The 277,039-nt window shown below is 42.7% G+C and overlaps 6 protein-coding genes, 1 long non-coding RNA gene and 3 pseudogenes across 18 annotated transcripts in view; 9 read left to right on the top strand and 1 right to left on the bottom strand.

Annotated features, from left to right (window-relative positions):
• Positions 1-3,468: 3,468 nt before the first annotated feature.
• Positions 3,469-27,762, top strand: LOC139379183 (Fc receptor-like protein 5; annotated as a pseudogene).
• Positions 27,763-75,158: 47,396 nt separating this feature from the next.
• On the bottom strand, positions 75,159-81,764 carry LOC139379392 (gastrula zinc finger protein XlCGF57.1-like; annotated as a pseudogene).
• A 3,653-nt stretch (positions 81,765-85,417) lies between these two features.
• On the top strand, positions 85,418-88,319 carry LOC139379182 (heterogeneous nuclear ribonucleoprotein C-like; annotated as a pseudogene).
• A 53,374-nt stretch (positions 88,320-141,693) lies between these two features.
• On the top strand, positions 141,694-169,054 carry LOC139378866 (protein NDRG2). 2 transcript variants are annotated; one of them, XM_071121434.1, is made up of 16 exons: positions 141,694-142,262; positions 162,574-162,667; positions 163,267-163,308; positions 163,509-163,614; positions 163,926-164,046; positions 164,673-164,735; positions 164,927-164,987; positions 165,281-165,367; positions 166,071-166,127; positions 166,716-166,819; positions 166,908-166,946; positions 167,104-167,155; positions 167,287-167,334; positions 167,450-167,485; positions 167,712-167,763; positions 167,899-169,054. In XM_071121434.1, exons 2-16 carry the CDS (start codon positions 162,593-162,595, stop codon positions 168,060-168,062), a joined length of 1,107 nt encoding a protein of 368 aa, XP_070977535.1. In that variant the 5' UTR covers positions 141,694-142,262; positions 162,574-162,592; the 3' UTR covers positions 168,063-169,054. The 2 variants fall into 2 exon arrangements, with proteins under 2 accessions (XP_070977535.1, XP_070977536.1); XM_071121435.1 differs by lacking the exon at positions 141,694-142,262 and adding an exon at positions 154,685-155,140.
• Positions 169,055-171,598: 2,544 nt separating this feature from the next.
• LOC139379180 (uncharacterized) lies at positions 171,599-190,412 on the top strand. Its single transcript, XM_071122005.1, has 39 exons — positions 171,599-171,672; positions 172,336-172,466; positions 174,503-174,708; positions 180,909-180,977; positions 181,615-181,680; positions 181,989-182,045; positions 182,147-182,200; positions 182,356-183,360; positions 183,469-183,534; positions 183,655-183,711; positions 183,886-183,939; positions 184,050-184,109; positions 184,280-184,315; positions 184,442-184,513; positions 184,615-184,665; positions 184,744-184,803; positions 184,889-184,945; positions 185,024-185,119; positions 185,212-185,262; positions 185,352-185,417; positions 185,517-185,618; positions 185,793-185,855; positions 185,965-186,030; positions 186,130-186,186; positions 186,286-186,345; positions 186,426-186,485; positions 186,628-186,729; positions 186,816-186,866; positions 186,991-187,053; positions 187,165-187,263; positions 187,356-187,415; positions 187,584-187,649; positions 187,747-187,851; positions 187,946-187,996; positions 188,072-188,152; positions 188,609-188,680; positions 188,806-188,845; positions 188,966-189,023; positions 189,167-190,412. Exons 1-39 carry the CDS (start codon positions 171,599-171,601, stop codon positions 189,915-189,917), a joined length of 4,395 nt encoding a protein of 1,464 aa, XP_070978106.1. The 3' UTR covers positions 189,918-190,412.
• A 9,388-nt stretch (positions 190,413-199,800) lies between these two features.
• On the top strand, positions 199,801-220,094 carry LOC139378863 (uncharacterized). Of its 10 annotated transcripts, none has more exons than XM_071121430.1 (25): positions 199,801-199,986; positions 200,258-200,427; positions 200,792-200,854; positions 202,182-202,238; positions 206,726-206,803; positions 206,939-206,998; positions 207,091-207,153; positions 207,287-207,361; positions 207,565-207,630; positions 207,739-207,810; positions 207,912-207,995; positions 208,133-208,198; positions 210,236-210,307; positions 210,416-210,487; positions 210,581-210,658; positions 210,787-210,852; positions 211,173-211,256; positions 211,363-211,446; positions 211,910-211,963; positions 212,109-212,216; positions 214,161-214,200; positions 214,298-214,349; positions 214,647-215,061; positions 215,695-215,892; positions 216,444-220,094. In XM_071121430.1, the coding sequence occupies exons 3-25, from the start codon at positions 200,795-200,797 to the stop codon at positions 216,723-216,725; spliced, it is 2,286 nt and encodes a 761-aa protein (XP_070977531.1). In that variant the 5' UTR covers positions 199,801-199,986; positions 200,258-200,427; positions 200,792-200,794; the 3' UTR covers positions 216,726-220,094. The 10 variants fall into 10 exon arrangements, with proteins under 10 accessions (XP_070977531.1, XP_070977532.1, XP_070977529.1 ...); XM_071121431.1 differs by having other exon boundaries at positions 207,912-207,977; positions 216,444-220,088; XM_071121428.1 differs by having other exon boundaries at positions 207,556-207,630; positions 216,444-220,088.
• Positions 220,095-236,051: 15,957 nt separating this feature from the next.
• On the top strand, positions 236,052-243,491 carry LOC139378862 (integumentary mucin C.1). 2 transcript variants are annotated; one of them, XM_071121421.1, is made up of 7 exons: positions 236,052-236,437; positions 237,572-238,347; positions 238,741-238,932; positions 239,865-239,963; positions 240,334-240,448; positions 240,698-240,931; positions 241,290-243,491. In XM_071121421.1, the coding sequence occupies exons 1-7, from the start codon at positions 236,395-236,397 to the stop codon at positions 241,331-241,333; spliced, it is 1,503 nt and encodes a 500-aa protein (XP_070977522.1). In that variant the 5' UTR covers positions 236,052-236,394; the 3' UTR covers positions 241,334-243,491. The 2 variants fall into 2 exon arrangements, with proteins under 2 accessions (XP_070977522.1, XP_070977521.1); XM_071121420.1 differs by having other exon boundaries at positions 236,054-236,437; positions 240,313-240,448.
• Positions 243,492-249,487: 5,996 nt separating this feature from the next.
• LOC139379391 (uncharacterized) lies at positions 249,488-253,873 on the top strand. The gene is made up of 9 exons (XM_071122199.1): positions 249,488-249,947; positions 250,150-250,231; positions 250,425-250,528; positions 250,621-250,704; positions 251,100-251,161; positions 251,297-251,371; positions 251,866-251,920; positions 252,316-252,504; positions 252,615-253,873. Exons 1-9 carry the CDS (start codon positions 249,822-249,824, stop codon positions 253,488-253,490), a joined length of 1,653 nt encoding a protein of 550 aa, XP_070978300.1. The 5' UTR covers positions 249,488-249,821; the 3' UTR covers positions 253,491-253,873.
• A 20,956-nt stretch (positions 253,874-274,829) lies between these two features.
• LOC139379433 (uncharacterized) lies at positions 274,830-275,469 on the top strand. Its single transcript, XR_011628383.1, has 3 exons — positions 274,830-274,877; positions 275,091-275,193; positions 275,387-275,469. It is a non-coding gene; the product is annotated as an uncharacterized lncRNA (long non-coding RNA).
• Positions 275,470-275,945: 476 nt separating this feature from the next.
• Positions 275,946-277,039, top strand: part of LOC139379432 (apolipoprotein L3) — a 3,154-nt gene continuing 2,060 nt past the window's right edge. Inside the window, exons 1-3 of the mRNA XM_071122245.1 lie at positions 275,946-276,001; positions 276,149-276,223; positions 276,709-276,763. Of these exons, the coding sequence (XP_070978346.1) occupies positions 276,168-276,223; positions 276,709-276,763 (111 nt within the window). The 5' untranslated portion in view covers positions 275,946-276,001; positions 276,149-276,167. The remainder of the gene's footprint in view (positions 276,002-276,148; positions 276,224-276,708; positions 276,764-277,039) is intronic.

Below are 277,039 nucleotides of genomic sequence, written 5' to 3'. Positions count from 1 at the left end.
TTTAACCTAGAATTCATAACATATCAATTTGCAAATTCAGATCATATTGTACATTTTTCAAATTCATAACATATACTGAACAAAAATATAAATCCGCCATGCAACAATTTGCAGTTACAGTTCATATAAGGAAATCAGTCAATTGAAATAAATGATTGAGGTCCTAATCGATTCACATGACTGGGAATACAGATATACATCTTGTCAAAGATACCTTCAAAAAAGGTAGGGGAATGGATCAGAAAACCAGTCAGTATCTGATATGACCACCATTTGCCTCACGCATAGAGTTGATCAGGCTGTTGATTTTGACCTGTGGAATGTCGTCCCACTCCTCTTCAACGGCTGTGCAAAGTTTCTGGATGTTGGTGGGAACTGGAACACGCTGTCATGCACGTCGATCCAGAGCATCCCAAACATGCTAAATGGGTGACGTGTGGTAAGTATGCAGGCCATGGAAGGACTGTGACATTATTAGCTTCCAAGAATTGTGTACAGATCCTTGCGACATGGGGCTGTACATTATCATGCTGAAACATGAGGTGATGGCGGTGGATGAATGGCATTGTATTGGGCCTCAGGATCTCGTCACGGTATCTCTGTGCATTCAAATTGCCATCGATGAAATGCAGTTGTGTAAGTTGTCCGTAGCTTATGCCTGCCCATACCAAAAACCCCACCACCATGGAGCGCTCTCTTCACAATTAAAATCAGCAAACTGCTCACCCACACAATGCCATACACACTGTACTGGGCCATCTGCCATAAAAGGTAATACATTTAAAAAAATTAAATGACAGATACGCACAGTGCCTTTAGAAAGTATTCACAACCCTTGATTTTTCCCACACTTTGTTGTTACAGCATGCATTTAAAATTGATTAAATGCATATATTTTGTGTCACTGGCCTACACACAATACCCCATAATGTCAATGTTTTTTGCATTTGTTTTACAAATTAATAAAAAATGAAAACCTGAAATATCTTGAGTCAATAATTATTCAACCCCTTTGTGATGGCAAACCTAAATAGTTTCAGGAGTATAAATGTGCTTAACAAGTCAAATAATAAGTTGCATGGACTCACTCGGTGTGAAATAAGTGTTTTACATGATTTTTGGATGACCACCACATCTCTGTACCTCACACATACAATTATCTGTAAAGCCCCTTTGTCGAGCAGTGGATTTTTCAAACAAAGGTTAAACCACAAAGACCAGGTAGGTTTTCCAATGAAGTGACAACACAGAGTCACTACAAAGATAAACTCCTCTCACAGTCAACTGTGTTTATTTTCAGCAAACTTAACATATGTAGATATTTGTATGAACATAACAAGATTCAACAACTGAGACATAAACAGAACAAGTTCCACAGACATGTGACTAACATAAATTGAATAATGTGTCCCTGAACAAAGGGGGGGGGGGGGTCAAAATCAAAAGTAACAGTCAGTATCTGGTGTGGCCACCAGCTGCATTAAGTAATGCAGTGCATCTTCTCCTCATGGACTGCACCAGATGTGCCAGTTCTTGCTCTGAGATGTTACCCAACTCTTCCACCAAGGCACCTGCAAGTTCCCGGACACTTCTGGGGGGAATGGCCCTAGCCCTCTCCCGCCGATCCAACAGGTCCCAGACGTGCTCAATGGAATTGAGATCCGGGTTCTTTGCTGACCATGGCAGAACACATGCTTCAAGAGGGCCACCATTGTTCCTGTTCCCAAGAAAGCTAAGGTAACTGAGCTAAACGACTACCGCCCCGTAGCACTCATTTCCGTCATCATGAAGTGCTTTGAGAGACTAGTCAAGGACCATATCATCTCCACCCTACCTGACACCCTAGACCCACTCCAATTTGCTTACCGGCCAAATAGGTCCACAGACGATGCAATCTCAACCACACTGCACACTGCCCTAACCCATCTGGACAAGAGGAATACCTATGTGAGAATGCTGTTCATCGACTACAGCTCAGCATTTAACACCATAGTACCCTCCAAACTCGTAATCAAGCTCGAGACCCTGGGTCTCGACCCCGCCCTGTGCAACTGGGTACTGGACTTCCTGACGGGCCACCCCCAGGTGGTGAGGGTAGGTAACAACATCTCCACCCCGCTGATCCTCAACACTGGGGCCCCACAAGGGTGCGTTCTGAGCCCTCTCCTGTACTCTCTGTTCACCCACGACTGCGTGGCCACGCACGCCTCCAACTCAATCATCAAGTTTGTGGACGACACAACAGTGGTAGGCTTGATTACCAACAACGACGAGACGGCCTACAGGGAGGAGGTGAGGGCCCTCGGAGTGTGGTGTCAGGAAAATAACCTCACACTCAACGTCAACAAAACTAAGGAGATGATTGTGGACTTCAGGAAACAGCAGAGGGAACACCCCCCTATCCACATCGATGGAACAGTAGTGGAGAGGGTAGTAAGTTTTAAGTTCCTCGGCGTACACATCACAGACAAACTGAATTTGTCCACCCACACAGACAGCATCGTGAAGAAGGCGCAGCAGCGCCTCTTCAACCTCAGGAGGCTGAAGAAATTCGGCTTGTCACCAAAAGCACTCACAAACTTCTACAGATGCACAATCGAGAGCATCCTGTCGGGCTGTATCACCGCCTGGTACGGCAACTGCTCCGCCCACAACCATAAGGCTCTCCAGAGGGTAGTGAGGTCTGCACAACGCATCACCGGGGGCAAACTACCTGCCCTCCAGGACACCTACACCACCCGATGTCACAGGAAGGCCATAAAGATCATCAAGGACAACAACCACCCGAGCCACTGCCTGTTCACCCCGCTATCATCCAGAAGGCGAGGTCAGTACAGGTGCATCAAAGCTGGGACCGAGAGACTGAAAAACAGCTTCTATCTCAAGGCCATCAGACTGTTAAACAGCCACCACTAACATTGAGTGGCTGCTGCCAACACACTGACTCAACTCCAGCCACTTTAATAATGGGAATTGATGTAAAATATATCACTAGCCACTTTAAACAATGCTACTTAATATGTTTACATACCTTACATTATTCATCTCATATGTCTACGTATATACTGTACTCTATATCATCTACTGCATCTTTATGTAATACATGTATCACTAGCCACTTTAAACTATGCCACTTTGTTTACATACTCATCTCATATGCATATACTGTACTCGATACCATCTACTGCATCTTGCCTATGCCGTTCTGTACCATCACTCATTCATATATCTTTATGTACATATTCTTTATCCCTTTACACTTGTGTGTATAAGGTAGTAGTTTTGGAATTGTTAGTTAGATTACTTGTTGGTTATTACTGCGTTGTCGGAACTAGAAGCACAAGCATTTCGCTACACTCGCATTAACATCTGCTAACCATGTGTATGTGACAAATAAAATTTGATTTGATTTGATTTGAGAACACTGACATAGCTGTCTTGCAGGAAATCATGCACAGAACGAGCAGTATGGCTGGTGGCATTGTCATGCTGGAGGGTCATGTCAGGATGAGCCCGCAGGAAGGGTACCACATGACGGAGGAGGATGTCGTACCTGTAACGCACAGCATTGAGATTGCCTGCAATGACAAGCTCAGTCCGAGGATGCTGTGACACACCTCCCCAGACCATGACGGACCCTCCACCTCCAAATCGATCCCGCTCCAGAGTACAGGCCTCGGTATAACGGTCATTCCTTTGATGATAAACGCGAATCCGACCATCACCCCATGGTGAGACAAAACCGCGACTCGTCAGTGAAGAGCACTTTTTGCCAATCTATCTATCAATGTGCTTGGTGAGTGCAATATGAAACAAACTGCACATTTTGATGTCCAACCACAAGCTCTGATCTCGTCAATTCAGGTCTCTATTCTTGTTCCATCCTAGTGTCTTCGAAAAATGAGGAAGGAACTAGTGTGTGGCAATGTAGCCAACCATAAGAAGAAGTTGATCAAAATGTATCAACGGCTATTCTAATTTCTGTCTTTGTACATGTCTCTAGAATCTTTCTCTGTTTTTCTCTGTGACGGCGTGGAGGGGTTTGTCAGAACGACTGTAGTTATAGAGAAAGTCACTTGTCTGTGGGAACAGAATGGAGCACACCTTGTTCTGTTTGCTACTATGTAAGTACTGAGTTAGTGTTTGTATATGAAATCTTATTACCTGATTTACTAAGAATTTAAGGGAAAAAGGAATAGGACATTAATATAAATGGTCTTTTATCCCTTATTGAGAACATTGCAAACGCTTAGTAAACAGCACTGAAAGGAAATTGCAGCAAATATGGTGTAGGAATATATGAAGCGAGAGTGAGTGACCACTTTACCTTGATGTTGTATCTCCATGGGAGCTTTTCTAGCTGATGCCATGCAGACCTGGTTAGCGTGGTGATGTGCATTTAACCAGGTCATCACTCAGGAACTAAAGAGTGGTGTTAAATCAGCGGTTGCAAAATGTGCTGTCAATGACAATGAATATATAAAATGCAATATTTGTTGGATGTGTTGTAGTATTATTGTAAATGGTTGAGGGTTCCTTCACTACAGTTATAGTAAACTGTGCTAAAAAGTTAATGAGTGGTGTTTTGGATCTCTGTACTCTCTCTGGGAAGTCAGTGCCATTTATGGGAAGTCAGGTGCCAACATGTGAAGTCAGTGGACATTTCAAGCTGCAGTATGTAATCGAAAATACCACAAAATTGTCAGCCTGTGCTTGTTGTGGTATACGGCTGAGGGATGGGGCTAAAGAAATTAATTAATCTACATTGTTTACAATCATTGTAATAAAATAACCATATTATAGGTTATGATGGGATAAGACAGTTGTACTAAGCTAATGAGGGAATTCAAAATTCTACTCTTCAAGAATAAATGGCTATGTTTCATTTAAAAGTGCAAAAAATCTTTTAAAGATTTGTACCTTTAAAATAAAGTACATTATGGATTTGGTAAACAGTGACATGAATATGGCATGCTATTTATTTCAAGCTAATATTGGAATATTGTGACTTTCTTTGTTGCAGTGCTGAGTACACACATCTACTCTGGACACTCTGACGATGACGATGGTAGTTATTTGTACACTTGATCAAGCCTTCATCTCTTGATGCTTCATCATATTTCTTTGTTTGTGATTTTTTAAATGTGCTTTTGAGTGTTAACATGTTAACAAATAACAAATAACATGTGTAAAGTAATTGTTTCATGCTGGTTTTATTTTGTGCAGAACAGGCAAAGGCTGTTCTGACCAAACACCCCAAATCCTCCCAGATATTCAGTGGAGAATCTGTCACTTTCAGATGCAACATACAGAGGGGAGAAGTCACTGACTGGAAATACACATGGCGCAAGGATGGTGTAGACTTCCTCAGTAGGAAGCATGAATATGAGATCAGTGAGGTTAAGATTTCAAACAATGGTGACTACAGGTGTCTGGGTACACATATTGATCAGAAGAAGCATTCTAAGTGGAGTGATGCTGTCAGACTGACAGTGACAGGTAAGTCATCTTATCTCTCATTCACAACAGTGCCTCCATGCCCATAACCACTTGACATTGGGCTCCATTTTAATGAGGCTATTTCATCATTTTAAAAAGGTCTGCCTGCAGTGGTTGCTCCACTAAAGGTTTTGCGATTATGCTGCGGTACTTCAAGGTAATTTGTGGTTTAGTACGGTACCCTGCGTCACGACTTCATTGCTCCAGACCAGCGCAAGGGGGAGTTAGAGCACTGTTTATGCTTTTGGGTCCAACTGTGTCTCTAACTGGCAATGAATGGGCGACATAAACCTAAATAGAAACTGATAATTGTTCACGACTTCGGTGTTGCTTACCAAAACTGTTACACTATGGTTTTTATTATTTTATTTTGTTAGGATTATTTTGCTCTTACTGTAGTAGTTTAGGCCACTCCCGACCAGTCACATTGTACACCTCCTGAGTGGCGTAATGGTTTAAGCCACTGCATAGCAGTGCAAGTTGTGTTGCTATAGATGCTGGTTCAATACCTGTGCTGTCCTTGACTGGGAGAACCATGAAATGACTAGGTTTTTGGTTTCTCTCCCTCTAAAAACATAAATAAATCATTCTAAATAACAAACTGGCTTTATTTACACATTAGTAACATTGTCTCAACCCATATTCAAGAATGGCCATTTTCTCGCTCATTTTACATTATTTGAAAACGAAAAAATCTCCAAAATATCGGTATTTTCCAAAATATTGTTATTTTTTAAACAAAGTGATTATTATTAATTTAGAATGATATAAAAGCCCCATGGATATTCTCACATATATATTATTAACCCTGTTATAGGACAATACATATTCGTCATATTGGTCATGGTGGTCATATTGGTCATGGCTACAGAGTGGCACACAATGGGATTACCTTGCAGTTCTCCAGCTGTATCTATTGAAAGTGAACGAGGTTCAAGGCACGAGGGCAGGGGGCACTGGATGGGCCGGAGAGCCCCACCAAAAGATGGACCTAGCCAATGAGGAAGGGAGATGGACAATGGACCCCCACCACACGACACTGGGTAGCACAGAGCAACACTAGGGAACTAGGGAAATGTTCCCACAAACAATGTAACTAATAATGGCATCTTTATGCTTTCGTTAATAAAAGAATGAAAAAAATACTCTTTCAAAATGCCAATGTTTATTTAGATATGGATCCAAAATGAATTACTATGGGATTAAATATCACTGAATTACAGATATCCTCCAATCCTCTATACAGTGGGGCAAAAAAGTATTTAGCCAGCCACCAATTGTGGAGGTTCTCCCACTTAAAAAGGTGAGAGAGGCCTGTAATTTTCATCATAGGTACACTTAAACTTTTTTTTAAATCAAGAAAATCACATTGTAGGATTTTTAATGAATTTATTTGCAAATTATGGTGGAAAATAAGTATTTGGTCAATAACAAAAGTTTATCTCAATACTTTGTTATATACCCTTTTTTTTGGCAATGACAGAGGTCAAACGTTTTCTGTAAGTCTTCACAAGGTTTTCACACACTGTTGCTGGTATTTTGGCCTATTCCTCCATGCAGATCTCCTCTAGAGCAGTGATGTTTTGGGGCTGTTGCTGGGCAACACGGACATTCAACTCCCTCCAAAGATTTTCTATGGGGTTGAGATCTGGAGACTGGCTAGGCCACTCCAGGACCTTGAAATGCTTCTTACGAAGCCACTCCTTCGTTCCCCGGGCGGTGTGTTTGGGATCATTGTCATGCTGAAAGACCCAGCCACGTTTCATCTTCAATGCCCTTGCTGATGGAAGGAGGTTTTCGCTCAAAATCTCACGATACATGGCCCCATTCATTCTTTCCTTTACACGGATCAGTCGTCCAGGTCCCTTTGCAGAAAAACAGCCCCAAAGCATGATGTTTCCACCCCCATGCTTCACAGTAGCTTTGGTGTTCTTTGGATGCAACTCAGCATTCTTTGTCCTCCAAACACGACGAGTTGAGATTTTACCTAAAAGTTATATTTTGGTTTCATCTGACCATATGACATTCTACCAATCTTCTTCTGGATCATCCAAATGCTCTCTAGCAAACTTCAGACAGGCCTGGACATGTACTGGCTTAAGCAGGGGGACACGTCTGGCACTGCAGGATTTGAGTCCCTGGCGGCGTAGTGTGTTGCTGATGGTAGGCTTTGTTACTTTGGTCCCAGCTCTCTGCAGGTCATTCAGTAGGTCCCCCTGTATGGTTCTGGGATTTTTGCTCACCGTTCTTGTGATCATTTTGACCCCACAGGAGCCCCAGATCGAGGGAGATTATCAGTGGTCTTGTATGTCTTCCATTTCCTAATAATTGCTCCCAAAGTTGATTTCGTCAAACCAAGCTGCTTACCTATTGCAGATTCAGTCTTCCCAGCCTGGTGCAGGTCTACAATTTTGTTTCTGGTGTCCTTTGACAGCTCTTTGGTCTTGGCCATAGTGGAGTTTGGAGTGTGACTGTTTGAGGTTGTGGTCAGGTATCTTTTATACTGATAACAAGTTCAAACAGGTGTCATTAATTACAGGTAACAAGTGGAGGACAGAGGAGCCTCTTATAGAAGAAGTTACAGGTCTGTGAGAGCCAGAAATCTTGCTTGCTTGTAGGTGACCAAATACTTATTTTCCACCATAATTTGCTAATAAATTCATTAAAAATATTACAATGTGATTTTCTGATTTGTTTTACTCATTTCGTCTTTCATAGTTGAAGTGTAACTATGATGAAAATTACAGGCCTCTCTCATCTTTTTAAGTGGGAGAACTTGCACAATTGGTGGCTGACTAAATACGTTTTTGCCCCACTGTACGTAATTATTGGAGGAGAGTCACGTCATATTTTTCGATATACTGTAGGCCTACCATGGGCGACATGAGTCACACTAGTGTTGAGTAATGTGCTGTAAAAGGGGTGTAGGTCTTATTTATTTAAAGAGTATATTGAAGTTAGAAGCAATATGATTTGAAGCAATAGCCTACAACTATTTTAGCACCGTTTCGCACTGCTCTGAGAAAAGCATGGGGACTGGTCTTGATAAATCAATGACATTTTTATTTTTACTGAATCTCCTTTTGGGTATTGGTTAGACTACAATTACGGTGTAGAAATGTTATGCTCTTAGTGTAACCTTTATTAGTAGGCAAGTCAGTTATTAACATTTTGGTGACAGTATTTTCACATCCGGATGAAAAGCATGCCCAAATTCAACTGCCTGATACTCACTCCCAGAAGATAAGATATGCATATTATTATTAGTATTGGATAGAAAACACTCTGAAGTTTCTAAAACTGTTTGACTCATGTTTGTGAGTATAACAAAACTTATTTAGCAGGCGAAACCCAGAGGACAAACCATTCAGATCTCTTTTTTTGAGGTTACTCTTTTCAATGGGGTTTCATTGGGAATCCAGATTTCTAAGGGACCTACTTGCAGTTCCTACCGCTTCCACTGGATGTCAACAGTCTTTAGAAATTGTTTGAGGTTTTTTCTTTGTGTAATGAAGAAGTAGCCCTGTTCAGAATGAGGGTCACTTCAAGTGTACTGTTAGATAGAGGCGAGTGACCAGAAAGCTAGCTACAGTTTGTTTTCCTCCTGAACACAGATCCTCCCGTCTTCAATTTTATCGATTATTTACGTTAAAAATACCTAAAGTTGTATTACAAAAGTAGTTTGAAATGTTTTGGCAACGTTTACAGATATTTTGTAGTCACGTTGCGCATGTTGGAACAGGTGTTTTTCTGGATCAAACACGCCAAATAAATTGACATTTTGGATATATACAGATGGAATTAATCGAACAAAAGGACCATTTGTGATGTTTATGCGACATATTGGAGTGCCAACAAAATAAGCTCGTCAAAGGTAAGGCATGAATTATGTTTTTATTTCTGCGTTTTGTGTCGCGCTGCAGGGTTGAAATATGCTTTTCTCTCTTTGTTTACGGAGGTGCTATCCTCAGATAATAGCATCGCTTGCTTTCGCCGAAAAGCCTTTTTGAAATCTGACATGTTGGCTGGATTCACAACAATTGTAGCTTTAATTTGGTATCGTACATGTGTGATTTCATGAAAGTTAGATTTTTATAGTAATTTATTTTAATTTGGCGCTCTGCATTTTCACTGGCTTTTGGCCAGAGAGGTTATATCCCAGAGAGGTTAAGAAATAATTTACAATTTACAATTTACAAGGACAGCCTACTCCTGAACCCCAGTCTCCAGCGTGCCCGCACGACAAGGGGATTCTTTAGCTAAATAGCCCAGTATGGTAGCCTACTCCTGACCGCCACGTTGTACAGCGCCATATTTTCCGATCCATACTAACGAAAACCCAGAGGGTTTTTTGTTTTTCTTTGAATAGAGACACAATAATATTAATCAAATTAATCCTAAACTCTAAAATTAATTGGAAAGGTAGATACAAATGATTTGTTACATTGTGGTTACAATAAAGAATGTAAACAAGATGCTGTGTTTTTACTTACAGTAGTGATGGACTGCTGGTGGCATTTTGAAAACAGGTTTTCAAACACTTGTAGCCCGATTAGCAGGACAATAGACTCTTTATAGCCCGGTTACTGTAGATGTGAACACCCCCCTACCTGCAATGTATTCGATGCTTAAGTACTCTGAAGTGTTACATTTCTAACTCAAAACAGCAATACAGTATTTCTTCATCAACGTCTTTATGCTTTCGTTAATAAAATAACTTGAAAAAAAGACATTCAAAATGCAGATGGTTATTTAAACTACATTTTAGTTGCACTTCCACCCAGCTCCAAGACCCTCCACTTCTCCTCCTTTGTCTCCCCAACCTGCTGCCATTCCCCCAGTGCTCTCTTCCTCTCTTTCTCTGTGTGTGTATGTGATTGTGTGGGCGGAGACAAGTGTGGTGGAGGCAGAGCAGATCCCCACCAGCTGCAACCTGTTCCATAATCAAGACCTCTACAAATACTCAGCCATGCCACATCCACACTGCCAGATCGTAACCTCTGCTCAGTCAGTCTGCGTTTTTAGCCGTTTGTTCCTGCATAGATCGTGTTTTCGTGTTGTGCCTGTTTTCCCTTGCCTGACGCTGGGAAAACAGTTTTATCTGCTCTGACTCTGGTCCCTGTCTCTAGTCTCATGTCTAGTCAGTCCTGCTACCCTGTCCTGGACCCCCCACTCTTCAGCTTCCTTGGATTCCTCTCCGGACGTGCTTACCCAACCTCATCCCTCGCTCCAGCCTCAGCCTACCTAACCTTATCCCAGTCTTCTTGTCTGAGTCTGCTCTTGGGTTCACTTGCTCCACTCTGCATAACAGCCTGGGCCTGCAGGAAGCAAAGTTCTTTGTTTGTCAGACGAATCATCACATCGAAACTACAGAACAGTACAAAACAAGCGAACACACATGGTTAATGTTCTGAAAAACCCCCGATATATATATGTATATAAAACATGTCTTACCGAGCTTTTCCATAAGTCCATGCAAGTTTCTTCAACTGTCTTTTGACTGTGATTATAGTGATGTTGGTGTTGCCATCGACTCATTCAGTGAGTCGATGTCTTGAATAGTCTCGCTGGAAACGGGATACAATGTAAAAATGTGCAGCACATGGTTAAGATTTATTTATGCATTATTTTTTAGCATTATTAGGCCTATTTTTCAGTATTGTCGCCTACTGTACCTGTTCATATGCCACTGTAATCGATGGGGGCTTAGGGCTGTACCATTCTGCTCATCTGATGAAGGTGCACATGGATCAGATTCAAACTTTTAAGACCGAGATCGAGTCATTGAAGACAGACCAGCAGAAAGATAAATATTATGTGAGGGCAAAGATACGGGCGACAGCTGATGCATTGGTCCAGAGCCAGGCGGCATTGGCGGAGAGTCAGGCGGAGAATGGCGCGTTGAAGAGGGCGTGGAACAAGATGGAGTCACAATCCATGCCAGGCACACCTGTGAGCTCTGGAACTCCATATCTGACAGGGAGAGTCAACATACCTGGCGGGTTCATCAGGTCGTCGGTTCACCCTGACATTTCCATTCCTCTTCAGACAACAGAACTTGATCAACTGCTCACCAGGCACAGCAAGGGCCGTCCGGACCGTTCTGCTGTTCTGCTATAGCCTAATAAACACATGCAGATGGCTTATATCTTGCTTTAAATGTTTTATTATCCAAATGTACAGTACTGTATATCTTCATCTGCATCTTTATGCCTTTGTTAATGAAATAATGATAAAAATACTCTTTCAAAATGCCGATGTTTATTTAGATATGGATACATAACAAATTACTATGGTAATAAATATTACTGAATTACAGAAATATTGGAACAAAGTTGTCTAATGAAGGTAAACAAATAGTTGCTTACAGGACAATACTCTTTCAAACACACATGGTCACGTCATATAGCGCCATTATGGCTATTAGCAGGTAGCTGGACAATAGGCTTGCCTAAAAGGAGGGTAGAGGGAGAATTCTATCGTCAAATGTATTTCTTAGTTAGGTTGGCCGTGATTGGTTGCAATTTCAGTTTAATCCATCAGAAAAGACAAAACGAATAATACATCAAAAAGTATTATTATTACTATGTATCACATCTGACCGTGATTGGGAGTCCCATAGGGCGGCGCACAATTGGCCCAGCGTTTCTCTGCCTCTAAAAACAGAAATAAATGTTTTGGCCTTTGGCCTTTTATTCAGATTACAATCGCTCACTTTAGTTTTTTTGAAAACAAAATAACCTCCAAAATGTGGATATATTGAAGCAACATCTCAAGACATCAGTCAGGAAGTTAAAGCTTGGTCGCAAATGGGTCTTCCAAATGGACAATGATCCCAAGCATACTTCCAAAGTTGTGGCAAAATGGCTTAAGGGCAACAAAGTCAAGGTATTGGAGTGACCTCAATCCCATAGACAAATGTGTGGGCAGAACTGAAAAAGCGTGTGCGAGCAAGGAGGCCTACAAACCTGTTACACCAGCTCTGTCAGGAGGAATGGGCCAAAATTCAGCCAACTTATTGTGGGAAGCTTGTGGAAGGCTTCCTGAAACGTTTGATCAGAGTTAAACACTTTAAAGGCAATGCTACCAAATACTAATTGAGTATGTGTAAACTTGTAACCCACTGGGAATGTAATGAAAGGAATAAAAGCTGAAAAAAATCATTCTCTCTACTGTTATTCTGGCATTTCACATTCATAAAATAAAGTGGGGATCCTAACTGATTTAAGACAGGGAATTTTTACTAGGATTAAATGTCAGGAATTGTGAAAAACTGAGTTTAAATGTATTTGGTTAAGGTGTATGTAAACTTCCGACTTCAACTGGACCTTTACCAACACCGCTCTGTATTTTTTTACTTTGTGCTTCAAATCCTATTGCTTCTAACTTCAATATGTTCTTTAAATAAATAAGACATACACCACTTTTAACAGCACATTACTCATGTGGGTGTTATGGTGAGTGAATGAGGACCCAAAAGCGAACTAACTTAAACAGAGCTTCTTTAATAACCAAACATAGGTAGGCTCAGATAGACCGGCAGATTCCGACAGGACAGGACAAGGTTACAGCAAACATGACGATAGTCTGGCTCAGGCATGAAACACAAACAAGAATCCGACAAGGACAGGAACAGAAACAGAGAGAGATATAGGGTCCTAATCAGAGGGAAAAAGGGAACAGGTGGGAAACGGGGTGAATGGGTAGTTAGAGGAGACAAGGAACAGCTGGGAGAAAGCGGGGGAGAAAAGGTAACCTAACAACGACCAGCAGAGGGAGACAGGGTGAAGGGAAAGGACAGAGACAAGACACAACATGACAGTACCCCCCCACTCACCGAGCGCCTCCTGGCGCACTCGAGGAGGAAACCTGGCGGCAACGGAGGAAATCCTCGATCAGCGCACGGTCCAGCACGTCCCGAGAGGGAACCCAACTCCTCTCCTCAGGACCGTACCCCTCCCAATCGACAAGGTACTGGTGACCACGGCCCCGAGGACGCATGTCCAAAATCCTGCGGACCCTGTAGATGGGTGCGCCCTCGACAAGGATGGGGGGGGGGGGGGGGGGACGACGAGCGGGGGCGCGAAGAACGGGCTTAATACAGGAGACATGGAAGACCGGGTGGACGCGACGAAGGTATCGCGGAAGAAGAAGTCGAACTGCGACAGGATTAATGACCCGAGAAATACGGAACGGACCAATGAACCGCGGGGTCAACTTGCGAGAAGCCGTCTTAAGGGGAAGGTTCTGAGTGGAGAGCCAAACTCTCTGACCGCGACAATATCTAGGACTCTTAGTTCTACGCTTATTGGCAGCCCTCACAGTCTGCGTCCTATAACGGCAAAGTGCAGACCTGACCCTCTTCCAGGTGCGCTCGCAACGTTGGACAAAAGCCTGAGCGGAGGGGACGCTGGACTCGGCGAACTGAGATGAGAACAGCGGAGGCTGGTACCCGAGGCTACTCTGAAAAGGAGATAGCCCGGTCGCAGACGAAGGAAGCGAGTTGTGGGCGTATTCTGCCCAGGGGAGCTGTTCTGACCAAGACGCAGGGTTGCGAAAAGAAAGACTGCGTAAGATGCGACCAATAGTCTGATTGGCCCGTTCTGCTTGACCGTTAGACTGGGGGTGAAAGCCGGAAGAGAGACTGACGGAAGCCCCAATCAAACGGCAAAACTCCCTCCAAAATTGAGACGTGAATTGCGGACCTCTGTCCGAAACGACGTCTGACGGAAGGCCATGAATTCTGAAAACATTCTCGATGATGATTTGTGCCGTCTCTTTAGCAGAAGGAAGCTTAGCAAGGGGAATGAAATGAGCCGCCTTAGAGAACCTATCGACAACCGTAAGAATAACAGTCTTCCCCGCTGACGAAGGCAGTCCGGTGACAAAATCTAAGGCGATGTGAGACCACGGTCGAGAGGGAATGGGAAGCGGCCTGAGACGGCCGGCAGGAGGGGAGTTACCGGACTTAGTCTGCGCGCAGACCGAACAAGCAGCCACGAAACGACGCGTGTCATGCTCCCGGGTGGGCCACCAAAAACGCTGGCGAATGGAAGCAAGCGTACCCCGAACGCCAGGGTGGCCGGCTAACTTGGCAGAGTGAGCCCACTGAAGAACGGCCAGACGAGTAGGAACGGGAATGAAAAGAAGGTTCCTAGGACAAGCGCGCGGCGACGGAGTGTGAGTGAGCGCTTGCTTTACCTGCCTCTCAATTCCCCAGACAGTCAACCCGACAACACGCCCCTCAGGGAGAATCCCCTCGGGGTCAGTGGAGGCTACTGAAGAACTGAAGAGACGAGATAAAGCATCAGGCTTGGTGTTCTTAGAGCCCGGACGATAAGAAATCACGAACTCGAAACGAGCGAAAAACAGCGCCCAACGCGCCTGACGCGCATTAAGTCGTTTGGCAGAACGGATGTACTCAAGGTTCCTATGGTCAGTCCAAACGACAAAAGGAACGGTCGCCCCCTCCAACCACTGTCGCCATTCGCCTAGGGCTAACCGGATGGCGAGCAGTTCGCGGTTTCCCACATCATAGTTACGTTCCGACGGCGACAGGCGATGAGAAAAATACGCGCATGGGTGGACCTTGTCGTCAGAGAGGGAGCGCTGAGAAAGAATGGCTCCCACGCCCACCTCTGACGCGTCAACCTCGACAACGAACTGTCTAGAGACGTCAGGTGTAACAAGGATAGGAGCGGATGTAAAACGATTCTTGAGGAGATCAAAAGCTCCCTGGGCGGAAACGGACCACTTAAAGCACGTCTTGACAGAAGTAAGGGCTGTGAGAGGAGCTGCCACCTGACCGAAATTACGGATGAAACGACGATAGAAGTTCGCGAAGCCGAGAAAGCGCTGCAGCTCGACGCGTGACTTAGGGGCGGGCCAATCAATGACAGCTTGGACCTTAGCGGGATCCATCTTAATGCCTTCAGCGGAAATAACAGAACCGAGAAATGTGACGGAGGAGGCATGAAAAGTGCACTTCTCAGCCTTCACAAAAAGACAATTCTCTAAAAGGCGCTGGAGGACACGTCGAACGTGCTGAACATGAATCTGGAGTGACGGTGAAAAAATCAGGATATCGTCAAGGTAAACGAAAACAAAGATGTTCAGCATGTCTCTCAGGACATCATTGACTAATGCCTGAAAGACAGCTGGAGCGTTAGCGAGGCCGAAAGGAAGAACCCGGTATTCAAAGTGCCCTAACGGAGTGTTAAACGCCGTCTTCCACTCGTCCCCCTCCCTGATGCGCACGAGATGGTAAGCGTTACGAAGGTCCAACTTAGTGAAAAACCTGGCTCCCTGCAGGATCTCGAAGGCTGAAGACATAAGAGGAAGCGGATAACGATTCTTAACTGTTATGTCATTCAGCCCTCGATAATCTATGCAGGGGCGCAGAGACCCGTCCTTCTTCTTGACAAAAAAAAACCCCGCTCCGGCGGGAGAGGAGGAGGGGACTATGGTACCGGCGTCAAGAGCTACAGACAAATAATCCTCGAGAGCCTTACGTTCGGGAGCCGACAGAGAGTATAGTCTACCCCGGGGGGGAGTGGTTCCCGGAAGGAGATCAATACTACAATCATACGACCGGTGTGGAGGAAGAGAGGTGGCCCTGGACCGACTGAACACCGTGCGCAGATCGTGATATTCCTCCGGCACCCCTGTCAAATCACCAGGCTCCTCCTGTGAAGAAGAGACAGAGGAAACAGGAGGGATAGCAGACATTAAACATTTCACATGACAAGAGACGTTCCAGGAGAGGATAGAATTACTAGACCAATTAATGGAAGGATTATGACAAACTAGCCAGGGATGGCCCAAAACAACAGGTGTAAAAGGTGAACGAAAAATCAAAAAAGAAATGGTTTCGCTATGATTACCAGAAACAGTGAGGGTTAAAGGTAGCGTCTCACGCTGAATCCTGGGGAGAGGACTACCATCCAGGGCGAACAAGGCCGTGGACTCCCTTAACTGTCTGAGAGGAATGTCATGTTCCCGAGCCCAGGTCTCGTCCATAAAACAGCCCTCCGCCCCAGAGTCTATTAAGGCACTGCAGGAAGCTGACGAACCGGTCCAGCGTAGATGGACCGACAAGGTAGTGCAGGATCTTGAAGGAGAGACAGGAGTAGTAGCGCTCACCAGTAGCCCTCCGCTTACTGATGAGCTCTGGCTTTTACTGGACATGAAGTGACAAAATGACCAGCAGAACCGCAATAGAGACAGAGGCGGTTGGTGATTCTCCGTTCCCTCTCCTTAGTCGAGATGCGGATACCTCCCAGCTGCATAGGCTCAGCTCCCGAGCCGGCTCGTTCCAGCCACTGGAGGCAGCAAGAGTGCGAAACTCAATAGAGTAGTCTGTTATGGATCGATTACCTTGACATAGGGAAGACAGGGCCCTGGAAGCCTCCTCCCCAAAAACAGATCGATCAAAAACCCGTATCATCTCCTCCTTAAAGTCCTGATACTGGTTAGTACACTCAGCCCTTGCCTCCCAGATTGCCGTGCCCCACTCACGAGCCCGTCCAATAAGGAGAGATATGACGTAGGCGACACGAGCAGTGCTCCTGGAGTAAGTGTTGGGCTGGAGAGAAAACACAATATCACACTGGGTGAGGAACGAGCGGCATTCAGTGGGCTCCCCAGAGTAACACGGCGGGTTATTGATTCTGGGCTCCGGAGATTCGAAAGCCCTGGAAGTGGCCGGTGGATCGAGGCGGAGATGGTGAACCTGTTCTGTGAGGTTGGAGACTTGGGTGGCCAGGGTCTCAACGGCATGTCGAGCAGCAGACACTTCCTGCTCGTGTCTGCCTAGCATCGCTCCCTGGATCCCGACGGCTGAGTGGAGAGGATCCGAAGTCGCTGGGTCCATTCTTGGTCGGATTCTTCTGTTATGGTGAGTGAATGAGGACCCAAAAGCGAACTAACTTAAACAGAGCTTCTTTAATAACCAAACATAGGTAGGCTCAGATAGACCGGCAGATTCCGACAGGACAGGACAAGGTTACAGCAAACATGACGATAGTCTGGCTCAGGCATGAAACACAAACAAGAATCCGACAAGGACAGGAACAGAAACAGAGAGAGATATAGGGTCCTAATCAGAGGGAAAAAGGGAACAGGTGGGAAACGGGGTGAATGGGTAGTTAGAGGAGACAAGGAACAGCTGGGAGAAAGCGGGGGAGAAAAGGTAACCTAACAACGACCAGCAGAGGGAGACAGGGTGAAGGGAAAGGACAGAGACAAGACACAACATGACAGTGGGACTCATGTCGCCTATGGTAGGCCTACAGTATATCGAAAAATATGGCGTGACTCTCGGCCAATAATTACATATAGAGGATTGGAGGATTCTAAACTAAAACCAAAAGCTGCCTCATTGGTCTCCCGGTGGCGGCTGGCACGGGTATCGAATCTGAATCTGTAGGTTCGATACGTAGCGTTCTTTACGAAAGACTGTTAACTGATTGGTACACTAATAGCATTTGTCTTCATTTAACTTAATAATAATACAAACAATATATACAGTACCAGTCAAAAGTTTGGACACACCTGCTCATTCCAGGGTTCTTCTTGATTTTGACTATTTTCTACATCGTAGAATAATTGTTAAAAGTGAATTTGTGGAATTTCTTTCCATTTAAATACGTTTGAGCCAGTTGTGTTGTGACAAGGTAGGGTTGGTATACGGAAGATAGCCCTATTTGGTAAAAGAGCAATTCCATATTATGGCAAGAACAGCTCAAATAAGCAAAGAAAAACGACAGCTCACCATTACTTTAAGACACGAAGGTCAGTCAATACAGAACATTTCAAGAACTTTGAAAGTTTCTTCAAGTGCAGTTGCAAAAATCATCAAGCGCTATGATGAAACTGGCTCTCATGAGGACCGCCACAGGAAAGGAAGGCCCAGAGTTTCCTCTGCTGCATAGGATAAGTTCATTAGAGTTACCAGCCTTTGAAATTGCAACCCAAATAAATGCTTCACAGAGTTCAAGAAACAGACACCTCTCAACATCAAATGTTTAGTGGAAACTGTGTGAATCAGGCCTTAATGGTCAAATTGCAGCAAAGAAACCACTATTATAGGACAATAAGAAGAAGAGATAATAATAAGAAGAGACTTGCTTGGGCCAAGAAAGACGAGCAATGGACATTAGACCAGTGGAAATCTGTCCTTTGGTCAAATGAGTCCAAATTTGAGATTTTTGGTTCCAACCACTGTGTCTTTGTGAGACACAGAGTAGGTGAACGGATGATCTCCGCATGTGTGGTTCCCACCGTGACTCATGGAGGAGGAGGTGTGATGTTGAGGGGGTGCTTTGCTGGTGACACCCTTTGTGATTTATTTAGAAATCAAGGCACACTTAACCAGCATGGCTACCACAGCATTCCGCAGCGACACGCCATCCCATCTGGTTTGGGCTTAGTGGGACTATCATTTATTTTTCAACAGGACAATGACCCGACACACCTCCAGGTTGTGTACGGGCTATTTTACCAAGAAGGAGAGTTATGGAGTGCTGCATCAGAAGACCTGGCCTCCACAATCACCCCACCTCAACCCAATTGAGATGGTTTGGGATGAGTTGGACCGCGGAGTGAAAGAAAAGCAGCCAACAAGTGCTCAGCATATGTGGGAACTCCTTCAAGACTGCTGTAAAAGCATTCCAGGTGAAGCTGGTTGAGAGAATGCCAAGAATGTGCAAAGCTGTCATCAAGGCAAAGAGTGGCTATTTTGAAGAATCTAAAATCTAAAATATATTTAGATTTGTTTAATACTATTTTGGTTCCCGCATGATTCCATGTATGTTATTTCATAGTTTTCAAGTCTTCACTATTATTCTACAATGTAGCGAATAAAGAAAAACCCTTGAATGAGTAGGTATGTCCAAACTGTTGACTGGTACAATACATAAACTATATAGTTTATGTATTCATTTGTTATCACGCATGTATCCAGATGTTTTGATATTCTGCTTTTTGTTTTCTTAGCTCTTCCTGAAACTACACTGACCGTACATCCAAACCCTGCATACACTGGAGAGACAGTAACTCTGACGTGTTCAGTCGGCAGTGGCTGGAACTATACATGGTACAAAGACAACACTAAGAAAGTAGTGACCTTCTCTGGCAGACACACTACAACATGAACCACCTTCACCATCAGGAGAGCTTCTGATTCTGACCAGGGTTTCTACTGTTGTCAGGGAGAGATCCAGTCCAGATCCATATCATCCATCATCAGTGATCCTGTCACAATCACTGTGAAAGGTGAGTTACTTTACTTAGTTTTTTATCATACAAATGGACACTTTATATTGAGTCACTCAATGGTCTGTGTGGTCGATGTGTCCACATGAAATGGTCTGTGTGTCCATATGAATGTAAAAAAGTATAGTTACGGTACTAACTACAGAAGTCAGAACACTTTTGTAATGGCACCGTAGAAGATGGCTGCCGATTTTGTCTCTTAGGGGGAGCATTTTCACTTTTGGATGAATAGCGTGCCCAGACTGAACTGCCTCCTACTCTGTCCCAGATGCTAATATATGCATATTATTATTACTATTGGATAGAAAACACTCTGAAGTTTCTAAAACTGTTTGAATGATGTCTGTGAGTAAAACAGAACTCATATGGCAGGCAAAAACCTGAGAAGTAATCCAAACAGGAAGTGAGAAATTGATTTTCAAAACAGTGCCTATTGAAATCCCAGTGAGATATGAATGAGGTTGCACTTCCTAGGGCTTCCACTAGATGTCACAGTCTTCAGAAACTGGTTTGAGAATTCTACTATAAAGGAGGGGCTCATAATAGCTCTTTGAGTGAGTGGTCTGGCAGAGAGCCTCGGTCTCATGATGCGCACTCCCGACAGAGTTTGCTATCGTTCCAATGCTTTTCTTCAGACAATGAAATTCTCCGGTTGGAACCTTATTGATGATTTAAGTTTTAAAAATCCTACAGATTGATTGCATACATCATTTGACATGTTTCTACTGACTGTAATGGAACTTTTCAAGTTTTTGTCTGGAGGAAGTGCTCGCGCCTCATGAAGATGGATTATTGGGCTGAACACGCTAACAACAAGTGGCTAAATGATGGGCTTTATGGAACTTTATGGAACAAATCAGTAATTTATTGTCGAACTGTGTTTCCTGGGAGTGCCTTCTGATGAAGATCATCAAAGGTATGTGAATATTTATAGTGTTTTTTCTAGCTTCTGTTGACGCCAAAATGGCGGATATTTCTTTGGCTGGATTGGGCTCTGAGCGCCGTTCTCAGATTATGCTTTTTCCGTAAAGTTTTAAAAAATCTGACACAGCGGTTGCATTAAGGAGAAGTCTATCTTTAATTCTGTGAATAACACTTGCATCTTTTATCAATGTTTATTATGAGTATTTCTGCAAAATCACCGGAGGTGTTGGAATCAAAACATTACTGCACGTAGCGTGCCAATGTAAACTGAGATATTTGGATATAAATATGCACATTATCAAACAAAACATACATGTATTGTGTAACATGATGTCCTATGACTGTCATCTGATGAAGATCATCAAAGGTTAGTTATTACTTTTATCTATATTTCTGCTTTTTGTGACTCCTATCTTTGGCTGTAAAAATGGCTGTGTGGTTTTTTGACTTGGCTATGACCTAACATAATCATATGTTGTGCTTTCGCTCTAAATATATTTTTTAATCTGACACCATGGGTAGATTAACAGGATGTTTGTCTGTCATTTAATGTATTGGACTTGTTAATGTGTGAAAGTTACATATTTCCAAAAAATATTTTTGAATTTCACGCACTGCCTTTTCAGCGGAATGTTGTCGAGGTGTTCCGTTAGCGGAACCCCTGCCCTAGAAAGGGTAACCGTGCTATTTTGTTTGTTTTTCACATTGTTTGTAACTTTTTTGTATGTAATGTTGCTGCTACAATCTCTTATGACCGAAAACAGCTTCTAGACATCAGAACACGATTACTCACCTTGAATTGGGCAAATCATTTTTCTTTAATGAGTCGGACGAGAAGGATTTACTCCAGGCACCCGAACAGGCCCTCATCCCCGTCATTTGCAGGAGAGAGAGATGGAGATTTCACTGAAGGAGATCGGAGTGCCTAGTGAGGATCAGGTACTGTTAGCCAACGTACAATCGTTGGAAAATAAACGGGATGAACTAAAAGCTGAGATATCCTACCAACGGGACATTCAAAACTGTAATATCTTATGTTTCACCGAGTTGTGACTGAACGACGACATTAATAACATACAGCTGGCAGGTTATACACTCTATCGGCAGGATTGTCTTACCAGCAGCCTCTGGTAAGACAAGGGGTGGCGGTCTATGTGTATTTGTAAACAACAGCTGGTGCACGATATCTAAGGAAGTCTCTAGGTTTTGCTTGCCTGAGGTAGAGTATCTCATGATAAGCAGTAGACCGCACTATCTACCTAGAGAGTTTTCATCTGTATTTTTCGTATCTGTCTGCATACCACCACAGACCGATGCTGGCCCTAAGCCCACCATGAACAAACAGGAAAACGCTCATCCTGAGGCGGCTCTCTTAGTGGCCGGGGACTTTAACGCAGGAAAATTAAATCAGTTTTACCTAAAAATACTCTAGACCACCTTTACTCTACACACAGAGATGCATACAAAGCTCTCCATCACCCTCCATTTGGCAAATCTGACCATAATTCTATGCTCCTGATTCCTGCTTACAAGCAAAAATTAATGCAGGAAGCACCATTGACTCGATCATTAAAAATGTGATCAGGTGAAGGAGATGCTAAACTACAGGACTGTTTTGCTAGCACACACTGGAATATGTTCCGGGATTCTTCTGATGGCATTGAGGAGTACACTACGTCAGTCACTGGCTTCATCGATAAGTGCATTGAAGACGTCGTCGCCACAGTGACTGTACGTACATACCCCAACCAGAAGCCATGGATTACAGGCAACATCCGCACCAAGCTAAAGGGTAGAGCTGCCGTTTTCAAGGAGCGGAACTCTAACCTGGAAGCTTATAAGAAATTCTGCTATGCCGACGAACCATTAAACAGGCAAAGCGTCAATAGAGGACTAAGATTGAATCGTACTACACCGGCTCCGATGCTCGTCGGATGTGGCAGAGCTTGCAAACTATTATAGACTACAAAGGGAAGCACAGCCGAGTGCTGCCCAGTGACACAAGCCTACCAGATGAGCTAAATAACTTATATGTTCGCTTCGAGGCAAGTAACACTGAAACATGCATGAGGGCATCAGCTGTTCCGGACGATTGTGTGATCACGCTCTACGCAGCCGATGTGAGTAAGACCTTTAAACAGGTCAATATTCACAAGACCGCAGGGCCAGACGGATTACCAGGACGTGTACTGCGAACATGTGCTGACCAACTGGCAAGTGTCTTATTTATGTACTTAGAGACTCGAAATTGAGCTCAAGTGCATCCTGTTTCCATTTATCATCCTTGATGTTTCTACAACTTGATTGGAGTCCATCTGTGGTAAATTAAATTGTTTGGACATGATTGGAAATTTGAAAAGGTACACACCTGTCTATATAAGATCCCACAGTTGACAGCGCAGAGCTCAACGGAATTGTCCGTAGAGCTGCGAGACAGGATTGTGCCGAGGCACAGATCTGGGGAAGGTTACCAAAAAATGTCTGCAGCAATGAAGGTCCCATCAACAAAGTAGCCTCCATCATTCTCGAATGGAAGAAGTTTGGAACCATCAAGACTCTTCCTCGAGCTGACCGCCCGGCCAAACTGAGCAATCAGAGGAGAAGGGCCTTGTTCAGTGAGGTAACCAAGAACCTGATGGTCACCCTGACAGAGGTCCAGAGTTCCTCTGTGGAGATGGGAGAACCTTCCAGAAGGACAACCATCTCTGCAGCACTCCAGGAATCAGGCCATTCTTGTAGAGTGACCAGGTGGAAGCAACTCCTCAGTAAAAGGCACATGACAGCCCGCTTGAAGTTTGCCAAAAGGCACTTAGAGGACTCTCAAACCCTGAGAATAATGATTCTCTGGTCTGATGAAACCAAGATGGCACTCCAGAATACCAAGCGTCACAACTGGAGGAAACCTGGCACCATCCCTAAGGTGAAGCATGGTGGTGGCAACATCATGCTGTGGGGATTTTGTTCAGCGGCAGGGACTGGGAGACAAGTCAGGATTGAGGGAAAGATGAACGGTGCAAAGTACAGAGAGATCCTTGATGAAAACCTGCTCCAGAGCACTCAGGATCTCAGACTGGGGCAAAGGTTCACCCTCTAACAGGACAGTGACCCTAAGCACACATCCAAGACAACGTAGGAGTGGCTTCAGGACTCTCTGAATGTCCTTGAGTGGCCCAGCCAGAGCCCGGACTTGAACCCGATCAAACATCTCTGGAGTGACCTGAAAATAGCTGGGCACCGATGCTCCCCATCCAACCTGAAGAATCGGAGATTACTCCCCAAATACAGGTGTGCCAAGCTTGTAGCGTCTTACCCAAGAAGAATTGAGGCTGTTTTCTGTTGTGGAAATTCTAATAAATAATGACAAGGTCAATCACCAATCAGGATATTACTTTATTCAAACCTTATTAATAAGGGAACACAGAGCAATTGCTTCTACAATAATGAGGCTGGTCAACTCAACACTCCCAAGTGTTGTGGCTAGCAGCTCTAACACAAAGAATACAAAATACATTTTATAGCAAGTCTCCATGACAAACAACAGATGTATGGAATGGGTCACAAGGTGAGACTTGATATATGATCAAGGAGTATCCCCCAGCCAGATAGTATTTGTTATGAAAACTGTTCTTATTGTACAGAGCTTAGGCCCCTAAGACGAGGCTCTGATCTCGTCCCTGGTACAGAAACACCAACTACTTATAGGGCTTAAATCAATTGTAGTCCTGAGGCGAGTGAGCCTCTGGGTCATACACTATCCCAGGATAGGTGTAACATCAGAGATGACGTACAATAGTTCCAGACACTACCCCACACAACTTGTCTCAGACCGTATCTCCTCCAAGGCCAAAGGAGGGAGTGACTGGCACACAGACAAGTATTTTTTTCCTAGTATTTTTATAGTATGAAAACGTTCCAACAACAGCTAAATCTATGGATATTACCAAGCATGTTTCCAGATCTTTAAATTATGCTCTTTTCTCACAGCCCTGCCCAAAGCTACACTCAACATAACACCAAAACCTGCATACACTGGAGAGACAGTAACTATGACGTGTTCAGTGGGGTCTGACAGTGGCTGGAGCTATACATGGTACAAAGGCAACACTAAGAAAGTAGTGACCTTGTCTGGCAGACACTTGACAACAGGAACCACCTTCACCATCAGTAGTGCTGCTGAGTCTGACCAGGGTCTCTACTGGTGTCAGGGAGAGACCCAGTCCAGATCCATATCATCAATCATCAGTGATCCTGTCACTATCACTGTGAAAGGTGAGTAATTGTGTGTGTGTGTGTGTGTGTGTGTGTGTGTGTGTGTGTGTGTGTGTGTGTGTGTGTGTGTGTGTGTGTGTGTGTGTGTGTGTGTGTGTGTGTGTGTGTGTGTGTGTGTGTGTGTGTGTGTGTGTGTGTGTGTGAACATCACTGTATATGTCAGCAATCTGATGACCAGATCTTGGTAAGTCAGACAGTTCAGACTGCATACGTATGTTCAGAAATGACAATTTATGATATGGTCATGTTGTGGAAAATTCTGATCAACATTATTTTACATTCTAAGCTATGTGATAATGTTTATTTTCTGTGTTGTGTCTGTGCAGAGAGACCTGCGGCTGTTCTGACCCTCCAACTCAATTGGCCCCAGATTTTCAGTGGAGAGACTGTTACTCTCAGATGTGACATACAGGGGGGAGAAGAGATTGAGTATGCTTTTTATAACAGTGGGAAGTTGGTCTACACCAAAACAGAGCCTGAGTACAGAATCGATCCTGCAAAGAATGGTTTATATACCTGTGAAGGTCTTCAGAAAAGAAATGGCTTAAAACACTCCCAGACAAGTAATGATATACAATTAACTGTGTTAGGTAAGTCTGTTTTTATGGGATTGCAAAAGAAAGAGACAGAATAGTGAGAAAAAAGACATAAGGAATGAGGTCATATAGCAGACAGTGAGATCAATGATCAATTATATTTAGATTTTAGGGTAAGGTACTATACCATAATAACAAAATGGGTAATTATTTTATCTTAAATTATTTGAACATTTAACTAATTTAATCGTGTCATTATCCTTTGTAACAGATCAACCCCAAGCTGTCCTGAGTGTCTCTCCTCAGTGGCTGAACCCTGGAGACTCTGTTACTCTGAGCTGTGGGGTTAAAGAGTCATCTACAGGCTGGAGGTTCTTCTGGTACAGAACTGTTCCCTACACAGCTGGGTTACTCTCCCTGTCAGATAGGTCCTACTCTGTAGAGCCTCTATCTGGCAATGGGACTAGTGAAGACTCCTACACTCTGATCCCTGCTGGTCCTAGTCACACAGGAGGATATGTGTGTAGAGCTGGAAGAGGAGACCCAGTTTATGACACACTCTACAGTAAACCTCAGTTTCTCTGGTCAGGAGGTAACTAACTGCATTGAAACTGCATTTAATCATACTTAAGTCCCCCTCATGTGTATATATAACTATAATTTGACTCTGTCACTCTTTGTTTCAGAGCCGCAACCTTCGGTGTCTCTCAAAATGAAACCTAACAGAACTCAACACTTTACATCAAAGTCTCTCTCACTAAGCTGTGAGGAGAAGGGGAACACTATTGGATGGAAACTGAAGAGATACAGAGAGAAAGCAGTGGAGTCAGAGTGTGGCTCTATCTGGGGATCAATAGCAGGATCCAAATGTACCATAATGTTTATATTCTCATGGGACAGTGGAGTGTACTGGTGTGAGTCTGGATCAGGAGAGTACAGTAATGCTGTCAACATCACAGTGGCTGGTACGTCTATTGTCCAACATTCACTAACACTTTCTTACATTACAATGTATGATAATGATGTTTAATTCTGTAACTGAATGGTTGCATTTCATAGAATACAAGCTCATCAGATGTTAATATATTGTGAGTGATTACTCCAGATTTACAGTTTTATTGATATATTATGTTACACAGTTGGCCATCTGATCCTGGAGAGCCCTGCCTATCCCATAACTGAGGGAGACTCTGTGACTCTACGCTGTACACATAGATATCAGGAAACAAACCCAATACCGAAGGTTGATTTCTACAAAGATGGAGTACTCATCAGGAATGAGACCACAGGAGAGATGACCATCCCTGCAGTGTCCAAGTCAGATGAAGGCTTCTATAAGTGTAAATCTAATAAAGCAGAGTCACCAGAGAGCGTGGTGAGAGTGAGAGGTGAGAAAATAATAATGATCACATTACATTTTCATCTCTGGTCATCAGAGATTTGTAGTGTTAAAAAGCATACTCCAGGTTTGGAGTTGCAAGCTCAGACTGGTCATCTGATCTCAAGTCAGTTGCCAAATATATATAATGTATCTACAGAATTGTTTCACTTTGTCCATTTGTTGTTCTCTCTCCAGGCGTAACTCCTGGACCCTCTACATCAGACCCAGTAGGAGTGGTTGTGGGCCTGGTTGTTGCTAGTGTTCTACTGACCATTCTCCTGGTACTGCTGTGTCGATATAAAAATGCCAAAGGTGAGACTTTTATAATTTCTCATTAAACTTTTTTGTTCATGTTTAGGAGAAAAAAATTCTAATTGCAAAAGTTCAAAACATTAATGACCTGATATAATAGTATGCATTTCTCATTACAGATTCCTGTTGCAACAGGACATTCTCGTGAGTACACCTGTCTTTCAACTATGTTCCTTTTCATACAGTAAAATATAATCTGTGTGTTTCATGACTATCTCTCTCCCTGTAAGGCTCCCCCAGCCCCAGAGCACCAACCAACAGGACCAAGAATCTACCCAGGGACGGGCTCCTGATCCTGGGTATACACGTATGCAGCATGGTCAGTCTCTCAGTCCAGACCACTGTCTCTCTCCCCTCTCTGTAATTTCACACACTAACTTTTCACCATTCACTTTGTATACAACATGCTACTGTACTTTAAGTCCCTAGACAAGCTGAGGGAAAACCAACACATTCATCTTTCTATCTGTTCTTTGACCAACAGGTGGCGCTAACATCTACGATACAATCACTCCCCCAGACAATAATGACAATGGTATCGTATACTGTATGTTACGTTTAGCATGAATACAGTATAGAGTTGTTGTTGCACTAAGTAGAGATATTAGTGTATTACCTGTATGTTTCAGATGCTGGTGCTGCTACTGCTGGACCAAGTGATGTGATGTACGCCCAGATTCAACTCAAAGAGTTGGACAAGAAAAAGAGAAGTAATTCTCAACCGTCACATAAATTAATACAAAATGCAGCATTGTTTTTCACTCATAAAAAAAGTCCTCCTCCTCAGAAATGCCAGCTGATCCAAAAGAAAATCCAGTCTATTCTGAGGTCAAGACAGGGAAGGCCACAGGTGAGACCCATTCTACAGGTTGGCAATCAGTGAAATCTAAATGTGCGATTTTGGAATTTTGATGAAGATGCAATAATCTCATTCTTTCATTTGTCCATTTTCATCAGCTTAAACAGAAGGCCAAAGCCAAAGAAGAAAGGTAAGACTAGACATCCCTCCATATTTCCCCTCACTCCTCTTTTTATTTTACCTTTATTTAACTAGGCAAGTCAGTTAAGAACAAACTCTAGTTTTCAATGACGGCCTAGGAACAGGCCATCATTGAGGGTTAACTGCCTTGTTCAGGGGCAGAACGACAGATTTGTACCTTGTCAGCTTAGTCCAACTCTCTAACCACCAGCTGTATATTATTCTGTATATTCACTGGTTATATATATTTGTTTTTTTCACCCCTTTTTTCTCCCCAATTTCATGATATCCAATTGGTCGTAGTTACAGTCTTGTCTCATCGCTGCAACTCTGAGAGAGAGAGAGGCGAAGGTCAAGAGCCATGCGTCCTCCGAAACACAACCTAACCAAGCTGCACTGCTTCTTGACACAATGCCCATCCAACCCGGAAGCCAGCCGCACCAATGTGTCGGAGGAAACCGTACACCTGGCTCCCGTGTCAGCATGCACTGCACCTGGCCCGCCACAGGAGTCGCTAGTGCGCGATGAGACAAGGATATCCCTGCCGGCCAAACCCTCCCCTAACGATGTGCGCCGCCCCATGGGCCTCCTGGTCGCGGCCGGCTGCAACAGAGCCTGGACTCGAACCCAGAGTCTCTAGTGGCACAGCTAGCACTGCAATGCAGTGCCTTAGACCACTTGGGAGGCCTGGTTATATTATTCTAATGTGTTATCCTTACCCCTTATAGAAACTGCAAATCCACCTGAGGCATATTTGGTCTATTCTAAAGTGAAGCCAGGCACATCCACAGATAAGACTAATTATAGTCGTATGCTATTGATATTTAATATGATACTAATATGGAACTAATTCTTCAATGTCAAAGTATACTTAATCTATTGTTAGGTTCTGGACAAACTGTAGTAAAAACTCAGACGGACAACTAGAAAAAGCTCAAACCAAGTTTATTCCCGCACTGGGTCATACATCTGCAAAGACAAGGCATGAATACACAAGCACATATATTTATAACTTTGCACTAGGCGAGGTCAACTCCTTACAAATCTATACAACCAATACATCTCCGTTGCTAGGCAGGGATTTAATTGGTACCTCTCACTGGTGTAGTCAGACCTGCCTGATACTAAAACATTTGTGGGCATGGAAGTGTATGTGTGAGATAGGACTGTAGTAGACGAGTCGTTGTGTTGGGCCTCTCTGGCCTCCCTCCCAGAGGTTTCTTCTCACTTCATCTGTTGATTCGACTTCAAGACGCATTCTTCACTCCTCCCTAGTTCCGCAGCTGGCCTGCCTTATCAGTGATTAACTGTTGCCCTTCACCTCCCTCCTTAGAAACATGGAACAGAATATGAACTTTCTACACTCAGTAACTTTCCACACACCTAGTTCCCATCTACCCTTCATTGGCCCCAACATATACATTCCTTATACACGTGAAGTAATCAATCGATTCTAGAATGATAACATGAATAAGTATATTTCAAGCTAGATTTCAACACTACTTAAAGGACGTCTATTTGTTTGATTCTTAAGAGTTTGTTTGACTGCGTGTCCTAAACTACTTTGTGTGGTGAAATGTTGCAGGTCCTTGAGGGATGGAGGGATGGAGGGATAGCGGGATGGCGGGACACACGCAAACACACACACACACGCACGCACGCACACACACACTCACACAATAACACCTTGTACATTAAGGATTTTTTTCTTATTTTATTTATCAACAGCTACAGTGCCTTGCGAAAGTATTCGGCCCCCTTGAACTTTGCAACCTTTTGCCACATTTCAGGCTTCAAACATAAAGATATAAAACTGTATTTTTTTGTGAAGAATCAACAACAAGTGGGACACAATCATGAAGTGGAACGACATTTATTGGATATTTCAAACTTTTTTAACAAATCAAAAACTGAAAAATTGGGCGTGCACAATTATTCAGCCCCCTTAAGTTAATACTTTGTAGCGCAGTTTTCAGTTCTTTCCACAGATTCTCGATTGGATTCAGGTCTGGACTTTGACTTGGCCATTCTAACACCTGGATATGTTTATTTTTGAACCATTCCATTGTAGATTTTGCTTTATGTTTTGGATCATTGTCTTGTTGGAAGACAAATCTCCGTCCCAGTCTCAGGTCTTTTGCAGACTCCATCAGGTTTTCTTCCAGAATGGTCCTGTATTTGGCTCCATCCATCTTCCCATCAATTTGAACCATCTTCCCTGTCCCTGCTGAAGAAAAGCAGGCCCAAACCATGATGCTGCCACCACCATGTTTGACAGTGGGGATGGTGTGTTCAGCTGTGTTGCTTTTACGCCAAACATAGCGTTTTGCATTGTTGCATTGTTGCTGCATCTCTGATCAGTCTTCTCCTTGTATGAGCTGAAAGTTTAGAGGGACGGCCAGGTCTTGGTAGATTTGCAGTGGTCTGATACTCCTTCCATTTCAATATTATCGCTTGCGCAGTGCTCCTTGGGATGTTTAAAGCTTGGGAAATCTTTTTGTATCCAAATCCGGCTTTAAACTTCTTCACAACAGTATCTCGGACCTGCCTGGTGTGTTCCTTGTTCTTCATGATGCTCTCTGCGCTTTTAACGGACCTCTGAGACTATCACAGTGCAGGTGCATTTATACGGAGACTTGATTACACACAGGTGGATTGTATTTATAATCATTAGTCATTTAGGTCAACATTGGATCATTCAGAGATCCTCACTGAACTTCTGGAGAGAGTTTGCTGCACTGAAAGTAAAGGGGCTGAATAATTTTGCACGCCCAATTTTTAAGTTTTTGATTTGTTAAAAAAGTTTGAAATATCCAATAAATGTTGTTCCACTTCATGATTGTGTCCCACTTGTTGTTGATTCTTCACAAAAAAATACAGTTTTATATCTTTATGTTTGAAGCCTGAAATGTGGCAAAAGGTCGCAAAGTTCAAGGGGGCCGAATACTTTCGCAAGGCAAGCATGGTTTGATTGTGTATTACTGTAACAGCTTTTTGTATTGTGTGGTGTAATGATAATGGATCTTATCTGCAGCTGCAGTAATTGTATCTGCTTTGTGTTGTGTATTGAATTGTACTGTTTTGTTGTAAATGTATTACAATGGTTATCTTTAATTTATTATGTCTGTTATTCAGATGATAGAATAACATATTTGCATATGAATTTCCAAAATATTATAAGTATTATTCATGTTTTCTTCTAATGGCCTGTACTTTTACATTATCTTTGCATTATGCTTTTTTATAAACTTTTTTTTTTTTTATCCACCTGATGGAATGAGTGCTTTCTTACAGTAAATGGATGTTGTCATTGTAAATGTTTCCATAAAACCTAATTTGGTCAAACCTCCTTTCAGCCTAGTATAGATCTTAGGCTCCCAAATGTATGATTTAAAGGGCTTCTTGTGACTCCCTATCCCGGATCCGGGAGCATAATCATCGCCTGACGCTAATTAGCATAACGCAACGGACATAAATACCCCTAGAAAATATTCCTATTCATGAAAATCACAAATGAAATATATTGAGACACAGCTTAGCCTTTTGTTAATCAACCTGTCATCTCAGATTTTCAAAATATGCTTTACAGCCAAAGCTAGACAAGCATTTGTGTAAGTTTATCGATAGCCTAGCATAGCATTATGCCTTGCTAGCAGCAGGCAACCTTGTCACAAATCAGAAAAGCAATCAAATTAAATTGTTTACCTTTAATCAACTTTGGATGTTTTCACTCACGAGACTCCCAGGTAGATAGCCATAAGTTCATTTTTTCCCCAAATATTTTTTTTGTAGGCGAAATAGCTCCGTTTGTTCTTCACGTTTGACTGAGAAATCGCCCGGAAATTGCAGTCACGAAAACGGCGGAAAATATTCCAAATTAGCTCCATAATATCGACAGAAACATGGCAAACGTTGTTTATAATCAATCCTCAAGGTGTTTTTCTAATATCTATTCGATAATATATCCGTCGGGAGAATTCGTTTTTCAGTAGGACCGATTGGAGTAATGGCTACCTCTGTATTTTACACGAGAATCTCTCTCGGAGCCACCATGTGACCACTTACGCAATGTAGCTGCCTACGGCTATTCTTCAACATAAATGCGTAAAACTACGTCACAATGCTGTGGACGCCTTGGGGAATACATAGAAAGCGTAAGCTCGTTGATGGCACATTCACAGCTCAATAGGGACTCATTGGAACGCAGCGCTTTCAAAACCTGGGGCACTTCCGGATTGGATTTTTCTCAGGCTTTCGCCTGCAACATCAGTTCTGCTATACTCACAGACAATATCTTTAAAGTTTTGGATACGTGTTTTCTATCCAAAGTTGTCAATTATATGCATATTCTAGCATCTTGTCCTGACAAAATATCCCGTTTAAAACGCAATTTTATTTTTCCAAAAATGAAAATACTGCCCCTAGAGTCGCAAATTAAAGGGGCAATCTGCTATTTCTGTACCATTTTTGGACATAAATGCCTCATGAACAAAGTTCAAATGCCGAACCCCATTTTTCAGAATGATTTATTAGGGAAGAGTGTGCCTGAAAAGAACAGTTCTTCTCAGTTTTATGATGTTATATACTTTGTAGGAGTTCTGAGGAGCTGGTTAGTACTGTTGCTGTGTATCACTTTTTTAATATTGAAATGTGGACATGCACGTCTACGATGGCAAAGGGATCTTCCAAGTAAGCAAATGTAAGACTCATTAGCCAGGGTGTGGTATTTAAATGGAAGCAATATTGAATATTTTCATTGCTGTGTTGAATTCCAACCTATGTATGCATGACTACCAGTTTTCCCATATTGTCTCCTCATCCTACAGACAGGTCATGACGATTAATGACATTAGTGGTGTGTGACTCTTACTGCTATTTCCAGTGTCCCTGCATGGTCTGGAAGATCACCGTTCCAGTTAGGGGGGTTCTGTGTCTATGTGTTAATGTCTATGTGGTCAGCAGCAGCTTGGAAACACATGCTCCAAAACCACCACCATCAGACTGATCAACACAGTGGCAGACCCCAAAAGTCATCGTCTAACTCTCTAGCTGAGTGAAGGGTTATTTTCAGAGATCAACTGTAGAATGTGACTTCCTTTTCAACTAACATACAGGAATTATTTTATAGAACAGCAGCCCTCATCAAAAGGAAGTCTCTACTCTTTCTCCTCAACTCTTTCTTCTCTGTGTGTTTTGGATAGTCAACTGCTAGCTATCAGTGACAGTGATAGATAAGGACATACAGCCAGAGGAAACAGTCATACAACACCCTAAAGAGATGTCTGGTGGTCCCTTCTCCTGCTTCTCCAAACAGGGAATATTCCTTCTCCAACCTCCACTATGGTTAGTTGTATAATGATTTGTATTGATTTGAACCTTTTAAACACAATACAACCATTAACAACAATACAACCACAAACAAGTTTAAAAACATTTCCCCATCGTGGTCCTCTTGAAAATACATGAAAACAAAAATCTACACAAGTTAACGTGAAAACAAAATACCTCTCAAATACATCTCATCAATAGGGAGGAAACTGTCAAAGGAATAAAATATATGACCTGTCACGTACTGACCTTTATTTCCTTTGTTTTGTATTTATTTAGTATGGTCAGGGCGTGAGTTGGGTGGGCAGTCTATGTTTGTTTTTATATGTTTTGGGGTATTTCTATGTTTCGGCCTAGTATGGTTCTCAATCAGAGGCAGGTGTCATTAGTTGTCTCTGATTGAGAATCATACTTAGGTAGCCTGGGTTTCACTGTGAGTTTGTGGGTGATTGTTCCTGTCTCTGTGTTTTGCACCAGACAGGGCTGTTTTTGGTTTTCCACATTTGTTGTTTTTGTAGTGTTCGTGTTTATCCTTTTTGTTATTAAACATGAATCAATATAATCCCGCTGCTTTTTGGTCCGCCTCTACTTCACCTAAAGAAAACCGTTACAGAATCACCCACCACAACAGGACCAAGCGGCGTGGTAACGGGCAACAGCAGGAGAGGCAGCAATGTCTGGACTATACTACTTGGGAGGAAATAGACAGGTGGGCGGTCGACCAAGGAGGAGTGCCGGAGCCCGCCTGGGATTCGCTGGAGGATTCGCTGGAGCAGTGCGAAGAGGGGTATAGACGAATGGAGTTGGAGAAGCAAGCACGGCAGCGCGGTAGGAAGCCCGAGAGTCAGCCCCAAAAATGTATTGGGGGGTGGCACACAGGAAGTGTGGTGAAGCCAGGTAGGAGACCTGCGCCAACTTCCTGTGCTTACCGGGGGACTGGACCCAGTGCGGGTGCATAGCCCGGTGCGGTACATTCCAGCTCCGCGTATCGGCCGGTTTAGAGTGAGCATTGAGCCAAGTGCCATGAAGCCGGCTCTACGCAGCTGGTCTCCAGTGCGTCTCCTTGGGCCGGCTTACATGGCACAAGCCTTGCGCATGGTGTCCCCGGTTCGCCTGCATAGCCCAGTGCGGGCTATTCCACCTCGCCGCACTGGCAGGGCGACCGGGAGCATTCAACCAGGTAAGGTTGGGCAGGCTCGGTGCTCAAGAGCTCCATTGCGCCTGCACGGTCCGGTCTACCCAGTACCACCTCCACGCACCAGCCCTCCGGTGGCAGCTCCCCGCACCAGGCTTCCTGTGCGTGTCCTCGGCCCAGTACCACCAGTGCCAGCACCACGCATCAGGCCTACAGTGCGCCTCGCCTCTCCAGCGCTGCCGGAGTCTCCCGCCTCTCCGGCGCTGCCGGAGCCTTCCTCCTCTCCGGCGCTGCCGGAGTCTCCCGTCTGCCCGGCGCTGCCGGAGTCTCCCGTCTGCCCGGCGCTGCCGGAGTCTCCCGTCTGCCCGGCGCTGCCGGAGTCTCCCGTCTGCCCGGCGCTGCCGGAGTCTCCCGTCTGCCCAGCGCTGCCGGAGTCTCCCGTCTGCCCAGCGCTGCCGGAGTCTCCCGTCTGCCCAGCGCTGCCGGAGTCTCCCGTCTGCCCAGCGCTGCCGGAGTCTCCCGTCTGCCCAGCCGGAGTCTCCCGTCTGCCCAGCCGGAGTCTCCCGTCTGCCCAGCCGGAGTCTCCCGTCTGCCCAGCCCTGCCGGAGTCTACCGTCTGCCCAGCCCTGCCGGAGTCTCCCGTCTGCCCAGCGCTGCCGGAGTCTCCCGTCTGCCCAGCGCTGCCGGAGTCTCCCGTCTGCCCAGCGCTGCCGGAGTCTCCCGTCTGCCCAGCGCTGCCGGAGTCTCCCGTCTGCCCAGCGCAGGAGACCTGCGCCAACTTCCTGTGCTTACCGGGGGACTGGAGAGACCGGGCAGGCTGTGGATTTTAATTAAGTAAAAAAGGACCCACACACTCAGATATGTAAAGATATAAAGGGAAAATATGTGATGTGCCACATACAGCATAAACGAAACCTGGAAATGCGATATATAAATCCAATCCATTATTATCTATTATTGATTAGGTAGGACTTTGCATTGCAGTGTATTATTGTGTAATTATTCATGTAGGCACACTGTAACAAGTATTAGAATGTGTGTGTTTCAGGTGTGGGTTTCCTCTGATCATCAACAAGAGAGTGGGGGCCTCTGTAGATCTGCTGGCAGGCTTGAATAGGGGGCATTTCAAATCATTGGAGTAGAAGTATAGGGCTGTCACACCCTGATCTGTTTCACCTGTCTTTGTGCTCGTCTCCACCTCTCACCAGGTGTTTCCCAGCTCCCCTCATTATCCTCTGTGTATTTATACCTGTGTTCTCTGTTTGTCTGTTGCCAGTTTGTTTTGTTCGTCAAGCCTACCAGCGTTTGTCCCCTTGCTCCTGTCTATTTCTAGTTCCTGTTTTCTAGTTTTCCCCTTTTGACCATTCTGCCTGCCCTGACCCTGAGCCTGTCTGCCGTCCTGTACCTTGTCCCACCACATTAGATTATTGACCTTTGCATGCCCTGAGACCCTGAGACTTTCTGCCGTTCTGTACCTTTTGGACTCTGATCTGGATTACTGACTTCTGCCTGCCCTTGACCTGTCATTTTGCCTGCCCCTTGTTCTAGTAATAAACTTTTGTTACTTCGACACTGTCTGCCTCTGGGTCTTCCCTAATACGTGATAATACGAACTGGCCATGACCGACCCAGCAGACTCAGACCAGCTCCACAATGCTGTCTCCCTGCCCTAATACGTGATAATACGAACTGGCCATGACCGACCCAGCAGACTCAGACCAGCTCCACAATGCTGTCTCCCTGCAAGGAGCCACCATTGGACGACACGAGGAGTTACTGCAATGTCTTATGGAGGGATCCATACCCAGGAAGAACGCCATGACCAAGCGTCCAAGACTTTGCTGGAGCAATTCCGCAGATTCCCCACCGGGCAGCGGGTCACACTCTTAATTTCCCAGCCTATCTCAGTGTTCCGAGAATCCTACGGAGCGCTACACTGGAGATTCCGGGAACCTGCAGGGTTTTTCCCTCCCAGTGCTCCCTCATTTTCGGGCTGCAGCCTTCTTCACTCCCCGCGGACCACTCGAGGATAGCGTACATCATAACGCTGACGTCCGGGAGGGCACTCGCCTGGGCTACGGCGGTGTGGGAGCAACAGTCCACCGTCTGCCTCAGTCTAGAGGGGTTCGTGGCAGAAGTTCGGAAGGTGTTTGATTCTCCGTTGTCCGGGAAAAAGAGGCTACTCATAAGCTGTTCCAGCTACGTCAAGACTCCCGTAGTGCTAATACACCCAAATCCAACAGCGTTCGAATATCTTACTGCTTTTCTTCTAACCCTGAATGTCAAGTACACAAGCATGTCCCTTTATCCATCCACACATACTCTACTGCTGCATGGCCACTTTGACTGAGACTTTCACCCTCTCCTTACAGGTTTAGCAGGGAACTGACCCCATCTGGGTCTTACTCCCTAGGACTTACCATTCGCAGATTTTGGCCTGTTCGGGCTTACCTTCCGGGACTCACCCTATTCTTATAGTAGTCCCATGAACTAATCCATTCGGGATTTACCCCCTAGGACTTACCCTACAGGTACCAACCTTTTTGGGCTTACCTTCCGGGGCATACCATATACTTTATGGTACTAGCAGGAACCAACCTACTCGGGATTTACCCCCTAGGACTCATCCTCTACAGGTATCAACTTGTTCGGGTTTACCTTTCGGGACTTACCATATACCACAAAGCTACGACCGGACGTAATACAATGGGACTAAGCTTAGGACTAAGCTTAGGCTTTGTAGGTCCGTATCCTATAAGTGGTTCAGCCTACAACTGTCATCTCCTCAAGATGTTAGAATTGGTGATAACAGGTGTAGGAAGTGTGCCTACCTTATTTCTGGTGCCGGCTCCTGTTTCACTGATTCGGAATCTCTAGTTCGAACGCTCATCGTGGTGTACCCTGCTCACAGCGCCGTTGGGTTCTAATTTTCAGAGTAAAAACTCAATGGACACTATGAAAGCATAACCAAGTATAGTCTTCCCAGAGTATCAACACAACTGCATTAGACAAAAAACATTTTCACAAAAGCACTGATGTTTTACCCTTCCTCCTAGGCTGAGTCTCCTCCCACCCATCTGAGCAAACATTGTGTCTTTACTGCTAGGCAGGAAACTAAGTACTACAGCCATAAACTTTTCTTTATCCCTTAACGTGACCTGACCTGACCTCGACCCCCTTCATCACTAATCCATGGCCCTCTCCCCTTATCAATGACTGCCACGTGATCACTTTCCCTGCACGCAGGACATTCCAAACGTAATAGCACCCACTATATACCTTCCTCCTACAGATAACCATTAACTTCTGGCGTAGACCCTCTAACCCTAAGCACTCAATATTTCAATAGGATCCCTGATATAATGTCAACGTTATACATGACCTTCTCTCCCTCAGTGACATGAATAAGTATGTTTCATATTCCCAGAACCCAACAGTATATATCATAAAGGCTTTGAGGGCTTAGAGAATTATGTCGCGAGAATTATGTTCTCAATGTTCATAAGCCAACTCAATTAAACTACTCAAGTCTGCTAAAACCAGGATTTGTAAGATACTGATTGAAATGGAACAGACGGAGGCCCAGCTAAAATAGTCAATAAGGTTTATTCACGAGAGCGCTGGTCTGTTGTACAAAACAATTCATTTTATACTGGCTTCTCACGCACACCCATTCACACTAACATACGCACCCACATTCACACAAACACACCCATTCACACTAACATACCCACGCACATTCACACAAACATACGCACACCCATTCACATTAACATACACACACCCATTCACACTAACATACACACACACATTCACACAAACATACACATTCACACTAACATACGCACACACATTCACACAAACATACGCACACACATTCACACAAACATACGCACACACATCCTGCTACCAAGCCGACAAAGATTAGGGGAATCCGTGAGACTTACTCCATCCTCCCTCAAGATAGGGAGACCCTGGGAAGTACTCTCAGTGACCCCAGCCAAGGTCGGCACCGAATCTTGCTCTGTTTTTAAGATACTATAATAGACATATTGTACAGACTATTGTTATACATGATTCTATTCAATTTCATACGATTGTATGGCTTCAGGGTGGAATATTCTAGTCATTCATATAAATTCCATCAACACTCTAACACACTGATCAGAAACTCCTGGTTTACAGGCCACATCACGCCTGCAAGTTACATTATGCTGGCTTGCAAAGTGATGTGTAATTCCTGTTGGATTCAGCAAAAGTTATCCAACAATTGGAACATTTAATCACACGCAACCTGCATTCAGAATGACTGCTGGGGTAGGGAAGATTGATTAGAGACTGCCTAAATCATATGAACTGGAACAGCCATATCAGTAATATGTGAAATAACACCAACTACTAACAGATTGGATTAGTTTAGAAACATTTATGTTATTTATGTTTATGTAGAATAATATTAGAATAATATTAATCGACCAATCGAAGTACATGCAAATACACAGGTATTGAAACAAAGCATTTTGAAAATCAACCAGCAAGAGATCATGCTGGAATAATGATGATGATAATGATTGGCATGATTTTGAGTTGTTTTGAGTAAACATGAATTTGTAATTTTACTCAACAAGCTTGTTCAAACACAACTGACTTCAAGCAGAGTTTGTTGATTAAAGACACGGACACATTGGCTCAAATTCTTGTCCTTTTTAAGTCCACTCAACTTGCATAATAACGCTAATCAAGCAATTGCTATCTTCAGTTTCTTGGCAATTTCTCGCATGGAATAGCCTTAATTTCTCAGAACAAGAATAGACTGACGAGTTTCAGAAGAAACTTATTTGTTTCTGGCCATTTCAAGCCTGTATTCGAACCCACAAATGCTGATGCTACAGATACTCAACTTGTCTAAAGAAGGCCAGTTATATTGCTTCTTTAATCAGAAAAACAGTTTTCAGCTGTGCTAACATAATTGAAAAAGGGTTTCCTAATGATCAATTAGCCTTTTAAAATTATCAACTTGGATTAGCTAACACAACGTGCCTTTGGAACACAGGAGTGATGGTTGCTGATAATGGCCCTCTGTTCGCCTATGTAGATATTCCATTTTAAAAATCTGCGGTTTCCAGCTGCAATAGTCATTTACAACATTAACAATGTCTACACTGTATTTCTGATCAATTTGATGTTATTTTATGGACACAACATGTACTTTCTTTCAGAGACAAGCACATTTGTCAGTGAACCCAAACTTGTGAACAGTGGTGTATATATTTCAAAAATGTTAGATTTTTTTATTTATTTAACTAGGCAAGTCAGTTAAGAGCAAATTCTTATTTTCAATGATGGCTTAGGAACAGTGGGTTAACTGCCTTGTTCAGAACAACAGATTTTTACCTTGTCAGCTCATGGATCTGATATTGCGACCTTTCGGTTACCAGCCCAACACTCTAACCACTAGGCTACCTGCCACCCCAATAAGGTTGTAACGTAACAAAATGTGGAAAAAGTCCAATGTTCTGTGTCCTTTTCAAAGAGAGGAATGACAATGTCCTTTCAGCATACATATTCTGTAGTTCACTTTTTAATGTATCTATTTTACATTCAATCTATCACTGTGATCACTACTTTCCTGGGTTGTTACTTTGAACAGTTGACAGACTGTAACTCAAGAACATCCACATGCAGTTGACCTCCAAATAGCTACGCCATGAAGTCCAAGAAGGCTCGTAATTTAACAATTGTATTTGTAAGTTTGTTATTAGCACATGAAAGTTCACAGCTTACAGAAGGTATTACTGCCAAAAAATGCTTTAAAAAAAAATTTTAAAGCTCAAATAGCTGTCCTGTGAAGTCGTGACTTGCGACATATGCCTAGTTTCCTGGAACGGGTCACATATACGCACAATAAATGTGGTAACTGATTATAACATTGTTTGGTTACACTGTGTTTACCGACTACAGAGAAATGGAGTCGTTGGTCTTTGCAGCTTTTAATCAGCATGAGCCTGAGAGACTTTAGGAATCTATATATAAGTGGCAAAAACAAGTATGTGACCCTTTGGAATTACCTGGATTTCTGCATACATTTGTCAGAAAATTTGATCTGATCTTCATCTTAGTCACAACAACAGACAAACACAGTGTGCTTAAATTAATAACACACAAATTATTGTATTTTTCTTTTCTATATTGAATACATAATTTAAACATTCACAGTGTAGGTTGGAAAAAGCTTGTGAATCCCTAGGCTAATGGCTTTTCCAAAAGCTAATTGAAATCAGGTGTCAGCTAACCTGGTGTCCAATCAATGAGACAAGATTGTAGATGTTGGTTAGAGCTGCCTTGCCCTATGAACACTCACAACATGTGAGTTTGCTATTCACAAGAAGAATTGCCTGATGTGAACCATGCCTCGAACAAAAGAGATCAGAAGACATAAGATTAAGAATTGTTGACTTGTGTAAAGCTGGAAAGGGTTACAAATGTATAAAGCTGTGATGTTCATCAGTCCAAGGTAAGATGAATTGACTATAAATGGCGAAAGTTCCGCACTGTTGCTACTCTCTCTAGGAGTGGCCGTCCTGCAAAAATGACTGCAAGAGCACAGTGCAGAATGCTGAATGGGGTTAAGAAGATTCCTAGAGTGTTGTAGGGGAATTCTGCCCCATGTTAAACAAGAGACCACAGGAAACCTCTTTGATCAGAGGTTAGTTTGTTTAATAAGGATTGCAAGCCGGATTGCAACCCGGAGTATACACTTACAGTAATTTGCAAGTAACACACTCAGCACACTCCCTTTTTATCCCCTACTGAGGATGTGATGTCCCTTAACTTTAATACCATATAAGCTCATAATTCATAGTTGCTAATACAAAGATGTCTCTGCTAGGTGGGGTTCAGCTTATTGCGTTATTGGCAGTTAGTTTCCCAATCACTCTTCTCCTTATTGCTATCATGTGCTAGCAGAAGTAAGACTGGAACATAGCAACAACAGGAACTCTTGGTTCCCTATTGTCCATTTGTTACCTAAAGTACAGTTTTAACACACAGACATATGACTTTCTACAGTTGACCTTTTCATGCCCTTGCAAGGTCTATCACTGATTCTTAACCTCAAGCTAAAGGAAAACATTAATCATTGTACATTTGTAATCACAGGTAGAATTGTAATGTGTAGACAGCCACTGCTGTCAGCCACTGCTGTCAAAAATGTTTTTGCTGCAGGTCTGAAGTTCGTAAAAGAGCACCTGTATGTTCCACAGCGCTTTTGGCAAAATATTATGTGAACAGATTAAACTAAAGTTGAGTTGTTTGGAAGGAACACAAAACACTATGTGTGGAGAAAAAAAGGCACAGCACACCAACATCAAAACCTCATCCCAACTGTAAATTATGGTGGAGGGAGCATCATGGTTTGGGGCTGCTTTTCTACCGCAAGGCCTGGACAGCTCGCTATCATCGACGGAAAAATGATTTCCCAATTTTATCAAGACATTTTGCAGGAGAATGTAAAGCTATCTGTCCGCCAATTGAAACTCAACAGAAGTTGGGTGATGCAACAGGATAACGACCCAAAACACAGAAGTAAATCAACAACAGTATGGCTTCAACAGAAGAAAATACGCCATCTCGAGTCCTGACCTCAACCCGATTTTAAAATGCTGTGGCATGACCTCGAGAGAGGTTCACACCAGACATCCTGAGAATATTGCTGAACTGAAACAGTTTTGTAAAGATGAATGGTCCAAAATTCCTCCTGACCGTTGTGCAGGTCTTATCTACACCTACAGTAAACGTTTGGTTGAGTTTATTGCTGCCAAATGAGGGTCAACCAGTTATTAAATCCAAGGGTTCACATAATGTTTCCACCCTGCACTGTGAATGTTTACACAGTGTGTTCAATAAAGACATGAAAACGTATAATTGTTTGTGTGTTATTAGTTTAAGCAGACTGTGTTTGTCTATTGCTGTGACTTAGATGAAGATCACATTTAATGACCATTTAATGCAGAAATCCCGGTAATTCCAGAGGGTTCACATACTTTTTCTTGCCAATGTGTGTATATATATATATATATAACTTTTTTTAACCTATATTTAACTAGCCAAGTCAGTTAAGAACACATTCTTATTTTACAATGACCGCCTACCCCGGCCAAACTTTTTCATAAACTGTCATGTCCAAAATGATTGGCGAAGAAGAAGGCAGACGTGCCCCCAATCAATTGTGTTTTTTTGTTTGTTTATTTGGATTATTTGTAACTTATTTTTTACTTATTTTGTACATAATGTTGCCGCTACCGTCTCTTATGGCCGAAAATAACTTCTGAACATCAGGACTGCGATTTCTCACCACGGACTGGCAGAATCAATTTTTTCCTTTAACCATTCCGACGAGGCTGACGCAAACGATATACTGCTTTCCCGGGAACAGGTTCAGATCCCCGTGATTTGCCTGAAGAGGAGGCAGAGAAAAAGGGGCCAGAGAGCGGTCTGCCTTCTGAGAATTCGTAGGCGATCAAATAAACCCCCACTGCTAGCAAAGGAGCAATCTTTGGACAATAAAATAGATGACCTATGCGGGAAGATTAAACTACCAACGGGACATTCAAAACTGTAATATCTTATGCTTCACGGAGTCGTGGCTGAACGACGACACTATCAACATACAGCTGGGCGGTTATACACAGCACCGGCAGGATAGAACAGCGGTGTCTGGTAAGACAAGGGGCGGAGGACTATGTATTTAAGAAAATAACAGCTGGTGTACGATATCTAAGGAAATCTCGAGCTATTGCTCGTCTGAGGTGCAGTATCTCATGATAAGCTATAAGCATTATCTACCTAGAGTTTTCATCTGTATTTTTCGTAGCTGTACTTGTGAGCTGAGGAGGGGTTATCAGATCCAACCCCACTTCTCTTTTCCTGTCATCTCATCCTGTTCTGCTGAATGTTGGGGAGGGGGTGGACTTTAATGAAGTAAAATAGGACCCACACAATCAGATATGTAAATATTTAAAGATATATGCCACATTCAGTATAATATATGTTATTATTGTAAGTCGTTGAGAGTTCTTTCGCTACAGTTATAGTAAACTGTGCTAAGAGATTAATGAGTGGTGTTTTGGTGTTTTTGGTCTCTGTACTCTCTCTGTGTGAAGAAAATGGAAAGACAGTGGACATTTATAAACTCAGCAAAAAAAGAAACGTCATCTGTGTTTATTTTTTAGCAAACTTAACATGTGTAAATATTGGTATGAACATAAGATTCAACAACTGAGACATAAACTGAACAAGTTCCACAGACATGTGACTAACAGAAATTGAATAATGTGTCCCTGAACAAAGGGGGGTCAAAATCAAAAGTAACAGTCAGTATCTGGTGTGGCCACCAGCTGCATTAAAGTACTGCAGTGCATCTCCTCCTCATGGACTGCACCAGATTTGCCAGTTCTTGCTGTGAGATGTTACCCCACTCTTCCACCAAGGCATCTGCAAGTTCCCAGACATTTCTGAGGGGAATGGCCCTAACCCTCACCCTTCGATCCAACAGGTCCCAGATGTGCTCAATGGGATTGAGAACCGGGCCCTTTACTGGCCATGGCAGAATACTGACATTCCTGTCTTGCAGGAAATCACACACAGAACGAGCAGTATGGCTGGTAGCATTGTCATGCTGGAGGGTCATGTCAGGATGAGCAGGAAGGGTACACGATCCGGGCCATTCTGGACTCAAGACGCCGGGTGAGGGGCCTGCAGTACCTCGTGGACTGGGAGGGGTACGGTCCGGAGGAGAGGTGCTGGGTACCGGTGGGGGACATCTTGGATCCCTCCATGTTGAGGGATTTCCATCGCCTCCATCCGGATCGCCCTGCACCTCGTCCTCCGGGGCGACCTCGAGGCCGGTGTCGGCGCGCTGCGGGAGCCACGCGTCAGGGGGGGGGTACTGTCACGAGTCCGACCGAGGGTGTTTCCCTTTCCCGGGCAGGTGGCGCTCGGCGGTCGTCGTCACCGACCTATTAGCTGCCACTGATTGTTTTTCCTTCCCCTCCTTGTATGTTGAGTGGTAGCACCTGTGAATGTTTAATTAGTTTGTCTTTATTAGACAGCCGGCCCGCCTGGTTGTTGTGCGGGATTATTTCTATGTAAACCTTCGGCTCTGTGGTATAGGCACGTGTTAGTGTCCGGTCGGGATTGTTTCCCATTGTACATTTTGATTCCCTGTGTTTTGGGAACGTAACGTTTTTGTGAGCACCCTGTGGTGCATTGGTGCGATTAAAAGACGCGCAGCATTGAACTCTCTGTCTCCTGCATTTGACTCCACACCCACGACACCCGGAGCATTACAACAACTGACTTCAAGCAGAGTTTGTTGATTAAAGACACGAACACATTGGCTCAAATTCTTGTCCTTTTTAAGTCCACTCAACTTGCATAATAACGCTAATTAAGCAATTGCTATCATTAGTTTCTTGGCAATTTCTCGCATGGAATAGCCTTAATTTCTCAGAACAAGAATAGACTGACGAGTTTCAGAAGAAACTTATTTGTTTCTGGCCATTTCAAGCCTGTATTCGAACCCACAAATGCTGATGCTACAGATACTCAACTTGTCTAAAGAAGGCCAGTTATATTGCTTCTTTATTCAGAAAAGCAGTTTTCAGCTGTGCTAACATAATTGAAAAAGGGTTTCCTAATGATCAATTAGCCTTTTAAAATTATCAACTTGGATTAGCTAACACAACGTGCCTTTGGAACACAGGAGTGATGGTTGCTGATAATGGCCCTCTGTTCGCCTATGTAGATATTCCATTTTAAAAATCTGCGGTTTCCAGCTGCAATAGTCATTTACAACATTAACAATGTCTACACTGTATTTCTGATCAATTTGATGTTATTTTATGGACACAACATGTACTTTCTTTCAGAGACAAGCACATTTGTCAGTGAACCCAAACTTGTGAACAGTGGTGTATATATTTCAAAAATGTTAGATTTTTTTATTTATTTAACTAGGCAAGTCAGTTAAGAGCAAATTCTTATTTTCAATGATGGCTTAGGAACAGTGGGTTAACTGCCTTGTTCAGAACAACAGATTTTTACCTTGTCAGCTCATGGATCTGATATTGCGACCTTTCGGTTACCAGCCCAACACTCTAACCACTAGGCTACCTGCCACCCCAATAAGGTTGTAACGTAACAAAATGTGGAAAAAGTCCAATGTTCTGTGTCCTTTTCAAAGAGAGGAATGACAATGTCCTTTCAGCATACATATTCTGTAGTTCACTTTTTAATGTATCTATTTTACATTCAATCTATCACTGTGATCACTACTTTCCTGGGTTGTTACTTTGAACAGTTGACAGACTGTAACTCAAGAACATCCACATGCAGTTGACCTCCAAATAGCTACGCCATGAAGTCCAAGAAGGCTCGTAATTTAACAATTGTATTTGTAAGTTTGTTATTAGCACATGAAAGTTCACAGCTTACAGAAGGTATTACTGCCAAAAAATGCTTTAAAAAAAAATTTTAAAGCTCAAATAGCTGTCCTGTGAAGTCGTGACTTGCGACATATGCCTAGTTTCCTGAAACGGGTCACATATACGCACAATAAATGTGGTAACTGATTATGACATTGTTTGGTTACACTGTGTTTACCGACTACAGAGAAATGGAGTCGTTGGTCTTTGCAGCTTTTAATCAGCATGAGCCTGAGAGACTTTAGGAATCTATATATAAGTGGCAAAAACAAGTATGTGACCCTTTGGAATTACCTGGATTTCTGCATACATTTGTCAGAAAATTTGATCTGATCTTCATCTTAGTCACAACAACAGACAAACACAGTGTGCTTAAATTAATAACACACAAATTATTGTATTTTTCTTTTCTATATTGAATACATAATTTAAACATTCACAGTGTAGGTTGGAAAAAGCTTGTGAATCCCTAGGCTAATGGCTTTTCCAAAAGCTAATTGAAATCAGGTGTCAGCTAACCTGGTGTCCAATCAATGAGACAAGATTGTAGATGTTGGTTAGAGCTGCCTTGCCCTATGAACACTCACAACATGTGAGTTTGCTATTCACAAGAAGAATTGCCTGATGTGAACCATGCCTCGAACAAAAGAGATCAGAAGACATAAGATTAAGAATTGTTGACTTGTGTAAAGCTGGAAAGGGTTACAAATGTATAAAGCTGTGATGTTCATCAGTCCAAGGTAAGATGAATTGACTATAAATGGCGAAAGTTCCGCACTGTTGCTACTCTCTCTAGGAGTGGCCGTCCTGCAAAAATGACTGCAAGAGCACAGTGCAGAATGCTGAATGGGGTTAAGAAGATTCCTAGAGTGTTGTAGGGGAATTCTGCCCCATGTTAAACAAGAGACCACAGGAAACCTCTTTGATCAGAGGTTAGTTTGTTTAATAAGGATTGCAAGCCGGATTGCAACCCGGAGTATACACTTACAGTAATTTGCAAGTAACACACTCAGCACACTCCCTTTTTATCCCCTACTGAGGATGTGATGTCCCTTAACTTTAATACCATATAAGCTCATAATTCATAGTTGCTAATACAAAGATGTCTCTGCTAGGTGGGGTTCAGCTTATTGCGTTATTGGCAGTTAGTTTCCCAATCACTCTTCTCCTTATTGCTATCATGTGCTAGCAGAAGTAAGACTGGAACATAGCAACAACAGGAACTCTTGGTTCCCTATTGTCCATTTGTTACCTAAAGTACAGTTTTAACACACAGACATATGACTTTCTACAGTTGACCTTTTCATGCCCTTGCAAGGTCTATCACTGATTCTTAACCTCAAGCTAAAGGAAAACATTAATCATTGTACTTTTGTAATCACAGGTAGAATTGTAATGTGCTGTCAGCCACTGCTGTCAAAAATGTTTTTGCTGCAGGTCTGAAGTTCGTAAAAGAGCACCTGTATGTTTTTTTGGCAAAATGTTATGTGAACAGATTAAACTAAAGTTGAGTTGTTTGGAAGGAACACAAAACACTATGTGTGGAGAAAAAAAGGCACAGCACACCAACATCAAAACCTCATCCCAACTGTAAAGTATGGTGGAGGGAGCATCATGGTTTGGGGCTGCTTTTCTACCGCAAGGCCTGGACAGCTCGCTATCATCGACGGAAAAATGATTTCCCAATTTTATCAAGACATTTTGCAGGAGAATGTAAAGCTATCTGTCCGCCAATTGAAACTCAACAGAAGTTGGGTGATGCAACAGGATAACGACCCAAAACACAGAAGTAAATCAACAACAGTATGGCTTCAACAGAAGAAAATACGCCATCTCGAGTCCTGACCTCAACCCGATTTTAAAATGCTGTGGCATGACCTCGAGAGAGGTTCACACCAGACATCCTGAGAATATTGCTGAACTGAAACAGTTTTGTAAAGATGAATGGTCCAAAATTCCTCCTGACCGTTGTGCAGGTCTTATCTACATCTACAGTAAACGTTTGGTTGAGTTTATTGCTGCCAAAGGAGGGTCAACCAGTTATTAAATCCAAGGGTTCACATAATGTTTCCACCCTGCACTGTGAATGTTTACACAGTGTGTTCAATAAAGACATGAACACGTATAATTGTTTGTGTGTTATTAGTTTAAGCAGACTGTGTTTGTCTATTGCTGTGACTTAGATGAAGATCACATTTAATGACCATTTAATGCAGAAATCCCGGTAATTCCAGAGGGTTCACATACTTTTTCTTGCCACTGTATATATATATATATATATTTTTTTTTAACCTATATTTAACTAGCCAAGTCAGTTAAGAACACATTCTTATTTTACAATGACCACCTACCCCGGGCAAACTTTTTCATAAACTGTCAGGTCCAAAATGATTGGCGAAGAAGAAGGCAGACGTGCCCCCAATCAATTGTGTTTTTTTGTTTGTTTATTTGGATTATTTGTAACTTATTTCTTACTTATTTTGTACATAATGTTGCCGCTACCGTCTCTTATGGCCGAAAATAACTTCTGAACATCAGGACTGCGATTTCTCACCACGGACTGGCAGAATCCATTTTTTCCTTTAACCATTCCGACGAGGCTGACGCAAACGATATACTGCTTTCCCGGGAACAGGTTCAGATCCCCGTGATTTGCCTGAAGAGGAGGCAGAGAAAAAGGGGCCAGAGAGCGGGCTGCCTTCTGAGAATTCGTAGGCGATCAAATAAACCCCCACTGCTAGCAAAGGAGCAATCTTTGGACAATAAAATAGATGACCTATGCGGGAAGATTAAACTACCAACGGGACATTCAAAACTGTAATATCTTATGCTTCACGGAGTCGTGGCTGAACGACGACACTATCAACATACAGCTGGGCGGTTATACACAGCACCGGCAGGATAGAACAGCGGTGTCTGGTAAGACAAGGGGCGGAGGACTATGTGTTTAAGAAAATAACAGCTGGTGTACGATATCTAAGGAAATCTCGAGCTATTGCTCGTCTGAGGTGCAGTACCTCATGATAAGCTATAAGCATTATCTACCTAGAGTTTTCATCTGTATTTTTCGTAGCTGTTTTACATACCACCACAGTCAGAGGCTGGCACTAAGACAGCATTGAATGAGCTGTATTCTGCCATGAGCAAACAAGGTCAACATTCACAAGGCCGCAGGGCCAGAACGATTACCAAGACCATTCAGCAAGTGTCTTCACTGACATTTTCAATCTCTCCCTGTCTGAGTCTTTAATACCAACATGTTTTAAGCAGACCACCATAGTGCCTGTGCCGAAGAACACAAAGATAACCTGCCTAAATGACTACCGATCCGTAGCACTCACGTCTGTAGCCATGAAGTGTTTTGAAAGGCTGGCTCACATCAACACCATTATCTCAGAAACACTAGACCTACTCCAATTTGCATACCGCCCACACTGCCCTTTCCCACCTGGACAAAAGGAACACCTATGTGAGAATGCTATTCATTGACTACAACTCAGCATTCAACACCATAGTGCCCTCAAAGCTCATCACTTAGCTAAGGACCCTGGGACGAAACGCCTCCCTCTGCAAAATGGATCCTGGCCTTCCTGACGGGCCGCCCCCAGGTGATAAGGGTAGGTAACAACACATCTGCCACGCTTATTCTCAACACAGGAGCCCCTCGTGGGTGCGTGTTCAGTCCCCTCCTGTACTCCCTCTTCACTCATGACTGCAAGGCCAGGCACGACTCCAACACAATCATTAAGTTTGCCAATGACACAACAGTGATAGGCCTGATCACAGACAATGATCAGACATCCTATAGAAAGGAGGTCAGAGACCTGGCCGTGTGGTGCCAAGACAACAATCTCTCCCTCAACATGATCAAGACAAAGGAGATGATTGTGGACTACAGGAAAAAGAGGACTGAGCACGCCCCAATTCTCACCGACGGGGCAGCAGTGGAGCAGGTTGAGTTCCTTGGTGTCCACTACACCAACAAACTAACATGGTCCAAGCACACCAAGACAGTCGTGAAGAGGGCATGACAAAACTTATTCCCCCTCAGGAGACTGAAAAGATTTGGCATGGGTCTTCAGATCCTCAAAATGTTCTACAGCTGCACCATCGAGAGCATCGAGAGCATCCTGGTTGCATCACTGCCTGGTATGGCAACTGCTCGGCCTCTGACCGCAAGGCACTACTGAGGGTAGTGCGAACGGCCCAGTACATCACTGGGGCCAAGCGTCCTGCCATCCAGGACCTCTATACCAGGTGGGGTCAAGGAAGGCCCTAAAAATGATCAAAGACTCCAGCCACCCTAGCCATAGATTGTTCTCTCTGCTACCGCACGGCAAGCGGTACCGGAGCGCCACGTCTAGGTTCAAGAGGCTTTTAAACAGCTTCTACCCCCAAGCCCTAAGACTCCTGAACACCTAACCAAATAGCTACCCAGACTATTTGCATTGCCCCCCCTCTCTTTTACTCCGCTGCTACTCTCTGTTATTATCTATGCATAGTCACTTTAATAACTCTACCTACATGTACATATTACCTCAACTAACCGGTGCCCCTGCACATTGAATAGTACCGGTAGCCCCCTGTATATAGTCTCGCTATTGTTATTTTACTGCTGCTCTTTAATTACTTGTTACTTTTATTTCTTATTCTTATCTGTATTTTTTAAAACTTCGTTGTTGATTTGGGGCTCTTAAATAAGCATTTCACTACACCTGTTGTATTCGGTGCATGTGACTAATACAATTTGATTTGATTGGCACCCTGTATAAAGATAAGCAAAAAGACAGTGTAAAATAAATAATGCAAATACTGATCTGTATTGTTCGATTTTTATTTTTCTTCTCAAAATTAATGTCATCCTTTTTTCAATACCTTTCAATATCTTACCTTGCGAGAATAACGGCACTGAGCTTTTCCTAAATTGTTTTATTTTTGTTTTCAGGTGGGTGCTTATTTGTCCTATTTCTCACATACACATACTATACACATTTCTAAATTGGAAATGTGCTGCATTTTTTGCAAATCCCAACTCCCACTGAGGAACGAGTATAAATGAGTCAACAGTTGAGTCATCTACTTATGAAATTACTGCCTGATGCACTCACATCAGTGAAATCAACATAAATTCCGATGCTTTCATGTGCCCTTTTTAACTTGCACAGCAGAGTGAAAGTGTACAAACACATGCCACAGAGGCTACTGAAATGTTTGTCTGGCTTTGGTTTTTAATGTAGGAGAATATAACACATTAAATCTGGTAAAAGATAATGCAAACAAAAAAATATGCGTTTCTTCCTTTATTTCCACCATCTTTGAAATGCAAGCTAAAGGCCATAATATAATATTGCAGTTTAGGCGCAATTTAGATGTTGGCCACTAGAAGGCAACAGTGTAAGTGCATAGTTTCAGACCCTCGGGATGATAAATCAGACCAAGGTTACTGAATGTAAGTATATTATTTACCTTCAGAGGTGAATGTATCAAACCAGTTGCCAAGATAAACGTTTTTTGTTGTTGTGCACTCTCCTCAAACAATAGTACGGTCTTTTTTCAATGTAATAGCTACTATAAATTGGACAGTGCCGTTAGATTAACAAGAATTTAAGCTTTCTGCCCATATAAAGCATGTCTATGTCCTGGGAAATGTTGTTGTTACTTACAACGTTGTGCTAATCACATTAGCGCACGTTAGCTCAACCAAGGTTAAAGCTTGACAACGAATAACCATAAAAGCAAAACCTGCAACAAAACACAATGAAAAGGAAAACATGTAGGCCTGTTACAGAAACATTTGAGTAGTAGCCTAGGCTACTCAACTACAAGACATTTTGAGTGCACCATGCAGCAATGCTGCATTTAACTGCACGGGTGATCCATGTAGTGCAAAAAATGTTTTTCGTTTGAATGTTTCAACCACCGAGCTACGTTTTTGTTATTTGGAGTTATTAAATAGTTTATGATTAGGGTCTTTGCATATTGTGCACATCTATCTGCAAGCATAGCAGCAAAGGCTGGACAAATATTATTGATCTTTAAAAAAATATATATATATATGTATGTGTTAAAATGCAATATATACAGCATCCTATGTACATTCGTGGACATTATGAAAGGACATATTTTTATCTAACAAAACAATAGGCAGTTTGGGTTGCAGTTTTACGCATGTAAATGTTTTTTTAAAAAAAACATAATATCCCACAAATTCATTGTTTTTTCAACATGCTGATTTTGAGTTTGACACCCCTGATGTAAAGCAACACTTTCTAACAAAATCTCTATGCACCATAGTGCTGTCAGTCTTCTGTAAACCACATTTAGATTTGACTTCTACTGATATGAACCAATACAGTAGTGGTCCATGTCTGTACTAATATGATAACATAGAGAGAGGAAGGAATAAGAGGGTAGACCCAGTAGACTGAGGATTTCTGTTGTTGCTATGTGAGCATTGACTATTAGATTCTTTATTGTGAGCCACTAGAAAGATGAGTAGTTACAGGCCTGTCCTGAAGGGGGCGATAAGAAACCCCAGATCTCCACCTTGTTTCTTGGCACAGTGTCACACACTCTACACTATACATCAAACCACTTAGATATTTTTAGATGTAAATAGTAGCCCAAAAATATGTATTCAACATGTAATGATGTGAAACTAATGAAACTCTACACTTTAACCTGGGAATCTAGTTACCTAGTTACTCCTCCCATCTCTGGTCAGTGGTAATACATTTTGCACAGCTCTGTCTCTGATGTACACACACACACACACATCCACACGATACAGAACATGAACAATAGCCCTGATACACAACACATAAACATACAAATTGAAATACAACCATAAACAACACAATAAGATATATATATATATGAAGACAGTATCTAACTTAACTCATAATTGAAGGGGTGACTGAAGAGGTAGCTGGCTAGGCTTGCCACCTGACAACTGAGAAAATGTTTGAGTGGAGGCCTACAGTACACTATCTATTTTCTATCTATCTTTATCCCTATCTATCTGTCGGTGCATGGTGGGTGCAACATAAAACAAACATCTGGACACTATCCAACCACAAGCTCTGATCTCATCAATTCAGGTTTCTTTTCTCAATTCTTCCAATAATGAGGAAGGAACCCGTGTGAGACCATGTAGCCAACCATAAGGACAAGTTGGTCGGTATATAAACACGCTATCAACTGCTACCTGTGAGAAAAAATAGTATCTCTTGAATCTTTCTCCCTCTGTTTTTCTGTGAACAGGCGTGATCTAAGCAGACTGTCATCATATAGGAAGTAGAAGGGTCTGTCAGAAGGACTGTAGTTGTCGAAAGTCACTTGTCTGCGGGGACAAGTGACATTTGCTACTATGTAAGTTCTGAGTTAGTGTGTTTGTTTATCAACACGAATTACCTCATTTAATAAGTGTCACGACTTCCGCCGAGGTTGGCTCTCCTGCCCGTTCGGGCGGTGCTCGGTGGTCGTCGTCACCGTCCTACTAGCCACTACCGATCCCTTTTCGTGTATCTGTTGGTTTTGTCTGATTGGTTGCACCTGTGTGTTGTTTAGTTAATTAGTGTCTGTATATAATGTAGGTTGTCCCACCCTTGTTTTGTGCGGGATTGTTTATGTTGTCATTCATTTTCTTCTATCGGTGTTTTTGTGTTTCTTATTCTCCGGTTAGTCTGTTATCCTGTGTTGGATAATTTCACCCTGTGTGTGTTTGGGTTGACCGTGTTTGTTTTTGTTCACCGGAGAATAAAACTTTATATCGCTATCTGCTCTCTGCGCCTGATTCCACCCACCTTGATTAGACGTGACAGAATCCCGCACCACCATGGAATCAGCAGGAGCAGCAGCGTCTCCTCTCCCATCGATGGAAGAGAGGGTCCTCCATCATACCAGCGTGCTTCACCGGATTGGTTCTGCAATGGACCAAATTATGGAGAGAATGGATCGATGGGAGAGGAGTGGCCTCCCCACCTCATCTCTAGCAACCCCTTCTCCAGCACCTCCTGTTTCTGCGACCACATCTGGCTCTGGGGCTCTTCGGCTGACACTCCCACGGGAGTTTGACGGATCGGCGGCTGGGTGCCAGGGTTTCCTCCTTCAGCTGGAACTATACCTGGCTACCGTGCGTCCTGCTCCCTCTGGAGAGGAGAGCGTGTGCGCCCTCGTCTCCTGCTTGACTGGGCGAGCCCTCGAGTGGGCCAAAGCAGTGTGGAATGGTCCGGACTCGGCTAAGGATAATTACCCAGAGTTCACCCGCCGATTCCGAGCTGTTTTTGACCATCCACCCAAGGGTCGGGCGGCGGGTGAACGACTGTTTCACCTGCGTCAGGAGACGAGGAGCGTACAGGATTTTGCCCTAGAGTTTAGGACTTTGGCAGCAGGATCAGGATGGAACGACAGGGCCTTGATTGATCATTTTAGATGTAGTCTCAGTGAGGACGTCCGCAGAGAGCTGGCATGTCGGGACACCACATTCACACTGGATGGACTTATCGATCTGGCTATCCGTCTCGACAACCTGCTGGCTGCTCGCGGGCGTTCGGATCAGGTCCTGTCGTTTCCTATCCCCAGCCCCCTGTTCCTATCCCTATGGAATTAGGAGGTACGGCTTCAAGGGGGACCGGAGGAGGAGTGTCCTCCTGTACCAGTTGTGGTCGACGAGGGCACACGTCCGACCGGTGCTGGAGGAACTCGTCTAGGAGTCGGGAGGACAGGCGGAACACTGCTCGATCACCCCAGGTGAATAAGCACCAAACTCATTCAGAGCTTCCTGTCGGTCATGTGTTTGTATTGATTTCTTTCCCTGGGTTTTCCCCCTCTCTACAGCATAAGGCGCTAGTCGATTCAGGCGCAGCTGGGAATTTTATGGATCGTGGGCTTGCGTTAAGGCTAGGGATTCCCCTGGTGTCGTTAGATCGACCTTTCCCCGTGCACTCCTTAGATAGCCGACCATTAGGGTCAGGAGTGATTAGGGAGGCTACGGTGCCACTGGACATGGTAACGCAGGGTGATCATAAGGAGCAGATTAGCCTGTTCCTTATAGATTCACCTGCGTTTCCAGTGGTGTTGGGGGTTCCCTGGTTAGCTAAACACAACCCGGTGATTTTCTGGCGACAGGGGGCTCTTAAGGGGTGGTCAGAGGAGTGTTCAGGTAGGTGTATAGGAGTTGCCGTTGGTGCGACTACGATGGAGAGTCCAGACCAAGTTTCCACCGTGCGCATTCCCTCTGAATATGCCGATTTGGCTATCGCTTTCAGTAAAGGGAAGGCGACCCAATTACCACCTCATCGTTGAGTGGACTGTGCGATAAACCTTCTGGAAATCGCTGCACTTCCTTGGAGTCACGTGTATCCATTGTCCCAGGAGGAGACAGTTGCGATGGAAACATATGTTTCCGAATCACTGGGACAGGGGTACATTCAGCCCTCCATATCACCCGTCTCCTCAAGCTTCTTTTTTGTGAAGAAGGAGGATGGAGGTCTGCGTCCGTGTATTGATTATAGAGGTCTAAATTCCATCACAGTGGGGTTTAGTTACCCACTACCTCTCATCGCTACGGCAATGGAATCATTTCACGGGGTGCGATTATCACAAAACTGGACCTGAGGAGCGCGTATAATCTGGTACGTATCCGGGGAGGAGATGAGTGGAAAACCGCATTTAGTACTACTTCTGGTCATTATGAGTACTGCGTCATGCCATACGGGTTGAAGAATGCTCCAGCCGTTTTCCAATCCTTCGTAGATGAGATTCTCCGAGACCTGCTCGGGCAGGGAGTGGTAGTGTACATGGATGACATCTTGATCTATTCGACTACACGCGCGGAGCATGTGTCTCTGGTGCGTAAGGTACTTGGGCGACTACTGGAGCATGACCTGTATTGCATGGCGGATAAATGTGAGTTTTTCAAACAGTCCGTTTCCTTCCTGGGGTATCGTATTTCCACCTCCGGGGTGGTGATGGAGGATGATCGCGTTACAGCCGTGCGTAATTGGCTGACTCCGACCACGGTGAAAGAAGTGCAGCGGTTTTTAGGGTTTGCTAATTACTACCGGAGGTTTATCTGGGGTTTTGGTCAGGTGGCTGCTCCCATCACCTCACTGCTGAAGAGAGGACCGGTGCGCTTGCGCTGGTCAGCAGAGGCGGGCAGAGCTTTCAGTCGTCTGAAGGAGCTGTTGACCAATGCGCCCGTGTTGGCGCATCCGGACCCCTCTTTAGCGTTCATAGTGGAGGTGGATGTGTCCGAGGCTGGGGTTGGAGCCGTGCTGTCCCAATGCTCGGGCGTGCCATCCAAACTCCGTCCGTGTGCCAACGCTCGGGCGTGCCATCCAAACTCCGTCCGTGTGCTTTTTTTTTCGAGCAAGCTCAGCCCAGCGGAGCGAAACTATGATGTGGGGGACCGGGAGTTGTTAGCTGTAGTCAAGGCTCTGAAGGTGTGGAGACATTGGCTTGAGGGGGCTAAATACCCTTTTCTCATCTGGACTGACCATCGTAATCTCGAGTACATCCGGGCAGCTAAGAGACTAAATCCACGTCAGGCTAGATGGGCCATGTTCTAGGTTCCAGTTTACCCTCACATATCGGCCAGGCTCCCAAAACACCAAAGCTGACGCACTGTCTCGCCTCTATGATACCGAGGAACGGTCAGTAGAGCCAACTCCCATCATTCCACCGTCATGTCTCGTGGCACCGGTGGTATGGGAGGTGGACGCTGAGATAGAGAGGGCCTCACGGTCAGAACCGGCTCCTCCTAACTGTCCAGTAGGGTACGTGCCGAGGGTAGTCCGGGACAAGCTGATTAGGTGGGCTCATACTCTTCCCTCCTCGGGTCATCCTGGTATTAAGAGGACAGTGCAGAGTCTGAGAGGGAGATACTGGTGGCCCACACTGGCTAAAGACGTGAGATTTTATGTCTCCTCCTGCTCAGTGTGTGCTCAGAGCAAGGCTCCTCAGCACCTACCTAGAGGGAAATTACAACCCCTCCCCGTTCCACAACGGCCGTGGACACATTTATCGGTGGATTTTCTTACCGACCTTCCCCCGTCCGAGGGAAGTACTACGATCCTGGTCGTTGTGGATCGGTTTTCTAAGTCCTGTCGTCTCATTCCGTTGCCCGGTCTTCCTACGGCCCTGCAGACTACTGAGGCTTTGTTTACCCATGTCTTCCGGCACTATGGGGTGCCTGAGGACATCGTCTCTGATCGGGGTCCCCAATTTACGTCCAGAGTGTGGAGGGCGTTTATGGAGAGACTGGGGGTCTCGGTTAGCTTAACCTCAGGTTTTCACCCCGAGAGTAATGGGCAGGTGGAGCGCGTTAACCAGGATATGGGCAGGTTTCTGCGCTCCTATTGCCGGGACCGGCCTGGTGAGTGGGCTAGGTATGTTCCATGGGCCAAACTAGCCCAGAACTCCTTACGCCACTCCTCTACTAACTTGTCTCCTTTTGAGTGTGTGTTAGGTTACCAGCCGGTCCTGGCTCCATGGCATCAGAGTCAGACCGAGGCTCCTGCGGTGGAGGAATGGGTACAGCGCTCCAAGGACACCTGGAAAGCCGTTCAGGACTCATTACGGTTAGCGGGAGAACGGCAGAAGAGGAGCACTGACCAACACCGCATTGAGACCCCCGTGTTTGCACCGGGGGACAGGGTCTGGCTCTCGACCCGAAACCTGTCTCTCCGCCTGCCCTGTCGGAAGCTGGGGCCGCAGTGTGTGGGGCCGTTCAAAGTCCTGAGGAGAATAAACGAGGTGTGTTATAGGTTACAACTTCCTAGGTATTACCGTATTAACCCCTCGTTTCATGTGTCTCTCCTCAGGCCGGTGGTGGCTGGTCCCCTGCAAGTAGGCGAGGTGTCGAGGTCCCGCCGCCCCCTCTGGACATCGAGGGGCCCCCGGCGTATACAGTTCGAGGCATTCTGGATTCGAGATCGATGGGATCGATGGGAGAGGAGTGGCCTCCCCACCTCATCTCTAGCAACCCCTTCTCCAGCACCTCCTGTTTCTGCGACCTCTGTCATCCTGTGTTGGATAATTTCACCCTGTGTGTGTTTGGGTTGACCGTGTTTGTTTTTGTTCACCGGAGAATAAAATGTTATATCGCTATCTGCTCTCTGCGCCTGATTCCACCCACCTTGATTAGACGTGACAATAAGAATTTAAGGGAAAAGGGAATAAGACATTCATGGAAATGAAGACAGTTTCATGCTTTAGCTTTGATTTTGGTGTTATATCCCTTATTGAGAAAATGGCACTAAAATGTAAATGTAAATGGCACTAAAATGACATTTCAGCATTTCTGCATATATGGTGGAAATATGAAGTGAGAGACTGACCACCCTACATTGATGTTGCATCTCGGTGAGACCCTGAACTTGTTTAGCCAATGCCATGCAGACCATGTTAGTGTGGTGGTGTGTAACTCTGATCTGTTTCACCTGTCTTTGTGCTCGTCTCCACCCCCCTCCAGGTGTCAGCCATCTTTCCCATTATCCCCTGTGTATTTGTACCTGTGTTCTCTGTTTGTCTGTTGCCAGTTCGTTTTGTTTCGTGAAACCTACCAGCGTTTGTTCCCCTGCGCACGTCTGTTTCTTGCTCCTGTTTTCTAGTCCTCCCAGGATTTGACCATTCTGCCTTCCCTGACCCTGAGACTGCCTGCTGTTCTGGACCTTTTGTACCCTCTCTGGTTTATTGACCTCTGCCTGCCTTTGACCTGTGGTTTGCCTGCCCCTGTACTATAAATAAACTTTTTTTTCTTAGACACTGGCTGCATCTAGGTCATAACTGAAACCTGATACGGTGTGCATTTAACCAGGTCATCACTCTGGAACTAAAGATTGACGCTAACTCAGTGCTTGCAAAATGGGCTGGCAATGACAATCAATACAAAATGCAATATTTGTTGGATGTGTTGTAGCATCAAGTTGTGATTATTGTAAATGGTTCCTTCGCTACAGTTATAGTAAACTGTGTTAAGAGATTAATGAGTGGTGTTTTAGTGTTCTTGGTCTCTGTACTCTCTCTGTATGCAGAACATGGGAAGTCAGTGGCCTTTTAAAGCTGCAGTCCATAATTCATACTACCACAAAACACTCACCATGCCACCATGTTATGGTATACCATGTTATGGTATACGGCTCATCTACATTGTTTACAATAATTGTCGTAAAATAACCTTTTATTTTGGGTTATGAGGGGATACGACTTGAATTTCTGTAATTAATTTAATAGTGCAGAAATCTATGTAGAAAACGCAGATTGCACCTTTAAAATAAAGTACAGGATCGATTTGGTAATCAGTAACATGAATATGGCATGTTGTTATTTACTTCAAGCTAATATTGGAGTAATGTTACTTTCTTTGTTGTAGTGCTGAGTACCCACATCTACTCTGGACACTGAAGATATTTGTACACTTGATCAAGATTTCATCTCTTAATACTTCATCATATTTCTTTGTGATTTTTTTAAAGCTGCTTTTGGATAGACATATTTTGTGTTTTGAGTGTCTCAATAACATGTGTAAAGCAATTGTGTCATGCTGTTTTTATTTTGTTTAGGAGTGCCAAAGGCTTTTCTGACCATACACCCCAAATCTTCATATATATTCAGTGGAGAGTCTGTCACTCTCAGATGTAACATACAGAGGGGAGAAGTCACTGACTGAGAATATACATGGAGCAAAGATGATGCAGACTCTCTCAGTAGGAAGCATGAATTTGAGATCAGTGAGGTTAAGATTTCAGACAGTGGTGACTACAGGTGTCTGGGTAAACATATTGATCAGAAGAAGCATTCTAAGTGGAGTGATGCTGTCAGACTGACAGTGACAGGTAAGTCATCTTATCTCTCATTCACATCAGTGCCTCCATGCCCATAACCACTTGACATTGGGACCCATTTTAAGGAGGCTATCTAGTTGTTTTAAAAATGCTTGTCTACCATTGCTGTTCAGATTCCTCCACTGATAAATTCAAATTGTGTGTAATAATTGAAGAAATATGTTATATAGTACTACGATCAAACTTTTAACTTATTGGTACACACATTTCATTTGTCCAAGTTTAACTTAATTAATCAAATAAAAAATAGTGCAAAGCTGTCAACACAAAGGGTGGCTACTTTGAAGAATCTCAAATATAAAGTATATTTAGATTTGTTTAACACTTTTTTTGGTTACTACATGATTCCATGTGTGTTATTTCATAGTTTGGTTGTCTTGACTATTATTCTACAATGGAGAAAATAGGACAAGGTAGAAAAAACCCTTGAATGAAAAGGTGTCCAAACTGTTGACTGGTACTATCTATATATTTATTAAGTTACCAAGCATGTATCCAGATGTTTTCATATTTGCTTTCTGTTTTCTTAGCTCTTCCTGAAACTACACTGACCGTGAATCCAAACCCTGAATACAATGGCGACAGTAGCTCTGACGTGTTCATTGGGGTCTGACAGCAGTTGGAAGTATACTGTACATGGTACAAAGACAACACTAAGTAGTGACTAACACTAGTAGTGACCTTGTTTGGCAGACACACTACAACAGGAGCCACCTTCACCATCAGTAGAGCTGCAGTCTGACCAGGGTCTCTACTGGTGTCAAGGAGAGATCCAGTCCAGATCTATATCTGTTACGGTTTTCTTTAGGTGAAAGAGAGTCAGACCAAAATGCAGCGTGGTATTCTTGATACATGTTTAATGACGACGAAAAAAACGAACAATACAAAAACAACAAACGTAACATGAAAGGCTGTATAGGTTATCTGGTGCAAACAAACAGAGACCGGAACAATCACCCACAAAACACTCAAAGAATATGGCTGCCTAAATATGATTCCCAATCAGAGACAACGATAAACACCTGCCTCTGATTAAGAACCACTCCAGACAGCCATAGACTATGCTAGATAACCCCACTAAGCCACAATCCCAATAGGTACGAAAAAACCCCAAGACAAAACACACCACATACAAAACCCATGTCACACCCTGGCCTGACCAAATTAATAAAGAAAATACAAAATACTAAGACCAGGGCGTGACAATATCATCAATCATCAGTGATCCTGTCGTGAGTTACTTTTATTTTTTTTATCAAACAAAATGGACACTTTATATTGAGTCAATCATGTACACATGGTCTGTGTGTCAGTATGAATATAAAAATGTATAATTACTGTCCAGTAGTTAGGGGTGGAAGGTAGCCTAGTGGTTAAAGCATCGAATCCCTGAGCTGACAAGGTAAAGATAAGCCCCTGAACAAGGCAGTTAACCCACTGTTCCCAGGTGGTCATTGTAAATAAGAATTTTTATCTTAACTGACTTACCTGGTTAAAGATGTAAGATCATGTGTTGGAGAGATTTGCACTCTGACTGCATTTGTCTTCAGATATAACTGTGTTTCCACAGCTCTGCCCAAGGAAGGCTTCAGTGAGTGTCGATCTACTCTGGAAATTGCTAAGCAGGTATCTAGGTCTTCAAATTATGCTCTTTTCTCACAGCCCTGCCCAAAGCTACACTCAACATAACACCAAACCCTGCATACACTGGAGAGACAGTAACTCTGACGTGTTCAGTGGGGTCTGACAGTGGATGGAGCTACACATGGTACAAAGACAACACTAAGAACCTTGTCTGGCAGACACACTACAACAGGAGCCACCTTCACCATCAGTAGTGCTGCTGAGTCTGACCAGGGTCTCTACTGGTGTCAGGGAGAGATCCAGTCCAGATCCATATCAGTGATCCTATCACTGTGATTGGTGAGTAATTGTGTGTGTGTGTGTGTGTGTGTGCGTGTACAAAGACATCACTGTGTATGTCAGTATTCTGATGACTAGATCTTGGTAAGTCAGACAGTTCAGAGTGCCATGGTCATGTTGTGATGAATGCTGATCAACATTATTTTACATTCTAAGGTGTATGATAAAGTTGTGCAATTGTTTATTCAGTTAGTTGTCTGTGATGTGTCTGTGCAGAGAGACCTGTGGCCCTCCACACACACACACACAACTGGCCCCAGATATTTAGTGGAGAGACTGTCACTCTCAAATTTGACATACAGGGAGGAGAAGAGATTGAGTATGCTTTTTATAACAGTGGGAAGTCAGTCTACTCCAAAGCAGAGACTGAGTACAGAATCAGGAAGATGGGAAGATGCCACTGCTCCAAAACCACCATAAAAAAGCCAGACTATGGTTTGCTACTGCACATGGGGACAAAGAACGTACTTTTTGGAGAAATGTTCTCTGGTCTGATGAAACAAAAATAGAACTGTTTGGCCACAATGACCATCTTTATGTTTGGAGGAAAAAGTGGGAGGCTTGCAAGCCGAAGAACACCACCCCAACCGTGAAGCACGGGGGTGGCAGCATCATGTTGGGGGGTTGCTTTGCTGCAGGAGGGACTGGTGCACTTCACAAACTAGATGAGATCGTGAGGAAGGAAAATTAGGTGGATATATTGAAGCAACATCTCAAGACATCAGTCAGGAAGTTAAAGCTTAGTCATAAATGGGTCTTCCAAATGGACAATGACCCCAAGCATGCTTCCAAAGTTGTGGAAAAATGGCTTAAGGACAACAAAGGCACGGTATTGGAGTGGCCAACACAAAGCCAACACAAAGCCCAATCCTATAGAAAATGTGTGGTAAGAACTGAAAAAGCGTGTGCGAGCAAGGAGGCCTACAAACCTGACTCAGTTACACCAGCTCCGTCAGGAGGAATGGGCCAAAATTCACCTAACTTATTGTGTGAAGCTTGAGGAAGGCTAGCCGAAACGTTTGACCCAAGTTACACAATTTAAAGGCAATGCTCCCAAATACTAATTGAGTGTATGTAAACTTCTGACCCACTGGGAATGTGATGAAAGAAATAAAAGCTCAAATAAATCATTCCCTCAACTATTATTCTGACATTTCACATTCTTAAAATAAAGTGGTGGTCCCAACTGACCTAAGACAGTAAAAATTCCCTATGATTAAATCAAATCAAAGTTTATTTGTCACGTGCGCTGAATACAACAGGTAAGGTAGACCTTACAGTGAAATGCTTACTTACAGGCTCTAACCAATAGTGCAAAAAAGGTATTAGGTGACCAATAGGTAAGTAAAGAAATAAAACAACAGTAAAAAGACAGGCTGTATACAGTAGCTAGGCAATAAAAGTAGTGAGGCTATATACCGGTACCGGTTAGTCATGCTGATTGTGAAAATTGTGAAAAAAATGAGTTTAAATGTATTTGGCTGAGGTGTATGTACACTTCTGACTTCAACTGTATATATTGTGAGTAATTACTCCAGAATTACAGTTTATGTTTATATATTATGTTACACAGCTGGTGCTGTGGACCTGGAGAGCCCGGCCTATCCCATAACTGAGAGAGACTCTGTGCTGTACAAAGAGATATCAGGAAACAAACCTGAACCCCAATGTTGATTTCTACAAAGATGGAGTACTCATCAGGAATGAGACCACAGGAGAGATGACCATCCCTGTAGTTTCCAAGTCAGATGAAGGCTTCTATAAGTGTAAATCTAATAAAGCAGAGTCACCAGAGAGCTGGGTGACAGTGGGAGGTGCGAAAATAATTATGATAACATTACATTTTTATAAAATCTGTGCTCATCAGTGATTTGTTGTGATTAAAAGCATACTGTAGGTTTGGAGTTGCAAGCTCAGGCTGGTCATCTGATCTCATTTGTCAAGTAAAATGTCCACTTTTTTTCACTACTTTTAATTATGTTCTACATAGTCTGATGGTGATTTTCTGTTTTCTCTCTAGGCGTAACTCCGGGACCCTCTACATCAGTCCTAGTAGGAGTGGTTGTGGTCCTGGTTCTTTCTGATGTTCTACTGGTCGTACTCCTGGTACTGCTGTGTCCATATAAAAATGCCAAATGTGAGACCTTTATCATTTCTCATTCAACTTTTTTGTTCATGTTTAGGAGAAAAGTTCAAAACATTAATGACCTGATATAATAGTATGCATTTTTCTTTACATGTTCCTGTTGCAACAGGATATTCTCGTGAGTACACCTGTCTTTTTAAAAATGTTTTAACTACGGTCCTTTTCATACAGCAAAATATCATCTCTGTGTTTCATGAGTGTCTCGCTCCCTGTAGGCCGCCTCAACCCCAGAGGACCAACCTGGACCCCCAACAGGACCAAGGATCTACCCAGGTCCGAACTCCTGATCCTGGGTATACACGTCTGCAGCATGGTCAGTCTCTTAGTCCAGACCACTGTCACTCTCCTCTCTCTGTAACTTCACACACTGACTTTTCACCATCCACTTTGCATACAACATGTTACCGTACTCTATGTCCCTAGGCAAGCTGAGGGAAAACCAACCCATTAATCTTCCTCTCCTTTGACCAACAGCTGGAGCTAACATTGACAAAACAATCATTCTCTCAGACAATAATGACAGTGGTACTGTAGACTGTATGTTAAGTTTAGCATGAATACAGTATTGAGTTGTTGTTGCAGTTGTTCTTCATATGTTTAATATTACTAGCATACTAAGATTGATATTGGTGTATTACCTGTATATTTCAGATGCTGGTGCTGCTACTGCTGGACCAAGTGATGTGATTTACAGATTCAACACAGAAAGTTAGACAAGAAAAAGAAAAGTAATTTTCAACTGTTACATAAATTAATACACAATGTAGCAGTGTATTTTACTCATCAAATATGAGTTCTGAGGACCTGGTTAGTTCTGGTACTGTGTATCACTTCCTTTGTAATATTGAAATGTGGACATGCACATCTATGATGGCAAAGTGGTCTTCCAAGTAAGCAAAGGTAAGACACATTAGCCAGGGTGTGGTATTTACATGGAACCAATATTGAATATGTTCATTGCTGTGTTGAATTCCAACTAGTGACCTATGTATGCATGACTACCAGTTATCCCATATTGCCTCCTCATCCTACAGACAGATCATGACGATTAATGACATTAGTGGTATGTGACTCTTACTGCTATTTCCAGTGTCCCTGCATGGTCTGGAAGGTCACCGTTCCAGTTAGAGGGTTTCTGTGTCTATGTGTTTATGTTTATGTGGTCAGACAGACAGCCGGCAGCCAGGTCATTGTCACTGCTCCTGATAAACAGAAACAGGTCGCCACGGAGACCACAAGTCACAGAAAGTGACATCACCACAAGATGTTACCTGAAACGTAGAAGGGGGGCCTTTGTCAGTAACCTGGGACCCAGTACCTTCAGAAAAAGTTGACATGTGTTTCATGTCCCTCAGCCACATTGACCTATGAGCATGCAGAAGAAGTCATGCAAACACGTCTGCAGGTATATGAAGCCAAGATGAAAATGCACACACGGTTATATTTTTTGCTCTCTCTAGCTCTCTCTCTCTAACCCCTCTTTTTCTTTCTCTTCTTTCTCTGTCTCTCTATTTTTCCCTCATTTTTCTTTCTCTGCAACTTTGAGTCGTCTGTAACAAAACTACCAGTATCTGTGAAACACCACGACCATTAACCACACAACCAGCAGCAGCTAGGAAACACATGCCGCAAAACCACCACCATCAGACTGATCAACACAGTGACAGACCCCAAACACAGCCACGTCTCATCGTCTAACTCTCAAGCTGAGTGAAGGGTTATTTTCAGAGAGCAACTATAGAATGTAACTTCTTTTTCAGCTAACATACAGGAAGCCCTTGTCAAAAGGAGGTCTCTGCTCTTTCTCTACTCTACTCTTTCTTCTCTGTGTGTTTTGGATAGTCAACTGCTAGCTGACAGTGATAGATAAGGACATACAGACAGAGGAAACAGTCATACAACACCTTAAAGAGATGTCTGGTGGTCCCTTCTCCTGCTTCTCCAAACAGGGAATACTCCTTCTCCTGCTTCTCCAAACAGGGAATACTCCTTCTCCTGCTTCTCCAACTTCCACTATGGTAAGTTTTGTAAAAAAAATATTAAAAAAACTTTCTCCTGCTCATGCTTTGTATTGAATGTGCTTTCTTGCCAAACAGGATACATTCTGTCTTGCCTAAATGGATAACCACTTACTGACTTTAGTCAGTTGGCTGCTTAGGGTCTTTTCAACGGTCTCCTTATTCTAATGTGAAACCAAGAGGGTAGAATCATCCCCAAACAGGATCTACTGCATGAGCTTGGTTGAATGATGAAGTAAGGAAAACCGTCAGCTTTCTCTAACTTCGTTGCTGGTCTTTATATGGTGTGTGTTGACTGTAGATTGCCTAGTCATCAGTGATTGGTTGAATATTCAGGATCTTTTGCTTTATTACTGTGTGATAACACCTACATAATACCTATATTCAGGAACATATCGTGATGAAGTGATTCAGCAGTTTTGAATGAGTGCCGATGGCGTGGCTGGGTCAGCAGTTGTTGCAGTGCTTCTTGAATGCAAAGACATTACGACCCTGTGCTAAATGCTTGTCATTCATTTAAATTTAAGTCAATACGGGATTGTATCGAATTTTTGCTTTTATTACAGCCGGACTAGGATAACTGCAGTTATGCCCTAAATACCACACTTCATTGAGCTGTATCTGTCTTAATTTGTCTTAATTCATGACAGAGCTTTTTTTTTGTAAGGGTTTATTATTCTTTACTTCAGACTGGCATGTTTTTGTGATGCCGCCCATGCAGTATATGATGCATTTCTGGTGAATAATTAAACATTAAACATTAAACACAGTGTGGTTTGTACTTGTGATCTGAGGAGGGGTTATCAGATCCAACCCCACTTCTCTTTTCCTGTCATCTCCTCCTTTTCTGCTGAATGTTGGGGAGGGGGTGGACTTTAATGAAGTAAAATAGGACCCACACAATCAGATATGTAAATATTTAAAGATATATGCCACATTCAGTATAATATATGTTATTATTGTAAGTCGTTGAGAGTTCTTTCGCTACATTTATAGTAAACTGTGCTAAGAGATTAATGAGTGGTGTTTTGGTGTTTTTGGTCTCTGTACTCTCTCTGTGTGAAGAAAATGGAAAGACAGTGGACATTTATAAACTCAGCAAAAAAAGAAACGTCATCTGTGTTTATTTTTTTTTCTACAAAGATGGAGTACTCATCAGGAGTGAAACCACAGGAGAGATGAACATCCCTGCAGTGTCCAAGTCAGATGAAGGCTTCTATAAGTGTAAATCTAATGAAGGAGAATCACCAGAGAGCTGGGTGACAGTGAGAGGTGAGAAGAGCAGTGTGTGTGTGTGTGTGTGTGTGTGTGTGTGTGTGTGTGTGTGTGTGTGTGTGTGTGTGTGTGTGTGTGTGTGTGTGTGTGTGTGTGTGTGTGTGTGTGTGTGTGTTGATGGTAAAACATGTGTTTGATATTCTCTCCAGGTTCTGTTGTCTCCATCTCTCTGCTGCCCAGGCTGCTGTGTGATTTACTGGTGGTGTCTCCCTTTCTACTGGTGTCTATTGTGCTGAGGATAAAATGTTGCAGGGCTTGAGGTGACCACTTTATTTCAGTATACTCCTTCTTTATGTATCTTTATGCTCTTATATCACTGCCTTGGCAGTAGCTAATGGGAATCCCTAATAAATACAAATACAAGAATACTGTTATCAAGTAATGTTGACTGAAATTGTTAATTTCAAATTTAAATAGACATAAGTTGCAGCTATTTCTGTTAAACGTCTTCTATGGACACTTTTTACCCTTAAAGGCAAACTAACCTTTCCATTACCTCTGTTGTGCAGTTGAATCAGTTTAACTCCAATGCTAATCTCTGTCCATGATATTCTTATAGGCTTGTGTTCAACAGCCAAATCTCCTCAAGACGAGTTACCATCTGATGATGTCATCAAACAGACTGAATCATCCATGTGATCGTTACAATGTGAACTGTCAGCTGAAAAAAATGTGTTTATGATTTTGACGTTTTTGCTATTGCCTTGCCATTGATTTATGATTGTGTTTACTGTGTATATATACACTGCTCGAAAAAATAAAGTGAACACTAAATTAACACATCCTAGATCAGAATGAATGAAATATTCTTATTAAATACTTTTTTCTTTACATAGTTGAATGTGCTGACAACAAAATCACACAAATTATCAATGGAAATCAAATTTATCAACCCATGGAGGTCTGGATTTGGAGTCACACTCAAAATTAAAGTGGAAAACCACACTACAGGCTGATCCAACTTTGATGTAATGTCCTTAAAACAAGTCAAAATGAGGCTCAGTAGTGTGTGTGTGTGTGCCTCCACGTGCCTGTATGACCTCCCTACAACGCCTGGGCATGCTCCTGATGAGGTGGTGGATGGTCTCCTGAGGGATCTCTTCCCAGACCTGGACTAAAGCATCCGCCAACTCCTGGACAGTCTGTGGTGCAACGTGGCGTTGGTGGAAGGAGCGAGACATGATGTCCCAGATGTGCTCAATTGGATTCGGTCAGGTCAATGTCTTCCTCTTGCAGGAACTGCTGACACACTCCAGCCACATGAGGTCTAGCATTGTCTTGCATTAGGAGGAACCCAGGGCCAACCGCACCAGCATATGGTCTCACAAGGGGTCTGAGGATCTCATCTCGGTACCTAATGGCAGTCAGGCTATCTCTGGGGAGCACATGGAGGGCTGTGCGGCCCCCCAAAGAAATGCCACCCCACACCATGACTGACCCACCGCCAAACCGGTCATGCTGGAGGATGTTGCAGGCAGCAGAACGTTCTCCATGGCGTCTCCAGACTCTGTCACGTCTGTCACGTGCTCAGTGTGAACCTGCTTTCATCTGTGAAGAGCACAGGGCACCAGTGGCGAATTTGCCAATCTTGGTGTTATCTGGCAAATGCCAAATGTCCTGCACGGTGTTGGGCTGTAAGCACAACCCCTACCTGTGGACGTCGGGCCCTGATGGAGTCTGTTTCTGACCGTTTGAGCAGACACATGCACATTTGTGGCCTGCTGGAGGTCATTTTGCAGGGCTCTGGCAGTGCTCCTCCTGCTTCTCCTTGCACAAAGGCGGAGGTAGCGGTCCTGCTGCTGGGTTGTTGCCCTCCTACAGCTTCCTCCACATCTCCTGATGTACTGGCCTGTCTCCTGGTAGCGCCTCCATGCTCTGGACACTACGCTGACAGACACAGCAAAACTTCTTGCCACAGCTCGCATTGATGTGCCATCCTGGATGAGCTGCACTACCTGAGCCACTTGTGTGGGTTGTAGACTCTGTCTCATGCTACCACTAGAGTGAAAGCACTGCCAGCATTCAAAAGTGACCAAAACATCAGCCAGGAAGCATAGGAACTGAGAAGGGGTCTGTGGTCACCACCTGCAGAACCACGCCTTTATTGGGGGTGTCTTGCTAATTGCCTATAATTTCCACTTGTTGTCTATTCCATTTGCACAACAGCATGTGAAATGTATTGTCAATCAGTGTTGCTTCCTAAGTGGACAGTTTGATTTCACAGAAGTGTGATTGACTTGGAGTTACATTGTGTTGTTTAAATGTTCCCTTTATTTTTTTGAGCAGTGTATATATACACATACAGTACCAGTCAAAAGTCTGGACACACCTACTTATTCAAGTGTTTTTCTTTATGTTTGACTATTTTCTACATTGTAGAATAATAGTGAAGACATCAACTATGAAATAACACATATGGAATCATGTAGTAACCAAAAAAGTTTTAAACGAGTCCAAATATATTTTATATTTGAGACAATATTATATTTATATTTGCACAATTTCTCAACCAGCTTCATGAGGTTGTCACCTGTAATGCATTTCAATTAACAGGTGTGCCTTTTAAAAAAGTTAATTTGTGCAAGTTCTTCTTAATGAGTTTTTAATGAGTTTGAGCCAATCATTTGTGTTGTGAGAAGGTAGGAGTGGTACCCAGAAGATAGCCCTATTTGGTAAAAGACCAAGCCCATATTATGGGAAATAAGCAAAGAGAAACAACAGTGCATCATTACTTTAAGACATGAAGGTCAGTCAATCTGGAAAATTTTAAGAGCTTTAAAAGTTTATTCAAGTGCACCATCAAGCGCTAAAATGAAACTGGCTCTCATGAGGACCACCACAGGAAAGGAAGGCCCGGAGTTATCCCTGCTGCAGAGGATAGGTTCATTAGAGTTACACGCCTCAGAAATTGTAGCCGTAAAAAATACTTTACAGAGTTCAAGTAACAGACACATCTCAACATCAACTGTTCAGAGAAGACTGTGTGAAACAGAGCTTAATGGTTGAATTGCTGCAAAGAAACCACTACTAAAGGACACCAATAATAAGACTTGCTTGGGCCAAGAAACACGAGCAATGGACATTAGACCGGTATAAATCTGTCCTTTGATCTGTCCAAATTTGAGATTTTTGGTTCCAACCGCTGTGTCTTTGTGAGAAGCAGAGTAGATGATTTCCGCATGTGTGGTTCCCACCGTGAAGCATGGAGGAGGAGGTGTGATGGTGCTTTACTGCTGACACTGTCAGCGATTTATTTAGAATTCAAGGCACACCTATCCAGGATGGTTACCACAGCATTCCGCAGCGATACGCCATCCTATCTGGTTGCGCTTAGTGGGACTATCATTTGTTTTTCAACAGGACAATGACTCAACACACCTCCAGGCTGTCTAAGGGCTATTTGGCCAAGAAGGAGAGTGATTGAGTGCTGTGTCAGATGACTTGGCCTCCACAATCCCCCGACCTCAAGCCAATTGAGATAGTTTGGGATGAGTTGGACCATAGAGTGAAGGAAAAGCAGCCAACAAGTGCTCAGCATATGTGGGAACTCCTTCAAGATTGTTGGAAAAGCATTCCAGGTGAAGGTGGTTGAGAGAATGCCAAGAGTGTGCAAAGCTGTCAAAGGCAAAGGGTCTAAAATCTAAAAGAAGAATCTAAAATCAATTTGGTTTTTTTAACACTTTTTTGTTGTTGTTACTATATAATTCACTGTCATTCTACAATGTAGAAAATAGTAAACATAAAGAAAACCCTTGAATGAGTAGGTGTGTCCAAACTTTTGACTGGAACTGTATATAAACACAGGGAAATCATTGGGCCTTCAATGCACTTTAGGCTACTGTTTGATCAATTCATGGTTTTAATAGTTGCACTCTGGAGCCCTTGTAGTATTGTAGGCTAGGGCCGGTGTGAACGGTGTGGGCTGGCATCTACCAGCTAACGTTTGTTGCCTATTTTTTTAGGCCTAATGCTTATTTGACTCATTATATACCTAGCTTTATTTAACAGCATTATTTGAAAGGATTTGAGGGTTAGTTTTTAAGACAGCGTTTCCCAAACTCAGTCCTGGGTACCCCAAGGGGTGCATGTTTTGGTTTTGCCCTAGGAGTACACAGCTGATTCAAATAATCACCTCATCATTGGGCTTTTATTATTTTAGTCAGCTGTGTATTGCTAGGGAAAAAACAAAAACGTGCACCCCTTAGGGTCCCCAGGACGGAGTTTGGGAAACGCTGGTTTAAGAATTAGGGAAACAGGGCAGCAGGTCATGACATATGTCGTTGAAGATCTTACGCACGGGCCCCTGTAGACTATAAGCAAAGCAGCGCAGTTCAAATCAAACTTTATTGGTCACATACAAGTGATTAGCAGATGTTATTGTGGGTGTAACGAAATGCATGTGCTAGCTCCCACAGTGCAGTACTATCTAACAAGTAAGATCTAACAAATTACACAACATATACCCAATACACACAAATCTAAGTAGTAATTAAGACTATGCAGAGTACATATGGACAAACAATGTCAGAGCGGAACAGACTAAGATACAGTAGAATAGTATAGAAAAACAGTATATACGTACATATGAGATGAGTAATGCAAGATATGTAAGCATTATTAAGTGAATGAGATACCGTAGAATAGTATAGAATACAGTATATACATATGAGATGAGTAATGCAAGATATGTAAACATCATTAAAGTGACTAGTGTTCCATTCCTTAAAGTGGCCAGTGATTCCAAGTCTATGCCTACAGGCAGCAGCCTCTAATGTCCTAGTGATGGCTGTTTAACAGTCTAATGGCCTTGAAATAGAAGCTGTTCTTCAGTAACTTGGTCCCAGCATTGATGCACCTGTACTGACCTCGCATTCTGGATGATAGTGGGGTGAACAGGCAATGGCTCGGGTGGTTGACGTCCTTGATGATCTTTTTGGCCTTCCTGTGACATTGGGTGCTGTAGGTGTCCTGGAGGGCGGGTAGTTTGACCCCGGTAATGCGTTGGGCAGACCACATTTGGAGAGCCTTGTGGTTGTGGGCGGTGCAGATGCCGCACCAGGCGGTGATATAGCCCGACAGGATGCTCAAACCATTTCTGTATGGACCTCGCTATGTCATGCTGAAACAGGAAAAAGCATTCCGCAAACTGTTGGCACAAAGTTGGAAGTACAGAATCTTCTGTCATTGTATGCTGTGGCGTTGATTTCCCTTCGCTAGAACTAAGGGGACTAGCCCGAACCATGAAAAACAGCCCCAGACCATTATTCCTCCTCCACCAAACTTTACAGTTGGCACTATGACTTTGGGAAAGTAGCATTCTCCTGCCATTTGCCAAACCCAGATTCGTCCACCGGACTGCCAGATGAGGAAGCGTGATACATCGCACCAGAGAACTCATTTCCACTGCTCCAGAGTCCAATGGCGGCAAGTTTTACACCACTCCAGCCGACTCTTGGTTCCAGCCGACGCTTGGCACTCCAGCTGACACTTTACACCACTCCAGCCGACACTCGGTAGTGAGTGTTGCAACCGAGGATAAACAATTGTTACGCACTTCGGCACTCGCCGCTCCCTTTCTGTGAGCTTGTGTGACCTACCACTTTGCGGCTGAGCCATTCTTGCTCCTAGATGTTTCCACTTCACAATAACAGCACCAGGTGAAACAAAATTTTATTAACTTACTTGTCGGAAAGGTGGCATCCTATGATGGTGCCACGTTGAAAGTCATTGAGCTCTTCAGTAAGGCCATTCTACTGCCATTGTTTGTCTATGGAGATTTTATGTCTGTGTGCTCGATTTTATACACCTGTCAGCAACGGGTGTGGCTGAAATAACCGAATCCACTAATTTGAAGGGGTGTCCACATACTTTTGTATATATAGTGTGTATATTGCTTTAATTTATGGCTGGTTATGACACCTACATAAGAGTGTCAAAACCCACAAAACCTACCACACAAGGCAAAACATGCCATTACATGTCAACAGTATGTTAATGTTATGTAACATTTTCTGAAATTGACCATTATTAAATTATTATTATTGTAAATGTGCACACATTCATGTCAGACATGCACCTACCCAAAAGCTCAGTTTCTGATGACTGGGATGAATGGGGGACCAGATTTAAGGAGCAGGACAAGACACCCTCTTTTTGACTGATGACTGACATAAGGGCATTTACCTGACAGGCCTATCTGGCTTATATGATTATGACGGTCATAATGCTTCTTGACAGTGTTATAAAGTGTATTTTCTTAGTCCAAGTAAAGTGACACACGATGATCACAAGGCTGTACGACAGTGTCATAAAGTGATTTAAAATGATGGGAAGAAAAAAACACAACTAAAGAATTCATTACAACAACTAAGGACTTCAGAAACAAACTTTCAAATGAAAAAAAAATCGTATTGGCAGGGAAAAAACTGAAGTGAATAAATGTGGCTTTAAACACTTATGTACAATGCATTTGGAAAGTATTCAGACCCCTTCCCCTTTTCCACATTGTTACGTTACAGTCTTATTCTAAACTGGATTAAATAAATAAAATATACTCATCAATCTACACACAATGCACCATAATTACAAAGTGAAAACAGGTATTTATAAAAACCAAGCCATGAGGTCGAAAGAATTGTCTGTAGAACTCCGAAACATAATTTTTTTCGAGGCACAGATCTGGGGAAAGGTACAAAAAAAAACTATGCAGCATTGAAGTTCCCCAAGAACACAGTGGCCTACATCATTCTTAAACGGAATACGTTTGGAACCACCAAGACTCTTCCTAGAGCTGGCCGCCTGGCCAAACTGAGAAGTCGGGGGAGAAGGGCCTTGGTCAGGGAGATGACCAAACACCCGATGGTCACTCTGACAGAGCTCCAGAGTTCCTCTGTGGAGATGGGAGAACCTTCCAGAAGGACAACTATCTCTGAAAATAGCTGCGCAGCGACGCAATCTATGTGTGATATTTCAGTCTAATTGTAATACAATTTGTAAAATGTCTAAAAAAAAGTTTTTTCTTTGTCATTAGGGGGTATAGATTGATGAGGGGAAAAAACTATTTAAACCATTTTAAAATAAGGCTGTAACGTAACAAAATGTAGAAAAAGTCAAGGGGCCTGAATACTTTCCGAATGCACTGTAGGTGTCATTACCAGCCATAAAGTAGTTATGACCGTGTCATAATGTGTTATGCTGCTGGGTGTCAAGTAAAGTGTTACCTTACCTTCAATATCATGGATTGCTGCATGTTGCAAAAATGTATATTATTATTGTGACGCATAATTGCCATGGTAATTGTGTAAAAATCCAGTCGATGAGCATTGTGGGTAATGGAGTCATTCTACAGATTCAAAATGGGCCCACAATTGCTTACATCAAATGCATTATGACAGCACGATCTTAAATAATATTATACAAACCACAGCGACATATCAAGTGTACAGACAGATGTAAGAGGACGACACTCTTCTTTTTAACCTAAAATGAAGAAAATCAGACCAAAATTGTACTCTCCTGCAGCTTATGTTATCATATAGATAAGCAGCATTAGGTCAAAATGGATGAGAAACAGTTTATAGCATTTTATGGAAAGTTCCTTTTTAAAAAAAATATTATGTACAAATAACATCAGTCAGACCATTTTCTCATCGCCCTGAGAGAAATTCCAAAACAAACTAAGAGGAATTCCTGTTTCTAATGCCGTGAAAACATCAACAGACTTTGAACAGCAGGTCTGTGTGTTTCCTAAAATACTCTGTTCATCATTAATTCCCCCCCCCCCCCCCCCACGAGTGATGTCCACATCCTACCCTTTAATTTCCTTCTTCTTACATAATATCTATTTGTCATAATTGAATTGCCTCTATCAATTTTCCTCCAGTTTTATTCCTTTGTGGATTGTTTTCACATGTGTCAGCAGGCTAGACTTTTGAGTGAAGCTTTTCCCACAGTCACCACAGCTAAATGGTTTCTCTCCTGTGTGAGTCAATTTATGCATGTTTAGGTGTTGCTTCAGATTGAAGCTCTTCCCACAGTCACAACAGCTAAACGGTTTCTCTCCTGTGTGAGTGAGTTTATGCTTTCTTAGGTTCCCCTTCAAATTGAAACTTTTCCCACAGTCACCACAACTGAATGGTTTATCTCCTGTGTGAGTCAGTTTATGCTTCCTTAGGTTCCCCTTCAAATTGAAGCTTTTCCCACAGTCACCACAGCTAAACGGCTTCTCTCCTGTGTGAGTACGTATATGTTCAGATAGGGTCCACTTCTGATGGAAGCCTTTCCCACAGTCACTACAGGTAAATCGTTTCTCTCCCGTGTGAGTAAATATATGCTTCTTAAGGGAACCCTTCTGACTAAAGCCTTTTCCACAGACACCACAGCTAAATGGTTTCTTTCCGGTCAGTATATCTATGGTTAAGTGTTCCTTGAGATTGAAGCTCTTCCCAGAGTCATCCCAGCTACAGCTAAATGGTTTCTCGTCTGTGTGAATCATCGTGTGTTTGGAAAGATCTCCTTTCACTTTGAAGGTCTCGCCACAAACAGGACAGGTGTAGGGTTTCCCACCATGACAGAGTCGGACATGTGCCTCCAGTTTACAGGTGGAGCTGTAGTTTGTTTTGCAGAAGCGGCATTCACTGGGTCTCTTCTCGGGGAGAGTAACATGCCTCTGCAGGTCAGCTTTCTGAGCAAATGTTTCACCACAGTCACAGCAGCGGTGAGTTATTCTAGACATGGTGGTGGGTTTGGAACATTGTTCCCCCAATGGTGGGCTAATGTCAAGTCCTACTGGGTTGCGGCTTACAATTGAGAAATAGCTGGAGTCATTGTTTTGATTATATGGAGGGTCACAGGGATTCTCGAGACCCTTTAGGTGGGTCACAGTGCCAAAAGGTTTAGAATCCACTAGTTTAGAGTCACTGTCTCTGTTCTCCACAGTCTGGGTTTGGGGAAGAGTCAAGGACCAAAGTGGGTCTTCCTGATCCCATTCACTTTTCACACAGAAAGGAGTGAATTTAAACTCTATGATATCAGCCTCCAGCCTTTGAAGCTGCTCTTCCTCATGACTGGTGCCGAGTTCCTCCTGTTCCTCTTTAATCTGTGTGTGCCCTGGGTCCTCCTGCCCCAGACTGGGGCTCCACTCCTGCTCACAGTGCTGCTGCTCAGGGGGAGCCTCTTCTTCTGAAACTATGGGAGAGAGCTGCAGGGAGTCTGGAAGGAAGAAGAGGAGCAGAGGTTTGCTATATACCACATAATTAAATCGAACACCTGAATCATACAGTCATCAGCCTTTAGACATGCCTGAGTACACCTAGCTACACTAAACATTCAGAAGTAGTATGGTCTTATTTCATTTTACCATTATTTTATCAGGTAAGTTGACTGAGAACACATTCTCATTCACAGTAATGAGCTGGGGAATAGTTACAGGGGAGAGGAGGAGGATGAATGAGCCAAATGTAAGCTGGGGATGATTAGGTGACCGTGATGGTATGAGGGACAGCTTGGGAATTTAGCCAGGACACTTATCTTACGATAAGTGCCATGGGATCTTTAGTGACCACAGAGAGTCAGGACACCCGTCAGGACACCCACCCGAAGGACAGCACTCTACACAGGGCACAATCACTGCCCTGGGGCATTGGGATATTTTTTAGACCTGAGGAAAGAGTGCCTCTATGTGGTAGATAAGGTGCTAACTGAGCAAAATAAAAGTTATCTGAACACAAGTGTGACGTGTAGAGTATTTTTTTATGTTTTGGTCAAATATCACGACTAAGTTCAGCATATTGGTTATGAAATTGGACATTTGAAACTAGGGTTTTGATACTGGGCAATACATCGAAAATCCACAACCACAGCAAGCAGAAACAGTACTTTTAAGAAAATTTTTCATCAACAGGGACTAACTTAATCAGGTAAAAACTGTAGAACGAGCCCCAAAAAGTGCTATGATTTATTGATTTTTATGATATTAGTTAATCATGAAAATGCGTTTGGCCTGCCTAGCTAATTGGCAGTGTTGGGGAGTAGTGAACTACATGTAGGACCAATGCAACTGTTTTTAAATCAATATCAAATCATTTCTGGGTAACAATTAGGCACCTTACTGTAATAGTTTCCCATTAAAATGGCAAAAAAATTGCTCTTAAGCAAGAATTTGGCTAGGACTGTCTGGGAGTGGTCTGAATGGGGAGGGGGAAACTTAAAACTAGCTGTTATAGGCAGAGAGGTTTGGAACTGTCTTTATTATTGGTATATCAACCAATTTACCGCTTGGTGATGTCACCAGGCAAGCCAAAACTCCCACCCATGCAAACAGGCTGATTAGAAGATCCTGTGTAGATTGCATTTTCAACCAGCAAGTATCAGGAATTCAGCTATTACAGTCACAAACTGTTGCTGACAGGTGTATTACATTGAGCACGAATCCATGCAATCTCCATAGACAAACATTGGCAGTAGCATGGGCTGAATGAAGAACTCAGTGACTTTCAAATTGGCACTATGATAGGATACCACCTTTCCAACATGTCAGTATGTCAAATGTTTTGCCCTGCTAGAGCTACCCCGGTCAACTGTAAGTGCTGTTATTGTGAAATGGAAACGTCTAGGAACAACAACGGCTCAGCAGTGAAGTGGTAGGCCACACAAGCTCACAGAATGGGAGCGTCAAGTGTTGAAGTGTGCAGCACGTAAACATCGTCTTTCCTCGATTTCAACACTCACTACCAACTTCCAAACTGCCTCTGGAAGCAACGTCAGCACAATAACTGTTCTTTCGGGAGCTCGCCGCCATTGGACTCTGTAGCAATGGAAACGCATTCTCTGGAGTGATGAATCACGCTTCACCATCTGGCAGTCCGAAGGAAAAATCTGTGTTTGGCAGATGCCACGAGAACACTACCTGCCCCAATGTATTGTGCCAACTGTACAGTTTGGTGGAAGAGGAATAATGGTCTGGGGATGTTTTTCATGATTCGGGCTAGGCCCCATAGAAATATTAAAGCTACAGAATCTAAATGATTCTGTGCTTCCAACTTTGTGGCAACAGTTTGGGGAAGGCCCTTTCCTGTTTCAGCATGACAATGCCCCCGTGCACAAAGCGAGGTCCATACAAAAATGGTTTGTTGAGATCAGTGTGGAAGAACTTGACTGGCCTGCATAGAGCCCTGACCTCAACCCCATAGAACACCTTAAGGATGAATTGGAACACCAGCTGCGAGCCAGGCCTAATCGTCCAAAATCAGTGCCCAACCTTACTAAAGCTTTTGGGGCTGCATGGAGGTCCCCCGCAGCAATGTTCCAACATCTAGTGGAAAGCCTTTTCGAAAGAGTGAAGGCTGTTATAGCAGCAAAGGGGGAACCAACTCCATATTAATGCCCATGGTTGGAATGATATGTTCAATGAGCAGGTGTCCACATACTTTTGGTCATATAGTTTAGTTTCTTAACAAAGAGCTATTCCTTGATTTATGCTAGGACTGTCTGGGAATGTTCTGAGTGGGGAATGGGAAATCTGAAAACTAGCTTTTTAAAGTTGCAAAGAGACAGAATCACTAGATCACATATTCTGGTATTGAACCTATGTAGCTTGTTTCTGGTCACAGGTTCAGGAATGGCAGAAAAATCACTCCATTCACCTAAAACTAACCCTACAAATAGCACAGTTGGGAGATTTGGAAAACCATAGTCAATAAACAAAATAATGCTTAGCAAAAATATAAATCTTTGACTTACAATCTGTAGATACTATGCAATTAGAAAGGCTCAAAATGTATGGCACATGGAAATCATAAGTGGGTGGTGTACAGAAATAGGTGGGGTTGGCTGAGGGTAGCTAAGGGGTAGGATTAAAAGCTCATGATTTATAATAGTTCTGACTGAAAACACTATTTCACATTTACCTGATATGTTTAAGTACAATCTATCCAGATGTCAGAGCTGGGCTCAATTCAAATAAAAGGCAGTCAATTCAGGTCATTTTTCTTTAAAATTCTGAAATGTAAATAGTTTGGAAAGAAATAGCTTCTACTTGTCAGTTCATTGAGAATTCATTGGAAATAAATGAACATTTTACAATTATTGAATTGTAATTTTAGTTTACTTTCTGAATTGACTGCCTTCTATTTGAATCGAGCCCTACCCTGATATATCAAATAACTATATTAAAAAAGAAGAAAAAAGTGGCACGTATGTAAAATGTGTGTAGAGTTTTGTCTTCCGATTACAAAAATGGGCAACAAAACAAAAAAGCTGTTATTGGCAGAGAAGTTTGGAACTCTTTCTTATTGGTCTATTAACTCCTTTACCGCCTGGTGATGTCACCAGGCAGGCCAAAACTCCATCCCACCAAAACGGGATGAAATGGCTCTTTTCAAACAGCTCTTACACCGAAAGGGCATCATCATAATTTTATCATAAAAAATATAAAACACAGGAAATCACTTTTTTGACTGCACTGAGGTGTAAGTGAACAATATTTTGTTAAGGATGGGTTTCATGTCGCTTAACTTCCTTCAGTGTGAAGTACCTTCAAAGTATACCTATTTAAGTGTACCTATTAAGCCCACCAGAATCGAAGTTTAGACATTTCTAACATTTACTGCCCTAAATTTTGTAGGAGTAGATATAAAATGACAGATTTATCTCTTGTGAAGTTCTATGACTTTATTTAAAGTCATTATAAATTATTATATTATAAAAAATTATAGGTGTTCCAAATAAGCCAACCTCTTAAAAAAATATATTTTAATTCATTTACAAATGTTCAAAACTTAAACTGACATTTATTATGTAAAATGACTTACTTGTCAAAAATATAAACACAACATGTATAGTGATGGTCCCATGATTCATGAGCTGAAATATAAACAACCCCAGAAATGTTCCCATACGCACAAAAAGCTTATTTCTAGCAATTTGTTTTGCACAAATTTCTTTACATCACTGCTAGTGAGCCTTTCTCTTTTGCCAAGATAACCCATCCACCTGACAGGTGTGGCATATCAAGAAGCTGAATAAACAGCATGATTATTACACAGGTGTACCTTGTGCTGGGGACAATAAAAGGACACTCTAAAATGTGCAGTTTTGTCACAAAACACAATGCCACAGATGCCTCAAGATTTGAGGGAGTGGCATGCTGACTACAGGAATGTCCACCAGAGCTGTTACCAGATCATTTTATGTTCATTTCTCTACCATAAGACGACTCCAACGTCATTTTAGAGAATTTGGCAATAGGTCCAACCAGCCTCACAACTGCAGACCATGTGTAACCACACCAGCCCAGGACCTCCACATCCAGCTTCTTCACCTGAGGGATCATCTGAGACTAGCCACCCGGACAGCTGATGAAACTGTGGGTTTGCGCAACCAATAATTTCTGCACAAACTGTCAGAAACCGCCTCAGGGAAGCTCATCTGCTTGCTCGTTGTCCTCGCCAGGGTCTTGACCTGACTGCAGTTCGCCATCATAACAGACTTCACTGTGTATGTTGTTGTGTGGGTGAGCGGTTTGCTGATGTAAACGTTGTGAATAGAGTGCCCCATGGTGGCGGTGGGGTTATGATTTGGGCAGGCATAACCTGCTGACAATGAACACAATTCCATTGTATCAATGGCAATTTGAATGCAGAGATACTGTGAGGAGATCCTGAGGCCCATGACTGTGCCATTCATCCGCTGCCATCACCTCATGTTTCAGCATGATAATGCACGGCCCCATGTTGCAAGGATCTGAACATAAATTCCTGGAAGCTAAAAATGTCCCATGGCCTGCATACTCACCAGACTTGCCACCCAATTGAGCACGTTTATAATGCTCTGTATTGACCTGTACGACAGCGTGTTCCAGTTCTCGCAAATATTAAGCAACTTCGCACAGCCATTGTAGTGGAGTGGGACAACATTCCACAGGTCACAATCAACAGCCTGATCAACTCCTTGCGAAGGAGATATGTCGCGCTACATGAGACAAATGGTGGTCAAACCAGATACTGACTGGTTTTCTGATCCACGCCCCGACCCTTTTTTAAGGTATCTGTGACAAACAGATGCATATCTGTATTCCCAGTAATGTGGAATCCATAGATTTTGGCCAAATTAATTTATTTCAATTGACTGATTTCCTTATATAAACTGTAACATGTTGCGTTTATATTTGTGTTCAGTAAACATACGAACCTATACATGTTATCTTTGGTGTGATACACAGCAGTCTCCGTAGCCGATCATTCTCCTCCTGGTACCCCACTACCGTTTCCTCAACTGCCCCGAAAATCTCCACAGCAGCAGCCGTTAAACGCTCATTCAAAAACACACGCAAGAACTCTAGTTTAGACATTTTCTATCAAATTAGTTTTGCGTTGCAAATTCAACTGAGTCAGTTGGTATTTCTTTAGTCAACAGAATGAATGTTCAAAATCAAAACAAATTCGTCTCCAATCCTACTTCCGTGTTCTACTCCAGGAATTTTAGACGATTCCTTGGTTCTAGCTAGCGAGTGGCAAGCTCAGAAACACAACAGCCCCGCCAGCTGGTTGGGGGTTTACTACTGTGCAAGGCAGCCAGTCCACAGACTAGTAAAGTGAAACGATGCCTACCTTTAAAAAATAAAAAACATTAGATAAACAGTGGTTATCATAAGTATAGGATGATCTGGGAGAATAATTTATTTCTCAGGAGTCGATTGTATATCAATACTCAATATCATGAATTAGCAGAATTAGTTCAAAATTAATGAAAAATCGTTTTTGACAAATGGACGGAGATCTTTTTTGGAAAGTATATATTTAATGTATCAACAATAACCCCAGTCTGACCATTCATTCTCCAGAGATAAATGGTTTCTCTCCTGTGTGAGTTGCTTTGTGCTTCCTTAGGTAACCTTTGAGACTGAAGCTTTTCCCACAGTCGCCACAACTGAATAATTTATCTCCTGTGTGAGTCAGTTTGTGCACAGTTTTGGTCTTTAGGGTCTGCCTTAGCCCAAGAATGTAGTCTTAAGCAGTGTAGATGAGCCTACCGTTACTCCCTAAGGTCCATATATGACCTTATATGTTCATTTTCAAAAGTAGACAGGCTCTAGCAGCCAAAACAGACAAATACTCCATCTAAATGTGAATCGATTCTCAATTGCAATATAGTTCTAGAAACTTTCATATCACATAAAAATAATTTCACAACAGCAAAAGATGCACTTAAAAAAATGTGTTTCATTGTCACATACACCGGATAGGTGCAGTAAATTGAATTGTTTTACATGGTCAGCCATAGTAGTAAGGCGCCCCTGGAGCAAATTAGTGTTAAGTGCCTCGCTCAAGGGCACAGACAGATTTTTCACCATGTCGACTTGGGTATTCAAACCAGCAACTTTTAGGTTACTGGCCCAACGCACTAACCGCTAGGCTACCTGCCGCCCTGTACACTGTTTTATCCGGCTTTATCACAGTTGCAACCCGACAGTATTTTTAGGTTACAACATGTTTCTGGTGGCTTTCTTCCATTGCAGAGGTGTTCAGAGGATGCTAGATAGAGGCGACCACCTGTGGAAATTAGCTGTCTTCCTTAAACACATACTATAACATGGAGATATGGCAGTGTGGAAATACTTTATTTTTTATTTAACTAGGCAAGACAGTTAAGAACAAATTCTTATTTACAATGACAGCCTAGGAACAGTGGGTTAGCTGCCTTGTTCAGAACAACAGATTTCTACCTTGTCAGCTCGGGGATTCAATCTCGCAACCTTTTGGTTACTGCCCCAACGCTCTAACTACTAGGCTACCTGCCACGCCTACATTAACCCTAACCCTATAAAGATGTGTATTAATGAAACTTTTTTTGTGTGAAAATGATTTCTTGCTGATATGAAAGATGCCTGTTATGCCTGTTCACATTTAGATCAAGCGTAGGGGCTGTATCAAAAGTCCCCTGGGAAGAAGTTACCTTCATCAATAAGCACGTCTATGAATAGGTTCTGCCTGTGATTTACATTTTCCTAGTCACCACAGCTAAATGGTTAAAGGGGTTTAATGTGAAATGCAAACTACTAGGCTAATCAGACCTATAACAATGGAGAGTAGTGATTGGCTATAGATTTTGAATCCAGTTTAGCTTATTCTCTCTGCCTTTCTGAAGTAGTCTTTTCCCCCTTTTCGAAATCCCAAAGCAAGGAGTTTTCTGCTGCTGTTGTGATAGCCAATCACTACTCTCCATTGTTGTAGTTTTGATTAGCCTATTATTTTGCATTTCACATTGAACCCCTACTTTACCAGTTGTTTTTCATGATAAAAATGTTTTATGAAATTGTTCACCTGGGAACTGAATAAATTGGAGGCAGGCAATCATCGAATGTGCTGGTCAGAAACGGCGACCCACAATGTAAACCTAAAGCGCTCTACGCTATGAAACAACTCCACATGCTGTGTGTTTCTTTTCACTCCTTGTACAATAATACCTCTAATGGGGAGTTTTGTCATCCACTAAGGGAATTATGTAGCACGATTGGTTTGTACCCCTCCTCTGAGTTTGACATCTGCCAGATTAGGGCCCAATGACAAATCAACCCCTAGACCCTACGCCAGCCACACTCAACTGGCAGACCACGGTTCATATCTGGACCTAGAAAGGGGTGGATATGGACTGCGGTCCTGACATACATTTTTGTCAAATAAAAAATGTAGGAACTGTCGGGCTTTCAACTTACTGCTGTTGAGAGTTATAATCGTAGAATGTCTGCACGAGGTGCAATTTAATTTAGAAATTTGTTAGTGCATGTGGACATGTTTTCCTCTTGTTATGCATTTTTACTCTTGACATCCCAGGTGGCCCCCATTTGATTTTGCTGAGTCACTCAGGTAGGAAAACACATTAGACATGGCAAAATGTGTACAATTGCCATAATTGAGCTTTAAAATGGCAACAGTTTGGGTTCGCATGGGTATCGAGGTCGGGGTTTGTTACTACGCCGATAAATAACAATATCCATCCGGCCCTTTGCCACCTCTGACATTTGTGTAACCGGACCTTCTGAAATAGTACCCAGCTGTGTGTATTGCATCACCTCTTGATTCGGGTCACATGCACTGCCTGTATTCTAGTCTCATATGGATGCTGGTGGATAGCAACCCCGTCAACTGGCCAGCAAAGAAAAAATCATCACACAAATTCGTGCTTTTGGCAAGACAACCAGACCCAACACAAGACGCAACAGTCTCATCCAAAATGATTGTGTGTGTGTGTGTGTGTGTGTGTGTACACGGTGCAGAGACGGATGTGGAACTTCCCTTGGCTGTGTCGTGGTCCATTGTAACATCTGTTTTTATCATTAGGAAAGTGGCTGTGGGCCAAGAGGTACTCTGCTTTGGGATTGACATTTAGGAATGTCCTCTTTCTTCACCACGCCAACTAATTACATGTCCCTTGATTTGATTTACAGAAATGTATAATGAAAGACGGTATGCCAAAATCACTTCATATTATTAATAATACATGAGATTTATATAGCATTTTTCAAGGATCCGAAGACATTTATATTGTTGTTGTTCAGATATTTGTGCGACACCTCATCGAGAGTGCACTATTATACTATTATATTATCAAGTGTCTCTTACAGTATGTTGGGCCTCACATGCCAGTTATGATTCATACTGTTTGTCTATCTATGTACAGTAATATTCTTAAGCACTTTGGGGTTTTCTGAATTGGCTCATTGACCTGCCCAATGAATCGGTTTCTAACTTATTTGTCTTGTTTTATATGATAATACTATTCATCCAACAGGTTTTTTTTGGGCCATCCTCTCCTTTTTCTTTTACCTCCATGACTCCATGTTTTTTATTTTTTAGTGAGGCATATATACTGTATATATTTTATATTTTTGAAGTACCTCATGGGAGCAGCACTGATCCAAAAATATGAAACACTTCACTTTCTGAAGACTTTTGTAGTTCTAGAGACATCACTCCATAGATGCACTACGTATCCCACGATGCATAGCCTAGCTCAGGGTCAGTTGACAAATAACAACACTCTTCTCTCCAACTGAAACAGGCAGACCACGCCCGCCCATGGCACAGGCAACATGGAGTGAGTTCTGGTTACTTCAACCTTCCAAATAAGTTCTCTACATGTAGAAGCAGAGACCTTCCGGTATAAATCCTGAAACATAACCAAAAGCTCTGCTGACACACAAATAGTGTGTGTAAATAGGAGAACCCCCACCCACCTTCCTATGTACAAAACCATTATATGTAGATTATAGGCACAGAAAAGTGGAAAAGGCCTATAGTCCTCCTATGCACAGTCATTGCTGTAAGCCATCATCTAAAGTAGCCCGACAAACATAATGAATGGGATGCTTGTTTTAAACAACCAATCGTGTGTGTGTGTGTGTGTGTGTGTGTGTGTGTGTGTGTGTGTGTGTGTGTATGGACGCAGACTCTCAAATCAGGTCCAGTTTATTTTGTAAAGCAGCCCCGTACAGTCACAAACATGCATATCTCAACTTCTCCGTTCTCTCCCTCTTCCTCTCTCTTTCCTCTCCTCCCTTCATTTCCCCCTCATAAACACACCAGCCGGCCTCTCACCTCCTGTAGCATGATGTCCGGCAACGTGACCAACAAGACGGACCCTCAACACACTCCTGGTCACCAAGGCAGACGTGGAGGCCATCTTCAAGTAGGTAGCACGATACTCTGGCTGCTCTCTGCTCCAACATCACCAGCCTCTTTGTATGTGTGTCTTTCGGCGGGGTTGGGATAGAGCAGAAGAATCCAATTCAATGCTGTCCCAGAAGGGCAATTATTGTGTAGCGTGAAAATATCCAATGGACAGCCACAGATGTACAAAAGACACATTTCCCTTCGTTGTACATTGGACAATAAATGAACTCGTTGTTCTTCTTCTTCAGCAAGTACGGCAAGATTGTGGGCTGCTCCATCCACAAGGGGTTCGCGTTCGTCCAGTACGCCAATGAGAGGAACGCCCGGGCCGCTGTAGCGGGCGAGGACGGGAGGATGATTGTAGGACAGGTAGCGGTATTCCACTCCTGCTCCCGTGTCCCCACTCTTCCTCCAATATGTTTCCCCTCTTCCAAAGGCATAGTAAATGTGGGGACATGTGATAATGTGGATGTTACACCCCCTGTCAAGATATAACTTTCTCTTGATTTTCCCTTTTTTTTCCCCCCTCTGCTCTATTTCTGTTCTTTCTGTATGTCTTCCCCCCCAGACATTAACCTCGCTTGTGAACCGAAGCCTCAGAGATTGAAGACGGTTAAGCGCTCCGCAGGAGACATGTACAGGTGTATCTCAACTCCTCTCTGTGTGAATAAAAACAATTAAATAGGACCTGTACCAAGTGTTTCAGTTAATCTCGCTCACTCTCTCTCTCTCCCACCACCCTGGCCGTCTGTCTGTCCGCCCGCCCAGTTCTTCATTTGATTTGGACTATGACTTGACTTCCAGAGAGATTACTATGACCTGTAAGTCTTTGGTTCGCCGTTGCCACACACACACTGTACTTGAAAGGGATAAAGAATCTGATATTTTTGCTGTACCTCCTTCTTAAACTGCTGCGTTCTTTTGAGAGATGTTACACATTGAACCCATTACATTTGTAACAGCCTTATGTCGTATAACCTGTGTGTGTGCCTGTTTTGTGTTGCCGTTGTAGGATGTACTCGTACCATTCCCGTGTGCCCCCCCTCCGCCTCCACCCCTGTCTCGGCCGGCGATCCCCTCCGAACATCCCCGGGTCAGTTTGAGTGGAGGTGGAGGGGGCAGCCGACGCACCAAGACCCGCTTCTCATCTTCCACCTTCAGGAGCAGCCACAGGACCTCAACCTCACGCACCAGTCAGTGCCACACGCATACCTGGAATGACAGACGCTTTCGACACTTCCGACATTGATCAAACACACTCGTGCTAACTACACAACGGTTTAACTTGATCTCGTCCCTGACACACACTTACCAACTCCAAATTCACTCAGGCCAGTTACCCATTATTCATTTACCCTGTAGACACATGCATCCATGTTAATTCTCTCAAGTGACATCCATACCGACTGTAAATGTATGCCTCTGACTCTCTCCTCCTTCCTTCTCTCCTCTCTCCCCCCTGTTCCTAACCCAGTGAAGAGAGATGACCTGCAGACCATCAAGAGAGAGCTGGCCCAGATCAAACACAAAGTGGACTACCTGCTGGAGAGTCTGGAGCGCATGGGGAAGGACCACAGCAAGAAGTCCGGTAGGACGGGGACAGACACGAGTGATGGATGTACACTCGTTGCCCACTGCATTTTCAGACATAAATATGTATAAAGCAACTCATTTTTTTAATCAATTAAAATCTCTCTGGCTCTCCCTCTAGACATGGAGAGTAGTGGGAAGCCGGAGACAGGGGAGGTGTCTCATCTCCTCAACTGCGGAGGGAAGGAGGAAAGTCTAAAGAGGGCGAGAGAGAACCAGTCTCTCAACGACTCAGAAGAGGAGGAGGAGGGAGACCTACTGGAGGAAGAGGAGGTGTAGCTTACATTTTAGCTAGTCATTTAGCGGAAGCTCTTATCCAGAGCGACTTACAGTAAGTAGTAAGTGCATATATTTCCATACTTCGTACTGGTCCCCCTCAGAAATCGAACCCAGAACCCCAGTGTTGCATGTGCTATGCTCTACAAACTGAGCCACACTTGAGAGGGGAAAGGAACTGTGGGGAACGGAGAAGTGCAGATGGAAAGGAGTTGAAGTGTGAAGTATAACATTGAGGAGGAAGCAGTGGCCGTCAGTGCACTACTTTTGACTATGGCTCTGGTCAAAAGTAGTGCACTACGTAGGGGAAAGGGTGCCATTTGGGAGGCAGGCGGTGTCTCATGTCAGCTCATTGAATCCTGTCCGCGGGTACAGAGTCGAGGAAGAGAGGATAACGATGAGGAAGAGGAAGAAGGAGAGGATGATGGAGATGGCGCCAACGGAGACGATGCTTAAGCAACGCAAACACGCACACAAACCTTGACCAACACACAACAAAATGTGTATAACTGTACATGCCAACACACACACATACATGGACAGTTGTACTTACTGAGCTCTGTATTCAAATGGACGTTTCAACTATATACTGCACTTCCGAATGTGCGCTCCCACATACACATTCACTAACACTCTACTGTTGACTGTATGTCAAGGAAACATCTGTCCCTCTTCTTCTCTTTTGATGTCTCTTTTGTATTATGTTGTAGCCTTGTTCGACCATCCTGATCTCGTAAGCTTACATTCTGTGAAGTGAATGGAAACGAGAGAGAGAGAGCGTGGTCAGGATGTTTCTTTACGTGTCATTGAGATTTCGTTTATTCCAGTTTGGATCAATTTCATTTCAATTCAGGAAGCACACTGACATTTACATTTTAACTTTCAATGAGGAACATTTGGAATTGGAATTTGGTTTACTTTCTGAATTGATTGGTATTGAAATGGAATTGACCCCAACCCTGTTCTGGATGCAGTGGTTCTGAAACTTCTCAGCGGGAACCCCAGCCATTCCATGTATTTGATCTATTCCAGAGCTATTCAACTTGTCAACTAAAAAAAATTGTGAAATGTCTGGGGGTCCCCTCGAGCAGGGGTACTCTTACCCTATGAGGGCCAAAGCCTGCTGGTTTTCTGTTCTACCTGATTATTAATTGCACACACCTGGTGTCACAGGTCTAAATCAGTCCCTGACTAGAGGGAAATAAAAAATGCAGTGAAACTGGCTTCGAAGTCCAGAGTTGAGTTTGAGAGCCCTAGAGTGTTAGTTCCCAAACTGTGAGGCGTGTGAGTTAACACTTTTTTTAAGGAACTCAGTTTTAAACTGAGTTCGGCTTTAAACTTACTCTTGAAAGGTGCAATGGTAGAATGGACGAGGTGCAATTTCAAAACTGGGTAGTGAATCCGCAGTTGTCCTCTTTTCATATCAGTCGTTGGATACCTTTTAGAGAGCTATGTATAGAAATGCAAGAAAATGTTTCTTTAAAACCAGAACATTTTCTTTGCTACCCATGACAGACAAAATGTGTAGAATTGCAGGAAATAAGCTTTAAACCTGCAAAATTCTCTCCACCAACAAGAGGCGTGAGAACAGTTTTTGTCATAAATAGTGGATAGCCCTGAGTGAAAAATGGTTTGGGAACCCTTGCCCCCGAGGTTTGAAAACCCACTGAACTGGAGGATAGCTGAGAGGGTGCTGTACTGCTGCATTTACATCAGCAGGTGGCACTGAGCATCGACAGTTTTACACTGAGGCTACGATAAAATGTGGCACACGAGTTGGAAGATTTTACAAGGTTAACAATGATACAGACTTGTATAGGAGGATGTTATGTCAGGATTTTCCTCTGTATGCCGTTTTTATTGGCTTGAACAATTTTCATTGTTTGTGTTTATCAGGAAATACATAAGGACTTTGACCTTATTTGACCTTGAGTTCTAAAAAGGGCATTATTCATGTTTGTTTGTCTCGGTTGCCATGTGATTTCAGTTAATCATTACACGGACTGTGCTTGTGAATAAAAAAAATCCAAGTGGGAACGTTCCAGTCCAGAATGTCTTAGAGCTGTTTGTAATCAAGATGAAGTGACATGTGTGGGGGGAATAAAGAAGTTTTTCTCTCTCTCTCTCTTTCTCTGAATCAATGTTGTCCACATCATTTCAACCCAAAGAAATGGCATGGTGATGATGTTGAATCAACGTGGGAAACTGATTGGATTTGCAAAAAGGCGTCAACGCCAGGGAATTTAGTCAGGGAATTTAGTCATGTTTTTACCCGACTTTGAACCCAAATCCAATGACGGTTGACATTCTTGGGCTGATTTCACGTTGAATCCACGTTAGTTGACATCTCAGCCAAATGTAAATCAAAACTAGACATTGAACTAACGTATGTGCTCAATGGGAATGACTGTAAGTATTCAGTGCATAGCTATTTGCTTTTGGATATGGTATGCAAGTGGAGTGCGTGGGTGCATGCAGTGTGTGTTTACAGAGTACGGAGCAGGTCTGGGCCTATCTGACTATAATGATACATTCTTATCTAGGACTCAACATACCTCTCCTCCCTCCTCTACTCTCTCCATTCCTCTCCTCCTAGTCCTGTCTTCTCTGCCCTGCTTTCTCTTATAGGCTCATGTTCACTCCACAGTTCCTGTGATAGCTAAGGAATCAGCATGTCCCTCACACTATCTTGGCCTCTGAGAAACAGAGGTCCTCGAATCAGAATGGACAGATTGACAGATGGAACAGGAAATAAAAAAATAAAAAAGTGACGATGAAAGATAATTATTCATCCCTCTTTTATTACGGACAGGATTTTCGGGAGGACAGATGGTGATCAGTAGATAAGTGTTAGATGAAAATAGTGAATAAAAGGAGGACAGGGTGTAAAAAAGACTGATAACGAGGAGAGACAAATAAAGGAGTGGATGACAGATGGAGGGATGAGGATGGAGAGATAGAGGACATGTGGAAAAGGTTTTGTAAGGTTCCCGGAACAGGAGATGTGAAGGAAATGTTCAACAGATGATTCTCTCTCCCTGAGTCAATTTGTATTCAACCAACCCTCACATTCTGAGCAAAGGCCACAATAGGGGAAGTAACTCTCTTTAGTTTTGGTATATGATATGATCTTAGTATATTATGTAAGGGATAATCAACAAGGGGCTATGCATTCCATGGAAAATAATGAACGACTTGGAAGGTGTATTACACAACGAATTACTAGCGGAGCTAACCTTTCATCGTTCATTATTTTCCAGAGAACACATAGAACCCTGCGTTGATTATCCCTTTTATACCATGGATATATATATATATATATATATATATATATATATATATATATATATATTTAACAGGTAGAAATGTGTTCAACATCCACTGAAGTAGCCAGCAAGTTTACTCGATAGCTACTACAGTAGTTGCCTTGGTCAGCAAACAAACAGACTTGCTAGTTTAGCTAACCAAACCATCAGTCCTATATTTGCTATTATGAAAATCAAATTCAACAAGGCCAATAATGTTATCAATTCAACTTTTGTTTTCAAAAGCAGCTCAAGCATAGAACATGTAAGAATGAAATATAGAAATTGAATGCACGCTCTAGAATGCCCTTCAAGCCAATCAGAAACGAGTATTCAACAATGTCATAGTATATCATCTGTAATATATAAATACATATATATATATATATATATATATATATATATATATAGAACAAAAATATAAACACAACAATTGTACAGTTCATACAAGGAAATCAGTTCATTTAAATAAATTCCTTAGGCCCTAATCTACAGATTTGACATGATAGGGACGCAGCCATGGGTGGGCATAGGCCCACCCTCTGAGGAGCCAGGCCCAGCCAATCAGAATTAGTTTTTTCACAGAAAAGGACTTTATTAAAGACAGAAATACTCCTCAGTTCCATCAGCAGTCCGGGTGGCTGGTCTCAGACGATCCTGCTGGTAAAGAAGCCGGATGTGGAGGTCCTGCGCTGGCGTGGTTACACATGGTCGGCAGTTTTGGGGCCGGTTGGACGTACTGCCAAATTCTCTAAAACAACGTTGGAGGCGGCCTATGGTAGAGAAATTAAAATTAAATTATCTGGCAACAGCTCTGTTGGACATTCCTGCAGCCAGCATGCCAATTGCACGCTCCCTCAAAACTTGAGACATCTATGGCATTGTGTTGTGTGACAAAACTGCATATTTTAGAGTGGCCTTTTATTGTCCCCATCACAAGGTGCATCTGTGTATTGATAATGCTGTTTAATCAGCTTCTTGATATGCCACACCTGTCAGGTGGATGGATTATCTTGGCAAAGGAGAATGCACACTAACAGGGATGTAAAGAAATTTGTGCACAACATTTGAGAAAAATACGATTTTTGTGCATATGGAACATTTCTGGGATCTTTTATTTCAGCTCATGAAACATGGAACTAAAACTTGTTGCGTTTATATTTTTGTAATGTGATTTTATTATATTACATTATTATACGATTTTGTTATGTTAATATGTTAGTATATAATATGTTAGTTATAAGTAATTTATGATACAATGCTTTGTTATTATATACTGAGAGTACAAAACATTAGGAACATCATCCTAATATTGAGTTACACCCCCGTTTACCCTCAGAACAGCCTCAATTCGTACACAATCCATCTTTCAATTGTCAAGGTTTAAAAATCCTTCTTTAACCTGTCTCCTCCTCTTCATCTACACTGATTTAAGTGGATTGAACCAGTGACATCAATAAGGGATCATAGCATTCACCTGGATTCAACTGGTCAGTACAGTGGGGCAAAACAGTATTTAGTCAGCCACCAATTAGGTTTTTCTGCAAAGGGACCAGGACGACTGATCCGTGTAAAGGAAAGAATGAATGGGTCCATGTATCGTGAGATTCTGAGTGAAAACCTCCTTCCATCAGCAAGGGCATTGAAGATGAAACGTGGCTGGGTCTTTCAGCATGACAATGATCCCAAACACACCGCCCGGGCAACAAAGGAGTCGCTTCGTAAGAAGCATTTCAAGGTCCTGGAGTGGCCTAGCCAGTCTCCAGATCTCAACCCCATAGAAAATCTTTGGAGGGAGTTGAAAGTCTGTGTTGCCCAGCAACAGCCCCAAAACATCACTGCTCTAGAGGAGATCTGCCTGGAGGAATGGGCCAAAATACCAGCAACAGTGTGTGAAAACCTTGTGAAGACTTACAGAAAACGTTTGACCTCTGTCATTGCCAACAAAGGGTATATAACAAAGTATTGAGATAAACTTTTGTTATTGACCAAATACTTATTTTCCACCATAATTTGCAAATAAATTCATTAAAAATCCTACAATGTGATTTTCTGGATTTTTTTTCCTCATTTTGTCTGTCATAGTTGAAGTGTACCTATGATGAAAATTACAGGCCTCTCTCATCTTTTTAAGTGGGAGAACTTGCACAATTGGTGGCTGACTAAATACTTTTTTGCCCCACTGTATATAGCTAGGTTTCCATGCAAAATGCAAAAGATTTTCATGTGAATATTATAAAATCTGCTTAAAACAATAATTCCCACCAGAGAAATCTTCCCATCAAACTGACTTTATGCTGATAAAAAGCTGTGCATGAGGATGTTTTGAACAGAAAGATTACTTTTACCGTTAAATTCCAATGTACTGAATGAAAAATTCAAGTTAAATGCGTTTCTGTTGTTGGTTTTGTCACAAAAACTGTATTGTTAAGTAACAAACTCTGAGGACGCGCACAGCACTGATAACACTCTTGGTTAAATCCTTGGAGAGAACCTCGTTCCCAGTCTCAATTGCTACTGCATATAGGTTTGAAGAGAGAGCAGGCTGGTAGGCCAGATTACCTTGGAGATGCTGGAGCTGGCTACAACTAGATATTATTTAGTATCAGGTAGTTGGTTGGGAGGACGGAATACTAATATGATGAAGAGAATGTAACCTAAACAGAGGTCATTGTGGCTAAGAGAGAGTGAGAGATGGGAGAGTGAGAGATGGGATGAGATGGGATGAGAAGGGTGTGAGATGAAAGAGGAGCGCTTTGTAGTGCCAGGGAGGTTATGGGACAAGGGGAGAGGGAGCGAGAGAAAGAGGGAGCGAGAGAAAGAGGGGGAGAGAGAAGGAGAGATGGAGCTGTAAGCCCAGAGGGTGATTTATCAGCGTCTCCCACTGGGCAGTGTGTGCGTGCATGCATGCGTATGTGTGTGTGTGTGTGTGCATGCGCATTTGCATTTACGAATGGTATTGTGCCGTGGTTGCCCTGCAACTAGCCTCAGAGCTGGACTGAATGTCAATGAGAAGAGAACTCCAGAAGAGAACAAAACCAATGGTTAGGAGAGAGAAGAGAGGACAGAAACAGGTCAAGGGGGCCAGAAGGGAGGTAGGAAGTGAGGGAGTATTTTAGAAGAAATGAGTGAGAGGGAAAGAGAGGGAGTCTGTGTGTGAGACAGTGTGTTCGTGGAGTAGAGGAGGAGAGGAGGAGAAGAGAGGAGGGTGAGCTAGTGCTTAGGGCTGTTTTGTTTCCTGCCTTTTTTCTCCCTTTGGCGATGCACAGTCACGGAGGGATGGAGGGAGGGAGAGGATTAGTTATATCTCCCTCTGATGCCGTCCCTCGCTTTTATATTCCTCTCGCCATACATCCTCTGTCATTATCAGTTCCTCTACCGCTCTTTCCATCCCTCTCTCCCTCCTGAGCCATTATCGAGGTCAGACAATAAAGTGTGTCCACAATATATCCACAGAGTGGTAGTCAACCAGGAATATCCCTGTATAACACAATACACACAGGACCACAAAGCTGACTATACAGCTGCTTTTGAAAATCACAAAGTTAATTTTAAGTGACAAATCTAACATCAGCAATGTCTGGGTTTTTTTCAATCTTGGAAAATCCCCATGCTTTACACATTTGACAGGGGGAGGGTGCAAGAGAGTGAAGAAAATAGAGAGGAGAGAAGGTGGGAGAAAGAAAGAAAGAAAGAAAGAAAGGAACCGAGCGAGAGAGGGAAAGAGAGAGCAAGGGGGACAGAGAGAGTGAGAGGGTGGTAGTAATAGAGAGCCAAAAGGAGAGGTACAGAGCGAGGAGGGGGAGAAACAGAGAGAGGGAGAGAAAAAAATAGGAAAAGGGAGAGGGAGTAACAGAAAGAAAGTGGGAAAGAGGGAGAGAGAGGCAGTGTGAAAGAGATCTGTGCTGATGTCTTATTGAATGCCCCTGCTTTCAATACACTTTAATCAGTGTAGAGGAAGGGGAGGAGACAAGTTAAAGAAGGATTTTTAAGCCTTGAAACAATTGAGACATGGATTGTGTATGTGTGCCATTCAGAGGGTTAAAGGGCAAGACAAAATATTTAAGTGCCTTTGAATGGGGTATGGTAGTAGGTGCCAGCCACACTGGTTTGTGTCAAGAACTGCAACGCTGCTGGGTTTGTCAGGCTCAACAGTTCCCTGTGTGTGGTCCACCACCCAAAGGACATGCAGCCAACTTGACACAACTGTGGGAAGCTTTGGGGTCAACATGGGCCTTGAACTTGAAGAGTCCATGCCCTGACAAATTTGTTCTGAGGGCAAAAGGGGTGGGGGGGGGGGGTGCAACTCAATATTAGTAAGGTGTTCCTAATGTTTGACTACTTAACAAATACCAAAACATAGTTTTGGGATGAAATTTTCCTTCAAGTAGGTCAGGCAGGATGTTGTGATTTCACTCCCAATGCAATCGCCCACAGGGCCAATCACGTTGGAGTGGGGACACAATCCCTAGCTGCTAATGCCTCAGGAAAACTAAAATTCTCCCAAAGTTCTGCAGCTGTCTCAACAAAGCTGTCATCAAGGCAAAGGGTGGCTCCTTTGAAGAATCTAAAACATGCAAAGTTGACATTTCTAACATTGGCTGTACAAACACATATGTAAGGTTCTCTACACCGTATTGCTTCTAAACACCAGGGCCTTGATTCATTATGATCTAAAAAAAGGAAAACTGATCCTAGATCAGCACTCCTACTCTTAGACGCTTTATGAATGCGGGCCCTGCTCTCTCCTCACATGGGGAAGAGCAGGAAACCATTGAAGGTGGTGATCAGTTCCTCAACCCCAATGGGATTGCGATCGATGAGGGTCACCCAGACCCGATTCCCCACCTCCAAGGACACGGTACTCACCATGTCATCACCATCGCTGGAGTTGTGATCATATCCATTGGCAATAGCTGTTCCATTTCTCTTGTAGTAGTTGAAAGTGAATTAGTAGACTCCTTTAACTGGTGCTGTAAAGATCCATGTGACAGAGACCATTGAGAGGAAAGACATTATTGTGGAGGAGGGAAAGCTTATTTTGATCAAAATGACAGAGAAGATGACACAAAAAGTGCATGTGTTTGTGTTGTATTCGTTGCCAATGTTTATATTGACTTTCTTGTGACTAAGGTGATAGTGGTGCCATGGGGTCAAAGAGTCCCACCATCAAGTCTAACTGAAAAATATACCTTTGGTAAAACAGGAACTAGGTACAGTTCATTCAGAAAGAATTCAGACCAATTGACTTGTTTTCACATTTTGTTACATTACAGTCTTATTATAAAATAAATTAAATATTTTTTTTCTACATCAATCTACACACAATACGCCATAATGGCAAAGTGAAAAAAAGGTGTTTAGACATTTTTGCAAATGTATTCAAAAACAAAAAACAGAAATACCTTATTTACATAAGTATTCAGACCCTTGCTATGAGACTCAAAATTAAACTAATGTGCATCCTGTTTCCATGGATCATCCTTGAGATGCTTCTACTACTTGATTGGAGTCCACCTGTGGTAAATTCAATTGATTGGACATGATTTGGAAAGGCACACACTTGTTTGCAATAAGGTCCCACAGTTGACAGTGCGTGTAAGAGCAAAAACCAAGCCATGAGGTCAAAGGAATTGTCTGTAGAGCTCCAAGACAGGATTGCGTCGATGCACAGATCTAGGGAAGGGTAACAAAACATTTCTGCAGGACTGAATGTCCTTGAGTGGCCCAGCCAGAGCCTGCACTTGAACCTGATCGAACATCTCTGCACAGACCTGAAAATAACCGTGCAGCAACGCTCCCCAACCAACCTGACAGAGGTTGAGAGGATCTGCAGAGAAGAATGTTAGAAACTCCCCCAAACACAGGTGTGCCAAGCTTGTAGCGTCACACCCACAAAGACTCTAGGCTGTAATCGCTGCCAAAGGGGCTTCAACAAAGTACTGAGTAAAGGGTCTGAATACTGATGTAAACGTAACATGTCAAACATGTCTAAAAACCTGTTTTTGTTTTGTCATTATGGGGTATTGTATGTAGATTGATGAGGGATTTTTTTAATTGGATTTTTAAAATTTTTAAATAAGGCTGTAACGCAACAATATGTGGAAAACAGTCACCGGTCTGAATACACTGTATAATTAAAAAAGGTACAAACTTCATCAAGTCTAACTGAAAAAGCTACCTTCGGCTGATCTGTGGGGATAACAGACATAAAAAGGGACTGAAACTAAATATTTTCACAGCCACAAAGGAAAGTTAAACTCCATAAGAGGAGCGAGCGTATTGCCTCTTAACAAGCAAAATGTCACTTTTCAGCCATAACATACATTGGCGAAATTGCAACAATAGAAACGTTGACTTTTAAAATCATTGTGGATTTTGTTTTCATTGTCGGCACCTTTACCTTTCTTCCGCGGGTCCACATAAACCTTTGCATCTGTAATGAAACAGCATAGGTAAGAACTGTTCAACCTTCCTTTGACTGCATTACCGCAAACACAAAACGACTACATTACCATCACTCCTTTCCTGCACGTTTTATCTTTTCCTTCCGGTTGTAGATGTCATCCAGCTGTTTATCTTTGAATCTACATTTAAAAAAACAAATTTTTAAAGGTAGGCCTTCACATAAGGACATCCAACATCAATCTCTTTCTCTATACAATAGCCAGTGAACACATTTGAAAAAAATAACATTTACATTATAATTTGTAGCTAATCACAGATTTAAAACATGTTCCCTGAGGGATCCTTGGAATACATTGAGGGTGTAATACAATAGAATACAATGTCATATTATTAATAAACCATGTATGTGCTTAATCCTGGGCAACATGGGCCTGGGAGGCTCAAAGGGATATTGGTATTCAGTGTTCCACCAATGAGTCATGCTTTTAACTTTATACTTCTTGCCTGATCTTCTTGTAGTCTGCCATTTTTCTCCATATTTATTATTTTAACATACAGTGCTGCTTGAAAGTATGTGAACCCCTTGTGCAATTACAGATTTTACCATAATCGTCTTTTAATCAGAATCCGTCTTTTTGATCTGACATAACAGGTTTATATTTACCAATACCATATGCTGGTGTAAGGAAAGCATACGTGTAGTAGAACACAATTAAAAAGGAATTGGTGCAGGTGCAAAAATAAGTGAACCCCGAGTTGCATTGTGTTAAGTCAAGTAGGTAAGTAGAATCAGGTGGGTAAATAATTGGGTACCAATTGAACCAATCAAAGTAGAACTTGTCTGGGGAAGGCTATAAAATCATCTCAAAAAGATTTGAGCTCCATCAGTCCACTGAGGAAAATCATTTACACATGGAGAGCATTTAACATGACAGCAACTCGGCTTAGAAGTGGACGCCCTTCCAAAATATCACCAAGAGCCACAAGAACAATAATAAATCAGGTAAAAGCCAACCCAAACATAACATCTAGAGATTTTGCAGACCACCCTTGCTGCGTCTCGGGTAACTGTGCATGCTTCAACAATAAGAACACTGAATTGAAATGCCATTCTTGGGAGGGTTCCTAGGAAGAAGCCTCTGCTGTCAAAAAAATAACCAATCTTCCCTTCTTAACTTTGCCAGAGACCACTGGGACAAACCTGAAGGTTTCTGGAAGTCCATTGTCTGGACCGATGAGTCCAAAATTGGTCTCGATCCTTATTGGTCACAATCAACAGCGCTATATTTGCCGAAAACCCAACACTGCCTACCACCAAAATAACCTTATCCCAACAGTCAAGCATGGTGGTGGGAATGTCAAGATCTGGTGCTGCTTTTCCTCCTCTGGACTTGGACGACTCCACATCGTCAAGGGAACCATGAATTCTGAGGTATTACCAGGAGATTCTTGAACAGAACGCCAGGCCATCAGTCAAGGAGCTAAAGCTAGGCCGAAAATGGGTCTTGCAACAAGACAACGACCCAAAGCATTCAAGCAAATCTACCAAAGAATAGCCCAGGAGAAAGAAGATTTGTTTTGGATTGGACAAGTCAAAGTCCTGACCTAAATCCAATTGAGATGCTGTGGCAGGACCTGAAGCAGGCAATTCATGCCAGACAACCGTCGAACCTCACTCAATTGGCTGAGTTCTGGAGGAGTGGGCAAAAATCCCCCAAAACAGATGTCAGAGACTGATTGCTGGCTATAGGAGATATCCAAGTTATCGCTGCTATTGACTGAGGGGTTCACGTTTTTGCACATCAAATCGGTTTCTGTTCAATAAACCACTTGTTAAATAAGTAATGAAAATTTAGATTTTTTGTTTTGTTTCTGTCATTTACTTGGAATGTATTTATTACGAATTGGGGTTTAAATAAGGATTTTTTTATTTTAAATTGTGCGAAATAATGACATTCCCTGTAGGGTTCACATACTTTCAAGCAGCACTAATTTAAACTGGAATCTTTAGTTGCTACATCCATTTTTGGGTTTGGAATACCATTATGTACCCATTGATTCTTGAAGAATATAACTTATAAATGCATCATGAGCTTAGTTCAACTGTTGTGCCCCATCAGGACTCAATAGCTTGTTTTACGCCAATGTTTGTAAACAAACACTGTATCGCCTCAAATCATGGTTAAAACTATAATTGGTATATCATGGATGTCAGTCCTTGCATCCATAGCTCTGTCTATGAATTTGATTGGTTAAATGTCTCCAGGCCCATCCCTTTGTTTCAATTGGGCACTCTTGCTTTAAGCTTAAAACTGCAAAGTTATCTCTCTACCTCTTGGCAAAATGTATAGAATTTCAGGATATTAGCTTAAAAGCTGCAACAAAATCTCTCGGCCCCAATGACAAAATGTGTAGAATTGAAGGAAATTAGCTTAATTATCTGCTAAATGTTCTCTCCGATGCCAAGAGGCAGGCCTTTTAAAACATGCTCTTTCCCAGGGCCCAAGACTTGGTTTGTCCCGCACTGCCAAAGTCATAGTAAAACTCCCTGTATGCTATTCTTATCTAGAGTTACGAGGTCCCTGATGAATTTGATATCCCTGATGAATTTGCTGTCCCAAAAGGTGTCGCCAGCCACAAAGTTATCAGGTCAGACACGCCATCCAGAACAACATCCAAAACCATCTGAAAGAAAGGCCATGTTCTGAAGAGCTATAAGCCAACACAACAGAAGAGCGAGAGAGAGGACCAAAACGGGAAAATTGGGGGACAGCTGAACTGACTAAAAAGGATCTTGCAAGGAGATCAGGGATCGAGTGGAGACGATATTCTGAAGCTCTAACCCATCACCAACTAAGAAACCAGCAAAGAGAGGACCAGGACAGTCAGGGTCAAACATACAAAGACGACGGTGATTGTGACCCTTAGACTTTGACTTTGCTTTGATCATCTGAAGGGAAAAAAAACCACAAAAATAAAAAGTACAATATAGAAGAAATTAGAAAAAATAATAATATTACATTTAATTGAAAACAAAAATAATGGTGAAGGATGAGAGTGAGAGACATAGAAAAACAAAGAGGGGGACAGAGGTTGGGTCAAAACAAGGATATTCTGCTGGAATTTAGGACCCAGGGAGACTGGGATAGAGGGAAACCTTTGAACAGCTGGAATGGGTATTCGCTTGGCAGAAGAACAACATCTTGCGGTGATGTAGGACCTAGTAAGAGTTGGGTTAGAAGACCATCAAACACCCGAACTGAAACAGGACTTTTCTTTGTTAGACAGAAGTCCCTAGAGATGGGACAGTGTACTGTGGCATGTAATAATACACTGCTCAAAAAAATAAAGGGAACACTAAAATAACACATCCTAGATCTGAATGAAATATTCTTATTAAATACTTTTTTCTTTACATAGTTGAATGTGCTGACAACAAAATCACACAAAAATGATCAATGGAAATCAAATTTATCAACCCATGGAGGTCTGGATTTGGAGTCTGATTTTGATGTAATGTCCTTAAAACAAGTCAAAATGAGGCTCAGTAGTGTGTGTGGCCTCCACGTGCCTGTATGACCTCCCTACAACGCCTGGGCATGCTCCTGATGAGGTGGCGGATGGTCTCCTGAGGGATCTCCTCCCAGACCTGGATTAAAGCATCCGCCAACTACTGGACAGTCTGTGGTGCAACGTGGCGTTGGTGGAGACATGATGTCCCAGATGTGCTCAATTAGATTCAGGTCTGGGGAACGGGCGGGCCAGTCCATAGCATCAATGCCTTCCTCTTGCAGGAACTGCTGACACACTCCAGCCACATGAGGTCTAGTATTGTCTTGCATTAGGAGGAACCCAGGGCCAACCGCACCAGCATATGGTCTCACAAGGGGTCTGAGGATCTCATCTCAGTACCTAATGGCAGTCAGGCTACCTCTGGCGTGCACATGGAGGGCTGTGCGGCCCCCCAAAGAAATGCCACCCCACACCATGACTGACCCACCACCAAACCGGTCATGCTGGAGGATGTTGCAGGCAGCAGAACGTTCTACACGGTGTCTCCAGACTCTGTCACGTCTGTCACATGTGCTCAGTGTGAACCTGCTTTCATCTGTGAAGAGCACAGGGCGCCAGTGGCGAATTTGCCAATGTTGGTGTTCTCTGGCAAATGCCAAACGTTGTGCACAGTGTTGGGCTGTAAGCACAACCCCCACCTGTGGACGTCGGGCCCTCATACCATCCATCCTGGATGAGCTGCACTACCTGAGCCACTTGTGTGAGTTGTAGACTCCGTCTCATGCTACCTCTAGAGTGAAAGCACCGCCAGCATTCAAAAGTGACCAAAACATCAGCCAGGAAGCATAGGAACTGAGAAGTGGTCTGTGGTCACCACCTGCAGAACCACTCCTTTATTGGGGGTGTCTTGCTAATTGCCTATAATTTCCACCTGTTGTCTATTCCATTTGCACAACAGCATGTGAAATGTATTGTCAATCAGTGTTGCTTCCTAAGTGGACAGTTTGATTTCACAGAAGTGTGATTGACTTGGAGTTACATTGTGTTGTTTAAGTGGTCCCTTTATGTTTTTGAGCAGTGTATATACACACTACTTGACCAACATCATGTGGACACCTGCTCGTCGAACATCTCATTTTAAAAAATGATGTCTGTTAATATGTAATGGGTCCCCCCCCCTTTGCTGCTATAACAGCCTTCACTCTTCTGGGAACGCTTTCCACTAGATGTTGGAACATTGCTGCAGGGACTTCCTTCCATTCAGCCACAATAGCATTAGTGAGGTCGGGCGATTAGGCCTGGCTCGCAGACGGCGTTCCAATTCATCCCAAAGGTGTTCGGTGGGGTTGAGGTCAGGGCTCGGCGCAGGCCGGTCAAGTTCTTCCACACAGATCGACAAATCATTTCTGTATGGGCCTCATTTTGTGCACGGGGGCATTGTCATGCTGAAACAGGAAAGGGCTTTCGCCAAACTGTTGCCACAAAGTTGGAAGCACCGAACCATGAAAAACAGCCCCAGACCGTTATTACCCCTCCACCAAACTTTACAGTTGGCACTGTGCATTTGGGCAGGTAGCATTCTCCTGGCAGCCGCCAAACCCAGATTCAGTTGTCAGACTGCCAGATGGTGAAGCATGATTCATCACTCCAGAGAACGTGTTTCCACTGCTCCAGAGTCCAATGGCGGCGAGCTATACACAACTCCAGCTGATGCTTGGCATTGCGCATGGTCATCTCAGGCTTGTGTGTGGCTGGTCGGCCATGGAAACCCATTTCATGAAACTCCCGACGAACATTTCTTGTGCTTACGTGGCTTCCATAGGCAGTTTGGAACTCGATAGTGAGTGTTTCAACCATGGACAGACGATTTTTACACACTACGTGTTTCAACATTCGGCGGTACAATTCTGTGAGCTTGTGTGGCCTACCACATGGCGGATGAGCCGTTGTTGCTCCTAAACGTTTCCACTTCACAATAACAGCACTTACAGTTAACTGGGGCAGCTCTAGCAGGGAATAAATTGGACAAACTGACTTGTTGGAAAGGTGGCATCCTATGACGGTGCCACATTGAAAGTCACTGAGCTCTTCAGTAAGGCCAGTCTACTGCCAGTGTTTGTCTGGTTGCATGGCTGTGTGCTCAATTTTATACACCCATCATACACAGGTATGCCTGAAATAGCCAAATTAACTATTTTGAAGGTGTGTCCCCATACTTTTGTATATATAGTGTAATACTGAAATTTATTGGATATAGGACCAGTTCCCAAGGAATAACAGACTCAAACTGAAAAGAGTGTCCTTGGCGGAACAATCTGAATATGCAGAGTTGAGATGACATAACAGGACATGAGAATGTGTTAGTATGAACCAAAGTTTGTTTGATAAACCTGACCTGGATATGTGGACGTGCCTGGTGGAGAATGATAGACTGCCTTCTCACCCCCGTGGTTGATTACAATAGGGACGTGGTGGTGGACCAGACAGCCCAAGGCGTAGTTCTATCACAGTATCGAGTGACGCAGCAGCTCTAATCTAATCACAACTATATGGATTACAGCCCTGTCTAGCATACTGACCTGGGATTCAAAAGTATTCAATATTTTTCAAATACTTGTGAGCGTTAGATTAAGCCCTGTCTGGAGTGCCAAAGGTGTGGGGTGGATGCACTTGAGACTCTATTTGTACCATTGTGCCAGGTAAAGCTCGATCATGCACAGAAAGTATTTAAAAGATTTTTAATACAGTTTGAACCCATGTCAGGTGGATCAGTACTGTAGGAGGACATTGTCTCACCTCAGATGGCTTCACTCCTCACTACGCTAGTCCTTCTACTGATCTCTCTCGTAGGATGTGGAACTCATATTCAAATAACAAGCATTCCCCATAAAAAAATATAAATGTATTTTATCACTGCGCCCTCGTATGACACCATGAATTAGGCAGAATAACTAGCTAGCTAAATTATTATAAACGTTTTGACAGTGATTTAATAATTTGCAATTGTGAGAAAAAAATAATCTCCTGCACAAATTCTGTGCAAGGAGTTTGGTCACATTGCAGTGACTTGATCAGCTGTGTAGCTAACTGTTGTAGCTGGCTAGCTTTCTGACATAGTTAGGTAGCTAACACGTCCTTCACTGACATAAAAAGCTTGCTTAGCCTGTTAAAATGACCCTGAAGTTGTAGACATTGCAGCCCCACAATTAAGAGGAACTGACTTTCATCAGAAATCAGTCTGTCTCTAGATCAGCATGTTTCTCTGCGGGTCAGCGGAGTACAACAGCTGACTCGGGAGGCTACAACTTATCTTCAGAGGGTATTTCCGGTACTGCAGTTCAGCTGAAGTATGGCATAGAAAGACAATTCTCATAGACGGCCCTATAGAGAAATAATTTGTGTTGTATTCCAAATAAGACACTTTAGTCATCAACTTAATAAACAAAACATCCATTGCACTATTCAAGTAATTGTCACTGAGGCCAATTTCTCTCTCCATCACTCAGTCAGTTATTTAAGCAATTATGCCCTTAGGGGGTGTGGCATATGGCCAATATACCACTGGCTAAGAGCTGTTCTGATGCACAATGCAACACAGAGTCGATATTGGCAATATACCACAAACCCCCAAGGTGCCTTATTGCTATTATAAACTGGTTACCAACATAATTAGAGCAGTAAAAATACATGTTTCGGCCAATCAACATTCAGGGCTCAAACCACCCAGTTTATAATAACATTTTAGATTCATGCGGTGACGTCGGCGAGCTTATGTCACATGAACACCGAAAGGAAATCACTCAAACACTCTTGACTGGGAACTCTTTGCACCTGTTAAACACTGCCAGAAAAACAGAAGCAACAATAAGATTAGCAACAAGAACTACTGGGACTCCCAGGGTTGGGGAGCAACGGATTACATGTAAAAAAGAAAACAACAACTGTAATCAGTTACGTTACCAGCAAAAAATATTGTCATCAGATTAACAGATACTTTTGAAACACGAGATAATTACTTTGAGGATTACTTTTAAATTCAGAAAGGTTGTTTGTGAAAAAAACATTTGCCACTTCTCTGTTTTCTCAATGCCATTCAAATCAACATTGGAAAAAAAGGCTTAAGTTTGTTCCACCTGAGCGAGTCTGACCACAAATCAGAAACCACTATGATGACAAACACCAAATGTGTTCGATCATCAGTGGGAAAAGAGCACAGGCTTTAGTAGGCCACAGTCCAAGCGATGTCTGCCACGCCCTGATCTGGTTCACCTGTCTTTGTGATTGTCTCCACCCACCTCCAGGTGTCTCCTGTTTTCCCCTTTAGTTCCTGGTGTATTTATACCTTTGTTTCCTATCTCTCTGTGCCAGTTTGTCTTGTCCCCCCCCCCCTCAAAAAATAAACTCAAAAAATAAATGTCCCTTTTTCAGGACCCTGTCTTTCGAAGATAATTCGTAAACTTCCAAATAACTTCACAGTTGTTCATTGTAAAGGGTTTAAACACTTTCTCATGCTTGTTCAAAAAACCATAAACAATTCATGAACTTGCACCTGTGGAACGGTCGTTAAGACACTAACAGTTTACAGACGGTAGGCAATTAAGGTCACAGTTAGGGAAACTTAGGACACTAAGAGGCATTTCTACTGACTCTGAAAAACACTAAAAGAAAGATACCCAGGGTCCCTGCTCATCTGCGTGAAGGTGCCTTAGAAATGCTGCAAAGAGGCATGAGCACTGCAGATGTGGCCAGGGCAATAAATTGCAATGTCCGTACTGTGAGATGCCTAAGACCGCGCTACAGGGAGACAGGACGGACAACTGATCGACCTCGCCGTGGCACACCAAGTGTAACCGCACCTGCACAGGATCGGTACATCTGAACATCACAGGTACAAGATGGCAACAACTGCCCGAGCTCCACCAGGAACGCACCATCCCTCCATCAGTGCTCAAGACTGTCCGCAATAAGCTGGAATGAGGGCTTGTAGGCCTGTTGTAAGGCAGGTCCTCACCAGACATTGCTGGCAACAACGTCGCGCAAACCCACCATCGCTGGACCAGACAGGACTGACGAGTCACGGTTTTGTCTCACCAGGGTTGATGGTTGGATTCACGTTGATCGTCAAAGGAATGAGCGTTACACCGAGACCTGTACTCTGGAGTGGGATCGAATTGGAGGTGGAGGGTCAGTCATGGTCTGGGGCGGTGTGTCACAGCATCATTGGACTGAGCTTGTCATTGCAGGAAATCTCAACGCTGTGTCACAGGTAAGACATCCTCCTCCCTCATGTGGTACCCTTCCTGCAGGCTCATCCTGACATGACCCTCCAGCATGACAATGCCACCAGCCATACTGCTCCTACTGTCTGTGATTTCCTGCAAGACAGGAAAGTCAGTGATCTGCCATGGCCAGCGAAGAGCCCAGATCTCAATCCCATTGAGCACTTCTGGGACCTGTTGGATCAGAGGGAGAGAGCTAGGGCCATTCCCCCCCCAGAAATGTCTGAGAACTTGCAGGTGCCGTGGTGGAAGAGTGGGGTAACATCTCACAGCAACAACTGCAAATCTGGTGCAGTCCATGAGGAGGAGATGCACTGCAGTACTTAATGCAGCTGGTGGCCACACCAGATACTGACTGTTACTTTTGATTTGTGCCCCTCCCCTTTGGCCAGGGAAACATTATTCAATTTCTGTTAGTCACATGTCTGTGGAACTTGTTCAGTTTGTCTCAGATGTTGAATCTTGTTTTGTTCATACAAATATTTACAAATTAAACGCAATTGACTGTGAGATGATTTTTTTTTGCTGAGTGTGTGTGTGTATATATATATATATATATATATATATTCCATTGATTCTAGAAGAATAGAACTTGTAAATGCCTCATGAGTTTAGTTCAACTTTCACACTCCATGGGAACCCAAAATATAAACACCGTATAGCCTCATTACATGGTTAAAACAATAATTTTGATATCATGGATGATCAGTCCTTGCATCCATAGCTCTGTCTATTAATCTAAAAGTGGTTACATTTCTCCAGGCCCATACCTCAGCTTTTCTAGGCCAATCAGTCCTCCATGACAACATAATCATAAACAATAGAGTAGGGCTGGCTATTAAGTCTTTAGTTTTGGGGTTATGCTCAGGTAAAATAATTTGGCTAATCTATACTTCCATATGGCTGGCTAATAACTCCTATTCATGAAGATCAAGGGATATAACATTTGTTGCAATGACTGCATGGAATTATGATTTGGTTTTTAATGTGAAGATATAATTTATGTAAACGTTAACATTGATTTATCCTGCAATAGATGTCATTCAATTGGTAACATACACTTTTGTCTTCTTCTAATGCCTCCTTAAGGGGAAAGCAATCTAAAAGTAACTTAATGTAATCTGGTTCCGTTACTGAGTTTGGGTAATCCAAAAGTTACGTTACTGATTACAATTTTGGACAGGTAACTAGTAACTGTAACGGATTACATTTAGAAAGTAATCTACCAACCCTGTTGACTTCTAGCTATAACTGGCTTGATTTACAAGCTATCTATGCTCGTTTACCTGACGTTATGCTCGTTTACCTAATGTTAGCTAACTATTGGAGGTGTAATGGTGGATTCTTCTATTGGTGGTGTATGTGCTTTCTAATGACGGTTCCATAGACGGTTTCCTGTCCTCTCTCCTGTCTCTCCTGTCTCTCCTCTGTTACTTATCTCCTGTCACTTCTCTCCTGTCTTCTGTCTCTCCTGTCCTCTCTCTCCTGTCCTCTCTCTCCTATCTTCTCCGCTCCTCTTCTGTCTCTCCTGTCTTCTCATCTCTCCTGTTACTTGTCTTCTGTCACTTCTCGTGTCCTCTGTCCTCTCCTCTGTGGGATTTCACCCCTCTCGACACTAGTGTTAGCGGTTGATAACATGAAGATGTCGAAGTGTTCAGTCTTCTCTGATTATCAACATAAACAAGAGCTCTCGTGTTTTTTTGCTCAAAATGGTAGACATGGTGAATGTATGCATGTGCAATATCTTTACAGCTGCACAACTAAGTTTCTGACTTACAATGAAGTAGTCTGCTAACTATAATTCCCATCCATTATATTTTTAGATGCATGCCTCGGGAAATCCCTTATCACCCAGTAACTCTCCCTCTGACCACATCCTCCTCAGTCCTCAGGCTGAGGATAATCCGTGCCCTGTTGATGGACACTATGCCCACAGATGGGGAGAAGATGGATCACCAGCTTGGCTCATCAAACTGTCCAATCTCTGGAGGGGACAACAGACATTGCTCAATCGGCGCATGGTTCAGCCAATTTGCCAGCCAAACAGATTAGCTAGATGATTCATGCATTAAAATGATAACTTTAGAGAAATATTTGCAGATAACATATACAAAATAATCCATGTAAGTAGGAGCAGATCCTTTACGTCAGGATGCACAACCTTCCACGTCTGTAAGGCCTTCTTCATCTTGTCATTCTTACTCTGACGCAGCACTTGTTTATTCGTTTTTTTGAATAGCAGGACAAAAATAAAGTACCTCATGCTGTACTCATGTTGAAAAGACAGGTTGAAGAGGTCTCTTGGCAGGGGTTCGAAAGGATGGCGCCCCAACAGTCACAGCTAGCTAGAGCACATTTGATTCAGTCCTCAGCAAGTTACTTGCATGCAACTGCATAACAAATTACTTTTCATGTTTCTAGTGGTTGTGGTCACTGGGGTGCCTGCAAATTTTCCCTCCCCAAACTAGTCGCAGCCACGCAGATCCATGTCCCCGGCAACACTGGCAGAATTCTCAAAAGCTTCCCACGCTCATGCTTGTAATGAAGTTGCTGCTCGGGGTCATGCTTGCGGCTGCTCCATTACATAGTTACATAAGTAGGTAGCTGGTTGGTCAGCAGCATCGTTTCAGTCAAAGATGATTTCAGTGACTGGGTCAGCTATTGGATAAATTTATGCTAGCCAAACTTCAAAAAACTCCAAAATTCTGCTCAATGAAGCACAATGAGGTTCAACAAAAGATGTTACCTAGGTAGCCGGATTACTTTTGATCTATCACATTACCCTTTGCAAGATACGAGACAGATTGGTGCAGGTGGAATCGACACACTATCTAGTCTAAGACAATAGTAGGAGGACTGTTATTTGAGCAACACACATTCAGATAATGAAGTGGGAGTGGAGAGGTCGGCGTCGGTGAAATTAACAACATGGACGTATGGATGGACCTCTCCAAAAGCTACCGGTTAAATAACTGATAAAACATTTATGTTGTTTTTTTATAGCCTTGTGCACGCACTCGCATGCGCAGCTACACACACACACACACACACACACACACACACACACTGCACAGCTCTTTTTGTTTAACTGACACAGCTCTTTTGTTGACATTAGTGATTGTGCAGGGACTTGGCAAACTCTATGCTTTTTCCATTGTTGAGTTTCATACTGTTTCCAGTGAACGATATATGACCTGACCTGTGAGGGATGGAACACTCCCCTGAAATACACACACATTCCACTTCACACACTAACACACACTATGGCTGGGCGATATGGCCAAAATATCATATTACAATATTTTCTGGATGGTATTTGACAGTGTTTTATAATAAAAGTTCTACATTTGCTTAATGAGTTGTGCATGACAAAAAGTTGATCTTATTTGAGATCATTGCCACACTGCCACGTAGGGCTGCACAACATGGGCAAACAATCTAGGCCTTATTTTTAACCAAATATTGCAACTGAGATTTGACTTGCAATTTAGATCAAAACACTTGGGTGAACTGTTGGAATCATGGAAATAGAAAGATTATTCTAATTCTATAGTTCAAATGTAATAGTGTTGTTTGACAATGACAATGAATGAAAAAGCCTGGGAGGTGTTCATAGAATTAGGAATAAGAATACTAACATGATCTCTATGTAGGCTTTCTTGTGACAGGGTAGAAACCAAAGTGTTGTTCGGTGTTTCCCAGGGGAGTGGGACCATATATTTGGTTATATAAAACCAAAGACAGTACAGTATGAAGATAGAAACCCAACAAATCCCTGATAACGCTGATCACACACGCAGGCAATGTCATGGCGATGTTGGCTAGCAAAACACATAACATGTTCAACTATTTAAGACGTTGGCTCAAATATAGGGTTTGCCTTTAGATTGTTAGAAAATTAACAACAAAGGGGGGGGGAAAAATCACTTTTCTCATTGACTTCTCAAATCCTGGCCTGGGCTGTTTGGTCTGTTTCGCAAGCATTTCCGGAAGTCTCGCAATGTTGCACCTCCGGGTTTAGAAAGTCTGTGATGAAATGTTATCTCTTACTTCATGGAGCTAACATAGTCATGCTTCGCCTATTCCTCTCTGATATAGAAGATACTGTTGCACCAACAACATGATGATGTAGGCCTACGCTAGAACTGGTTGCCTCGTTCCTAGTCCTTAGGAAGTCCTTCTACTCCTTTGCATTATTTCATTTTTTATGTATAATTTCTTACATTGTTAGCCCAGAAAATCTTAAGTGTTATTACATACAGCGGGAATAACTATTGGATATCAGAGTGACGTGAACTTACCAGCACTATGACCAGGAATACCACTTACCCAAAGTCGATCGTTTGTCCTCAACACCCAGGGCATTTTAATTTTTGGAAGAGGTCGACCCAAAACAACTCCGCCAGAGGAGAGGGAGTCAAAGTGGTCTTCTAGTCAGACTTCGGAGGCGCACACACCACACACCGCTTCTGAGTATATTACTAGCTAATGTCCAGTCCCTAGATGACAAAGTTGACGAAATCCGGGCAAGGGTGGCCGAACCAGCGAGACATCAGGAATTGTAACATACTCTGTTTCACGGAAACATGGCTCTCTCGGGATATGCTGTCAGAGTCGGTACAGCCACTGGGATTATCAGTACATCGCGCCAAAAGGAATAAACATATCTCAGGGAAGAAGACGAGCGATGGTGTATGTTTCATGATTAACAAGTCATGGTGTAATTGTAACAACATACAGTAACTCAAGTCCTTTTGTTCACCCGACCTAGAATTCTTCACAATCAAATGCTGACCATATTATCTCCCAAGAGAATTCTCTTCGGTTATTGTCACAGCCGTGTACATACCCCTCAAGCCGATACTACGACGGCCCTCAAGGAACTTCATTGGACTTTGTGCAAACTGGAAGCCATACAGTGGGGAGAACAAGTATTTGATACACTGCCGATTCTGCAGGTTTTCCTACTTAAAAAGCATGTAGAGGTCTGCAATATTTATCATAGGTACACTTCAACTGTGAGAGACGGAATCTAAAATAAAAATCCAGAAAATCACATTGTATGATTTTTAAGTAATTATTTTGCATTTTATTGCATGACGTAAGTATTTGATCACCTACCAACCAGTAAGAATTCTGGCTCTCACAGACCTGTTAGTTTTTCATTAAGAAGCCCTCCTGTTCTCCACTCATTACCTATATTAACTGCACCTGTTTGAACTCGTTACCTGTATAAAAGACACCTGTCCACACACTCAATCAAACAGACTCCAACCTCTCCACAATGGCCAAGACCAGAGAGCTGTGTAAGGACATCAGGGATAACATTGTAGACCTGCATAAGGCTGGGATGGGCTACAGGACAATAGGCAAGCAGCTTGGTGAGAAGGCAACAACTGTTGGTGTAATTATTAAAAAATGGAAGAAGTTCAAGATGACGGTCAATCACCCTCGGTCTGGGGCTCCATGCAAGATCTCACCTCATGGGGCATCAATGATCATGAGGAACTCCACTCGCCGTGTTTGGAGGAAGAAGAAGGATGAGTACAACCCCAAGAACACCATCCCAACCGTGAAGCATGGAGGTGGAAACATCATTCTTTGGGGATGCTTTTCTGCAAATGGGGACAGGACGACTGCACCGTATTGAGGGGAGGATGGATGGGGCCATGTATCGCGAGATCTTGGCCAACAACCTCCTTCCCTCAGTAAGAGCATTGAAGATGGGTCGTGGCTGGGTCTTCCAGCATGACAATGATCCGAAACACACAGCCAGGGCAACTAAGGAGTGGCTCCGTAAGAAGCATCTCAAGGTCCTGGAGTGGCCTAGCCAGTCTTCAGACCTGAACCCAATGGAAAATCTTTGGAGGGAGCTGAAAGTCCGTATTGCCCAGCGATAGCCCCGAAACCTGAAGGATCTGGAGAAGGTCTGTATGCAGGAGTGGGACAAAATCCCTGCTGCAGTGTGTGCAAACCTGGTCAAGAACTACAGGAAACGTATGATGATCTCTGTAATTGCAAAGAAAGGTTTCTGTACCAAATATTAAGTTCTGCTTTTCTGATGTATCAAATACTTATGTCATGCAATAACATGCAAATAAATTACTTAAAAATCATACCATGTGATTTTCTGAATTTTTGTTTTAGATTCTGTCTCTCACAGTTGAAGTGTTCCTATGATACAAATGCCAGATCTCTACATGCTTTGTAAGTAGGAAACACTGACGATTTTGCGATCAAATACTTCTTCTCCGCACTGTATATCTTGAGGCTGCATTTATTGTAGCTGGGGATTTTAACAAAACACATTTAAGGAAAGGCAACCCAAATTGTATCATCATATTGATTGTAGCACTCGCACTGGAAAACACTGGACCATTGTTACTCTAACTTCTGCGATGCATACAAGGCCCTCCCCTCCTTTCGGCAAATCTGAGCATGACTTCACTTTGCTCCCTCCCTTCCTGTAGGCAGAAAATCAAACAGGAAGTACCCATGCTAAGAACTATTCAATGCTGACCAATCAGAATCCACGCTTCAAGATTGTTTTGATCACGCGGACTAGGATATGTTCCGGGTAGCTTTAGAGAATAATATCGACGTATATGCTGATTTGGTGAGTGAGTTTATAAGGAAGTGTAAAGGAGATGTTGTACCTACTGTGACGATTAAAACCTACCCTAACCAGTACCATGGATAGATGGCACATTCTCAAAAAACTGAAACCACGTACCACCTCATTTAACCATGGCAAGGTGACTGGCAATATGGCAGAATACAAACAGAGTAATCATTTCCTCCGCAAGGCAATTAAACAAACAAAATGTCAGTATAGAGACAAGGTGGAGTCGCAATTCAACGGCTCAGAAACCAGATGTATGTGGCAAGGTCTACAGACAATCACGGACTACAAAAGGAAATCCAGCCACGTACGGACACCGACGTCTTGCTTCCAGACAAACTAAACACCTTCTTTGCCCACTGTTGTCACGCCCTGACCATAGAGAGCATTTTTATTCTCTATTTTGGTTAGGTCAGGGTGTGACTAGGGTGGGTAATCTAGGTTGTTTTATTTCTATGTTGGCCTGGTATGGTTCACAATCAGAGGCAGCTGTTTAGTGTTGTCTCTGATTGGGGATCATATTTAGGCAGCCATTTCCCCACTGTTTTTTTGTGGGATCTTGTTTATGTGTAGTTGTCTGTGAGCACTCCATAGCTTCACGTTTCGGTTGCTTTTTTATTTGTTTTGTGCGTTTCACTAAATTAAAGATGGAACCCATATCACGCTGCGCCTTGGTCCGAATGTTATTTCGACGATTGTGACAACTGTAGGATAATATAGTGCCACCGACAAGGCCCGCTACCAAGGATCGTGGGCTCTCCTTCTCAGTGGCCGACATGAGTAAGACATTTAAACCTGTTAACCCTCGAAAGGCATCCCTAGCCGTGTCCTCAGAGCATGCGCAGACCAGCTGGTTGGTATTTTTACAAACATATTCAATCTCTCCCTATCCCAGTCTAATGTCCCCACATGCTTCAAGATGGCCACCATTGTTCCTGTATCCAAGAATGCAAATGTAACTGAACTAAATGACTATCGCTCAGTAGCACTCACTTCTGTCATCATGAAGTGCTTTGAGAGACTAGTCAAGGATCATATCACCTCCACCTTACCTGTCAACCTAGACCCACTTCAATTTGCTTACTGTTTCAATAAGTCCACAGACAACGCAATCGCCATCGCACTGCCCTATCCCATCTGGACAAGATGAATACCTATGTAAGAATGCTGTTCATTGACTATAGCTCACCATAGTACCCTCCAAGCTCATCATTAAGCTCGGAGCCCGGGGTCCCAACCCCGCCCTTTGCAATTGGGTCCTGGGCTTCCTCACGGGCCGCCCCCAGTTGGTAAAGGTAGGAAACAACATCTCCACTTCGCTGATCCTCAACACTGGGGCCCCACAAGGGTGTGTGCTCAGCCTCCTCCTGTACTCCCTGTTCACCCATCACTGTGTGGCCATGCATGCCTCCAACTTAATCATCAAGTTTGCAGATGACACAACAGTAGTAGGCTTGATTCCCAACAACGTCGAGACAGCCTACAGAGAGAAGGTGAGCTCTCTCAGAGTGTGTTGTCAGGAAAATAACCTCTCACTCAACATAAACAAAGCAAAGATGATGATCGTGGACTTCAGGAAACAGCAGAGGGGGCACCCCTCTATCCACATCGACTGGACAGCAGTGGAGAAGGTGAAACGTTTTAAGTTCCTCTGAGTACATATCACTGATAAACTGAAATGATCCACCCACACAGGCAGTGTGGTGAAGAAGGCACAACAGCGCCTCTTCAACCTCAGAAGGCTGAAGAAATTTGGCTTTTCACCTAAAACCCTCACAAACATTTACAGATGCACAATTGAGAGCATCCTGTCGGGCTGTATCACTGCCTAGTATGGCAACTGCACCACCCATAACCGCAGGGCTCTCCACAGGGTGGTGCGGTCTGCACAACACATCACTGTGGGCAAACTACCTGTCCTCCAGGACACACACAGCACCCGATGTCACAGGAAGGCCAAAACGATCATCAAGGACAACCACCACCTGAGCCACTACCTGTTTACCCCGCTACCATCCAGAAGGCGAGGTCAGTACAGGTTAGAGGTCGACCGATTATGATTTTTCAACGCCGATACCGATTATTGGAGGACAAAAATGCCAATACCGATTAATCGGCCGATTTTTAAAATGTGTTAAACAGCCATCACTAGCACAGTGAGGCTGCTGCCTACATAGAGACTTGTAATCACTGGCCACTTTAATAACTGGAACACTAGTCACTTTAATAATGCCACTTCAATAATGTTTACATATCTTGCATTACTCATCTCACATGTATATACTGTATTCTATACTATCTATTGCACTTTAGCCTATGCCGCTCTGACATTGCTCATCCATAGATTTATATTTATATATTCTTATACCATTCCCTACTTAGATTTATGTGTATTAGGTATTTGTTGTGGAATTGTTAGATATTACTTGTTAGATATTGCTACACTGTCAGAACTAGAAGCACAAGCATTTCGCTATACTCGCAATAACATCTGCTAACCATGTGTATGTGACCAATAAAATTTGATTTGACCTATGTTTGCTCTGATGCAGTACATGTATTAGTTAGCTAGCAAGCTAGTCAGCTAACAAGCGATTAGTATTTGCGGCTAACACAATTTGTTTTAGCCAGACAAACTAGCTGTTTGCAGACAGTAAGATAAACAAACTAATAGTGTATAATTATAGAACGTTTGTAGATTTGTATTAAGAAGCCGCATCGTTGTCATCAACATATTGTTGCATCTGCTGCATTGACCATGCAGACTGAAGAATGAACGGTCAAGCAACAACAAATGGTCTCGTGGTCGACCAACGACAACTGTGCTCCTTGAGTGACAGGGGGCGGGCTTGATGAGAGAGATGACTCAAGTAGCAGAGTAAACTATAAAAAGTGAGTTGCGTATCACATTTAACAAACAAAACATTGAAATGCAATTATATAAGGTAAAGTAAAAAAACAAACGGGTCTGTGCATCAATACCGGTATATAGTAAAATATGATAAACCGCCCAGCCCTTACACACAGACACTCCACTTCATGCAAACACAAACACACACATTGAGTGCTAAGCATGGTGCTGTATTGTATGGCTGCTGTCTTGAGAGCTCCAACACCAACTTTGCTATTTTGTGCCTCTTTTGGCGTTTTATCTGAAAATAATTGGACTAAATGTAACCACAATCATTGGCTATGATCAACATAAATTGGCAGTACTAACCTCAATTTCGGCCTTGACTTTGACTCATCGCCCTGTGCTCTTTATGTACCTCCAATTCAATCGTCGGGCTACCTTGAAGGAAACACAGATGAAGAAGAGGCAAAGGATCAGGTGGCCTGTCGAGTTTAAGGCGAAGGGAAAACCGCTCCCCACTTCCCTCCATTCTATTGGCGAATGTACAGTCACTTGATAACATGATGGATGACTTCCGATCACAGATTTGCTATCAACGTGACTCTTGTAACTGCAATATTCTAATATTCTGAAACATGGCTTTTGGACAGGATATCCCTCATTGCTATCCAGCTCTATGAATTTTCCATTTACCGAGCGGACAGGACTCGGATTCATGGAAATCCAGAGGGGGGGGGGGGGGTATGTCTCTTCATCAACAACAACAACGGATGGTGTGCAAACTCTAGGAATACTTGATGGTCAATCGCAGATCCTTCTACCTCAGTTTTCATCTGTTATTGTGATTGTTGTTGTTGTCCTGAGGTGGAATATATACAGCAATCTGACCCTTAACGAACTGTACAAGGCTAGAAACAAGCAGGAAACCATGCACCCGGAGGCTGCTTTTCACTATGCTTTTCACGATGACATGATGGCCAACTTTTATCAACACACCGCCTTTGCCACAAGGGGCTAGGCTGTAACACAACAATATGTGGAAAAACTCAAGGGATGTGAATTGTGTACTGTGTATTCGGAAAGTATTCAGACCCCTTGACAATTTTTCCACATTTTGTTACGTTACAGCCTTATTCTGAAATGTATTAATGAAAAGAAATCCTCATCAATCTGCACAAAATACCCCATAATGACAAGCGAAAAAACAGAAATACCTTATTTACATAAGTATTCAGACTCTTTGCTATGAGACTTCTCAGGAGCATCCTGTTTCCATTGATCATCTTTGAGATGTTTTTACAACTTGATTGTAGTCCACCTGTGGTCAATTTAATTGATTGGACATGATTTGGAAAGGCACACCTGTCTATATAAGGTCTCACAGTTGACAATGCATGTCAGAGCAAAAACCAAGACATGAGGTCGAAGGAATTGTCCGTAGAGCTCCGAGACAGGATTTTGTTGAGGCACAGATCTGGGGAAGGATACCAAAAAATATTGGCAGCATTGAAGGTTCCCAAGAACACAGTGGCCTCCATCATTCTTAAGTGGAAGAAGTTTGAAACCACCAAGACTCTTCCTAGAGCTGGCTGCCTGGTCAAACTGAGCAATCGAGGGAGAAGGGAGGCTTAGTCAGGGAGGTGACCAAGAACTCGATGGTCAATCTGACAGAGCTCCGGAGTTCTTCTGTGGAGATGGTTGTCCTTCTGGAAGTTTCTCCCGTCTCTGCAGCACTCCCCCAATCAGGCCTTTATGGTAGAGTGGCCAGATGGATGCAACTCTTCTGTAAAAGGCACATGACAGCCCGCTTGGAGTTTGCCTAAAGGACTCTCAGACCATGAGAAACAAGATTCTGAAACCAAGATTGAACTATTTGGACTGAATACCAAGCGTCACAACTGGAGGAAACCTGGCACCATCCCTACGGGGGAAACATGGTGGTGGCAGCATCTTGCTGTGGGGATGTTTTTCAGCGGCATTGACTAGGAGACTAGTCAGGATTGAGGAAAAGATGAACGGATCAAAGTACAGAGATCCTTGATGAAAACCTGATCCAGAGCGCTCAGGACCTCAGACTAGGGTGAAGGTTCACCTTCCACCAGGACAATGACTCTAAGCACACAGCCAAGACAATGCAGGAGTGGCTTTGGGACTAGTCTCTGGATGTCCTTGAGTGGCCCAGTCAGAGCCCGGACTTGAACCCGATCGAACATCTCTGGAGAGACCTGAAAAAGCTGTGCAGCGACGCTTGTAGCGTCATACCCAAGAAGACTCAAGGTTGTAGTCGCTGCCAAAGGTGCTTCATCAAAGTTCTGAGTAAATGGTCTGAATACTTAAGGAAATGTGAAATTTCTGTTTTTGTTTGAAATAAATTTGGATGGACTGTTTATAATATATTTATAATTTATAATTATCATGTAACTCTAATGGACTGTCAGCCCCTTCATCTCTGTGTATGTGTTTGAGTGGTTACATTTCTCAGTTGCTGTTGTTGAAACAAATCTATGTCACACTTATAAAACAAACCTATTTTTGTATTAGTTAAGAGCAGTGCATCGTAAGCCTGCCACACACACTATACGATACATTTATTAAACATAAGAATGACTGAGTTTTTGTCACATCCCGACTCGTGGGAAGTGACGAAGAGCTCTTATTAACCTGGGCACAAATAATAATATTATAATAATCAATCATTTTGCTCTTTATTTAACCATCTTACATATAAAACCTTATTTGTTCCTCGAAAATTGTGAATAACTCAGCACGGGTTAATGAGAAGACTGTGCTTGAAAGGATGCACATAACTCTGCAATGTTGGGTTGTAATTCTTTTTTAATTGAACCTTTATTTATCTAGGCATGTCAGTTAAGAACAAATTCTTATTTACAATGACGGCCTAGGAAATTAACTGCCTTTTTCAGGGGTAGAACAACAGATTTTAACATTGTGTCACACCCTGATCTGTTTCACCTGTCCTTCTGATTGTCTCCACCCTCTCCAGGTGTCGCTTATTTTCCCAAGTGCATTTATCCCTGTGTTTCCTGTCTCTCTGTACCATTTTGTCTTGTCTGTTTCAAGTCAACCAGAGTGTTTTTCCCGTGCTCCTGCTTTTGCTATTCTCTCTTTTGCTAGTCCTCCCGGTTTTGACCCTTGCCTGTTTTCTGGACTCTGTACCTGTCTGCCTGCCTGCCATTCTGTACCTCCTGGACTCTGATCTGATTTTGAACTTTTGCCTATCCACGACTATTCTCTTGCCTATCCCTTTTGGAACGAATTAATACCAAACACTCAAACCATCTGCATCTGGCCCTGAGCCCTTATACTTTGTCAGCTCAGGGATTCAATCAGCAACTTTTCGGTTACTGGCCCAACACTCTAACCACTAGGCTACCTGCCACCCCGATTGGAGAGAGGTCTTAAATCATTTTCCACACAGTCTGTGCCTGTATTTAGTTTTCAGGGCCGAGAATCCACTCTCCAATAGGTGCTTGGTTGCAAAGGGCATCAGTGTCTTAACAGCGCGAATTGCCAAGGCAGGCTACTTTTAGCCCGGCCCAATCCGGAAATATGGCAGTGGCTTCTGATTGAATAAAATTTGCACAGAACCGCTTGTTGCAATTTCGATGAGGGTCTCTTGTTCAGATATCGGGAAGTGGACTGGAGGTAGGGCATGAAAGGGATAATGAATCTAGTTGTTTGTGTCATCCGTTTCAGGAAAGTACCTTGGTAATTGCGCACCCAACTCACTCAGATTTTTCGCTATATCACATTTGACATTGTCCGTAAGCTTGAGTTCATTTGCACACAAAAAAATAATTCAATAAATCAAAGACCTGTGTGTTGTCCTTGTTAATGCAGAGAGAGAAAAGCTCCAAATTCTTAATCATAGCCTCAATTTTGTCCCTCACAATGAATATACAGTGCCTTGCGAAAGTATTCGGCCCCCTTGAACTTTGCGACCTTTTGCCACATTTCAGGCTTCAAACATAAAGATATAAAACTGTATTTTTTTGTGAAGAATCAACAACAAGTGGGACACAATCATGAAGTGGAACCACATTTATTGCATATTTCAAACTTTTTTAACAAATCAAAAACTTAAAAATTGGGCGTGCAAAATTATTCAGCCCCTTTACTTTCAGTGCAGCAAACTCTCTCCAGAAGTTCAGTGAGGATCTCTGAATGATCCAATGTTGACCTAAATGACTAATGATGATAAATACAATCCACCTGTGTAATCAAGTCTCCGTATAAATGCACCTGCACTGTGATAGTCTCAGAGGTCCGTTAAAAGCGCAGAGAGCATCATGAAGAACAAGGAACACACCAGGCAGGTCCGAGATACTGTTGTGAAGAAGTTTAAAGCCGGATTTGGATACAAAAAGATTTCTCAAGCTTTAAACATCCCAAGGAGCACTGTGCAAGCGATAATATTGAAATGGAAGGAGTATCAGACCACTGCAAATCTACCAAGACCTGGTCGTCCCTCTAAACTTTCAGCTCATACAAGGAGAAGACTGATCAGAGATGCAGCCAAGAGGCCCATGATCACTCTGGATGAACTGCAGAGATCTACAGCTGAGGTGGGAGACTCTGTCCATAGGACAACAATCAGTCGTATATTGCACAAATCTGGCCTTTATGGAAGAGTGGCAAGAAGAAAGCCATTTCTTAAAGATATCCATAAAAAGTGTTGTTTAAAGTTTGCCACAAGCCACCTGGGAGACACACCAAACATGTGGAAGAAGGTGCTCTGGTCAGATGAAACCAAAATTGAACTTTTTGGCAACAATGCAAAACGTTATGTTTGGCGTAAAAGCAACACAGCTGAACACACCATCCCCACTGTCAAACATGGTGGTGGCAGCATCATGGTTTGGGCCTGCTTTTCTTCAGCAGGGACAGGGAAGATGGTTAAAATTGATGGGAAGATGGATGGAGCCAAATACAGGACCATTCTGGAAGAAAATCTGATGGGAGTCTGCAAAAGACCTGAGACTGGGATGGAGATTTGTCTTCCAACAAGACAATGATCCAAAACATAAAGCAAAATCTACAATGGAATGGTTCAAAAATAAACATATCCAGGTGTTAGAATGGCCAAGTCAAAGTCCAGACCTGAATCCAATCGAGAATCTGTGGAAAGCACTGAAAACTGCTGTTCACAAATGCTCTCCATCCAACCTCACTGAGCTCGAGCTGTTTTGCAAGGAGGAATGGGAAAAAAATGTCAGTCTCTCGATGTGCAAAACTGATAGAGACATACCCCAAGCGACTTACAGCTGTAATCGCAGCAAAAGGTGGCGCTACAAAGTATTAACTTAAGGGGGCTGAATAATTTTGCACGCCCAATTTTTCAGTTTTTGATTTGTTAAAAAAGTTTGAAATATCCAATAAATGTCGTTCCACTTCATGATTGTGTCCCACTTGTTGTTGATTCTTCACAAAAAAATGCAGTTTTATGTCTTTATGTTTGAAGCCTGAAATGTGGCAAAAGGTCGCAAAGTTCAAGGGGGCTGAATACTTTCGCATGGCACTGTAGTTGCGGAGAGTCCCTGTAATCCTAGATTCAGATCATTTAGGTGAGAAGAAACATCACCCAGCTAGGCCAGTCGTGTGAGAAACTTGTCATCATGCAAGCGGTCAGACAAGGGAAAATGATGATCAGTAAAGTGAACTTTAAGCTTCTCTCTCAATTCAAAATAACGTGTCAATACTTTGCCCCTTGATAACCGATAAAAGGTCATACAATATGTTTTGTAGTGATTCCTAAGTTGTTGATTTAAATAATATTTTTGATTGCAAATATGCAGAGGGAGTCTAAAAGAGAACACACAGAAGGCTGTATAAAACACCTGTCTCCGGATTACATCTTCAAACTAAGGGCAAAAATGGCATCTGTGACAGAGGAAGAAGTGTCCATCCATGTATTGTCTAGCTAGCTACATTTTCATATTACACGTTTCTAATTTTGTCAGAAAGTTGTTTTCATTTCAAGTTAAAATGTACAGTTAGGTAGCTAGCTAACGTTACGTGTATGATCTGTGTAGTAAAATTATTCTTATCTCAGAGCAATTTGTATTGCTAGGTATAGCCTAATGTTAGCTAGCTAACATTGAACCTGGTTGGTTAGCTACCTGCAGATTCATGCAAGGTAGTAACATTATGAGTTGGGAGTATGGTTCATTGTTTAGCTAGCTAGCTACATGTCTAAACATGTCTAAGACTCCACTATGCAAGTAACCATTTCAATAGAATGTTCATGATGCCACTGCGACAACTGTCGATAGACTGGTAAATTCGCTCTGGCTCTTGTGTGAGTATGCCAGAGCGCAGAATAACTGACGAATTTACGATCGCTCAACCCTCATTGAATATGGCCGGTCAGTAAACGTCAACAAAAAAAACATAATTAAATTGTTTCCAGGAGCACAGTTACAGTTACCAACACTCTGAATAACATAAAAACAGCCTAACCAGCTCTGCTAGGGCGAGTAACATGGTCAGAGTGAGCTGTTTTCTCATGTGTCTGTAAGTAGCTAGCAAGCTAGCCAACGTTAGCCTGTTAGCTTGGGAGCTTGACTGCCGTTATTAGGTTAGAATGCTCGGATCAACCCTACTCCTCGGCCAGAGCATCCAGTGTGCACTCTGAACACTCCAAAACCGAAACACTCTAAATTTATGAACGGACAATCTATCAATGCTCTCTGGCGCTCCAGATTGAATTTACGAATACACCGATAGTATAAACCACTCTTGAGTCTTGAAATCTTTAGTTGTTTAGTGCATGGCCTCACATGTGAATCGTTAAAGAGGGGCTAAGGCTTAAGAGGGTGTGAACGATGCTGAGTGGGTGTACACAAAGACGAGCTCTCCAATAGGTTTACCAAAACATTCAAAGGACATTTTCTCAAAAGTGAGGTTACAAGTTTATCAACTTTCAAAGAAGAATTACTTTCCCATTGCTCCTCAACTGTAGTGTATGATATACCCTTTTCTAGCTCTGAGTCTTTACTTTTATCCAATGTAAAAAAACACATTTAGCTACATAAGACCGAATCAAGCCGGCCGGTCACATTTGTTGGTCTGTGATGTGTAATGAGGAGGAACCAGACTCTGCACTTGACACATTTATGAAATTACTTATCCCAGTTATTAATAAGTATTCACCCATTAGGAAATTGACTGTAAAACCTGTTAAATACCTGTGGATTGATGAGGCAAAAGGAATGGCAAATAAGTTTGGCTGCACAACCAATTGGCAAACATACTGCAAATTGAAAAATCATGTTACTATACTGAATATAAACAAGAATAAACTACACTAGGAAACAAAGATAAATTAAATAAAGAATGATAGTAAGACGCTTAAATTAAATGTTGGGTAAAAAGGCTAACTCAGCTCCATTATTCATTGAATCAGTTGGCTCATTCTTCACAAAACCCACTGATATTGCCAACTACTTAAATTATTTTGTTAATTGGCAAGATTAGGAAATTTAGGCATAACATGCCAGCAACAAACGCTGACACTATACATCCACGTATCAAAGTATAACATTGCATTGTAATTTTGAATTCCGTAAATTGAGTGTGGAAGAAGTGAAAAAAGGATTGTTGTCTATCAACAATGACAAGCCACCAGGGTTTGACAACTTGGATGGAAAATTACTGAGGATAAGAGCGGAAGATATTGCCACATCTTTAATGTAAGCCTACTAGAAAGTGTGCGCTCTCAGGCCTGGAAGGGAGCAAAAGTAATTTTGGTACCCAAGAATAGTAAAGCCCCCTTTACTGGATCAAATAGCCAACCAATCAGCCTGTAAAGTTTTGGAAAAAAATGTGTTTGACCAGATACAATGCTATTTTACTATAAACAAATTGCCAACAGATTTTCAGCACACTTGTAGGGAAAGACATTCAAAAACAACAGCATTTACATACATGACTGATGATTGGCTGCGAGAAATTGATGATAAAAAGATTATGGGACCTGATTTGTTAGATTTTAGTCAGGCTTTTGACATTATTGATCATAGTCTGCTGATGGAAAAACGTATGTGTTATGGCTTTACACCCCCTGCTATACTGTGGATAAAGAGTTACCTGTATAACAGAACACAGAGGGTGTTCTTTAATGGAAGATTCTCCAACATAATCCAGTTAGAATCAGGAATTCCCCAGGGCAGCTGTCTAGGCCCCTTACTTTTTTCAATCTTTACTAATGACATGTCACTGGCCTTGAGTAAAGCCAGTGTGACTATGTATGCAAATGACTCAACACTAAACATGTCAGCTACTACAGTGAGTGCAACACTTAACAAACCTGCAGTTAGTTTCAGAATGGGTGGCAAGGAATAAGTTAGTCCTAAATATTCCAAAACTAAAAGCATTGTATTTGGGACAAATCATTCACTAAAGTATGAACCATAGCTAAATCTTGTCATAAAACATGTGGAAATTGAGCAAGATGAGTAGACTTAACTGCCTGGAGTAACCCTGGATTGTACACTGTTATGGTCAAAACATGTTGATACAACAATAGCTAAGATGGGGGGGGAGTCTGTCCATAATAAAGCACTTCTGCCTTTTTAACAACACTATCAACACTATCAACAAGGCAGGTCCTAGTCATGTCTTTAGGTGCCACAAAGAGGAGGAGGCTCAGAACAGGGCAGCACGGCTGGCGCTTAAATGTACACAGAGAGCTAACATTGATAATATGCATGCAAATCACTCATGGCTCAAAGTGGAAGAGAGATTGACATCATCATTACTTGTTTTTGTAAGAAGTGTTGACATGCTGAATGCGCCGAGATTAAACTACTAGTACCCAGCTTAGACAGCCATGCATACCCCACAAGACATGCCACCAAAGGTCTCTTCACAATCCCCAAGTCAAGAACAGACATGGGAGGTGCACAGTACAACATAGAGCCATGGCTACATGGAACTATATTATACATCAGGTAACTGATGCAAGCAGTAGAATTACATATTTTTTTAAAGATACAAAAACACTTTATGGAACAACGGCGACTGTGAAGAGACACACACACAGGCACAGACACATACTGTAAACATGACAACACATGCACTCTACACACAAGTGCACATGGATGTTGTATGGTAAATATGTGGTGGCCTGAGGGAACACACTGAATGTGTTGGGTAAGGTGTTATGAAATGTAATGTCATGTAGTATTTTAAACTGTATGTTGCTGGACCCCATGAAGAGTAGCTGCTGCCTTGGCAGGAACTAATGGGGATCCATAATAGATAGAAATACAAATGGGATGTCGAATGGTTTGAAAGATGTAGGCTGCATATACTGTAGCTTCCCTTTTCCATGTGGTCTACGCTTCACGGTTGATCATGTTAATGGCCTGCAAATTCTGATGCATGGACATGACTTATGGATATCAAATTGAACCCTTTCAACCAAATCATTGCTGCTTGCGGCTGATAAGACCAGTTACATTTTTAAAAAATTTTTTTTTTACAATTGCTAGGACCCATTTCTCAGTACTTATGTAACTTTTTCAAAACTCTTCACACAGTGAGCACAACAGCAGTCTATGTGGGTTAAACTGTGGATCATTTTTCATTGCTTTGGCACAAAATGCATTCAATGACTACATCTTTCAAATTTCATGAATTATTTTCTCACTCAGACACAACCACCACCAAAACTCTATGTACCTACAGGCCAATTTACACATGTTTACATACTCTTTTCAAAACTGTTAAACTTAAGTTCAAAACCTAACATAACACAAAATTGAATAAGACAGCAATTTGCTACATTTCTACAGGCATACCGTATTGAAATATATTCCAAATCTAAAAAAGGAAATACTATCAAAACAATTAGACCAACCACAGCTGATTCCCATTGTAGCTGAACACCTACCCAGGTGTTAGTCTTTCAATTTCATTACCGTCTATACAAAAGGGGACATCTTAGGAATAATGCTGTACTGTAATGTAAACATGGACCCAGCCAGAGATAGAGAAGTGGCTGACAGAGGAAGAAGATTGCCAGGGATGAACCAGGCATGCCAAAAGATTATTTCCTAGGTGTATTGCCCAAGATGACATAAGATGTGATAAGAACCTGGAGAAGAACCTGTGGCCAAATGCAGAAGACAGGGTTGACTAGCAATGCTACGGTATCTGTATCGGTAGATGGTGTATATACAAATGATTTTATTTTGGAATCACTCAAAGCCAAAAAATGACATAAAACATATTGAAGCATATTCATTACTTATTCATTCCTGCACCATATACTGCAGTGAATTCTAAACAGTAGAGAGGTGTCATTCTTGTTTTTGTAAAGAAAACATTGTGTAATGCTACCTGTTATTAGGGTTTTTTAGGTCATTGTTTTATGAGTGACAAAGTGTGCTTGTTGGGTGACAACCTTTGCTAATGTTATGGAAGAATGAGTTGATTTGAGACATACAGTGCCTTGCGAAAGTATTCGGCCCCCTTGAACTTTGCGACCTTTTGCCACATTTCAGGCTTCAAACATAAAGATATAAAACTGTATTTTTTTGTGAAGAATCAACAACAAGTGGAACACAATCATGAAGTGGAACGACATTTATTGGATATTTTAAACTTTTTAACAAATCAAAAACTGAAAAAACTGAAAACTTTAATCACACAAATAAATAATGTTTTCTCTCTCCAAGGAGAGAAATGTTGTGTAGCCTAACCGTTAATACATTATCTCAAACTGTTCCGATACCATCACCACCACCACCTCTGTAGGCCTACTATCAGGCTGCGAATTATGGGGGATCCAAGGGGGGCTCAGCTCCCCTGAATGAGACATTAGCTCCCCTAAATGCAACACAAATCAAACTTTGGGGGTGGTCTCTAAATAATGCTAATTTAACCATTCTCCTATTTGTTTAAATGCAGTGGTAAATATGAAAATAAAAGCTTCCAAATAAAACAAACACCCCCCCACCTCTCTGTCATGTTATAACGATTTATTTTTAAATGGCTGCACAAACGTCTTCCCTGTCCACCATCCTATCCATTCAGTAGTGCTGAATTTCGGCCTCACCGGAGCTCCTTTAAACGCATAGATTTCCCTTCGTACTTGCTTATTTTTGCCACTTGTTTGCCACGCGCCCTTGATAAAAATAGCCTTTTCCCAATGGATTAGATTTATCCGTTGATTTATCATTGTTTGCTCGTCCGTCAACTGTTTCATTGCTTTGTTTTTCACGGGCGCACGGGTATTGGTGTTCTCTGTTCCGTGGCCAGCACTACTAGACCATTTATTTATCTTTATTATTTTCTATCAACATTTGTTTTCTTTCCTGGATCAGCTGATGATGGTTGACAATATCGCTAGACAACTAGCCTACAGCCAGACACCAATGCTCATCTAATCCATCCAACATTAATGACAGTAGGCCTATAGTTGACTCTCTCGGTTAGAATGATTCGATTTTGCAATGGCATAGGTCGACATTAATTGGGATTTGTTTGCCCATGAGAATTGTTTTCACGGCAGAACATAATTACATTTTATGTAGGCATAGTTTAACTTACAGTGCATTTTCATTAGTTTTTCAAGATCCAGGAATCGTACAGGGTTTAAGTTCAGTGTTCTGATTAAATTGTTAAATGCTTAATAATTACAAATAACTCTGTCATAAATGTAATTTATGTAAGGAAAGAAAAGTAGTGTTTTATGTCACATGATCTGTGAAGACTCCAAGCATTGAACTCATGAATTATGGGCAACTCGTGAATTAGGGTGTAAACATGTTTTGATTCAACTCGTGTCTTGATTGTATTACTGTTGATGATATCTGGAAATGTGCATGTACACCCTGGCCCATCTACAATTGGTAGCCCCAATTCTGACTTGTGGTCTGATATCTGCTTCACTGATTTCTGCTCTCGTAAAAGCCTGGGTTCTCTGCACGTTAACACTAGAAGCTTATTACCTAAAATGGATCGATTGAAAGTGTGGGTTCACAGCTCCAATCCAGATGTGTTGGTCATTACTGAGACGTGGTTAAAGGAAGAGTGTTTTGAATACTGATGTTAACCTTTCTGGTTATAACCTTTTCGGCAAGACAGGTCTTCCAAAGGTGGGGGAGTGGCAATCTTTACCAAGGATCACATTCAGTGCTCGATTGTCTCCACCAAGTCTGTCCCTAAACAATTTGATTTTCTGGTTTTAAGCATTAAACTTTAAATAGCTATTTTCTGACTGTTTGCTGGGTACTATCGTCCTCCATCAGCACCAGCCTGTAACCTACCTGCCATAAGCTCTCTCCTGGCCCCTTACACTAAGTCTGAATTTGTTCTGCTAGGTGACCTAAACTGGGACATGCTTAAACCACCTGACCAAATCCTAAAGCAATGGGACTCCCTAAATCTTTCTCAGATTATCACCAATCCCACAAGGTATGACTCCAAACACCCAGAAAAGGCTACTCTCCTCAATGTTATCCTCACAAATAATCCTGATGGGTATCAGTCGGGTGTTTTCTGTAATGACCTTAGTGATCACAGTTTTACAGCCTGTATTTGTAATGGCTGCTCAGTGAAACGACCTGTCCTGGTTTGTCATAGACACTTGCTAAAAAACTTGAATGAGCAAGCCTTCCTTCATGAACTGGCCTCTGTAAAATGGTATAGAATCGGCTTGATCCCCTCTGTCGAAGACGCTTGATTCTTCTTTTTTGATATTTTCAGTGGTATTGTTAACAAACATAAAGAAAATGAGAATTAAAAATAAGTTCAGCCCCTGATTCGACCGTGATCTTGCAGTGTTACTCCACCTCAAGAATTGCATTTGGCGAAAGGCTCAGCACATGCTGACTGGCTATCGTTCAGGCAAATGAGAAATAAGTGCACTCAGGCTATCCGGAAGGCCAAAGGTAGTTACTTTAAAGAGCAGTTCTCTCTCTGTGGCTCTAACCCCAAGAAGTTCTGGAAAACAATTAAAACATGGAGACTAAACCCTACTCCTCACAGCTGCCCATGTCCCTTAATGTTGATGATGTGGTTGTTACTGACAAGAAGCACATGGCTGAGCTCTTTAATCGCCATTTCATTAAGTCAGGATTCCTATTTGACTCAGCCATGCCTCCTTGCCCGTCCAACATTTCCTAATCTCCCACCCCTTCTAATGCAACTACCCCGATGCTCCTCCCTCTTTTCCCCTACACCACTACAAAGTTTCTCCCTGCAGACGGTCACTTAGTCCGAGGTGCTAAATGAGCTCCTTAAACTTGACCCCCAAAAAACATCTGGGTCAGATAGTTTAGACCCTTTCTTCTTTAAGTTTGCTGCCCCTATCTCCAAACGTTTTAATCTCTCCTTTCTGGGGAGGTTCCCATTGCTTGGAAGTCAGCCACAGTTCTTCCTTTATTTAAAGGGGGAGATGAAGCTGATCCTAACTGTTATATGCCTATTTCTATTTTAGCCTGTTTATCAAAAGTTTTGGAAAAACTTGTCAATAATCAACTGACTGGCTTTCTTGATGTCTGTAGTATTCTCTCGGGTATACAATACATTTTCTGCTCAGGTTATGGATGTGTCACTGCAACCTTAAAGGTCCTCAATGATGTCACCATTGCCCTTGCTTCTAAGCAATATTGTGCTGCTATTTTTATTGACTTGGCCAAATCTTTTGACATGGTAGACCATTCCATTCTTGTGGGCCGGCTAAGGACTATTGGTGCCTCTGAGGGGTCTTTGGCCTGGTTTGCGAACTACCTCTCTCAGAGTGCAGTGTATAAAGTCATAAAATCTGCTGTCTCACCCATTGCCTGTCACCAAGGGAGTAACCCAAGGCTCAATCCTAGGCCCCACACGCTTATCAATTTACATCAACAACATAGCTCAGGAAGCTCTCTCTTCCATTTATATGCAGATGATACAGTTGTATACTCAGCTGGCCCCTCCCTGAATTGTGTGCTAAATGCTCTACAACAAAGCTTTCTTAGTGTCCAACAAGCTTTCTCTACCCTTAACCTTGTTCAGAACACCAAAACAAAGGTAATGTGGTTTGGTAAGAAGCATGCCCCTCTTCCCACAGGTGTTTTTACTACCTCTGAGGGTTTAGAGCTTGAAGTTGTCACCTCATACAAGTACTTGGGAGTATGGCTAGACGGTGCACTGTCCATTTCTCAGCACATATCAAAGATACAGGCTAAAGTTAAATCTAGACTTGGTTTCCTCTATCGTAATCGCTCCCCTTTCACCCAAGCTGCCAATCTAACCCTGATTCAGATGACCATCCTACCCATGCTAGATTACGGAGACATAATTTATAGATCGGCAGGTAAGGGTGCTATAGAGCGGCTAGACGTTGTTTACCATTCGGCCATCAGATTTGCCACCAATGCTCCTTATAGGACACATCATTGCACTCTATACTCCTCTGTAAACTGTTCATTACAGTATACCCGTCGCAAGACCCACTGGTTGATGCTTATTTATAAATCTCTCTTAGGCCTCACTCCACCTATCTGAGATAGGAGCCCTCATCCTCCACATACAACACCTGTTCTGCCAGTCACATTCTGTTCAAGATTCCCAAAGCACACACATCCCTGGGTCGCTCCTCTTTTCAGTTCGCTGCAGCTAGCGACTGGAACGAGCTGCAACAAACACTCAAACTGGACAGTTTTATCTCCATCTCTTCATTCAAAGACTCAATCATGGACATTCTTACTGACGGTTGGGGCTGCTTCGTGAGATATATTGTTGTCTTTACCTTTGTTGACCTTTGTGCTGTTGTCTGTGCCCAGTAATATTTGTACCATGTTTTGTGCAGCTACCATGTTGTGCTGCTACCAATTTGTTATGTTGTGTTCCTACCATGCTGTGTTGTCATGTAATGCTGCCTTGTTATGTTGTTGTCTTAGGTATCTCTATATTTAATGTTGTGTTGTCTCGTTGTGGTGTGTGTTTTGTCCTATATTTATATTGTATTTATTTAATTTTTTAAAATCCCAGGCCCCTGTCCCTGCAGGAGGCCTTTTGCCTTTTGGTAGGCCGTCATTGTGAATAAGAATTTGTTCTTAACTGACTTTCCTAGTTAAATAAAAGTTAAATAAAATACAAATAAAATAAAAATGATATTGAATATAGGCTACCTGTTATGCGTGTGTTCATTTGTGTCAAATTGCCTCATCTGAGAGGGTAGGCTCCTGGCAGTGGTGTAGGCCTATTAGAGGGTAAAGCAACTAAACGCATTTTTACCGTTAAATAATGTATTTATTATTAGGCCCCTAAACCTTTTTCGTGCAATGTACACTATAGAGACCCCCCCAAATGTCACTGTAATTAGCAGTCTTGACTACTATAAGCTTTCTTTCAAACCCCATTCCCTGTCTTTGTCACACCTGCCCCGGCTCTTCCTTCCTCTGGCGCGTCGGGCGCCAGACTCCCCAACATTACGCACTCAAGCCACCTTCAGTACGCACACGTGACTTTCCCAGTCTCTTGCATCAGCGCTCATTTGACTCACGGTGACTCAATTACTTGCGTAATTTCCTTCCCTATATCTGTCTGTTTCCTAGCTCTGTTCCATGCTTAGGGATTGTTTGTCAAATGTTCTTGTTTTCCCGTGTGCTGATGCTGTTCCTGTCGTGTTCTATGTCCGTTCCTGAATAAATGTTTGACTCCCCGTACCTGCTTCTCCTGTCTGGCGTTGGTCTTTACAGTCTCTCTTTCCAACCGGGTATCTTTTGACATCCTTCCTGAAACCCTTTTTGCCTTTCTTTCTCTGTTTTACTTAAGGTGTGTATTGTTAGTGTTCAAATACTGGAGAGTTGAGACCAAATCACGGACGCTGGACAGAGTGGATTTCAGTTGTAACAAAAGACAGTTTTAATGAGTCAGAGATATCTTGTCCCGCAGTTTTACGTGCACGGACCTAGTTCACATGACTCGGCAAGGAGCCAGGTGAAAAAGAGGCCTATACAATGGTTACACACATTTTTATACATAGAATAAAGTAGGTGGAGTCTTGTCGTTTCGGTCTTCTTGACTGGTCGGAGGGTTGGAGGCGGGCCTTGCTCTAGCCAGAGCGGGCCCCATTGGTGCACAGCAAAAGTTCTTTGCTCTTGGGACCGGCCAGTTAGAGGGAGATGAGATGTGTGTTTATATAAGGAAGAGGGGGTCAGTCTTCTGGCTGGGTGTATGTGTTCTTACGACGGAATGTCTTTGTTTATATGAGCTATGTGTATGAATATTTATATAACAAATCCCCCTCTTCACGTCTATTAGACGTGAAAACTATAGCAGAAAGGTGGCGGTTGCAATCGTGGGTATACATAAGGTGGTGCTCCTAACCTTGTCTGATTTGCATGGTGGGTCTGTAGGTGTAGTGCTACGTTTGGGACGGGAGTGATTGGAGGGAGTGATATCAGGAAAGGAGTTAGGGACATGTGTAGGGGTTGGTGTATGTGATGTGGCAGGGTGAAATAGTTGTTCAATTAACCATGTGAAAGTCCTAGGGTTACTCCAAATATCAGTATGAATATCACAAATAAGGGACCAGATATCCCCAGCCTCACCCAGAGAGGGAGAAATTTCCCTCTAACTGGGCGAGGTTCCCTTCTCAGGGGAGGCGGAGTTTGATGCCGCATCACCTGAGGAAGGAGTGTCTTCATTTGGAATCGAATTTAGGCCGCTCAAATCAGCTCTGACTTCAGTCAGTGTTCTAGAAGGAATTGGGGCTGGGGTGCAATGTGTAAGGCGGTGTCAAGGTGTGCCTGATTTACCTTTGACCTGGACTGAGTGTGAAGTAACCTCCTTCACTTCGTACGGTCCAGTCCACCTGGGTTCCAGCCACTTTCTCTTGTGGACTGTAACCCTCACCCCGTCACCAACCTTTACCTTCAGTAGTGTCGTGTCCCCCGGCAGCTCCCCCTCCTGGACCTTGTGAACCTGGGTAGAGAGTGCTGCAGAGAGAACCGTCAGTTTTTCACATAATTAGACATTACAATTTGTTGTACATCAAGGGCGGGCATATGACCTCCCTCCCTTGGTGGACCATGCATGACTCTACCAGTCATTATCCCATGAGGCACATACTTTAGCTATCTTAGCTTTTGCTTTTGGTTTGACGTTCCACCAGATTTTGGGATTGGGGCCTGTACACAGATCCAAATCTGTGGGTTATGCCAAATCTTTCTTCCACCTGTCTCAGGTGTTTGTTAAATGTGAGCCATTTGTCAAATTTGATTTGTCTTGGGATGCCATACCTGGGTATTAGTTTGGTTTGTAGCCACTTAAAAGACTGACCTAGCATCCTCCCCTTTTGTTAGTATTGCCTCTACCCATTTGGAGAACCTATCTACTATGACTAGGAGATAGAGTTTGCCTTTAGATAAATTTTTGGGGCCCATGTCGGTGTAGTCTATCCTAATATCCTGAAAACATGCATTAGGTATTACGTATGAGCCCATTGGTGTTTGATATGGTTTCTTTGGGTTGTGTCTGTCACAACCATTGCATTCGTCACAAAATAAATAATCGTCATAAAATAAGTCAGTCATATTTTTTATGTGAGGGTGCCACCAGATGTGCGAGGCCTTTTTGGAGGGTCTTTAGTTTGCCTTCGTGTGTGGGGCCATGTGTTTCTCATAAAAGTTCTGGGTCCATCAGTGTGGCCTGCTTCATGGGCATGGGCTGAGTCTGTATAGATATTCAGTCTTTCCTTTTCCTCTGATGAGGACCTGCGTCAATCCGATGATTTCAGCTAATTTGGCCGATGCTGGTTGAGGGATGATGGCTGATTGAAGGGTGACATCACGAGGTGAGCTGTTTTTTCAATAGCTTTTGCTACTGCAGCAACGTATCTGGAGCATGTTGACTGTCCTACCTCAATGTGGTCAAGTTTGAAGAGTAGTACATCAAGACCCTTCTCTCCCCCTCTTGTTTCTGGAATAGGACGGATGAGGTGAATCCTTCCCTTTCAGAAACATCCAAATGGAACTTGTTCTTGTAGTCAGGTGCAGTCAGAGCTGCTGCCGCTGATAGATCTGTTTTCAGGAATGCTATGGCTGTTGATGCTTCAGCCGTCCAGGCCAGGGGTGCATGGAGGTTCCTTGATCGTAGGATGACCGGTGCTGCCACCCCCTCTGGGCCACACCCAATGGTACAACACCTGATAGGTGGGGTCAGGTGCATCATGTCTTCGTCCCAGTCTGCAGTGTAGAGGCAGTCATCAGTTTCTGTTGCATTGAGTGTGCAATGGATCTCAGCTTGGGGAGTCTTATATGGGTGCAGAGTGTAGATTTGAGCTTTCAGTTGGTTGAACTTAAACTGGATGTGAGGGGTGGCAGGCCCTGTGGGTAGGCATTTTAGCCAGTACACTTCTTGGGCTTCAGACAGTGTGGTCATCGGCAGGAGTGGCATCCTCATCATTCTTACTGGGTGATCAGGTGTTGAAGTGGGAGGGTTGGTTGTAATCTTGCTGCTCCTGCTGCATGTGGCTAGATTCTGGGTGGTTGTATGCTGGCTGTTGCTGATGCATGGGTGTGGGTCCTGGTTGCTGATGTTGCAGAGGTGGGTTTCCCCCACTTCCTCTTGCTCTCCATTGCTGTTGCTGCGGGGAGAGTGGTTTCATGCAATCTCTGGCAAAATGACCGTTAATTCCGCAGTTAAAACACTGGTAGTTTCCCCCTCTGTGTTGTCCAGTGTAGGGACCCCGTCGAGCCCATACTGGGTGTTGTTGTTGCAGGATAAACTGCTGTGGGTGAGGGTATTGGGGTGGTGGGGCTGCCTGCTGTTGGATCATCTGAGAGACAGTCTGTGCCACGATTTGGGAGATGTCTGTTTTGGTTCCCGGCTCCTTCGTTTCTTCCGCCACCATCTGTTTCTTAGGTTTTTCTCCTTGTTGTGCTTCCTTCAATTGGAGTTTCAGGAGTTGTACCTGGAGGGACTGCACCTGGCTCTCAGCACCCCCTCTTTCCTTGTTGTGCTGGGTCACATGGTGGTGCACATGCGTATTGAATTGGGTCAGAGGAAGTGCAATCAACCCTACCGTTCCTCTGAGTTTGGTTTTAACATCTCCAGGACACCCGTTGACCACCATTTCCTTCCACATGCTGAGTGTGGTATCAGTGTGATCGAATGGTTCTTCGTGGACCGATCTCCATGTGGTCTTAGCCCTGTCCAGGTATGCTGCAGGTTGCTCACCTGGGTTGATTGTAAAGGAGGATAAGGTGGCATGGTTTCTTTCTGTAGGGTATGCTCTCCGTAGAACTTCCCATAATCTGGTACGGAAGTGGTCTATGGGCAGTGTTGGGGCCCGCCATCCAAGGTCAGCTGCTGTCATGAGGGCCTCCATGGTTCCGTGGTCGGTGGCTCTTGCTAGAAGTGCTTTCATGTCTCCTAGGCAGAGTTGCAGGCCTGACGTAAGTGTCTGCAGTTGAAGTAGCCACGCTGAAGCTCCTCCATGTAGGCTAGGCATCTGTCCCATCAGTGTTGTTAAATCAGTCATTTTCCAGGGCTGGTACTCCACAGTGTGTGCATCACCTGGTGTCGGTCGCAGGGGGTACTGTCCTGCCATCTCCTGCTCTCGCTCTCTTCTATCAGCAATTCTGGAGGACCGACGGAGTGTTTCGGACCCCATTGATTCGGTAACTTTGGTTACTGTTCCTCTCCTTATGCCTTCCACACGGTAGGCTCCCTCTCTGTTGTTATCTTGGTTAGCTATTAGCTCCCTGAGTTCCTTAGCTCGAGCTATTGATGATTTCAGCAGCTCCTGCATCTTAGTCACGTTTGGAGCTCCCATCGGAGCTGGGGTGAGCACCATGTCAATTTCTTCTTCGTTTTCGATATCCATGTTCTGATGACAGTCCTCCCTATCCGTCTGATAGAAGTGGTTTGAATCTAATCTTGTTTGTAAGTGTCCTCTGGTTTCAGAGGTGAGAGAGTTCACAGAGGAGCATTGCGGCCTCCGTTCCTGGGGGAGGTCTCCTGCTCCTGGAATCCCAGTTTCGAACTGTTCACATACCATATGGCCAGCCGTTATCCCCAGGGTAATTTCCCCTTTTAACTCCCCTTGGTCTATTCTCAGAACTGGAGCCTGTATTGTGGGAGGTGCCCTGGGTAGGAATGGGTTGTGTGACGGGCTCCGGTGATTTTGTCCCTTTGAGTATGGCTGGGGCTGAACTGCCTCCATTGTCAATTGTGGATATAGTGAGGGAGAAACGGCCACAGGGGGAGCCGTGGGCAAGTTCTCAGGCGGAGCTTTAACATCCCCCGACGCCACAATAGCCACGCCCATCATGTCTGGTGTGTTTTTGGGCAGCACCCTCCTACTCTCCTGTATGGCCCATGTACCTATCTTGAGCTCCCCCTCTGCTCTCTCTCTCTCTCTTGTACCTACTTTTTTGAACCTGTGTATGTTGTTTCTCTCCGCCTCACTCGCTTTTGCATGCTCTACTGCGTCCTCTAATTCTGTCTGCATATCTTGGAGTTTCCCCCCTGTAGGTGGTCCTCCGCTAAAATAACCTGCTTGTGTCCATCTTATCCGTAATCCTTTCCACACTTTCTCCACTTTCCCATACTGTTTTTTACCTCCCGCTCTATCAATCATACTCTGATCTAAATAATCATTGAATTTTAGTTTGGGCGTGGTAGCTGCAGACATTTTATCTAGTTCGTCTGATAATGTGTATAATGCGTTATTTAGGTATATTCAATTCTTACTATGTGGTGTTTATTTCTATCGTTGTATGCTTAGCCTGTCCCTGGTCGAGACAAAGGGGGTTATCAGTATGTGACGCCCGCCACGTGTGTATTTCACCGGTATTTTATTTGAATTTGTTCAGCGATTCGTTTAGGTATTTTCTATAAATGATTCTGCGATTTCCTTTTGGAACAATATATCAGTGAATATATGCGGTTCTATAACAATTTTCAGAGTAATTCTAGCTCTTTAGGAAATATAGATAGAATTTCTAGACAACTAAAAGTTGTTCAGTGAATTATTTAAATACTTTCTGTAAACAATTCAGTAAATTCCTTTATGAACTTATATCAGTAAATTCGAGCGATTCTATAGCAATTGTCAGAATAATTCTATATATTTAGGAAATATGGATAGAATAGAAAAACCCCAAAATCAGTGTGTAGCTTTTAGCGTCTGTAAAACAAAGTCTGTACTAAGCTCGGCGGCTTATTTAAATACTTTCTAGAAACAATTCAGTAAGTTCCTTTATGAACTTATATCAGTAAATTCCAGCGATTCTATAGCAATTGTCAGAATAATTTTAAACTTTAGGCAATATCAACAGGAATGAAAAAAAACGAAAATCAGTATTCCAGCCCGGCTGCTGTCAAAGTTGCACGGCCATTCGATACTAAGGTGGCTTTGTCTTTCAGCACGTGTGCCTAATAGCCCAGTTACGTATCCCAACCTACTCCGCGACAAACGTTTCTTTCAATTTAATTTCCCCCATCTCCAAATCATGGAATGTCAACTCTGGTTCATCTTATGTTTATTGTTTGATGTGCAATAGCCACATCATTCCCGATCTCTGTCTAGTGGAAGGCCAAACTTACATATCCTGTATCTACTCGACTACACCTCTTACAAAACCTATTAAATAATACACAGCTTTTTTAATAGGGCATTTTTCATGCAGATTCATTCAATCCAACCACACCTCCACAAGACCTATTCGATGTTATATGCATCAACAGGAGATTTTACTTGCAGATCCGGTTCATCTATCATTCAACTATAACCACACCTCCACAAGACCTTACTTGCAGATTCGGTTCATCTATAACCACACCTCCACAAGACCTTACTTGCAGATTCGGTTCATCTATAACCACACCTCCACAAGACCTTACTTGCAGATTCGGTTCATCTATAACCACACCTCCACAAGACCTTACTTGCAGATTCGGTTCATCTATAACCACACCTCCACAAGACCTAACTTGCAGATTCGGTTCATCTATAATTCATTCATTCGTATGAAATTCTCATTGAATTTCCAACATCCATAATTGTGTCCATTACGTGTTAAAACACAGCCACTATTTAACGTCACCTCTATACACAACCCAATACATATATAATTAGGACAGTTTTCTATGCAGATTTCAGAACAAATAGGGTCCCTGGAGGAATTTAACACATTGGTCAATCACAATTCACACATTCCTATTAAAATAACTGAGTATAGGCCCATTAATAAGAATATATATATATATATATTTTTTTTTTTTACAAAACAAGATATCTTTAATCAATGTCTTAGGTTCTTATGTAAAAAATTTGGGCACCGATTCATACTCACGCCCAGTACTTTCTGATCAAAATTTGGTTTAGACTATAATACAATATGCAGATTTCGATATAACGGGCTCTGCTCACCTTTATATAGAGCGCTCCGATCAGATTTCCTGAGGCAAGATGAATGGCTGGGGAAGTCACTCTTCCGTCTGATTTTTTAGCCGTGATCAGTCTCGTCCTCTCACACTAACTTATAATAGATCGAATTCAAGAACAACCAACCTCTGCTACCAATTCTGTTAGTGTTCAAATACTGGAGAGTTGAGACCAAATCACGGACGCTGGACAGAGTGGATTTCAGTTGTAACAAAAGACAGTTTTAATGAGTCAGAGATATCTTGTCCCGCAGTTTTACGTGCACGGACCTAGTTCACATGACTCGGCAAGGAGCCAGGTGAAAAAGAGGCCTATACAATGGTTACACACATTTTTATACATAGAATAAAGTAGGTGGAGTCTTGTCGTTTCGGTCTTCTTGACTGGTCGGAGGGTTGGAGGCGGGCCTTGCTCTAGCCAGAGCGGGCCCCATTGGTGCACAGCAAAAGTTCTTTGCTCTTGGGACCGGCCAGTTAGAGGGAGATGAGATGTGTGTTTATATAAGGAAGAGGGGGTCAGTCTTCTGGCTGGGTGTATGTGTTCTTACGACGGAATGTCTTTGTTTATATGAGCTATGTGTATGAATATTTATATAACAGTATCCTTTGGCAATCCCCAAATAGCACGCTGCTTTTCCCCTCAACATATCTGCATCTGGCATAGTGATGGGTCATTCGCGAACGAGTCGGCTCTAAGACCTGGCTCTTGTAGGTGAACATTGGGAGCCGGCTCGCATATCAGAAGAGCCAAATCTATTTATAAAACTTTTTTAAAAATTAAGATATGAATTAACAAATTCCAATAACCAAAAATAAAATAATTTAGGCCTAAATGCTCAAGCACACACACATTCGTTCTGACTGTCTGCTCAGACTAACAGCCTCACCTGTTGTTCCTGTCAATCAGACACGCGGTGTCAACCAATGAAGCAAAGATGCGTGAGGGAGGGCCGAGCCAACTCACACACTTAGCAGCCGAGGAGAGAGAGGAAGGACAGCTGTGGAAACAACAACTGGAAAATGAGTCGGAAGCACAAAAGTGTTTGGATGCATTTTAATACTGTAGACAATGTTAAAGCACAGTGTAGAATTTTCCAAAACAAAATCTCATATAAAACCAGTTCTACGCACAACCTACACGGCATATGGGAACTGTGCACCCAACTGTGAAGCTACGTAGCTGTAGCTGAGCTTCGAGAAACTAGCGGTCCTGCTAGTGATAGTGGTGGAGCCAGCACCTCCACACGTGGAGATGTATCCACTCAGTCAAGTAGGCCTACTCCGCGACCCACAGCAACGCAGTCTTCTGTGGACCAGTTCATGCCAAAGTCTATGTCTGTAGCAAAACAAGGCCAAATTGATATTGCATTGGCTAAATGATTGCCACCGATTTCCAGCCATTTTTAATCGTGGAGGACAGAGGTTTTAGAAATTACAGCAATAGTCTTTATCCAACATACACAATTCCAAGCAGGAAAACCCTTTCAAAAACAATTATTCCATAACTGTACGAGAGCACACAGGTTTCCGTGAGGGAGAGAGTCCAAAAAGCTACTGCAGTTTGCCTTACCACTGACTGCTGGACATCAAGGGTAACCACTTCTTACATGTCGGTTACATGTCACTTCATTGAAGATTTTTCGATGTCTAGCTGTCTGTCTTCTGGACTGCTTTGAGTTCAGCGACAGACACACCTCAGAGAACTTGCCAGAGGAACTGTTGAGAGTGGCCAGAGTAGATGGAAGTAGATGGAAAAGTGTTCTGTTGTGTTAGCGACAATGCAGCTAACATAACCAAAACCATGAACATTTTAAAATGGACCCATCATCCATGTCTTGCCCATACAATCAACCTGATTGTAAGAGATGCTCTGAAGGTGATGAAGCCCACTGTGGACAAAGTGGAAGCAGCTGTGGAATACTTCCACAGGAGCATAGTAGGTGCTGAAAAACTTAAGTCTACACAATGCCAGATGGGGATGCCTGAGCTGAGGCCTAAACAAGACTGCACTGTGGAATTCAACATTTTATATGTTGAAGCGGTTTCTTGAGTCAAAGGATGCCATCATCTCTACCCTGGCCAATGTCAATGCACCTGTTGATGCTCTGACCCAAGAGGAATGGGAGGTGGTGGAGGAAGTGCGCAGAGTCCTGGAACCCTTTGAGCAGGTCACTGTGGAGATCAGAGGAGAGAGGTACAGTAAGCAATTATTACTACATCATTATTTAATCCAGTATTATATATGTATATGACCAGTAGATGAGAATGTAGTATCAGTAGACAAAACATGAACCTGAACTAATAAGTTACTGTTCTCTCTTTTCAGCTATGTGACAGCCTCAAAAATGATACCCCTGTGTAAGGGTCTGCTGCGAATCAAAGCCAGCCGCCAGAGAGAAGCAAATGTAACCACAGGACATGTGACAGAGTTGATGGACACCCTATGTTCATCAATGGACAGAAAGTTCCACAAAATGGAATATAATCACGTGCTATCAGAAACCGCTGCACTTGACCACTAGGTTTAAGAAGTTAGCCTTCAGTGGTGCCAGAGAGAATTATGAGCCTCTTCAAAGAATAACCTCAGCAGCAGGGAGGGACAGCCCCAGCAGTCAGCTGGCTCAGGCACCAGGGCAACAGGAAGAAGAGGAATCCGATGGAGCAGAAGCACCAGCAGTAGTGCCACAAACGTCTGCTGTTTGGATGCTGTTTGACGAGAGAGCAACTGGGGATGCAGCACGAAGGAATCCCTCAGCAGATGCCATAATGGAGGTCCGATCCTATTTGGATGAGCCCCTCAAAGCCCAAAGATCTGCAGATCCTCTAAGCTGATGGAAGAACAAGGCCTCTGTCTACCCACGGCTTACTAAAGTCATAACAGGGAGACTCTCCATTGTGGCCACATCCGTTCCCTCTAAGAGGGTCTTCTTGAAAACGGGACAAATAATTACTGAGAGAAGAAACCGCATCAGCCCCTCGAAAGTGAGACAGCTTGCATTTCTGAAATGCAAATCTCTCATAAAAGCAAAATATGGTCAGCAGTGCTGTGTGCTGTTGGTTGTAACATGGCAATAAAGAAGAGAGAGAAAAGAGGGACCAGTTTAATGTTTTAAGTGGGATGCTGCAGTTTTGCACATTGTTATTTATTTTTCTTTGATATGGTGCAATATTCTATTATTATGTTGTTCAGATTGTATTTGTTTTGAATTGTTACATTTATATGCACTTTGTTTATATACATTAAAAAAGTCATACTTTAAATACACATGTGTAACAGCATCCATTTTTACATTTAGTTAAATTTGTGGGATGCTGCAGTTTTGCAAATTGTTATTTATTTTTCTTTGACATGGTGCAATATTATATTATGCTGTTCAGGTTGTATTGAAGAGCCGTTTGGGAGCCAAAAGAGCCGGTTCTTTTCGGAGCTTAGACGAACGAGCCGGCTCACTGAAAAGAGCCGGAATGCCCATCACTAACCAGAACCTTGGAATGCGTTCGCGTTTCGTTCCACAAGTAATTTCAACAACGGGCGCCTACCATAACCGAGAGAGGGGGAGCCGAGGGTGAGACGAAGAGTTTTCGCCAATATCACATCGCCATTTAGTCGTTAGATAACCGTTGTAGTTATCCGTTTAGGATACAGTCCTGCAGTTTGAAGCTTTTATGAAAATATATTATAAATATTGGTAGCCTAACGGATATGCCTGATAACAACATAGTTGTCCTCCCCTAATATCATAGTAAAGTAACTTGTCGCTTGATTGACGGGTCCATATTATTGTAGGATTTTTCTTCCTACTGGAGAAAGGACTGTAAAAAAAAAACGATCAGCGAAAAATAAACGTGGACGAAAGTGAAATATCAAGAAAGACTGTCGGGAGCTTCCGACGAGGTACACGCGTGAAAAACAAGAAATAACTAAAGAAGAGACAGGAGTTGTGTCGTTTGCATATATTTTATAAATAAGTCCTTATTTTGGCTGAACATTTTTGTTAATTTAGGGTAAGTAGCCTATTTTATTACATGTAATAGATGTTAATAACATTGTCTGTTGGTGTATTTTTTTCTCATGTTATTTTAGGCAAGTATTTTGTCTTAATTTTCAAATAACAAATCAGCAATCGTGCAACAATGCAACTAAAAAACAACCCGTTTAGGACAAGATTGGACAAAACTAGAACGTCTTGCAATTTATTCACCAAATTCAGATGTAGATGCATTTTTTTTCAATTCTGTAAAAGTGTACATGGTGAGAATGTTACAGTTTGTTATGATCATTTGAGTTGTGACCCCAATCTTTACCCAGCTGAGTCAAACCATGCAATTGTCTAGTCTACTAAACATTGCAGTGTCTGGTCAAATCAAATCAAAATTAATTTTGTCGTTTACACAGACTAGCAGATGTTAAAGTAGGTGCAGCGAAATGCTTACGTTTCTAGCTCCATCTGTGCAGTAAGTTTCTAACAGAGTGCAATACTAATACACAAATCCCCCCCCCCCCCCCCCCCCCCCCCAAAGAAAATAAGTAGTTTCAAAATCAAGAATGAAATGGTTTAGCAGACGCTCTGTATCATCACAAACAATGGGATAGGCATAAAAAAAATCATATTTTCACGACGGTTAATAGGTAAAGCCATTTTGTGGTGTGGGTGAGAGTGTGTTCCTGTGGTGCTGCAATTGATGGTCTTTGTTCATCGTTTTCACTCCCCAGACAGAACAGAAACCCCGATAAAACCAGACTGAAACCACTGGAAGCTTGTTTCCGAATACTGCCATTGATTGAATTACACGAAATAAGCATGAACTTGAACTCTGAAGGGACATTAGCCTACTATATGCCCCCGCCCCCCTCTACCCCTTCCTCATATTCCAATCAGACGGTCTTGTTTTTTTTTATTTCAAAATGTTGGCCAAAATGTAAATCTATAGGCTTGTAACGGTGTTCAAGTCATATTGATATACCTTATGCGTTTGTATTTGTGTGTGTCTCGGGCTGGGAGATGGGGATCGACCCCAGGCTGCGAGGCTGTTGGTGCGCGCGAGCGCCACGGGGGAAATGTGTGTCAATGTCAAACGGAGGTGTGTCGCACAGCTCGCGCTGCATGTGGACTCATCGACGTTGATGTTGTTTTCCGTACATTTCAAACATCTCAGATATGTAGGCTACAGAAAATAGCTTACAGTGCACACACAAACACACACACCTGGTTGTAAACATATTTATCATGTAAATATTGAGTGATTGTCATTCCAAGCAGTTTGTGGGTGGGGTGCTGAAGGTCCTTTTGGAGTGGCATATTTTAAGTAGGTCGTGTAGGTCTACCCTGCTATTATTGGACGTTAAGGCATTGGGAATCTCTACCAAGCCCACTACTGATGTCTCCAGTTTCCACTAATGGGGAATGTGTCTATTCTTATGCTGACCATGGTATTTGGAATGCTGTTGTGTTGACTGCTATTGTATGTGTCTCCTTGAGTATCTTCACAATGTTAGGGTGCAGTGTGTCTCCTTTTGCTTTGACTGTGGTTGTCACTGAACAGTACAGTATTCCGCAATGGTACCCTATTCGCTACATGCTCGAGAATAATGCACTGTCTCTTCTTTAGCTCTATTGTTGACTGTGTCAGTGAGTTGACTGTGTGTGTCAGTATACAGCCTGTCCCTCCTTTAGTTGTGTTGGCTGTGCTATTGAGTTGATTGCGTTCTTTTAGCAGTGTGGACAGTGTCATCGAGTTGACTGTGTTGTCATTGTACAATATGCCCCTCCTTTAGCTGTTTCTTTTATCTGTGTTCACTGTGATAGTGAGTTGCTTGTGTTCTTATAGCTGTGTTGACTGTGTCAGTGAGTTGACTATAGCTGTGTTGACTGTGTTTGTGTGGTTGCTGTCAGTGAGCTGTCAGTATCCATGTACGATATGTCCCTCCTTTAGCTGTGTTGACTGTATCATTGCAGTTCTACAGTATGTCTCTCCAGCTGTGTTGTTGACTGTATGAATGCAGTTTTAAAGTGTCTCTCCAGCTGTGTTGAGGATATGAATGCAGTTCTACAATATGTCTCTCTAGCTGTGTTGTTGACTGTATGAATGCAGTTCTACAGTATGTCTCTCTAGCCGTGTTGTTGACTGTATCAGTGAGTTGTCAGTCTCTATCCATGTACAGCATGTCTCTTTTAGCTGTGGCTCAGGGCCAGACACAGATAGGCCAGGCAGGACAATACTCTGTCTGTTCCCACACCGCCCTCTCACACACACACACACACACACAGCGCTCACAGCCGCTCAGCACAACCATATTTATAAACATCAAAACCCTCTGTGCTTCCCTCCCTCATTCATGTTTCTATCGCTGGGTCCATTTAGCTATGGGTGGTAGGGTGGTACCTTATGGTGTTTCGGTGGGAAGCCCTCAGATATGTGTGTGTGTGCGTGTGTGTGTGTGTGTGTGTGTGTGTGTGTGTGTGTGTGTGTGTGTGTGTGTGTGTGTGTGTGTAGGTGGGGGTGTGTGGAAGTGATGTGTGTGTGTGTGTGTGTGTAGGTGGGGGTGTGTGGAAGTGATGTGTGTGTGTGTGTGTGTAGGTGGGGGTGTGTGGAAGTGATGTGTGTGTGTGTGTGTGTGTGTGTAGGTGGGGGTGTGTGGAAGTGATGTGTGTGTGTGTGACGGAGGCTGGTTTAGTGCTGTAAGATATGTATTGTTTTTTGGTGTGTGGGTGGATCCATTTTAGATCCCCAAATGTATAAAATGGTCTCTTTCACAACTCGTACTGACTCATGTTTTGCAACCCAGTCTCAACGAGCGATGTATTCCAATTTCAAATCAAAGGTTATTTGTCACGTGCACAGGGTACAGCTGCGCCTGGACTCAAACCGGGATCTCTAGTGGCACAGCTAGCCACACCACTGCGATGCAATGCCATAGACCACTGCACCACTCAGGAGTCCCACATTTGGTGACTTACAATACAACGTAGGCTACTGTAATAATATCCATTAGTTACTGTATCTGTTATGGCTCTTCTTGTTGTGTACATGCACACCTCCTTTTCATTTACATGTGAATCTCTTCATTAGTTGTTCATTTAGAGGCTTTACTGGCAATTGGTGTCCATGACTACACACACACACATACACGCGCTGGCATGTGCGCACACTGGCGCACACGTCTGCTTGAATTAACAACATGAATGTAGATTTTTGCCATCCAGAACAACAACAACAACCACTCACTACCCCAACGCTTTGAACTAAAGCATTTTCAAATATATCTGGAAGTCAAATGGGTTTTGTTGGTGCATCTGCTAGTCAACAGACAGTAATGCAAAGTGGCTTTGGGAAAGGGAGACTCCATCTTAATCAGAAAAAAGTAATATGTTCCACATTTGGTCTTAGAAACAAGGTTAATGTCTTACTACTCACTATTGGCTACTTTTTATGCTATCTGGTTTAGATGTCCAGATTTACTCTCATTGTATTGTCTCTGCCCTATACTCCTGTAACAAACAGGGAATTGAACCCAGGTCTTCTGCCCAGCAAAAGACTGTGTTAGCCCACTAAGCTAAATCCCCATCCTCTGAAAGGGGATCAAAAGGGATAAAGTCAAGTCTAATGTCTTTCCCATCAGCCCTGTCATAGGCTACTGTACCAGCAGTCCATAATCACAGCTCTCTGTAATTGAATGCTTTTCCTGTACAGTCAACAGTAGTGGTGCAACTTCAACATTTCAACATCATCAAATCCCCTACGCTTAGTCTAATACAGTGACAACTGAAAGATACCAAAAGCGATTTAATCCAAACAACTTAAATATGATTTGAACATGGTTCTGATTTCTCTCTCTCTGTGTGTGTGTGTGTGTGTGTGCACTACCGGTCACATGTTTTTCTACTTGCACACACACGCACACACGCACACACACACACACACACACACACACACACACACACACACACACACACACACACACACACACACACACACACACACACACACACACACACACACACTACTGGTCAAACATTTTTCTTTATTTTTACTATTTTCTACATTGTAGAATAATAGTGAAGACATCCAAACTATGAAATAACACATATGGAATCATGTAGTAACCAAATCAAAGTGTATTTAATATTTGAGATTCTTCAAAAAGCCATCCTTTGCCTTGATGACAGTTTTGCACACTCTTGGCATTCTCTCAACCAGCTTCACCTGGAATGCTTTTCCAACTGTCTTGAAGAAGTTCTAACATATGCTGAGCACTTGTTGGATGCTTTTCCTTCACTCTGCGGTCCGACTCATCCGAAACCATCTCAATTTGGTTGAGGTCAGGGGATTGTGGAGGCCAGGTCATCTGATTCAGCACTCCATCACTCTCCTTCTTGGTTAAATAGCTCTTACACAGCATTGAGGTGTGTTGGGTCATTGTCCTGTTGAAAAACAAATGATAGTCCCACTGAACCCAAACCAGAAGGGATGGCGTATCTCTGCAGAATGCTGTGGTTAAGTGTGCCTTGAATTCTAAATAATTCACAGACAGTGTCAACAGCAAAGTACCCCCACACCATAACACCTCCGCCTCCATGCTTTACGGTGGGAACTACACATGCAGAGATCATCCGTTCACCCACACCGCGTCTCACAAAGACACAGCGGTTGGAACCAGACCAAAGGACACATTTCCACCGGTCTAATGTCCATTGCTTGTGTTTCTTGGCCCAAGCAAGTCTCTTCTTCTTATTGGTGTCCTTTAGTAGTTTCTTTGCAGCAATTCAACCATGAAGGCCTGATTCACACAGCCACCTCTGAACAGTTTATGTTGAGATGTGTCTCTTACTTGAACTCTGTGATGCATTTATTTGGGCTGCAATTTCTGAGGCTGGTAACTCTAATGAACTTATCCTCTGCAGCAGAGGTAACTCTGGGTCTGCCATTCCTTTGGCGGTACTCATGAGAGCCAGTTTCATCATAGCGCCTGATGGTTTTTGCGACTGCACTTGAAGAAACTTTTAAAGTTCTTGAAATGTTCCTGATCGACTGACCTTCATGTCTTAAAGTAATGATTGACTGTTGTTTCTCTTTGTTTATTTGAGCTGTTCTTGCCATAATATGGACTTGAACTTTTATCAAATAAGGCTATCTTTTTTATACACCCCTACCTTGTCACAACACAACTGATTGGCTCAAACGCATTAAGAAGGAAAGAAATTCCACAAATTAACTTTGAAAAAGGCACACCTGTTAACTGAAATGCATTCCAGGTGATTACCCCATGAAGCTGGTTGAGAGAATGCTAAGAGTGTGTGTGTTTGTGTGTGTGCGTGCAAGTAGAAAAACATGTTGACTCATCCTATTTGATGAGAAACGGCAATGTTGACAAAACAGTCTGACTTTTTTTTAAAAATGTAACCTTTTTTTAACTAGGCAAGTCAGTTAAGAACAAATTATTATTTACAATGATGACCTAAACCAGCCAATTGTCTGCCGCTCTACGGGACTCCCAATCGTGGCCGTATGTGATTCAGCCTGGATACAGTCATACAGTACACACTTTTATTTTCTATTGTCCTAGGCTATCTTGCTAAAATGCTTTCTCGCTAGCCTAACTTCCTTTCATTTGCAATGTTAGCTAGTTAACATAAGCCTTCATAAGCCTAGCTACGTATTGAACTTCCATCCTGTCAGGCCAGGGGCACAATGTATGAATTTATGGTTGGATTAGAATCGCTGTTCTAATCATTGGCCAGTAAGGAGAATTAAGTAAAACCACAAGTCCAAATCCCTATCTCCATCCGTGGCTAATTTAGGGATGGGCCAATTTTAGCTAGCTAGCTAGCCAGTAGAGGACAACAACAGAATGAGATGCAACAATTCAAGTTGTTTCTGTCAATGATGTATTGCTCTCAATGTGATGTTATTGGAGTGAAGCCAAATTCAAACTGGCTTCCCTTGACACTTTGTTTTGGTGTGCCAGGACCATTCACAGTTGAGCTCACTCAGTTTAGCTCAACACTGACCGGCTATTATTTTATACATTTGTTTTTCAAGGTAGGCCAAATGCTTGCTGGCTTCCCTTGCATTCAGTACTACGGCAAGCAGCAATGTCAAACTCTTTTTGACCAGGCAGCATCAAATAGGTGGCCTACACATACAGAGACAGAAGGGTGCTGTTTCGCTCGCTCAGATGCTTTCTCCGGTGAGAAGCATTCAGCCTCTTGCGCATTGAAGAAACATTATGAAACACAGAGAGACGAAAGATACATTATTTAATATTTGTTTTCTTTATTTCTTGGTACATTTTTTGGGGGAAGCCTGGCTTCCCTTAGCATCCATGATACACACCACTATCAGCCAATAACTAACAAGACTTGGCAGTAGATAACCGATAACCCATTGCAGTTGAGCATTTCTGAAATGTTGTTGTGATGCCACTGTCTGATGTAAGCTACAGTTGATTGGTAGATAACTGATTGAAGTTGTGGTTTGCACTACAGGTACATGGTTGGTATTGGACTTGGTGTCTTTGACTTCGTCACTGATAACCGAATAACATTATACAACTCTGATGTGCATTTGATCTGTAGAGATGTTTAAGGTATGATTCCTCTTGTTTTATTGTTTTAGATTCAAGTTTGCTATTCACACAGCAGGTAGGCGTTGGATTAATGTTGGCTTTGCTGACCTCCTCGTTGAAAACTGAATGCAGCCAAGACATCTTGCTGCTCCACGGTGGCCTCCTACAGTTACTGGTCATATCTTGATCAGCTCTTGCCTAGCGATATCCCCTAGCTTGAAGGTCAAATTTGTGTGTGTGCGTTGGGCGTAGGGGTGTGTGTGTGTGTGTGCAAGTGTTTGAGTGTGTAGTATTGTAGCACAGTGGTTAGCCCTGATTTTAATCACTGTGAACTACTGAGTCATATTCATGAACAGGTGCACCATTATGGTCTCAGAGAAAAACAGGGGGAAAAAACAGTGTAAAGAGTTGAGAGAAAAAGTTGGGAGAGAGAGGGGAGAGGAAAGAAAAACAGCTAGGAGAGCTTTGGCACCTCTTGTTATCTCCATGGTGGCTAGAGTTGCTCATTATTTTCCTTTAGAAATGTTATCCTTCTTTCTTTCTCTCGGTCTCTCTGCTTTTTTCGCTCTCTGTTAGCCTCTTCTCAAAGTTATACTAGGGCCCTATAAAATCTGCGTTGAGGAAAACGTGGACGGACACACGGAATCCATACATTAAAACAGAGTTTAACAATATTCAAACATGTGTTGAACTTAGTAGGGAATCGACTAAATGTATTGAAAATGAATGATATGTTCATGTCTTATGATAAACCTGGGCAAATGTATTAGTATGCATCAGTGATTCGTATTCCCTGCAACTTTCTGAAGAGCCAACAAGAATTCCCACTCTCTGTGTATGTGCGGTGCGCTAAGGGCTACCACTTTGTGCAGCTATTAGCGAAGATGCTAATGAAAAGTATTCTGTTAGATGGAAAGGCTTTTTTTTACCATCACATGTTTGCAAAAATCTATCTACAATAGATTACAGATTGCAAGGTAGTTTTTTGCATGTTCAACTAGCTGGCTAACTAGATTAATACAATTGACATCTAGTTTAGCCAGCTGGTAATTATAAAGTTACATGTTTTACAAATCTAGCTAGTTCTTAGTGTCTGCGTTGTAATAGTTTGGCTGGAAGTAGGTTGAGTGTGTACAGGGTATTTTAGTACGGAGCTCTGTAGCGGTCAACAAGCAATAACGAACTAGAGGAGATGAATTCATTCATGTTTTAAGCTATGTTTCTGGATTTTGTATTTCAGCATAATAAGAACCTGCTCTCCACCACCAGTACAAGGAGATGAACAATGGTGAACAAGCAGTACTTCGGGTGTTTTATAATCAGGTTTCAGCTGCAGTTCAACGCTGATGTCCTTCCTCCCAGAGATGGGCAAGCATCGCCTGGACTGGACAAAATACAGCAAACATTTTTGAGAAGATCAGGACTTTGGCAATGAGAAGGCCATCGACATTACATGGACATGAATATACTCGCAGGCTAGATTCCTTTGTTTATATCATATCATAGCATGACCTGAACCAAAGTCACACAAAGGATCTCATGATATAGGCCTAGGTCTAGATAATGTTTTTACTTTTGTGTTTGTGTTTTTACTTTTTCCTAATGGTAGGCTACAATCTTTAGCACTAGACGTTAATAATAAAGTATTTTAATCTGAATCTTTTATTTGTTTTTTAAGCACTACCTTACTGCTTTAGCACATGAACGGCAGTCACGTGTTCACATGTGAATTCTTTAAGAGATCTTAAGAGGATCTAATGCTTAAGAGCGTGAACGATGCTAAATGGGCATAAACAAAGTGCACTAAACTACCTAACCTATTCCATAACACCTCCACCAACAAGAAAATAAAATAAGAAACGTCACAGTCACATATCTATTTTTCTCAATTTCCATAAAACCTCCTTACCTGAAGAGACAATATGTCCAACATAAACACTAAAGCTGCAGTTACACAACCTGACTACAGAAACCCTCTACTCTGAGATAAGGTCATTCTCAAAACCGGAAACCAGTCAAAACCCCAAACCATCAAATTCTCCGCTCTGCGCTCAGGTAATTTCTTCCTGACAAAAGTATCTGACTTTATCAAACCAAAGGATAGCCTGTAATCCCTCTGGTTTTAAACTGAGAGAACAAGTCCATTCACTCGTCCTATGGACAAGCACCATCTGATGTAGCCAGCGATGTGAGACTTGGAACAACCATCACCTGAGACAAGTGAACATCAACCGCGACTGCAGCAAACTCACTAAGAACACAATACATGTTCCCCAATGCCTTTTCCTCCAGCCCTGAGCACTCACTGGAGGGTAACTGTTATCACATTCCTCCACCTTAACAGGAGACACACTAGGTCAACATACTGCAGGAACTGTCAACTGCTCTTCAAGAACCGGAAATGACAAACATCGCTGGATCTGGCTCAGGGATGGGCAACTCGGGGGCCTGATTGGTGTCACAGTTTTGCTACAGCTCCAGCTAACACACCTGACTCCAATAAGTAATAATGATCTTCAGTTTAGAATGGAATATGTTAAATCAACTGTGTTTGCTAGGGATGGGGGGAAAGTGTGACACCACTGCGGCTTCCTAGGACTGGAGTTGCCCAACCCTGGCAACCCTTATCTGGATTTTCCACCAAACTCACTTCTTCAAGTTCCTGATTCTCATCACAAGACACAGCCGTGTCACTTGTAAAACTCAGACATGGCGTCTCCCAGTGAATCCTCACTAACCTGAACTCATGACTGGGAAAAATCTCCTCCCTTTTATTGCTCAATTAGAAATGTGTCAGCTAAATCAAAACCTGACACCCAAACACCAATAGCGCAGTAGTGGGTGGCTAACTTCTGGACATCAGAACAGCAGTTACTTCCTCGAACTGGAAGAAGCTTTTTCCTTTAACGAGTCCGAGTATGACGCAAAGGATATACTGCTTTACCAGGAACAGGCCCAAATCCCTGTCATTTGCATGAAGAAAAGATGGAGAGAAAGGGGGCGGAGGGCAGGCTGCCTTCTGAGAATTCGTAGGCGAGTGAGTAAACGCCCACTGCCATCTATTCTATTGGCCAACGTGCAATCATTGGAAATTACAATTGATGACCTACGATCAAGATTATTCTACCAACGGGACATTAAAAACTGTAATATCTTATGTTTCACCGAGTCGTGGCTGAACGACGACATGAATAATATAGAGCTGGTGGGATTTTCCATGCACCGCCAGAACAGAGAAGCTACGTCTGATAAGACGAGCGGTGGGGATGTGTGTCTATTTGTCAATAACAGCTGGTGCGCGATGTCTAATATTAAAGAAGTCTCAAGGTATTGCTTGCCTGAGGTAGAGTACCTTATGATAAGCTGTAGACCACACTATCTACAGTTGAAGTCGGAAGTTTACATATACTGAGTTTGGAGTCATTAAAACTTGTTTTTCAACCTCTCCACAAAGTTCTTGTTAACAAACTATAGTTTTGGCAAGTCGGTTAGGACATCTACTTTGTGCATGACACAAGTCATTTTTCCAACAATTGTTTATAGACAGATTATTTCACCTATAATTCACTGTATCACAATTCCAGTGGGTCAGAAGTTTACATACACTAAGTTGACTGTGCCTTTAAACAGCTTGGGAAATTCCAGAAAATTATGTCATGGCTTTAGGAGCTTCTGATAGGCTAATTGACATCATTTGAGTCAATTGGAGGTCTACCTGTGGATGTATTTCAAGGCCTACCATCAAACTCAGTGCCTCTTTGCTTGACATCATGGGAAAATCAAAAGAAATCAGCCAAGACCTCAGAAAAGTATTGTAGACCTCCACAAGTCTGGTTCATCCTTGGGGGCAATTTCCAAACTCCTGAAGGTACCACATTCATCTGTACAAACAATAGTACGTAAGTATAAACACCATGGGACCACGCAGCTGTCATACTGCTCAGGAAGGAGATGTGTTCTGTCTCCTAGAGATGAACGTACTTTGGTGCAAAAAGTGCAAATCAATCCCAGAACAACAGCAAAGGACCTTGTGAAGATGCTGGAGGAAGCCTGTGCAAAAGTATATATAGCCACTGTAAAATGAGTCCTATATCGACAACCTGAAAGGCTGCTCTGCAAGGAAGAAGCCACTGCTCAAAAACCGCCATAAAAAAACAGACTACAGTTTGCAAATGCACATGGGTACAAAGATCATACTTTTTGGAGAAATGTCCTCTAGTCTGATAAAACAAAAATATAACTATTTGGCCATAATGACCATTGTTATGTTTGGAAGAAAAAGGGTGAGGCTTGCAAGCAGAAGAACACCATCCCAACCGTGAAGCACGAGGGTGGCAGCATCATGTTGTGGTGGTGCTTTGCTGTAGGAGGGACTGGTGCACTTCACAAAATAGATGGCTTCATGAGGAACAAAAATTATGTGGATATATTGAAGCAACATCTCAAGACATCAGTCAGGAAGTTAAAGCTTTGTCGCAAATGGGTCTTCCAAGTGGACAATGACCCCAAGCATACTTCCAAAGTTGTGTCAGAATGGCTTAAGGACAACGAAGTCAAGGTATTGGGGTGGCCATCACAAAGCCCTGACCTCAATCCTATAGAAAATGTGGGCAGAACTGAAAAAGCGTGTGCGAGCATTTCTGTCGGCCAAAGCCATCAGCTATCTTGCTAACTTGCACCTTGAAACTCACACTAGCGCTGCTGCAAACCTCACCTAGGATACTTGCTCGACACAAACTCGTGCTACAAACTTTCTCAGCAAATGCACAACCACACTGCCGAACCACACCAGTTCACAGCCATCTACAACCCCAAATGCTAACATCTGTTAACATTTATGACGGACGAGCTCCTATACAGTATGTTACAAACCCAATACCTAGCCTACGTATATTGTTGCCCTCGCATTGTCTAGGGGTCCTAGGCCTAGTTACAGAGTCTGTAACCTGAATGAATGTGTGCATGTATTTGAGAAATCAGAGTATGCGCCAAAGGTGTTGAATGTACTGTGCCCAGAGAGACAGCGAACTTACCTTGGTCCATGGCCAGCTCTGTCTCTCTTGACCTCTAGGTTGGCCAGTCTAAGTAAGTTATTATTTGTTCAGATGGTGACGAAACATGAATATGTACAAAAAGGACACTACAAACAGGCAAGCCCAAACTAAAGATTCGAAACAAAATCAACCCATGAGGGCCACCAAACCAACTCTGCACCTGATGTGCTTATCAACCAGGCTCAGCACTTGGACAAGGTTTCTGCTGCCCCCTGGGGGAATGAAGTGTGGAACTAGTAGTGAGCTGTAGTGTGCTGCCTAAACTACCTAAACTATTCCATAAGACTATGTATGTATAAATATGGTGCAGATCAGGTGTGGTACCACAAGAGTATTAGAGCATGATGCTGCTAGGCTCCAGGGTACTCTTGCAATTTAACCCATCAGCACCTCATGTTATGACTTACAATGTCTCTACATAAAGCTTTCATAATGCATCTATAAGCATCTGAACGGACTTCATACACATGACATAACAGCTACTTAAGCTACTTAACCCCTGAATACTTAGCCATTCGCCACGTCTCATGTTGCATACCCGTGAACACACACACAAACACGCACGCACGCACACACGCCCACCACAACACATCGTTTAATATTTATCATCTCAACCTTTCAGCCTACATTCCAGATTTAGACTCCACTTTTTGTGTGTGTGTGTGTGTGTGTGTGTGTGTGTGTGTGTGTGTGTGTGTGTGTGTGTGTGTGTGTTTTTTGTCTGGCGCTTGGGCAATAGAGAGAGAGGGGCCAAATGAGAGAGGGGAGCTCCTGCCAACATGGTTGTTTACCCTGTTTCCCTTTTCACTGGACGCTTGTTGTTGGATGGAGAGAGATAGTCTGAGAGAGATGAAAAGGAAAAGAGAGGGAGTGAATGAGAGAAAAACGGAATAAAGATTGAGCGAGATGTGAATAGTAGGGGCAGTGTGATAGAAAGAGATTGACAAGAGACAGAGAAAGGTGAAGAGAGAGGGTGAGAGAGACAGAATGGAAAACAACAAAGAAAAACAGACAAAGCTAGTAAAGAGAGGAGAGAGAAAGATAGAAGTAGAGGGAAAAAGAGAGAGAGAGCTATACAGACAGAGACAAAACAGAGACAGAAGTAGAGAGACGAAACCGAGAGAGCTAGAAAAGAAAGAGATATATTATTGAGAAAAAGAGGGAAAACGAGAAATATATCAATGTGAACTGATAGTTATTCAGCTCATGTCTGACTGCAGGTGTGTTAGAGACGGATTGGCCTCTCAGAGGGGCACCGCAGGGTGAGTAGGCCACACACACACACACACACACACACACACACACACACACACACACACACACACACACAGTAGTGTTAGCACTCAGCACAGGAACACAGTAACACTGGACACACCTCAGTGAGCAGCAGGATGTGAGCTATAGATCCTGAATATCCTGAAGCCACCCAGAAATATGGAGAAAGTAATGTCCGACTCCACAACTGATATTCTACCACAGGGATTCACTTACTGTAACAGTGCTTTTTTCATAGAAATAATGTAATGTATCTTCTATTTTATCGCTTTAGGCAGACAACCCTGTAAGGATAGTGCAAGCTTTTAGAGCAGGTGTCCCTAATTCAGGTCCTTGAGGGGTTTGTAGATTCCAGAGGTTTTCATGATGCTCTGTTGACTATGGCCTGTAGTTGGCAGTGTGTATGTTGCTGACTATAGACTAGGTGTCTAGAGTGGAGTGGAGTAGACTCTCTGGTCAGTCAGTCAATGATTGATCAATGAAGGGTGGACAGAGAACCAACAGAGACCAGAGAGGCACAAAGCAGATATAAAAGGTACTGACCTGTATTAGCCTTGCATCAGAGAAGGATTTTTTCATCTGTGTACTAAGAAAGATGCGTCTCTGTGTAGAGGATAGCGGCCAGAAGGATGTTTCCTCGGATAACTTGCTAATCCTTTAGCTATGCTTCTGTGTTTGTTATCAGATCCACTCATGATCATCTTCTATTCACAGAGCCAATGGAGAGATCAGGGCTTGTGTTAAAAAAAAGCTAAAAAGTGTCTTAGAGAAAGAGTAACTGATCCTAGATCAGCACTCCTACTCATGAGGCACGTGATGAATACAGGCCCATATCTGTGTCAATACTGTAACACTTGGTTGTCTCTGTAGTGCAATAAGTCTATCCATCAGTCACAGCAGGGAGGAAGAAAAATTGTTGACGTTTTGTGAAGTGATCCAAGACCGATTGATAGCAGTTCAAAGCTAGCAATCAAAGCTCACTTGAAGTAGAGCGCTGAACTATGTGAATATCGAGAAATATCAGTGTATTTGATGGTGAATCCATGAGTTACTCTGATACTGTACCTCATACCTGGGTTGCATTTTCAGAACGATGAGATATAAATAAATGATATAGAACAGTAATGATTCTGTGTCAAGGGTAGAGCTGTGGCGGTATCGAAATTTCATCAGCCGGTGATTGTCAGGCAAATAACTGTCGATCTCACCGTAATTGACCGTTAATTAACATGAACACATTTAGCATCTCCTGTCTTCCACACATAGCCTACAAGCCACTGATACAGACCTTTGGAACATCTACACAGTAGTCTAATAAATCCATGTAATATAGCCTACACCTTCACAATAAATCCATTATTTATTTTAGACAGGTCTAAAGAAACATGATATGAAGAAAATGCAGTCTCGACATGAGTTGTCTTTATGTTTTGATATCACTATGCTATATGGATGTGGCTACACTAGTTCATTTAGCAGACACGATTTGGTTAGAATTATTTTATAGTATGAAGAATAGAATTGAACAAAGTTGAATAAAATAGAAAGTATATTTTCTCCAAACGAGGGAGTGTGCACATGCATCTATTCTGTGTTGAGTGATTAACAAAGAAATAGGTACTTCTATATGCTTAATTTAGAGTTATTAATGTAACTTTAGTTGTGATACAAATTTAGGGCTATATGTTTTTATTTTTAATACATTGTAAGGCTGTATGATGCATCTCTAATGATGATTTGAAAAAAGTTGCTTGAAAGGCATAAGCTCTGTTTGTTTTTTCTGCAGGCTGTACACACTTCATCAGTCTCTCATTCACAATTTGACAAGCACTTGATAATGCCTTGAATTTCCTAGGGCCATCCCCTTTGTGTGGCCGTAAATGCACCCTCAAAAAATCCATGCCTTTTGCGTCCAGTGGCCGTTGTTCACTTCTTCCGGAGTACTGTGTGCTCTGAAGCACCTCTCACGCACATGGCTCTCCATCATGTGATCGGGTCATTCTCACAGGCTACAAGTGAAGACAGACACTTCGGGGATGCCCTGCATGCGTCTTTATCCAATTCCGAGGTGCATATTGAAGATATTGTAAGAACTGTCCACATTTACTTTTCATCAGCCAACAAGATGAGTAGGCCTAACGAACAGCAAAAGCACTAATCTATGTCAATCTACTATCCCCCATAGTACAAAAAGTTACCTATTCGGTGCGAGAAGTAAATATTCCAAACATAGTCTGGGACAGTTGTGGCATGCGATAGATCCCAAATTAATGCGACCACTTTTTTAAGCAATGAGGCTCACGCAACAGATCAGAATTTAGCTTAAAATGTGATAAACTATTTGGCTATTTATTTATTTATTTTTGGCTATTATAAGCGCAGTAGGCTTAGGGGGAAAACACACCATTTTTAAAAGTGACCGCAAATGCGATTATGCATGTAATGCTTTTATTATAAAGGTGCATTTTTATGGTGAAAATTATCTTCCCAAAAATTTTAACTCACGCGAAAAAGTCTCAAAAAATTAATTTTTTCTTGCCTTACGCTGGGCATCATTCACAAGTGATAATATATAATTCACAAGTGATAGGCTAATATTGTTACCCATCAGACTATTGTTGATTTAATCTTGTCTTTACATATACTAAATAGTATATGTGTGAAATTTCTTTTGATTTATAATTGACCATTATCATGCACCTGTCTTAAAACGGGCAGGGGAAAAAATATATGTTATCTATGCACTTAAATAGTGAATGGAGGACACTTTTCCCGTAGTTCATTTTCATGAAAGCCAGGTAGGCTATACTCCTGTTGTAAAGATAAGCAATGGGCTTATTAGTAGGAAAGTTGAGAAATAAATATAGTAGGCCTAGCCTATAGAAAGCTGATAGGACCTTCCTCTTTTTAGTAGAGGCCATCACTCTGTTTTCTCGCGCAGTTGCATAGCCTATAGAAATGTTGCGCATCATGAGCTCATGGGCTCTCATGAAGTGTTTGATTAGATTTTCAATTACTTTTGCATTGACGTCAGAGTGATTAGAGGGACAATAGAGTGCTGAGTTCCAGACAGTTAGCAAGTTTACTAATGACCAGCAGCAGCATCAAAGCTTGGAGAAGCCTAATTACCGTGACTAAACGGTCACGTGGAATTTGACTGCCTTCATGACTGGCGGTAATACGGTCACCGCAACAGCCATAGTCAAGGGTGATATGGAAACTTGACCCCGTACACCAAAATTGTATCTACGGTGTTCAGAATGTTGCACCCTCCTAAACACAACCATGTCTCCTACCTAAGCATCATGATTTTCAACCGAACATATTGAATGACACATGGCAGCTATTCTGACTACTCCACCGAACAGTGTATTAAAAGCTTGTGTATACACAATTATCCAGTGAGAAATTTCTAGTAATTTCTGGTGCTTAAAAGCTGATTAGCGTGTCAGCCTGCCCATCGCTTCAGGAAATGATAACAGAAGCTAAGCAGCAGTTGAAAAACATCCATAATACCAAGAGGGTATTATGAGAAGGAGAGGGAGAAGAGGGAGAAGGAAAGGGAGATAGAGGAGGGAGAGAGACTGTGTGTGTTGTTTTTCAGCTGGCAACAGTCTCTTAGCCAATCTCCCCTCTCTGTAGTGACATATTCCCTGAGCAGTTTTACAGTTATTACATGCTCTACAACGCACTGACTCACTGAAAGAGAGAGATAGACGGAAAAAGGGGGAGAGAGGTAGAGAGAGTGTGTGTGTTTGAGAGAGGGAGAGAGAAAGCAAGAGAGTTTGTTTGAGAGAGAAGGATAGGGCAAAAGAGAGAGAGGGAAAGGGAGATGGATGTATAGAGGGAGGGAGGTAGGGAGGGACTTAGGGAGGATTCAAGTTCTATAGCAGGGACTGAGTCGACATGGAGATGATGTGTAATGGAGGGAAGTACAGTATGTGTGAAATATTGGTGTTAAGTGAATTATTTTCTCTGTCCAGTCGATGCCTAACTAACAATCCCTAGCAGTAGATAACACATTGTTGCTGATCATTTGCAGAGAGCTGATATATAGTGCCTTCGGAAATAATTAATACCCCTTGACTTTTTCCAAAAATGTGTTACGTTACAGCCTTATTCTAAAATTTATTAAATCAACAAAAGAAATCCTCAGCAATCTACACACAATACCCCAGAATGACAAAGTGCAAAAAGTTTTTGGACATTTTTGCAAATGTTTTTCAATAAAATACTGAAATACCTTATTTACATAAATATTCAAACATTTTGCTATGAGACAAGTAATTAAGCTACAGGTGCATCCTGTTTCCATTGATCATCCTTGAGATGTTTCTTGATTGGAGGCCACCTATGGTAAATTCAATTGATTTGACATGATTTAGAAAGGCACACACCTGTCTATCTATATAAGGTCCCACAGTTGACAGTGCATGTCAGAGCAAAAACCATGTTTTTCAGGAGCAGGGACTAAGAGACTAGTCAGAATCAAGGCAAAGATGAACAGAGCAGAGAGATCCTTGATAAAATAAAAACCTGCTCCAGAGCGCTCAGGACCTCAGGCTGGGGGCGAAGGTTCACCTTCCAACAGGACAACAACCCTAAGCACACAACCAAGACAACACAGGAGTTGCTTCAGGACAAGTCTTTGAATGTCCTTGAGTGGCCCAGCCAGAGCCCGGACTTGAACCCGATCGAACATCTCTGGAGAGACGTGAAAATATCTGTGCATCCAACCTGTCAGAGCTTGAGAGGATCTGCAGAGATGAATGGGAGAAACTTCCCAAATGTGCCAAACTTGTAGAGCCATATCCAAGAAGAATCTATGCTGTAATCGCTGCCAAAGGTGCTACAACAAAGTTCTGAGTAAAGGAATACTTATGTAAATATGACTTCTTTTTTTTTAAACCTGTTTTTGCTTTGTCATCATGGGGTATTGTGTGTAGATTGATGAGGGGAAAAGGATGTAACGAAACCAAATGTGGAAAAAGTCAAGGGGTCTGAAAACTTTCCAACTTTCACATTGTTATTTATCATTATGGTTTGTATTGTGTATAACCCATTGGATTTGATGATTTTCTCTCTGATGACCAAGTCCTTCCATGTAATGAGTTTGCTGTAATGTGGCCTTTGACATCCAGTCGCTTGCTAGCATGCTAATTTACATGCTAATTTCAGTTTTTCATAATAATGTGCATCTACATTACATTAGCTATGCTAATACCATTACGAAGGGAAAACGGGTTATAGTTTAGTTTTCACCACTATCTCACAATAACAGAGTACAACACTGACCGTGTGTTACAGTCAATATTGCAAGACGAAATGTAATTTTAAAAAATATATCTGGCTGGTTCATTCTGATATGATGGATGAGTTTCTTATTCTTCTTTTTCTCTGCTTCTGAGGGATATCCGGTTTCTAAATGTCCACAGCCTGACAGAATAGGCTAGATAATTCTATGGGAGGGATTCTCCACTAGTTAGCCACAAGTTACAATTTTGGATATGGCCGATTTGACACGACCCAATGAAAATAAAAAGTATATGGCACAAGTTGATTATGTGGTATTGTCAACCTGAAATATTGATTCTTATACTTATATCTAGGATGCTTATATCTGAGATTTAGGAGTATTCAATTATTGTGGAAGGTGTATTTCTAGTGTGTGTGTGTACGTGTGACTGTGTGTACATGTGACTGTGTGTCTTTGTCTGTGTGTTACTGATAAGTAATGAAGTCATTTTTTCCAAATTGTGGCACCAAACTCCTTGTCAAGACCACAGCACTCCAATGAGCCTGATAAGACCAAGTTGCTGTGAAGAGAGAAATATACAGGGGGGAGAGAGAAGGAGAGAAATAGAGAGGGGGGAGAGAGAAGGAGAGAAATAGAGAGGGGGAGAGAAATAGATAGGGGGGAGAGAGAAGGAGAGAAATAGAGAGGGGGGAGAGAGAAGGAGAGAAATGGAGAGGGGGGAGAGAGAAGGAGAGAAATAGAGAGGGGGGAGAGAGCAGGAGAGAAATAGAGAGGGGGGAGAGAGAAGGAGAGAAATAGAGAGGGGGGAGAGAGAAGGAGAGAAATAGAGAGGAGGGAGAGAGAAGGAGAGAAATAGAGAGGGGGAGAGAGAAGGAGAGAAATAGAGAGGGGGGAGAGAGAAGGAGAGAAATAGAGAGGAGGGAGAGAGAAGGAGAGAAATAGAGAGAGGGGGAGAGAGCAGGAGAGAAATAGAGAGGGGGGGAGAGAGCAGGAGAGAAATAGAGAGGGGGGAGAGAGAAGGAGAGAAATAGAGAGGGGGGAGAGAGAAGGAGAGAAATAGAGAAGGGGACAGAGACAAACAGAGAGAAGGGGGGGGGAGAAAGAGTGAAGGAAAAAGAGGAAAGGACAGAGGGGACGAGAGAACGACAGATGTGTGCAGACTGCGTGTCGGGGTGACGCTCTCTGATGACTAATCACAGGCACCCTAGGGGCCACACACACACACAGCTCTAGCTATGAACAGTCAACACACCCGTACACAGGGAGGAGTCAGGCTATTGGTTTCTAAATAAGGTCCCCCAGCCAACGTTCAGGTCAAATGTAAACGTTTATAGGTGAAGCAAAAGTAGGTAAGGGTTTAGTTAACTTGGTTATGGTAAGGGTTACGTTTTGGGATAAGGTTAAGACTTTAAAATGGATGAAACGTGCTGTTTAGGCCCATCCTCTGTCTTCATCAACAACTCCCTAGCAAGCCACGAGTCTACTAGATGGTAATAGGTGCTCACGTTGCCCCTAGTCTGTCTGTCTGTCTGCCTGCCTGTCTGTCTCTACCGCTTTATCTCTCTATCCCTTCATTATTTTTCTTCCTCTTGTCTTCCCAGTTAATTATTTCAATTTTAACTAATTAAAATTGGGGTGGGGGGGTTATTCTATGCTTGTGTTGACCTAAAGTCCTCACAATGATAAAGCAAGAAAAATTCTCCCTCCTGGGGACATTTTCCACATTCGCATGACAACAAAGGCTATTTTAAGTTTAGGGATTAGGGTTAGGGTTGAAATTAGGGTTAGAATTAGAGTAAGGGGTTAGGAGTTAGGTTTAAGGTTAGGGTTAGGGATGAGGGAAAATAGGATTTTGAATGGAAATCCATTTTAGGTCCCCATGAGGATAGAAGATCAAATAGGTGTGTGGATGTGCACTGTGTGCGTGAGTGAGCGTGCGTGTCTAGTTCATGTGTATCTATGTTCATGTGTGTCTAGTTCATATGTGTATGTTCATATGTGTCTATGTTCATGTGTGTCTATGTTTGTGTGTGTGTGTGTGTGTGTGTGTGTGTGTGTGTGTGTGTGTGTGTGTGTGTGTGTGTGTGTGAGTCAAACAGAGAGAGAGACAAATGCTATAATATTAGATTACATTTTCATGTATACATTCATTTATCTTTCTAGGACGTGAACAAGTGACGCCATGACGACTGAGATGCAGGAGATCGCCATTACGGAGGAGAAGCCTTTACTTCCGGGTCAGCCCGATCCTGCAAAGGTCAGTGAGTGTACTTACATACATAACCCCTCATCCTGCCTCATCATACATACATGCTGTCACACCCTATCTCCACATGCCACATACATGCATATACTGTATTTTGTGTGTGTACATGTATGTGTGTAGTTGCTAGGCTGGCTCAGATATGAGCGCTCGGTTGATGTCACCCTGAGGGTGTGAGAGATGAGGCTCCTCTCTCCCTGATGTTGTTATATACTGCAGAGCTGGAGAGTATGGTTGAGGAATGTACTCTCACTGCTGCCAACTGCAGGTGGTGGACAGTTAGGGGAACTGCAGACTCAAAGGCATATTCAGAAAATGGCTCGTGGTAGGAGTGCTGATCTAGGATCAGGCCCCACCTGTCCATATAATTACAATGAATATAGTAACTGATCCTAAATCAGCACTCCCACTGAGTCTTTGTGAATACGGGCTCAGGACTCATGTTAGTGAGTTGATTCTGTGAAATGTCTTTGCCAATGAACAGCTGCACAATTAGCATCCCAGGGAGGTTCCAGATGTATTTCACTATGGTCTTGTGTGGCCGGAAATGTGTCTTGTTTTGGCTGCTTCATGGTTTCTATCCATCTTGCTAGGATGCTGAGGCTGCAGCTCGAATACTGTTGGACCAGGGCCAGGTAAGAATAGTTTATTTTCTTGTAACTGTACGTACAGTATGTGTGTGCATGTGTCTCGTGTCACGTGAAAGTATGTTTTCTCAACATATATTTGTGTGCGTACGTGTTACATACGTGTATGCGTGTATTAGTGCCTGAATGTTCATATGTGCACGTGTATGTAACTCTCTCTCTCTCTCTCTCTCTCTGTCATCCTCCAGGAACACAGTATTGAGACACCTCATGGTCTCCTCCACGTGACTCTCCATGGAACCTCTAACACACGCCGTCCCGCCATCCTCACCTTCCACGATGTGGGCCTGGACAGTGAGGCTCTCTCTCTCTCTCTCTCTTTACGTCTTAATATTTCTCTCTCTCTCTGTCTTTCTCTTTCATCCCCTCCAGCAACTTCCCCTCTTTCATTTTGAGTTTCCCCTTCAGCTCAGCGCCTGCCCTTTCTTAATTTATGCTTGTAATTCTCTCACTTTCTCTTTCGATTTCTCTCTCGCTCTCTCTCTCTCTCTCTATTTCTCTTTCTCTCTCTCCCATTTTCTCTCCCTTTCTCCCTTTCTCTCCTATCTCTGTCTCTCTCTCGCTCTTTCTCTCTCTCTCTCTCTCTCTCTCTCCCTCTCTCACAGGTAAAAGCTGCTTCTCTCCTCTGTTTAAATTTGAGGAGATGCAGGAGATAGTGAAAAACTTCACTCTGGTCCACATTGATGCTCCTGGCCAAGAGGAGGGGGCCGCCACCTATCCTATGGGGTATGCATATCATGTGTGTGCGTGCGTGCGTTTGTGTGTGTTAGGGTTGGACTGTACACAGACTTTCATAACTTAATACCGTTCCTGTACCATACCGCTAACAAATGCTAAGAAAGTACTAGGGAATTCCCATAGCGGACACTAGCTAATGCTAACAAGCGCAAGCAAATATCAACTAAATGCAAGGACAGACAACCTAGCTCATAATGTTATACAGCTGTCTCAAAAGGCTACTCACACTTGATCCAGGAGGGGATTGATTGTCTCTGCTGTTACCATTAAGCTTGATCTTGCAAGCTAGCCGCCTATAGCTAGCAAGTTAGCAAACCAAATGCATAGCTGGAGCCCTGAGCTGGAGAAAATGTATTTGGCACATCTTAGATAGCTAGTTAACTTATAAGACGTTTCGCTGGCAAACATTCGTATTGAATTTCAAGTTTAACATGAAACTTCCGTGTGACTGGCTCAATTTATTTTGTATATTTTTGTTGACGGTATTGAAAATCATACCGTCACTATTTCAAAATACCCCGGTATGTACAGTACACCGCCCAGGACTAGTGTGTGTGTGCGTGTTTGTATTTAAGTGTTCATAATAAACAAATGTTCCCGCTCATGTTTTTTAGATACCAGTATCCGTCCATGGAGCAAATTGCAGAGATGATCCCTGCAGTCCTGACATATTTCAAGTGAGTCAGACTTATGTCACCGTCATTACGTAATACTCTCTTGTTTTACCAGCATGTCCACTATAAAGCAAAATAGTGTTTTATAACGTAGTTTCATAAACATCTACTGGAGTCCACAACACTGAAACACAGACATATTGGCACTACTAGAACATCTGTCACTAAGTTTGTTCTCTCGCTCACTGTTCTAGTTTCCGTTCTGTCATCGGAGTTGGAGTGGGAGCTGGGGCGTACATTCTCTCCAGGTTCACAGTGAGTGTCTGATTTCTCCTTGTTATGTTACTGCCCCCTGTATCGGTTTATACAGCTGCCCTGGGAAAAATCACAGTATACCATTCTGTTAGCTTCTGTTAGGCAGTCTCTTGGCAGTCTGTGCATTGGACTAACGTGGCTTAGCATATATTTGCTATATGGTGCTCTCCACAGTGTATACCAATGCTCGCTTCTTTTTTCAATTTCTACAATTCAACAGTCTCAACATACAATTGACCAATTTTTTTCTCTCTCTCTCTCTCTCTTTCCTTCTCTCTCCTCCGTCCTCTCAGATGGCCCACCCAGACTCAGTTGAAGGTCTCGTTCTCGTCAACATTGACCCTCAGGCTAGAGGGTGGATGGACTGGGCTGCCCAGAAGGTTACTGTCTCTTCAATATGCTCACAGATGTAGGATCTTAATTTGAGCCACTTTTCTATAGCAGGAAAATAATCATTTCCGCAACAGGAAATGTCACACTGGAAATGACAAACTTTAGCCTTTTGAAAACACAAATTTACTACAAGTTTGCATTTCCTGCCGGGCAGGAAAATTCTCAGCAAAAAAAAGACTGATTCAATTAAGATCCTACATCTGTATAATACTGGCAACATTAGTATGAAATATTATTATTATTATCATCACTCAGAAGCCCAGAGGATTTTGGACTATATTCATGAGTACTAGCAGCATTTCCATCAATTTGACAATATCAATCCCATATCCTATTCAATATCACCATTACTCTTCTGTGTTGTTGTGTTGACATCTACATTACAATTCAAGTAGATACTCAATTACCAGTACGTATATCCATTACTCTTGATCTAGCAGTTAATAAACAGTCATTACTGTCTCAGACAATGGGATAGTTTGATTATGTTGGCAATTTCATAAAGTAACATGTAGATGAGGAAAATAGATAGTGGAATTGTATTCATGGTGGTTTTACTGTATACATGATATTGACTAAGATGTTATTGATTTGTCCTAACTATACCTCTCTCTCACGCTATTTCTCTATCTCCCTCTCTCTGTCTCCCTTTATTTCTCAATCTCTCTCTTTCTTTCTTTCTGTTTCCAGATCACTACCCTGACATCCTCTCTCACAGAGCAGATCTTGAGTCATCTCTTCAGTCAGGTGTGTGTGTGTGTGTGTGTGTGTGTGTGTGTGTGTGTGTGTGTGTGTGTGTGTGTGTGTGTGTGTGTGTGTGTGTGTGTGTGTGTGTATCAAATGATGTGTGTGTGTGTGTGTGTGTGTGTGTGTGTGTGTGTGGTATCAAATGATGTGTGTGTGTGTGTGTGTGTGTGTGTGTGTGTGTGTGTGTGTGTGTGTGTGTGTGTGTGTGTGTGTGTGTGTGTGTGGTATCAAATGATGTGTGTGTGTGTGTGTGTGTGTGTGTGTGTGTGTGTATCAAATTATGTGTGTGTGTGTGTGTGTGTGTGTGTGTGTGTGTGTGTGTGTGTGTGTGTGTGGTATCAAATGATGTGTGTGTGTGTGTGTGTGTGTGTGTGTGTGTGTGTGTGTGTGTGTGTGTGGTATCAAATTATGTGTGTGTGTGTGTGTGTGTGTGTGTGTGTGTGGTATCAAATGATGTGTGTGTTATCATAGACTGGAACCCGATGTGGGTTTATTTAACTATTTTTCTTTATCTTATAATAATAATATAATAATACTTATAATACTATAACTACATTGTTATTGTATCATTTCTGTCTTGGTTTGTAGGAGGAGATGTCAGCTAACGCAGACCTGGTGAAGTCCCACAGAGATCGCATCTCTAAAGCCCCCAACCTCATGAACATTGAGCTTTTCTGGAGGGGCTACAACAGGTACACACAGGCACACACACATGCACACGTGCACACATACATACTAACAAACCTACAATAGTGTAACCTTTCCTTTCCTCTTTTCCAGCCGTAGGGATCTGATCCTTGACCGTACCAGCAACTTCAAGTAAGCATTTCACCATCAGACCACTTACATCAGCTGTGACAATAGTATAGAATATGTGTCTCACTCTTTCCATTGAATATACCTAAGAGTCTCGCTATCTCTCTCAATCTATCTCTTTTGTCTCTCTCTGTCTATCTCTCTCTCTTTTCTTTCTCAGGTGTCCTGTGATGCTGGTGGTCGGGGATCAGGCGCCGTATGAGGAGGCTGCTGTACGTTTTCGGCTTTATATCTTAATGTAGGCCTACCACGTAGGCCTACCGCGTAGGCACCGAACACACCCAGGTGAAGTGAATGTGGTGATGTGGATTAATTCCAAGTTTTTTCCCTCCATGTCCACCAGGTGGAGTGCAACAGCAAACTGGACCCAACAACAACCTCATTTCTCAAGGTACTCAAGCTTTCTTCATCACCCCCTCAGTCATCAAAACAAACCACACACACAAGCCGTTTCCCTCAGACATTCAGTTGCTACTAAACACAAAGTTGTCATCTTTCTTCTTCAGATGGCAGATGCTGGCGGTCTTCCCCAGCTTACCCAGGTAAGACACATTAAACATGCCAAGTTGTTAAATACATATATTTTTAGTTCATACAAGCTGTGAATGTGTTTTGGTGCTAATACAGAAATACAGCATATATCATGATGAATACAACTAACCATCCAGTAACTATTGTAATTCCTGCATGTCCATGTCATTGTACAAATATAGATTTTATATTACGTATTTTATGGATATCGAATTTACCTTCTGTGTTTACTTAAAGCCCAGCAAATTGACCGAGGCTTTCAAGTACTTCATTCAGGGGATGGGCTACAGTAAGTTTGCCTTAGTTTTTAATATGTGGCTATGACGACCTACTGTGACCTTTGTGCTTCTGTCTCTCTGTATCAATCTAATTATCCTCCTTCTCTCGCTCTTTTCCACCCTCCCTCTTGCTCCCTCTCCCACAGTGGCATCCTCCGTCATGACCCGCCTGTCTCGTTCACGCACCACCTCGCTGTCTTCCTCTTACTCCATGGAGGGGGAGCGCGAGCGTTCTCGTACCCTGTCTCAGAGCTCTCAGGGTGGGCAGATGCCCCCCAGCCCCTCCCATACCATGGAGGTGTCCTGCTGAAGAGAGAGAGAGAGAGACAGAGAATGAGTGTGTGTGAGAGAGAGAGAGAGGGGGATGGAGGATGGAATGGAGAGAGAGCGAGGGATGGGTAGAGGGCAGAGGACCAGCTGAGAGAGAAGGTTTTATGGGAACGTGGATGTAAAGGAGAGGTAGAGGGACAGAGGGAGAATGAAAGACAGTTACTTAAACACTGTCATCTATTAATCTCTTCACCCAGACAGCGAAGGGTAAAGGGAATGGATAAACGAAAAACGGGAATGGAAGAAAGGAAGTTTTTAGGAACAAGGGAGGGAATATAAGGAAAAGGGTAGCAAGGAACGTGTGTTTTAGGGGCGTCGGCAGTCCTTTCTCCCCCTCTATCAGAACATCTGTTAGCCAATAGAGCCTATTAACCTAGAGAGTGGAAGTGGCCTGTAGTGATCTCACCGTAGTGTTCACCAGTATAAATAATTATGATAATGAGAAAGATTATGATGATATTAACACTATTAATAATGACAATGACAATAATGTCATAGTAGTATTATTTAAAAAATGATCTTTATTTTTGAAGTATGAAATACAAGGGGGAAAAAGACTATAGCAGAAATACTTCAAATGAAAATGTGTGTCCGTCAACTCTTTTAATAAAACTTGTTTGGTCTTTTTCATTTTTTCTTTTTGTAACCTGCCTCAGTGAAGGGTTGAGGTTTCTCATTGGTCACTTGATCCTTAACCATAGCAACGGCCAGTGAGAATCTACTTCCTCCTCGCTGTTGCCAGGTAGATACTTTCTTCCATTGGCCCTGTTTAAAAGTGTATCTGATTTCAGCTCATGTGAAAATAGATGTTTCCTTTTTCTTTTAAATGTGAAGATGAGTTTGTTGGTACATGTGTGTTTGTGATGTAGCTGATTGAGGAATAGCAGAGGATGATAATGAAGATGGGGATGGCTGATGAAGAATGACATTGTATGAGTGAGTGAACTATGCCATTAAATCAGTAACTGTAAATCAGTGCGTCCAATGCTGATGGCAGTTCCAGACTTGACCATCAATAAGGTGAAAAATCTGTTGATGGGCCCTTGAGGAAAGCACTTAACCCCTAATTTGCTTCAGGGGCGCTGTACCACTATGGCTGCCCCTGTAAAAAATAACATCTTCGGGGGTCACTGTGCTATGGGGTTTATGATGACATACATTTACCTGCATACATACACTACTAACATACTTTAGTCTTTATCAAAGGGATAAGCTAGCTAATACCTTCTTGGACAAGCACACTATACATGTTTTGTGATCGCTAGATGTAGGCGTTGCATAGCCCTAGAGTGATGCACTGATCATGACCGACAGCTGAAAGCACCAATAGCATGTCTGTGTCAGATTGACAGCCGAGAACCAATAGCATGTCTGAATTTGGAGCTATGAGGGTGCTTTTTGTTCCAAAAGATGTGAGCGGGAATTAATGCTATCTGTAATTCTGTCATGCAGTGGAAGGTACTGGATAGTGTACGTGAACAAGGCCATTTTTAGGTTGTGTGTGTGTGTTTGTTTCTGACTGTGTTTATGTGCAAGTGTGTGTGTGTGTATTTGAAAGCTCTCATACATTCTAAGCACAATTTAAGAGGAGAGGTGAGGAAAGGAGAGTCCACCCCATGTCCCATTGGACCTTCTTATGATCTGACAATGAACCAGCCCCTTCACTGCCAACAGGGAATAGCCAACTACTACACCCTAAACCTAGAAGCCTGACTGTCCACACTGATTTTACATTTTAGTCATTTAGCAGATGCTCTTATCCAGAGAAATTAGGTTTAAGTGCCTTGCTTAAGGGCACAATAACAGATCTTCAGCTAGCCAGCTACAGGGTTCGAACCAGCAACCTTTTGGTTTCTGGCCCAACGCTCGTAACCACTAGGTTACCTGCCATCCAGCAGTTATACTATAGGAACTGTTCCCTGTGTGTACAAATTTGGGGTGGCAGGTAGCCTAGTGGTTAGAGCGTTGGGCCTGTAAACGAAAGGTTGCTAGATTGAATCCCTGAGCTGACAAGTTATAAATCTGTCTTTCTAACCCTGAGCAAGGCAGTTAACGCACTGTTCCTAGGCCAACATTGTAAATAGGAATTTGTTCTTAACAGCACATCCATGTGGAGCTCAACACTGCCCTGATCTGGATCAATGAACACACTGTTAAAGGCCCCGATTAAAACAGAACACACTTGGAGAGCTGTGTGTGTGTGCGAGAGAGAGAGTGTGTCTTTTTGGTTTCTGTAGTTGCGTGCAATCATTCATAATGGCGTATGTCACATTTTGATCACTTTGAACTTTACAAACCTGTTTGGGGTTTGCTTGTTTCTTTCCCATTCTCTTCAGATCTCCTCCCCATACATCACTTTGTTGTAGTAGAGCGGGTTGGATGGTTGATGATATTGAAGAATCCGAAGTTAAGTCGGTTTGATTAGGTGTATTTTGATGATGGTGGTGGTGATATTTCTAGATAATAACAGGAATGTTATATTGATAATGAGGAGAAGGGTGATGAAGACTGAAGAACAGAAGGAATGATAAGGCTCCTCCCAGTCTTGCAAGGGAGCCTCTACCAAAAAAATGAAAACGGATGAAGCTTAATAGTTTACCAGGAAAAGGGGGCAGAACTTATTGTTTGAGTTGAGAGTGGGCTAGGGTTGTGTGAATGTACACTTGTCCATTTCTTTTGTGTTTATTCTTGATTTACCTTCAATTATTATTTTATCCACCTTTACTTTGGACAATTGTTTTACTACGTGAAGTGTTAGTTTACCGTCCCAGTTAGCTCAAAGGTTAGACAATAGTGTGTTCTTGTGTAACTTTTTTAGCATTAGCCCAAAAAAAAGGAAGAATAATACCAATAATTAACCTAAAAAAAGTTAAAGAATATCAACATACAATCAAACGTACTTGTGTGGCTAATTGGTTTGTATAATACAATGAACAACCTAAAAAATTCTATAATATTAAAAGAAGAAAAAATAAATCTTGACTATGTTTTTTTTCTTCATTATTAGTCATTATTTGTAATGCTCCGGGTGTCGTGGGTGTGGAGTCAAACGCAGGAGACAGAGAGTGCAATGCTGTGCGTCTTTAATAGCACCAACAGGGTGCTCACAATCGTAACGGCCCCAAACACAGGGAATGAAAATGTACCACGGAAAAATCACGACCAGGCACTAACACGTACCTCTACAACAGAGCCGAAGGTTACACTGAAATAATCCCGCACAACAACCAGGCGGGCCGGCTGTCTAATAAAGACAAACTAATCATACATAAACAGGTGCTACCAATAAACATACAAGGAGGGGGAGGAAAGACAATCAGTGGCAGCTAATAGGCCGGTGATGACGACCGCCGAGCGCCACACGCCCGGGAAGGGAAACGACCCTCGGTCGGACTCGTGACAGTACCCCCCCCCCCCTGACGCGCGGCTCCCGCAGCGCGCCGACACCGGCCTCGAGGTCGCCCCGGAGGACGAGGTGCAGGGCGATCCGGATGGAGGCGATGGAAATCCCTCAACATGGATGGATCCAAGATGTCCCCCACCGGTACCCAGCACCTCTCCTCCGGGCCGTACCCCTCCCAGTCCACGAGGTGCTGCAGGCACCTCACCCGGCGTCTTGAGTCCAGAATGGCCCGGATCGTATACGCCGGGGACCCCTCGATGTCCAGAGGGGGGGGGGGGGACCTCCGGTACCTCACTGTCCTGCAGGGCACCAGCTACCACCGGCCTGAGGAGAGACACATGAAACGAGGGGTTAATACGATAATAGGAAGGGAGTTGTAATCGATAACACACCTCGTTTATTCTCCTCTGGACTTTAAAGGGCCCTACACACTGCGGACCCAGCTTCCGGCAGGGCAAGCGGAGAGGTAGGTTTCGGGTCGAGAGCCAGACCCTGTCCCCCGGTACAAACACGGGGGCCTCACTGCGGTGGCGGTCAGCACTCCTCTTCTGCCGTCCACTCGCTTGTTGTAGAGATTCCTGGACGGCCCTCCAGGTCTCCTTGGAGCACTGTACCCATTCCTCCACCGCAGGAGCCTCGGTCTGGCTCGGATGCCATGGTGCCAGGACCGACTGGTACCCCAACACACACTGAAAAGGGGACACGTTAGTAGAGGAGTGGCGTAGTGAGTTCTGGGCCATTTCAGTCCAGGGAATGTATCGTACCCACTCCCCTGGCCGATCCTGGCAATACGACCGCAGAAACCTACCCACCTCCTGGTTCACTCTCTCCACCTACCCATTACTCTCAGGGTGATAACCGGAGGTCAGGCTGACAGAGACCCCCAAGCGTTCCATGAACGGCCTCCATACCCGAGACGTGAATTGGGGGCCCCGATCAGAAACGATGTCCTCCGGCACCCCGTAGTGCCGAAAGACATGGGTGAATAACGCCTCCGCAGTCTGTAGGGCTGTAGGGATACCGGGCAACGGGAGGAGACGGCAGGACTTAGAGAACCGATCCACAATCACTAGAACCGTGGTGTTCCCCTGAGACGGCGGAAGATCGGTCAGGAAATCTATGGACAGATGTGACCATGGCCGCTGTGGAACGGGGAGGGGTTGTAACTTCCCTCTAGGAAGGTGCCTAGGAGACTTACTCTGAGCGCACACTGAACAGGAGGAGACATAACCCTTAACGTCCTTAGCCAAAGTAGGCCACCAATACCTCCCCTGAAGGCTCCCCACTGTCCTCGTCACCCCAGGGTGACTCGAGGAGGGTAGGACGTGAGCCCACCGAATCAGTTTGTCCCGAACACCAAGCAGCACGTACCTTCGCCCCGCTGGACACTAAGGAGGCGCGGGTTCAGCCCGTAACGCCCGCTCGATGTCCGAGTCCACCTCCCATACCACTGGTGCTACCAGCTTTGAGGCGGGAAGGATGGGAGTAGGTTCGGTGGACCCATCCTCCGTGTCGTAAAGGTTGGGACAGTGCGTCAGCCTTTACGTTCTGGGAGCCCGGTCTATAAGACAAAGTAAACCGGAACCGGGTGAAGAATATGGCCCACCTTGCTTGACGTGGGTTAAGTCTCCTAGCTGCCCGAATATACTCCAGGTTCTGGTGGTCGGTCCAGATGAGAAAGGGGTGCTTAGCCCCCTCAAGCCAGTGTCTCCACACCTTCAGAGCTCTAACCACCGCTAGCAACTCCTGGTCCCACACATCATAGTTACGCTCTGCTGGGCTGAGCTTCCTTGAGAAGAAAGCGCAGGGGCGGAGTTTTGGTGGCGTACCCGAGCGCTGTGATAGCACGGCACCCACCCCAGCCTCAGACGCGTCCACCTCCACTATGAATGCTAGAGAGGGGTCCGGATGCGCCAACACGGGTGCATCAGTGAACAGCGCCTTCAACTTGTTGAATGCTCCGTCCGCCTCTGCTGACCACTGCAACCGCACCGGGCCCCCCTTCAGCAGTGAGGTAATGGGAGCCGCTATCTGGCCAAAACCCCGGATAACCTCCGGTAGTAGTTGGCAAAACCCCAAAACCGCTGCACCTCCTTTACCGTGGTCGGAGTCGGCCAATTACGCACGGCCCTAATGCGGTCGCCCTCCATCACTACCCCCGAGGTGGAAATGCGATATCCCAGAAAAGAGACGGCTCGTTTAGAGAACACACATTTCTCAGCCTTGACGTATAGGTCATGCTCCAGCAGTCTACCAAGCACCTTGCGCACCAGAGACACATACGCGGTGTGAGTGGCCGAGTAGATCAGAATGTCATCGATATAAACAACCACTCCCTGCCCGCACAGGTCCCTGAGAATCTCGTCTACAAAGGATTGAAAAACGGCTGGAGCATTCTTTAACCCATACGGCATGACGAGGTACTCATAGTGGCCTGATGTGATACTAAATGCGGTTTTCCACTCGTCTCCCTTCCGAATACGCACCAGACTATACGCGCTCCTGAGATCCAGTTTTGTGAAGAACTGCGCTCCATGGAATGATTCCTCTGCCGTAGCGATGAGAGGTAAGAGGGTAACTATACCCCACTGTGATGGCGTTTAGACCTCTATAATCAATACACGGACGCAAGCCTCCCTCCTTTTTTCTCACAAAAAAGAAACTCGAGGAGACGGGTGAAATGGAGGGCCGAATGTACCCCTGTCCCAGCGACTCCGTGACATATGTCTCCATTGCCAACGTCTCCTCCTGGGACAGCGGGTACACGTGACTCTTGGGAAGCGCAGCGTCTACCTGGAGATCTATCGTACAATCCCTTCCCGGTCGATAAGGTGGTAATTTAGTCGCTTTCACTTTACTGAAAGCGATTGCCAAATCGGCATACTCGGGGGGAATGCACACCATGGAACCCTGGTCTGGACTCTCCACCGACGTGGCACCGATGGAAACTCCCAAACACCTTCCAGAACACTCCTCTGACCACCCCTGGAGAACCCCCTGTCTCCACGAAATTTTAGGATTGTGCCGGGCCAGCCAGGGAGTCCCCAGCACCACTGGAAACGCAGGCGAATCAATAATAAAAAAACTGATACGATTCCCCTGCGTCACCATGTCCAGTGGGACCGTGGTCTCCCTGACCATCCCTGACCCTAATGGCCGGCTATCTAGGGAGTGCACGGGGAAAGGAGAATCTATCGGCACCAGCGGAACCCCTAATTTAAGGGTGAGTCCGCGATTCATAAAGTTCCCAGCTGCGCCTGAATCGACTAGCGCCCTATGCTGGGAAGAGGGAAAAAAGTGAAGAAAAAAAGTTAAGACAAACATGTGGCCAACAAGGGGTTCTGGGTGAGTTTGATGCTGACTCACCTGGGGTGACCGAGAAGCGTTCCGCCTGCCATCTCTACTCCCAGACGGACCCCCCCAGCACCGATCAGACGTGTGTCCTCTCCGACCACAGTTGGTGCAGGGAAGGCCTCCTCCTCCGGTACCCCTCGGCGCAGCCCCTCCCAACTCCATCGGAATGGGAGCGGAGGGGCTGGGTGGTGGAACGCACAGGACCCTCTCTGAACGCCCGCGGGCAGCCAGCAGATTGTCCAGTCGAATGGACATGTCAATCAGCTTATCCAGTGACAGAGCGGTGTCCCGACACGCTAACTCCCGGCGGACGTCCTCTCGGAGACTACACCTGTGGTGGTCCATAAGGGCCCTGTCGTTCCACCCAGATCCTGCTGCCAAGGTCCGGAACTCCAGCGCGTAATCCTGGGCGCTCCTCCTCTCCTGCCTGAGATGAAATAGTCGTTCTCCCCCCGCTCGGCCGTCTAGAGGGTGATCAAACACGGCGGGAAAACTCTGGGTAGTGCTCCCGCGCAGAGTCTGGGCCATTCCAGACTGCGTTCGCCCACTCCAGAGCACGACCCGTGAGGCAGGAGATCTGACGGTGTCTGACGGTGGCCAGGTATAGCTCCACCTGAAGCAAAAACCCCTGGCAACCCGCCGCCGCTCCATCGTAAGCCCTCGGTAGCGTCAGACGGAGGGTGCTGGAGTCGGGAGATGGGGAGTCCGGAGCCGGGGTGCCGAAGGTGGAGAGAGGAGACCACTCCTCTCCCATCTGTCCATTCTCTCCATCACTTGATCCATCGCGGATCCGATCCGCTGGAGGACGGTGGTGTGGTGGAGAACCCGTTCCTCCATCGATGGGAGAGGGTTGGCTGCTGCTCCTGCTGACTCCATTCAATTTGAGGTGCGGGATTCTGTAATGCTCCGGGTGTCGTGGGTGTGGAGTCAAACGCAGGAGACAGAGAGTGCAATGCTGTGCGTCTTTAATAGCACCAACAGGGTGCTCACAATCGTAACGGCCCCAAACACAGGGAATGAAAATGTACCACGGAAAAATCACGACCAGGCACTAACACGTACCTCTACAACAGAGCCGAAGGTTACACTGAAATAATCCCGCACAACAACCAGGCGGGCCGGCTGTCTAATAAAGACAAACTAATCATACATAAACAGGTGCTACCAATAAACATACAAGGAGGGGGAGGAAAGACAATCAGTGGCAGCTAATAGGCCGGTGACGACGACCGCCGAGCGCCACACGCCCGGGATCGGAAACGACCTCGGTCTGACTCGTGACATTATTAGTCATTATTAGTATTCAAAATGGCATTGGAGTGAGTTTAAGTAAGAGAGATGATTGGGAATTGCTTGTAAATATATATATATAGATATGCACTGAACCAAAATATAAAAGCAACATGCAACAATTTCAAAGATTTTACTCATATAAGAAAATCAGTCAATAGAAATAAATTCATTAGGCCCTAATCTATGGATTTCACATGACTGGGCAGGGGTGCTGCCATGGGTGGGCCTGGCAGGGTATAGGCCTACCCCCTGTGGAGTCAGGCCTAGCCAATCAGAATGAGTTTTCCCCACAAAAGGGCTTTATTACAGACAGATATTTGAGAGAAATACGTTTTGTGTGTATGTCAAATTCCTGGGATCTTTTATTTCAGCTCATGAAACATGGGACCAACACTTTACATGTTGCATTTATATTTCTGCTCAGTATATAGGAGTGAATGTCTATTGTATGTATGTTTATGTTCGAGAACAGCTATGACCAAGTCACAGTTTAGCCCTCTTCCGCTGTACTTATCCATATATAGTAACTTTCTGCTGCTGTTGCTCACTTCATTTGGGCTACCGAGTGGCGCAGCGATCACTACAGACCCTGGTTCGATCCTGGTCTGTATCACAACCGGCCGTGATCGGGAGTCCCATAGTGTGGCGCACAATTGGTCCAGCCTCGTCCGGATTAGGGGAGGGTTTGGCCGGGGTAGGCCATCATTGTAAATAAGAATTTGTTCTTAACTGACTTGCCTAGTTAAACAAAGGTTAAAAAAAAGTATCATCATTTGCTAACACACTACACACTGCAAATATTGAAATGTGGCCAAGAGTGTGCAAAGCTGTCATCAAGGCAAAGGGTGGCTACTTTCAAGAATCTCAAATATAAAATATATTTTGATTTGTTTGACACTTTTTTGGTTACCACATGATTCCATATGTGTTATTTCATAGTTGTGATGTCTTCACTATTATTCTACAATGTATAAAATAGAAAAATAAAGGAAAAAACTGGAATGAGTAGGTGTGTCCAAATGTTTGACTGGTACTGTATGTATTCAAAATGCATCAAAATCAAATTGTATTTGTCACAAGCCCTTAACCAACAATTACCAAGAAAAATAAGTCTTAAGAATAAATTGAAGTAAAAAAATAAATAAAAAATGTAGGTAGAGGTGAAGTGAATGCATAGATATTAAACAGAGAGTAGCAGCAGCGGGGGGGGGGGGGGGGGGGGGTTCCAATGCAAATAGTGTGGGTAGCCATTTGATTTGATTAGCTGTTCAGGAGTCTTATGGCTTGGGGGTAGAAGCTGTTAAGAAGCCGTTTGGACCTAGACTTGGCGCTCCAGTACTGCGCGGTAGCAGAAAGAACAGTCTATGACTAGGGTGGCTGGAGTCTATGGCAATTTTTAAGGCCTTCCTCTGACACCGCCTGGTATAGATGTCCTGGATGGCAGGAAACTTGTCCCCAGTGATGTGCTAGGCCATATCCACTACCCTCTGTAGTGCCTTGCGGTCGGAGGCTGAGCAGTTGCCATACCAGGCAGTGATGCAACCAGTCAAGATGTTCCCGGTGGGGCAGCTGTGGAACTTTTTGAGGATCTGAGGACACTTTCCAAATCTTTTCAGTCTCCTCATGCCCTCTTCATGACTGTCTTGGTGTGTTTGGACCATGATAGTTTGTTGGTGATGTGGACACCAAGGAACTTGAAGCTCTCAATCTGCTCCACTACAGCCCGGTCGATGAGAATGGGGGTGTCCTCGGCCCTCTTTGTTTCCTGTCGTCCACGATAATCTCCTTTGTCTTGATCACGTTGAGGGAGAGGTTGTTATCCTGGCACCACACTGCCAGGTCTCTGACCTCCTCCCTATACAGCTAGGTCCATAATTATTGGCACCCTTGATAAAGATTAGCAAAAAAGACTGTATAAAATAAATAATACAAATGATGTGCTTCAGTATATTGTATGGGAAAAAAAAGGTACATTGTATTATTTTATACTAATACAATTACTCAGAAATATATTTTGTATTTTGTAATATACAAGTTAAAAGAAACTATGAAAAAAGATGAGGGGCAAAATTATTGGCAGCCCTGTTTTCCATACTCTAGCACCCTCCCCTTGCGAGGATAACGACAGCTTTTTTCTCAAATGTTTTATGAGATTTCAGAACACGTTGGGAGGGATCTTAGACCATTCTGCCATACAGAATCTTTCCAAGATCCTTGATTTGGCTAAAATGTCCTGGTACTTGGCAAAGTTCATAATGTCGTTGACCTTAACAAGGGCCCCCGGACCAGTGGAAGCAAAATAGCCCCATAACATCAAAGATCCATCACCATTTTTTTACTGTAGGTATGAGGTACTTTTCTGCGTACAGTGTGCTTCTTTTTTTCAACACCACACCCACCCCTGGTGTGCGTGGCCAAAGAGCTCTATGTTCATGTCATCTGACCATAGCACCGGTTCCAATCCAAGTGCCAATGTAATTTATCAAAGTCCAGGCGGTGCTATGGCATTGAATCGTAATGTGTATGACAGACACCTACAATTTACAAGTACATTTAATTTAAGACATTAAATACATGTAATCAATGTTCTTAATTCTCATATGAATTTAATATAATGATCTTTCGATTGGTCTTACCTTCAAAGAAGCCCAAAATGAGGAGACCTTGGGAAAACAATCTTGATTAAATTCCATGGAAATACTTGTTACATTAACAAATTGGGCTGTAATTCAAGCCTTTAATTTTGGTTTCATTATATATTTTATACACTGAGTATACAAACATTAAGAACACCTGCTCTTTCCACGACATAAACTGACCAGGTGAATCCAGTTGATAGCCATGATCCCTTATTGATGTCGCTTGTTAAATCCAAGTCAATCAGTGTAGATGAACGGGGGGAGACAGGTTAAATAAGGATTTTTAAGCCTTAAGACAATTGAGACTATAAAAATAACAAAAACAAGTTTAGCTTGGGCATACTGCATACCACAAACCATGCACAATCTTAAATCACACAGATTTATATAAACAAGGCATTTAAAATTTCCAGTTTTGGTTATGAAAAACATTAATATTGTTCCCTTCTCCAAGTTTTGTGACACTGACATGAATTAACAACATGAATATTGTTTAATAAATGTTTTGAGACAATTTCAACTAAATCTGTCTCGATTAAATGTCCAATGCAGCCATGATTATTACCTCATTACTGGGTAACAATTAATTAAGTACCTTATTGGGATTTTCAAATAAAAAATTCTAAATGAAACAAATTTTTTAGCGAAGAACAATTTCTCAAGCAAGAACTTTGCTTGGACTGTCTGGCAGTGGTCTGGGTGGGGAGGGGAAACTGAAAACTAGCTGTTATTGACAGAGAGGTTTGGAACTCATTTTCTCGTTGGTTTATTAACTCATCTACTGCTCCATCCCACCAAAACAGGCAGACATTTCAGACAATCTTTTCAAAGAGCTCTTACACTAAAAGGGCATTATCATAATTTTCAAGTTTTCAAAGTATTATTCTAACCTCATAGTGTGGAAATATATATATATATATATATATATATATATATAAACAGGAAAACACGTTTTTGACTGCACTGAGCCGTTTTGACTGTACAGTATTAAGACGCTTCTCCAATAGAAATCCCCAATCACACTTGTAGGCTATGTCATGGTGACGTTGGCTAGCTAAACTCATGCGTAGAAAATGTCATCCGGGCTAATATACTGTAATATAAAAGCGGTACTTTATGTAGATAACCAAATTATGTGACTTCATATTGCAATGCAAATTACATTTTACTTCACCCAAGTTATTTGCAATACATAGACAATTGCATATTTTCAGAGATAGAGCTAGAATTCAATGATGTAATGACATTATGAAAACTGCCCTAAACAAGTTTCATTGAGAAATTATACAGGCATGCACGCACACAAACACACACACACACACACACACTCTCTCTCTCTCTCTCTCTCTCTCTGATAAATAATACAGGCACGCACGCACGCGCGCACACACACACAGAGAACAACATGTATCTATCTACACATCCATCCAACATCAACTTAAATCACTGACTCCATTTCAAATGAACACACGGGGGGAGGGGGGGGGGGGGGTTCATAGGGACCATTAAAGACAGATGGAGAGACGGACAGACAGATGCGCACACACATTTACAAGCCACCTGTAGTTTTAGGCGTACTAGCTAATAGGTATGTAAATTGGCACCAATGTATCTTTCACCAATGTATAGGAACACAACACACCTGTGCGCGTCATTGACCGCACATTCTCCTTGTGGCGAGGACAACTGGTCCGGTCGCATTTTATCGCTTGGATGAAGAAGGGAAGGGGAGGGAAATCAAACACGCCTACGTATTCTGTCCATCAATCATCCAATCACCAGTACACGCAGCGTGGACCGCTTGCCAAGTCGCGCGGTTGGAAATACTAGTTTGGCAACTACCGAGTTCATTTCAGTGCAAACTTTCGTTTAGTGCAGACAATAGCTTGCTGGATCGGATATCAACACAGCAATCATGGTGAGATCAAACTAATTTAAATGTTTTCATGATAAGTGATAGGCCTACCATGGAATTATTACGGACACGTGCGTTTGCGTCAAATCACAACTCTTTGAACTCTTGAATAATTCTAAAAGATGATTTCAGTTCAATAAGAGTAGAACGTCCAACACTTTACTTTTCTTACAAGATGATCAAACTCCATTGTGTTTTGATGTGTTCTTCTTTCTCTGTCAGGATAAGGAGGAGGAGAGGGAAGGGGCACAGAGTGAGCCGGTGGAGGGTTTTTTGGGGGAGAGAAGACCGGTGAGTAAGAATCTGGGACAGGTTTCCCAAAAGCATAATGAAGCAAAGTTTATCGTTAGAACCATATCGTGGTTCTAAAGATGAACTTAGCCTTGCGATGCGTTTGTTCAATACCACCAGTTGAACTCCTCTCACCTCTTGTGTCCTAAAATAAAGCTTATTGACTGCATATTTTAAACCTTGAACTAACTGTACAAAGTATGTCGTCAGGTTTTTAGCCACAAAGTACAGTAGTAGGCCCTACAGTCTCATTAGCTGTAGCTCAGGAACTGTGTTGGCATGGCATTGTGTCTGACATTCTTTCAGGGCAGTTGATTGAGAAATGATGTTGCTTGTGATGTCAGGTGTTTTTGATACCTATGTACTCTATCACCCTTTAAGAATATTGCGAAACAGCCTGAGAAATCAACCCACCTCCCGATACTATCAGAGTGTGTAATTTGTACAGCTCCTTGTTAGGTTGTCTGGTGTAGTTTTCCTGACCATTTTTGTACACAACACAAGGTTAATTATCCACTATAGACACAGTAGACCAGCAAGCAATGTATACACTTAGAGTATAGACAAGCAAGAAAGCTTTACCTATAGGAATTCATTCATGGAGTCATATTTAATATTTGTTTTTAAATTATTTCAGAGCATCATGAGACTACAGGGGATGCTGAGGAGAGTTTCCCAGAGTCCCTTCCGCAAACAATACAGGGTAAACAACACTGACACACAATCTCAAATCAAAATCAAATGTATTTGTAAAGCTCTGTTTACATCAGCAGATGTCACAAAGTGCTAGTACAGAAACCCAGCAAACAGCAAGCAATGGAGAGGCACGGTGGCTAAGAAAAACTCCCTGGAAAGGCAGGAAACTAGGAATAAACCTAGAGAGGAACCAGGCTCTGAGGGCGGGCCAGTTCTTCTGGCTATATCGGGGGGGGGGGGGGGGGCTTGGAGGACACAAGCTCATAGAAGGGATATGATAACACTCTTTTTGAAATCTTCCATATTCTCTTTCAGACTCCTATCCCCTCCACTTCAGAATCCAGAGATTCCTCTGACACTCGCCTGAAGCAGGTTAGACTGAATTATTATAGGGCAACTGGCAATGGTAAATGTTTAAACAATGTCCATTTATTTGTTACCCAATTTTATGCTTTAATCTCGTTCTCTCTCAGAATGGAATCAATCGTAGCTTGTCAAAAGAGAATCCATTCTACTCTTATATGAAAGTGAGTCTTTATCAGCGACATTGCATTTCCACCAGATCTCTAGCCTTCCATTTGTATGGTGGTATGACACATATGTGCAATACTATTGACAATGACTGTTTTGTTTGACTGATGTGTTAAATTGCTCACACCATGAGTTCATTTTTAACCCACAGGAATCCAGCAGTGTGACTATTGACGGGGACACGAAGAATCAGGATTCAGAGGTTCTACGTCGGCAGAGTTTAGTCACCGTCTTTGCTCCTCCGCCTGAGGTCCGGAGCACACCAGAGGGCCTCCAACCTGACAAACAGACAGGCGACAACCTTCAGACCACACCGTCTGACCAGCCCACGTATATCTTCAAAACCATGTCTGAAAGACGGTCACCGGATCTCTTCAAAACAACGGCCCTAACTCAAAACACACCAAATGTGAGCCACAGTCCTTTATTTGTCACACCTGCTGAAAGACTGGAGCTTTGGGCAACTCCTTCGAACCAACATGACCTATTCAAAACTCAGCCTTCAAAAACACCAAACCCATTCCAAGCTCCTCCAACCAAGGGAGATTACCAATTCAAAGCACCACCCACCAAGGGAGAGTCCCTATTCAATGCTCCTCCCACCAAGGGAGAGTCCCTATTCAATGCTCCTCCCACCAAGGGAGATTACCTTTTCCAAGCCCCTTTGTCCATTCCAAAGGACCCCTTCCAATCCACTCCTTCTGACACTCCCAATCTCATTCAAGCCACGCCTATTAGGTCAAATGACCCTTTCCAAATTCCCTCTTCCAATGTGACACCAGACATCTTTCAGCCCCTGCCTTCCAGGACATGGGACATTTTCCATTCCTCACCCAGTGACGTCTTTCAGAGTGCTTCTTTCAGTACTGACTCTACAGTCAAGCAGTCCACACCTTTATTCCAGACTTCGCCAGGGCAGAAAACAGACATCTTCTCAGGGTCAGATTTTGAGAAGACTGCTGAGCTCTTCAATGCATCACTCTCCAACACGCAGGATTTCAACCTTGCAACACCCTCTGATGAACAGTATGATATCTTCCTGATGACCCCTCACGGAACCAAACATGTTCTCCAACCCACCTCTACTGCCATGAAACATGGTACTCTCCATGCCAGATCCCTGTCCCCCACGGAGGCTTTCAATGGTACCCCCCAGGTAGTTACCTACAAGTCTTTTTTTTCCCTCACGTCTTCGTACAGTCTTTGATATCCGTGTGACCTCTCTTTCCAACACTGCAAAGAGTGACATGTTGTGACCTCTCAGGTGAAGACCTCCAACAGCCCTCCCAAACCACCTCCTCAAAAAAGGCAGCCCAAGTTACCGAGTCGTGTAAGGACACCTCCACCATTTTTATTTGTCCCTTTTTCTCCATGTATGTAAGCATACCAATTATTGTAATGTCTGTCTGTGATTCACTTGTATCTCATTGGGTTTCTGCTATGTCTTTAGACCGAAGCTGAGCGACCAGATCCTAAACCAGGCCCTCAGACGAAGAACACAGCTCAGGTAAGTTTCTGTGCCAAGTAAGTCTATACATACTAAGTCTATTCCTACCACAATCAGTTGAACAGCCTTTAAATGACAGAACTTTTCTACAACTTTCAGTAGACAAGACGGTGTCGTGTAGGAACATGTCGTCTCTCTCTCTGTTGATCTGAGAATAACATTCTGGTTTTACAGGACAACAAATTAGAGGAAGTGGAGGTATTTGAGAACATTCTTTTGACTGGCCAGGTATGTACTAGAGGGGCACCACTTGGACAGAATGAATGTTGAACTTTTTTCTTTGACTGTCTTATTGCTGTGTGTACTGAACTGGGTTTACTTTGTTAAACCCAAAACAGGAGAGATGTGTGGAGGATTGGCCTGAAAACAGTCCTGAGCTCAATCCTGACTGGAAACCTGTAAGAACTAATTTAATGGCTTTTTCTACACGTTCATTGTTTGCATGAAATGATCAACTCCTTGCCACACTCCTACCTAATATTACTGTATTTTATTTAACATGAATCTATTGTACATTGACTAGCCTAAAAGTTAATCAACTGTTTGATTATCTTTTTCCCCTCGTCAGTCTGGCAAACTGAGGCTTAGGAGGGAGTCGATGAAGGTAAAGTCGCCACATCACAGTTGTTCTCAAATGTGTGCTTAGTGGTGGTCAATTGATACTGAAGGTGTGACTGTGGGTGCTATTTCTGTCCCTCGCTCATCTCGCTCTCGCTCTCTCCTATCTCAGGTGGCGTCAGACTCTGATGGGGGGAGTGTAGAAGAACTGGAAGAGAATGGCGCCGGAAAACGTGCGAAAACTGTACGTCTCACACTCTTATTTGTTATTCGTTCTGTATTTTAAGTGTCCGTTTCTACATTTATATCCTTTTGTTTTCAACTTTTTCCTTTTTTTTATTTCAGAAAAGGGGGAGGACGTTCAAGGTATCCTTTCTTTCCAGAAGAGGGTCAAAGGTAAATCTTTTTTTTTTTTTATGAATAATGTATATATGTTCTGCTGCTGTAGTCAATAAACATGTTTTTATTCTACAGGATAAATATTCTGAAGACCTGAAGGATAGTGACAGCGGCACACTACGTCGAGGGTCAAAGGTGAGGACTGTGTTATCTTTGATTGTGTAGGTAGCTATATGGAAATGCTTATTGTCAATGTTTTAATGTCATTTTTTTGGTTTAGGAGAGATTTTCTGAATCCAAGGATGGCGAGAGCAATAGTCTCCGTTGGCGGTCAAAGGTGAGTGTGTTCCTGTGTAAAGATTGTAATGAATTAAGACGTTTAATACAGTATTAATTACTTTAACGTGTTGTCCAGGGGGGCTTTTTGGATGAAGACTTCCCAAAGAAAGGGGTAGATGTCTTCTCTGCAGATTACGAAGATAAGGAGAATTACATGGAGCACGGCAAGCCGGTATTTCTTTTTAACCAGTTAGTTTTGAAAGATTTTGTGTGGATTTCATTAATTTAGTATTGTAATTGTTTGAACTCTCTTCCCCTTAACAGAAGAAATCATTCAAATTCAAAATGCCCCTTGTGCATCGCAGAGGATCTAAGGTATAATTGAACATATCATTTAGGGAAGGGGAGTTTAAAATAATTTAACATTTGTTGGAATAACTTTTAATATTTTTTTTAATTTTTAGGATCGGTTTTCAGCTGACCATCTTGAAAAAGCTTCAGGCCTACATTTGCCTCAACATAGAGCGAATGTATATATATTTTTTTATATCTGTGTGTTTGTAAACAAAAAGAGCAATATATTTGTGTACAAAATCTGTGTTCACATATTCCTGTGGTGTGTTTTCCAGGAGGGCTTGCTAGACGATGACTTTCCTCAGAAGGAAGTAGGATTCATATCTGCAGGGGAGAATGAAGATGAAGAACATAATTGGATCGAAGACTCCAAACAGGTACCCATCTTCTTTATGTCTATATTTCTAGGTTTATTTTTGTTATGAAAGACTACTCATCAAAACCAATGCCGCTTTTATTGTATAAATGTCAGCAGTATAAACTGCTGACAAAAGTTGCAGTCTTAACACTGATCCCTGTGGAACACCACATATGGGTTTGTCGTTTAACAGGCCCTGGGTTTGGATGAGAACTCTGAAGAGGAGCCAGAGGAACGTGATGGGACGGGTGGATTTGTATGCTTTGTCTCATGCTTAACACGTTTAGGAAGTTGACAACTGTTTCGTATGAAAAATGTATCAAACTTCTATCGTTGAGACTGTTTGCATCTGTTTTTCTGCACAGAAAAAAAGTAAAGGTGTCAAAATTAAGTTTGTGCCTCACAGAGGGTTCGCAATCTGCCTCGAAAAGGTAAGGAGGGAAACGTGTACAGTAGGCTAAATGCACATGCTTTTGTATTCATGCAAAAACTGATATAACGCCAATAATGTTTTGTTGTTAAATTCCCAGGATGAACCAACAGGCGCTCATGAATACACACCTCGCAGAGGTTCAAAGATGATTCATGTATGTATATACTGTGTGTAGAAATACTTGTGACAAACACTATGTTCGTTTCTATACACTTTTTCACTTGTCCATATGCAGTAATTATGTGTTTCTTAGGAGAAACCTCTTGATGAACTTAAAGGTGCCCATGGTTATACACCACGCAAGGAGTCCAAGGTACTGTGAGTTTCTATGCGTGTACTCTATGTACACAGTACTACTGTATGTACAGTCAACATTTGTTTATTCTTTTGTAGGTTAATATTTTTGAGGAAACAGAAGAAGTGAAAGGCTACACCCCGCAGTCACACCCCAAGGTTGGATGTGTGTCTGTCGTGATTGTCTGTGTAGTTGTGTTGGTATTTGTGCCAACTCAAATTTAGTCTATGCTGTTCAATGTACAAAGAAAATGTAACATGACAGTATAAATGTTTGATTTATTTCATGTTTTTCTTTCAGCAGGGCTTTTTGGATGATTACTTGCCTGAGAAGGGGGCACGTTTCTCCTCAGCAGGAGCGGTAGAAGAATATCAACAGAACGTGATGGAAGACTGCAAACCGGTACTTCCCTCTTTCTCTCACATCCCTCACTTCCTCTGTCTGCTCTTTATTTAACCTAATGACATGATAAACGTTGTCTCCTACAGAAGAAACCGTTCAAATTAAAACTCCTACATATGAATCGTCGGAAATCAGGGGTAAAGGTTTTTTGTTGGTTTCTGTGTGGTTGTGCTTTATATTTTTGGAAAATACCGTTTTTTTTCTTTATCAAACAAGATGATCAAGTTGTGAATGTTGGTGCATTATTTTTCATTCTTACAGAGCGCTGAGGAGAATTCTCAGACTAGTAGCACACAACAGTACTCCCCACAAAGGAGATCAGAGGTTTGCCAACTTTTCTGTTTTCCCATGTGAGCAAATTTGGATGCGCTGTCTATTTACAAGTTAGATACGTGTTGAGTCCCAACTTATAAAGCGTCTCTTGTTTTTGTCCAGGAGGGCTTTCTGGACAGTGATGTGCCTCAGAAGGGAGCAGATCTCTTCTATGCTGGACAGATAGAAGATGAACAGAACGAGATGGAAGACTGGAAACCGGTACGTCTCTTTTCCTTTACACAGTAGAACTTTCTCCTCTTAAGCTTTGGATGGATCCCACTCGTGCTCTAAATGTCATCTCTCTTTAACAGAAGAAACCATCGAAATTTAAGAACCACCTTGCAAGTCGGCGCAAGTCAAGCCAAATCCAGGTAATTATTATGTTTGTGTAGGCCCTCTGAGTGTGTTGTCTGTTTATTAGAGAATGTATCAATTTTTATATTTTTCTTTTAACAGATTTACATTGCCATTATTGGCCTATAAAGAACATCTGTATTAGTTTTAAAACAGGTCTGTGTACTTTCATTCCTTTATTCTAGGAAATGTTTCCATATGAAAAGTCACAGATTGGTTCCGAGCGCTACACACCTCGACGAGCGTCCCATGTGAGGGCATTTCTATTGGTCCAAAGATACGGCTTTTGTGCGCACTTTACATTTTGTCAGCGGAAGAATGTTGACATTCCTGTGGTATGTTTTCCAGGAGGGCTTTCTGGACGATGACACTTCTCAGAGGAGGTCGGATCTCTTCTCAGCAGGAGGGCATGGAGATTATTATGGACAGGATGATATAGAAGACTGCAAACCGGTACTGCTACTACTTCATAAACATCCTTCATTTACTGTGTGATTTTTATTTGTTTTAACCCGCTGTTAATCTATATCCCATCTTTCCTCTACAGAAGAAATCTTTCAAATTTAAAGCCCCTCATAAGCATCGCAAAGAAACTAAGGTAATTGTGTGTGTGTGTGTGGTGTTACTGCCATATGTTTACTGATGTTAGTGTTGGTTTCTCTCTCTCTCTCAGACTAAAGCGAGAGATGAAAGGATGACCGAGTACCCACCAGGAGCCACATCTAGTGACTACTACTTTTCAGAGGCTGCAGAGGTAGACCCATACAAGAACACATCCAACATGTACATTTGTGCTGAATCATTGTCCTATATTGGAGACAGACCTGAAACGACTGAAAACCATGGGTAGTTGTCTTGATCGGTGTTGTATGACTAACATAATAGCTTTTAAAAAAAAAACAGCCACACACACCCACGTTGTTGTCGACAACTATGGTCTGGGTCTGGCTGGCTTCTGTCTTTGTCTTGTGTGGCACATTCCCGTCGGTCATGTGACTGAACCGGATCTGCTGCATACTGTAAGGGATTTTTAGGCCTCAGGGGGAGGGAAAGCTGGCAAAGGCCATGGTTCTCATAAAAGGCAGTGCAGACTATCCCTTTGTAAGGATAATAAGGTATGCACAGCAAATAGATTCAAACTCAACCAGCAATCTCTCCTACTCCCTCTCACTTCTTTCTCACATTGTCCCCTCTTCTCTCTCTCTCGCAGGCTGAGTGGCGTTCTGCTCAGATTGATGAACAGCTTGCAGACGGTCTGGAGGATGAGGAGGAGGAAGAGGGGGTCAGTATTTGACGAGTCAAATGTCGCTCACAAATCACCATCTGCCCTATTTCAATGGTAACAGTTTGAAAATGTGACTGTGTGAAAGCAATGTCCAAAGATATCAGCGTTTCTCCGTCTCACAGGACACTGACAGCTTGATGGAGTGGTGGAATACTGTGGAACGTGAGTCATACACGCGTGCGTACACATACACATGTGCATGCACTCACAAGCACGTTTGCATGCACACGCATGTGTTCACACACACACCGTTTGTAATCTGGGAATTGTCTTGTGCCTCAGAATGGGATGAGCTGCCTTCAGATGATGAAGACAAGACGGTGAAGGACGATGAGACTAGGTATGTCCTCTTTGTGGTGATAACAACGTAATCAGTAGTCAATCTCGTGAAACATTGCTGATGTTTGAATACTTGTTCTCTCTGCCTCCCTCTTGCTCCTCTCTCTTGCCATGTCCTTCTGTCTCTCTCTCTCCCCCCTCAAGGTCATTCACCCTACTGGCGGAGAAGGTGCACCGCGGCCTGAGTGTCTTCAACAAGGTGTTCACGGAGCGTGCCGAGGTCCTCTGGCAGTACGTCATCAAGCTCTACGCCCTCGCCGACGACATCACCTCCTTCCATAAGAAGGCCAAGATTGGCAACATCACCGGCGGCACCACCGCCGCCGTCGGGGGTGGCGCGGCCATCGTCGGCCTGGCCCTCGCCCCCTTCACCTTCGGCGCCTCGCTCATCATCACGGCTGTGGGCGTCGGAGTGGCGGCGGCCGGAGGGATCACGTCGGCCTCGGCGACCATCTCGGACAACGTGAACAACATGCAGGACAGGAAGAAAGTGGAGGTGGTTCTGGAGGATTATGAGGTGAGGATGGAGGAGTTGGTGAAGATCTTGAGGTTTGTGTGCGAGGGGCTGTATAGACTCAGGGGGCATCCTCTCCTCCGGAGAGGAACCCAGCACTACTCTGGAGACTGGGAGGTCCGCAGGGCCGTTCAAATGGTCAGCCTAGTGGATAGACCTGTGTTGAGGGCCACAGAGGTAACAGAAGGAGCTGCCGTGGCCCTCAGGGGCCTCTTCAAAGGAATGGATAAATACTTCACCAAGGACTCTCGTGAGCTAAAGAAAGGGTTTAAGAAAGAGGTGGTGTTTAAGATTAGGCAAGTAGCTCAGGTGCTGCACGAGAGCCTGATGGAGCTGAATGCTATCAGGGAGGAGCTGCAGGATGCTAATGGCAATATATGAAACAGTTCAACTCCCACAATGCAATGTGTCTTATGCAACTCATGGCCCCCCTCTACTGTCCAAGCTGAGGATTTTGTTTTCAAGATCTTGATTTTTTTTTAACCTAAACCTAACGAGGACCTTCCCAACTTTCCTGTTCCTCTTTAAACGAAAAGGAGAAACTGAACATTTGCCTTGTAATAAATGAAGTTACAAACTCTGATTGCATTCAGCAATTTGGACAACTATGCAGCATAATAAGCTTTTACTTACAAAGAACTTGTATGTATGACTTTACTGGATTGTGAAGTAGTAGGCCTAAGATCTTGGATACGTGTTTATAACTAGCTTAGGCTACACTCCTGTGATATGCCATGGATCTAATCTAGCTATTATTTTAAAACGAGTATATATTTCAAAGTTTAGTAAATAGGTTATTTATACTGTAACCAAATGAAATGTGCAATGTTGATGATGACTAATAGCGCAATGAGGCAGCTATTGGAGTTGTGTTTAATAAAGATAATTATGCATTTGATCTGGTTGTAAACTTTTCACTTTGAACATTTCAACCTTGATTGTTACTGATGTAAATGTCAGTATTTTATCCACGTCTTTTTCATCAAATTGGAAATACCCAACTCGGGAGTGTAACTAATGAGAGGGTTCGATTAATCTCGCCCAGGCGTCCGTGAAGGCGTGTTTGTTTTGCACCGCTGAAAGTTGCTACATTTAGTTTGGAACCGGGCTGACTCATGGGAGTGAACCAGGTGCACTGAGTTATAATAAGAACTAGACAAAATATGTGTACAACTAACCGACAGACGTTACCAATGGGAACAAATGAATCATAGTGGGCAGAACAAGTAGGGTGGCAGAGCCAAGCATGAGCTAGCGAGGTCCTACTGGCGTGCATTTGCGTATTTCCGTTTGGGAATGCATACTGTGTGAAGTGTGCGTGTGCAATATATCAATTTGCCCTAGCATTCCAAAACAAAGCTTTAAAAAATATATATTTGACAATTGGTCAAGGAACTGTATTGAGATCAAATGTTTAATCGATGAGGACATTTGCATAACGTCGCCCAAAATCCATCCCGCTCTTTTCTCACTGGGCTTCCTCTCATTACCATATTTGGTATATGGTAATGAGTGGAAACGCCAACCGAATGCTTCACAAATATCTGTCTCATTGTAATAGCCAAACTTTGTTTCAATTGAATCTACTCGCGTTAGCATACGCCATTTAGTGATAGCTGACATTTTTATAACTGGGATTATTCCACCTGCATGCTCCCAGAACTCTGTCTGAGCATGTGGACAGCTGAACAAGCCAACCAGCACTTCCCCTGGCTTCCTGGGGTCATGACCTCCGAGCAGGAATATAAAATGTTAATATTTTCAGTTGTGAGTGATGGAAAACAAATCTGCCTCGGTGACAATTTGAATAATTTAATGGATGTTTTGTGCACAAAGTTGATGATTAAAGTGTCTTATTAGGAATTTTCAGATTTGAATTCTCTTTTGGCGCTGTCAATGGGAATTGTCTTTCTCGGCTGTGATTCAGTTAAACTGCAGTACCGAAGCAATACTGTAGGTGCAGTCAAAAGAGTGCTTCCAGACTGGAAACCTGGACCTTGGTCAGGTCATGGCCCCAGGGTTTCAGTTGGGAAGCAGGCCATCTCATGTACACAGAGGAGACTGACAGTACTTCAGTTTAACTAACGCTGAGCCCAGAAAGACAATTCCCGTAGATGTCCCCATAGTAAGTCCATTTTCAAAAAGACACTTTCGTTATCACATTTGTGCCAAAAATATCCATTACATTTTTCCATGAATTGTCTGAGGCAGATTTTTTTTTTTCCTTCACTCACAGCCGAAGTTATTAACATTTTAAATTAATGCTATTACCTGGACATGCTTGTGTGACATGCACACAAAGAAGGAAAAACAATGAAAATCATTCATGCACTCTCGTCCAGGGTCCTCATGAATAGAAGGGATCCAGCTTTTGTCAAATTAACAGATTTGACTTTACCTAGCAGGTTGGAATAACTTTTTTTTCCTTTCTCTTTCATCTTTATTTAACCAGGTAGGCTAGTTGAGAACAAGTTGTAATTTGCAACTGCGACCTGGCCAAGATAAAGCATAGCAATTCGACACATACAACAACACAGAGTTACACATGGAATAAACAAAACACAGTCAATAATACAGTAGAAAAAAAGAAAACAAAAATCTATATACAGTGAGTGCAAATGAGGTAAGAGTTAACAATAAATAGGGCATGGTGGCAAAGTAATTACAATATAGCAATTAAACACTGGAATGGTAGATGTGCAGAAGATGAATGTGCAAGTAGAGATACTGGTGTGCACAGGATCAAGATAAATAAATACAGTATGGGGATGAGGTAGATAGATGGGCTGTTTACAGATGGGCTATATACAGGTGCAGTGATCTGTGAGCTACTCTGACAGCTGGTGCTTAAAGCTAGTGAGGGAGATATGAGTCTCCAGCTTCAGTGATATTTGCAGTTCGTTCCAGTCATTGGCAGCAGAGAACTGGAAGGAAAGGTGACCAAAGGAGGAATTGGCTTTGGGGGTGACCAGTGAGATATACCTGCTGGAGCATGTGCTACGAGTGGGTGCTGCTATGGTGACCAGTGAGCTGAGATAAGGCGGGGCTTTACCTAGCAGAGACTTGTAGATAACCTGTAGCCAGTGGGTTTGGCGACGAGTATGAAGTAAGAGCCAACCAACGAGAGCGTACAGGTCGCAGTGGTGGGTAGTGTATGGGGCTTTGGTGACAAAACGGCACTGTGATAGACTGCATCCAGTTTGTTGAGTAGAGTGTTGACATCGCCGAAGTCGAGGATCAGTAGGATGGTCAGTTTTACGAGGGTATGTTTGCCAGCATGAGTGAAGGATGCTTTGAAGAAGCCAATTCTAGATTTAATTTTGGATTGGAGATGCTTAATGTGAGTCTGGAAGGAGAGTTTACAGTCTAACCAGACACCTAGGTATTTGTAGATGTCCATGTATTCTAAGTCAGAGCCGTCCAAAGTAGTGATGCTCGACGGGCGGGCAGTGATCGATTTGAATAGCATGCATTTAGTTTTACTTGCATTTAAGAGCAGTTGGAGGCCACGGAAGGAGAGTTGTAATGGCATTGAAGCTTGTCTGGAGGTTAGTTAACACAGTGTCCAAAGAAGGGCCAGAAGTATACAGAATGGTGTCGTCTGCGTAGAGGTGGATCAGAGAATCACCAGCAGCAAGAGCAACATCATTGATGTATACAGAGAATTGAACCCTGTGGCACGCCCATAGAGACTGCCAGAGGTCCGGACAACAGGCCCTCCGGACAACAGGATCTATCAGAGAAGTAGTTGGTAAACCAGGTGAGGCAATCATTTGAGAAACCAAGGCTGTCGAGTCTGCCAATAAGAATGTCGAAAGCCTTGGCCAGGTCGATGAATACGGCTGCACAGTAATGTCTCTTAGCGATGGCGGTTATGATATCATTTAAGATCTTGAGTGGCTGAGGTGCAACCATGACCAGCTCTGAAACCAGATTGCATAGCGGAGAAGGTGCGATGGGATTCGAAATGGTCGGTAACCTGTTTGTTAACATGGCTTTCGAAAACCTTAGAAAGACAGGGTAGGATAGATATAGGTCTGTAGCAGTTTGGGTCTAGTGTCACCCCCTTTGAAGAGGGGGATGACCGTGGCAGCTTTCCAATCTTTTGGAATCTCAAACGATACGAAAGAGAGGATGAACAGGCTAGTAATAGGGGTTGCAACAATTTTGGCAAATCATTTTAGAAAGAGAGGGTCCAGATTGTCTAGCCCGGCTGATTTGTAGGGGTCCAGATTTTGCAGCTCTTTCAGAACATCAGCTATCTGGATTTGGGTGAAGAAGAAATGGTGGGGGCTTGGTCGGGTTGCTGTGGAGGGTGCCGGGCACCCTCCACAGCAAGGGGGTAGCCAGGTGGAAAGCATGGCCAGCCGTGGAGAAATGTTTATTTAAATTCTCAATTATAGTGGATTTATCGGTGGTAAGTGTTTCCTAGCCTCTTGAATGAGCAGCTTGGAGGAGGTGCTCTTATTCTCCATGGACTTTAGTGTCCCATAACTTTTTTGAGTTTGTACTACAGGGTGCAAATTTCAGTTTGAAAAAGCTAGCCTTAGCTTTCCTAGGTGCCTGTGTATATTTGTTCCTAACTTCCCTGAAACGTTGCATATCACGGGGGCTATTTGATGCTAATGCAGAACGCCACAGGATGTTTTTGTGCTGGCCAAGGGCAGACGGGTCTGGAGAGAACCAAGGACTATATCTATTCCTAGTTCTACATTTTTTCAATGGATCATGCTTATTTAAGATGTCACTTTTAAAGAATAACCAGGCCTCCTCTACTGATGGGATGATGTCAATGTCATTCCAGGATACCCCGGCCAGGTCGATTAGAAAGGCCTGCTCACAGAAATGTTTTAGGGAGCGTTTGACAGTGATGAGGGGTGGTCGTTTGATCGCAGACCCATTACGGGTGCAGACAATGTGGCAGTGATTGCTGAGATCTTGATTGAAAGCAGAGGTGTATTTGGAGGGCGAGTTAGTTAGGATGACATCTATGAGGGTGCCCGTGTTTACGGATTTGGGGTTGTACCTGGTAGGTTCATTGATCATTTGTGTGAGATTGAGGGCATCAAGTTTAGATTGTAGGATGGCCTGGGTGTTAATTTATGCAGCAGGTTAGGATAATTAGGTTGTTAGGACAAGGGTTAGGGTTAGCTAGATCTATTCTAGCCATGACCCTCATCCAGGACCTGCTCTCAGTGATCTCATATCACACAGCCTCAGGTGAATGTAATTTGTGTTTGTGGCCAAATCATCACAACTGTTTGAGGCTAGACAAGCTAGCTAGTTAGTTGATTGTGCACATAAATTAACTTAAATGAGAATAAATTAGCTAGCTAACAATTTCCACTCGATACACTGCATAAAGTTAGCAGTGGGGTTAAGATTAGGTTTAAAATGTGTTTTTAAGAAGTGAAATTGTGGAAATAGACAGGGTTTATGACTGTGGCTGTGGTAACAAACATTAGTGATATTTACCTTAGCTAACTAGCTTAACGCTACTGTAACGTTACTGTACCGATAGACTTGCTACTTGCTATCCAGCCAATGCTAGTAAGGGTTTGTGTGTCATCAGTACAGTCACGTTAAAGTAGCGTTAACTGGTGTAACCGATGTTAAATGGCTAGCTAGTTAGCGGTGGTCCACGCTAATAACCTTTCAATCGGTGACGTCACTCGCCCTGAGACCTGAAGTAGTTGTTCCCCTTGCTCTGCAAGGGCCGCTGCTTTTGTGGCGCGATGGGTAACGATGTTTCGTGGGTGGCTGTTGTTGATTTGTCAAGATGGTCCCTGGTCGAGCCCAGGTAGGGGCGAGGGAACGGACGAAAGTTATACTGTTACACTAGCTAGTTAATAACGACTGACACTTGCTTTTGTGTGTCTCTGTGAAAAACATAGCTTATGTTTATACGCAGTCTATTTTCTTGTAGGCTACTAGCTAGTCATGTGATGGTGTGTTTGTTTAATAGCTACTTGAATTGTGTGTGTGTGTGTGTGCTCTGAGTAGGGACTGTGGGGGTGCAGCACTGCAGTGTGTGTTTGAAGACTTTCTGTGTCTGAGAGGAGTGGAGAGCTGGGAGAATTCAAGGTGACTGTGGAGAGGGCCAGTTGCAGGAAGCATACTGCTGTACGCACACAGCCATGGAGATATCAACAGCACTCCCTGTGGTATAGCCATCACTAGTAAGACAGGGAGGAGGAAGTCGAGATACAGGTGATGGAGGAAGTTTGAGATGAGGGAGTGTCTGAGAGTTGGACTTTCTAAGTCTGCACTGGGAATGTTTGGTGTGGAGCGGACTCGGTGGAGAACATTGCAGCCACTTGGCAGTGAGGGGATTCGATTAATCTCGCCCGGGTGCAAGTGTAGGCGTGTTTTGCACCGGCTAAAAATGTATTGCATTCTATTTGGAACCGGGCTGCCTCCCGGTTGTGGTGCCTCCAGGGTGTAAGCCAGGCGCCACACTCTGGCTGACTGCGAAGTCGGCTCATAACAAAAGTGACGTAGGTTAAGCACATGGAGTAATGACTAGGATTCTTTGTTTTCACATGCAAAAGTGATTGCTTTTGATAAAAACACTTTCTGCTTTCCCAATTAAAACTAGTTAGAAAATGTGAACATACAGTATCAGTCAAGTTTGGGACACACCTACTCATTTAAGTGTTTTTCTCTATTTTTACTATTTTCGAAATTGAAGAATAATAGTGAAGACATCAAAAGTATGAAATAACAAATATGGAATCATGTAGTAACCAAAAAAAGTGTAAAACATCTTCAAAGGAGCCACCCTTTGCTTTGACAGCTTTGTACACTCTTGTCATTCTCTCAACCAGCTTCATGAGGTAGTCACCTGGAATGCATTTCAATTAACAGGTGTGCCTTCTTAAAAGTACATTTGTGGAATTTCTTTCCTTCTTAATGCATTTGAGCCAATCAGTTGTGTTGTGACAAGTTAGGGGTGGTATACAGAAGCTATTATGGCAAGAATCTCAAATATATATTTTGGGGTTACTACATGACTCCATATGTATTATTTCATAGTTTTGATGTCTTCACTATTATTCTGCAATAAAGATAAACCCTTGAATAAGTAGGTGTCCAAACTTTTGACTAGTACTATATGCTTTTATTGAAAATAGATGTATCTTTCTGAATGATGCACCATGCTACCTTATTGACAACATGACCGAGCAGCGCAGATTACTGTTCGATTTGAAAAGCTCCTCCATCACAGCTTTTGCTCGTTAACATCAAGGGCCATAGCCGGGTGCACCGCGGCTCAGGTTAATCGACCTCCCTCGGTGTTGGAACTACTGCTACATTACACTGTTAGGAGTGTTCCAATAATTACATGTTTGGGTGTATGTGTGTCAAAGGTGAGGGAAGATAAGCCGGGGTTTGAGAAAATGCACCTGGTGTGTTGAGGATATGCAGATGCACTCCAATTTCCTGGTCAGAAAGGTGACATATTAAGTCTATCCCTACACCTTACCCTCTACTCTAACCCTGGCCTAGCCCCATACTCTCAAACCACTAACCCCTAAGTTTCCAACGTGACCTGACTTGTGTTTTCTGTGTGTTACACATGGTGTTGAATGCGGAGTATGCCTCATACCTGCAGCAGCACCCAGATCTCCGCGCCATGATGGCTGACTTCTTGCAGTTCCTGTTACTAGAAAAACCGAGTGACATTATTATGTTCACCTGCACGGACCTCACGGGGGTCGGCGGGAGGCCCATTGGGGCCCATTCATCACCTTTTCACCTTGAGGACACACTATGGCTGTGTCTCAATAGTCTAATAGCTTCCTCTCACAGGCACTTTAGTGAGGACAATACTATTCTGGTTGGCAGTCACTAGTATGTAGAGTGGTGGCCCTCGAGATCTAGAGTACTGATCAAGTATGATTGCTTTTATGGATGTTTAGTTTCTCATTTTGTGATAGTTTTTACTGTCTACTGATTTTGTTTTGATTCTGTATTGAATCAAATTCCAATCAAATCTGCTGATATGGCAATTGCAAGTTCCACTTTTGTCAGTTGGGTTGAATAAATAAAATGTATTATTTAATGTCTTGTTGTATGTCTCCCCATGCTTAATCTGATAATCACTTTATCCTTTGGTGAGAATTACAGTAACTGCTACTTTGCTTTGGCTGATGTGATCAACCCATACATTTCTAAGAATAAAGTTATACATGAAATGATGCTCGTCTGACTCAACAAGTAATGCTATTGTTTGTATAACTTTGCTGCCCAGCTTTCCTAGGAATGGGACAGCCTTTGAATAACACAATTATGTGTGTGTATTAATACTCCAGACCATCTTGTACGATAGTTTGAGACAGCATTGTCTTTCCATTCCAAACTGTCTCTACTAGGTAGAGGAAACATCTCAAACCATTTGAGTGCAAATGAAAAGCAACATTTCATCCGTGTATCTACTGGTGCACTGGCACTTCAATGCACTTAAGAGGCAGGGTCAACTCAGTTAGTGGGGACAGTTCAGGACGGTGATCACACACCAGATACAGCATCGTTACACTCTTACTCTATACATTTTCTAAATGTAAATGGAGGAAAGGAAATGTATTGTGACCTAAACACATAATGTAGCTTATACTAAAGAACTGTTGTCTTTATTTGATGTGATCAGTCTTCAACAACAAAAAAATTGAACAAAATCAAAAACACCTGTTTTGCTGTAATAAGAGGACTACAGCTCCCAGAGTACACCTGACGTTACCAAGCTATATATGAACCAAGCCGTGGTTGCTGTTGTGATTGTGTTGCGTTCAATAGTAAATATCATCCAACTGTCTTCTGAGGTGCACATATAGAGCAAGCTAGAGCACAGTCTTTGTCCTGAATAATTTCCTTGTAGACAACATTTATTTCATGTTTCCAGTGGTTGTGCTTTTGTGCCTGCATATTTCCCCTCTAATCAAGATCCACAATCCGGTGCTGGAATGCAGGTCCCCACTCCATCATGCTCGGTGCTCAAGCCTCATGTCCACCAGATGCATCAAACTCTTTGCATCCTGGGGAAGTAGTTAATTGTCAATGGAGCAGTCCGAAACGTTACGGTGCGTTCTGTGAACCGCATGCATTCAATAGTTTCAATGCGTGCGTTGTTTTACCATGCGGTGGTACAAACCGAAGTACACACACAGACTCCACCTAGCTATCTTTAACTAGTTGAAAAGCAGGCTAGACAACATATATTTGGTGGACGTCAGTCTGGGCTTCAGTACTAGTGCGTATGCACTAATGGACTCCTGAAACCGGAACTCGCAAGATGTCAGCCCCCACGAAAGATTGTATGCGACAGAGAGTAGAATATGTTGAAAACAATGGTTGGACATATTGGAGGCAGGCTCTAGTTCTTATTATAGCTCAGTGGGACAGGTGCGCCACTCTGTCAGAAGGCAAATTCGGCTCGATTTAAAACAAAAGTTACGTAATTAAGCACATGTATTAATGAGTAGGATTCTATGTTTCTATTCTAAAGTTTTTTTTGTGTGTGTTTTTTTTAAACAAATTCTTTAATCCGCCTTCCCAATAAAAACTAGTTTGAAAATTCAAACGTTTATTTTATGGAATAAATATTCCTGGATGATGCAACCTTGTTGACAACATGACCGAGCGGTGCAAATTACTGTTTGATTTGAGATGGGCGCTCCGCCCTCCCAGGCTTCGCCCGAGGATATGACGGGACATATGCCGGTAAACCCCGGGCCAGATTAATCGAACCCCCTCAATAACTCTGCAAAAAATCATCAATACTAGTGGGCGGGTCTTCTCAGTTCTTACATCTCAAACTTTTCACAAAGCGCAGATACAGGGCATTTGGCTTTCACAGTTGGGTTCCGACTCGAGGGTCTGGTGTACTGCTCCTATTTGCGATAAAATGAGTTTATCATAAACCGGAACAGAAAGAAAAACGTTGGATGCAGTCATGTTTGTCTTGAGCTCCCGAGTGGCGCAGCGGTCTAAGGCACTGCATCTCAGTGCAAGAGGTATCACTACAGTCCCTGGTTCGAATCACATCTGGCCATGATTGAGAGTCCAATAGGGTGGCGCACAAAACGCCCAGGGTAGGCCGTTATTGTAAATAAGAATTTGTTCGTAACTGACTTGCCTAAAAAAATAAAAACCCTATTTCTCGTCAGTAGGCTATTTTCCACCGCTGCAAAACCAGTATGACAAGTCACAAGGGCAGTGACGGAATTTCAGATAAAATGAGTTTAACAAACCGCAGCAGAAAGAACAAAGTTGAATGCCGTCAAGTTTGTGTTGACCATATTCCGCGTCAGTAGGCTAGTTAGTTCCCATCGCTGCAAAACCAGTTTGACAAGTCATAAGGGAAGTGACGGAATATCAGAAGTGTTTTCCTTCGCGTTTTCTACAGCCCTACTGTAACACCTCAATTATAACTTATATGTGCCATATTAAGGTAGGCTTTAATGCTTCATATTATCGTATTGCATAATGTTGTGAGTGGTGATAACAACCAACGCTATTGTAGTAGGCTAAATATATCCCAGTCGTGTGTTGTATTGACATTGATTAACCTAGTCAAAGTCAACTCAAGGTAGTTATGTATCTGACCGGTATCAGTGGTTATAGGGACACATATAACACACGGGTGCTATACAACCTGATTGTGTGTGTGTTCTATTCGAGTCATGTGTTTCTCATGTGTCACTTTTGTGAATGTAACACAGTATGAATAGTCCGCGAAGGGACAACAAGTCTTCTCCAGTGGTTCCTCCCAGACCCAGCAGTGAGGTAGGACACTGATTGAATACACACACTAGAGCTGGAACGATAAACCGAAAAGTATCGAACAGACCGATCACTTATCGCAGGCATTTTGCTGATCTCGATCATTACGGTAAGTAGCCTATACTCGAGAAATGTGAAGTTTGAAAATGAGATGTTTGTTAATATGGTTAAATGGGACAATGATTTCTACAACCATCAACATTAGTAGTAGTAGTTTAAGTACTAGTTTGTAAAAACTGTAAAGCACAGTAATGTTATAAACGTATCATTGTTTTTACCCCCCACCCCACCCCCAGTGTCCCATTGAATCCAGTGAGCTCATGTGATGTGTGTATGTGGTTGTGTGAATCCTGATACAAAAAAAGTGTCCTATTGAACGGACAAATAGTGTTTCTTTCATCGTTCTTTTTGTAATTAATTCGTTTTACTCATTCATTTGGTCCATGATATTGATGTCTTCTGTCTTCACACAGGAGATGAGCAACCCAACCGCACACCGCTTGAACAAAGAGAATGATACGAGCAGTAACTCACAGGTATCAAATCAAATTGTATTTGTCACATGCGCCAAATACAACCTTACACCTGCTTACTTACAAGCCCTTTAACCAACGATGCAGTTTTAAGAAAATACCCCCAAAATTAAGCGATAAGATCAACAAATAATTAAAGAGCAGCAGTAATTAACAATAGCGGGACTATATACAGGGGTTACCGGTACCGAGTCAATGTGCGGGGGCACCGGAGTCGAGGTAATTGAGGTATGTACATGTAGGTAGAGTTATTCAATTGACTATGCATAGATAATAACAGAGAGTAGCAGCAGCGTAGGGGGGTGAGAGTGGGGGGGTGACTTAGAAGAGTGACTTAAAATGCTGTACTGACACACACATACATCTCTGTCTTAGTATACTTGTGAGGACTTTTTGGGGAGCAACAATTGATTCCCATTCAAAATCCTATTTTCCCTAAACCTAACCACTGACCCTTAACCCTAACACTAATTCTAACCCTAAACCTAAGCCCAAAATAACCTGCTTTTAGCAACACGGGTGTATTTCCATTCACTAGCAATGCTTTCAATTGTATTGGGTTGCACAAAAACAGTCCACAGGAAGACAGAAGTTAAATACAAATCCATTTCAACTTACTGTGCCGGTGGGTAGGATATTTGGTCATTATGACAGAGGTGATTTGAGACAAAATATCGTAAGGATCGTATTATTAAACAGAATTTCCAAACGTGGGTGTGTCGTAGACCCACTTCCTCTCGGCTTACCTCATGTCAAAATAGATGTCCTGCACATGCGCCATAAGTGGGCAAAAAAGGAATAACTTGTGTTGGACTTATATTTTGACATGAGGTAAGCCGAGAGGAAGTGGGTCGACGACACACCCACGTTTGGAAAGTCTGTTTAATAATACAATCCTTTCGATATTTTGTTTCAAATTCCCCCGTCATAATGACCAACCTTCCTGTCCACTGGCACAGTAAGTTGAAATGGAATTGTATTTCACTTCTGGATTCCCGCAGACTGTTTTTGTGCAACCCAATACAACTGAAAGCAACGCCAGTGTATGTAAATATGCCCACTTTGCTAAGAGCAGCTAATACATCCCCATTGTATCGTCGGTGAACACAACACTAACGAAAAGTTTGTTGTTTTTACAGACGATACAACGATGCAGTTGATGCAATTGACTGTTAACCATGATCAAACAATTGTTTTCAGTAGAATAACACTGAGAGGTAGCTGCTCCCCAAATCCAAGGTTATAAAAGGCTACAACTGAGCATGCTCTCTCTGCCCATTGTAAGTAGATTTTGTGATGAGTTGTGTTTTTGTTTGTTGCTTTCCAACAGAGGACTGGGATGATGGGAGTCATGCAGAAAGTCAACCCGTTCAAAACCACGACACAGGTTACTACATCAGTAATGTTAAATAGATTACTATTTTCATAGCCTAGTCCCAGATCAGTTAGTTCTGCTCAAATCAAATCACATTTTATTGGTCACATGCACATGTTTAGCAGATGTTATTCCGGGTGTAGTGAAATGCTTGTGTTTCTAGCTGCAACAGTACAGTAATATCTAACAATTCACAACAATACACACATCTAAAAGTAAAATAATGTAATGAATAAATATATAAATAGTAGGACGAGCAATGTCGGCGTGGCATAGACTAAAATACAGTAGGGTAGAATACAGTATATACATATGAGATGAGTAAAGCAAAAATATGTAAACATTATTAAAATGGCCAGTGAGTCTATGTACAGCACCAGTCAAAAGTTTGGACACACCTACTCATTCAAGGGTTTTTCTTAATTTGTACTATTTTCTAAATTGTAGAAAAACATCAAAACTATCAAATAACAAATATGGAATCATGTAGTAATCAAAAAAGTGTTAAACATATCAAAATATATTTTATATTTGAGATTCTTCAAAGTAGCCACCCTTTGCCTTGATGACAGCTTTCCACACTCTTGGCATTCTCTCAACCAACTTCATGAGGTAGTCACATGGAATGCATTTCAATTAAAAGGTGTGCCTTGTTAAAAATGTATTTCTGGAATTTCTTCTTTCCTTCTTAATATGTTTGAGCCAATCAGTTCTGTTGTGACAAGGTATGGTTGGTATACAGAAGATAGCCCTATTTGCTAAAAGACCAAGTCTATATTATGGCAAGAACATCTCAAATAAGCAAAGAGAAACAACGGTCCGTCATTACTTTAAGACATGAATGTCAGTCAATCCAGAAGATGTGTACGTTTCTTCAAGTGCAGTCGCAAAAATGATCAAGCGCTATGATGAAACTGGCTCTCATGAGGACCGCCACAGAAAGGAAGACCCAGAGTTTCCTCTGCTGCAGAGTTAACTGCACTTCAGATTGCAGCCCAAATAAAGGCTTCACAGAGTTCAAGTAACAGACACATCTCAACATCAACTGTTCAGAGGAGACTGCGTGAATCAGTCCTTCATGGTCGAATTGCTGCAAAGAAACCACTACTAAAGAACACCAATAATAAGAAGAGACTTACTTGGGCCAAGAAACACGAGCAATGGACATTAGACTAGTGGAAATCTGTCCTTTGGTCTGATAACATTTTTATATTTTTGGATCCAACCGCTGTGTCTTTGTGAGATGCAGAGTAGGTGAACAGATGATCTCTGCATGTGTGGTTCCCACTGTGAAGCATGGAGGAAGAAGTGTGATGTGTGGTGGTGCTTTTCTGGTGACTGTCTGTGATTTATTTAGAATTCAAGGCACATTTAACCAGCATGGCTACCACAGCATTCTGCAGCGATACGTCATCCCATCTGGTTTGCGCTTAGTGGAACTATCATTTGTTTTTCAACAGGAAAATGACCCAAAACACACCTCCAGGTGTGTAAGGGCTATTTGACCAAGGAGAGTGATGGAGTGCTGCATCAGATGACCTGTCCTCCACAATCACTTGACCTCAACCCAATTGAGATGGTTTGGGATGAGTTCAAACACAGAGTGAAGGAAAAGCAGCCAACAAGTGCTCAGCATATGTGGGAACTCCTCAAGACTGTTGGAAAAGCATCCCTCATGAAGCTGGTTGAGAGAATGCCAAGAGTGTGCAAAGCTGTCATCAAGGCAAATGGTGGCTACTTTTAAGAATTTAAAATATAAAGTATATTTTGATTTGTTTAACACTTTTTTTGGTTACTGCATAATTCCATTGGTGTTATGTTATGGTTTTGATGTCTTCACTATTATTCTACAGTGTAGAAAATAGTACAAATAAAGAAAAGCCCTTGAATGAAGACTATGTTGAAAAAACAATGTTTACTACAGCAACAGGGGCAGGCAAACGACAGGTCAAGGCAGGCAGGGGTCGATAATCCAGAGTAGTGGCACAGGACGGCAGGCAGGCTTAGTGTCAGGTCAGGTCAGGCAGAGGTCGGTAATCCAGAGTAGGGGCAAAGGCACAGGACGGCTGGCAGGCTCAGGGTCAGGGGTAGGCAGAGTGGTCAGGCTGGCGGGCTCAGAGTCAGGACAGGTAAAGGTCATAACCAGGAGAGCGAGAAAAAGAGAGATTGGGGGAAAGCAGGAGCTGTGAAAGACCGCTTGTTGACTTGATAAACAAGACGAACTGGCAACAGACAAACCGAGAACACAGGTATAAGTACCCAGGGGATAATGGGGAAGGTGGGCAACACCTGGAGGGGGGTGGAGACAAGCACAACGACAGGAGAAACAGATAAGATCTTTTCCATTTGAACATCTTGGTCATGTTCTGTTATAATCGCCACCCCTCATAGCCTGGTTCCTCTCTAGGTTTCTTCCTAGGTTCAGGCCTTTTTAGGGAGTTTTTCCTAGTCACCTTGCTTCTACACCTGCATTGCTTGCTGTTTGGGGGTTTAGGCTGGGTTTCTGTACAGCACTTTGTGACATTGGCTGATGTAAGAAGGGCTTTATAAATACATTTGATTGATTGATTGATCAGGGCGTGACAGACTGGTACTGTATCTAGGGCAGCAGCCTCTAAGGTTCAGGATTTCATATATGGGTGGAAGCCGCCTAGTAATGGTTATTTAACAGTCTGATGGCCTTGAGATAGAAGATGTTATTCAGTCTCTCAGTCCCAGCTTTGATGCACCTGTACTGACCACGCCTTCTGGATGATAGTTGGGTGAACAAGCAATGGCTCGGGTGGTTGTTGTTCTTGATCTTTTTGGCCTTCTTGTGACATCGGGTGCTGTAGGGGTCCTGGAGGGCAGGTAGTTTGCCCACTGTGATGTGTTGGGCAGACCGCACCACCCTCTGGAGAGCCCTGCGGTTGTGGGTGTTGCAGTTGCCGTACCAGGCGGTGATACAGCCCGACAGGATGCTCTCAATTGTGCATCTGTAAAAGTTTGTGAGGGTTTTTAGGAGCAAGACACATTTCTTCAGCCTCCTGAGGTTGAAGAGGCGCTGTTGTGCCACCTTCACCACACTGTGGGTGGACCATTTCAGATTGTCAGTGATGTGTACACAGAGGAACTTGAATCTTTCCACCTTCTCAACTGCAGTCCCGTCAAAGTAGATAGGGGCTTGCTCCCTCTGCTGTTTCCTGAAGTCCATGATCATCTCCTTTATTCTGTTTACGTTGAGTGAGAGGTTAATTTCCTGGTACCACACTCCCAGGGTCCTCACCTCCTCCCTGTTGGCTGTCTCGTCATTGTTGGTAATCAGGCCTTCTATTGTTGTGTCAAGGGAGTACAGGAGGGGGCTGTGCACGCGCTCTTGTTGGACCCCTGTGTTGAGGATCAGTGAAGTGGAGGTGTTGTTTCCTACCTTCACCACCTGGGAGCGGCCCATCAGGAAGTCCAGGACCCAGTTGCACAGGGCGCAGTTCAGACCCAGGGCCCTGAGCTTAATGATGAGCTTGGAGGGTACTATGGTGTTGAATGCTGAGCTATAGTCAATTATCCGCATTCTTACATGGGTATTCCTCTTGTTCAGATCGGATAGGGTAGTGTGCAGTGCGATGGCGATTGCTTCATCTATGGATCTATTGGGGCGGTAAGCAAACTGAAGTGGGTCTAGGGTGTCAGGTAAGATAGAGGTGATATGATCCTTAATAAGCAAATTAGGCACATTTGTGCAGTCTGATACAACATTTTGAACAGAAATGCAATGGTTTTTTGAATCAGTCTTAAACTTTGCACATACACTGCTGCCATCTAGTGGCCAAAATCTACATTTCACCTGGGCTGGAATAATACATTATGGCCTTTCTCTTGCATTTCAAAGATGATGGTACAAAAAAATACAAAAGAACGGTTGTTGTTTTCTTTGTATTATCTTTTACCAGATATATTGTGTTATATTCTCCGACATTCCTTTCACATTTCCACAACCTTCAAAGTGTTTCCTTTCAAATGGTACCAAGAATATGCATATCCTTGCTTCAGGGTCTGAGCTACAGGCAGTTAGATTTGGGTATGTCATTTTAGGAGAAAATTGAAAGAAATGGGAGGATTCTTAAGAGGTTTTAACTAACCTCTCAAAGCACTTCATGATGACAGAAGTGAGTGCTGTGGGCGATAGTCATTTAGTTCAGTTACCTTTGCTTTGCAAACTCCTAAGGTCATTGTCACACCAACTCCCGTAGGAGTTGGCAAGGCATACAAATATAATATTTTTCTATTTGGCAAGGCAGGATAAACTGATCTGGGACCAGGGACTGTATTAAACAAGTGCCTCACAGTAGTGAGTTCTGATCTAGGATCAGTTTAGCCTTTCAGATCATAATGAATAAGATAGGGAGAACGTCATCCGAGATCAGCACTCATTCTCTGAGACGCTTTATAAATACAGGCACAGGCTACTATTTTTAGTGGAAACAAACACCAAAGATCCTCATTGATCCTTCTCTTCCACCCAGGCCTCCTCTACAGCCAGTACAGCTACAGATCCAGTGTCAGAGAAGACTTTGGATGGAAATGTCCCTGAAGCGAAACAGGTAGATTTATGCTCTGCATACTCTGTATCTAAACTGATCCGACTTGTCAGACTTCTGGTCCTTTTCATGAATAATTAACAAAAAAAGATCTGTGTGATATAATTGAGGGAACCATAATGCTTGTATGTGTTGCAGAACCTGGGTGTGTTTAAAGGAGTGACACAGAAAGTCAACCCATTCAGGTCCTCTACACAGGTATTAGCCATAATCCAGTTGATCATGTCTATGTTGTTCAACACTATGTTTTTTACATTTAGTACCAATTTGTGTGTGTGTGTGTGTTTTAGGTGAGAAAAGAGGACCCTCCAAAAGACACTGTGGATCAGGAAAAGCTACCAGAAGGCAAACAGGTAAACCTGTCTGTTCATCCTTGAATCTAAAGCATCATTATCCTGATTATAGGACTATATTAGTGAGTAGAGTAAAATGGTATTGTTGCTGCTGTACTGAAAGGACTTTTTGTGTCACTTGTGCATCTTTCAGGTCTTCCAGAACCCTGGAATGTTCACGGGAATGATGCAAAAAGTCAACCCTTTCAAATCTACAGCACAGACACAGGTCGTGAAGATGAGTTCACTTGGTCACATTACAGTAGTCTCCTGAAATACATTTGTTCACCCTGTATCATATTGCAAAACAATAGTAAATATTTAGGACTGATAATTAGAATGACGTTACTCATGCAAAGCAGTAAATATTCAAATTCCCTCTTTTCTCTCTCTCCCTTTCCCTTCCTCTCCTCATGTTTTGAGGACACTCAGTCGATACACAGTGATCTGTCCTCCAGTGCTGGCAGTCTGGCCGAGAACACCACAACAGAAAGACAAGTACAGCCCATGTCAAAATAATGTCCTACCATGTAGTCTGCCAAGTTACACACCAAGGCCTATTGAAGACTATTCTGTACATTCATTATCTATTTGTGTGTGTTTCAGGTGAGAAAGGAGGACCCTTCGACAGACACTGTAGATCACCAAGTGACAGCGAAGCTACCTGAAGCCAAGCAGGTAAAGATGTTTATCCATGTTCAGTATAATAATGAGTTGAGGAACTTTAAGAGCGGATCATCCTGAAAGGGATTTGTATGTCATGCGGTTTGCTTTTGCAGAACCCTGGAATGTTCACGGGAATGATGCAGAAAGTCAACCCATTCAAGTCTACAGCACAGAATCAGGTACTTATGTCGATGATGGTGATGATGATAATGCTGTATCATATTGCGATGAAACAGTTTTGGACAGATGCTTTTGGTTATGTAAAATTCCAAGCTGTGCCAAATACTCTAACTCACCGTTTTCCTCATTTCTCCATTTCTCTCCTCGTTTTCAGGATACTCAGGCCATACACAGCAATCTGTCTTCCAGTGCTGACAGTCTGGCTTCTACAGGAAGACAGGTACAATACAGCATATATACAAAATAAAAATAAAATATATATATATATGTGTATGTCACGTGCTTCATAAACAACAGGTGTTGACTTAACAGTGAAATGCTAACTTAGGGGCCCTTCCCAACAATGCAGAGAGAAAGAAAATAGAGACATAATAGAAAAGTAAAACACCGAATAATAGATACACAATGAGTAACGATATACACAGGGTATCCAGTACCGAGTCAATGTACAGGGGAGTGAGATAATTGAGGTAGATATGTACATATAACTAGGAACAAAGTGACAGATAGCAAATAATAGCACCAGCATATGTGATGAGTCAAAAAAGTTAGTATATACAGTTGAAGTCGGAAGTTTACATACACCTTAGCCAAACACATTTAAACTCAGTTTTTCACAATTCCTGACATTTAATCCTAGTAAAAATTCCTTAGGATCAGTTAGGATCACCATTTTATTTTAAGAATGTGAAATGTCAGAATATTTCTTTCATCACATTGCCAGTGGGTCAGAAGTTTACATACACTCAATTAGTATTTGGTAGCATTGCCTTTAAATTGTTTAACTTGGGTCAAACGTTTCGGGTAACCTTCCACAAGCTTCCCACATAAGTTGGGTGAATTTTGGCCCATTCCTCCTGACAGAGCTGGTGTAACTGAGTCAGGTTTGTTGGCCTCCTTGCTCGCACACGCTTTTTCAGTTCTGCCCACAAATGTTCTATAGGATTGAGGTCAGGGTGTTGTGATGGCCACTTCCAATACCTTGACTTTGTTGTCCTTAAGCCATTTTGCCACAACTTTGGAAGTATGCTTGGGGTCATTGTCCATTTGGAAGAACCATTTGCGACCAAGCTTTAACTGATGTCTTGAGATGTTGCTTCAGTATATCCACATAATTGTCCTGCCTCATGGTGCCATCTATTTTGTGAAGTGTACCAGTCCCTCCTGCAGCAAAGCACCCCCACAACATGATGCTGCCACCCCCGTGCTTCACGGTTGGGATGGTGTTCTTCGTCTTGCAAGCCTCCCCCTTTTTTTCCCAAACATAACGATGGTCATTATGGCAAACAGTTTTATTTTTGTTTCATCAGACCAGAGGACATTTCTCCAAAAAGTACGATCTTTGTCCCCATGTGCAGTTACAAACATTAGTCTGGCTTTTTTATGGCGGTTTTGGAGCGGTGGCTTCTTCCTTGCTGAGCGGCCTTTCAGGTTATGTCGATATAGGACTCATTTTACTGTGGATATAAAGAATTTTGTACCTGTTTCCTCCAGCATCTTCACAAGGTCCTTTGCTGTTGTTCTGGGATTGATTTGCACTTTTCGCACCAAAGTATGTTCATCTCTAGGAAACAGAATTCGTCTCCTTCCTGAACGGTATGACGGCTGCGTGGTCCCATGGTGTTTATACTTGCAAACAATTGTTTGTACAGATGAACATGGTAGCTTCAGGCATTTGGAAATTGCTCCCAAGGATAAACCGGACTTGTGGAGATCTACAAATTATGGGCTGATTGGCAGATATTTTTTTATTTTTCCCATGATGTCAAGCAAAGAGGCACTGAGTTTGAAGGTTGGCCTTGAAGTACATCCACAGGTACACCTCCAATGGACTTAAATGTTGTCGATTAGCCTATCAGAAGCTTCTAAAGCCATGACATAATTTTCTGGAATTTTCCAAGCTGTTAAAAGGCACAGTCAACTTAGTGTATGTAAACTTCTGACCCACTGGACTTGTGACACAGTGAATTATTAGTGAAATAATTTGTCTGTAAACAGTTGTTGGAAAAATGACTTGTCCTAACCGACTTGCCAAAACAATAGTTTGTTAACAAAGACATTTGTGGAGTGGTTGAAAAACGAGTTTTAATGACTCCAACCTTACTGCATGTAAACTTCCAACTTCAACTGTACCATTTAGACCTATCCATAAAATGTCCCCTAGTGTAAACTGCACATGTACAAGGTTATCAGAACACAAGTCCTTTCCTATTCAAGACTATGTTTTACATTTGGTATCCATTTGTGTGTATTTTAGGTGATAAAGGATGACCCTCTAACCGACTGTGTGGATCACCATACCACAGAAAAGCTGCCAGAAAGCAAACCGGTAAACGTGTTCATGAGGCATAAATAAGATGTACTCATAAAGACGTTTTTTTCTTCTGCTGTCATACAGAAGATTTGTGTGCCATGTGTTCAACCTTGTGTGTTGCAGCAGCAGAATCCTGGAATGTTTATGGGAATGATGCAAAAAGCCAACCCTTTCAAATCTACAACACCGATTCAGGTAGCCGTGGTGGTGATTATGATCAACCTGTATCATGTTGCAAAGTTGTGCTAAATATTCAAATGGACTATTTTCTCTCTGCCTTCTTTTCAGGACACCCAGTCTATACACAGTGATCTTTCCTCCAGTTCTGGTAGTCTGGCTGAGAGTAACAGTTCTGCAGGCAAACAGGTAAACCTGTTTATCCCAGGTGCTGAGGCATACACATTCTTAGTATAGAAATAGAACCGTGCTAATAGAGGAACATTTTATTATCACTACTAAGTGATTTCTGTGTTCACCTGTTTTTTTTTCTTCAGAACCCTGGGATGTTCAAGGGAATGATGCAGAAAGTCAACCCATTCAAATCTACAGCACTGACCCAGGTAGCCTACACACCCTTGTCGTGATGCAAAGGAAGTTCCGATAGTTTAGACCAGAGTTTCCCAAACCGGTTCTGGAGTAACCCCAGCCAGTCCAGTTATTTGATCTATTCCAGAACTAGCACTGCTGATTCAACAAATGAAGGGCTTGATGATTAGGACATTTGAATCAGCTGTTCTGGAGCTCATCGAAGACGAGGACTGGCTGCGGGGTACTCGAAGGAGAGGTTTGTGAAACCTGGTAGAATGTCACTATATGCAAAATGGCAAATTATTTAAATACTCCCCCTCTCTTCCTCACACTCCCTTCCTCTCCATTTCAGGAGACTCAGCCGTCATACAGCGATTCATCCTCCAGTTCTGACAGTCTGAGTGACACCAGCGTCTTCAGCCCTGCGGAGAATCAGGTACGACAGCGCGTCTGTGATGTCCCGACCTGCAAAATAAAATGCAATTGCATATTTCCGGCACAGGGTTAGCTAAAATAACAACTTGCTCCATCCCTTGTCACAGACCGTGTGGTACACAGACAACGAAGCAACTTCTTCAGTGAAAAGTGGACCTCCACCACCACAAGAAAATAAGAAAAGGACTGGGGCATGTCGCTCTTTTATTTAATCATACTATTATATTATACAATCAAATGTATTTTAAAATTAAGCAATAAGGCCAGAGGGATTGTGGTATATGGCCAATATACCATGGCTAAGGGCCGTTCTTATGCTTACGCAAAACGGAGTGCCTCGATACAGGCTTTAGCCATGGTATATTGGCCATATACCACAAACATATTGCTATTATAAACTGGTCACCAACATAATTAGAGCAGTAAAAAATACATGTTTTGTCATACCCGTGGTATGCGGTCTGATATACCATGGCTGTCAGCCAATCAACATTCAGGGCTCGAACCACCCAGTTAATAAAGCCATTTTTACATCAGCAGTTGTCACAAAGTACTACACTATAACACTATCATCCTATTTAAGTACATCATCTACATAGGGCCTCTTCATAGGGCGTGTGTTCTTATGTGTCTGTCTGTTTGTTTCTCTGGTAGACATTCCAAATCCGAAGGATTCTCCCTGGTGCCCTGTTTGGCTATGAAGCTAAAGTAACCATATTTCCACTCTCTTCCTTTTGGTCTTAGTTATGCCTGTCTTTTTTTTACTCTAGGTGTGTTATTTTCTTAATTTTCACATGAATAATATTACAGTTTAATAATATTTTCACTTATACTCATCTTTCTTTTCCTACAGAATACTGATGCTCAGCCCACAGCCCAGGCGGGCCTAGTGGATGTCCAGACACTTGAGATGGCTGCAGTGCCAGTACCTGGTGAAGGAAACCCACCGGACAGTGAGGATGTATGTATCACATGTACTATGTTGCATTATGATACTTCCGAACTCACTATGACATTCCTTATATTGCATTATAACACTATGACACTGGAGATGGCTGCAGTGAGGATGTACAGTATATCACAAAAGTGAGTACACCCCTCACATTTTTGTATTTGAGTATATCTTTTCATATGACAACACTGAAGAAATGACACTTTGCTACAATGTAAAGTAGTGAGTGTACAGCTTGTATAACAGTGTACATTTGCCGTCCCCTCAAAATAACTCAACACACAGCCATTAAAGTCTAAACCGCTGGCAACAAAAGTGAGTACACCCCTAAGTGAAAATGTCCAAATTGGGCCCAAAGTGTCAATATTTTGTGTGGCCACCATCATTTTCCAGCACTGCCTTAACCGTCTTGGGCATGGAGTTCACCAGAGCTTCACAGGTTGCCACTGGAGTCCTCTTCCACTCCTCCATGACGACATCACGGAGCTAGTGGATTTTAGAGACCTTGTACTCCTCCACCTTCCGTTTGAGGATGCCCCACAGATGCTCAATAGGGTTTAGGTCTGGAGACATGCTTGGCCAGTGCATCACCTTTACCCTCAGCTTCTTTAGCAAGGCAGTGGTCATCTTGGAGGTGTGTTTGGGGTCGTTATCATGTTGGAATAGTGCCCTGCGGCCCAGTCTCCGAAGGGAGGGGATCATGCTCTGCTTCAGTATGTCACAGTACATGTTGGCATTCATGGTTCCCTCAATGAACTGTAGCTCCCCAGTGCCGGCAGCACTCATGCAGCCCCAGACCATAACACTCCCACCACCGTGCTTGACTGTAGGCAAGACACACTTGTCTTTGTACTCCTCATCTGGTTGCCGCCACACACGCTTGACACCATCTGAACCAAATAAGTTTATCTTGGTCTCATCAGACTACAGGACATGGTTCCAGTAATCCATGTCCTCAGTCTGCTTGTCTTCAGCAAACTGTTTGCGGGCTTTCTTGTGCATCATCTTTAGAAGAGGCTTCCTTCTGGGACGACAGCCATGCAGACCAATTTGATGCAGTGTACGGCGTATGGCCTGAGCACTGACAGGCTGACCCCCCCACCCCTTCAACCTCTGCAGCAATGCTGGCAGCACTCATACATCTATTTCCCAAAGACAACCTCTGGGTATGACGCTGAGCACGTGCACTCAACTTCTTTGCTCGACCATGGCGAGGCTTGTTCTGAGTGGAACCTGTCCAGTTAAACCGCTGTATGGTCTTGGCCACCGTGCTGCAGCTCAGTTTCAGGCTCTTGGCAATCTTCTTATAGCACAGGCCAACTTTATGTAGAGCAACAATTATTTTTTTCAGATCCTCAGAGAGTTCTTTGCCATGAGGTGCCATGTTGAACTTCCAGTGACCAGTCAGTATGAGGGAGTGTGAGAGCGATGACACCAAATTTAACACACGTGAGACCTTGTAACACTAACGAGTCACATGACACCGGGGAGGGAAAATGGCTAATTGGGCCCAATTTGGACATTTTCACTTAGGGGTGTACGCACTTTTGTTGCCAGCGGTTTAGACATTAATGGCTGTGTGTTGAGTTATTTTGAGGGGACAGCAAATTTACACTGTTATACAAGCTGTACACTCACTACTTTACATTGTAGCAAAGTGTCATTTCTTCAGTGTTGTCACATGAAAATATATACTCAAATATTTACAGAAATGTGAGGGGTGTACTCACTTTTGTGATATACTGTATGTACGTATATTACATGCCCTGTGTTGCATTATAACACTTCATAATTTACTATGACACTGGATGTTGGTTATTGTACATGTATGCTTTACATCGCAATATAACCTTAAAACATATGACTCAATGTGACACTGGTGGGCATAAAAAATATACCTCTGTGTATTCATACTGCATTATGTGTATGTGACTAATAGTATTTTATTCTTAGAAGGAGGAAGGTCTTATGGATTGGTGGCAAACAGTAGAGGGTATGTTTGGCACAGAGCACTATTTTTCACCAGTGTACATGTGCGTTCTCCCGTCGTTGTTTACAGTAACTACAGCTTATATCTCTGCTCCCCTTAGGTTGGGAAACGTGGAAGGAGTCCAACACCTTTGACGCGGATGAAGGCGAGATGTAAGCATTTTCATTGGTTGTGTCGTTTTAAGAGAAATTGTCAATGTGGGATTTCATACAACGTGTATTAAACGTTTTTAGGGAACCCAACTGAACTGCATAACGCCGAGACATAATATTTCTAGTGTAAGATCAGGCTTATTTCTCCAGGATTCCCAAGGTATCGTTGTTTGAAAAAGGATACAAGTTCTTACAAACCCCTCCCTCTCTTTTCTTTCTCAATTATTCGCCACCTTTTCTTATTTGTCCTTCCCCTTTCCGTCACTCTCTTTCTCCTCCTTCCCCTCTCTCTCTCAGGGCAGTGGAGGCGGTGGCGGACCGTGTCTTCATGGCGGCCCGTCTCTTCGTGCGTCTCTTCAACCAGCGCGGGGCCTCCTTACAGCAACGCATCCTGGAGCTCCTATCATTGGCCGACGCCGCCGACAGCTTCCACAAGAAGACTGTGAAGGCCAGCGTGGGGGGCGGAGTCGCCAGCGTTGCTGGGAGCATCACCACTATCACCGGCCTCATCTTGGCGCCGTTCACCATGGGAACGTCGCTCATCGTCACGGCGGTGGGCATCGGCGTTGCGACGGCGGGCGGGGTAGCGTCAGCCTCTGCAAATATTACCGATACGGTGCACTCCAAGACAGACAGGAAGAAGGTGGAGAAGATGATTCAGGATTACCAGGAGGAGATGAAGGATATCAAGGAGTGTCTGGACTTTTTGCAGGTGGGTGAAGGGTGGAGTTGTCCCTAGATCATGCGGCGCACGTGTCAGGACTGGCCCACGAGTGATTTTTCTTTTGGCCCCCCAAATTTTGTAGTTATCTATCTTTTGGAATTTTAGTTTTAAGTAAAAAAAAAAAAAAAATCTTAAATGGTAAAATCACCAGGAATTCAGCAAAAAGGACATTTGGTTTAGTTGAAAAAAGAAACATGATCGTGTCTCAATGTAATCTAGGTATGAAATTCTTGTTATTTTCAAATGCAATCTCTTTTTGGGCTTAGCTGTGGTCAATTTGCGGTGTATAAATGATCAGAATTATGTTCCGGCCCCCCGACCATTCACTCTGACAAATCGACCCGCGGCTGAACCTAGTTGCCTATCCCTGCCCTAGATGCTGATCTTAGTTAGTTTAGTATTTTCACCACTAATGGTGAGGTTTCGAATTGGAGGAGGGGAAGGTGATCCTAGATCTGCGCCTAGGGGAAACTTCACCCAGCAGTGTGCAGCTGAGGTGAGGAGGGGGATGATTTGGGTGTCTTGACCTCTGACTTTATATCACGCTGTTGCTTCTTTTCTTACTCTCCCTTTTATTTCTCCCTTGCGCTTTCTCTTTCTCCATCTCTCAATCCACCTCAGGTCGGTATGGAGACCCTGGAGGAGTGGGACTTTGATCAGTACGTGGACAGCATCTCTAAGAAATATCTCAACCAGAATGTCAAACACGTGATGAAGGAGGGTGGCCGGGCCGGCAAGGCATTACTAATCAACACAGAAAGTCTGATCAACACCGTGCAGGTTCTCAACGTGGCAGGCGGAGCGGCCAAGGCAGCCCAGGTACATGATGATGATAATACATTATTTGTTTGGTACAGATTAGGGGTGTGGACATTTTTAAAGGTTCAAATATTTCAACTCAATTGGGATACTTGCTTACTCCGCCGCACAAAATTATAATCGCAGTGCAGTTATCACAAAACATTATTTTCTGTGTTATAAAGGCCTGGGGAAAGTTGGCTATAAAGGCCAGGCTATAAAGGCCCGGGGAAAGGTGTTTAATTGAAATAAAACCAGAGAGGAAGAGGCAAACTGTAGGCTACTTTGGTGAATTTGCGAGGCATGCAAGACAAGACATTGCTAGATACAGATTACCTTGCCATAAGATACTGACTCTACCGCTACGCTTGTTTACACTGAGCTGCCCCATCAAGTTGGCGCTAATTTGCAGCGTCCGTCCCTAGATTGGGTTTCAAACAGGGAAAAGGAAAAGACAAGAAAACAAATCACTGATCAAAACAAACAATATAGAATAGATCACAAATGGTTCAGTTCTTGATGTTCTCCATGTGCTGATTAGCTTGTTCAAATTTTATTTTTATTTTTTTTAGGTGATGAGTGTCACCACAGGAGTAATGTCGGGTCTCTTCCTGGCCCTGGATGTGTTCTTCCTGGCAAAAGACTCCATCGAGCTCAACAAAGGAGCCAAGACGGAGTTCGCTGGGAAGATCAGGGAAGTGTGTAAGGATCTTCAGAATGGACTGTTGGAGCTCAACCGCATCAAAGAGCAACTGCAGAAAACTATGGATGGGATCGAGGTGGTGGAGGAAGAGGAGGAGGAGGAGGAGGTGTACGAGTCTGATCCAGAGAAACTGGCCCAGTTGGAAGAATGAGTGAAGGAAGAGAGGGAGGGAGGGAAGTTTTCGGTTGTGAAACCGAAGGCGTTTGACCAAAAATGTTGACCAATTTTTTTTGTTACTTATTCCTTTACATGCAGTAGACCTTTAATCTGTGCTATGTTTAAGCCAAAAAGGTGCCTAGAATGTTTTTGACATGGCCAAACTTTGCCAAATTGCCACTTTATTTTTCAGTTGAGAATGTAGTGCCTTATTTAATGTAACACCGATGGTGTCACTAGTCTTCTAGTCTATTTCTATATTTTACTCATTTTTATGACTGGTTAGTAGGGGAGAGTTTGGAATGATGACCCATTTTTTACATTCAGCATCACTAGGTCAAGCTAAATATAGTATTCTTTCTAACAAAGATATTGAAATATATTTCAGGATGTCATGTATCTCTGGAAATAATCAGAATTCATGTAAACAAAACACTTTTGAAAACACAGCTTGTCCAACAAAAGTAGTCACTTGGTTTTGGGATAAATTGAGCATAGGGACACATTTCTAACACTTTGTACTTTTCAAAACACTTTTAACGTAGGCTCAGGCCCTGGTTTAACCTCATATCCCAGTGATAATGCCTTGCATTACACCTAGGAAGAAAACACTTCATTTGAGGGCCTTAGAGGGGGATGAACCTAACCGAGGAAGGCATATTTCATCATTTGAGTAATTATGACTAATCAAGGTGTCTTCAAAAAATGATACTTGTTATGCATAAAACTGACAATGTAATAATCATTTTTATGGGGTATATTGATAGCCAATGGCTCAATTTGACCCTGGCAACAATTTTGACTATATTAGACCACACAAGGATGCACTTTCATGCTTCTGTTGGTATAAGACTTCAATTTTAGCTTATAAAGACCTCAAATGATGTATAGAACAATCTACTTTAGTTTAGATACAAGCAGTGGTGTCAAGTACTTAATAAGTAAAAAATACTTTAAAGTCCTACTTAGTAGTTTTTGTGGGTATCTGTACTTTACTATTCATATTTTTGACAAATTTTACTTCACTACTACACTCCTAAAGAAACCTATGTACTTTTTACTCCATACATTTTACCTGACACCCAAAAGTGAGATTTTGAATGCTTAGCAGGACAGGAAAATTGTCTAATTCACACTTTTACCAACAGAACATCCCTGGTCATCCCAACTGCCTCTGATCTGGGGGACTCACTAAACACATGCTTCGTTTGTAAATGATGTCTGAGTTGGAGCATGCCCCTGGCTATCAGTAAATACAATAAAAACTGGAACATGTGGCCATCTGCTTTGCTTAATATAAGGAATTTTAAATTATTTATACTTTTACTTTTGATACTTAAGTACATTTTAGCAATTACATTTACTTTTGATTACTTAAGTATATTTAAAACCAAATACTTTTAGACTTTTACTCAAGTAGTATTTTACTGGGTGACTTGCTTTTACTTGAGTAATTTTTCTATTATACTCAAGTATGATAATTGGGTAATCTTTCCACAACTGGATACAAGCATAACACAAATTATTTTGACTTTGTGAAAATATGTTTTTTGGACCTAACTTGTTTAACACTTTTTCCATGGTTACCTCTTCCTAACTCTTCCAGTCATTCAAGGGTTTTTCTTTAGTTTGACTATTTTCTACATCGCAGAATAATAGTGAATACATAAACCATGAAATAACACATATGGAATCATGTAGTAACCAAAAAAGTGTTAAACAAATCAAAATATATTTGAGATTCTTCAAAGTAGCCACCCTTTGCCTTGATGACAACTTTGCACACGCTTGGCATTCTCTCAACCAGCTTCATGAGGTAGTCACCTGGAATGCATTTCAGTTAACAGGTGTGCCTTGTTAAAAGTTAATTTGAGGAATTTCGTTCCTTAATGCTGAGCCAATCAGTTGTGTTGTGTCAAGTTAGGGGTGGTATACAGAAGACAGCCCTATTTGGTAAAAGACCAAGTCCATATTATGGCAAGAACAGCTCAAATAAGCAAAGACAAATGACAGTCCATCATTACTTTAAGACATGAAGGTCAGTCAATTCTGAAAATGTCAAGAACTTTGAAAGTGTCTTGAAATGCAGTTGAAAAAACCATCAAGTGCTATGATGAAACTGGCTCTCCTGAGGACCGCCACAGGAAGGAAGATCCAGAGTTACCTCTGCTGCAGAGGATACGTTCATTAGAGTTACCAGCCTCAGAAATTGCAGTCCAAATAAATGTTTCACAGAGTTCAAGTAACTGGCACATCTCAACATCAACTGTTCAGAGGAGACTATGTGAATCAGGCCTTTCTTGTCGAAACCACTGCTAAAGGACACCAATAATAAGAAGAGACTTGCTTGGGCAAAAAAACATGAGCAATGGACATTAGACCAGTGGAAATCTATCCTTTGGTCTGATGAGTCCAAATGTGAGATTTTTGGTACCAACCGCCGTGTCTTTGTGAGACACAGAGTAGGTGAACAGATGATCACTGCATCTGTGGTTCCCACCTTGAAGCATGGAGGAGGAGGTGTGATGGTGTGGGGGTGCTTTGCTGGTGACACTGTCAGTGAATTATTTAGAATTCAAGGCACACTTAACCGGCACGGCTACCACAGCATTCTGCAGCGATACGTCATCCCAACTGGTTTGTGCTTAGTGGGACTATCATTTGTTTTTCAACAGGACAATGACCCAAAACACCTCCAGGCTGTGTAAGGGCTATTTGTCCAAGAAGGAGAGTGATGGAGTGCTGCATCAGATGACCTGGCGTCCACAATCACCCAACCTCAACCCAATTGAGATGGTTTGGGATGAGTTGGACTGCTGAGTGAAGGAAAAGCAGCCAACAAGTGCTCAGAATATGTGGGAACTCCTTCAAGACTGTTGGAAAAGCTCTCCAGGTGAAGCTGGTTGAGAGAACGCCAAGAGTGTTCAAAGCTGTCATCAAGGCAAAGGGTGGCTACTTTGAAGAATCTAAAATAGATTTTGATTTGTTTAACACTTTTGATTACTATTACTGATTCCATGTGTTATTTTATGGTTTTGATGTCTTCACTATTATTCTACAATATAAAATAAAGAAAAATCCTTGAATGAGTAGGTGTGTCCAAACTTTAGACTGGTACTGTATTTGTCACATGGCAGAGCTACCCCTTTGGAACAACTTACCCCACTTTCCCCTACTGTGAAATATATCGTTTTTTTTGTTTTAGTTGAATAGTAATATATTTGTATTATTTATTTGTATTGTAATATTGTAGATTACATGTGATATTTTTTATTTATACATGTAGTAGGACCAATAGATATGTTTGGGACTATGTTAAATCAAGTATTTTTCCGAACTTGGTAATAAAGGATTTCTCACTTAATTTGAATTTTTGTTTTGTTTCCTGTCAGACCAGAATATTGGGTGATTATTTTAAATTGTGATCCTTCCCAATGAATATTAACGCTGCAATGTGTTCAGTTGAATTTGCGGAGGATTAAAGGGTGTGTTATCATTTAAAACCACTAGAGGGTCACTTGTAGTTTTAAGTCAAAGGAATCTGAGCAGCAAAGGAACGTACCGACTAACCTACAGTATTATGACGATGTTTTTCTCTCTGTCACAGGAAGAGGGCGCTGCCTCTACAGGTATGGGGTTTGATTGAGCTTGATTGATGAAAATGTCAGACTTAGATGTGGCAGATTCAAGATTACATCTACATCAATTTAAAATGAATATACACACAGTGTACAATACATTAAACACTTGTGCTTTCCAAGACTGTGTGAGTGGTCCCAGGAATCAAACCCACTACCCTGGCGTTTACAACTGAGCTACCAAGGACCACTATTATCTTTGTCAACCCTGGAGCAATAATGCTTACTTACGGGCCCTTCCCCACAATGCAGAGAGAAAGAAAATAGAGAAACAATAGAAAAATAGAATAGAACAAGTAATAATAAAAGTAATAATAGATACACAATGAGTAACGATAACTTGGCTATATGTACAAGGGGTACCAGTACCGAGTCAATGTGCAGGGGTATGAGGTAATTGAGGTAGCTATGTACTACGAATAAAGTGAGAGATTAGTAAACAGTAGCAGCAGCATATGTGATGAGTCAAAAATGTTGCGCAAAAAGTTTCCATGTGGGGCCTCCCAAGTGGCGCAGCAGTCTAAGGCACTGCATCGCAGTGCTAGCTGCGTCACTACAGATCCTGGTTTGACCCCAGGCTGTATCGCAGCCAACCAGAAGCCCCATGAGGCGGCGGACAATTGGCCCAGCGTTGTCCTAGTGACTCCTGTGGCGGGCCAGGCACAATGCACACTGACTTAATCACCAGGTGTACAGTGTTTCCTCCGACACATTGGTGTGGCTGGCTTCCAGGTTAAGCGAGCAGTGTGTCAAGAAGCAGTGTGGCTTGGCTGGGTCGTGTTTCGGAGGATGCATGGCTCTTGACCTTCGCCTCTCCCGAGTCCGTACAGGAGTTGCACTCGACCAATCAGCAGTGGGTGAACAGGGAGTACAGGAGGGCATTAAGCACGTACCCCTAAAGGAGCGCCCGTGTTGAGGGTCAGAGTGGCGGATGTGTTGTTGCCTACCCTCACCACCTGGGGGCGTAATGTCATGAAGTCCAGGATCCAGTTGCAGAGGGAGGTGTTCTGTCCCAGGGTCCTTAGTTTAGTGATGAGCTTGGAGGGCACTATGGTGTTAAACACTGAGTTGTAGTCAATGAACAGCATTCTCACGTAGGTGTTCCTTTTTTCCAAGTGGGAAAGGGCAGTGTGGAATGCAATAGAGATTGCGTAATATGTGGATCTGTTGGGGCAGTATGCGAATTGCAAAACTGAGTCCCGGAATATATTGCAGTCTGCGCTAGCAAAACAGTCCTGTAGATTAGCATCCGCTTCATCGGCCCACTTCCATATTGAGCACGTCACTGGTACTTCCTGTTTGAGTTTTTTGCTTGTCAGCAGGAATCAGAAGGATAGAGTTCTAGTCAGATTTGCTAAATGGTGGGCGAGGGAGAGCTTTGTATGCATCTCTGTGTGTTGAGTAAAGGTGAGCTAGAGTTTTCTCGACTCTATTTGCACCGGTGACATGCTGGTAGAAATGAGGTAAGATTAGGTATGACAGATTTCAGTTTTCCAGAATGAAAATCACCTGCCACTTGGAGCGCCACCTCTAGATGAGAATTTTCTTGTTTGCTTATGAACCTATACAGCTCATTGAGTGCTGTCTTAGTGCCAGCATCAGTTTGAGGTGGTAAATAGACAGCTACGAAAAATATAAATGTAAACTCGGTAAACTTGGTAAATACTATGGTCTACAGCTTGTCATGAGGTATTCTAACTCGGGCAAGCAGAACCTTGAGACTTCCTTAAAGGAAACCTCTACCCAAAAACTAGATTTTGGTATTTGTTTCATTAGTCCATTGTTGACATAGTCCCCAAAATGTTTGCTTGTCAGCAATCAAGTTTTCAAGATATGTAACTTTCAAAATACAAAATTATTTCTGTATTTTGAAAGGCACATGTCTTTAAAACTTGATTGCAGAAAAACAAAAAAGTTTGGGACTATGTCAACAATGGACAAATGAAACAAATACCAAAAGGTAGTTTTGGGGTGGAATTTTCTTTTAATATTAGAGATTGTATGCCAGCTGTTGTTAACAAAGAGACCACCACCCCCTTGAGTTTACCTGACAATGCCGTTCTGTCCTGCCTATGAATTGAAAAACCAGCTGGATGTTTATTATCCTTGTCCTTGTTAAGCTACGTTTACGAGAAATATAGGATATTTCCGGTCATAGATACCGATGGAGGAAACATTATGTACAAAGAAAGATAAAGACAGACTGCCTTTGAAAAGCAACAAATCCCTTTGAAAACGGACACTGTGGCATTGATAACAGTCATAGACAATTGTTATAGTTTCAAAATTGACTACAAAGTGTAAATAGGATCATTTTGGTCATAAAGTCAGTCTCGTCTAAAATGGAGTTTGGAACATCCGTGCGTCACACCGGGTAGTTGAAGGTTGCGTTTTATTTGATGATGTCCATTTGTCCACAAAGATGGGGTGAACAGGTGTGGTGTTTGCTCTCTATTCAATAGCATAGAAAGTGATTCAGACCTGCCCAGCAGCTCCGTCGGTTTTCATAAGACAGCACTTCACAATTGAAAAAAAAAAACAGAACTGCTAATTGCCGTGTTCAGTGGCTCTTTAAGATCAGCTTCAGTGTCTCATTGGATAAAAACATCATTAACCAAACGTGGAATTGGTCAGTAAACGCACCTCCAAGACTGAAATCTAATTTTTCTAATGAGCAACAGAAAAACACACCTGCCAATTGGCATGTTCAGTGGCTCTTTAAGATCAGTGAAAAATAATGATAAACATTTGCAGAAATCCCACAAATTTGAAAGTGGTTACATTTCTTCAGTCCCATCCCTCAGCTTTTCCGGGCAGGTAGATCACTTTGTTATTGTTTCTACCGCTGATTGCCGCTTTAGGGTTGCCCTATTGCCTGGGGCAAGTGAACTGAGCAATAGTGCAAGTTGAGCCTGCTCTGCGGTTGCCCCATCGGGGCCGGTGATTTTTTTTATGAAAACAACCATCTGCAAAGAATTTAAGTAATCTAACACTGATCTTTCTGGTTCCTACCATTGTTTAAGTGAAAGTTTCAAGTTTGTGGAAAGGGTTCTACAAAGGGTTCTCCTATGGGGATGGCCGAATAACTCTTTTACGTTTTAGATAGCAGTTTTTTTTCTAAGAGTGTATTTGTAGGTGAAAGGCAGGCAATATGTGGCACCTCTGCGTATAAATAGCTCATTTCCATTTTTGGGCAAGTGATCACAATCTTCGGGCAACCAAACAATACTCCTTACTTCAAGTGCCTTTCAGACTTTCATGTCAACATAAAAATGCAATCAGCAAACTTACTTTGGGAACTTCCTGAGCTGGGGTGTGGACATGAAGCTAGGGTCAGGGTTGAACTGGGGTGTGGACATTAAGCTAGGGTCAGGGTTGAACTGGGGTGTGGACATGAAGCTAGGGTTAGGGTTTAGAGTTAGGGTTGAGGCTATAGGGTTAGGGTTGAACTGGGGTGTGGACATGAAGCTAGGGTTAGGGTTTAGAGTTAGGGTTGAGGCTATAGGGTTAGGGTTGAACTGGGGTGTGGACATGAAGCTAGGGTTAGGGTTTAGAGTTAGGGTTGAGGCTATAGGGTTAGGGTTGAACTGGCATGTGGACATGAAGCTAGGGTAAGGGCAATGGCTAGGGTTAGGGTTGAGTCGGCTTGTGGATAATAAGCAAAGTTAGTGTTAGGTTTAGGGGCTTAGTAATAGACGGGTTAGCTGACATCATGAAAACGATGAGCTCGATTCAATGGAGCAGAAGTCCCATGTGCGTTATTGTGATTCTGAATGGCCAAATAGCTAGCAGCTATGGCAAAAAGCTGCCTGGGGAATCGTAGGTGGACCATTTCAGCTAGTTTTTTTTTATCTTGTTCTTGATACCATGTCTTGTGTTGAGGTGTTTTGACTGATGTCAACCCTGTCTGTTTTGTCCCATAGTTGTGCACGTGTCTACAACCAACCCATCTATAAACCTCAGAATACATTTGATATAGAATCAGAACACATAGAATGGCAGTACATTTAAAAAAGAAAGAAAGCTTGGTGCACAGGCATACCCACGCATAGCTCTCCGGTATAGGCTAATACGTATGCTATGTGGAAGTCAGACAGACAAACATACATAGGAATTAAATGGTTGTAGGACTACATGGAATGATCCGAAAGACACAAACAAACACAAACGGTCCCCTAGTCAACAAGCGTACAGTCAACAGAATCTCAGACTGATTACCATTGTCAATGACACGTTGGAGGCAAAACGTTTTGCTTTTACGAGAAACCATGGCCTTGGGAGAGGTCCAATGGCAGCAGGGCGGGCACCTGTCTGATGAAAGACGAAACTTACAGTCGGAGGAAGAGACGGGTGGATAGAATGACAGATATGCTTTTGTAACAGTTACAGTAAAATAAAGTATTCTGGGGGCGAAAGATGAGTGCAACGTGAGGATGGTGAGATGAAATAGTGTTTTGGTGAGTCGGGGACAGGTCTTGGTGAATAGAGTGCCCGACTGACTGAAACAACTGTAAAAAAATAAATAATAATAATAATAAAATAAAATAAAGTGATTTTACTCCCCATAGCCAGAAAGCTACACATTAATTTGGCACTCTTTAAATGATCTTCATTAAATTCTTCAGAATTTCTCGGACAACTTGGATATAAGTCCCCATATGTTCTAAAGTATGAGGTCTAAAGTACCCCTGTTTTTTCTGTCCCTCAGAACACCCACATAATCTCAAACATACATGTGTCAAGGTTAACTACTCTATGAGCCACGATGACAGAGCCTACTGTACCCACTCCAAACAGCTAGACAGGATTGATATACATCAGGCTGCGGTTCTGTTTGAACGAAACAACGGAGAGACAACACGCTCCTCTTCTGTGACACTAACCATGTTTCTATCCACGGTTTTCATGCGAGTAAAGTCAGTACAGCTGTAATGGAAACAGGTGGTTACGGTACAATTTGATAAATGCTGACAGATAATTTGCTCGTTCGACATGGTGTGATCGTTTTGTATCCGTCAAATTAATGAGGCGAGAAATGGTGGTGGAAACGCCTTTATGCGCAAATATTGATAAAATAACCATCATATCGAAGTAAAGTTGGAGTCACGCGATGATATGGTGTGTGGACCTGACATTATGACTCGGGAAACAATGCAGTTTACTAGGCTGCAGATTAAATAGAGTTGAAGTCGGAAGTTTACGTACACCTTAGCCAAACACATTTAAACTAAATGTTTCACAATTCTTGACATTTAATCCAAATAAAAGTTCCCTGTTTTAGGTCAGTTAGGATCACCACTGTATTTTAAGAATGTGAAATGTCAGAATAATAGTAGAGAGTGATTTATTTCAGCTTTTATTTATTCCTTTCATCACATTCCCTGTGGGTCAGAAGTTTACATACACTCAGTTGGTATTTGGTAGCATTGCCTTTAAATTGTTTAAATTGGGTCAAACGTTTCAGGTAACCTTCCACAATCTTCCCACATAAGTTGGGTGAATTTTGGCCCATTCCTCCTGACAGAGCTGGTGTAACTGAGTCAGGTTTGTAGGCCTCCTTGGGAGTGGGCTTTGTCATTGTTTCTACTGCTGATTCCGCTTTAAATTCTTCAGAATGCCTTGGGCAACCTGTTTTTAACAGTGCTCTTAAGTCTCCTGTTTTTCTGTCCATCAGAATTTTCACTAGTTTAACCCCTTATTGGCTGAAATTACTCACAATCTCAAACACCAATTTAGGACTGTCTAGCAAAGCTCCTCTATATTACTTATTTTGGATAAGAGTGACACTGTACCCACTGAAAGCAGATAGACAGGTTTGAACGACCTCATGCTGTCATTCTGTTTGCTGACATCTGAAAGGAAAACACACTCCTCCTTAGTCACACAGATGTGGGGAAATGGTCTGTTTTCTCAAAAGAGATGGACAATAAATATTATTTGGCTTGACATACCGTGTACAAGCTAAAGTTGTGTGTTGTCAGAGAGTGTGTGTGTGTGTGTGCATGTGTTAGTGCGTGCGGAGTTGGTTTTACCCTTGCAATTAAGGTCACGAGACTTGAGGTGTGTGCGTGTGTGTGTGTGTGTGTGTGAAATCTGTCATGCCATGCATCTTAAATATGTATGCCACTTTTACTGCTAGTGTATAAATGTTCCACTTTGTTCAAGTTCATTGTGGCCCTAAATTAATTCTTCCTTCCCAACTTCCATCGCTGGTAAATAATTGGAGTACGTGAGAGCACGGCTCCCACCATATTGATTGTACAAACCCAACCCTTTCAGGTCGGTATTTTAACTCGGCTCGGGGTTCCTATTGTATGGACTGCTTTTGTGCAGTGGTTCCCTCCCTATTTGACCTTACCTTCCCATGTAGATCTCCTTACCTCATAGACATTACATCACAGCTCTGTCATACCATCACGCTATGTCAGTCATACTATCACACACCGTCATACCATCACGTCTAATATACAGTTGAAGTCGGAAGTTTACATACACCTTAGCCAAACACATCTAAACTCAGTTTTTCACAATTCCTGACATTTAATCCTAGTAAAAATGTGCAATCTTAGGTCAGTTAGGATCACCACTTAATTTTAAGAATGTGAAATGTCAGAATGATAGTATATTTATTTCAGCTTTTATTTATTTCATCACATTCCCTGTGGGTCAGAAGTTTACATACACTCAATTAGCATTTGGTAGCATTGCCTTTAAATTGTTTAACTTGGGTCAAACGTTTCGGGTAGCCTTCCACAAGCTTCCCACAATAAATTGTGTGAATTTAGGCCCATTCCTCCCGACAGAGCTGGTGTAACTGAGTCAGGTTTGTAGGCCTCCTTGCTAGCACACACTTTCAGTTCTGCCCACAAATGTTCTATAGGATTGAGGTTAGGGCTTTGTGATGGCCACTCCAATACCTTGACTTTGTTGGTAGCAACAAGGACACCTTGAACCATTCAATTTACCATGTCTATTCTTCTACTCTAATGACAGTTAAATACAGTAACTATAGCTTAGTTAGGGGGTTGTTAGGAGGATCTACCAAATAACACAACAGTGAAGTTCAGACAATGCAGCTAGGAGATCGGCTGGGCATTTTTCAGTGGATGCACCAGTTAGTGTGTGTGTTTGTGTGTGTGTGTGCGTGTGTCTCACATGACATTTGTCTTGTCAAACACAAAGTGACGCCAGAATGGTTGGGCAATATGACCCACGGCAGAGTCAACAACTAATACGAAATACAGTGCATTTGGAAAGTATTCAGACCGTTGACTTTTTCCCACATTTTCTTATATTACGGTCTTATTCTGAAATGGGATTAAGTTGTTTTTTCCCCCTCATCAATCTACACATAATACCCCATGATGACAAAGCAAAAACAGGCTTTTAGACATTTTTGAAAATGTCTAAAAAATATAGATAAAAAATATATCACATTTACATAAGTATTCAGACCCTTTACTCTGTACTTTTTTGAAGCACGTTTAGCAGCGATTACCGCATCAGGTCATCTTGGGTATGATGCCACAAGCTTGGCACACATGTATTTGAGGAGTTTCTCCCTTTCTTCTTTGCAGATCCTCTCAAGCTCTGTCAGGATGAATGAGGAGCGTTGCTGCACAGCTATTTTCATGTTTCACTAGAGATGTTCAATCCGGGCTCTGGCTGGGCAACTCAAGGATATTCACTTGTCCTGAAGCCACTCCTGCGTTATCTTGGCTGTTTGCTTCAAATCAAATCAAAGTTTATTTGTCACGTGCGCCGAATACAACAGGTATAGATAGACCTTAGAGTGAAATGCTTACTTACAGGCTCTAACCAATAGTGCAATAAAGGTATTAGGTGAACAATAGGTAAGTAAAGGAATTAACAACAGTAAAAAGACAGGCTATATACAGTAGCTAGGCTATAAAAGTAGTGAGGCTACATACAGACACCGGTTAGTCAGGCTGATTGAGCTAGTATGTACATGTAGATATGGTTACAGTGACTATGCGTATATGATGAACAGAGAGTAGCAGAAGCGTAAAAGAGGGGTTGGCGGGTGGTGGGACACAATGCAGATAGCCCAGTTAGCCAATGTGCGGGAGCACTGGTTGGTTGGCCCAATTGAGGTAGTATGTACATCAATGTATAGTTAAAGTGACTATGCATATATGATAAACAGAGAGTAGCAGCAGCATAAAAAGAGTGTCGGGGGGGTTGGGGGGGCACACAATGCAAATAGTCCGGGTACCCCTTTGATTACCTGTTCAGGAGTCTTATGGCTTGGGGGTAAAAACTGTTGAGAAGCCTTTTTGTCCTAGACTTGGCACTCCGGTACCGCTTGCTATAAGGTAGTAGAGAGAACAGTCTATGACTGGGGTGGCTGGGGTCTTTGACAATTTTTAGGGCCTTCCTCTGACACCGCCTGGTGTAGAGGTCCTGGATGGCAGGCAGCTTAGCCCCAGTGATGTCCTGGGCCATACGCACTACCCTCTCTAGTGCCTTGCGGTCAGAGACCGAGCAATTGCCATACCAGGCAGTGATGCAACCAGTCAGGATGCTCTCGATGTTGCAGCTGTAGAACCTTTTTCGGGTCTCAGGACCAATGCCAAATCTTTTTAGTTTCCTGAGGGGAAATAGGCTTTGTCGTCATTGTCCTCTTGGAAGGTGAACCTTCGCCCCAGTCTGAGGTCCTGAGTGCTCTGGAGCAGGTTTTTGTCAAGGATCTCCCTGTACTTTTCTCCGTTCATCTTTGCCTCGATCCTGACTAGTTTCCCAGTCCCTGTCACTGAAAAACATCCCCACAGTATGATGCTGCCACCACCATGCTTCACTGTAGGGATGGTGCCAGTTTTCTCTTTGGCATTCAGGCCAAAGAGTTCAATCTTAGTTTCATCAGACCAGAGAATCTTGTGCCTTTTACTGAGTGGATTCAGTCTCTCTACCACTCTACCAGAAAGGCCTGCTTGGTGGAGTGCTGCAGAGATGGTTGTCCTTCTGGAACATTCTCCGATCTCTACAGAGAAACTCTAGAGCTCTGTCAGAGTGACCATCGGGTTTATCAGGTGTTACGTTCCCGAGTTTCTGTGTCTTTCTTGTGTATATGTATGTGTGTATTTCAGGAAATGGCTTCCTGGATTCGAAGCAGCTGATTGCTCGGCCCCATCGACGATTGGAGGTCTGATCCCGCCCTCTCCTTAGGGGATACAGCTGTCGGCAATTACAAACTCCTTTTGCAGCTGGATCAAAGCCAGTGTTCCTTTGTTAGGAGGGAGAGCTTCTTGGATGTCCTGTGTTGGTTGTTGAGCAGAGACAGAGTTGTTGAAAGTATTTTGTAGCCGCTACTTCTATCCAAATCTACTAATTATATGTATATTCTAGCTTCTAGGACTGAGTAGTAGGCAGTTTACTCTGGACACATTTTTATCCAAGCTACTCAATACTGCCCCCCTGTCCCAAAGAAGTTAACCCTCAATTTGGCTAAGTGTGAGTTTGGGAAGGCTACTGTGACTTACTTAGGGAACAGGGTGGGACAAGATCAAGTGCGCCCAGTAACTGGCAAAGTGGAAGCAATTGTTGCTTTTCCTGCTCCCACAACTCGCCGCCAGTTGCGCAGATTCCTGGGGATGGTAGGGTACTATCGTACGTTCTGTAATAATTTTTCAATGGTAGTAGTTCCCCTTATATCTCTTCTTAGTCCTAAAGTACCATTTAAGTGGTACCAGGACTGTAACTATGCTATTGAGTCCGCCAAAGCGCTACTTTGTAGTGCCCCAGTGCTTGCCGCCCCCAACTTTGACAAACATTTTAAGTTGGAGGTAGACGCTAGTATAGTGGGGGTGGGTGCGGTTCTCTTGCAGGAAGATGAAGAGGGAGTGGATCGGCCCGTCCGTTTCTTCTCCTGTAAGTTCAACTCGTGTCAGTCAAATTACTCCACCATTGAACAAGAGACGCTGGCTTTATTGCTAGCCTTACAGTTTTTTGAGGTATATGTGGGCTACAGTGCCTTGCCTGTACTGGTCTTCATGGACCATAATTCTTTGGTGTTTTTGAAGCAAATGTACAATCAGAACCAGCGCCTTATGCGGTGGGCTCTGATTATACAAGGATACAATATACAGATTAACTATGTGAAGGGTTCGGCAAATGTGGTTACCGACGCTCTATCACGGGTTTATTAACTGGGGATGAGTGTTGGTTTTTATTGTTGCAAACTGGGAGTTTGCAGGTTTTGGGGTGGGCGTGTTATGTTCCCGAGTTTCTGTGTTTTGGGTTTGTTTGTGTATATGTATGTATGTGTATTTCAGGAAATGGCTTCCTGGATTTGAAGCAGCTGATTGGTCAGCCCCATCAACGATTGGAGATCTGATCCCGCCCTCTCCTAAGAGGATAAAGCTTTCGGCAATTACAAACAGACAATGGTAAAAACCGGGTGGACTAGCAAAAAGAGATTATTGAAGGCAATAAAAGACAAACTTGGACATACAAGACGAACTGGCACAGAGCGACAGGAAACACAGGGATAAATACACTGGGGAAAACAAGCGACACCTGGAGGGGGTGGAGACAGTCACAACAACGACAGGTGAAACAAATCAGGGTGTGACAGTAGCCCCCCCAGAGGCATCCTACCTGGGCGCATACCTGGCTGACCGAGGTGTCGGCGGGGAAAATCGTCAATGAGGGCTGGGTCCAGGATGTCTTTAGCAGGGACCCAGCACGTCTCCTCCGGGCCATAACCCTCCCAGTCAACCAGGTACTGGAAACTACCCTGTGGTCGAACCCTCAAGGGGCATCTCACCGTATATTCTGGCTGGTCATCGATGACCCGGGGGGAGGGATGGGCCTAGAAAAACAAGACAAAGGACTGTGAGACACAGGTTTAATCCTAGACACATGGAAGGTAGGGTGAATACGGAGGGTACTGGGTAACACAAGATGGACAGCAGTGGAACTAAGGACTCTAGAGATGGGAAAAGGACCAATGAAACAGGGGATCAGTTTGCGGGACTCCAGGGTCAGGTCCCGAGTGGAAAGCCATGCCCAATGCGGTAGCGGGGAGCTGGGGTCCGACAACGTTCAACTTGTCGACGATACCTGGAGTTGGTCTTGAGAATTGCCCCCCGAGCTCTTCTCCAGGTACATAGACAGTCAGTGGACAAACATCTGAGCCGAGGGTACGCTGGCCTCCTGCTCTTGTTCCGGGAAGAGTGGAGGTTGATACCCCAAAGAGCACTCAAAAGGAGAGAGTCCCGTGGCCGAACAGGGAAGGGTGTTCCGGGCATACGCCACCCAGACCAGTTGTCGGCTCCAGGTAGTGGGGTTGGTTGAGACCAGGCATCTCAGGGTGGTTTCTAGGTCCTGGTTGGCTCGCTCCGACTGGCCGTTGGATTGGAGATTAAATCCAGGGGACAGGCTGGTCGACGATCCAATAAGGGTGCAGGACACCTTCCAGAACTGTGACGAGAACTGAGGACCCCGGTCGGAGACCATGTCCACCGGGAGTCCATGGATCCGGAAGACGTGCTGCAGCATAAGCTGGGCCATCTTCTTGGTAGAGGGTAGTTTGGGGAGAGGGATGAAATGGGCGGCCTTGGAGAATCGAGAGAACAAGCTGTGCACTCGGTTGCTAAGGCAGAGACGTCAGGAACCATTGTGGGCCACCAGAAACGTTGTCGGATGAAGACTAGGGTACGACGGGAACCTGGATGACAGGTCAGCCTTGAGGAATGAGCCCATTCCAGGAACCGGGATTGTACTGAGTTAGGAACAAATAATCGGTTAGCCTGGCCCCCTTCAGGTTCAGGCTGGGAATATTGGGACTTGCGACTAAAGGTTTCAATACCCCAATCCACTGAAGGAGCAAGGCATGAGGTAGGGAGAATGGTTTCGGAGACCGAGGGTGTGGTAGAGGAACTGTATATGCGGAAGAGGGCCTCCGGCTTCACATTTTTTAACCCTTTGCTGTAGTAAATGGTGAAGTTGAATCTGGTGAACAAAAAAACCCACTGGGCCTGCCTGGAGTTAAGGCGCTTGGCTGTACGGTGATATTCCAAATATGTGGGTCGGTCCAGACCACAAAGCGCTGTTCTACTCCTTCCAGCCAATTCATCCACTCCTCCAGCCTCAACTTGACAGCCAGGAGTTCTCTTTTGCCAACGTCATAGTTACTCTCTGCCGGACTGAGACGATGAGACAGGAAGGCACAAAGATGGAGCTTCTGGTCCTGTGCAGATCGCTGAGACAGGATGGCACCCACTCCAATAACAGAAGCATCAACCTCTACCACAAATTGACGGGATGGATACGGATGGACGAGGATTGGTGTTGTGGTGAACCGATGTTTCAGGGCCACGAAGGCTTTGTCAACCGCTGGAGACCATGTGAACAGAACTTTGGGAGAGGTGAGTGCCGAGAGGGGGGCCGCCAGAGTGCTGTAGCCCCGAATGAAACGGCGGTAGAAATTAGCGACCCCCAGGAAACGTTGCAATTGCACCCTGGACGTAGGCTGAGGCCACTCCACCACCGCTTTCAATTTTTCCTCATCCATTTGGACATTTTCATCAGCGATGACATATCCCAGAAAGGAGATTGTTGAGGGGTGAAACTCACATTTCTCGGCGTTCACAAACAATTGGAGGACTTGTCTGACATGAAGAACGTGTTCTTGGGCAGACCGGAATAAAAACAGGATGTCGTCCAGGTAAACAAACACAAAATGGTTTAGCATGTCCCGAAGCACATCATTTACCAGAGCTTGAAAAATAGCCAGGGTGTTTGTGAGTCCAAACGGCATGACCTTGTACTCATAATGTCCACTGGCTGTATTAAAGGCTGTCTTCCACTCATCTCCTTCGCGTATCTGAACCAGGTGGTAGGCATTCCGAAGTTCCAGTTTGGAAAAAATGGTGGCTCCCTGGAGAGGTTCGAAGGCCGAGGAGAGGAGTGGTAGGGGATATCGATTCTTGATTGTTATATCATTAAGACCCCGGTAGTCAATGCACAGACTCAGGGTCTTGTCCTTCTTCTCCACAAAGAAAAACCCTGCGCCAGCAGGAGATGCAGATGGACGGATGCCTCCAGTAGCCAGAGATTCCTCAATATACTCTTCCATCGCCTTGGTCTCTGGGCCAGATAGAGAATATAGAGGACAGCGAGGTGGTGTGGTGCTTGGGAAGATATCAATGGCACAATCATAAGGATGGTGCAGAGGAAGAGAAGTAGCCTGTGCCTTACTGAAAACCTTCAGGAGATCATGGTACTCAGTGGGGACGGCAGAGACACCCGTGGCTTTGCTCACGTCCTGAGGGGAACGTCTCAAGGACGGCTGTGCCGTTTAAGGCAATGAGAATGACAAAACGGACTCCAACCCTGGATGGAGCCTGTGGTCCAGTCAATAACCGTATTGTGTTTCTGGAGCCAAGAAAATCACAGGAACAATGGGTGAATCGATGAGGAGAAGCTGTATAGTCTCACTATGGTTTCCTGATACCCGTATATGAACGGGCACAGTGCTGTGGGTGACTCTTCCAATAGAACGGACATCCAGTGCCCTTGCATCCATAGGGACAGAGAGAGGTTGAGTGGGAATACCCAATTCAGCAACCATGGTAGCATCCATAAAACTTTCATCAGCCCCAGAGTCAATGAGTACTCGGAGAGACTTAGATTGGTCTCCCCACAGCAAAAGCACAAACAAAGGTGTGCGGGTGATGGGAATGAAGGAATTCTCAGTCTGGCTAACCAGAGTACTTGTACCGACCAGAGACAGGGGTTTCCTAATAGGGCAGTTAGTTATATAATGTCCTGCCTAACCACAGTACAGACAACAGTTAGAACTCAACCTTCGTGAGCGTTTCCTAACCGATAACCGAGCTCTTCCCAGTTGCATTGGCTCAGGAGTATCCAACTCACCGGTCGTAGATGATTCACGAGGGGGCTCGGGTGGCTTCGGTTCCTCTCTGAAAAACTGCCTTCGGAAACTTCCGGATTCCTTCGAAGGCGAGCAAGCCCTAGCAAATGAACTAGTGTGCCCGAGGCCTTTCCTTTTCTCACTCCAGTGTTCCCTTAAACATCCATCAACTCTAATGGTGAGAGCGATGAGGGAGTCGAGGTCCACCGGTAATTCCCGAGCAGCTAGCTCATCTTTAAACACCTCAGATAGTCCGTGAAGAAAGGTATCGAAAAGAGACTCTGGGTTCCAGGCACTCTTGGCGGCCAAGAAAATCAACCACGTAGTCTGCCACACTACGGGAGTTTTGACATAATTCAAGAAGCTTACTGGCCGCCCCTCTTCCGGATACCGGTGAATCAAATACCTTCCTCACCTCTGCCATGAATTCCTCCAGATGACAACAAAGGGTAGATTGTTGCTCCCAAACAACCGTGGCCCAGGAGAGCGCCCTTCCTGACATTAGCGTAATAATATACGCTATCTTCAATCGGTCCGAAGGGAATTAAGATGGCTGTAGCTCAAAAATGAGAAAGCATTGAGAAAGAAAACCCCAAAGGATACCAGGATTCCCAGAATATCTCTCCGGAGGAGGTAAGCATGGTTCTCGGGGAACCTGGGTAGGCTGTACCAACTCAACACTAAAAGGAAAAAATGTACCGGGAGATTGGGGTTTCTCAGGGATGGCAGACAGTTTATGAGTAAACTCCTTAATTAGCTCCATGCTAGCCTTAAACCCTTGGTTGTGGTGTTCCATCAGGGAACAAAGCCCTTCCAACTGGTCCTGTAGTAGCTCCTCATGCCTCCCAATAGTGGCTCCCTGCAGGGAGACAGCGTAGCAGAGCTAATCCAAGTCTGCTGGGTCTGTCATGGCCAGTTCGTTCTATCAGGGCACAAGGCGAGACCCAGATGCAGACACAGGAGGCAGATGGTTGGAGTCTTAGATGTTTATTGATCCAAAAAGTGGTAGGCAAGAGAATGGCCGTGGACAGGCAAAAGGTCAAAACCAGTTCAGAGTCCAGGAGGTACAGAGTGGCAGGCAGGCTTGAGGTCAAGGCAGGCAGAATGGTCAGGCAGGTGGGTACAGAATCCAGAAACCGGCAAGGGTCAAAACCGGGAGGACTAGCAAAAAGAGAATAGAGAAGGCAGGAGCACGGGGAAAATACGCTGGTTGACTTGGAAATACAAGACGAACTGGCACAGAGAGACAGGAAACTCAGGCATAAATGATCTGGGGAAAACAAGCGACACCTGGAGGGGATGGAGACAATCACAAGGACAGGGGAAACAGATCAGGGTGTGACAGGGTTCTTGGTCACCTCCCTGACCAAGGCCCTTCTTCCCCGATTGCTCAGTTTGGCTTGGCGGACAGCTCTAGGAAGAGTCTTTGGGGTTCTAAACATCTTCCATTTAAGAATGATTGAGGCCACTGTGTTCTTGGGGACCTTCAATGCTACAGAAATGTTTTGGTATCCTTCCCCAGATCTAGTTTTAATACATTTGCAAAAATTCAAAAATTCTGTTTCCACTTTGACATTATGGGGTAATGTGTGTAGATTGCTTAGAAAAAAAACATCTTATTTAATCAATTTTAGAATAAGACTGTAACGTAACAAAATGTGGAAAAAGGTGCATGGCAACAGTTGAACAAGATGAAGGAAAAAGGAAACATTTTAATACAATTAAAATGTTATTAGGAGTAGATTATATTTAGGTCTAGATTGTGTCTATTGTATCTAACTTCATGATGTTATTATTTGTTCTTTCTTTGCAATATAGTTTCCAAGCATATTTAATACGCAAGGGAATAGAAGACATCGGATCCATGAAAAGGGTGCAGTGACTCGACACAATCTATTGTTTGAGTATCAGGCGTATGACCAACAATTGTTTCCACTCAGTACACCCTCCCAGAAAGGCAGCACCTGAGGAGAGAAGCAGGTTTCTCCATCCTTTGTCCCTCCTCCCCTCGCAAATGCTGTGTAAATAGCGGGTGTTTGAGAGAATCTTCCCCTCGACCACACCTCTGTTTTAACAGTATAGCTGTATTTACAGTACCCGTGAGCACAACTTGTTCAAGGTGTGGTGCGATGCTTTTTACCTCACGGAATCGTGCAAGTCTCCAAATCACAGGTAAAGTTATCACTTTTATCTAATCATGTGGATGTTTTAAAACAACAACTCATTCTTTGTTTTAAAATCAAATTCTATTACGTTTCTTGATTTATTTGGCGCTGGTTAGTTTTATAAATACTATCAGATTATAATTTATGAACCTTTTCTCCCTGGAATAGCCTATGGACGTTTTTCGTTGTTTTTGTCACATTATTTAATTAGTGGATCTAGGCAACTAATTAATCATGTAAAAACAATAACAGTCTAGTCTTAATTCAACAAGCTTACCCATTCACTATGCAGTGTTTCGTTGTTGTCGAATTCACCACCCATGATATTAACAATTAATTACCAATTACCACAATAATGGCAGGCCTATGTTTATTCACTGGCATTTTCATTTCTTTTTATTGAACCATTATTTTAACAGTTAAGTTGACTGAGAACACATTCTCATTTACGGGCAAGATAGGACAATTTGCCACTGGGGTTAAGACCCCTACTCTTACGATTAGTGCCATGAGATCTTTATTGACCAATGTATGTTAATGTGTTTATTCAAACTGGTATGATAATTTTATATTCCCATGAATACATCTCAAAGCTTTTGAAATAGGTTTAGTATCATAATCAACATGATGGTGCAATGCATCTGACTGGTGATTATTACACTTGTAAATGTTTAATTGTAGCTGTCCTTTTTATTCATTATTGTTATTGTGTAACGGTTTTCTTTAGGTGAAGTAGAGGCGGACCAAAATGCAGCGTGGTTGTTATTCATTGTACTTTAATAAAGAAACTGTACACGAATAAACTAACAAAACAAGAAAGTGAAAACCTAAACAGTCCTATCTGGTGCAAACACAGAGACAGGAACAATCACCCACAAACACACAGTGAAACCCAGGCTACCTAAGTATGATTCTCAATCAAAGACAACTAATGACACCTGCCTCTGATTGAGAACCATACTAGGCCGAAACATAGAAATACCCCAAAACATAGAAAAACAAACATAGACTGCCCACCCAACTCAAACCCTGACCATACTAAATAAATACAAAACAAAGGAAATAAAGGTCAGAACGTGACATATTGTTAATATTATCATTATTATTATCCTAATCGCCTGGATCTCTGTTACTGTATCAGGAATGGACAATAGCAGCAGACTAATGATCGCAGTCATCATGGTAATGGCATGCATGGCGATGGGAGCCGAGGCACAGAACTCTTCAATGACTCTGAACGCCACAATGGCACCCACCGCTACAATGGCACCAACCACTACAATGGCACCCACCACTACAATGGCACCCAACGCTACAATGGCACCCAACGCCACAATGGCACCCAACGCCACAATGGCACCCAACGCTACAATGGCACCCAATGCCACAATGGCACCCACTACTACAATGGCACCCAACGCTACAATGGCACCCAACGCCACAATGGCACCCAATGCCACAATGGCACCCACCACCACAATGGCACCCACCACTACAATGGCACCCAACGCCACAATGGCACCCACCACTACAAGGGCACCCAACGCCACAATGGCACCCAACGCCACAATGGCACCCAACGCTACAATGGCACCCAATGCCACAATGGCACCCACTACTACAATGGCACCCAACGCTACAATGGCACCCAAAGCCACAATGGCACCCAATGCCACAATGGCACCCACCACCACAATGGCACCCACCACTACAAGGGCACCCAACGCCACAATGGCACCCACCACTACAAGGGCACCCAACGCCACAATGGCACCCACCACTACAAGGGCACCCAACGCCACAATGGCACCCAACGCCACAATGGCACCCACCACTACAATGGCACCTAAACCGACAATTACATCCAACACGGCAATAGCCCCCACTGTTGTCAACACCACCGTCCCAGCTCTCACGGTGAGTTACCTAGGCTACATGTCTCACAGTTTCAGACTACAAAAGAAAAACATTTTCTCTCACTCTTTCTGTTTTTCCTCTCTCAACTATCACTATTTCCCTCTCTAATCTTATATCTTTCTTTCCTCAACAATAAACCTCACAGACTGACATGGAAACAGGAATTAGATCAAGCAATAGAGTGCCTGATTGGGAGTTTCAACTGCACTATCTCACATAGCAAACAATGAGGCAAACAATGGAGTAAAACAAGCTTTATTCTTTGTATTCGTCAAGAATCAATATCATTGATTTAAAAGTAAAAAAAATGTGTCTACCAATTGCATATTGACCCTTTAAGCTAAAATGAATGACAAACACAACAGCAACTAATGAGGGACTCTTCATACACAGCAAAACATCTCAAGGGCGGATTGTGGAAAGACTCAGTTCTGTGCTGCTGAGCCATCAGACTGTGACCCGGCCATGGCTGGTTCATGTTTCTTCGTCTCCACGCGGCAGTCCTCGGGACAGACCTTCTCCCTCCAGCTACGAGGAGAGTCCAGAGGCTACATCGCTGTAGGCTTGTCCAAAAACACCACCCTGGTATGGAAAACTGCCTTCAAATTAGTATACATTTCACAATACCCAGGAAAAGTGAGTTGGGATTTGTGATAGGAGGAAAGTCATTTTAACCTCTAAAAGTCTACTAAGCTAACATATGACATTGTTTTAAGATGGTCATACTATGTCTCATTTAGTTATTTCATTTGAAACGTTATGACCCCTGTAGGCAAATTTTTAAAAGGCAAAAAAGTCCAAATATAAATCATATGGTTTATATCTTGTTTTTTGGACACGCTTAACCACTTTTTTTTTGTTGGCACAAAACTACCTCCATGCTTCCATTCGTTTATTTTTTACAGGTACCAGTTACCTTCAGGAGAGACCCGTGACACTTGTAGAACAAAACGGAGAACACCATTGTGTTCGTGATAATATTCCCTTTCCATAGTGGGGTTATATTAGTTTGTAGCCCAAACGGTTCGGACGCTATAGACATAAATTGGCACACCGGCGGTACCAACTTCAGACGAGTAACGTGGGAGGGGGGGGGGGGGGGGGGTAGAGCGAAACTGAGAACACCATTGTGTTCGTGAGAGTCTCATCTTTCCATAGAGTGGCCATATTAGTTTGCACGCTACAGATGTTTTGGTGAATAGACCGATTTTGGGGGTGTCTCATGGTCTGACAACGTTGTACTGTAGCTCGACCACCTTCCACCACAGATGTGGAAGGCCGACATGGGCGGATACGATGGATAGAGAAGCAGCCCATGCAAAAACGGACAGATTTTGATGCAGATTTTTGAATTATGTTACTTAGATTAACACATAGGTCAATAGACTCTTAATTCACTTCAGGAAATTCTGGATTTTATACATTTGGGATCTTGAGATGGATATTTAATTAATGACTTAAAAAAAAAAAGATTTATTTATAGTTATTTGAATTCATCCTCTCGCTCTCCTCTGTAGGGCGTTAATGACACTACCTACGTGTGTGCCAACAACAACGGCACAATGAAGTTCTTCACCACTCTCCTCCTAAATAAAGTTCTGACTGTCACTGGCACGGTGAGTTGAACCAATCGGAAACAATTGTTTCACTTCTGCCTTCCTGGAACGCCTTTCAGGAGCGAGGTTTGATTTCAGGCAAATTCCAGCAGTTAACTGATATTCACCCAATGAAGTTGTGAGTTGAACAAGATCTAGAGCCAAGAGTAAGAGTAATTCATGAACTTGAATTAAAACATTTTCTGAGTGGTCATTTAAGTTAAATTTGATCCCAATAGTGCATATACACTCGGGTGCCATTTGGGACAAGGCCATGGAGAATAACAATGTACCTGACTAATTCTAGGCCTACTGACATTTGGCTAATGTCCATTTTGACTAATAACGTTGGGACTCTTGTGTTGTGTAGCTGCCTGTGGACTCTGTGAAGGGCTCTGTCAACGGTCAGATCATCCAGTGCACCTTCTCTGCTACTCTCCCAGAAGCTACCAAGAGCGCTGACACCAGCTTCGTCCTCTCCGTTTCCAACGGGACCGTAATTAACGGTGAGGCACTCATCCAAACACGCTCCAGGGTGAAGCTTCCTCTAGATACAGACCTAGGACCAGCTTCCTCTTCCCCAATCCCAACCTTAACGATTAGTGGGGGAAATGCTCAACTGACCCAAGATCAGCGTATACAGGCAACTTCACCCTATACCTCCAAACACCCTGTGGACATTGTATCCCCTCTTTCTGGGCCATCTCTAACTCTCCCTGTCTCTCTCTCTTGCTCATCTTTTTCTCCTCCCCCAGGAACCCTGGGTACTCCTAAGGTTGTCCTGGTCAGCAATGCAGCCGTGGACCTGGCCAACCCCAACAGTACTGTGATCAACTCTTTGAACGCCGCCCCCACTAATTCTACTTCCTCCACTACTAATACTTCCACCACTACTGCTACTTCCACCACTACTGCTACTTCCAACATTGCTGCTACTCCCACCACTGCCTCCAGCCATGCCTTGGGCCTGCAGCACACCCTGTCTCAAGGTACCAACCCCATTGGAAATAGCTACTGCTAACACTTTATAATAATAACTGATAACATGATTGATTAAATGTTAGTATTTCAATATTTGTAAAAATGTCTAGCCGTTTCTAAGGATTAAAAGCACTACAAGTCATGAGCACTTGCTTCATTTCTAAACAATTAATATCGTTTATCAATAAATGATTTGTATTAATTGATAAAGCCTTTATAAACATGTATGACTTTTTATAACTGTATATTCATGGAAGTTATTATAAAGTGTTACCGTAGTACCTTATCTCATAAAATCCTATAAAATCTTCAGTAGACAACCAATCTTCCTCTCTCTCTCTCTCTCTCTCTCTTCCTCCTTCACAGCTCTGCTGATCCTGCTTGGTGTGCTAGGTATGATGATGCTGTAATGATGATCTGAAGGTGACACACCATGAACTCAGAAATCCTGCATCTTTACTGCCACTGACACTGGCAAGGCTGCATTCCCAAATGACACCCTATTCTCTACATAGTGCACTACTGTCACTGGGTTGGGAATACCGTAGGGTGCCTTTTCAGACGCTCTGGTTCTGGGTTAAAAGACCATGTCTGATCTGAAGTTATATGCTTATAAATGCATGCCATTAAACATACATAGTGAAACACTTTCTAGTTGGGGGTAGTAAGACGATAGCGTACAGAATGGATCCGGTGATACAAGGCCCAATGCTAACATTTTCACAATTTCAACCTCATATTCATCACCTCCAGCACCACCATCAACACCAAACATCAAGACCTGTCTTCTTCTATTCTGTTGACCACGAAACGTAGCATATATTGATGTCTCAGGAGGTTGGTGGCACCTTAATTGGGGAAGACAGGCTCATGGTAACGGCTGGAGCGGCATGAGCGGAATGGTGTCAAATACATGGCTTCCAGGTGTTTGATGTTGGTTCAGGTGGTGTTTCAGATGATGAATATGTGGTTGGAATTTCCCTATGTACCCCCCCCCATCTCATCCCCTTTAGAATCTTTGTTTTATTTTGTCTTTGCTGATGTGGTTTTATGTTGGTGAAAGTGTGAGTGTGTGTTTAAATGTTTGTCTTGAGTGTTGGCACACATTCTCATAGATGACACCACAAATTGGCAGGAATGTGTGTGTGTGTGTGTGTGTGCGTGCGAGCTTGTGTGTCTGTCCAATAATGAAGCCACTGGATGGTGAACTGTTCTTCCTGATTACCCTTTCAAATGAAACATGTTTTAAATGTGCAATTATGGAAATATTTGTATCCATTTTTTTTCCCAAACAACGTTTTTTCCAATGCATGTTTGACCTTTCGTGGGTATATTTGCTTAATCAGTTGACCCTCAAACGGACAACTTTTAATGCGCTGCACACTCAAAAGCTGACACAGAATCACTCAGGGTTAGTTCGGATTGCGTACTGTTGTATGAGTCATGCCTTTGTAGGGTGCTTCATCAGACAGTTGGTAAAGGTGGCCATGTTTGGAACCAAAAGCGTAACATTTAGAAAGCATAAACGACGAGCTAACAACAAAATGTATAAATACACATAGACTGTAGCACTTTAAACACAATATATGAAAAGTGCTTTACAAATAATGTCGTTATAGTATCATGAATGAATGAATGAATAAAGAGCTGCCTACAAGTAAGTGCCAAAATAAAGGAAACACCAACATAAAGTGTCTTAATAGGTCGTTAGGTCACCACAAGCCAGAACAGCTTCAATTAAACTTTGCATAGACTCAACACATTTCTGGGGCTCTTATTGGAGGGATGCGACACCATTCTTCCACGAGAAATTCCATCATTTGGTGTTTTGTTGATGTTAGTGGAAATCGCCGCTCCAGATGATCCTATAAGTGTTCAATTGAGTTGAGATCTCGTGACTGAAATGGCCAGGGCATATGGTTTACATCGTTTTCATGCTCATCAAACCATTCAGTGACCACTCGTGCCCTGTTGACGGGACCTTGTCACCCCATGGGGGCATAGCCATGTTTGCCAAAATAATGGCCTGCCCAGCATTTTTATACATGACCCTAAGCATGATGGGACGTTAACTGCTTAATTAACTCAGGAACGACACCTGTGTGGAAGCACCTGCTTTCCATACATTTTGTATTCCTCATTTACTCAAGCATTTCCATTATTTCGGCCGATAAATATACATCTCTATTCATGAAAAAAAATACCCCAAAAAGGTAATTTTTACACCTCTTCACTTCCTTGGCTCAACATTGGAGGCAACCAAAACCCAACACTGTTTTATGTCAGGTACTTGACTTAACGTATTCCTTTCAGCTCCTAGTAGAGCAAGGGCCTCAAACATTAGATAAAGAGCATGTGTAAAACATCCTTAGAAATCATATTTTCAGAACACAAAAACATGTATTACAGTTTTAACATTAGCATTGAGAAGTATACTCTGGTATTGGAATGGTATATTATTGGTATTTATGTTTGTTTTGTGTTATGTGTACATTTCAACAAATAAAAGCAATTCTTCAAAAAATACTATTTGACAGGAGAAAATATACACATACATTTGAATTAACAGCCGAGACTACTGTATAGAAAACGCCCCACTAATTGCTCACTATACAGAGAATATGAAGCTGGTTCAATGTTTAACTTGGCTGTAGAGCGCTCCTTTGGTAGCACCCCAGGTTTCAGGTTGGTAGAAGAGGTTTGAGTAGATCAACAGTATCAACAGGCCTGGAAAAACTAACACACAATTAAAAAAAAAAAAAATGTGAGTGATTTTTCAACATGACTGTACTACATTGCCACCTACTGGCTGACTCAAGTAATAATCAACGGGCTCAACGGCATTAGAGCAGTGGTTCCCAAATTTCTTATAGTCCAAACAAATGTTTTTTTTTTCCATCCTTGTAAGCCTGCCACACACACACACACACACACTATACGATACATTTATTAAACATAAGAATGAGTGTAAGTTTTTGTCACAACCCGGCTCATGGGAAGTGTTATAATAATCAATAATTTTGCTATTTATATAACCATCTTACTTATAAAACCTTATTTGTTCATCGAAAATTGTGAATAACTCACCACAGGTTAATGAGAAGGGTGTGCTTGAAATGATGCACATAACTCTGCAATGTTGGGTTGTATTGGAGAGTCTCAGTCTTAAATCATTTTCCACACACAGTCTGTGCCTGTATTTAGTTTTCATGCTAGTGAGGGCCGAGAGTCCACTCTCAAATAGGTAAGTGGTTGCAGAGGGCATCAGTGTCTTAACAGCACAATTTGACAAGGCCGAGTACCCTGAGCGCAGCCCAATCCAGAAATCTGTCAGTGGCTTCTGATTAAATTAAATTTTCACAGAACCGCTTGTTGCAATTTCGATGAGGCTCTCTTGTTCAGATATTGGTAAGTGGACTGGAGGCAGGGCATGAAAGGGATAACGAATCCAGTTGTGTGTGTCATCCGTTTCGGGAAAGTACCTGCGTAATTGCGCACCCAACTCACTCAGGTGCTTCGCTATATCACATTTGACATTGTCCGTAAGCTTGAGTTAATTTGCACACAAAAACTCATACAATGATGCAAAGACCTGTGTTGTTGTCCTTGTTAACGCAGACAGAGAAGAGCTCCAACTTCTTAATCATAGCCTCAATTTTTTCCCGCACATTGAATATAGCTGAGGAGAGTCCCTGTAATCCTAAATTCAGATCATTTAGGTGAGAAAAAACGTCACCCAGATAGGCCAGTCGTGTGAGAAACTCATCATCATGCAAGCGGCCAGACAAGTGAAAATTATGGTCAGTAAAGAAAACTTTAAGCTCATCACTCAATTAAAAAAAACGTGTCAATACTTTGCCCCTTGATAACCAGCACGTATGTTGTAAAAGCGTTACATGGTCGCTGAGCCATATCATTGCATAGTGCAGAAAATACACAAGAGTTCAGAGGCCATGCTTTAACAAAGTTAACTGTTTTCACTGTAGTGTCCAAAATGTCTTTCAAGCTGTCAGGCATTCCCTTGGCAGCAAGAGCCTCTCGGTGGATGCTGCAGTGTACCCAAGTGGCGTCGGGAGCAACTGCTTGCACGCACGTTACCACTCCACTACGTCTCCCTGTCATGGCTTTTGCGCCATCAGCACAGATACCAACATGAGCAGCAGCTACGTTTGGCTGCATACGGACTGTTAGTGGAATTCCCGCAAGAGAGTAGCGGTTAATGTGATTGGATGTTCATTTTTTTGACTAGGTTACCTGTATTTGACATTGTGTTGTTATTTTGCTGAACACTAGATGGTTTTATTGTATTTTTGGCAGTAAAACGAGGCTACTCAGGCGAGAAAAAACCTCGACCCATTGGAAAATATAGATGGACTGTTTGAAAATGTGAAGGAAAAAAAAAGAGTAAAAAAAAAAAAAAAGTGCATTTTTAAAATGTGAATTACATTTTTATTTGGCATACCCCCGACAGCATTGCGCGTGTACCCCAGTTTGGAAATACCTGCTGTAGAGGACCACAGTCAACAATGACCACAGATGATATGATAAATTACAAAAAAAAATTTGACTTTATTCACGGCGAATCAATGGCTTCACAGGGCTTGAGGGAAGTCGAATTGAGAAATCTGTCTAAAGTGTGGTGGAGGTAGAGGCAAATTCACCAGCAGGAGAAGAATAAGGCAAAATGTTAATAATACATTTCAAAACAATCCTTCAAAACACATCCTCGTTCCTGTTTGTGTGTGTGTATGTGTGTGTGTGTGTGTGTGTAAGCATGCTAGTATACGTGCAACAATTGGTGTCAGCATAGTCAAAACATTTACATTTCAAATACGGTTTTCTGAAGCTTACCATCATCCTCAACGGACCGCAAGAAATAGAACACTTTTTGAAAGCCAATGACTGGACCTCAGGGTCAAGTTTTAAAGAACAGGTAGAGATTATTTTTATATGAGGATCATAGGCAATTTAATTTATCACCTCCACCTGAAATAAATAATCTAAGTATTAAATAATGGAAGTTTACACAGGACGGTTTACACCTGAGGAGGATGAATCCACTGTACCAATTTTGGTAATACCACTTACTGATCAAGTCCATTGTTGTTCCATTGTACAAGGCGATTTAAAAAAAAACTGTCTCATTTTCATACAACACAATCATTGACTCATTGGCAAGAAAAAGGTTTAATACAAAGGTGAGATTCATTATATTTTAGGATTATCTTTTTTTATTTTTATGTTTACAATTTTAATATCAGCATTTTAATCTGTTTGTTATGAATGAATTAAGTACATATGTTTTAATAATTGATGATGAATTGAGAGGTTCTGGTAATGTCTAAGCATCTGATTCGTAAAACTGTCCAAGTGGGTTGCCATACACAAGGTCACTGGTTTGAATCCCACCCTAACCTTAACCAATTGGAATTACTTGCCCAAACGTAAACAATATCAAAACTTACTTGCCTAAACTTTACCACTTCATTGCATTAGTTTCTGCCCTAGAGGCAAAGCCGCCCTGGATACTTTGCATTGCCATGCTTTGATTCGTTTTGTATTTCCCTAATGATCCCCAGGTATTCCCCAAGTCTCTCTGGGGGTTTCATTAATTCATCTCCACTATGTAAGGTGAGCTGGTTGTGACAGAGATGTAAGAGCAGTTCCTAGGGTCGTTCCTATGACTGCAGTCCTCAAGTGATTTCTTTGTCTCAAACTCTGGGTAGGGTAAAAGAAAACGACAACAAAAAGTCAATTTTTAACTTTTTTCTTCCATACTTTTGGGCCTTGACTCCTAGCTGTGCGGCTTGACCAGGAGCATATCAGAACTCTTATTGGCCAACAGGAATGTTTTCCCGGGTCATGTAACACTTTATTTGAAGGTGCAAATATTAGCCACTCATTTGTAGTTTAGAAGTGTGCATAAGTATCTTATAAGGCCTTTATTACGTCTCATTAGCCATATATTAGGCCAATCCTTAATAACCCCTTTAGCATATTCATATTTAATAAAGAGCAAGTTACACAAGAAACAAACTCTCAGCAAGCTGTCTCAAGGACGGGACTAATAAGGCTACGCCCTGTATAATAACAGTACCTCAATATGTGTTTCCTAGGTTACATTTCAGAATAGGGAACACGTATTGAGGTACTGTTATTATAGAGCTTACTAAGAGTCTGTTTGTTGTGTAACTTACTCTTTTTTAAAGGTCCAACGCAGCTGTTTTTATCTCAATATTTGACTCATTTCTGGGTAACTGTGATTGTTTTCAGTTAAAATGGTCAAAAATAAAAATGCTTCTTCGCAAAGGGCAACAGCTCAAGCAAGACATTTTCTAGGACTGTCTGCGAGCAGCTCAAGCAAGACATTTGCTAGGACTGTCTGTGAGTGTTCTGAGTGGGAAGGGGATTTTTTGTTGCTGTTATTGACAGAGAGGTTTCGAACTCTCTTTGTTATTGTCACGCCCTGACCTTAGAGAGCCTTTTTTATGTCTCTATTTGGTTTGGTCAGGGTGTGACTTGGGTTTGGCATTCTATGTTCTTCATTTCTATGTTTTGTGTTTCTATGTTTTGGCCGGGTATGGTTCTCAATCAGGGACAGCTGTCTATCGCTGTCTCTGATTGGGAATCATACTTAGGCAGCCTTTTCCCACCTGTGTTTTGTGGGTTGTTGTTTTCTGTTTTGTGTCTGCACCAGACAGAACTGTTTCATTTTGTTATTTGTTTCAGTGTTCAGTTTGAATAAATCATCATGAACACGTACCACGCTGCGCTTTGGTCCTCTTCTTCAGACGAGCGTTACAGTTATTGGTCTATTTGAACAAATGTATCACATGGTGACGTCACCATGGAAGGCCTAAATTCCATTCCAACAAAACAGGCTGACTTTAAAGTAGTTGAGTGTCATCCACATCGGACCCAAGGTCTGTCTTGAAAAATGTATTTGTTGTCAATGTGTTCATTCATTGCAGTGGCTTCAGTTGCATGTTACGTCATGAATAAACTAGTAGTAACTGCTCTAACACACTGCTCTCTGCACTTAACCTGGTTGAATAGAGCTTTAACCAATAAACAACCAATAAACAACCTGAGAGTGTTTGTCGGAGACTGTAGAGTAGACAACAGTACCTCCACATGGCAGTGTAGTGTGTGATACAACTGTGATATGACTTTATATGCCGCCTTTTACAGACTGTCCTAAGATTGGTGAGAGCTATCATGTTTGTCGTATTTTTTTAGGAAGAAAAGGGTCATGTGGGACCAGCCGGACCTAAAGGCGAGATAGGGGAGACTGGAGGTAAGCAGCAGTCCATCTGAGAATCATTATTGGAATAAAAATGACCATGTTATTTCAGTTTACCAAGGTTGAAGAAACATGAGTCTAGTGTCATGTTCTTTCACATACAAGACTCCAGTTTGATCAGCCATTCGCTCTCTTAGAACCATGAGCTCAAAGCTAGGTTGATATGACTTGTGATGCAAATATTGTTATAGTATTTGAAATGGAATTTTTCCTCACAAAATCACTCAGAGGTAGAGTTGGATAGCCTACCTTTGAATTCCTATTAATCTTTAACCAAAGACAATTCCCAAAGCAATACTACTCTACCACATCTGCCAGCTGGTAAGCAGAGCTAAGCAGCTCGCAAACTGTTTTAATGAAACATAAGATGAAAAATAAAATAGCAAACTGATGCATGTACAGTATGTTAAACCGTTTTCTCATATCTGTTGACTTTTTAATATGAATTTGTAATTTATTTTTTAGCAGTGTGCCAAAAAGGAAAACACATAATTATTTCACCCTGTTCAACTGATAATACGCATGTGTTTCAGGTACAGAGGACAATAAAAAACATGACAAAATAAACAAGTTGACGACAGTATACAGCTCTTGTTTCAACACTTGAACTTGTGAATGCTTTCACTTTAGCCTAAAGGCATTTATGAGGTCTTGTAAATCACATGATCTGAATGCTTTAGTTTAGCTCAAACTTCGCTGTAGTCCCTCCCAGCTGACACAATGGTTGATAGTTGATCCAGGATTGCTGAACATGTAATGCGGATATGGGTGTGGGTGGGTTAGTTTGATCATGCCACAGAAGCAGAGGAGCCCTGCACATAAGACTGGAACTCCTATTCAAATCAGAGTTTAGGTAAACCAACAGCACAACCAGCAGACAGACAAGCAAAGGTAAGCCTGTGTAAATAACATATACACCTTACTGGTATGTTTGTATTACCGCAAACGCAAATGTGTTTATACACTGAGTGTACAAAATATTAGGAACACCTAAACTTTCCATGACAGACTGGTGAATCCAGGTGAAAGATATGATCCCTTACTGAAGTCACTTCTTAAAACAACTTCAGTCAGCGTAGATGAAGGAGAGGAGACAGGTTAAAGAAGAATTTTTAAGCCTTGAGACAATTGAGACATGGATTGTGTATGTGTGCCTTTCAGGGGATGAATGGGAAAGACCAAATATTTACAGTAAGTGCCTTTGAACGGGGTATGGTTGTAGGTGCCAGGTGCATCGGTTTCAGTGTGTCAAGAACTGCAACGCTGCCGGGTTTTTTTCACGCTCAACAGCTTCCCCTGTGTATCAAGAATGGTCCACCACCCAAAAGACATCCAGCCATCTTGGCACAACTGTGGCAACCGTTGGAGACAACATAGGCCAGTATCCCTGTGAATCACTTTCAACACCTTGAGGAGTCCATGCCCAGACGAACTCAGGCTGTTCTGAGGACAAAAGGGGGTGCAACTCAATATTAAGAAGGTGTTCCTAAAGTTTTGTACACTTAGTGTATATTGCAATTTTTTTTATTGATTTTCAAATAATATTGCATTGCTCATTGACATGAGTGAAACACAGATTCCAGTGGAATCTAAAGATGGGGAAAACACAGAGTGTCCTTGAGAAGAAAGGATACACTACCCAGAAGGAGGTAGAGAACGGTGTCATAGCTACTGACAAACATGGTGACCAGTTCTTCATTAAAGAGATCAAACTCAATGAGGTATGTGAGAACTATTTGTTATTTCTGAATTGATTATATCTTAGAGTTTTTTGGAATGATCACAGAGGGATAGGATACATAATTGGTTTTCAATTATAGGCAACTCTGCAGGTGCAACAATAATGACTGTGTTCATAAAGATAAAATACATAATTCACATGCATATATCTTTCAATAAGTCACGTATCATTTGTTTTGACAGACATCTGTCCTGAACTCCAGTGTTGAAAGCCTCAGACAGATTAGTCACCCCCACATTGTAAGCTACAACAACTCATTTCTAGGTAACTACATCATTATCGTTGTCGTTACATTTGTATTTAAATGTATTTTATTTGTTTCAGAGACAATGTATTGGAATTACAAGGTAATACAGTATCAGCAACTTCAACAAGTGAACTACTACAGTATTAATATGTTTCACGATTAGAATTCTCAGGTAGAATTCACACACAAACTACTAATACATTTTCACAGAGGATAACTGCTACTATATAGTGACAGACCATTGTGCAAAGGGAAATCTGTCACAGAAGATACAAGAGCAGATGACAAACCCTACAGAAGAGTACTCTGAGAAGGTAGCTGAAGTAATAACTAGAAAATTCCACACCACAACTGTTTTAATTTTTTATTTTAGGCTAAATATATAATCACTTTGATACCTTCACAGATTATGGACTGGTTTGTCAAGATCTGCATGGCCCTGAAGCATGTACATGACCAGGGCCTTCTTCACAGAGAACTGAGACCCCAGGTACAGCTAATAGAACATCATGCAAAGGCTATTAGTTTAAAGAGAGCCTGGATTATTTTTTTTTAAGAAAAAGGAGAGTTGAAAAAATGTCAGGTTTTATGTAAAGCCTAGTTATTATTATTTTATTTTATTAAAATGTAACCTTCATTTAACTAGGCAAGTCAGTTAAGAACAATTTTGTATTTACAATGACACATGTAAAGCCTTCTTAAACAATCAACCACACGTAATGATTTGGGTGGGATTGTTGACATGGAATTCACAGCAATAGAAATAGAGATGATTGCAAAAACTTTTGATATGATTCATGTCAGTGCCTAAATGAAATAATGGAATGTCATATAACTGTTGCTTAACGCCTCAACTGTACAATGATCTTTTATGATCCATACTAGAGCGTACTCCTCACAGAATTTGAAACACTTCGTTTGGGAGCGTTTGCAAGTGTCAATGAAAAGTATGTTACTTGGCTCATGATGAATTTACACAACACATATTAATAGTTAAATACATTAATAGTTGAGCATTTTTGATTACATCAATGAGTATTTTAGTATTTTTTTTGTGTTCATGTTCCAATTTCTTTTATCAGGACGACCAACGAGGATGGAATGGTGGGTTATTTAGGCCCAGAGATTCTAACTGGTGGAATATATGACACCAAAAGGTAGAAAATATTTAACATGCATATTTAAATATATATTCCTGATTTTTTTTTTTTTAAGATATTGATTAAATAGTTAGTAATTACCCAAAATGTTGAAGGTATAGTGAGGTGAGAATGAAATCACTAAAGCTAACAAAACATTTGAGGGTGGATAATCAATCATTTACTGTAACTTGAACCTTCTGTCACAAGGCCTATGATATGGTATCATAAAATATGTCAAAGTGATGTCACAAGCCATACTGTATGTTAGGTAAGCCAAGCCAATAAGATGGCCAAGACAATAATGAAAATGTAAAATAAGTTGACATTTTCAGAGATCAGCTGTCATGACACACACACACACACACACACACACACAGGATATGTTTATGACATATCTATGAAGGCTTTATTATGGGGTTATAAATGTGAAACTATACATGTGAGGGTTATGCAGTGTAAAATAATGAGAATAACATGAGAATTTATTTATTTATTTTCCATCTTTGCAGTGATATTTGGTCCTTGGGATGCGTGCTGTATGAGTTGTGTATGCTTCAGTGTGCAGTAAGTAATCCTGCATTCAAATGCCCATTGTAATTTCGCATTTTCCAGTTAAGGTTGAGTGTAGTCAAATGGTTTTAAAGTAGGAATAATTCTTCAACTAATGAGATAATAGTATCTACCCAGCTAGCTAAAGATAGCTAACATTGACAAAGTCAAACTAACAACCTGTATTTTATAAAAATTATTAAGATTGTAAGATTGCTCTGTATAATCACTTTTCAGCTGAAAAGTTAAAAGATCATATACCAAAACTTGTAAACTCAGGTTGCAAAATTCTGACTTGAAGGGTCAATCAACATCCAATTATTCCGACACATATTGAATGCATTCTATTTTGCCTGTCCACCACCTAGCTAAAGGATATTGGGTGATCATAGACAGTTCTTTCTTCACAGTTCACTGCAGAGAACACAATCAAGCTCATCCGCCAAATATTGGGAGGTTCTTACCCATCTCTCCCAGAAAGCTTCTCATCTGAGCTCCGCGACCTCCTGTGTGACATCTTCCAACAAGACCCGACCATTAGGCCTTCAGCTGCTGACATCATGGCAAAACCCTTCATTATCAGTTTCATCACAAAAAAGGTTTGCTATACAATTTCAATCAATCAATTGTTCAATATGTATGTTTATCCATCCAACAATCTACATTTCCATTCATTCATTCATCTAAATGTATTCATGCATTTCTATAGAGTGAGAAAACTGTGGAGGAACTCCAGACCACCTTGGACAAGCTGAGAACTCTGGCAGACGGCTTGGAGAGTATGCACAAAGGCACCACCATAGGCAGTCTGACGGGAGGTGTTATTGGAGCAGCTGGAGGAATCACCTCTATAGTGGGGCTTATCCTGGCTCCCTTCACTCTGGGCGCCTCCCTGATCGTCACCGGGGTTGGTATTGGGGTGGCTGTCGCTGGTGGAGCCACAGCCGGAGTATCAAACATCACCAACATGGTCAATCAGTCCACCGACCGCCGAGCCATCAAGAACATCATCAAGGAGTTCCAGGAGAAGATGAACTCTGTGGTGACATCTCTGCAAGACATCGCTGAGGGTTTGGAGACACTCATGCAAAGTAGCTCTTCTAAGATAAAAAGTGCCGGTTTCAATGTAGAGGCCGCTGCTAGTGCTGGGGTGAGGGCTGGGAAAGGCCTTGCGGGCACAATAGAGCTCTTCAGACTACTCCGGGTGGCCAATATTGGCAAGGTGGCAGCCCAAACTGCCAGGGCAGTGCGTGTGGCAGAGGTGGCGACAGGAATATTTTCCGCTTTTTTTGTAGCGGTTGATATCTTCTTCATCGCCATGGACGCCAGAGAGATCCACAACATCCGACAGGCGAAGGCGAATGAACAGTCTGGCGATACCAGCAAGTTAGAAGTGATGGACACAGACTCCATCACTGAGCTGGAGCCTGGATGTGAAGAACCAAAGGCTGAGGTCAAGTCAGAGACCATGAAGTTCATCCAGACGATCAGACAGACAGCTGAACAGCTACAGGAGAGCCTGGACGAACTGAGTGACGTCATCTCGTTCATTCCTAAGATAGAGGACTGTTACTTAGACGACTGATCTACTCAGTGATTGTACGGGATGCATAAACAACAGATCCAATCATACTTTAATATTGAACTTCTCTGTAATAGACCGGTATGGGCAGATGTCCGTTTTGATCGCCAGAAACTCACTTTCATCCTTAAGACATGGCTTGTACAACTCAGTTATGACAACTAAATGTTACAGAATCAAAATCTATATCACAGATACCTCTACTTCGGAAAATATTAATTTTATATCACAACTGTCGGGATTGATTTGACCTGTGTATTATATTCATGAAACAAATTGTATCAAAGTAGTAAGCAACTGCAAAATGATCCGTTTCAATCTATTAATGGATGAAAGTGCATGATGATTGTATGGAATTGTGTTAATAAAATATTTACTGAAATGTTTCTGAAATATTGTGCATGAACGTTTCTTCATGGTAAAATAATAACGATCAGTTCATTATTTTAAAGTGTACAATGCACCAATCTGTCTTTTGGCCTGATGGTAGCATTTTCCAGGCCCAAATACACACTGGTAAACCCTGTTGAAGTACAAACAACAGATATATTTCAAAAACGTTCATATTTAGCAGCCTGTTAGTATCCGGTACTTGTTTGTGCTGCACCTGTATCCTGGAAAATGAACGTGTCTGCGAATGGCCATCTGTTAACACACACAAGGACGGACTTGACCTCAGGTGAACCCAAAGAATCACATTAACCGTGTACACATTCTCCATGTGGTCCTGTGTGGCTCAGTCAGTAAGACTTCGGAGTCGTGAGTTAAATTCCCATTGGAGTCACAAATTGTTCTGTAAGACACTGCATAAAAGCATCAAGCTAAATGACAATATCCATGCTGCCTAAGAATACTCTGTTTGAATAGTTCCATTTTATACATTTTTCATAGAGTCCTTGAACATGTCTGTTTTTGTCCCTGCGTCCTAATGACACTGTAACATTGCGTAATGTTTCACATGGAAATGTATATAAAGGAAAGAGACAGCACTACGAGCTACTCAGGTAGCCGAGGGGTTTTGTGTGAATTTTGATGCTACTTACGTACAAGTTGTAGAATGAAGGACTGACTCAGACCCTGGTGCTGACGTGTCTGTCTGGGACTCAAACTCTCAGTGAAGAATCTGGAGAAGTCAACCTGAATGACATCATGGTACAGATTCAGCCTGAACAGGCACAGGGCGTAGACTGAAGTTCTTCTCAGATCCAAGCACCAGCCCTAGCCAAGACAATCAGCAGCTGACAGCCAGACATGTGTAACCTTCTGATGGAACTAGGAACCATGAAAACGGACAGCTACAGAGAACAGTTGGAGGAACTGAAAAACATGGAGACTACTGTTGACTCCTAAATGCAAATTAAAGTAATCCAAATCCAATGTTTAAACAAATGAATTTCTATATCATGTATTCAAGGGTTCAGAATGAGAATGTGTTTGTTTTGTAGCCACATGCCTGTAAGCCGAAGACAAATGTCCATTCCTAACAAGAATGGACAAAGTTTTGAACTTAAAGGGGAAGTTCGGCCATTTTTATATGTGGCCTTATTTTAACTCTTTCTGTGCTTGTAGTTGTTCCCCCAAACTGTTTTTAAAATTATTTGCATATTTTGTTTAGTTACAGAGTCATCACTTGCCATAGACTACAATACATTATTAAAATGTTATAAAACACTCCAACCCACTAATATTACATCAGAATCTCTGTCTGGATAATGTCTCTGCACTCAATTTAAAAAATGAATGTTCCACTGTCCCATAATCCAATATTTGCAAATGTTTTCTTGTTGTTATAAATAGCATCATTCACTGTGATTTTTTTTGTGCAGAGACATTATCCAGACAGAGATTCTGATGTAATTTGAGTTGCTTTGTAGTATTTTATAACATATTTTAGACACATTTGAATAATGTATTGGAGTTAATGGCAAGTGAAGAATCAGCAAAATGTGACAAACTATTTTCTCTGTAACAAAATATGAACAAAAACTTTTTGGGGGGATTAACTAGAAGCACAGAAAGAGTGAATAAAGGCCACATGTAAAAATGGGTGAACTTCCCCTTGAAACTTGGGAATCAGCTGCTAACAAAGAAAATGTCACATGATACTGTTGTTTGATCAAGCAGCACAGCTCACAACCATCAATGAAAGGCACTGGGCCTCTGTATTAACTACATATTGTTGTTAAATGTAATAATGAATACATTGACTAGATTTCTTTCAACTGACAATTCTGTGAACTGTCTTGAGCAAGTTTTACATTGACACAATACCTGTTAGCTAAGGTGTCAGCTAGAGATGACGTACAGGAGCTGGCAGGGATTTGTAGCGTTGCATGTCTACTTTGATGCTATTTAACATTTTCGAATCTGAGACTAAATAAAGCCAAATATATTGATAACAATCACCTTGTCCGAAAGAGATTTACATGGTTATCAAAATGTCACTCCAGGATAAGCCTACACGAAACACAACCCTTGTTGTAAGTGTTTCTAAAATCCCCCATGAGAAAAAATGACTGGTGGAAAAACGATTGGAATATTTCCCTGTTTGACCTCTAAGTTTTATGGGTCTTATGACACCGCCACGGTGGGGTTCTATAACATAAAAGTAAAACAAATAAAAAATATGTTTTATTGTCACATACACCAGATAGGTGCAGTGAAATGTGTTGTTTTACAGGGTCAGACATAGTAGTGTGGTACCCCTGGAGCAAATTAGCCCTTAAGAAACAGGGACCCAGTTTTCTTTGCATTAAAATTAAGCAGTGATTAATACTGCCCAAGTAGAACCAGAGTAATGTATGAAATACAGCCATCCAGAGTAAACACAGTGTCACGACCTCCACCGAAGTTGGCTCCACTGCCTGTTCGAGCGGTGCTCGGAGGTCGTCGTCACCAGCCTACTAGCTGCCACCGATCCCTTTACCTTTTTCTGTTGGTTTTGTCTTATTAGTTGCACCTGTGTCTAAATTGTTCCCCTGATGTGCTTCCTTATTTAAGAGTAGTAAACCCACCCTTGTTTTGTGCGGTATTGATTTTGTGTTACGTGTTGTGTCGTTGGGTGTGTTCGTGCTCCGGACCGTGTTCCCTGTGTTTTGGGTTGGTCAGTATTTTTCGCGCCCTGTGTTTTGGGCATTGGATTTTGGTGCCATATTAAAGTGCACTTTTCCCTGTGGAACTCTCTGCGCCTGATTCTTACCTCACACTGTCACGACTTCTACCGAAGGTAACTGCTCTCCCTGTTCGGGCGGCGCTCGGCGTCGCAGGTTTACAAGCCGCCACCGATCCCTTTTTCCTTTTCTGGTTGTTTTGTCTGTGTACTTTTTCACACCTGGTTTCATTTGAGTTTATTTCTGGGTGTATATAGGGCACCTGTTGCCTGCCTTAGTTCGTGTGGGATTAAGCTTGTGTGTATTTGCGCTCGATTATCTTTGACGTTTATTGTTTTCACTATTTAGGCACGTGTATGTAAGTGTCGGAACTGTGGCTGTTCCTCCGTGTGTTGGAACGAGTTTCTAAACCTTCGAGAGCCTAGTTTTGGATTTGTCTGTGCCATTTTTGTATTGGTGGACTATATATCTATATAACACGCTTCTCAGAAATCCCTGCGCCTGACTCCTACACCTCTCACCGAGACGCACTTTATCACACACACCCACCCAGTCCCTCGTGACACACACAGCGCTCACTCCATGCAAATATTAGTCCACAAACATTGTTCAGCCTGTCTGAAAATGCATTGCATATCATGCAAATGCTAGTTTCAGTATTCAAAACTCCCAACTGCATTGCTGTCTATTAGATACAGTGGAGGCTGCTGAGAGGAGGAACGGCTCATAATACCGACCAGAACGGAGCAAATGGAATGGCATCAAACACCTCATACACGTGATTTCCACCTTCCCACTATCTCTAATCCAGTCATTACCATTAGCCCGTTATCCCCAATTAAGGTGCCACCAACCTCTTGTGAATAAATACAGTTAAGATTGGGCAGTTTGCTATTTTGCATAAGCAAATTGGGACCCATAGGCAGTTAACACTGAGATATGTTTAATAAAGAGATTCTGACTCTGAATGTTTTTATATCATGTAAATGTATGAAAAACTGTCATTGTATATAAAGCATCATAAATGTGTGGTTTGCATCACTTAATGATGTTACATATACACAATGTGAATTTTTAGAGTGGCTATACTTAGCCATTATTTTTTTTTTGTAGAAAATGTACTCGGGCATCTCTGGACATTTTGCATGCATTGAATTTCAGAAAAGCAGAACTGCTGTGTTGACAATGTCACGATCGTCGTAAGGAACGGACCAAAATGCAGCGTTGTATGTGTTCATGATGAAGTTTTTAATTAAAGAAAGCACTGAATACAAACTATACAAAACAAACGAATAACGACCGTGAAGCTATAATGAGAACTGTGCTGACACAAGCAACTAACATAGACAATCACCCACCAACAAACAGTGAAACCCAGGCTACCTAAGTATGATTCTCAATCAGAGACAACTAATGACACCTGCCTCTGAGAACCATACTAGGCCGAAACAGAAATCCCAAAATCATAGGTCAAGGACTGCTGCTTACCTCCTGACTCCTATCTCCCCTTTAGGTCTGGGTTGTCCCACATTACCAGGGGGGTCCCTGTGCCCCTATCCCTCCTTAAAAAAACACAAACAACATACATTTAATTTTGTACAGATCATTCACCAAACTGGGTGTATTTTTGTTTCAACTGGAAGTTGTGCAATGTCTTGGTGTAAGTCAATACATTCTTCAATGTATTGACTAACATTCTTCAATGTATTTACCTGGCTTTCCCCGGCAGGTAGAGTCAACTGTGAGGTCAGCAGACAACAACAGACAACCTGGGCAGATGGCACTGCCCTGCAGACAACCTGGGCAGTGCCATCTAGTGGACTCTGTGAGGAGAACAAGCTCAGACTCATTGGGGCTTGCATGGCGGGGGAGCTGACATCAACCCAACCTCTTGCCCTGGGCTCGTTTTCATCTATTGCATATAATCAGAACACAGAGTTTCCATCCAGAAACAACCTCTAGCCCCTAGGATCTGTGTAGATCTGAAAGGGTGGGATAGGTATGGCCAAAGTTCCACATAGCCTACAATGTAATGGAAAACGGTAATTCATAGAGTAATTCTGGGTATTATCAACAGTAAAATACTGTAATTTTTTTAATGCATCATACTGTAAATTAAGGTGCATAGTGGGAACATGTTTTGGACAGGGAACAAATTGCTGTGTTTCAAATGGTACTGTTATTCCACCCCACAGAATACAGTAAAATACTGTATCTTTGGAGCTCCAAAAAACTTTTGACCACTAGTGGGTACATGTTATTGTTGTTTCTGGCTCATTAAACATTTTTGAGGCGTGGCTTGTAAGAGGTTATATTTGTTGCACCGGTGAGTGAGAATGCTGTAACAATTTAGATCCCACATGGTTATTGTTCCCCATTGCAGTAATTATTAACCACTGTATGTCTAAGCTGTTGGGGGGGGGGGGGGGGGGGGGGGGCGGTTGATGGGTATTTTTAAAATTATGTTACCTATGTTGATGTACCGGTGCATCAATTGGCTCTAGGTGATTAAACAGTTGAGCAGTTTACTATGTCCTTTAGGTCTGTTTTCCCTTGTAGTCGCTGCCAGTTTGGAATCCTTTGTTAAGGCCTCTAGAAGTGCAAGTGATATAAAACGCCAAATGTGAATTAATATGTTATAATGCGTGAACACTTTACCCTGCAGCCAACCTGCTTGCACCAATCCATTGTCCTACCCTCAATGAATTTCACTCATCCATTCGTTCATAAATTAATTCCGAAGTACTTGCTTTGATACCGTATTGATATTACAGTAAGTGTACTGTTACATGAAATACTGAATTTTACTTGCCACTGAGCTGCCTGTAAGTCAAAATCATGGCAACCCCTTCACAGTGTTTTAGAGAGCATTTTGCCTCCACTCATTTATGTCAGATCTATGAAGTGTTTAGAGTGTAGGGGCTAGAGGTTGTTTCTGGATGGGGCCAGAGTTACGGGTAAATCACTCTGCAAGCGTTGCATCTGCACTTTTTAAATATCTGTCAGTCACAGCTAAAACATCCCTCTGTAATCAATAAGGCATGCTGCACCTGCGGCAGAAGCATTTTAAAATTGATAAATAAAAACATGTACAGTGGGGCAAAAAGTATTTAGTCAGCCACCAATTGTGCAAGTTCTCCCACTTAAAAAGATGAGAGAGGCCTGTAATTTTCATCATAGGTACACTTCAACTATGACAGACAAAATTAGGAAAAAAAATCCAGAAAATCACATTGTAGTAACGTGTTGTTTCAGTGACAACACGTTTCTGGTGGCCTTCTTCTGTTACACACAGGTGTTCAGAGCATGCTAGATAGAGCATGCTAATTAGCACAGGTGGTCCCTCTGTCTTCCGTCTGTCTTCTGTAAACAAACGCTGTAACATGGAGATATGGCAATGTGGGAAACATAACCCTAACCGTATGAAGGTGTATATCAATTTAACATTTTGTTTTTGGAAAATGATTTCTCGCTGATATAAAAGATAAGGTCCTCATGCTCCCAAAATCATTCCACAATAGATGCATGTTAATAATGTTCAGACCAAGCGTCGGGGATCTTAACAAAACCAAAATGATCAACCAAGACAAAGACCAATCTATAGATCTATAATGCCAATGTCAATTTCTAAGATTAGTTAAAAAGACCTGCATCGTGGGTAGTGTAAAGTATTATACACACACACCTTTAGGACTCTGATTTATTCTATCATGTTTTGAGTTAAATTCCATATTTTATGTCATACAATTTTTATAATCTTAATATCTAAAACATTAAACAGCATTCCTCAGACGAGGTTTGGACAGAGTTAAAATCCTTTTTTCCCCCAACACAACTTTCACAACCGAACTCTTAAAGCAACTGTATTAAACAAATAGTTCATTAGCATCAAATATATTTACAAAAAATTAGCTTGTCAGTTTTCTGAGCAAATAAAGTTATTTATTATTAGTTCTACTGATGTGATCATTATAGTAGAAAAGTGCTGACACAGTATGTCTGCATCCCAAATGGCACCCTGCTATTCCCTATATAGTGCATTATTTTTGCCCAGAGCCCTATAGGAGGTGGTGAAAACGTCATGCACTATATAGGGAAAAGTGTGCAATTTAAGATACAGCCTATGTGTTTTTTTTAATGGGGTTTATCCTTATGCTCTATAAAGCAAGAAGCCACTGAATGTGCTGTGGTTTTCCCTGTCTGTTCTAGATGTAGAGTACCTCCATTACCCTACTGTAGCTGTTGGATCTGTCATTCTCTGTTTGATGATCACACGCAGACAACATGCAGACAACATGCACCTATAGAGACTAACTTTGGGCAAATGATGAGTAGATGAAGTAGCACACTCGTCTCACTGGCGCATCGAAGACACCTGTATCAGAGGACTGGCATAGAGAGATGAGGTCAGAAGACACCTGATTCAGAGGAGTAGTAGGGAGAGATGAGGTCAGAAGACACCTGATTCAGAGGAGTAGTAGGGAGAGATGAGGTCAGAAGCAACTATAACAAGAAACAAACCTTATACTGTGCATGGGTGTATTTAAAACTTTGCAACTGATGTGTACCTTTTGTTACTGTAGCCATTCAGTGCCTCAGTGTCAACATGTGGTTAACTTAAGCACACATAATGTTGATAGTGCTAATGAGGGTTGCATTGGGTTAGTATGAGACACTGGTTGCATCCCAATAATCTCTTCTTTCTCCCAAAGTGTACACTTTTCACTTCCTTTCATGGATTTGAACAGATATGACTAATATATGGAAACTCCCTCTAGCCTATGCCTACACCAATCCAATGGTTTTACATTTGTGGGGAGTAGTGAACGAGTGCACATTTCAGGATATAGGAGAGATCTTTGGGATGCAACCCCTCTTTTCGCAACCACTTTGATAGTTCTTCGATAGTGTCTTCCAACTGTTTAACTGATGCAGGATTGAAGGCGTCGCCAACGATTGTGAAGACATTGCTAAATGCCAGGTTGGTTTCTCTCACCGAGGGCGGTGCTGTATATAGCCATCTCCTCCTAGTTCTGCTGTAAACGCAATCTTTGGTATGTCTACGAGAAATAGTAAGGGTTAGAGAAGCAATCAGGGTCAATGCCAACTGAACATTTGGGCCAGTTTTCCAGACACAGATAAAGTGTGGTGGAGTTTCTCAATTGACTGACAGCACTTTCAATCCAGGACTTGGTTTAATCTGTGTCTGGTAATTTTATTTGGTTATTCAAAATAAAAAATTTCACAATGAAGAATAGGGCATGCATATGTTTTCACACACTATTTTCCAGTAGTTTGCGCTAATTCAATGTGTTACCCACGTTGTAATTGTTGACTATTTGATGTTATCTACCTTCATTCTCTTTTGATGTTTCTACCTTCATTCTCATTCTTCGCCCTACCCAACATGCCTCGGCCAAGGAGAAAGCCGATCTCATGATTAGCATGTCTTTCGACTACAAGGACTCCCCCAGGACGCTGTCTTGGACGATGGCACCCAGTTCGTTGCGCGACTGGGGGCACCGGTCAGTCTCTCCTCTGGGTTCCACCCACAGTCTACCAGGAGCTGAAGAAGTTACTCTGCTGTTTTGTCTCCACTCAGGCCACCAACTGGAGCAAGTTCCTCATCTGGGCCGAATATGCACACAACACACTGCCGAATTCGGCTACTAGACTGTCTCCATTTGAGTATCAGTTCGGTTTCGCCCCCCCCCCCCCCCCCCCCCCTGTTTCCTGAACAATAGGCCGAAGTGGGGTGCCCTCAGCAGAGGTGTTCAGTCGATTATGTCGCCACACCTGGACCAGAGCGCGATCCTCCTTGCTTCGCTCCTCTGTCCAACAACAACACCAGGCTAACTGGCACCAAAGGCCCCTTCGGTTCCTTCGACCAGCTCAACGGGTGTAGCTGTCCACCAGTGATCTCCCCTAAAAAGTGGACTCTCGGAAGCTCGCCCCGCTTTACGTAGTACTATTTAAGATCCTGAGTCGCATTAACCCGGTAACCTATCGTCTCCAGCTCCCCAGGTCAATGAGAGTCTGTCCATCGTTCCATGTCTACTGTCTCAAGCTGGTAAGGACCAGTACCTTCTCCCCCCCACACCTGCCCCTTCACCCCCTCGACTTGTTTATGGCCACCCGGCCAACACCGTCCGTCGTCTGCTGTAGGCTCGTCAGGTCCTGGGAAACCTACAGTACCTGATGGACTGGGTGGGGCTACGGCCCCTTAGGAGCGAGCGTGGGTGCCTGCCCGGGACATCCTGGACCCGGGACTTGTTCGGAACTTCAACCAACTACGTGGTGGTTGCCCTGGCTCCGAGGCTAGAGCCGCTCCTAGAAGGGGGTGGGTTACTGTCATGGTTCCACCTGTCACCAGAGGGCGGCAGAGACCTTCCTAGAAACTATAATGACGCTAAAGCGTTTTCTGTTACTAATTATTATTTCCTTTTAGAGAGGAAATAATCGAGTGTTTGTTGTTTTCCCAAGTCTACTTTGTACCTACTGTTGAACTTTTTTCCAGTAAAGTGTTTACGTTTGTTCTAACCACTGGTTCCTCCTCTCGTTCGCTTCTCTGCTCCTGGGTCCTACCTCACCATGTCCCACCCATGTCATCCCCTACATATTTATTTGTGCCCAAGGATCTTTGTTTTATTTTCTCTTCGCTGATGTGGCATTATCAAGGAAGACTTATCTTTGCCTGTGTTTGTTGGTGTAATTGTGTGAGAGAGTGTGTGTGTTTAAATATTTGTCTTGAGTGTTGGCACACATTCTCGTGTGTGTGTGTGTGTGTGTGTGTGTGTGTGTGTGTGAGCGTGCGTGTATGCGTGCGTGCATGCATATATGCATGCATGCGTGAAAAAACCAAAGGCTGAGGTCAAATCAGAGACCATTAGTTTTTCCAGTCAATCAAACAGACAGCTGTTCAGCTACAGGAGAGCCTGGATGAACTGAGTAGTGTCATCTCATTCATTTCTAAGATAGAGGACTCTTACTTAGACAACTGAGACTACTCAGTGATTGTACGATATGTGGAACTTCTCTGCAAAAGAGGGATATGTTTTTAGAGTCGGTACAGCCACCCGGTTTCTTCATGCATCGCACAGACAGAAACAAAAATCTCTTTGGTAAGAAGAAGGGCGTGGGTGTATGCCTTCTGATTAACAACTCATGGTGTAATCACAACAACATACAGGAACTCAAGTCCTTTTGTTCACATGACCTAGAATTCCTTACAATCAAGAGAATTCTCTTCGATTATAGTCACAGCCGTGTATCTCCCCCCAAGCACATACCTCGTCGGCCTTGAAACAACTTCACTCGACTCTATGTAAACTGGAAACCATACATCCCGAGGCTGCATTTATTGTAGCTGGAGATTTTAACAACGCTAACCTGAGAACAAGACTTCATAAATTATATCAGCATATCGAATGCGCGACATGAGCTGTTAGCATTCTGGATCATTGCTACTTAAACTTCCGCAATGCATACAAAGCCCTCCCCCACCCTACCTTCGGCAAATCAGACCATGAATCTGTTTTGTTTCTCCCAGCCTACAGACAGAAACTTAAACAGGAAACACCTGTGCTCAGATCTGTCCAGCAGATGGTCTGGTCTGACCAATTGGATTCCACGCTTCAAGATTGCTTCAATCACATGGACTGGGATATGTTCCGGATAGCCTCAGACAATAATATGGATGTTTACGCTTACTCGGTGAGCGAGTTTATTAGCAAGTGCATCGGAGATGTCGTACCCACTGTGACTATTAAAACCTTTCCTAACCAGAAACCGAGGACTAATGGCAGCATTCGCGCAAAACTGAAAGTGCGAACAACCGCTTTTAATCATGGCAAGGTGACTGGAAACATGACCGAATACAAACAGTGCAGCTATTCCTTCCGCAAAGCTATCAAACAAGCAAAGCGTCAGAGTCGCAATTCAATGGCTCAAACACGATACATAAGTGGCAGGGTCTACAATCAATCACAGATTACAAAAAGAAAGCCAGCCCCTTCGTGGAAATCGACTTCTTGCTCCCAGACCAATTGAACAACTTATTTGCTCGCTTTGAGGACAATACAGTGCCACTGACACAGCCCGCTACCAAAGCCTGTGGGCTCTCCTTCTCCGTGGCCAATGTGAGGAAAACTTTTAAATGTGTTAACCCTTGCAAGGCTGCCGGCCCAGACGGCATCCCTAGCCACGTCCTCAGAGCATGCGCAGACCAGCTGGCTGGTGTGTTTACGGACATATTCAATCAATCCCTGTCCCAGTCTGCTGTCCCCACATGCTTCAAGATGGCCACTATTGTTCCTGTTCCCAAGAAAGCTAAGGTAACAGAACTAAATGTCTATCGCCCCGTTGCACTCACCTTTGTCATCACGAAGTGCTTTGAGAGACTAGTCAAGGATCATATCACATCCACCTTACCTGATACCCTAGACCCATTCCAATTTGATTACCGCCCCAGTAGGTCCACTGACGATGCAATTGCCATTACACTGCACACTGCCCTATCCCATCTGGAGAAGGGGAATACCTATGTAAGAATGCTGTTCATTGACTACAGCTCAGCATTTAACACCATAGTACCCTCCGAACTCGTCATTAAGCTCCAGACCCTGGGTCTTGACCCCGCCCTGTGCAACTGGGTCCTGGACTTTCTGACGGGACATCCCCAGGTGGTGAAGCTAGTAAACAACATCTCCACCCCGCTAATCCTCAACACTGGGGCCCCACAAGGGTGCGTTCTCAGCCCTCTCTTGTACTCCCTGTTCACCCATGACTGCGTGGCCATGCACGCTTCCAACTCAATCATCAAGTTTGCAGACAACACTACAGTGGTAGACTTAATTACCAACAACGACGCGACGGTCTACAGGGAGGAGGTGAGGGCCCTCGAAGTGTGGTGTCAGGAAAATAACCTCTTACTCAACGTCAACAAAACAAAAGAGATGATCGTGGACTTCAGGATACAGCAGAGAGAGCACCCCACATCCCCATCGACAGGACAGTAGTGGAGAAGGTGGAAAGTTTTAAGTTCCTCAGCCTACACATCACAGACAAACTGAAGTGGTCAATCCACACAGACAGTGTGGTGAAAAAGGTGCAACAGCGCCTCTTCAACCTCAGGAGGCGGAAGACATTTGACTTGTCACCTAAAACACTCACAAACTTTTACAGATGCACAATCGAAAGCATCCTGTTGGGCTGTATCACCGCCTGGTACGGCAACTGCACCGCCCTAAACTGCAAGGCAAAACGCATCACCGGGGGCACCCGCCCAAACTACCCGCCCTCCAGGACACCTACAGCACCCGATGTCACAGGAAGGCCAAAAAGATCATCAAGGAAAACAACCACCCAACCACAACCATCACTAGTCACTCTAAATAACGCCACTTTATTAATGTTTACATATCCTACATTACTCATCTCATAGTATATCCTGTCTTCAATATATTCTACTGCATCTTGCCTATGCCGCACGGCCATCGCTCATCCATATATTTATATGTACATATTCTTATTCATCCCTTTACATTTGTGTGTAGTTGCTGTGAATTTGTTAGATTAGTTGTTAGATATTGCTGCATTGTCGGAACTAGAAGCACAAACAATTCGCTACACTATCATTAACATCTGCTAACCATGTGTATGTGACCAATAAAATTTGATTTGATTTTATGGGCAGATTTACTTTATGATACCCAGAACCTGTCTTTGATCGTTAAGACATTGCTTGTATAACTCATCTATGATATCTAGGTGGTACAGATAAAAATCTATATTACAGACACCTACTACTCTAGTTCACAGACATCTAGGCACACACACACACACACACACACACACACAAACTGTTACAATAGGTTATGTTTATGACATGTATGCATAAAGATAAAATAAATCATTAACATGCCTATATCTTTCAATAAGTCACATAATTTGACTCAAACTCCAGTGCTGGAGATATTGTCTCAGAGGTTGAAACCCTCAGACAGATTAGTCATCCCCACATTGTAAACTACAAAAACTCATTTCTAGGTAACTACATTTTACTTTGTATTTTCATTTGTCTCTATATGTTTTTTCATATGTTTCAGACACGGTGTATTTGAATTACAAGTTAATACAGTATCAGCAACTTCAACAAATGAACTACTACAGTGTTTATTTGTTTCACAAATAGTATTCCCAAGTAGTATTCACTAACAAAATACTAATACATTTTCACAGAGGATAACTGCTACTATATAGTGACAGACCATTGTGCGAAGGGCAATCACTCTCAGAATATACAAAGGCAGAGGACAAAGCCTACAGAAGAGTACTCCCCTACATATTTATTTGTGCCCAAGGATCTTTGTTTTATTTTCTCTTCGCTGATGTGGCATTATGAAGGAAGACTTATCTTTGCCTGTGTTTGTTGGTGTAATTGTGTGAGAGAGTGTGTGTGTTTAAATATTTGTCTTGAGTGTTGGCACACATTCTCGTGTGTGTGTGTGTGTGTGTGTGTGTGTGTGTGTGTGTGTGTGTGCGAGCGTGCGTGTATGCGTGCGTGCATGCATATATGCATGCATGCGTGAAAAAACCAAAGGCTGAGGTCAAATCAGAGACCATTAGTTTTTCCAGTCAATCAAACAGACAGCTGTTCAGCTACAGGAGAGCCTGGATGAACTGAGTAGTGTCATCTCATTCATGTCTAAGATAGAGGACTCTTACTTAGACAACTGAGACTACTCAGTGATTGTACGATATGTGGAACTTCTCTGCAAAAGAGGGATATGTTGTCAGAGTCGGTACAGCCACCCGGTTTCTTCATGCATCGCACAGACAGAAACAAAAATCTCTTTGGTAAGAAGAAGGGCGTGGGTGTATGCCTTCTGATTAACAACTCATGGTGTAATCACAACAACATACAGGAACTCAAGTCCTTTTGTTCACATGACCTAGAATTCCTTACAATCAAGAGAATTCTCTTCGATTATAGTCACAGCCGTGTATCTCCCCCCAAGCACATACCTCGTCGGCCTTGAAACAACTTCACTCGACTCTATGTAAACTGGAAACCATACATCCCGAGGCTGCATTTATTGTAGCTGGAGATTTTAACAACGCTAACCTGAGAACAAGACTTCATAAATTATATCAGCATATCGAATGCGCGACATGAGCTGTTAGCATTCTGGATCATTGCTACTTAAACTTCCGCAATGCATACAAAGCCCTCCCCCACCCTACCTTCGGCAAATCAGACCATGAATCTGTTTTGTTTCTCCCAGCCTACAGACAGAAACTTAAACAGGAAACACCTGTGCTCAGATCTGTCCAGCAGATGGTCTGGTCTGACCAATTGGATTCCACGCTTCAAGATTGCTTCAATCACATGGACTGGGATATGTTCCGGATAGCCTCAGACAATAATATGGATGTTTACGCTTACTCGGTGAGCGAGTTTATTAGCAAGTGCATCGGAGATGTCGTACCCACTGTGACTATTAAAACCTTTCCTAACCAGAAACCGAGGACTAATGGCAGCATTCGCGCAAAACTGAAAGTGCGAACAACCGCTTTTAATCATGGCAAGGTGACTGGAAACATGACCGAATACAAACAGTGCAGCTATTCCTTCCGCAAAGCTATCAAACAAGCAAAGCGTCAGAGTCGCAATTCAATGGCTCAAACACGATACATAAGTGGCAGGGTCTACAATCAATCACAGATTACAAAAAGAAAGCCAGCCCCTTCGTGGAAATCGACTTCTTGCTCCCAAGACCAATTGAACAACTTATTTGCTCGCTTTGAGGACAATACAGTGCCACTGACACAGCCCGCTACCAAAGCCTGTGGGCTCTCCTTCTCCGTGGCCAATGTGAGGAAAACTTTTAAATGTGTTAACCCTTGCAAGGCTGCCGGCCCAGACGGCATCCCTAGCCACGTCCTCAGAGCATGCGCAGACCAGCTGGCTGGTGTGTTTACGGACATATTCAATCAATCCCTGTCCCAGTCTGCTGTCCCCACATGCTTCAAGATGGCCACTATTGTTCCTGTTCCCAAGAAAGCTAAGGTAACAGAACTAAATGTCTATCGCCCCGTTGCACTCACCTTTGTCATCACGAAGTGCTTTGAGAGACTAGTCAAGGATCATATCACATCCACCTTACCTGATACCCTAGACCCATTCCAATTTGATTACCGCCCCAGTAGGTCCACTGACGATGCAATTGCCATTACACTGCACACTGCCCTATCCCATCTGGACAAGGGGAATACCTATGTAAGAATGCTGTTCATTGACTACAGCTCAGCATTTAACACCATAGTACCCTCCGAACTCGTCATTAAGCTCCAGACCCTGGGTCTTGACCCCGCCCTGTGCAACTGGGTCCTGGACTTTCTGACGGGACATCCCCAGGTGGTGAAGCTAGTAAACAACATCTCCACCCCGCTAATCCTCAACACTGGGGCCCCACAAGGGTGCGTTCTCAGCCCTCTCTTGTACTCCCTGTTCACCCATGACTGCGTGGCCATGCACGCTTCCAACTCAATCATCAAGTTTGCAGACAACACTACAGTGGTAGACTTAATTACCAACAACGACGCGACGGTCTACAGGGAGGAGGTGAGGGCCCTCGAAGTGTGGTGTCAGGAAAATAACCTCTTACTCAACGTCAACAAAACAAAAGAGATGATCGTGGACTTCAGGATACAGCAGAGAGAGCACCCCACATCCCCATCGACAGGACAGTAGTGGAGAAGGTGGAAAGTTTTAAGTTCCTCAGCCTACACATCACAGACAAACTGAAGTGGTCAATCCACACAGACAGTGTGGTGAAAAAGGTGCAACAGCGCCTCTTCAACCTCAGGAGGCGGAAGACATTTGACTTGTCACCTAAAACACTCACAAACTTTTACAGATGCACACTCGAAAGCATCCTGTTGGGCTGTATCACCGCCTGGTACGGCAACTGCACCGCCCTAAACTGCAAGGCAAAACGCATCACCGGGGGCACCCGCCCAAACTACCCGCCCTCCAGGACACCTACAGCACCCGATGTCACAGGAAGGCCAAAAAGATCATCAAGGAAAACAACCACCCAACCACAACCATCACTAGTCACTCTAAATAACGCCACTTTATTAATGTTTACATATCCTACATTACTCATCTCATAGTATATCCTGTCTTCAATATATTCTACTGCATCTTGCCTATGCCGCACGGCCATCGCTCATCCATATATTTATATGTACATATTCTTATTCATCCCTTTACATTTGTGTGTAGTTGCTGTGAATTTGTTAGATTAGTTGTTAGATATTGCTGCATTGTCGGAACTAGAAGCACAAACAATTCGCTACACTATCATTAACATCTGCTAACCATGTGTATGTGACCAATAAAATTTGATTTGATTTTATGGGCAGATTTACTTTATGATACCCAGAACCTGTCTTTGATCGTTAAGACATTGCTTGTATAACTCATCTATGATATCTAGGTGGTACAGATAAAAATCTATATTACAGACACCTACTACTCTAGTTCACAGACATCTAGGCACACACACACACACACACACACACACACACACACAAACTGTTACAATAGGTTATGTTTATGACATGTATGCATAAAGATAAAATAAATCATTAACATGCCTATATCTTTCAATAAGTCACATAATTTGACTCAAACTCCAGTGCTGGAGATATTGTCTCAGAGGTTGAAACCCTCAGACAGATTAGTCATCCCCACATTGTAAACTACAAAAACTCATTTCTAGGTAACTACATTTTACTTTGTATTTTCATTTGTCTCTATATGTTTTTTCATATGTTTCAGACACGGTGTATTTGAATTACAAGTTAATACAGTATCAGCAACTTCAACAAATGAACTACTACAGTGTTTATTTGTTTCACAAATAGTATTCCCAAGTAGTATTCACTAACAAAATACTAATACATTTTCACAGAGGATAACTGCTACTATATAGTGACAGACCATTGTGCGAAGGGAAATCACTCTCAGAATATACAAAGGCAGAGGACAAAGCCTACAGAAGAGTACTCCGAGAACTTTTTTAATGTTAGGCAAAGCATACTTTAATTTGATACCTTCACAGAATATGGACTGTTTTGTCAAGATCTTGCAAGTGTCACGCCTGCTCCCACTCCCCCTCTCTGGCACTCTGGCCTCAGGCTGCCCATCATTACGCACACCTCTCACTATCATTATGCACATCATTGGACTCACCTGGAATCCTTCACGTTTTGATTGCCTTCCCTATATCTGTATAGTATTTTCGGTTTATGTTCCTTTTCATTAAATCAAAGCTACCAACAAGGAAGTAACGGTGGGATGTTTAGGCCAAGAGATTATTTCTGACTGGTGGAATGTATGACACAAAAGGTAGAAAACATTTAAGATGCATGTTAAATATATATTCCTGAAAAAACTAAAAGATATTGAACATTTCCCACACATCCCTCATTTACTGCAACTCTGTCATAAGGCCTACGATGTGGTATCATAAAATGACATGAAATATGTCAAAGTCATGTTTTTCCAGTCAATCCAACAGACAGATTATCAGCTACAGGAGAGCCTGGACTAACTGAGTGACCTCATCTCATTTATTTCTAAGATAGAGGATTATTACTTGCACGACTGAACTACTCAGTGATTGTACTATATGCATAAACAACAGATCCAATCATAAGTTAATATGTAACTTCTCTGATAATACCAGGTAGTACAGATCAAAATCTGTATCACAGACACATCTACTTCTGAAATCTTTCATTTTATAACCGTCGGGATGATTTGATCTGTATATTATTTTCATGAAACAAATTGCATTAAAATAGTAAGCAACTGCAAAATGAGTAGATTTAGTCTATTAGTGCATAAAGGTGCATGCTGATTGTATAGAATCATATGAATAAAACATTGACTGATATGAAACATTATACATTAACATTTGTTGATGGTAAAAATGATGAAGATCAGTTAATACAAATTTTTAAAAAGTATGTAAATGCACCAAATCTTTGACTCTGAGCATATGTTTCAGTTGTTGCTGACTATGTGACCAATATTGAAAAGAAGGAAGAGTAAGAAGACACTGGTAGGGGACATCAAATCATATTTTTACCAACATCAAGCCATGGCACAATTTCCAATAGAAAGAAAAGTACATAAAGAATTGCCAAACACGCATTATTAAATGATATACTGTAGGTTATTAAATGTAAATAACCCAATGTCCCAGATTAGTGAGAGCTATCATGTTTGTTGTCTTTTTAGGAAGGATAGGGTCACACATACCCCTTGGACCTAAAGGGGAGATAGGAGAGCCAGGAGGAAAGCAACAGTCCATCTGAGAAACATTATTGGAATATAAATGGTCATCTTATTTAAGTTACCAAGTTTGAAGAAACAAATGAGTCTAGTGTCATGTTCTTTCACATGCAAGAATCGAGTTTGATCAGCCATTTACTCTCTTAGATCCATCAGCTCAAAGCCAGTTTGATACTAGTGGTAATGCAAATATTATTCAAATGTTCAAGTATTAGACCTCTCACTAAAGGCTTCAGTCATACAAAATGTATACTTCATTCTGAACTGGTTCTCTAGCAGATTAGCAGCAATGTTTCACCCCATGTTCACAAATGGCCCTTTCCCTTTATTCAGATTACAATCTCTCACTTTCTGTTATTTGAAAATGAAATAATCTCCAAAATATAATTATTTTTAAAACAAGCCATAGAAAGTTGGTTGCAATTTCAGTTTAATCAACCAGAAAAGACAGAACAAATATTACAACAAATATTATGGTTCAACTCAAATATACTAATTCATTAAAAAAAAGCTATAATCTTTGTAAATAATTTCATACATAGGACTGGCGGAGTTATGTCACACATGCAGATGATGGGGTTCACCTTGGGGTCATGATTGGGGCTGCACCAAATGATTGATGTATTATAATAATTGATTATGCTTATGTTGTATTAATAGAAGGGGAAGGGCTATAAGACCCCTTCCTCACGACATCTATTGGGTCCTGGACTACACATTAGCAATATATGCATTATAAGTTTTAATATTGTTCCACAGTTATTTTCTAGTCTCTGCTTCTTATAAGAAACAGTCTGAGAGATGTGTGAGTTATTGCAGTCAAAACAGGGTGTCTGTGAGAAAGTGCCTCAAGGCTAAAAGACATTCGTAGACACAGAACCCTGCAGGGGAGTGAAAGAGATAAGAGACAAGTCAGAACTATTGTTCTCTCCTGCAAGTTTGTATAACTGTATATGCATGGGCTTGGTTTCATGAGTAGAAGGTGTTGACGTAGGCAGTTACATCACTAGGGGTTGACTGCAAGCATATTAAAGCAACTTTCCTATTTTGCAGAACTTACCCGAAAACATGTGTGCTATGTTCCCGTTGTCAACTTCTGTCTACAATTGCATTAATTAAGGTTTTTGATCTACTTAAAGATATTGTCTGATTGCTCACCAATAAGAAAATGATTGACAAGGAACAAGGAACAAGGAACAAGGAACAAGGAACCTACCCCAACACAGCTTACAAAAATATATGGAAATGTCTGCTCTACTCAAAATTACAACCAACTAATTGCAGCAAGTGAAAGGGGGAGAAATTAAGGAATTTGTCTGTCAGCCATGCATTAAAGACCAAAATTGTCTAAAGAAAATTGTGATAAATAAAAAAGTATGCCAGTTTAATTTAAGGACCAAAACATTTACAGCTGGGCCATATTGAATGCAAAATTGTTAGGAAGATATTTTTTGAAGTACCAATTCCATGGCACATGGTTTACGAACTGATACACAAAACAACGCTGGATTCAAAATGTAGAGCTTTTCAATGTAAATTATTATACAAAATTGTTGCAACCAATAGAATATTATATATATATGGGGGATACAACCATCCCAGCTCTGCAGATTTTGCTCAAAGAGACCCGAAATACTATATAATTTGTTTTGGTACTGTCCATAATATGTAGCTTGTTTTTGAAAAATGCATTTGCATATTTTATATTTTTACTACAAAAATATGTGGAGGATTGGAAATTATGCAGACAATTACAGTGATGGAAGCCAGAATCTGCCCGCAATATTAAAGCTGATCTACCCGTTACACCCCCCCCCCCAAAAAAATAAATATTATAATAATAATAGACACACAGGTACAGAGGACAATTAAAAGCAGGAAAAAACGAACAAGTTGACAAGAGTAAACAGCTCTTGTTTCATCATTTGAACATTACTTCAGTAGGACAGTAGGATTTCCTGTAAATCACATGATCTGAATGCTTTGGTTTAGTCCAAACTTCCCTATAGTCTCTCACAGCTGACACACCGGTTGATAGTTAATCCATTATTGCTTAACATGTAATGCGGATATGGGTGTGTTTGTTTGATCAAACCATGTAAGTAGAGGAGGAGTCCTGCATATAAGACTGGAACTCCTAATCAAATCGTAGGTAAAGTAAGCCAGCAGCACAACCAGAAGACAGACAAGCAAAGGTAAAAACCTGTGTTACTAACATATTCCTTACTGGTATGTTGTATTATTGCAAACCAATGTGTTTTACACTGAGTGTACAAAATATTAGGAACACCTGGTCTTTCCATGACATCGACTGACCAGGTAAATCCAGGTGAAAGATATGATCCCTTATTAATATCACATGTTAAGACAATTGTGCCATTCAGAGAGTGAATGGTGCATTTGAACGGGGTAGGTGCTAGGAGCACCGGTTTTAGTGTGTCAAGAACTGCAAAGCTGCTGGTATTTTCACGCTCAACAGTATCCCGTGTGTATGAAGAATGGTCCACCACCCAAAGGACATCCAGCCAACTTGACACAACTGTGGGAAGCATTGGCGTCAACATGGGCCAGCATCCCTGTGGAACACTTTCGACACCTTGTAGAGTCCATGCCCTGACGGATTCAGGCTGTTCTGAGTGCAAAAGGGGTGCAACTCAATATTAGGAAGGTGTTCCTAATGTTTTGTGACGTCAGTGTATATTAAAATGTACTTTATTGATTAAAAAAAAAGATGAACATTGCTAATTGACATGAGTGAGACACAGATTCCAGTGGAATCTAAAGATGGGGAAAACACAGAGTGTCCTTGAGAAGAAAGGATACACTACCCAGAAGGAGGTAGAGAACGGTGTCATAGCTACTGACAAACATGGTGACCAGTTCGTCATTAAAGAGATCAAACTGAATGAGGTATGTGAGAACTATTTGTTATTTCTGAATTGATTACATCTTAGAGTTTTTTGGAATGATCACAGAGGGATAGGATACATAATTGGTTTTCAATTATAGGCAACTCTGCAGGTGCAAAAATAATGATTGATAGTGACATATATTCATAAAGATAAACTAAATAATTAACATGCCTATATCTTTCAATAAGTCACATATCATTTGTTTTGACAGACATCTGTCCTGAACTCCAGTGCTGGAGATATTGTCTCAGAGGTTGAATGCCTCAGACAGATTAGTCACCCCCACATTGTAAGCTACAAAAACTCATTTCCAGGTAACTACATCATTCATTTTGTTGTTTTATTTGTCGTTTTATGTATTTCATTTTTTTCAGAGACAATGTATTGGAATTACAAGTTAATACAGTATTTGCAACTTCAACAAGTGAACTACTACAGTATTAATATGTTTCACGATTAGTATTCTCAAGTAGTATTCACACACAAACTACTAATACATTTTCACAGAGGATAACTGCTACTATATAGTGACAGACCATTGTGCAAAGGGAAATCTCTCTCAGAAGATACAAGAGCAGATGACAAACCCTACAGAAGAGTACTCTGAGAAGGTAACTGAAGTAATAACTAGAAAATTCCACACCACAACTGTTTTTATTTTAGGCTAAATATATAATCACTTTGATACCTTCACAGATTATGGACTGGTTTGTCAAGATCTGCATGGCCCTGAAGCATGTACATGACCAGGGCCTTCTTCACAGAGAACTGAGACCCCAGGTACAGCTAATAGAACATCATGCAAAGGCTATTAGTTTAAAGATAGCCTGGAAATAAACTTAAAGAAATAAAATAAAATAAAATGTAAGGTTTTATGTAAATCCCTGTTAAACAATCAACTGCATGTTGTGATTTGTGGGGGATTGTTGACTTCACAGCAATACAACTAGAGATTATTACACAAATGTATGTTATGATTCATATCAGTGCGGAAATTAAACGATGGAATGTCATAAACTGTTGTTTAACACCTCAACTGGTATTTTCTTATCTATACTAGAGCATACTTCTCACAGAATTTGAAACACTTCGTTTGGGAGCGTTTGGAAGTGTCAATGAAAAGTATGTTAGTTTGGTAATTATAAAAGGCTCATGATGAATTTACACAACATACATTAATAGTTACACCAATTAATAGTTGAGTATTTTTGATTACATAAATGAGTAGGGGGGAGGAAATCTGTTTAATGTGCCTACTTTGTTTATCAGGACTACCAACGAGGATGGAATGGTGGGTTATTTAGGCCCAGAGATTCTAACTGGTGGAATATATGACACCAAAAGGTAGAAAATATTTAACATGCATATTTAAATATATATTCCTGGAAAAAAGTAAAGATTTTGAGGTAATAATTAGCAATTTCCCTAATTGTTCAAGGTAAAGTGAGATGAGAATGAAATCACAAAAGCAAACAAAACATTTGAGGCTAGATAATCCCTCATTTACTGTAACTCTGTCTTAAGGCCTACGATGTGGCATCATAAAATGACATGATCTATGTCATAAAGTCATGTCCCAAGCCATACGTTAGGTAAATCTGGCCAATAAGATGACCTAGACAATAATGAAAATGTGAAGTAAGTTGACATTTGCAGAGATCCACTGACATGGCTGTTACTCCACACACACACACATGCTCACAGACACAGTGTTACCATAGGATATGTTTGTTAACAGGTTTATAAGTGTAAAAATAAGTGAGTGTTATGCAGTGTAAAATAATAATAATTACATGAGAATTAACATGTTTATTTTCCATCCTTTGCAGTGATATTTGGTCCTTGGGATGTGTGCTGTATGAGTTGTGTATGCTTCAGGGTGCAGTAAGTAATCCTGCATTTAAATGCTTGTTGTTATTTCGTATTTTCCAGTTGGTGAAGTTGTATACGACATGAGTGCAGTCAAATAGTTTTAAAGTAGAAACAATTATTCAACCAATGAGATAAGTGTCTACCCAGCTAGCTTAAGATAGCTAACATTGACCAAATTAAACTAGCTACATGTATCTTATAAAAAATATTATGATTGTAAGATTGCTCTGTTTTATAAATTCAGCTGAAAAGATCAAAGATCAGATACCAAAAACTTGTAAACTCGGG

The sequence above is a fragment of the Oncorhynchus clarkii genome, chromosome 21 (genome assembly GCF_045791955.1).
Source record: "Oncorhynchus clarkii lewisi isolate Uvic-CL-2024 chromosome 21, UVic_Ocla_1.0, whole genome shotgun sequence".
Taxonomy (NCBI): Eukaryota; Metazoa; Chordata; class Actinopteri; order Salmoniformes; family Salmonidae; genus Oncorhynchus; species Oncorhynchus clarkii.
The sequence above is the reverse complement of the archived record's forward strand: the minus strand, read 5'-3'. Positions and strand labels throughout refer to the sequence as shown.

Coding starts and splice junctions, on each gene's coding strand:
- LOC139378862 (XM_071121420.1), top strand. CDS start 236,395: ATGCTTTTTACCTCACGGAATCGTGCAAGTCTCCAAATCACAG. Junction 236,438..237,571: donor TGCAAGTCTCCAAATCACAG/GTAAAGTTATCA, acceptor TTACTGTATCAG/GAATGGACAATAGCAGCAGA. Junction 240,932..241,289: donor GCAGCACACCCTGTCTCAAG/GTACCAACCCCA, acceptor CCTCCTTCACAG/CTCTGCTGATCCTGCTTGGT.
- LOC139379391 (XM_071122199.1), top strand. CDS start 249,822: ATGGGGAAAACACAGAGTGTCCTTGAGAAGAAAGGATACACTACCCAG. Junction 250,232..250,424: donor CTACAACAACTCATTTCTAG/GTAACTACATCA, acceptor ACATTTTCACAG/AGGATAACTGCTACTATATA. Junction 250,529..250,620: donor CAGAAGAGTACTCTGAGAAG/GTAGCTGAAGTA, acceptor ATACCTTCACAG/ATTATGGACTGGTTTGTCAA.
- LOC139379180 (XM_071122005.1), top strand. CDS start 171,599: ATGGATGGATCCAAGATGTCCCCCACCGGTACCCAGCACCTCTCCTCC. Junction 183,361..183,468: donor CTTTCAATGGTACCCCCCAG/GTAGTTACCTAC, acceptor GTGACCTCTCAG/GTGAAGACCTCCAACAGCCC. Junction 188,153..188,608: donor ACTTTTCAGAGGCTGCAGAG/GTAGACCCATAC, acceptor TCTCTCTCGCAG/GCTGAGTGGCGTTCTGCTCA.
- LOC139378863 (XM_071121422.1), top strand. CDS start 200,259: ATGAATAGTCCGCGAAGGGACAACAAGTCTTCTCCAGTGGTTCCTCCC. Junction 202,251..206,725: donor CGACACAGGTTACTACATCA/GTAATGTTAAAT, acceptor TCTTCCACCCAG/GCCTCCTCTACAGCCAGTAC. Junction 211,447..211,909: donor AAAATAAGAAAAGGACTGGG/GCATGTCGCTCT, acceptor TTTCTCTGGTAG/ACATTCCAAATCCGAAGGAT.
- LOC139378866 (XM_071121434.1), top strand. CDS start 162,593: ATGACGACTGAGATGCAGGAGATCGCCATTACGGAGGAGAAGCCTTTA. Junction 164,047..164,672: donor GCCGCCACCTATCCTATGGG/GTATGCATATCA, acceptor CATGTTTTTTAG/ATACCAGTATCCGTCCATGG. Junction 167,335..167,449: donor CAACAACCTCATTTCTCAAG/GTACTCAAGCTT, acceptor TTTCTTCTTCAG/ATGGCAGATGCTGGCGGTCT.